The following is a 288,358-nucleotide window of genomic DNA, read 5'->3' on the forward strand; positions in this document are numbered from 1 at the left end:
TGAAACCGGTTCTCTGGCGCTTGAGGCAGCAGCTCTACCACTGCGCCGCTGTGCTGACCAAATGGTGCGCTCCTGCTCCTATTTTCTATGTTAAGTCTAACCCCAGCTCCAGAGTCAGGACAAAGCAAGGTGTAAATTCTGCGAAGTACCAGTTAGTGAGGGCTGTACTCAATATGCTGACACATCAAAAAAAACCAGAGGTCGATATCTTTGAATAAATGCGACAAATGTCTTCTTCTTGCTAGAGCTTCTGGAATCAGCACCTTTAAATTGAAGTGATGTGAGGGATGGGTCAGAGGGCTTGCAATGAATAACAGTTAGAATAGGTTTGACACACAAACAATTTTTGCAAAATCTAACTAGGTAAATAAAACCAACACTTCAGCACAATTTTCCCAGCAAAACATCTTTCTGTTCTCGGATAATGTGGGTTTTCATTTTAATGACAGATTCTTTAACAAGAATAAATTAGTTGTTGTTTTTCACTTCTTTTCAGAAGATAAATCATATCTTTCTAGACACCACCACTTGTGCTAAGATCCCATCACAGCTCAGTGACCATTTTGATGGGTAGGTAGACACAAAATGCTGGAGTAACTTAGTGGGCCAGGCAGCATCTCTGGAGGAAAGGAATTGGTGATGTTTGAGATCTAAACCCTTCTTCAGAATAGGTGCCCTTTCTGATAGCGCGGCGTGGACTTACTTACCATCCGGAGCGGGATCCCTCGCGGGGGATCCATGGAGAAGAGTTCGACCGCCAGCCCGCAGCCTACGACACCTTGAAGCCGCGGTCTCCGGTAGGGAAGCACCGATTCGGGACTTACCTTCCAGACGAGAGGGCCTGTACATCTGGCCGCCGGCAGCGGCGACTGCGAAGGTTATGGCCCCGACCATGGGGGAACAATGGAGGAGGACTGAGTGTACTTTGTGAAGAATGTGTGGTGGATGTTTGTGTTACATTTATATTGTGTATTGTGTGTTATTTTTGATTGTACCGCTGCTGGCAAGTTAATTTCACTGCACTTTATTGTGTATGTGATTAATAAATCTGATTGATTGATCGATTGATTGATAGCAAGAGTATCAACATAGTGCCGTTAACTTAAATGCTCCTAAATTCACTTATCAAACCAAAGGGCCACATAAAGAGATTTCAGATAGCTGATCAAAGGGGGGGGGAGGAGGGGGGGGGTGGGGGAGAGGGGGAGGGGGAGGGGGGGGGGGGGGGGGGGGGATTTAAAGCAAGGAACTGTAGATGCTGGTTTTCAAAAATAAGCACAAAGTGCTGGAGTAGTGGATCTGAAGTAGAGCCCTGATTCAAAAACATCCCTCCAGTTTCACCCTGACCCACTGTGAAGGGGTAGAGAGGGCACTTCACACCTGTGTGCCCAATTAGGTTGAGTTACCTATGGATAAGCTGTGAATGACATGATGGTGCAGCTGGTGGAGCTGCTGCCTGACAGCTACGGTGACGTGGGTTCAACTCTGACCCCTGGTGCTGTCTGTGGGGAGTTTACACGTATTTTACCGTGGCGGCGCGGTTTCTGCCAGGTGCTTCGGTCTCCTCTCACATCCCAAAGGTGGTGGATCGGCGACTGCAAATTGGCCTCGGACGTGTCAGCAAGTGGGAGCTGGAAATCTGGAGAAGTTGGTTGAAAATGTTGGAGAATAAAAGGAAGGATGTGTACAAATGGGGGTACGATGGGCGGTGTGGACTTGGTAGATCAAATGACCGTATACTCGGATTATCAAGGGGCCTGGGGTGGAAGATTGCAACCTTCACGTGGTCCGCCCTGTTTCAACTAATGTAATCAACTCGACGTGCACAAACAGAAGATCAAACAGAACAAGTTGTCCTACAACTTTAGGCTGTGCACGCCTCACGAAAGAAGAAGAAGAAGAAGATCAAGGGGCCGAAACTGTGGGGTATGCAGTGCTGTGGGAGATAAGAACATGGAGAGATTTGAAAATAAGGAAGGACTTTGGAATGGTGGCAATGCTAAACTGAAGCAGGTGTAGAGTGATGAGCACAGTTACGCTGGGTGAATGGGGCTCTGTGTGAGTTAGCGGATAGGCAGTAGGACATTGGACAAATTAAAGTTTCAGCAGTGTTTCTGATTAAGCATGCCAAGAGGTAATGAAGGCACAAATGCAAAGGAAGGCTTGTTTAGAAAGTTAACAGTCCTCTCAGGATTATGAAAGTGATCCATGGCTCAATCATCAAAGACAAGCAAGGGATTATTCTCAGACCAAATAGACCCAATGCCTATCTCCATACTGAATATTTCAAGACAGGCAATGAACTACATGGAACAAGGCCTTTCCCCAACTGCTATTCCAATGATCATTACGTGGAAAAGTACACCCAAAAAGCTTCAGTAACTCAGCGGGTCAGGCAGCATCTCTGAAAAAAAGGAATAGGTAACATTTCAGGGCAAGACCCTTCTTCAGACTGAGAGTCAGGGAAAGGGAAACGAGAGATAGAGACATTGATATAGAGAGATAAAGAACAAATGAATGAAAGATATGCAAAACAGTAACAATGATCAAGCAAAGGTGGAGCTCACAATGGTCCATTGTTGGCTGCGGATCCAGTAAATCATTCCAGAGGCTTGACATGAACTCATACTTCTTTCTCGGAATGGGTGGCAGTGATGGTGAAGTGATTATGTTACTGCTTCAGTTAACCAGAACTATTAATAAAAAATATACAAAGAGAAGTTGCTAATATGGGCCATTGAGCCTCCTCTGTCATCAATAAATAGGACCATGGCTGCTTAGATCTTGGCTTCAGCTCTATTTTCCCATAACCCTGGACTATCCCGACAGATCAAATCCTCTCTGTGTCACCGTTGAATAGAATAATAGCTCAAGGGCCTGTTCCCACTTGGACGACCTAATCCACGAGTTTAGAAAACTTTTAGACGAGTTGAAAAAAACGTCAAGGTCGTGTTGACTCGCCAAAGTAAAAGACCTCCTACGACTATGTCTACCGACCTCCTACGACTAGCATCACGACCTACTACAAGTAAAAAGTGAAAAATTTCTTCCATGCCGACTTTTTTTTACTTGTGGACATTTTTTATCAGGTTGGAAAAAACGCCGCGTCCTACTTGAGGCCAAGAGTACACGGGGACCACTCACGAGCATGAGGAAGAGTTACAAAGACCTCCTACAACCTCGTGGTGACCATGCTGCGAGTATGAGTCAAGGGCAAATTCGAAGCGTTTGCCAATTAGGTCGTACATGTGGGACAGGGGTTTCAGACTCTTCAGCTCCCTGAGGAAGAGAATTCAAAAGACTCACAATGCTGTGGGAGTGAAAAAATAAATTCCCCCTCGCATCTCGTTGTAGAATGGAAGACCCCTCACTGCAAACTCTCCCCGGATAATGAGGGTGAGCATTCCACTCAGCATCTAACAATCCAGACAGATGTGACTTTAAATGCTGCAGTCTGAGACTTTGAAAACTGGGCTCATTAAATGTGACTTAAATTCTGCCAAATTGTCATTAAAAAATATTTGGTTTGGGAAGAGAAAGATGATCTGTCTGGTCTGAGCTTTTAAGAAGGAACTGCAGATGCTGGAAAATCGAAGGTAGACAAAACTACTGGAGAAACTCAGCAGGTGCAGCAGCATCTATGAAGCGAAGGAAATAGGCAACGTTTCAGAGCTGATATGTGATTGCATTGCCGATCAATGTAACTATTGACTACCTGCTGCAGATGTACCGACTAGTATTGGAGTTATTGTCTTAACCTTTGGTGTTCTATCACCTCCAAATAAAGCCAGTGAGTGCAAATCAACACCTGGAAAATGTACCCTGAGCCTTAAGTGTAGGGCAGAGGTGGTGCTGCACTATCTAAGGCACAGGGTTTCAGACAAGATCTTAGCAGCCCAACCAGGTGAACATAAAAGACATAGTGGGTGCTACCTTGAAGAACAGGAGTTATCCCTGGGGACATGGCCGTAGATTCATACAGCATGGAAACAGGCCCTAGGACCCAATTTACCCACGCTGACCAAGATGCCCAATCTATATTAGTTCCACCAGCCTACGGTTCGCCCATATTCTTCTAAACCTTTCCTATCCATGTACTTGTCCAAATATCTTTTAAATGTTGCGATAGCACCTGCCGTAACTATGGCAGGTCATTGCATATACCCACCACCCTTTGTGTGAAAAAGTTGCCCTCAGGTTCCAATTAAATCTTTCCCCTCTCACCTTAAACCTTTGCCCTCTGGTTCTTAATTCCGATAATATCGAACGTAAATTTGGCGAGATTTCAGAATTGATTTCAGAAATACTTAATTGACCGTAACTGCTTTGGAGCCACCTCATAGGGAGGTGAAGGATAGTATCGAAATGTAAGTCAATCTTTCTGCCCAGAGGCATTAGGAATGAACAATAAACACCAGCCATGGCATTGACTCCACTTCCTGAACATGTGAAGCACACACCAATTGCCGCATTTTCAAGGCACCTCAGGAGCAACCAAAAGTAAAGGGCCTGTCCCACTTTCACGACCAAATTCACAACCTTTTTTTAACTCGTCGACATTTTTCATCGTGTTGAAAAAATGCCCCGACCTACTTGATGCCGCGAGTACCTCAGACTAGCATCATGATGACCTACCTATGACCTCGTGACGGCCATGCTGCGAGTATGAGTCAAGGGCAAACTCGGCAGAGGTCGTGAATTAGGTCTTGAAAGTGGGACAGGCCCCCGAGTCTTGCATTTCTGTACCACCTCTATATTTTAGATTGATTCTTTGAGGTCTAAATGTTGGCCACTGCACACTGGGGAGAACTCCACTGGCTCATCTTTAAAAGAGTATTGCAGGATCTTTCACATCCACCTTCCTGCACCTTGGTTAAACATCTTGCCGAAAAGATAGTAGTCCTTAAGGTGCAACGCTCCTTTGATACTGCACTGAACTATAGGCCTGATTTTAGTAGTCGGACACGAGTTTCGAACCCATGACAGCTGGCTCAGGGGACAGAGAGTGGGCATAGCTCATGTAAAGGAAACAAAGCAAGTGACCATGTTTCCTTAAACAACTAAAGCCGAGAAACTATTCAGCTGCATAATCAAAGATACTAATCCCACAGGGAGAAACAACCCTGGACCACAGCTCAAAGATTCCGATCTATCCCAATTAGAAGCTGTCTCTCAAAGAGCCTGCAGCCTGACAAGGCTGCTGACATAGGGAGAAAGGTATCATTCATATTCTCTGCAGCACACTCCGTCTCTCACACTCGCTTATGCTCTTTGTTTCAATTAGTGGTCAGAAGACGTCTAGCGGAACAGAAGGCTGGCCACTGTTGGTTACTCCACTTAACACCCAGATGCACGAACAATGTGCCCCTGTGGACCGATTCTTGGTCTGAGGGTAACCACGGTGAAAGCAAGAGCTTTGCACCGCTGTAAACAATCTTGGGTTGAGGTCATCTTTACGGAAGATGGAACGCAAAAGCTTCTACCTTCTTAAAAGGAAATTACTGCACCTCCAACCCGAAGCTTGTGGGCGTGTAAGACAAAGCATCTTGCAAGAAGCTTGCAGATTCTACAGCCTACAGCCACCCTGGAGAGACAGTAGCCAGTGAAATTTTCCCGGAAGATTGGAAGAATTCTCTGTTCTGCTTGTAACCCTTTCATTGCTTGTTTGTCTTTAAGACTGGATGGTTTATTGGTATCCTGATACCGCAGAGAGCTGGGAACGTACACATGATGACCTTCCCGGCGTCAGTGTCCACTGTGGGTCGGAAGAATGTTGGTTTGAGGTCCACGCCAGAGACTGACACTGTGACCGAGGGTGTTGTGGTACTGGGGATAGGACAGTGCCGAGAGAGTACCGCACTGCCAGAGGGACAGTATTGAGAGAGTGCCGCACTGTCAGAGGGGCAGTACTGAGCAAAGATACTAGTATCTTTGGTACTGAGGTAGTACCACACTGTCAGAGGCGCAGTACTGAGGTAGTACCACACTGTCAGAGGGGGCAGTACTGAGCAAAGATTATAGAGCAGAGCAAGATAGACCACTCCTCCAAAATCCAATGGGCTGACGTGTAGTACGTAACGGAACGTTACGGCCGCCATTTGTTTATGCCAAATGCGACATCTTTGGTAGCGGGGACGGACTCCACAGTTCTACAATCTGCTCTTACATCAGGTCGCAGGAAAAAGCAAAGATACTAGAGGCTCCTCTAGTATCTTTGGGGGAAGAGGACGTTTCCTCCACTCCTCAGTTGATTCAGGACTGATTCTCAGTCCCCCCGGATACCAGATGAAGGCGGCCGGCGGGAGAGCCTCAAGCGTCTGCCCGCGGTTGGCGCTCCCGAGGGAGGCAGCGGGCAATGCTCCTCTAGTATCTACGGTGTAATCCGTTCCAAAGATTGATCCGCTCAATCATCTTTGGTGTAATCAGTGTTGTAGGGAAAGTGTTTTATATAATCGATCACTTCACATATTTAGTTCATATTATAGTAAATTGCAGCTCAATAAAATGGCGTCATGTCATACCCATGTCATACTACACTTTTTTTGCAGAGTGGCGCATCTTGTTCTGCTCTATAATCTTTGGTACTGTGCAAAGATTATAGAGGAGCTCTATAATCTTTGGTACTGAGGTAGTGCCACACTGACAGAGGGGGCAGTACTGGGGTAGTACCACACTGTCAAAGGCCAGTACCAACTGTTCGATGGCCAGTGCTGAGAATAAATTGCACTGTTTTTTCTTTTTTTTTAATCAAAAATTTATTCAATTATTAAAAATAATATTGACACTACAATAAAACAAGCCAGAACCCACCACCATAATACAATACAAACATGTATCCATAATAGACTACTATACAACTATGTTACAATCCTTATAGAGGATACATTCAACACCTTGCGGAGCCCAGCGGTCCCGGAACTCCCTCAGGGTGCCCGTAGACAGGGCGTATTCCCTTTCTAACCCCACCCGGGCACGGACGTAACCCCGGAAAAGGGGCAGGCAGCTGGCTCGGGTAGAGCCCTCCACCGTCTGGCGCCGTGACTCGCGGATGGCCAGCTTGGCCAGGCCCAGGAGCAAACCAACCAGGACATCTTCAGCCCTACCCTCTCCCCTACGCACAGGGTGTCCAAAGATGAGGATGGTGGGTGAAAAATGCAGCCAGAGGCAAGGAGCAGCCCCTTTAGATATTCAAACAGTGGCTGCAGCCTCACGCACTCCATGTACACGTGGTACACAGACTCTTCCAGCCCGCAAAAGTGGCAGGCGGCTGGCGAGTCTGTGAACCGCGAGAGAAACAGGTTGCAGGGAACACCTCGGTGCAATACCCTCCGCCCCAGGTCCCCAATGTAGAGGGGGAGAATCCCTGCGTAGAGGGACCCCCCTCGCGACCGGAAGGCAACACCGACCGCCACTTGGTGTCCGGACGGTGGTCCAGGGCGAGGAAGTGCAGGGTGTGGAGGAGGAGCCTGTACAGGACACGCCTCCCTGCGTCTCGGAGGGAGACGAAGGGTGTCGAGGAAAGGCGGCTCAAATTGTGTGGGACCGGCTCCCGGGATGGATTACGGTGCCTGGGTCTGATGAGTACTTCCGGCTGAGCGGGGGCTTGCTCAACCACAAGTACTCCACTCGTTTGAGCCCCCCAGTCACCTGATGGGGCGGGACAAGGACCGGCTGCTCTCACGCCCGGGCCGTCACCCTCATAAATTGCACTGTTGGAAGGGGACAATACTCAGAGACTGCTGTACCATTAGAGAAACAGTACGGTGAGAATGCCACAGTTAGATGGGAAGAACTTCTAGAGCTGCACTATCAGAGTGCTGAGCCATCGGAGTACCGTTAAAGATAGTGCCTTTCAGATGAATGTTAATCCAGCCTCCCATCTGTTCTCTCAGGTTAATGTAAGAATTCCCATGTCATTACTTTGAAAAAGAGGAGGGAAGCTACGTCCTCGAGCCAACATTTATCCTTCAATCAACATCCTGAAACAGATGGTCTGGTCATTGTTGTTTGTGGGACCTTGCCACAAACAATTTGGCTGCCACATTCCCGAGATTTCAATAAAAAGTCTTTATTGTTGTTAAACCACCACGGGAAGCCCCAGGGTATTAAATAAATCCCCACCTCTTTAACCAAGCTTTTGGTTGTCATTTTCAAAGCATCATGTCAAATTTGCTTGACCTGCTCCTGTGGGACGTTTTGAAGAGATAAAGTTATCCGTCACTGTCTTCAAATTACAGTAGCTGTTATACGATGGTCACAGGAACTCAAAACATGCCGATGCAGTGGTTACTGGGAGGGAGGAGGTGAGTGCGGGAGGGGAAGGAGTGGGGTTGTATGGAGGACTGCAATGTAGGCTGGAGAGAGGTGAATGGAATGCATGTACCTCATCCATAATTGTTCTTGCATTAGAGGGGCTGGGCCTGGCGAAACGGAGGTCAACACTGGGATGAAGGATGGGTGAATCTTGGGTGGAACAATGCTCTGGGGCCACATAAATGTGACAAAGGTGAAAGGTAGAAAGGAGATCAGAAATTTGCTCCCTTTGGCCTGCACTCTGCTGTGGTCAGATTTTCCCGAGTTCCTGCAATACTGGGGATTTGACATCAAATTCTAAACATATGGTGTCAGCCCTGCATAAATATCTGACCAAGTGCTGACATCTCAACAACAAGTTGAAGAAGAAACAGAGTGCTGGAACAGTTCAGTGGGCCAGGCAGCATCTCTGGAGGACATTGATAGGCGATGTTTCAAGTCTAGTTTAGTTTAGGTTGGTTTATTGTCACGTGTCCCGAGGTACAGTGGAAAGCTTCAGTTGCGAGTTTACCAGTCGAGCCGTCCACAGTGTACAGATGGATGATGAAAGGAATAGTGTGAATAACGTTTAGTGGGAGCTAAAGCCCGGGTGGAAGATTGCAACCTTCACGTGGTCCGCCCTGTTTTGACTAATGCAATCAACTCGACGTGCAAAAAGGGAAGATCAAATAGAACAAGTTGTCCAACAACTTTAGGCTGTGCACGCCACACGAAAGAAGAAGAAGCTAAAGCCAGTAAAATCCATTCTGCAGTTGTACAGAGCCCTAGTGAGACCACACCTGGAGTATTGTGTGCAGTTTTGGTCCCCTAATTTGAGGAAGGACATTCTTGCTATTGAGGGAGTGCAGCATAGGTTTACAAGGTTAATTCCCGGGATGGCGGGACTGTCATATGCTGAGAGAATGGAGCGACTGGGCTTGTACACTCTGGAGTTTCAAAGGATGAGAGGTGATCTTATTGAAACATATAAGATTATTAAGGGTTTGGACACGCTAGAGGCAGGAAACATGTTCCCAATGTTGGGGGAATCTGTTTAAGAATGACGGGTAAGCCATTTAGAACGGAGATGAGGAAACACATTTCTCGCATAGAGTTGTGATTCTGTGGAATTCTCTGCCTCAGAGGGTGGTGGGTGGAGGCTAGTTCGCTGGATATATTCAAGAGAGAGCTAGATAGGGCTCTTAAAGATAGCCGAGTCAGGGGATATGGGGAGAAGGCAGGAACGGGGTACTGATTGGGGATGATCATCCATGATCGCATTGAATGGTGGTGCTGGCTCGGAGAGCCGAACGACCTACTCCTGCACCTATTGTCTATAAAGATAGTCCGAGTGGCTCCAATGAGGTTGATTGTAGTTCAGGGCTGCTCTCTAAATGTAGTAGGATAGTTCAGTCGGAGCTCTTCCGTAAACTGATTGTGGTGTGGTGGCCAGAAGAAAGCTGGAAAACAGGAGGGGCAGGTAGTAGGTCTGGCAGATAGTAGGCGACCCAGGTGAGGAGGGTTACTTGATTGACAAAGGCCAGAGACAAAAAGAAAGAAGGTGTGAGACAAAAGCATTCAAAAATTGCAAATTGTGAAGCTGGAGGAATGAAAATAGGTTCAATGGAGCGGAGCGGGGAGAAAAAGGGTGCATTCCAGATGGGGAACAGGGGAGAGGGAGGGGAGGAGAAGAAAGGGGGGTTATAAGGAGGAAACAGGGAGAGGAGGAAGGTCATGTAATTATCTAAAATTGGAGAATTCAATGTTCATTCTGTTGGATTGTAAGCTGCCTAAGCAGAATATTATTGTATGTTTACAGGTCATTTAACATAATACATGTCCCAATGCCCTTCACAGGAGCATTACCAGTCTAACATTTGACAAATAATAGTACAAATGGCCAAAGGATGACTCAAAGAGGTAGGTTTCATCTCAGGGAAGGAAGGAGGGGTGGAGAATTAGGATCCAAGGAGGAAATTCCAGACCTAAGGGTCCCAGAGCTAGCAGTGGTGAAAAGATTAAATTTGAGGTGAGCAAATATTGGTAGAGTCCTCTCAGGACTAGAGGAGGTTGCAGAGATAAAGAGGGGCGATGCCATAAATGTATCGGAATGTGCACATTAAACGGTTAACTGTTCAGGACACATCACTGGGGAGATGGGGACTCTGAAGGTATGAATTAGGCTACATGGTAACAAGATTGTGGACGAGCTTGAGGATAGGCCAAGGACAGTCAAATCTAGAGGAATCAAAGGTAGGCGTGAAGACTTCAGCAGGAGATGAGTTGAGGCTGGCGGGTGATCTGGCCATGTTAGGAAGATAGAAAGGGAAGAAACACTTATGTGCCCTTGAGCTCATTTCAGGGCCAAATTTGTTCAAGGTTGTGAAGTGTCTAGTTTCATTTTAAATAGTTGCTAGGGAGTGGGATGGAATAGATAGCAGTGCTGCGGTAACAATGCCATCTGACGTGATGTTACTAGATTTGGGAGACTCGCCCCAATTTTGAATTCTTATTTCCTCTGTTGCCAATTTACTCCCACCCATCATAACTTGACGTATATTATCAACGTGCCTCAAGATAGAAAGATTCCTTATTACACATGCCTTCTCTTCCTTCTTCACAGCCCCATCCAACCTGTACCTGTCTTTTGATATGCTAAGCCTTTTCTTTATCTGACCCATGTTAATATGATAATGTAATCTGCCCAGTTTTATATTGAGATTTCCGATGTAATCAGATCACGTTATAATTACAACTTATAGTCACTGAAGGTTTACTGTACGGAAAAAGGCCCTTTGGGCCCAGCGAGTACGCACCAACCAGTGATCACCCCACACAGTAACACTATCCTACACACACCAGGGACAATTGACAATTATACCAAGCCAATTAGCCTAGAAACCTGTACGTCTTTGAAGTATGGGAGGAAAAACCGGAGCACCCGGAGAAAACCTACGCAGGTCATAGGGAGACGTAAAAACTCCACACAGACAAGCACCTGTAGACAAGATCGAACCCTTAAACTCAGCTGAGTCCAACACTGTGGGGTCTCTGGCGCTGTGAGGTAGCTACTCTACCGCTGCACCACCGTGCCCTCTTTTGCAACTCTTCCACCCTTAAACTCAGCTGAGTCCAACACTGTGGGATTTTGTCCTCTATGTAACTTTCCTGTTAGTTTCTGTGTGTGATATGCACCTAATACATCTCCAATCAAAGAGCAAGAGACATTTAAGACCGATGTGTTGAGGTGAAGTGAGACAGAGGAAAGATGATAACTGGACCGGAGCCATATTGAAGCCACACCATCTGTTCCAATGTTATACTTCTGTATAAATTCTCATGTCCGTATTTATAATGAAAACTGCCTGAGTTAATCTGTGTCATTGTAATGATATGAGTAGGTGAGTTGCATCGCCTCCACTGGTAATAGGCTGTCATTACAGTTATGGTTGATTGGATGTTTCAGATTACATTTTGGCATGACATCTTTCTTATTTCTCATTTCTTATGAGTGGGGTGGCACAGTGGCACAGCGGTAGAGTTGCTGCCTTATAGCACCATAAACCAGAGTGTGATTCTGACTACGGATGCTGACCGTACGGAGTTTGTACATTCTTCCTGTGACCACGTGGGTTTTCTCCAGGTGCTCCGGTTTCCCCCCATACTCCAAAGACATATAGGTTTGCAGGTTAATTGGTTGTAAACTGTAAATTGTCCCCCATGTGTATGATAGTGCAAGTGTATGGGGGGGATTGCTGGTCAATAGACAATAGACAATAGGTGCAGGAGTAGGCCATTTGGCCCTTCGAGCCAACACCGCCATTCACCATGATCATGGCTGATCATACACAATCAGTACCCCGTTCCTGCCTTCTCCCCATGTCCCTTGACTCTGCTATCTTTAAGAGCTCTATCAAACTCTCTATTGAAAGCATCCAGAGAATTGGCCCCCACTGCCTTCTGAGGCAGAGAATTCCACAGATTCACAACTCTCTGGGTGAAAAAGTTTCTCCTCAACGCCGTTCTAAATGGCCTACCCCTTATTCTTAAACTGTGGCCCCTGGTTCTGGACCCCCCCAACATCGGGAACATGTTTCCTGCCTCTAGCGTGTCCAATCCCTTAATAATCTTATATGTTTCAATGAGATCCCCTCTCAACCTTCTAAATTCCAGTGTATACAAGCCCTGGTTGGCGCGTACTCGATGAGCCTTCGGGCCTATTTCTACAGTGTATCTATAGAGTCTTAAAGACAAAGAAGTAGGCTGTTCAGCCCATTTAAATTATACTGGCTCTCAGAGAAGTTCGATTAATCTCATTCCTTTCCATGCAACCAATTGCCTCACACACCATTTAAATCCCCTGATTTTCCTGCCACTAACTCACTCCAGGGATAATTTGTTTTAACAATCTAACCGAACAAACAGCATGATTAACGAGAAGGTACACAAAAATGCTGGAGAAACTCAGCGGGTGAGGCAGCATCTATGGAGCGACGGAAATAGGCAATGTTTCGGGCCGAAACCCTTCTTCAGACTGATGGGGGGTGGGTGGGGCAGGGAGAAGAAAGGAAAAGGGAGGAGGAGCCCGGAGGCTGGGGGATGGGAGGAGACAGCAGGAGGGCTGAGGAAGGGGAGGAGACAGCAATGACTAACAAAATTGGGAGAATTCAATGTTCATGCCCCCAGGATGCAGACTCCCCAAGCGGAATATGAGTTGCTGTTCCTCCAATCTCCAGGAATTGCTCGCTCTGGCCATGGAGGAGATCCAGGACAGAGAGGTCGGATACGGAGTGGGAGGGGGAGTTGCAGTGCTGAGCCACCGGGAGGTCAGGTTGGTTATTGCGGACCGAGTAGAGGTGTTGGGCGAAATGATCGCCCAGCCTCCGCTTGGTCTCGCCGATATAGATCTGCTGACATCTAGAGCAGCGGATGCAATAGATGAGGTTGGAGGAGATGCAGGTGAACCTCTGTCGCACCTGGAACGATTAACGACAATATTGCCAGGACTTAAAGACCTAACCTACAAGGAGAGATTGGGCAGGCTCGGACTTTATTCCTTGGTATGTAATATGCTGAGAGGTGATCTTACAGATGTGTATAAAATCATGGGGAGGGGGGAGAGATAGGGTGAATGCACACAGTCTTTTAACTATGGGTAGGAGAATCAAGAATCAGTGAACGCATGTTTAAGGTGAGATGGAAGAGATTTAATAGGAACCCGAGGGGCAATACTTTTACAGTGTGTGGCGGGTATATGGAATAAACTGCCAGAGGAGGTAGTTGAGGCAGGTACAATAATTATATTTAAAAGGCATTTGGACAGGTACATGGATAGGAAAGGTTTTGAGGTATATGGGCCAAATACAGGTGGGTGGGAGTAGTGTAGATGGGGTATCTTGACCTGCAAGTTGGACCCAAGAGCCTGTTTGCTGTCTGACTCCATGAGACTGTGAAGGGGATATTATACCATCACAAGGAGAATACGCAAGAGGACATCAGCACCATCTGCGGCACCACCATGCTGCCATATATCTTTATTTTCGTATGGAGATGGGCATTTATAATGGAGAAGAGTGGCAGGGACGAAACAAATATATGCTGGATGTATTATTTCAACAGTTGTAGGATAAGAGGGTGTTGGCATCATAGAAGACTTGGCTGACTATATTGACCATGAACATGGATATGGATTACTATTTTATGCCATCACAAGGGTTTTTCTGTTCTGAATGTTTCTAAGTTATTTGTTGGCTTGTACACATCCAGTTGTTGATGTCTGTGGGTGAACAAAACTAAATTGATTCATTGGCAACGTAAGGCCTGTGTTAAGTTACAGTGAAAGAATCATTTTACAATACTATACAGCCATTGAAAACAACATGAATGAAGAACTAGACCAAATTAAATGACACTTTTGGAGCAATGAAAGGCTATTAGTGTTGGCCCTCAAAATTTTGAGAGGTAGAGGTATAGGGAGCTGCGTTATCCCATGGCTGTGGAGTCTTGAACCAGGGACAGTGGCGGTCTTAGATAAGGGATGGGATATTGCAGGCCAAGATAACATAGAACAGTGCAGGTACACACAAATGCTGGAGAAACTCAGCGGGTGCAGCAGCATCTATGGAGCGAAGGAAATAGGCAACGTTCGGGCCGAAACCCATCTTCAGACTGATGGGGGGGGGGGGGGGGGGGGGGGGGGGGGGGGAAGAAAAAAAAATAGGAGGAGGAGCCGAGGGCTGAGGGAGAGATGGGAAGGGGAGGAGACAGCAAGGGCTAACAAAATTGGGAGAATTCAATGTTCATGCTCCCAGGATGCAGACTCCCCAAGCGGAATACGAGGTGCTGGTCCTCCAATTTCCAGTGGTGCTTAGGAACAAGCCCTTTGGCTCACAATGTCTGTGCCAAACATGATGCCAAGATATATTAAAATTATCTGTCTGCACATGATCCATATCCCACAATTCCCTGCACGTCCATGTGAAGAGAGCATAAAGATAACATTTTTTCATGTAGTGAAACCAAAATCTTTGGAATCCAAACCAGAAGCCCTGGATATTCAACATCGAGTGCAGTCAGAAACAATACATTTTTGGGCTTTAATGAAAAAGCACATGGGGAATGGGTAAGGGAGTGGACTCCAGATGAAGGGTCAGTGATGATCTTATTAAATGAAGCAGACTCAGGGGGTGAAATAGTTACTCCTGCTTTGATTTATTTTGTTCCTGCTCTCACCGGAGGAAAGAATGAGGGAAATATAATCCACATCTAATTAAACAGCTGCTACACTGAACACATTAGATGCTGAAACTGCCCTTTGTGAGTGTGAGCTCTCACGTCCAGACTGGCAGCAACATTGCTAACTTGCGCTTCCACTGGGAAGCATCACCTTGTGAATACTGATCCTGGCCAACGTGCTGCAGTTCCTTATCCATCAACTCCCTGTCAGGGGTGAAAATCAAGGAAATCACCCTTTTTTGTGCCAAGGAATACAGGTGAAACTGCTTAGAATTTCTTTCAAAAATAATTCATGCTTCACACTGGACATAGAGGGAGGCCATTTGGCCCATTAAGACTGTGTCAGCTCTCAGAGCAATCCTATCTTTTCTATTGTGTAGGAAGGAACTGCTTTATAATGAAGATGCTGGATTAACTCAGTGGGCCAAGCAGCATCTCTGGAGGAAAAAAGATGGATGATATTTCGAGTCTGAAGAAGTGTTACCACCCGAAACGTCACCTATCTTTTTTCTCCAGAGATGCTGCCTGACCCGCTGAGCTACTCCAGCACTTGGTGTCTATCTTTCCTATTCTTCACACTTGTCTGAATTCTATTCTCCCTCATGTTCCCATTGACACTCCCCCTGGTTTTAATACCAGCCACTGGGCATATTTTACAGTGGAGAATTAATTTACTAACCAGCATGTTTTTAGGATGTAGGAGGAAACCAGAGCACCAGGGAAAACCACATAGTCACAGGATGAACGTGCAACGTGAACACAAAGAGGACTGGAGATCAGGATCAAACCTGGGTTGCTGGAGTTGTGAAGCAGCTGCAATAGCTCCAAAGCACTCTGCTACCCATTAGTTTAGAAACATAGAAAATAGGTGCAGGAATAGGCCATTCGGCCCTTCGAGCCTGCACCGCCATTCAATATGATCATGGCTGATCATCCAACTCAGTATCCCATCCCTGCCCTCTAACATACCCCCTGATCCCTAACAAACTTGAGCCCTAACTCCCTCTTAAATATAGCAAATGAACTGGCCTCAACTACCTTCTGTGGCAGAGAATTCCACAGATTCACCGCTCTCTGTGTAAAAAATGATTTTCTCATCTCGGTCCTAAAAGACTTCCCTCTTATCCTTAAACTGTGACCCCTAGTTTTGGACTTCCCCAACATCGGGAATAATCTTCCTGCATCTAGCCTGTCCAACCCCTTAAGAATTTTGTAAGTTTCTATGCGATCCCCCCTCAATCTTCTTAAGTTTAAGAAGGAACCGCAAATGCTGGACACTCGAAGGTAGACAAAAATGCTGGGGAAACTCAGCGGGTGAGGCAGCATCTATGGAGCGAAGGAAATAGGCAACGTTTCGGATGGTTGCCGGAGGTTGCAGGTAGTGGAAGCAGGTTGGGAGACTGACAAAAACCTCCGGGAACCGCACGGAAACCTTGGGTGGGGTGCAAAGTCTCCAGAGGTTTCCGTTCAGGTTTCCTAAGTGGGACAGGGGCATTAGACAATAGCAAAACAAATGGATGCAACTTGTGAGAGCAACGTCGAACCAAATCTCAGCCCTAATATTAAACCACAAACCCCATTGGTCCTAAATGCTAAATCACATCCTAAATTTTAAAACTATATCCTATCTAATAATACTGAGTACCAATCATTAAATTAAAGACTAACCAATTACCACAAAATTAATCCTAAACAAATCCTAACTACTCATTATAAAATTAATCTCCCTACTAATTATTTATCTCTCATCCTAAATTGTAAACGTAATCCTAAAGTAACACAAACTTGAGCCCTAACATCATCCAAAAAATATTAACGACTAATCCTAACCACCAAATCAATAACCCTAACACTAAAGATAGACACAAAATGCTGGAGTAACTCAGCATGACAGGTAGCATCTCTGGAGAGGAGGAATGGGTGACTGATTGGGTCTTCTTCAGAATTCAATCTGACAATCAAGTCGAATGACTAATTCTAACCACGTAGCCTACATTGTAAACTACTAATCATTATTTAACCTAATTACTAACCAACCGTAATCATCCCCTAAATCTGAAGTCTAAACCCGAGCACAAAATCTAAACCTTGACCCTAGTCATTATCCTCACCATTAACCCTCATCACTTTGCCTCTTTGTGGCAACTGGCCAGTTGGCTGATTGAGTGAACATTCTGCATAATGTTGCAGTGATCTGTGAAGCCCTGAAATACCCTGGTGATGTCATTGAGTTAAGCCAAATACAACCAGATTCAGGGTTCTTAACTAAGTCTGTTTGTTGTTAGTGATTGTAGACAAAAGTGCTGGAGAAACTCAGCGGGTGAGACAGCATCTATGGAGCGAAGGAAATAGGCAACGTTTCGGGCCGAAACCCTTCCTCTGACACCCTTCTTCATTGTTAATGATTGCTGTCCAGTGACTTCCCTTGCAAAGCGCATATTTAAGTGTTAAATTGCCTGCCCATGAAGCATAGAAACATAGAAAATAGGTCCAATTTGTGCAGAGCAATACCCAGAAAACCTGCGTTAATGATATCGGCCAAAGGATTTGTATTGATCCTGCAGCACATAGAAACATAGACATAGAAACATAGAAAATAGGTGCAGGAGTAGGCCATTCGACCCTTCAAGCCTGCACCGCCATTCAATATGATCATGGCTGATCATCCAACTCAGTATCCCATCCCTGCCTTCTCTCCATGCCTCCTGATCCCTTTAGCCACAAGGGCCACATCTAACTCTCTCTTAAATATAGCCAATGAACTGGCCTCAACTACCTTCTGTGGCAGAGAATTCCACAGATTCACCACTCTCTGTGTGAAAAATGTTTTTCTCATCTCGGTCCTAAAAGACTTCCCCCTTATCCTTAAACTGTGACCCCGTGTTCTGGACTTCCCCAACATCGGGAACAATCTTCCTGCATCTAGCCTGTCCAACCCCTCAAGAATTTTGTAAGTTTCTTTAAGATCCCCCCTCAATCTTCAAAATTCTAGTGAGTACAAGCCGAGAGGTGTCTGAGACGGGCTGGGAAGATCATCAAAGACCCCTCACACCCCAACCATGGACTGTTTGCCCTCCTCCCATCAGGGAGGCGGTACAGGAGCCTCAGGTCACGTACTAGTAGGATGAGGAACAGCTTCTACAACAATACAATCACATTGCTGAACTCGGAGTCCCGCCGATAGATTTCTCCTGTCCCTCCGTCCCCATTGTTTAATTATTCTGTATTTTTTTGATTATTCTGTATCTTCTCTCTTTCTATTTTTTTTATTTCTTTATGCACAACTACTACGGACTGACGCAAAACTGCATTTCGTTGTACTCATACTTGTATTTGTGCGATGACATTAAAGTTGAATTGAATTGAATTGAATATCCAGTCTCTCTTCATATGAAAGTCCTGACATCCCAGGAATCAGTCTGGTGAACCTTCTCTGTACTCCCTCTATGGTAAGAATGTATTTTTGCCATAAAGAACAAAAGCAGACTATCTGCACTCTATGTCATTCACCAGTAGTATCGATGGAGCGGACAGTTCCGATGGAAAGCTGCAGTGTTAGGGGGCAAGGTTGATAGAATGTAACACTGATAGAGGGCAATACTGATGGAACCCAGTACTGTTGGAGAGGCAAGGCTGGTGGAATGTAGCACTGTGGGAGGGGCAGCATTGATGGGATGCAGTACCTTTGGAGGGGCAGTACTGATGTTAAGAGGCAAGATTGATGGAAAGCAGTATGGATGGAGGAGCAATACTGATGGAACAGCTCTGTCGGGGCAGTAATGATGAAATAACTGTCGGGGCAGTACTAAGGATGCACTATGCTGCCAGAGGGGTGGCTTTGGAGGAAGTGCCTGTGAGGAATGGCATGGAGCCCCTTTCAAATAGGAAATGGTGCACTGATGGAAGGAGACAGACTGCGAACTCATTAGTTCTGCAAAAGGGAAATTAATTTGTTTTTTTGGCACGAATTATCATTCTTGGGACTGAACAGTTGCTTTAAATCCTGATGATGGTCATGAAGATGTTTTGCTCTTGACAGGCATTGCATCTCTGACAGAGGATATACCACCATGTCCTTGGAATAGACATTAATTTACAAGGTGCACTTGAGTGCCAGGACACATTGACAGAATCATACGTACTACACTCCAGAGGATTCAAGACAGATCTTTTTTATTTCCTCTTGAAACTCACTGACTGGAAATGCTCTAATTTGAGATCAAAGGTGTGTGGAGTGAAAGTGGTGTGCAGAGTGAGAACAAGTCCAGGGAACGGTGGCAGGGGAGAGGGGGCGAAGGTGAGGGGTTGGAGGGGGGTGGGTGTGGGTCTCTGCCTTTGTAATCTGCTGGTTGGTGCAGAAAGTAGAAAAATAAGACTAATTTGCAAAGTACAAAAAGCAGTCACCAACTTGCACAAATCAAGTCTAACAAAGGGAACTGTATCTTTTCATACCTCCAGTTTCCCTCTCCCCTGACTCTCAGTCTGAAGAAGGGCCTCGACCCGAAACATACCTATTCCGTTTCTCCAGAGATGCTGCCTGACCCGCTGAGTTTCTCCAGCATTTTGTGTCAATCTTTGGTGTATACCAGCATCTACAGTTCCTTCTTACAAATTCTGATCATGAATAGGTAATATGTTTTTGTGATGTTGGCTGAAAAATACTAACAAAAGGATGGAGTCCCCTTGGTTTAGTTGGATTGATGCTTCTCAAGTCGTCAAGTCAAGAGAGTTTATCGTCATGTGTCCCAGATAGGACAATGAAATTCACAATGTGGAACTACTGTACCTTTCACAATACTGCTGCTGCAACAATGCAATAGTAATGAAGATGTGTGCACAAGTTTTGTACACAGAAGGTGGTGGGTGTGTGGTGGGTGTCTGGTGGGTGAAGCAGATTGCAACACTCCACTAGAAATGCTGGTGCAACATTTTTCTCGGTTGATCTCAGTCGTGGAGCTATGAATGCTCATGGCACAGGAGGAGGCCATTTGGCCCATCTGGGTCTATTTGCTGACAGATGAGAAATGTTCAGTATTATTTCTCCACACCCTTTCCAGAAAAGGAACAGCCTACACTGTGTTCAAGACCTCGGCAGCATTCAGACGAGGGCTGATAAATGGCAAGTCAAGGTTCTCAGACATTGACATCTCTGACAAGAGGGAGCTTAACCACCTATCCATGAAACACAATGGGTTACCATCAACCAGACCCCCACCATCAACATTCAGGTGATCACCGTTGACCAGAAGTCAATTAGACCGGTCACATACTGTAGCTGCACTGTGACCATCTGCGAAATGCACTGAACCTACTTGCTGAGCCTACTCTGACTTGAGACCTCCCAAACTTGACACCTTTATGATTAAGGACAGTTTAGTTTAATGCCATGTGCACCGAGGTACAGTGAAAAGCTTTTGTTGCGTGCTAACCAGTCGATGGAAAAACGAAACATGATTATTTTTCTGAAGAAGGGGTCTCGACCCGAAACGTCACCCATTCTGTCTCTTCAGCGGTTCCACGCTCCCCTCCATTGAGTCTGTCCAAAGCAAGCGCTGTCTGCGGAGGGCGCTCAGCATCGCCAAGGACTGCTCTCACCCCAACCATGGACTGTTTACCCTCTTACCATCCGGGAGGCGCTACAGGTCTCTCCGTTGCCGAACCAGCAGTTCGAGGAACAGCTTCTTCCGGCGGCTGTCACTCTACTCAACAACGTACCTCGGTGACTGCCAATCACCACCCCCCCCCTGGACACTTATTATTTTTTATTCAAATCGTTTGCTATGTCGCTCTTCAAGGGAGATGCTAAATGCATTTCGTTGTCTCTGTACTGTACACTGACAATGACAATTAAAATTGAATCTGAATCTGAATCTGAGATGCTACCTGTCGTGCTGAGTTAATCCAGCATTTTGTGTCTATCTTTGATGTAAGCCAGCATCTGCAGTTCCTTCCTTCACATGTCAAGGCAAGTCAAGTCACTTTTATTTCTATAGCACATTTAAAAAACAACTCTCGTTGGCCAAAGTGCTTTACATTTGTGGAGGTACTAACGTTATACAACATGATTATTATTACTGGTCAGGGACTGCAGGTACATTCAAATGCCATCAAATGCAGGCACCTCACCAAGTCACACATCATCCTGACTCGGAAATATATTATTCATCCTTCATTGCTCCCTACCCATAAGTGCCATGGGACAGAATTCCTCAACGGTAATCTCACCATCACCTTCTCAAAAAGATGGCCATTGAATAATAGCCTCGCCAGCAATAATCAGATCCCCAAAATATATATATATATAAAGCAATATATAACGATTTATTGTTCCATAACAAGTGTGTTATATCACACCAAGCCACATAAGAAATTAGCACAAAATGTTTAGTGTAAGATGCAGTTTTTAAGGAATGATTTAAAGGAGGAAAGGGAGAGAGAGCCAGAAATGCAGAGATTTAAGAAGGGGATTCCAGGGTTTGGGGCACTGGCAGCTATTGGGTGAAGCTATTCAATTCAAGGATGATCAACAGGCCAGAACTGGAGTACGTAAAGATCTGAGGATTATAGGACTAAAATAAATTACCAAAATATGGTGGGATCAGGCCATGTTTAGGATGTTGACAACAAGGATGGAAAACTGATGTCAAGTTATTACTGGACTGGGAACGCGTATAGTGGGTGCTGATGAATGGCACTAAAACCCCTGTCTCACGGTGTGAGTCCACCAACGAGTGATCCCGAGTTAAAAACAAATCAAACTCGTGGTAATCACGTAGAATTAACGTAGCGGGAACGTCGAAGCTTGTGGATGTAACTTAGCGACTCGTAACGCTAATGGCAGGTACTCGGGAAATTTGTTAACTCGTGAAAATTTTTCAACACGTTGAAAGATATCCACGAGTCAGAATTTACTCCTGAAGGAAAAATTAGAAACGTTTAAACTCATTGTATTACCGTAGTAGCCCGTGAGTTTACCGCAGTGACTCATGAGTAACTCGTGGGTTTGGCCTGAGTGCCAGAAGTGAAATGTTGAAGATTAGTCATCTCCGGAGAACTTGGATACCGAGAACCAACGTTTCGGGTCGGGACCCTTCTTCAAACTTTAGACCCTTCTTTCACCCGAAACGTCACCTGCCCATGTTCTGCATAGATACTGCCTGACAAGTTGGGTTACTCCAGCACTTGGGGTTTTTTTCGTTAACCGGCTTCTATAGTTCCTTGTGTTCCAAAATGTAATTCTTTATAAATCTTCAGAGATGCTGCCTGTCCCGCGGAGTTATACAACATGCAAACAGCCCCTTCAGCCCAACTTGTCCATGCCAACAAAGATGGCCCATCTATGTCTGTCCGTGCTTGGCCCATTTCCCTATAAACCTTCCCTATCCATGTACCTGTCCAAATGTATTTACATTTTATTATAGTACCTACCTCAACTACCTCCTCTGGTAGATCGGTCCCTATCTCCACCACCCTTACGTTGCCCCTCAGGTTCCTATTAAAATCTTAAATCTTTTCTCTCTCACCTTAAATCTGACCTCTGGTACTTGATTCCCTTTCTCTGGGTAAAATACTCTGTGCATTCACCCACCCTATCGATCCCCATCGTGATTTTATACACCTTGATAAGATCGCCCCTCAGCCTCCTGTGCAACAAGGAATAAAATCCGAGCCTGTTCAACCGTTCCCTATAGCTCAGGCCCTCGAGTCCTGGACACATCCTCGTAAATCTCCTCTGCACTCTTTCCAGCTTAATGACATTGTTCTGATAGCAGGCCGACCAAAACTGATCACAATACTCAAAAGGCAAGTTAGGACATGGGTCGCATCTGAACTGAGCTTGCTTTTAAAATTCTAGCTCTCGTTTCTCAAAATTCAACGTGCTATTATGCAGCAGTGGGCAGACACTGGCGGGTCTGAACAATGATGTGCACTGAAGGATGGGGGTGGGCTTAGAGTGAGAGAGCGAAGGGAGACATGGAAAGAGCTGTCAGGTTTGGCAGATCTGTGCAACAAAGAGGAAATGAAGGCTCAGTTCAGGTTCCAATTGGAATTAGTTTGCTGCAGCATGATTATAATCCAAGGCTTTGATCTGAAATTCGACAAACTGCATGGAGCATGGGAATTAGGGCAGGCTGAGCCAGGACTAACAGATGCAGTGGGAGGCCCCAGGCATCTGGGCTTCAAGGCATTTGGCTGGGGACCTGATTCTGCCTTGGCCAGCAACTACACATGGAACAAGAAATAGTCCAAAAGTATGTATATTAGTGTATGAGCTCTGCTTTGCAGCCTTCAACATGGCTTCTCAGGCTGCTCCATTGGAATCAGAAGTCAATGGACAAGGACTTTAATAATAGGAAACATTCTGAAGCAAGGGACTGCTTTAATGATGCATTTAAGGGGAAGTTAACGAGTAGGCAGAGGAACAACCCGATGGAGGTCTTTGAAATTATTAAGGAGCTGGATAGGGTAGGCATATAGATGCTTTCACGATTACTAGCCCAGAACCAGGTGCTATTAATATGATAAAAGGACACAAAGTACTGGAGTTAAGGGCCTGTCCCACGGCCGTCATACGCGCCTCATTTGCGCATCTTATGTAAAATAGGTCGACGCGTCATGACGTGTGAGGTGCGCATGCATTGTGCATGGTGAGGCGTTGAATCGCATGCGGTGGCGCGTGGTATCATGCGGTGGCACGCGGCACTCCAGGATTTCGTAGAGTAACGAAATCCTCGCGCGCCACCTGCATGACGTATCGCGTACGCACGCTGACACATTGGGTACGCACGCTGACGCATCGGCATCGCACGCTTGCGTCCCGACGTCTCACGTATATCACCTGGTGACATATGGTTACCTCACTGTGCGTAACCATGTGTCGCCGCGCGCCGCAGGGTATTCTAATTACGTCACGCGCACCAGACAGCATGATGACGCGCCATGTGCGCACGACGTCGCGCGTAACGACACATCAGCCTAATTTACATATGACGTGCAAATGAGGCGCAAATGACGGCCAAATGGGACAGGCCCTTAGCGGGTCAGGTAGAATAGAATAGAATAGAATAGAATAGTTTCTTTATTGTCATTGTAACATGAACCATGTACAACGAAATTTAAAATGTCAGCCAGTCAGTGCAGCATTCAAACATTTCTAAAAGCTAACGATACATACACGGTAAAATAATAAAGATAAACAACTAAATAAATATCACGAACACAGCACGCATGCACACCCAACCCTCCACCTTCTGGCGATTTCACAGTTACACAGTCCCTTGTCTGTATCGCCCCTGCGTTCCGCAGCTACGCCTTTATAGCAGTGGGGGTGAGTCTGTTTTGTCCTTGTCCTTGTAATCTGTACCGTCTGCCTGCGCAACACAAACAGGGACCGGGGTGGGAAATGTCCTTTATGATATGAACTGTGTAAGTCCTCCAAGGTGAGGCAGCCGACAATCCTCGGGCATTGTCAATGGCCCTCTGGAGCGCTTTCCTCTGAGCCGCTGTGCAGCTGGTGTACCACACGCATACACAGTATGTTAGTATGCTCTCAATGGAGCACCGATAAAAGGACAGCAGCAGTCTCTGAGTGATGTTGTTCTTCCTGAGCACCCTCAGGAAGTGCAGTCTCTGCTGGACCTTTTTCAGCAGCGCAGTGGTGTTCACGCTCCACGTCAGGTCCTCCTCAATATGGATTCCCAGGAAGCGGAAATCCGCCACCCTCTCCAAGGTAGCATCCTTGGAGAACAAATTTGACCCACTGACTTACTCCGGCGTTTTTGTTCTTTTGTAGAAAACCAGCTTCTACAGTTCCTTATCATATTAACATTTTTGCCATTAATATGATATCGGTAAAAATGCCGTTAGCTGTGGCAATGGAAATTAAAACATAATCTGCAGACGATGAAAATCTGAAATAAAATTGGAAAAATACTGGAAACTCTCACCATCTGTGGAGAGAGAAAGAGTGTTAACATTTCAGGTTAGAGTCTGAAGGTTAGAGATGGTCAGAACCGGGAAGGGGAGATGAGAAGTCCGATGAGAATGTGGAACTCGCTCCCACAGAGAGTGGTTGAAGTCCATATCAGAGAGGTATTGATGGAGAAAATTAGTGCAGACGATGAAAATCTGAAATAAAAGCAGTTTTGGATGGTGGAAATTCTCAATAGATTAGATATTATTTGTGGAGCGAGAAATAGATTGAGTCTTTCATCCCGACCGAGAACAGTTAGAAATTAAACAAACTTTAAGTTGAAGAGAAGGGGGAGTGGACAGAGAGAGCAAGGTTAAATCTGTGAAAGGGTGTAGACAGAAGAGACTGAATAACACAAGTGTTGGTGGCACTGGCTGTGAGAGGTTAGTGAAGGGTTGTCAATTGCAGCTGGTCTGTCTAGAGGAGGTGTAAAAAGCCACAGATGAAAACCGAGAAAGAGAAATAAACAATGCTGGGACAGGTTGATACAGACTGGAGAAACAAACCACATAGGTGTAGGAAAAATGAAATAAAAGCAACATTTTTCAGAATGTGTGAAAGTGTATACATTGCAGGGGTACAGGGAAATGAGAGGAAGATAGGATGAATCGGATTGCTCCCCGGGGAGCTGGTATGGGCCTGATGGGGTGAATGGCCTCCCTTTGTATCATTACAAGTATAAATTAAGAATTGCCAGCAGGATCTATGCAGCGGAAAAACCGAATTAATATTTAGGTTGATGACCTTCATCAGAACTGGCCAGTTCTGACACAAATAAGAAAGACAGACACAAAATGCTGAAGTAACTGAACGTGTCAGACAGCATCTCTGGAGATGGAACTGATGAAGGATCTCGACCCGAAACGTCACCTATTCCTTTTCTCAAGAGACGCTGCCTGACCCGCTGGATTACTTCAGTATTTTGTGTCCATCTTCGGTGTAAACCAGCATCTGCAGTTCCTTCCTACACAAATAAGAAAGGCTGGTTTTTGGAAGCTGTTGAACATATAATATCCTAAAGGCTGTAATGCGTCCAGATGGAAGATGAGATGCTGGTACTTAAACTAACAGTTTGTCATTGTTATGGCATGGGAATTCCAAGTCAACAAAGTCAGGGTGGAAGTGGGATAGAGAATTAAAGTCCAGGAAGGTGGAAGAGTCAGGTCACCTTGGCAGACTAAACATAGCCTTAGGGTGAAGCCCCTACAGCAAATAAACTAATTGTTAATACTATGCCAAAGGAACAGAAAACAACAACTGCGACACAGGTGGTGTAGTACCACCGTTAGTACCGCTGCTGCCTCGCTGCTCTGGTGACCTGAGTTTGATTCTGACCTCAGGTGCTCTCTATGTAGAGTATGTACTGAACGTTCTCCCTGTGGGTTTCATGCGGCTGCTCCAGTTTTCCTTCTACATACCAAAGATGTGCAGGTTGATAGGTTAGTCAGTCAAGGTCAATTCCCTTAATTAAGGGCCTGTCCCACTGTCCCGAGTTATTCGCGAATCCTCCCGAGCTTTCCCCTTGATTCAAACTCGCAGAATGTTCGTAACGAGTCCGTAGATATTTCATAGCGGCTCGTTATGCCAGCTATAGGTACTCGGGGCATCAGGTAAGTTGCAATTTTTCTCCTCACGACTTTTTTTTAGTCGTCGTCGTTTTTTATCAGGCTGGAAAAAACGTCCCGACTTACCTGATGCCCCAAGTACCTACGGCTGGCATTACGAGCCGCTACGATTTATCTACGGACTCGTTACAAACATTCTGCGAGTTTGAATCATAGGGAAAACTCATAGGGAGAATTCATGAATAACTCGGGAAAGTGGGACAGGCCCAACCCTCCTCACCTGTTTCGGTTTATTTCCAGCCAGGCTTTGTCCTACCCTCACCTCACTCCCACCTTTCTTCCACCCCCTCCCCCTACCCCCTCACCTACAATCAGTCTGAAGAAGTGTCCCCACCCAAAACGTAGTCCGTCTACATTCTCCAGCAATGCCGCCTGACTGGCTGAGTTATTCCATCAGCTGAGCGATTCCATCAAGGTAGGCATGCAGGTGCAGCAGGCAGTAAAGAAAGCGAATGGTATGTTAGCTTTCATTGCAAAAGGATTTGAGTATTGGAGCAGGGAGGTTCTACTGCAGTTGTACAGGGTCTTGGTGAGACCACACCTGGAGTATTGCGTACAGTTTTGGTCTCCAAATCTGAGGAAGGACATTATTGCCATAGAGGGAGTGCAAAGACAGTTCACCAGACTGATTCCTGGGATGTCAGGACTGTCTTATGAAGAAAGACTGGATAGACTTGGTTTATACTCTCTAGAATTTAGGAGATTGAGAGGGGATCTTATAGAAACTTACAACATTCTTAAGGGGTTGGACAGGCTAGATGCAGGAAGATTGTTCCCGATGTTAGGGAAGTCCAGGACAAGGGGTCACAGCTTAAGGATAAGGGGAAAATCCTTTAAAACCGAGATGAGAAGAACTTTTTTCACACAGAGTGGAGAATCTCTGGAACTCTCTGCCACAGAGGGTAGTTGAGGCCAGTTCATTGGCTATATTTAAGAGGGAGTTAGATGTGGCTAAGGGGATCAGGGGGTATGGAGAGAAGGCAGGTACGGGATACTGAGTTAGATGATCAGCCATGATCATATTGAATGGCGGTGCAGGCTCGAAGGGCCGAATGGCCTTCTCCTGCACCTAAATTTTTATGTTTCTATCACGTCATGTCTTATTTTGTAAACTAGCATCTGTAGTTCCTTGTTTCTAAATTTGCCTAATGTGGTATGTGGTTGAATATAAGTAAGTAAGTAGGTTTATTGGCCAAGTATTCACATATGAGGGAAGAATATGTGAATTGGGAGATGGTTCCTTACTTTAACCCCCCCCCCCCCCCCCCCCCCCCCCCCCCCCCCCCTCCTCCCCCCCTCCTCTGTTCTCCTGTTCTCCTTTAAAACATAGATGAAGGATTTTGGTCACCTGCTCTACTGTGCTCTTATGTGGCCTGGCACCATTTTTTTATTATTGTTTTATCGGTAGTAACTGACATCTTTTGGTAAGTTAAGGGCACTCTCTCCAAAAATGATGTTGGTGTGAAGTGTCTTAAGTGCAGTGGAACATCCCAAGGCACTTTACAGGAGTATTGTCAAAGAGGAATTGACAGTGAGCCATGTATGGAGACATTAGATATTAGACTAAAAGCTTTAGAAGTTCTAAGGATGGCAGAGAGAATTAGGGGAGGGAAATTGCAGTGCCACGGGCCCAGACAGATGAAGATAAGGCTGCTAATGGTGGCACAATTTAATTCAGAGATCAATGATGGAACAGAATTGATGAGCATATTGATCGCGAAGGGTTCCTGTAGCTGAAGAAGGTTGTGGGAGGATTTATAAATAGGGTATTCACTGATTTATTAGAACATTTCCAGTTATTTGTAAGTATATAAAATGAAGAGAGGCATAGATAGGGTAGACAGTCAGAGCCTTTTTTCGCCAGGTGGAAAAATCAAATACTGGAGGGCATTGCTTTAAGGCAAGGATTCCCAACCTGGGGTAAATTTAGCCGACCCAGGGGGTAAATTTGTTGATTCTGGGTTTGTGCATATTTTTTCCTCATTGACTGACTGTGTTTGGTTTTGGTATACTAGTATCTGTTCATCATTGGGTTGGCGGGGCGACCGATGTCGCAGCGGCCTCTGCAGTCCGTCTGTCTTTTTGAAATTTTATTGTCCTGTAGAGTGTAAAGTTTGTGGTGGTTTTTTGACTGTGTATGTGTGGGGGGCGGGGGGGGAGGTGGGGGAAACTTTTAGATCTCTTCCCTGTACGGGGACCCAACCTTTTCCCTGTCGGGTCTCCGTTGCCGTTGGGGCCTAGCACCGTGGAGCGGCCTCCAACCGGAACGACAGCTCAAGTCACGGAGCCTGCGGAGTTGCGGACCTACCATCGTGGAGCTGGTCAGCTTCGGAGCGTGGAGAGCTGCGTTGGCGCACTGCTGCGACCCGACTATGGTGGATGGTGATACCGGGAGCTCGCGGGTCCCCGGTGGGAGACCGCTTTGCGGGGCACCGGCAACGGCGACTTCTCCCGCTCGAAATGCGGGGTTGAGAGTGACCTGGAGCGGGGCCTTACATCGTCCGGCGCGGCTTTAATGGCCGCGGACTTGCTAGCGCCCGCCGGGGGCTCCAACATCAAGACCCGGAGCAGGGCCTTACACTTGCTAGCGCCTGCCGGGGGCTTTGACTTTGACTTCGACAGAGGAATGGGGAGCAGGGGAGAGACAAGACTTTGCCTCCCATCACAGTGAGGAGGAGATTCACTGTGATGGATGTTTGTGTAAATTGTGTTGGTGTGTGTCTTGGTTCTTTTCTTGTATGACTGCAGAAACCAAATTTTGTTTAAACTTCATGTGAGGTTCAAATGACAAATAAACGGTATTGTATTGTATTGTATTGTATTAGTTGTTCATAAATAAGTGAAATAACATTGTTACGTGCTATTAAAGTTGCCAGGGGTAAACGGGACGAAAAAGGTTGGGAACCCCTGCTTTAAGGAGAGAGGGGCAAAGTTTAAAATAGGTGGGCAGGGCAAGTGTTGTACACAGAGAGTGGTGAGTGCGTGGAATATGCTGCCAAGGTTGGTGGTTGAGGCAGATGTGATAGTGGCATTTAAGGGGTATTGTGGAATTTAAGGGGTATTGTGGCATTAAGGGGTCTGTGTGAAATTTGCAAGTTCTCTCTGTGACCGGATGAGTTTCCTCTGGGTGCTCCGGTTTCCTCCCGCATCTCAAAGATGTGCGGGGTTGTAGTTCATTGTCCTCTGTAGAATTGCCCTTGGTGTGTAGGGAGTGGTTGCTAAAGTGGGATAACATAGAACTAGTGTGAACGGGTGAGCGATGGTCCCGTGGACTTGGTAGGCTGAAGGGCTTGTCCCCACACTTTATCTTTCACTCCATAATTCAATCAATCAATACACCCTGACAATGTTAGAATGTCATGCTTATATTGAGTAGAGTGAAGAGGAAACATCCAGCACGAGGCATTGTGATTGTGAGGAAACGATTGAAGTCAAATGGTTAAATAGTTTCCTTGTTCAATCATCACTGGTTCTTAACTGCTGGCTTCAAAGATTGACTCATTTGAAAGTTTTGCTATGTTTCATGGCTGCTGTCGAGAACTGCCACATTTAATGAATATATTTAACGTTTTGTTAATCGCTATTTGTCAGCAAGATATTTGAATCAATCAGCATTGCCAAAGTAACATATAACGAAAAGTTTGTTAATCCAATTGCACCGTGTTGTGGCTAATATTTAGAGATCTGCTAAATGAATAACACCTCACTGTACTGATATCAGTCTAATGTTCCCTTTGGCCGCCAATCCTCAAGGCCTTTGGAACATATTGGACCAGTTAGTGCTAATTGTTGATGAATCATTGTTTTCATTTTTTAGATCCATGCCCAACGGGAATCGGATCAAGGATCCCTAAACTCCTCTATATCATGTTATTTAACAGCTGCCGAGATGTAGATGGAAGGAAGGCGTACGGAGCGGCAGAGTGTAGAAGATAGCAATAGAGGGAGGAGGAAGGAAGGAAGGAATGAGAGAGGGGGGAATGAGTGAGAGTGAAGCAGCTTCCACACATAACAAATAAATCATCGTTGTGATACAGGCACATGAGGGCTATGTCACACAGAGCACTACGTAGGATAGAAATAGTGCTGAGTTAGCATATGATGAGCGTTTGACAGCACTGGGCCTCTACTCGCTGGAGTTAAGAATGTTGAGGGGGGACCTTACTGAAACTAACAGAATAATTAAAGGCATAGATAGAGTGGATGTGGTAAGGATGTTTCTACTGGTGGACCATAGGTCATAGCCTCAGAAGTAAAGGGAGTTATTTTCGAAAGGAGATGAGGTGAAACTTCTTTAGTCAGAGGGTAGTTAGTCTGTGGATCTCATTGCCACCGAGGGCTGTGGAGGCCAAGTCAGTGGATATTTGTAAGGGAGAGATAGACAAATTCTTGATTAGAATGGGTGTCAAGGGTTATGGGGAGAAGACTGAAAAATGGGATTAGGAGGCATTGATCAGCCATGATTGAATGGCAGAGTAGGTTTGATGGGCTGAATGGTCTAATTCTACTCCTATAACTTGTGAACTTGTGAAGATCCTGCTCTAAGAAGGATGGTTGTCGGAGTGGAGATTAGAATTTTTAATTCAATGAATAATTCCTAATTGTCCAACCACACAGTCCATAATGTCTCATGAAACTTTTTTTATCTTATACCCTCGCACAAAAAATAGTTGGGAAATACTAAATAACAGGGAAGGGACCTTTTGAAGTATTTTGTGCACTCCTCCCCATGTCTCTCCATTCTGATCCTAAGCAGAGACAGAGACTTTAAGTTTTGCCTTCCACCACAGTGAAGAGGTGTTTGATGAACTCACTGTGGTTGATGTTAAATTTGTGTTGATTGTGTGTTTTTGTCATTTAAAAAAAAATTATATGTATGACTGCAGGGAAATAACATTTCGTTCAGACCGGAAGGTCTGAATGACAATAAACGAGTCTAAGTCTAAGTCTAAGCTAGGGGCACTGAAAGCCATTGCAAGTGCTGGCTGGCATAGGCTACGGGGCGATACTTTGGTGCAGTGGTAGAGTTGCTGCCTTACAACGCCAGTGACCCAGGTTCTATCCTGACTACGGGTGTTGTCTGTACGGAGTTTGTACACTCTCCCCGTGATGTACCCCTTCTATGTAGGTATTTGCTGGGTGCTCCAGTTTCCTCCCACGTTCCAAAGACCTGCATGTTTGTAGGTTAACTGGCCTCTGTAAAAATTGCCCCTTGTATGTAGCAGAGAATTTGTGTATGGTCGATCGCTGGTCCGCGTGGACTTGGTGGGCAAAGGACTGGTTTCCACGTGACATCTCTAAACTAAATTCCACAAGAAGCATTGTGACGACAACCAGAAAATCAGATTTAGAAATGTCGGTTGAAGCCCAAGACAATAGGAATAGAGCATAGAGTGGATTTCTCTTCATAATAGTGACAAAAGATCTTTTATATTCATCTGAGAGGTTAGTCATGGGCTCAGTTCAACATCTCATCTGAAAGGCATAACCTCCAGTATTGCAGCAGTCCATGTAAGCATCAGCCAAGATTTTGGATTCATGTATTTCTGGAGTAACTTGAACATTAGATTAGCAGGCTGTGAATTAAATAATTACCAACCACATTTCAGAAGGAATAAAAGGTACAAAGTGCTGGAGTAACTAAGCAGGCCAGGCAACATTTCCACATGGTTGGCATCCCAGGTCAGAACTCTTCTTCAAACTGAAGACTGGGTCTGAAGAAGGATCGCAACCCAAAATGTCACCTATCCAGTCTAAAGAAGGGTCCCAATCCAAAACCTATTTATGGTCTCTGGAGATGATGCCTGATCCACTGAGTTACTCCAGCAATTTGTGTCATTTTTGTTAAACCAGCGTCTGCAGTGTTTATTTCTACACTTCAGAAGGAACCTAGTTGAAACAAGGAACTGGTTTACAAAAAAGACACAAGGCGCTGGAATAACTCAGCAGTTCAGGCAGCATCTCTGGAGAACATGGATAGGTGACGTTTTGGGTCAGGATCCTTCTTCACTCGGAAGGAACTTGTTTGGCAGTAGCCCTGAGGGACATCTTGAGGTTGAGAAAAGTACAACAGAAATGCAAGCCTTTTCTTTGTCTCCTCGATCACTGGGCCATTGAGAAAGCTCAGCTGGTTATTAACTTGAATAAAGTGTCCAATTGATTTCATTTCCATAACGGGCATGGTTCATCAGACAGTAAGTGCTGGTCAATGATGCAGCATCTCATCAAACGTGTTGAAGGGGCTAATTCCTTCCGTCCCAGCCCTGAAATATTACTTCTATTAGCAAGTGACTGCTGCAGATGGAGCAGAAAAACTGACAATAAAACAAAATAAAAAAATCAGAGCAAGGTCATCCCTTGGCATCATTCAGCAGTGTGCAATATGAGAATCTGGCAAAAGGAGGCTACAAAGGTATATAGATAGGTTAAGTGAGTGGGCACATTTTGTGCCAAATTGGGTAAAATGCACATCTTCTCACAGTATACTCACTTAACCTATTTATATACCTCTTGCTGGTTAGGAGAGGGGAGATGAAGGAGTGTCCAGGGTGAGAAATGTACAGAAGTGTGAAAATGCGTACCTCCAGATTCAGGGACAGTTTCTTCCCAGCTCAGGTAACTGAATCATCCTATCACTAACTAGAGAGCGGTTCTGACCTACCATCAACCTCATTGAAGGCTCTCGGACTTTACCTTGCACTAAACGTTATTCCCAGTATCCTATATCTGTGCACTGTGGACGGCTTGATTGTAATCATGTATAGTCTTTCTGCTAATTGGATAGAATGCAACAAAAAAGCTTTTCTCTGCGCCTCAGAATACATGACAATAAACTAAACTAAACTACTGTTCTATGAATGCTTCAGTCCTGCTCCTAATCTGACAAAATTCAGGAGAACATATCAAGAATCCGTTCTTGATTAGTACGGGTATCAGAGGTTACGGGGAGAAGGCAGGAGAATGGGGGCGGAAGGGAGAGATAGATCAGCCACAATTGAATGGCGGAGTAGACTTGAAGGGCCGAATGGCCTGATAGCCTTGTCCGACGGTACGAGTTCATTCCAAGAACTCTCCCGAGTTTGCCCTGATTTACACTCGGAGAATTACGGTAATGGCCACTCATCGGTACTCGGGGCTCTCGTGGACATTTTTTAACATGTTGAAAAATCTTCACGAGTCTTCCTGTGCTTACCTGCCGTTAGCGAGTCTTCCTGAGTACCTGCCGTTAGCATTACGAGCCGCTAAGAGAAGCCCCCGAGCTCCAACGTACCCGCTACGTTCATTCTCCGTGCTTACCACGAGTTTGATTTTTTTTTAAACTCATAAGAGCTTTTGGAAAGAACTCGTACCGTGGGACAGGTCTTTAATTCTGCTCTGATCACTTATGACAAGTGGCTGTAGATTCTGCTGAGAAATGATTGTGCAGAGTTGTGGAGGTGGTCGTGGTCATTTACAGGGAGTGCATTTTTATTTCTTCACATCTCCAACAAGATGCACCAGGCCCTTGCGCATGCACAACTGCCTTGCATGTGTGACATTCCACGGCACAAAGGCCCTTCATCTGCCAGCTTCATGAATGCCCGATTTAATTAGTCAGAAGTGTGGTCACAAATAATGCCTGGCGACCTCTGCCCTGATGCATGTCATTCCCACACAGGCCAAAGTGGCAAATTTAATGACTCGCTCAGACAACCTTTAACCTCGAATTGATCCTGTCGTGTGCAAAATAATTGCAGTCAGTGGCAGAATTTCCACATCAGAGAATTCACATAAAATGCAACTACTTGCATTGCAGAGCCAAAAGAGAAAGATAAAAATATTTCGCTATTTTCAGCATTTTACTGTGTTTACAGGAAAATCTACATTCTTTTTGAAGGTGGGCAGAGCCACTGGCAAAGAGAGGAGATCAGTTATTTTTTTAATGTGCCGCTGATGTTTTGTGCTTTACCAGAGGAGAATATTGATGAGTCAATTTCCCAGTGATCTCAGGTATTATTGGCCGGGCTGAGTCAATGAATCATGTCCAGGCTGCTCAGTTGCTGTTCAATGAAAACTAATGAGCAAAGCTCCAGATTTGCATTTCTATAGTGCCTTATGTACTTCTTGGGGATGTCCCAACAGTTTTTGTAGCCCAATTAAGTGTCTTTTAAAATAAAACAAAAGCTGGAAACACACTACTGGTCAGGCAGTATCTGTCAAAGACAGAATTAATGGGCCAGATGGCAGTTCTGACGACCCAGGAGTTTCATGGAGAAATGTGGAATGCACGCCAGCACGTTTTTGAGATCTGTATTGCCGAATACGCACACCTCTCCTCTCATTCTTTCCCCGGACATGCCAACGAGTCCAGGTATCCTCCATAATGTGCTCCACGTCGCAGGGAGGCTGGATATACTTCATATCTGGCTCCTCAGCTTTAAGCCTGACTGCAGTGGAAAATCTACTGCAGCCCCATTCATTTTAAAAGGGTTACTGGAATTCACTTAAAAGCCAAGTGATGAAGTTTTAATTTCTTTCACTGTACAATATTTGATCTTAATTACAGCTATTTAATTAAATATTTTATTTTGTAATTTGAGATCTTTAAATTAAAAAAATGAATTTTAAATTGTTTTTAAATGTCTCTTATTATCGTTTCAGGCAGACAGAGTGATGATCAGGGCCAGTCACCATTCGCAGCTCAAACCTCCGGCAATAAAGATAATTGGGAGTTTTAGTTTATTTAGAGACACCATGGAAATAAGCTCCTCGGCCCACCAGGTTGGTAGCGAGCAATGATCACCTGCTACACTAGTTCCATCCTATACATTAGGGTCAATTTACAGAAGTCAATTAACCTGCACATCTTTGGGTTGTGGGAAGAAACGGAGCACCTGGAGAAAGCCCACATGTTTCACAGGGAGAACGTGCAAACTCCGTACAGCCAGCACCCCCGAACCCCCAGCAGGCAGAGTCAGGATCAAACCCGGGTCTCTGGCACTGTAATGGGCCTGTCCCACTTACACAACTTTTTCAGCGACTGCCGGCACCCGTCATAGGTCGTTGCAGGCCACCGAAAATGTTCAACATGTTGAAAATCCAAAGACGCTACGACTCTTTGGGCGACTGAGGAGACGACTCACAACCATACAGGCGACACCCCGGTGACCATGTCGCGGGGTGAAGCCTGTATGGCCGTGAGTAGTTGCCCAAAGAGTCGTACCTTGTTCTGGTCGACGCTGGATTTTCAACATGTTGAACATTTTCTGCGACCTGCAACGACCTATGACAGGTGCCGGCAGTCGCCGAAAAACGTGGCGTAAGTGGGACAGGCCAATAAGGCAGCAACTCTACCACTGCATTACTGTGGAAGTGAATGGTTGTGGCAGCCACAGAGTACAGAGAGAGGCAAGCAATGGCAAAGGTTGGATCAGATGGAGAATAATCCAACTCGTGGTTTCAGGACAACGATCTTCTATCTGGGTCTGTGAGAGAGTAAACAGTCAGAACATCTTGCCTTGGCTGGAAATATCAAATACTAGAGGAAATAGAGACATACTGTACAGTAGTGAAGTGTAGATGCTGGATTTTGCGCAAAACAGAAAGCAAATCATGCTACACTTGTCGCTTTACCTCCTCCCTCGACTCCATTCAAGGACCCAAGGGGGTGGGAGATTGCAACCTTCACGTGGTCCGCCCTGTTTCGACTAATGCAATCAGCCCAGCATGCACAATCAAATAAGATCAAATAGAAGAAGTTGTCTGACAACTTTAGGCTGTGCACGCCATACGCAGAAGAAGAAGAAGGACCCAAGCTGTCGTTCCAGGAGCGACAGAGGTTCACCTGCACCTCCTCCAACCTCATCTATTGCATCTGCTGCTCTAGATGTTAGCTGCTCTACATCGGTGAGACCAAGCGTAGGGTTAGCGATCGTTTCGCCGAACACCTCCACTCAATCCGCATTAACCAACCTGATCTCCCTGTGGCTCATCACTTCAACTCCCCCTCCTATTCCGAATCCGACCTTTCTGTCCTGGGCCTCCTCCATGGCCAGAGTGAGCACCACTGGAAATTGGAGGAGCAGCACCTCATATTCCGCTTGGGCAGTCTGCACCCCATCGGCTTGAACATTAACTTCTCCAATTTACGGTAGCCCTTGCTGTCTCCTCCCCTTCTCAGCTCTCACTCAGCCCTCTGGCTCCTCCTCTGCCTTTCTTCTTCCCGCCCCACCACCCTGCATCAGTCTGAGTAACGGTTTTGGCCCGAAATGTTGCCTATTTCCTTCGCTCCATAGATGCTGCCGCACCCGCTGAGTTTTTCCAGCGCATTTGTCTACCTTCGATTTTCCAGCATCTGCAGTTCCTTCTTGAACAAGCGAGTCAGGCAGATTCTGAGAAAATGGATAGGTGATATTTTGAGTCGGGACTCTTCTACGGGCATAACTTTAAGGTCAGAGGGAGCAGTTTTATTTTATATAGTGGTAGGTGCCACGATTGTGCTGACAGGAATGGTGGTGGAAGATATAATAGTGGTGTTTCAGAGGCATTTGGATACACACGTGATATGCAGTGATATGGAATGCATGCAGGCAGAATGGATTAGTTTAATTAGGCATCACGTTTGGCACAGATATCATGGGCCAAAGTGGCTTTTCTGATGCTATACTATGTCCTATGCATGATAAGATACGCTATCCGTGCCAGCGCTGGGGTCTTCTGGTTTTGTTTCAAATTTCCTATGTCCATAAAATGTTGGCCCTGCATCAGAATTTTTCAAAATATTGTTACTGTCGTAATGTCGCCCTAAAATCTATCTGTCTTGGCCTTGAAAAGGTTCAATAATTCAGACTACATATCTTTGCCAGGCAAACAATTCCATAGATTCATGAATGTCTGAGAAAATACATATATCCGCATAATCTTAAAAGGGCAACTCCTTATTCTGAGATATCACCGGGGCTCCGGTTCCAGAGGTGAAGCATTCTCTAGCATGTCACGCCCCATCAGAATCTTTTATGTTTCAACAAGATCACATCTCATTCTAAACATTACCGAGTAGAGGCTCAACTTTTCCACATAAGAAAGCTCCGTCATCCTAGGAGTCAGCCTAATGAATCTTATATGAACTGCCTCCAGAATAAGTATAACCCTCCTTAAATAAGGAGACCAATATCTATCTTGTTTTTTTGTCTCAAACTACTCATTCCCCACACATCAGTTTCACACAGTGCCTTCCAAAGACCACTTGGAAAAAAGATTAAACCTTATGTCGTCCAACTTTATCCATCTTAACCTTTAATTAAACCTAACCCTAATCAGGGATGAAACTAGTGAGCACCAGAGGGACATTTGTCCACATAATGACACCCTAACCCAACCTCTATTATTTCTATTAAAAAAATCCTCAAAGATATTGAAAGTAGAATCCCAAATAGGAACTTCTGGTAGCATTCAGCAGGTCAGACAGCATCCATGGAGAACACAGTCAATACTTCAGTTTGAGATCACTTTGTTAAAGCATGGAATAATCTCCACTATAGTTACCCAACCAGATGCAACTAAATTTAAAGTAGCTCTTTCTTCCCAATAACCCTTTCTGGCTTAAGCCCTCCCTCTACCACCTCCAGTTTAAATTCCATTTGGAATATTTTGGAGGACCAAGAAACCAAGAACCAAGAACTAGAAGATTGAGACTACATGTTTTAAGTGCAGGGGGATGGGGAGAACACTTTGAATCTGGCGATAAGGTGCCAATGTTGTCAAGGTAACAATTATATTAAAAACTGGCAGATTGAGATAGGAGAAAAGAGAAGTTTGTTAAAACATAAAAGAATCTCCACATCTGTGCAGAGAAATAAAACATGAGTTGTTCGGTTTATCATTAAGTTGCGTGGTGGCTACATTTCCTGTTGGAAGATGAGATGCTGCTGCTCGAACTTATCTTGAGAATCTTTGGAGCAATACGAGAGACCAGACAGGTGAGAGCAAGAGTGCAGCCGACAGGTAACTGGAAACTCATGATCACCCCTTCACAACACCCTTGAACTGTGGTGTTCTGCACAGTAGTCACCCAATCTGCAGCTCTGATATTGAGGAGTCCACATCGCAAGCACCAAACACTAATTTAGGAAGAGACATAATGGGGGAGTAACTCAGCGGGTCAGGCAGCATCTCTGGAGTAATGTACATAGGTGATGTTTTGGGTTGGGATCCTACTACAGAGGAAGTGGGAGAGAAAGCTCATAAGGAACAGAGACCCAGCCTACTCAACCTCTCCCGAAAGCTCACACCCTCTAGTCCTGGCAACATCCTCGTAAATCGTCTCTGAACCCTTTCAAGCTTGACGATGTCTTTCCTATAACATGGTGCCCAGAACTGAACACAATATTCTAAATGTGGTCTCACCAATGTCTTATACAACTGCAACATGACCTCCCGACTTCTATACTCGGTACTCTGACTGAGGAAGATCAATATGGCAAACGCCTTTTTGACCACCTTATTTACCTGTGACTCTGCCTTCGAGGAACCATGCACCTGCACTCCTCGATCCCCCTGCTCTACAACACTCCCCAGAGGCCTGCCATTCACTGTGTAGGTCCTGCCCTTGTTAGACATTCCAAAATGCAACAACTCACACTTCTCTGTATTAAATTCCATCAACCATTCCTCAGCCCGCCTGGCCAATCATATTACTGAATTAGGAATGAGAATTGGTGCTTCACCTGGAAGGACCGTTTGTGTCCCTGGCTGTTGGGAAAGAAAGGGGGAGGTATTACATTCCTTGCAAGTGCATGGGATAATGCCATAAGGAGAGTGATAGCACATTCCAGCATGTGGATTGGGGGGGGGGGGGGGGGGGGGGGGGGGGGGGGGGGGGGGGTAAGCAGGAGGATGTCTTGGGCTTGCGGACTATTAGGCTGGAGGATGTAGAGGGAAGATCTCTCAAGGAAATTAGGTCAGTTTCTGTCTGGGGAAGCAATGGCCTGACATTCAGAGAGGTCATGGATCGAGAAGTTGCGAAGAGATGTATGGGACCTGACATTCAGCTTCCGCTAAGTAAAGGTCAAGTCATCAAACATCAGTTTTCATCACCCTGCTGCAGAAAGGATGCTGTTTAGGTGGAAAGAGTGCAGAGAAGATTCACAAGGATGTTGCCAGGACTTGAGGGCCTGAACTATAGGGAAAGGTTGGGACTTTATTCCTTGGAGCGCGGGAGAGGTGATCTCAACGAGGTGCACAAAATCATGAGGGGAATAGATGGAGTGAATGTACAGAGCAGATGTGTGTAAAATTGGGTCGCTGATGGTTGGCGTGTACTCATTCGGCCGAAGGGACTGATTCTATTACATCTTGAAAGACCATCAAAAGGCAAGCCCTTCCTTCGAGTTAAATAATTTCTTACAACGCTCTGATTCAAACAACATTATCACTGAGCCACAGCTAATAATTAAGTCAGCGTTGCAATTCCTTGAATTCTGTTTCTCTCCTTTGCCTCCATGAATGGAAAACCACTGACGTGTGGTGGAGTGATGAATATTTGAAATGGTTGATGCTGGCATCCGCTTCAGTATGGAGTCTGCCAGGAGCAAAATTCCTAGATCAGACAAATAAAATTAAAGCTCCACAATGCTACCACCGCCCACTCCACCACCCTTATCCAAGCCATTCAAACCCCTGTGGAGACCTGACAGAGCAAAGGCTTCGGGAAAACGACTGCTATCTGACTGCACTAACTCAATAGGCCGAAGTCTGCCTTTGAAGGAGCAAACACTGTTCCTTTGTGCTTGCCTTAACTCTTTTGTGCTTTCAATAGTGAGGACAATAGACTTCTTCATCAGTTAAAAGTCCTCACAGGTGCGGTTGAGATTAAAGATGAATCTCTTGCCAGCTTTTTGGTGTTATTAGTTTGGTTAGATCACAGACCCCCATCCGACAGGTTTCAAAGGGTGGATGACTTCATAATCTTCCAATGGCATATAACACTTAGGCCAATAAAAGAAAGAAAAAAAAAACACTTGACTTTCATTTACGCATTTTATGAAGTAAACATAGAAACATAGAAAATAGGTGCAGGAGTAGGCCATTCGACCCTTCGAGCCTGCACCGCCATTCAATATGATCATGGCTGATCATCCAACTCAGTATCCTGTACCTGCCTTCTCTCCACACCCTCTGATCCCTTTAGCCACAAGGGCCACATCTAACTCCCTCTTAAATATAGCCAATGAACTTGTCTCAACTACATTCTGTGGCAGAGAATTCCAGTGATTCACCACTCTCTGTGTAAAAAATGTTTTTCTCATCTCAGTCCTCAAAGATTTCCCCTTTATCCTTACCCCTTGTTCTGGACTTCCCCAACATCGGGAACAATCTTCCTGCATCTAGCCTGTCCAACCCCTTAAGAATTTTGTAAGTTTCTATAAGATCCCCCCTCAATCTTCTAAATTCTAGTGAGTACAAGCCAAGTCTATCCAGTCTTTCTTCATATGAAAGTCCCGACATCCCAGGTATCAGTCTGGTGAACTTTCTCTGTACTCCCTCTATGGCAAGAATGTAGTTCTTGGTCTATTTGTTCTACCAGTGCAAAAAGTGCTGCTGCCAATTTGCACACAGCAAACTCCCACAAAGAGCAAGGTGGCGATAACCAGACAATGAGCCGGAAATCCATCATCAGTAGTTGTGCTAAATGTTGATGAGCAGTACCCAGCCTCTGAAATTCATCTCACTGGGACAGAGTAGAATGTTGTTGGAGTCCTAGCGAGCCGCGCGTGGTGAAAGAGACACAGCTGTATCCCAATGGCTCACCCACCGCGGAACCGGGAACCCACCCAGACAGGGAAGCCGCGGAGAATAGGATGGAGGGAGATGGAGGCAGACGTTGGACAAAGGGCCCGTTAAGAAGAACCGGGGAGGTCTTACCTTCCGCACCCTCGAGGTCGGCTGTGGGATGCACCCCCCGGGGAACAAGGGCTGGAGAGAGCCGTGCAAGGAGATGGACGACAGTTCATGGGACGACCAGAATGGAGGCGACGGCTGCAACAAGTCTTTGTGATCAGCTGTTGCTGGGACTGTAAAATGGCGCCTCTTGCATATAGATTCAGTGGGCTGTCGTGTATATTCTGTATTAACTGGGGGATTGTGCTTATGTACAGTGATAATCTTGCTGATCTGTGTGGGGAAAAAGTATTTCACTGTACCTTGGTACACGTGATAATAAAGAAACCATTGAACCATTATATGTGGGTGTAGTGCGTCTGAATTTGTTGAATTCCAGGCAGTCTACATTATTAACCTGTACCATTAGCTGACAAACTCTGTTATCTTGTATTTACAGTCCTTGGATTATATAGTGCCCCGAGGGCAATTCATATTACCATTTGATTCACATCTTAAGAAATATGCAAATTACTGGTATCCTGAAATTTAATATGCAACACCCAAATATATAATATACACACCTAAGTATGCCACCAATCATTAAAACATCTGACTTCGTTTGTGTTTGAAGGTGTACCAGGGTGTCTGTAGATCAAGGCAAGCACAGAAGGCAGTGAAGAATGCTAATGGCATGTTGGCCTTCATAACAAGAGGAGTTGAGTATAGGAGCAAAGAAGTCCATCTGCAGTTGTACAGGGCCCTAGTGAGACCACACCTGGAGTATTGTTTACAGTTTTGGTCCCCAAATTTGAGGAAGCATATTCTTGCTATTGAGGGAGTGCAGCATAGGTTCACGAGGTTAATTCCCAGGATGACGGGACTGTCATATGTTGAAATAATGGAGCAACTGGGATTTAGAAGGATGAGAGGCAATCTTATTGAAACATATAAGATTATTAAGGGATTGGACACGCTAGAGGCAGGAAACATGTTCCCGATGTTGGGGAAGTCCAGAACCAGGGGTCACAGTTTAAGAATAAGAACGGAGATGAGGAAAAACTTTTTACCCAGAGAGTTGTGAATCTGTGGAATTCTCTGCCTCAGAAGGCAGTGGAGGCCAATTATCTGGATGTTTTCAAGAGAGAATTAGATAGAGCTCTTAAGGATGGCAGAGTCAAGAGATATGGAGAGAAGGCAGGAACAGGCACTGATTGTGGATGATCAGCCATGATCACAGTGAATGGGGGTGCTGGCTCGAAGGGGCGAATGGCCTACTCCTGCATCTATTGTCTATTGTCTAAGGCCTCAATCCGGCGCAAAACTTATGGCAGTGATCCCTGCCTTTCCATACAATTCTGAGGCCTGCATCTCAGAGCTACTGCCTTACAGCGACAGAGAGCCAGGTTCAATCCTGACTGCGATGCTTGTCTGTACAGACTTTGTACATTCTCCCTGCGACCACGTGGGTTTTCTCCGAGATCTTCAGTTTCCTCCCACACTTCAAAGACGTAAAGATTTGTCGGTTTATTGGCTTGGTGTAAATATAAATTGTCCCCAGTGTGTGAAGGGTAGTGTTAGTGTGTGGGGTCACTAGTTGTTATGGTTGGGTATAGTTGGTTTATAAATTAAACTAAACCTGGATCTTCAAGACACTGAGAATGTACCACCAATGCCACTTTCACAAAAATTTCCAAATTCACTAGAAGGGTAATGAAACTACCATCAGTACATCAAATTATAAGAGGCATAATCAGAACCTTTTTCATGTTCTCACGGTATAATCTCTTTAAGAACATTGAATTCTCCAATTCTAGGTGACAAGTCAACCCCCCACCTACCCCACCCTCCCAATCTTCTTCCCTGAGACTCACCCAGGTGCACACTCATTTCTCCCACACTCCCCCCCCTCTCCCACACTCCACCCCCCCCCCCCCCCCCCGGCCCCCACCTCGCCATTTCCCCTCCCACCCACATTCCTTCCTCTGGCTTCACATTTCACTCCCCTTATTTTACAGCCCCTGTGAACGCATGTGCTTTATCCAGGTGCTGCGGTTTCCGCCCACACTCCAAGGACGTGGAGGTTTGTAGGTTGTGTAGGAAGGAACTGCAGATGCTGGTTTAAACCAAAGATAGACACAAAATGCTGGAGTAACTCGGTGGAACAGGCAACGTCCCTGGAGAGAAGGAATGGGTGACGTTTCGGGTCGAGACCCTTCATCAGACTTCATTCTGAAGAAGGGTCTCAACTGATGAAGGGTATCGAAAACGTCACCCATTCCTTCTCTCCAGAGGTTTGTAGGTAATTGGTGTCTATAAAAAATTCTAAATTGCCCCTAGTGTTTGCAGGATAGTGTTAGCGTACGGGGTGATTGCTGTTCTGCGCGGACGCAGTGAGCCAAATGACCTGTTTCCACGCGGTAACTCTAAATCAGAATCACACAGTCATAGAATAGTTCAGCCCTGAAGGAAGTCAATCGACCATTGAGTCTGGACCAGAAAGAGAAGTCCAGTTAATAGTAGTCCTCTATTCTTAGCCCAGATCTCCACAATATTTCTTTACTCTCCAAGGCTCTTATAAAAACAACTACTGAATCTGCAAGCAAATCACAATCAATTACTCCATAAATATTTCCTGTTGGCACCCCAGTTCTTTTTGCCACTCACCTTATTAACTGTGGCATTATTATTAAGCAGTTATCATTCTGCAGCAAATCATGCAGGAGGATGCTTTCTGACATTAAGCGCAATACCGTGGCTCAGCATGCTGTTGTCGATGACCCAGATTCAACACTGATTCCAGTGCTATCTGTGTGGAGTCTTCATGTTCTCCCTGTGACTATACGGGCTTTCCCTGCGTGCTCTGGTTTCCTCCCATAAGCCAAATGTATGGTGATTATTTTATAATTTCCCTTCATGTTGCAGTAAGTGAGTGGCAGAAACATGAGGATGGAGTAATGATTATGTTGGAGAGAAAAGGCTGCGGGTATATGTTATTGGATTGATGGAATTGCTCGGAGAACCAGTGTAGGCTCAAAGAGCTTTCTATATTGCAAGAAAATTTGAAACATTTGATTAACAAGTTTCTATAACCAAGCTTCAACAGAGATCCTTTAGTCGAAGGTACAGAATAACAACTGTAAATCTTTGCACAGTTCCCACCTGAGCCTTATGGCTGAATAGAAGTTACATGGAGATTTGGCATAAAGTAGGTAGCTATCCACGGCATTCCATGGTTGATAGTAAAGAATGAAATTCAATGAAGCTTTCCATATAGACCAATCTAAGCTTGTGAAGTATCACTTGAACCGTACCTGTAAAAATCTCCTGGACTCAACATTATATTCAAAGGTTTTAGGCAGTCACTATTTCTAATATTGTTCTAATTTCATGTTTACAACATATAATGTACATGTAGATGTTTATTCCAACTGTATGAAGTACCTGGAATATAATGAATCGCTAAAAGACATGGAGAACTGCAAAACAAGTGCATCATCTGTGCTTCACTCTCTCCAACGGCGCTGAACTGATACACATGTCATGAAAATATGCACATTTATATACACATTACTTTCCCTTTTTTGGAAAGATTATTTAACATATTCAGACCAATGTAGGCCTATTGGACTCTTGAGCTAGCTCTCCCATTCAATAAAGGGCATGTCCCACTATACGGGTTTACCCAAGAGCTCTCCCGAGTTTAAAAAAAAAATCAAATTCGTGGTAAGTACGTAGAATGTACGTAGCGGGTACGTCGGAGCTCGGGACGTCCCTTAGCGGCTCGTAACGCTAACGGCAGGTACCCGGGAAACGCAGTAAGCTCGTGAAGTTGTTTCAACATGTTGAAAAATGTCCACGATAGCCCCGAGTACCTACGAGCGGCTATTACCATAATTCTCCGAGTTCGATTCAGGGGAAACTGAGGAGAACTCTCGAATTACCTTGTACAGTGGGGCAGGCCCTTAAGTCACGGTTGACCCAATCTTCTCAACACCACTTTCTCACTCACTCTCTCCATATTCCTTAACTCCCTTGTACTTCAAATGCCTGCAATTCTGCACCTTAAATGTATTTAAAATGTGCCGTTAAAAATGTATTTAACATCACCTTCAAAGCTCACTGACTTTTCAAAAGGGCTTGTTAGTGGAAACTATTGATGGAGGCACAAAGAATTGCAGAAGCTGGAATCTCGGGGATATGCGACATTTTGGGACAGGGCCCTTCTTGCTGTCCTCTAGAGATGCTGCCTGACCCATTGAGTTACTCTCGCACTTTGTGCGCTAACGCCATTGACGTTGCATCTACTTCTTCACCCGAGGGAACATGGCACTTCTTGACTCAATTCCCTATAATTTTGTTTTGTCCCTTCCATTCTTTTCATTAGGTCAACTTCTCAAATAGATTTGTAACCATTTAGCTCTTCCATACTTTGTTGTATGACACTTGTCGAACAGAAGTGATTTTCATGTGCCCTTCCAATTCCATCTACCTCTTTCACAAGAAGAAGGGTCTCAACCCGAAACAGTGTTTATTTCCTTTGCTCCATAGATGCTGCCTCACCCGCTGAGTTTCTCCAGCATTTTTGTCTACCTCTTTCACAAGTTAGGTTTTGGAACTGTTTGCTTCCACTGTCACTCCAACATTCCATTTCCAAATGTTAGGTTCATTAAGTGGTGTTAACACACAGACTACATCATGCTGTTTAAAATGTCTCCATGGTTGAGTCATAATTTTGTTTCTGTTTCAATTTCTTCCCTTTCCCTCTCAAGATTTGGCTGAATAAAGCTCATCTGCTCTGAATCTTCCACGCATTAATGACTCAGTAGGTTGTGGAAACTGGCATTGTTCTGTCATTTAACAAAAAAGTTTACTAATTGATGAAATATATTAATATCTCTGACTGGCATTATAGGTCAGTGATCTTTAGATACATTTCTTAAACTTAAAAAGTCCCACAACAAATTTCCAATGTGATCAAAGCCAAGAAAAAATCAGTGGGCAGATGGATGGAAGATACAGTTGAATCATTACATATTGAAAAAATTACTGAAAAAGGACAGAGATGTCTAGTAATATAGTTTCATAGATTATTGAAGGTTATGAGAAAGGGATTTAACTAAAAGATTGAAATCTGGAGTATATGTAGACTGCTGAATAGGTGCATCAACAAGGCTGATTTTCTGCAAGATATTAGTTAGGCCACATTTGGAATATTAAATACAGCCCAGAGCTTTCCTTTTGCGAGTTGGAATATCCAAGTAACAGAAAAGCGGAGATAAAGACTTACTGATACATCAATAGCAATATCTTTAAGAGTATTTAACAAACCTTTGATTTTATGCCTGGAACAATTGCAGCAGATGCAGGGGCACCACCATATGCATGTTTCACTCCATGTCACAGATCATCCTGATTTGAATTAAGTCACTGCTCTATTCTTATCACAGTCTAAACCCTGAAAAATGCCCTTCCCTGCACCACTGTGGGATTACTTTCACCACACAAAGTAAAGCAAATCATGAAGACAGTCCACCATCACCTTCTAAAGAGCAGTCTTGGTCACATCCCATCATTAATAAATAGGCAGTGGATGATGCAAAGCTAGGAGTTTCAGTGAAGTTTCATCTTTGGAACATCAAATGTTAAAAGTGTAAAAAGCTTTGGGAGGTTAATCAAAGGGAAAAGGATTCCATGAGTTGGGAGGATTAATAACAAGGGGGTATGGACTCAATTTTATCACAGGAAGGAATATGGGGTAAGACAGAGCAAAAGCTTTCACCTAGAGCATTACTACAACAGAGAGTGATTTATCACAAGTGGTTACTGAGGCAGAGGCATGACATCGCTTAAAAGGGAATTGAACAAGGATTTGAATAGGAAGGACAAATGGTACTAAAGTAGACAACTTTAAAAGAGTTAGCGCAAGAGGAGTTGGCTGAGTGCCCTTTTCTGTTCTGTAATGATTTTGATTTTCCTAAATTAATCAACTGACCCAGCAGGAGCCTATATAATCTCACTGGTTTGTCTGTCCAATATATTCTCTGTCTATTTTGTGCCTGATAGGACCAGTCTGTACTTCCCTTAACTTCTTGATGGCAGTTCATACACATCTGCCTCCAAATGTCAAGTTACTTAAAGAAACAGTACATCACCACACTTCAAGCGTAGCCAAGCCTGTAATATTCTCATTAACACAAGAATGGGAAGGTCATTACTCATCGGATGCACATAACGGAGATGAGACAAAGTACAAGATAGTTGCCACACTGTAACACACACGAGTCCAGGTAGTCTATTGACCACCAAATTCTGCTCCATTGCAGCTGATAGATGTCGAAACAAGGAACTGCAGATGCCATTTTACCAAAAATAAAAAGACACAAAGGGCAGGAGAAACTCAGCGGGTCAAGCATGGATAAGTGACGTTTCAGGTCAGGGCCCTTCTTCAAACAAAGACAAACGTCAACTACCGATGTTCTCCAGAGATGTGGCCTGGCCCGTCTAATTACTCCAATACTGTGTCTTTTTCAGCAGATCGATGTCCATCTGGGAATGTTCCTGACTGCCCATTCCAGACTGCAGGAATACAAGCCAAAGGACACACTGAAGCTTGGTGCAGCCTATGCCAAGACTCTGTGAAGGAGGGCCGCACTCCACGGTTCTTCAGCTACCAAACATGGAAGGGGCCAGGTCTGGTGCAGATACCCCTCAAACATGGGAAGGGATATCACGTGTTTAAGAAGGAACTGCAGATGCTGGAAAATCGAAGGTAGACAAAAGTGCTGGAGAAACTCAGCGGGTGCGGCAGCATCTAGGGAGCGAAGGAAATAGGCAACGTTTCGGGCCGAAACCCTTCTTAAGACTTGTCTACCAAGGGATATCACCCCAGGTGCCACACGAGTGTGGTAAATGTGTTTTCCGTAAAGAAAGTTGCGAACATTACTGAGTATAACGCTATTGAAGGTATAGACACTGTGAATGGATGAAGAGTTTTTGCAGTTTTTGTTTTGTATATGAATTTTATTCTGAATAAAGTTTGAAATTTTTTTTTAAATCGCAGCTGATAGCACCAAGATCAAGCTGAAGTTATACCAGACCCTTGTCCTCGCCACCCTCCTATATGGCTCGGAAAGCTGGAGAATGACAGTGAGCGACATCAACCAGCTGTCAGTCTTCCATACTATGAACCGGAAAAGAATCCTTAGAATATTTTGGCCAAACACCATATCCAACCAAGATCTCCTTGCTCAATGCCAACAAGAGAGCATGGACACCATCATCATGAGAAGGCGCTGGAACTGGATTGGCCATATGCTGAGAAGAGAACCAGCCAGCATCCCAAGAATATCCCTGCACTGGACAGCGGAAGGGAAAAGGAAAAGAGACCCAAAACCACCTGGCGCTGAACTGTAGAGGAGGAAAGTAAAACAATGGACCTGACCTGGGGTAGTGTCCAGAAGCTAGCCCAGAACACACAGGAGTGGAGGACCTTCCTTGCTGCCCTACATGCCAGGAGGCATAATAGGCGGTAAGTAAGTGATAGCTAAATGCAATGCCTCACAAACTGTTCAACATGCCCAATTTGAATAGTTTGGATTGAGAAAACAAAGGCAAAAGTGGTTACATCTCTGGAGGAATTTTAGAGCATAAATGGGAAGAATTCAGAGCGCACAGCACCATGGAAGCACTACTTTACTTGGCAAGTTGTTGTGTGGATTACACTTCTTTAAATGTGGTGAGTGAAGAGGGTGGAATTAGATTCAACAGGATCTTTAAGAAGGGAATGTCATAAAGAGGAAGAAGTTTATGCACTGTTATAACTCAGCAGGTCAAGCAGCAACTGTGGATGAAATGGGTGTGCAATGATGAGGTATTGGGTCAGAACCTCTCTGATAATATTAAAAATATTATGTGTGTGTTGGGAAAGTATGGGAGGGGCTGACTTAGGTTTTCAAGAAGCTAGGTTATGCATGATGGGCTGAATGTACTCTCTCTGTCCCCTCTACTGGTGGAAGTTCTACAAAACCTGAAACTAAATACTGGGTAAGCAAATGAGAAAGTTAAGGACCGAATGGTTCATGTTGAGAGCCTCAGTTCTATATTACACTGTAGATAGATACAAAATGCTAGAGGAACTCAGCGGGACAACTGAGTCACTCCAGCATTTTGTGTCTATCTTCGGTTTAAACAAACATCTGCAGTTCCTTCCTACACTATATTACACTGTGCATCCGTTTGTATCCCACCATCTCCTCCACTCTGTGGTATGGCCCCCTTTTGTGGTGCAGAAAGTAATAGTGGTTAAAAATTAAAAGTTGACCCAAAAGTCACTCTACCACGGCAAATCCAAACACGCAGAGCACCTACATTCCATCTCAATGGCGATCCTGAGCTGTCTGTTGAAGGCCACTTTAACTGCCCGTCCCATTCACACACTGACATGTCCATCCTCGGTGTAGTTACTGTCACTACACATGTAAATATGTCACTACACTCGACGTTCTCCACTGGCAGGGTGAAGACAAATGTAAAATTGAAGAACAACAACCGATATTCTGCCGAGGTAGTCTACAGCTCAATAGTATGAACATTACATTTTACAACTTATTGCCCCGCACCCCTGTGTCCCCCTCTGCTTTCTCTTTTTCTGATCTACTTAGGTTCTCCCACCGTCTTTTTCCATGGCCCTCTCTAGCCCCCAACCCCCCACCTCGTCATGCAGTTTTGTTCCTCTTCACCTGGCTCCATCCACCTACTACCGACACACAGGTGGACAATGGGGCTGTGGAGGAGGCTGGTGATAGGAAATGGTTGGAGAATGTGAGCTTACCGGAGCGGAAGAGATATCACTTGAAAGTAGAGGTAGACAAAAGTGCTGGAGAAACTCAGCGGGTGAGGCAGCGTCTGTGGAGCGAAGGAAATAGGTGACGTTTCGGGTCGAGACCCTTCTTCAGAAGAAGGGTCTCGACCCGAAACGTGAGTCTGTCTTTTTTCCAGCATCTTCGATTTTCCGGCATCTGCAGTTCCTTCTTAAACACTTGAAATCAGAGAATTCAATGTTCCTATTGTTGGGTTGTAAGCTACCCAAGCGGAATATGGGGTTCTGTCCCTATAATTTGCGCGTGGCCTCACTCTGGCAATAGAGGAGAACAAGAACAGCAATGTCAGTACAGGAATGGGACGGGGAATTAAAATGGTTTGCAACCGGGTGATCCAGCAGGCCTTGGGCACAGGGTGCAGTGACCTAGTGATTAATTTATTAGTTACTGGATGAGTATGCAGCTGCCTGGGTTCCTGATCCAGGGACAAGAATATAGATTCTATTGAGACAGCTGGGGAAATTTGAATTACCTTATTTTAAATATTCCAGATTTATATAATTGATCACGTGCAAGTACCTGCAATTGGTTCAATGATATCTATGAAAACAAATCTGCTTTATCTGCAACTCCAAAGCCACCAATGTGGTGGACTCCTAAATAGCCTGTGAAATGGACTAGCGAGCCACTTCATTTGAGGACAATTGGAAAGACTATTTGGCCCAGGGAAGGATTTCTTTCTATTTCTCTCCTGAACTGGAGTAGTCCAGTCCTTTTACACACTTTCTGGTGATCTTTATAGAGCTGGTGGAGCACTAAACTTTAGCCGCATTCTCTCGACTAATTCATTATCCCCCTCATCAAATTTATGAATCTGTAGAACATTATGGATAAACTAAAAAGTATAAAATGCAAAATGGCTTATTAGCACATCAATATCCTTTTTATGGATGTGGTTAAAATAAGAGCAGGTTAAATTGTCTGCTAAATCCTTGGATAATGACAAGTTGTATTTGTAAAGCACCTATAACACTAAAATCAGCATCGAGTGCATTAAGAATTGTTATGTATTTAAGAAAATATCTTCAATATGAGATGCGTCTCTTATGGACAAATTGGATTAAGTGAGATTGTGGAAGATAAAATCAAAATATTGCAGATGCAAGAAATCCCGAACAAAGAGTGCTGGAAATATTCACTCTGTCAGGAGAGAGGTTTAACATTTCAGGTTAATGACTTTTCATCAGATGTTACCAATCTAGTTTGTTTACAGGCTGTATTGAGGTGACTCCATGAGTTCAGGAAGTCACACTGTGCCAGTTAGCCTGTCACCTGTCTGCTAAAAGACTGAGAAACACCAATGCACAGAAACAGCTAGAGTTTCAATTGCTGACGATTTTCCAGGGTCTTCTAAGTGAAAAGTACCTACGCGATGTAAAGTATTTTTAACCATACCGTCTGTCTCTCTGGTTAATCTATTGCCTTGGGTCATTGCCTGGGGGAAGGTGTGTGGCTGTACAGGTCATACATGGCCTCTGGTGAAGGTAGTCTTGGTGTCTTGGTGGGGCCTAATGCCCAGGCTTTCAGTAATTAAAGCAATAATGCACATATATACACATTCACAGACCACGTCCCCCCCCCTTCCAAGCCAGATACACCATATAGACACAAACACACACATATCTACACAATTACTGCAACAGATCTATATACACAAGTATAAAATGAGATTACTACCCCTTCCCAGTGCTCCACGTGGATCCACATACATTTCTGCCCTCCAACTGTCCCCTTCCACCAATTTCTTCCTCTTCTATCTTTGTCTCTTGCCTTTTGTCGCTTCAGCACTGGCCTTTCATCCGCCTATGATCTAAACCCTTCCCACCCAACACCTCACCTGTATTCATCTATAACTTGCTAGGCTTTGTCCTGCCCCCACAGCTCTTCTGACTTTCTCCCTCACCCAACCACAATCAGTCTGAAGAAGGGTCCCAACCTGAAGCATCACCCATCCACGTTCTCCAGATGCTGGCTGGCCTGCGGAGATACTCCAGAACTTTTGTCTTAGTACGAGGAGCTGTTCTTCCCGTTTGCATAACTCTGGCAAAGTAGGAGGCCGAGGGTCGGCTGGGTGGCATTGGAATGGAAAGGGGAATGAGCTGACTTGCAGCTGGCGGGCTCCAGCTGAATTTACCATGTAACTTTTCTGTCCTGGGTCTCCTCCACTGCCAGAGCGAGGCCACAAGAACATTGGAAGAATAGCGCTCATATTCCACTTGGGTAGCCTACAACTCAACAGGGTGAACATTGAATTCACCAACTTCAGGTAGCCCCCTCTCTCCCTGATCTACCCAGGTGCCAATCAAGCCCTATTGCTGATGTTTTTCCAGGGTCTTCTCCAGGTTTTTCCAGAGTCTTCTCCGTCATGTCCCCACCCCATCTCGATACCTGGACCCACCTATCATTTGGCAGCTATTGCTTCAATCCTTCCCCTCACCTCTTTCTACTAGCTATCTTCCCACTACTCCAGTCTTGACCAAGGATCCCAAGCCAAAAAGCTGCCTGTCCATTTCTCGCCACGGGTGCTGCCTGACCCACTGAATTCCTCCAGCATTGTTTTTGTATTCACACCCACATGTATATTCATATGATAATGCCTGCACATACTCACTGATGCCGATGAGAAACAGTGAACTATTTCAAATAAATCCTTCTAACAGTGCTGGATCGATGATTCTACATGGAATACTCTTTCCTGGCTGGCTGATGGGAGCCAAAGGTGGCGTGGGAGTAGAGTGTGGGAAAAGTGGTAGAAGCGGAGGGGAGGGGAGGAGGTGACATCGTAAGTTACATCACGGGACTTCAGATCCTTACTTCAGATCCTTACTCAGATCATTCATAAAGATAAAATGACTTTATGTTCTTCATTAAACTATAAATTAAATGAGGATATGCTCTTAAAATACTGTATCTACAGAACTACAACGATAAAAGGCTCTGAGAAAATTATTTTCTATGTTGGATTTTCTGTCATTCCAGTATATATATATATATATATATATACATATATATATACACACACACACATACACATACATATATATATATATATACACACACACATATACATCTACACACACACATATATATATATATACACACACACATACATAAATATATATATATATATATATATATACACACACACATATATATATATAGATATATATATACACACATACATACACACACACCCCCACACACATATGCAAACACACACACACAGATACATAGAAACACGCACAAACACACACATATAATAAATATAATAAATACCTGTATACCAGTACATAGAATGCTCCCTGGGTGAGGAAATATAAAAACTGACAACTTTTTTGTTGCTGATCATTAACTGTTAGATCCTTTGGAACGTACAAGTGTATAAAGAGATTCAAAAGATGGGGAGTTTATGTGGGAGAATAGACATTACACATAGGAATAACCATATTGTTGTTGAGTGGTGCAGCAAGCTCAAGGAGCTGTATGCTTCCATCTGCTCTTATATTTCTTATGTTCCTATGAAAAGAAGGCTTGGCAAATCAGCCACGGCCTCTCCACTGGCAAATACAGAAGATATTTGGTAGCTGAACTCACCCATGAGGCAAAGCCCTGTGGGTGAGGTATGAGACGTGCAGGAGATGTTTGTTGCTTAGCTGGAGTTCACATTTGTCATTATCACATGAAGAAGGAAGAATAGAAATTAAATATAAAGCAGATGCCGACAGAGAGTGGTGCTTTATCATATTTACTCATTGTGTGAAGCTTACAGCTGTATGGCAGACTCAAAATGCATATTGTTGCCTCAAGGCCATCAATATCACAATAACATCTCGGGACTGTGGGGGGATGCTGGCAATACACTGACGGCCTTTATTATTTGTTCTCTTCAAACTGCGTCCAAATTCAGTCTGGATTCTCACAATGCAGAACACATAAAGGACAATACAACCAATGCCAAGGACACGAGTGTGAGAAAGGGTTAGAGAAATGCAATCTCCACATGTCAAGTGAGCAAAGCAGTTTTACATCCATCCAAAACCATTCTGCATTCAAAGAGCAGGAAAACATGTCAAGGCAACAAATGAATGGCAAGGATCGGGACCAAATATATTGCACAATTGCTTAATGTTTGGAGTAATCTATCAAATAAACTAATAGGGATGTAAATGTTGGAGTTACTCCATTTATAATTACTATAATTCCATACAAAAATGTAAGGGTTAATATATCAGGGGGAGGAAGGGATGAAGATTTGGATTTGGAACTGGAACCGATACCTTCAGTACAGTGACTCACCAACTAAAACTAATTTCTTCCCGCACACACACACACACACTACCACTGAACTTTAATTACACTGAGTCTCCAGCCAAAGCTCATTCCCTACATTCTTCTAATTTCCTTGTTGAACCATCTCTTCAGTACACCAACCCTATAGTCATAGCCTATATCCCACCCATAGCACACTGACTCTCCCTCTGAACTTCATCTCGCTTGTACACCTTTAGTCGCCTGCACTCATTAATCAAAGCCTATCCCCGTGTATGCTGACTCTCCTGGTGGGGAGTCTTCATCTTCCTAGTACATTGACTCTCCAACAAAAGCTTAGCCCCTCCAGTGCACTGTCTTTCACAATGACCCCTATCCTTCTCCTCTGTAATGTATAAGAGGGAAGATTTTTACTGAAAGAGTCCGTGGGTGATAGGTTTTTGGTCAGAGTGGGTCGACAGAGAGATGGAGTATCACTGTACTGGATGGATGGCTGGAGTTACACAATCAGTGAACTTGGCGAAAGGATCTGAGGGGTGTGTCAGTGTACTTGCCTGCTGGGATGGACTTCAGAGGGAGCAAATGTAGTGGAGTTATATATCTAATGTCATATTGTAAGCAAGTCAGATTTTGAATGCTCGCCCCCAAGCTTTGAACTATCCAAAAATATAATCGAATCATCCCTGTACGCCATGCTAACCATCAAGAATCCACCTATACCAATCCTATTTACCAGCATTTCAACATAGCCTCTTGCCAACTGAAGTGTTTATATAGATAGAAGATAGACACAAAATGATGGAGTAACTGAGAGGGACTGGGAACATCTCTGGATAGAAGGAATGGGTGACTTTTCTGGTCAAGATACCTCTTACATGTTGAGATACCTGTCTCCAATGCCTTCTCAGATGATGCATTTCAGATTCCAGCCACTGCTTATGAGTAAAATGTTTGTGCTCAGATCTCCCCGTATCCTAAATTATGCCCTATTATGAGTTCTCCCGAGTTTCCCCTGATTCAAACTCGGAGAATTACAGTAATAGCCGTTCGTAGGTACTCGGGGCTCTCGTGGACATTTTTCACAGTGCTGAAAAAACTTCACGAGTTTCCGCGTTTCCAGAGTACCTGCCGTTAGCGTTACGAGCTGCTACGGGACATCCACGAGCTCCGACGTAGCCGTTATGTACATTCTACGTACTTACCATGAGTTTGATTTTTCTTAGCCTCTGGAGAGCTCTTGAATTACCTCGTACAGTGGGACAGGCCCTTTAGTTCTAGAACTCTGGCTATGAGAAAAGGCTGCCTATTATCTACCCTATCTCTGGACTTCTTCATTTTGCTTACCTCTGTGAGAGATGGCTTTCCCTTTGTTGGAATAAAATGTCACAATAAGCCCTATCCCTCCCTACTGCATTAGGGAAACTTCATTGACCATCAGGCTTTCCATCAGATATGTTGGCATCTGTTTACATTGCAAGTCAAATCTTTATCACTTCCTTCTTCTTCCCAGCCTGGCTAAATGAGTGTGCTGTGCTTTGTGTTGACAATATGATAATGTGGCTGAATGCAAGCCCCTGAGATATTACCAACTGAGCCTAGTTCTGACAGTGGACAGGGAACAGTCAATAAACTGCAAAACATTCTTGTTTAGCAGTTTGGTAAAGCAATTTTATACTGCGCACCGAGAATCAATAAACAGAAAATAAAGCAGAACCAATTAAAGGGAGACCCTACATAGGGAAGCACACCTTCAGGAGAGCTGGAGTTAATGATATTCCATCAAATCCTAACGCTGCTTTGTGCACACACATTAATTAAATTGTTTTTTCCCCAGATCAAGCACACTACATTTTAATGGTCGATGGGTGTTTCAGTGATTGGAAGGCTGTCAACAGTGGGGGTTCACAAAGATCAATGCTAAATCCCTTGCTTTTCGTGTATAAATATCAATGATTTAGACATAAATGGATGAGCAGATGATTGAAGTTTGCAGATGATCAAAAATTGGCCGGTACTCTTAATAATGAGGAGGAAAGCTGCAGCCTGCTGGAAGATATCAATGGATTAGTTAGGGGAGGTAAATACTGACAGATGGATTTTGGTCAGAGATTTGGGAAAAGCAAACAAAAACAACAGAATGCACAATTAGTGGCAGGACATTGAATGATGTGGAAGGACCATATCATTCTGGGGAGCGTCTCTACACATCCCCAACAACAATGGTACGGTTAGTATGGTAGTGATGTAAGCATGTGGAAATGATTTTTTTTTAAATCAGCAGAGGCATACAGTAAGATACAAGAAATAAAAAAAGAAAATGGTGGAAACATTCTGAGACAGGAGAATATATCGGAAGTGAAACACAGTTAGCATTTTAGGTCTAAGACACAAAGAATATAAGGGCAGGAAGATGAAACTATTTGGGCCATAGATATGGTCCTGTCTGCAGGTCTGGTTAGCACATTGCAGGGAGTCATAGCATTAGTGAAGGTACAGAGATGATTTATGTTGCTAATTCTGGGAGTTGGTCAGTTATCAGACTGACTAAACTGGGTAATTTTCTTTGGCTGCAAGGAGGTGGAGGGTGGGTCTAAATGGGGTAAAGAGGAAGAACAAAATTCTCTTAAAAGGAAGTCAATAACTGGATGAGGTGGAGGAACTTCAGGAAAATATTTTTTCCCCCAAAGAATGTTGGAGATCTGGAATTGCCTGAATGGGTGTTGGAGGTAGAAACCTCATTATGTTTAGAAATAATCTCGTTTAGAGTTTAATGTGCCCGAGATTACGCTGTATCTCTTTTTTTTTGATGAGCACAGACAATGGGTTAAATGATCTCCTTCTGTGGTATGAATTTCTAGGATTCTATGTTTATATGTTCCTCATCTCTGGATGACATTCAACTAGCCACACATAGCTTCTGCATCCCTGGAACAGAGAGGAGAATCAATCAGGATGTGTATTGCATCTACCCAGGAACACCATCACTTGCTGGGTCCACTCCAAGTTGTACAACACCCAAACTTGGAAATATATTGCTGCCTCTTTATTGTCTCTTGGTTTAAATTCTGAAGCTCCTTCCCGAATAGTACTGTGAGAGTACATTCACCAGGAAGGCTGCAGTGTGTTATGAAGGTGGTTCCCTGCTATCTTCTCAATGGTGTATTGGGGAATGAGTAATAGATGCTGGCCTTGCCAACGTGGCCCAGATCCTGGGAATAGAACAGAGAACAATATGGCAGAAGAATGTATGTGCCAAACATGATGCCAAGACCAACTCATATTCACCAGAACATAATACATAGCCCTCCATATCCATATGCCTTTTAAAAAGTCTCCGAATGCCCCTATTGTATCTGCTCAACCACCACACCCAGCAGCATGTTCCAGGCACTCGCTACTCTCTAAAAACATGCCATACACATCGCCTTTAAACTTTGCCCCACTCATCTTAAAACTATGCGCTCTAGTATTTGATTTTTGGGGAAAAAGGTTCTGACTGTCTACCCTATCTATGCCTTCCATAATTTTGAAGTCAGCCTTCAACCCCAATAATCACCCTCAGAAGGAGGAACTAGAAAGCCTAAGTAAACTGTAGGATGCAAGATGAGTTGCTCAGTTCAGAATCAAACAGGGCAACAGGAATTCTTCCTATTTATTGAACTTCTCCAGCAATCTTGCTGCCCTAAAATAGGAACAGAAAATGTTGGAAGCACACAGCAGGTCAGGTAGCATCTGCAGGATGTGGAACAGAGTCAACAGAGTCAGGTTAAGGGCCTATCATCAGAGCTGGAAAAGTGACAACACAAATTTGTTTTAATTTGCCGAGTGGGGGAGGGATGGAGAGTACAAAGGGGATATCTATGATAGGGTACAGATCAGTGTTGTCAAGGTATCAGTCACTTCAAATGGATCACAAGGCATTCTCCACATTTGATAAAATGAACACAGATTGGGGAACTCCATTTCTAAACACCATGTTAAATAGTCAATGGCAACCCTGAGGTTCCAGCCTTAATCCGACTATGACCTTTCTGTTGCTGGTCTCCAACCATGATGCCCAAAGTAGGCTTGAAGGACATTATCTCATCTTCCATCTGGGCATGTATCAGCTTTTGGGACAATTTGAATTTAATATTTTTCAGATAACCAAACCGTCACTTTTTCTCCGTGTCCACGAATGTGACTGTATCTTTAAATTTCCATCTATTTATTTTTTCGTTACCGTCTCTAACTGCCAGGTTTTGAAGTGATCGTTACCTTGACAACACTGCACCCTATCACACATATTACCTCTGTTCTCACCAGCTCTCTATCTCTGCAAATTAAAACAAATTTGTTTTCTCACTTTTCCAGTTCTGATGAAAAGACATTGACCTGAAGCATTGATTTGGCTCCTCTCCCTGCAGATGCTGCCTGACCTGCTGAGTGCTTCCAATATTTTCTGTTCCTTGTTTAGGGCTGCAAGGCTATGGGGGTGATGATTTCTGATGAGAGGTTACTCAATGGTAGAGAATGTAGAGCAAGTGATTTTAGATGCAAATGATGTTCATAACTTTATGGCCATCATCCTTGTAACTAACAGCTCTCTGGGTTGGGAAAAATAGTTTAGTAGAAAGTTCCTGAGAAAGTCTGCAACAGTCTTTCACAAGCCGAGCACACACACTGACTTCTTCATGTGTCATGCATACGTTGCAATGGATATATTCAGCAAACATACAGTACAGATTACATATTGTTAGACAGAAGATGAAAGGTAGTGCATTATACGTTCCCACTCACTCACGCCACTCTCATTCTGGAATGGAAGAGCTCAGGTGAGATTTATTGCAGTTCTCACAAATCAGGGCTTGTTTCCCTGACAACCATGCATTTTGCTTCCATGTATTTGCTTTTGTCTAATCATTCAAACATGTTAGTTGCCTCTTGTATCCAACACCTTCCTTTCTTTGGAAGTTGCTGCCATCAACCGGCTCTATTCTACCAGGCCAGGTTCAGTGGGTAACTCTCTTACCTCTATGCCAGTAGTCTCACCCTCATGTCCTCAGCGTGAAAATTTGAACTTAATCCTGGGTGTGGTACTGAGGTAGTGCTGCTTAGTCAAAGGATCTGTCTTCTGGATGGGGCGTTAGACAGTGGCCGATTTTGTGCTCTCTTGTGTGTACAAAGTACCCCATGGTCCATCATGATGAAGAGGGAGGGGAGTTCCACAACTAACATTTATCACTTGATATGCAATACTAAAGTTGATGCTCTGGGTAATCATTGCATTACTGCTTGTTGACTCTTGCTGAACACAATGAAGCTGCTACTTATGGGGCAGCACAGTGGTAGAGTTCCTGCCTTACAGCGCCAGAGACCCTGGTTCGATCCTGACTACGGGTGCTATTTGTATGGAGATTGTATGCTTTCCCTTTAACCACATGGGTTTTCTCCGGGTGCTCTGGTTTCCTCTCACACTCTAAAGATGCACAGGTTTGTACGTTAATTGGCTTGGGTAAAATAGTAAATTGTCCCTAGTGTGTAGGATAGTGGGCTGAAGGGACTGTTTCCATGCTGTATCTCTAAGTCTAAAGTCTACTTTCGCGTATTGGATGAATAAGCAGAAAGAACTTCAGTGATTGTAAAAATATTTTGGGACATCCTGGAATTCTTGAAAGATACTCTGGAATTCCATGTTTTCCAAATGGGTCATGAACAAATTGCAAAATTGTAAGCTGTGAGACAACAGTTTGATAATTTCTCCAAACTTTTGTGAATTCACGTCTTGTGCTACATTTTAAAAATTGACAGAGCAAACATTCATTCTTACACTGAGGTGAAAAAGGGTGGGAGAGGGCGCCGATAGTCACCAGTTGAACAAAATGGCCCATTTCAATGTTGTAAGTTTGATTTACATCTCCTCCATCTGTTTTGGGACCTGGCAAAAGTTGGCATTGCTGCAGCTGTTGCCATGCTCCTCGTGACCTTTGCCAAGATTTTGGAAGCCGGGTGCCAAGTAAGGGCAGCTGTGTGTCCACAGCGTGGTGCCCCAGAGATTGGTGGTCCAGTGATGGGAATCTGTAAGCTGAATGTGCTCGCATCCGAGTGATACATTCAACATGCTCTTTGGAAACATCTGTTCACTTGCACCCATTTGTTTATATCTCCACCCATTTGAGATAAGACTACAGCAAACCCTACCTCTTGTAAATATCAGTTCTGATTCTCTAAAAATCATAGTCATACAACACCGAAAAAGGCCCTTGGGCCCAATTTGTTCTCGCCGATCAAGATGCCTCATCTATGCTAGTCCCACCTCCAAGCTTTTGGCCCATAAACCTCTAAACATTTCCTATCCATGGACATGTCCAAGGGGAAGGAGAAAAAAATGAAATCACCAACAATAATTGCATTTAAAGGAACTATAACCATCTCCCTTTCGCAATCGAAGGCATTAGCACCGATGAATTCCCATTATAAACATCCTGGGGGTTAACACTGGCTGGAGAATTTACTGGTCTAGCTGCATAAATAATGTGGCTACAAAAGTAGTTCAGAGGCTGGGAATGCTGTGCTGTGTGACTCCCCAGAGCCTTTTTATCACATACATGGCACAAGTCAGGAGTGCAAGATAACTAGGTTGAATGCAGCTCGAACAACAGTAAAAAGCTCCATCCGTAACAAAGCAACCTGCTTGATTGGCAACCCATCCACCAACCGAAACGTGCATCCTTCCACCAGCAGCACACAGAGGTTGCAGTTGCACCATCGGAAGAAAAACACCAGTAACTCACAAAGACATCTCTGACTGTTCCTCCCAAACCCATGATCTTTACCATCAAGAAGGCCAAGGCTAGCAGATGCAAGGGAACACCACCATTAGCAGGTTCCCCTTCAAGTCGCCCATCATTCAGTCCTGGAAATGTATCGCTATTTATCGTAACCAGAAGTATATGGAGATACCTGATGGTTTTGAGAGAGCGTGTTCACTGGAAGAGCTACCCAGATCAAGGTGGCAGTTCATCGCCACCTTCTTGAGGGGAATAAGGATTGGGGAATTAATGCCGGTCTTATTTTGAGAAAATAAGGGGAAGAATTGCTCACATGGTCTTCTTCTTGCGTATGGCGTCCACAGCCTAAAATTGTAAGATAACTTGTTCTGTTTGATCTTCTGTTTATGCATGGCAGGTTGATTGCATTCGTTGAAACAGAGTGAACCATGTGAAGGTTACAATCTCCCACCCCGCTCACATGGTGAAATGTCAACTGAGCACAACAGACAAGCATCATCAAAGGTTAACATCATAACTACATCAGGAGGCAGAATTTCCTGTAAGCGGCATCAAGTGGCCAACAAACATCTTGAACAATCTGAAGAAGGTCCTGACCTAAAACATCACTGATCAATGTTCCCTAAAGATGCTGCCTGATCCGCAGAGTTACTCCAACATTTTGTGACCTTTTTGTAAACCAGCATCAGCAGTTCCTTGTTTCTACATTTAAAACATTGCAATCTTGCACTCAGGTGTATTCTGGCTTTAAGGTTTAGAGATACAGTGCAGAAACAGGCCCTTTGGCCAATGGAATCCGGGCCAACCAGTGATGCCGTACACTAACAGTATTCTACATACTAGGGACAATTTTACAATTTTTACCAAAGCCAATTAACTTACACACCTGCACATCTTTGGATGTAGGAGGAAGCCGGAGCACCTGGAGAAAAACCACGCGATCACAGGGAGAACGTACAACCTCCATACAGGCATAGTCAGGAACTAATCCGGGTCTCTGATGCTGTAAGGCAGCAACTCTACCGCTGCCCCACTGTGCCACCCCAAACTGCTTCAACATGAAAAATGGCCTCCAAAGACGAAAGAGCTGTATACTTCTGCTCTGCCCCAAGGATTAGAAAGCAGAACAGAACTCCAGATGTCGCAAGATACCCATGTCGACTTAAACTTGCATCTCCCTTAATCAGCTCCCCCTCAGTGCATTGTCTCTCTCAGCCTGCCACCTGGTGGCTTTTGGCAGTGCAGCACAGAGAATGCACCCAAATGAATGCCATGGCAACCAAAAGAAAAGAAAGAATATTAAGGAGCACACCTTATCAGGCAAGCTTTAGCCTGCAGACTGCAGATTTATCTTTTGTCTGTATTCTCACAAGGCCTTTACCCTTCACCCTTCCTTTCCTTCACCACACATTGAAGAGATTGGCCATTGGCCTAGCCAACAGGCTTCACCTAATAGAGCAAATCATTCCTTCGGAGGGGGAGGGGAAAAAAATCATCTACTACTAGAATTTCCTGGAACCTCATTGAAGATTAATAGCCAGACCTCGGCTTTGAGTAAAACTCTGTACAAAAATCACTAAAGTTCAAAATAAAATTGCGTGGGACTTCATGTCGTTTTTGTTTACTGATTATAAAACTATTGGAGGTGGAGAAAATAAAGGCAGCTTGACCAGATGGGATAGTTGGAAGGTGGAAATTGTGATAATACCTTCCAAAATATGTGATATTAGAGTTGGCAACGCTGACTAGGGAGGTGTGGGAAACATAGCGTGGAGTAACACCATCAAATGCAAGGAATACTTAGCAGGATGAGCAGCATCTGTGGACTGAGAAAGAGCTAATGTTTCAGGATGACAATTTTTCATAACAACACAAGAGACTAAGAAGTAGGAGTAGGCTACATGGCCCTTCTATCCTGCTCAACTATCCATCAACAATATGACTGATCCTCTATCACAGCAACATGTCCCATCATTGTCCCCATATACTTTGATTCCCCTAATGCCCAAAAGCATATGAATCTTAATTTCAAATGAGGACCATGTCTGAGACTTCATGGCCATCTGTGGAAGTGTTCCAAAGGTTCCTCGCCTCTGAGTGAAGAAAATATCATTGACTCTTCCGTCAGGGGAAATGTCCTCCTTGCATCCAACCTACCAAACTCTAAGCTTCAGTGAAATCTCCTTTCACTCTTTTAAATTCTACAGTCCCAGTTTACTTGGTGTCTCCTCAAATAGCAAACCCACATGTGTGTAGGAATGAAACTGCAGATGCTGATTTACACCGAAGAGAGACACAAAATGGTGGAGTAAATCAGCGGATCAGACAGCATTTCTGGAGAAAAGGAATAGGTGACGTTTCGAGTTGAGACCTTTCTTCAGCCCCACCATTCCAGGGATCAGTCTACAAATTATTTGCAGCATTTCCTCTTTGACAAGTACGTTACTGCATTGACTTAACAACCAAAATCATACACAATACTTCATATGCAGACTTACCAAGCTCCTATATATTGCAATAATGCTTCCTTATTCCCCCATTAAACACCCTGGGCAGCGCAGGAGTGTAGCTGGTAGAGCCATTGCCTCACAGTGCCAGAGACCCAGGTTCAATCCAGATGTTTGTGTGAAGTTTATATGTTCTCCCTGTGACCACATCTGGGTACTCCAGTTTCCTCCCACATCCCAAAGTCATGTGGTTTTGTAGGTTATTTGGCCACTGTAAATTCCCCCTTTTGTATGTAGGGAATGGATGAGAAAGTGGGATATCATCGAATTCGTGTGAACAGGTGATCAATGGTTACCGTAGATTGGGTGGGCCGAAGGTCCCGTTTCCAAACTGCATCTCTAAAATAAACTAAATTAAACCCTCTTGTAAAAAAGTTTGATGTACCTACATTATCTGCACCTACATGTTGGACTTCAGTGATTTGTGTGCCAGCTCATCCAGGTTCACTTGAACATCAACATCAACATTACCCAATCGCTCACCATTTAACACATTCTCTGCTTTTCTTTATGTGCACCAAAATGGATGACTTCACATTTTTTTCCATCAGCCATCAGAGGGTTGTCGCCCACTCTCTCAGCTGTCTGTGCTAGGATAGAGACTGATCAACACAGATGGTGTTTGTGCTGTCTAGAGTGCTGTAAATAACAAGCATTCACCACCCAACTTCTCTGCCTGCATCACTTGTATCATTCTGTCTTTTTTTGTTTCCATCCTATCACAGGAATTCACCTTGTTCTCTCCACCTTTCCACTTCTCTACTTAAAATGTGTTTATTTCCTGAATTCTCCAAGTTCTGCTGAAAGGTATTTAACCTGAGTATCTCTGTTTCTCTCTCCACAAATGCTGCCTGACCTCCTGAGTATATCCACAATTTTCAGTTTATATTTCAGATTTCCAGCACCTGCAGTTTTTGCTTTTTGAATACCATGTGATAAGTCAGTCTTTTCTCTTCTGGCCTCAGCAACATTAGAAATGGAACATTACTCAGGCTCAAGGTACTAACTTACTGAACTGGAGAACATACAAGATTCACACAGGCAACGGCATGACCAAGATATTTTAAATTTCATAATTAAAAGTGAACAGATTTCTTTTTTTGAAGAATAGGGCCCAAAAGGGGTTATGAAAAGATTTTATTTTCAATTATTTCTTTGTTGGATGTGTACATCACTGTCAAGGCTGGTATTTGATATTCAGTTCTAATTGCATTCCCTCACTAGATCGATTCAAAGGGCAAGGAATCGCATTCCTTTGGGTTTGGTGTAGCATGTAGGTCGAATCAAGTAAGAATGCCATATTTCCTTCCTTGAAGGACATTAGCTAACTGGTTGAATTTTTATGACAGTCAAATGATTTTATTGTCACCATTACTGATACTTTCATTCCATATTTACATAGTTGCTTAAATTTAAAATTTGCAGCTGTTGCAATGCAAATATATCTCCAGATAAATATAATAACTTCAGGATACTTGTACAGTAACTCAACTATTGATGGTTGACAACATAGATGGCCTAGAAATTGCTCCACACTATATAGCTGTTGTTTGAACAGCACTGCAGGGTGACCCTAATGCTGTGTCTGGAGGTTGCATAAGGTCCGAGAATATTAATAAAGAGGTTCATAGGACAAGTGTTGCTGGTTTTACATGGATAACACTGCACTAACACAGATGTTTCAACCTGGATTTCCCTATCAATGTGTTGACAGATTCTCCCTGTTCTTGGCATGTAACAAGCAGAGGTGATCTTCGTAGGCAGTTCTTAAACTGACCTAAAATGATGCAAGTAGCATTCTTCCTATTATTATTAGTTAATGTAGGCTACAATGATGGGAGGTAACAGGAGAGTGTGCCTATGGGGTGAAAGGGACTTTTGTCCAGGGGAGGGCTGTTCTCTATGCGTGGGAGTCATGGAGAACCTTTAAGCTTCCGATATGCGACTGCATGGAAGGTCTCTGGAACATGAATACCTGTAGCCTGGAGTAGCCCACAATGCAGGCACACGTCTGTTTCTGCTCGGTCATTCCTGTAAGCCCGAAGCAAGAATATATGGTTTGTTCTCTGAATATCTGCCCTAATGCACCCTTGAGCAGCTAACTGAGGCAGAGATCGAGCAGTACAGTGATGCAGAATGTACCTTATGGTCCAGGGAGCAGGTTTGATCCTGACCCTTAGTCCTGTCAATGAGTTTACACATTCTCCCATGGGGTTCATCCCCCTCCATTTCCCCCCCAACTCATCATCCCCTCCACTCCCTGGTTTCTACCCACCACTTTGATTTCCACCTACAATCCAAAACATGCTTGTAGGTTAAATGGCTACCGTAAATTAACCCTCAGAATTTGCCCTCTTTAGGGCGCTACAAAGGCACTGCGGTAGAGAGCAGAGTTCAATCCTGACTACGGGTGCTGTAAGTATGGAGTTTTTATGTTCTACCTGTGACCATGTGGGTTTTCTCCAGGTGCTCCGGCTTCCTCCCACACTCCAAAGACATTCAGGTTTCCAGGTTAATTGGCTTTGATAAAATTGTTAATTGTTCCTGGTGTGCAGGATAATATTAGTGTACGGGGCGATTGCTGGTCGACGCAGTCTCGGTGGACGGTAGGACCTGTTTCCACGCTGTATCTCCAAAGTCAAAAGTCTAATAGATAGATAACAGGATAATCAGTGGGGAGTTGATGGGTAAGTGAAAAAGTTTAAATTTCACGAGATGGGTCGAATGGGACTGATCTGATACCTGGAAAAGACTTGAAGGATTGAATTTCCTCCTTCTATGTCATAAAGAAATACGACAGTCAGCAACAGCTGTCTGAAATTGTCTCAAAATTAAGAAACTGAGAGAGCCCCTGACCCTACTTCCATAGAAGTCAGTCTAAACTCATATCGGTTTGAAGTCAAAGGTCGCACATCTCAATGAGAATAATGAATGCAGTTTGAGTATTGTCATTTTAAATAACATTGGATCAGGGGAGTCACAACTAGTAAAATCTGGTTATTTTCTATGAGCAGGTAAGAACATTCATTTTTAAGATTGTTTGAGTGTTGAGAATAGCACTACCATTAATGTCATGATTAATTTACCAGTCTTTATTTGGAGAGAATGTGCTAGGAAGAAGGATAATCCTGCTAATAAGTAAATCTTTTTTTTCACTTGACACTAAAGCATTCCGAAATGTAAGCAAAATTGCCGTGGCTTAATGCAGAATGTGTTTGAATATCAGGGGAAACTAGATAACATACAAAGCATATTGGTAAAATATGGTTAAATAAGATGGAGGGTGGTTTGTGTGGGAAATATACCACTTGGGCCTATGGCCTATATCTGCTCTGTACATTTTATGTAAACGAATTGCTTGGAACACTGTGATGTTAGACATGTGTTTTGGCATCTGGGCCTCCTCTGGGATTACAGAGCAAGAACGAGAATCTTTTGTCTCAAATACGATAACAATTAATCACCTAGACACTGCTGCAAGCAACCACTATGAAAAATCATTAAAGTGGTGTTCTTTTTCCATTTTCTTTGAACACTTCTGTTCACTATTTGTAAAGACATTGATATGGGGGTAATAACTGAGCTGAGTAGGTGGAGGTGGGAAGTCAAATTTACAGGAATACCATGACCGAAGTGAGCAACGCAAACAGGGCAGAAAAGGTACCACCAAGGTCAGAGTGGAAATGAAGGAGTATCTCTGCAATAAGACTTGAATCTTTAATCTAGAGTCGGTGAAAACCACCAATAAGCCACCACTGACTACATCGGATAGGGGAAAGAAGTGATCGAGGCTTAGAAAGTTATGAGTTCACAGTAAAATTTGTTTTACCCATTAGCAAGATTGTAAAAAATGTGATATTGAACCAGTAAGGTTTACTTTGTGTGGAGATACGAGGATGTATGCAGATGCCGGTTTACAAAAAAAGACACAAAGTGCTGGATTTAGTCAGCAGGTCAGGCAGCATCTCTCGAGAACATGCACAGGTATTATTTTGGGTTGGGACCCTTCTTCAGGCTCGAAACTGAAGAAGGGTCTCAATCCGAAACATCACTTATCCATGTTCTCCACCGATGCTGACTAACCCACTGATTTACTCCACCGTTGTGTGTCTTTTTTTACTTTGTATACTGAGCTACCTAGCACAAATAAAGCCAACTACATTTTAAAAGAAAATTGTACACCATTGGTCATGATGGGAAGAGAAATGTACTACAGTATATCTCAACTCTTTCAATGGAATAGAGAGAATCCTTTCACTTTTCTAGTGGCGCAAAGATTGTTGGCAGATATACATAATTTAATGGATTAGAGATCAAATTATTGTTGGATCTGGTAGTCCATCCGGAAAGAAGAACTTCTATGTGAGATAGGAATTGGACCTAGAAAAATGGATGCAGATATGAAAAGCTATGGGTGCTAGAAGTGTCTGATGGCCAATAAAAGTACTATTTATAGCAAAGTGCAAGACAAAAAACAAAATAAGTAGAGCCATGTTTCCTTTAAGATTCCACATTTTGTGTTCAGCAACACAACCAAATGCTCTGGTTAGGACTATGTATAATATGGATTTGAAAATCATTGCATAATGAGGACATTGAATGTCCATGGAGTGGATGAGATGCCATGTACGATCCAATTTCGAATACCAATTGAAAGCAATATACCAGATGCCAAAGGAGGTCAATCTGTCAAGGAACGCTCACTAGAAATAAGTCTTTCAAGATGTCAGTGCAAGGGTAACCAGACACATTGATTGAGTCCAGAGTGATATGCGATTTTCTTCCAAGGCAAGTCATCTATTTTTAAACCATGTGCTGTTTGTGAATGAGACCATATTGAAGCCATCTGGGACATATTCAATGATGGAAGGGGACCCAAATAATCCGGAAAGCTGAGAGAAACAATATAGATTTCTTTGTGGTAAAGTGGAATGATGTCACACTCATATTTGGAAGAAGTGCCATGCAGAGATAAGAATGATAAAAGGATGCTTTTAGAGGGTCATGAAGATTGATTCATTACCAGCGATGACTTCACCTTACAACTCACAAGTGAATATGCAGACATTTTTAATGGATCATGTACACTAGAAGGCAAATACCACCTGTCTTAAATGAGTAGAAGTTACCAGCAGTACACCAACTGAGACCTGCACTGGTGGCTATCAAGAAGAAACTAAAGTGGAGGTGCAGACACCGACTAAAACACTGACAGCGGCACCAGTAAATGCATCCGTTATTTTCTGATTTTGTGGGCCTGAGAATATGTTTAGGTTCCAGATACATTAAAGAGCCTAGTCAAGTTAAAGAGTCAATGTTTTGAGTCAAGGTCTTTTCATCAGTGAAGTGTTGGTTGGCTCAAATGAAATTGAAACATTCACAGAAGAGGTTATGGTGCACTACTTTGATGATAAGGAGTTGCCTGCATAAGCAGACTCGTAAAAGATGGAGCAATGAACCTGGAGGAGGGTCAACTGATGAAATACACAAGCAGAGGTCTGGCAGATATGGAGACATATTACACACAAGCTGAAAAAGGGAGCTGCTTGCTGTCATCTTTGGACTGAAGAAATATCATCAGTTGCAATTAAGGAAATGGCATGTGAACACAGTGATTAGATGTCATCTGACTTCATTGTTATTAAAATCTTACAAACAGTGCCAAAGAGGTCACAGTGAATGCTAATGAGAAGTCAGGCATACAACATAAAGGGTGAATAAGGTTCAAGCAAAAATGAACTATCTCAAAGATACAAAAGAGCTTGAGATGGTCAAATTGGCAAGACAAACACAAAAGTGCTGGATTAATTCAGTGGATCAGGCAGCATATGTGGTGGACATGGATAGGCAACATTTTGGATCAGGGCGAGCTGGTCTATGATGCAAAATGTCAGTCTGAGTTATTCCAGCACTTTGTGTTTTTTTGCAAATGCAGTTTCTTGTATCTCCAATTTGGCTGGACGCATTGCAATTTTCTTTGGAAAGAGCCCATTCAGCCCACCTTGACTATCGATTTACCGTTCACACTAGTTCTATGTTATCCCACGTTCTCATCTACGCTGTTTCACTTTCCACAGACCTGATGAGGGATCTTTGAAAGCTTAACTTTAATTCTTTCCCCAGGCATGCTGCCTGACTTGCCGAGTGTTTCTATATTTACTTCAGATTTCCAGCGTTAACAATTATTTTTGATTTTCTAGAGAATCAAGTGCAGCAGCTGAAGCAAGTTGGTTCAAACAGGGTAGGAAAATTATACTCTGTGATGTTGAATCTGTTCTCATTTCATAGTTTAACATGAGAGGTATAAACTCAGCACTCAAAGTGACCTGATCTTTATGGGCCAAGGCAATTTCCTTTCAAGTCATGAAGTGGACAGCATGTGCACCCCTCACAGATGGGAGTGAAGAGTTGTGTCCCCGAGAGCATGAGAGTATTTACTGGCCAGGGATCCTGAGAATAGAACCAAAGAAAGGAAATGCGTCATTCTCATCAAGCTCCAGACCACGAGCAAAAGATGCATTAAAAAAAAGCACAGTGCTGGGGTGACTCAAGCAGCTTCCCAGGAGAACATGGACAGGTGACGTTTCAGGTCGGGATCCTTCCTCCGGCCCCTTTTTGTAAACTAGCACCTGCAGTTCCTTGCTTCAAATAAAGATGGATCAGATTGGTTTCACCTAAATACATTTGTTGGTTGTTACTTTTCTAATTTCTGGGAGATAGACTTCTTAATAAATGATCATTTCAATTTCCTTTCCCACAACAACAACAGCTTCGTCGCTGGATTGGAGGGTGGCAGCTTCGACCACCCCAGGCCGCGGAGTTTGAACCAGCGAGCTCGTGGAGCTCGGATGCGGCCGCTGGACTTACCATCACCCGCCGGGGTCCCTACATCGAAAGCTGGATCGCCTCAACGCAGAGGGAGATGAGGAAGGAAGAGGCGAGGACTTTAAGACTTTTGCCTTCCATCACAATGAGGAGGTGTGTAGTAGACTCACTGTGGTGGATGTGTTAAGTGTGTGTTTTGTTATTTTATTCTATGTTATGACTGCAAGGTATACATTTTTGTTCAGACTGAAATGTCTGAATGACAAAAAGGGATACTTTACTTTACTTTATATACTCCCAACAAATTAGGTGCAATTTACTACAACCATGCACATTTTGGGGGATGTAGAAGGAAACCAGAGCACCCAGAGAAACCCACATGGTCACAGGGAGAATATTTTCATCTCCGTACAGCCAAACTGAGGTCAGGATAGAATCCGGTTCTCTGGTGCTCTGAGGCAGCTGCTATACCAGCTGCACCACTGTGCCGCCCTAAAGGAAGCATTCCCTTCAAACCGTCGTCGAAACAGATGACCGTTTCCACTACAGTACTCTGCTCGACCAGCTGAGCTATCGAAGGAAAGTCATTTATACAGGGGATTGAGGAAGCTATCAGACAAGATGATATAGATGCTGGACATACTTCGCAGGTCAGCCGATCTATGGAAAGAGAAACAGGGTTTATGTTTCAGCTGAAAGTAAAATGTTTACGCTGTTTCACTTTCCACAGACCTGATGAGGGATCTTTGAAAGCTTAACTTTGTTTCTTTGCCCAGGCATGCTGCCTGACTTGCTGAGTGTTTCTATATTTACTTCAGATTTCCAGCGTTAACAATTATTTTTGATTTTCTAGAGAATCAAGTGCAGCAGCTGTAGCAAGTTGGTTCAAACAGGGTAGGAAAATTATACTCTGTGATGTTGAATCTGTTCTCATATCATAGTTTAACATGAGAGGTATAAACTCAACACTCAAAGTGACCTGATCTTTATAGGCCAAGGGCATTTCCTTTCAAGTCATGAAGTGGACAGCATGTGCACCCCTCACAGATGGGAGTGAAGGGATGTGTCCCCGAGAACATGACAGCATTTACTGGCCAGGGATCCTGAGAATAGAACCAAAGAAAGGAAATGCTTCATTCTCATCAAGCTCCAGATCACGAGCAATAGATGGATTAAAAAAAAAGACACAGTGCTGGGGTGACTCAGCGGATCAAGCAGCATCTTAGGAGAACATGGATAGGTGACGTTTCGGGTCGGGATCCTTCCTCCGTTCCCTTTTTGTAAACTAGCACCTGCAGGTCCTTGCTTCAAATAAAGATTGGTTTCACCGAAATAAATTTTTTGGTTGTTACTTTTCTAATTTCTGGGAGATGGACTTCTTAATAAATGATCCTTTATGCATATGTGTGCACTTAAATAATCATTTTCTGCAACCTCCTTTCTGTTTTGTGGTAGAACAGCAATGATCTCAAATGATTAACCGTTATGCACATATATTGTTTTCATTAACAGGTACTGGTGAAGTTTCTTCAAAGACGCTGATGATCATTCACAAGCTCAAGAATGCCAGATGATGGTATTCTTGAGATGGAACTCAAACATTGCAGATGAAATCAAAAACAATTCTGGAAACACTAGGCAGGTCAGGCAGCATCTGCGTGAAGAGCAAAGGGGTTATTGCTCATGCCTCCCATCCTGATATATATACTCCCCCCCCCCCCCAGTTTAATAAATTACATTTGGTCCTTAAATCACTTATGGGAACAGGTGCTCCATTTACTTCATCCAAGCCCATTATTTTCTTCACCTTGATCTAATTTCCTCTGAACCTTCTTTGTGCCAAAGATAAGATTCCCATTTCTCCAATCTAATCTTGCAGCTGGCACTGTGGTGCAGCGGTAGAGTTGCTGCCTGACAGCGCCAGAGACACGGGTATGATCCTGACTCCCACATTCCAAAGACATGCAGGTTTGTGGGTTAATCGACTTCTGTAAATTGTCCCTAGTGTGTAGGATAGAACTAGTGTACAGGTGAATGCTGGTCGGCACGGACTCAGTGGGCCAAAGGGCTTGTCTCCACGCTGTATCTCGAAACTAAATTTGAATCCGTCATCTCTCAAAGCACTAGTAAAACAGCAAGCACCTTCATGATCTTTTAATAATGAACATAATTGTCCACTTGTGATCTAACCTGTGTTCTTAATGTTATCAATCTTCTCTGATTTTGAAAAATGCTCTCCAATTTTGGATTTTTTCCACCCAGTGACAAAAAATATATTTATCCTCCACAGATGATGCCTGATCTACTGAACGTTTCTACCATTTTCTGTTTTTATTTCAGATATTCAGCATCGAACAGGATAGCACAGGGAAAGGCCCTTCGGCCAACAATGTTTGTGCCGAACACAACTCCAAGCTAAACTGAGCTCATCTGGCTGTACATGATCCATATGCCTCGCACTTCAATGTGCCTGTCTAAAAGTGTCTTAAATGCCAATATCATATCTGCCCCCACTACCACCCCAGACAATGTGTTCCAAGCTCCCATTATCCTCTGTACAAAAAACTTGGCTTACACATCTCCATTAAATTTTCTCCTTCTCACCTTATTGCTATGCCCTCTAATATTACACATTTCCACCCTTGGAAAAAGATTCTGACACTCTACCTTATCTTTGCCTCTCATAATTGTATGTACGTCTAACAAGTCTCCTCTCAACCTCTGATGTTCCAGTGAAAACAATCAAAATTTATCCAATTTTTCTTTGTAGCTGAAACCCTCTAAGCCAGGCAGCATTCTGGTAAACGTCCTCTGCACCTCAAAAGTCTCCTCATCTTTCTTGCAGGATTTAAAAAACACATCATGTTCTGGTTTTGAACTCTATATCTCTATTTATGAACCCCCTTATCCTCTGTACTTTACCAATTAGACCTTCAAATACACCAACCCACCCATAATCATTTGACCCTGTGTAAACATCAGCATTGTGCCATAATAGGTCAATGGTCACGTTCTTACCTCTGAATCATAAGGACGTGTATTTGAGTCACACTTTGGAAACTTCTTCAGAAACATCGAGGGTGGTACAGTGGATTATTGAGGAATGGTGCATTGTTATAGGCAGGCCATTAAACTGATACTGTTTCGCAGGTAGATTGCTTGCAGGGAAGATCAAAGGACTTTATCCAGAACTGAAACTCATCCATAAACTACTGTTGGTTAAGAGAAAAGATCACATTGCTGTTTCTGGATTCTTAAAGACTGCTCATAATCAAATGTGGTGCACCTTATATTACAACAGTGATTACACTTCAAATAGCACTTCATTACCTGCAAAGCACTTTCGGATGGCCTGAAAGGTACAGAACAAGTGCAAGAATTTATTTCTTATTATCACAATGGTTTCAATATTCCTGGAGTTGAAGAGGAATTAATAGGCTGTAAACACTTTATTATCTTTAAATCCTCCCTTCTGCATTGCTTTTGTCAGTTCAATGAGCTGAGACACAATATATTTAACTTAAAGCCTTTAAAGAGCCTTAAAGAGGTAGTTCAATTGGCGTGAAGTCCTCACAGATCGGAGTATTGCATGTAAACTTCTATTATCCACTGCCCTCTGCTGGTCTCCTGGGCAGAAATTTGAATTAGAAAGCAGAGAACAAATAATTAAGAACTAGTCTGCTGCCATGATAGATGCAAGATAAATAGCAGACACTAGAGACTGCATATACTGGAATCTTGAGGGGAAAATAACCAACTGTTGAAACATTTGTACATGGATAGGAAAGGTTTAGAGGGGTGTGGGCCAAATGTGTGGGAAAATGAGACTAGTTGGACTGAAGGGCCCGTTCCTGTGTTGTGTGGCTCTGTAGCTGCTGGAAGGACTCAGCGGGTCAGGCAGCATCTGTGAAGAGAAACGGGCAGACGACGTTTGAGGTCGAAAAAGGGCATGGTGGAACTTAAACACAAAACACTGGAGTAACTCAGCGGGTCAGGTAGCATCTTTGCAGAGAAGAAATGGGTGACGTTTGAGGTCGAGAGTCTTCTTCAGACTGAGAAAGTCCTTCTTAAGTCCTCCCTCCACCACCTCCAGTTTAAATTCCATTTGGAATATTTTGGAGGACCAAGAAACCAAGAGAGTCAGGGGAGAAAGAGAAGTGATAGGGAAAGGGCCTTTTCCTATGTTGCTTAACTCTCTATGCTGGAGGGACTTGGCGGCATCAGTGGAGGGAACGACGACGTTAGAGGTCGAGAGCCGTCTTCAGACTGAGAGTCAGGGGAGAAAGAGAAGTGATAGGGAAAGGGTTGTGGTTTGTATGAGTCTATAACTGCTGGAACGGCGGTTTAGGCGGCATGAGTGGAGGGAAAAGGGGGCAGCCGACGTTCGAGGTCCAGAACCTTCCTCAGACAAGGTAAAACAGCAGCAAACAACATGGAGGGCGGGGACTCCTGTAATGGACGCTTCCCTGAGCCTATGTCGCTCCAGCAACGGGCTGTGGGGAGCATGCCAACAGGCACAAAGCCAAAACTGAGGCGGGTTATTTTCGTTTTTTTGAAGGACGGCAATTTATACGCCTTGGCTGACAAGATTCGAGTGAGGTAATGGTAAGCAGTAGGCCAATGAAAAGATGCTGAGAGGCGCACACGCACTCATTATTATGGGGCGTTTGATGGACGTTCGTCTTACCCAACAGGGGGGCGGGACATCGCGGCGTGATTGACGGCGCTTTCGCCCAATCGCGTGTCGAGTTCGGGTAGAAGTGGCGACGTCACGCGGATGGGCGGGCTCGCGGCTTGAGCGACGGCCGGGGTGTCCAATCCTGCGTCGGAGGGGCGGGATTTAGCTTGACCGACGTGCGTTTGAGCCATTCACAGCAGCCCGGTGTGCTGACGGGCATTGGTGGTGGCCAATGGTATTGTGGATCGGTGGCGAAGGCGTCGGTGGGGCAGCCAGTGGGAGGGACGGTAGGAGGGCCAGAGGGGGCGGTGCCCTGTGGCGGAGTTGAGTTGTGTTGTGTTGTGTTGTGTTGTGATGGTCGGCGAGAAAGTTTTCCGGCGAAACCTCCGGCTCGTTTTGCGTCGCGGAGCAAGGAGCGAAAACCCTTCAGAAGAATAGCGGGGATCGGAAGTCAATGGGATAGTCGGCGGCGCGCGAGAGCCGAGGTACTTTCCAGAAGATTCTGCGGGAGCCCCTGGGTTTGCGGTGAGTTCGGGCCAAATGGCTGTGAGGAGTTTTGGAGGGAGGAGGAGAAGAAGAGGGAACGCGTGGGTGGGAGGGTGAAGGCGAGGGGGGTGGAGCGGGGCTTTAGGAGGGACTGTGATTCGGGGGAGGAGTGAAGGGTTGGCAGGGGGAATCGGGGAGCCGAAGGAATGAGGGGGAGGGGAGGGGGAGGGGCAATGGATGCATTGGCGATGGAGGTTAGAGGAATGGGAATCTAGGTAGGTGGTGGGACACTGGCGGAGATGAAAAGGATAATGAGGGAAGGGTTGATTAGATACGGGGGTGCAGATAGTAGAAGGTGTGACAGGGAGGGGTGAATAAGGTGGTGGTAAGGATGAATTCAGTCTGGGGAGCGAATGGGATGGTAGAAGATGGGCAGCAGTGGTTGGGGGTAATGTGGATGGTTGGGGTGGAAGTAAGTAGGGATGGACGTGCAGTTTGGAACTGCAGATAGACACAAAATACTCAGTGGGCCAGGCAGTTTCTCTGAAGAGAAGGAATGGGTGACATTTTGGGTCGAGACCCTTCAGACTGTATTCTGTGGAGTTGAATGGGATGGAAGTGGAGAATGGACAGCAGTGGTTAAGGCCAATGAGGATGGCAGATACGTTCTGTGGATTGAATGAGGTGACCAGTGGTTGAGGGCAGCGAGGATGGCAGTAGGAATGGACGCAGTCTGGGAGACAGTGGGGTGTGTGTTTGGGTTGAAGGGGAAGGTGGACAAGATTATTTGTGAGGGGTGTGGGTGGGCGGAGAAATGAAGCTGACGGAATTCAAAGTAAGGATAGGTGCAGTCTGGGCAGTGAATGGGCATGGTTGTAAGTGGAAGGTAGACATAATTTGGGGGAGGGTGGGATGAAAGGAGAATGATTGGGTAGACAGAAAGAATGGAGAGGAAAGTTTGATTGTGGTTAATACTGCATTATCCCAGATGTGCTCTTTTTCTGCCCTCACCCCACCTTTTTAGTTATTCCTGGTTCACTTGATCTTCACATCCTTGAGGGTCTGGTATCTGCCTGATTATATTTGGTAAACACCTATGTTACTGAACTCATCACTTCCGTTCCTTCTAAATTATCCAAACCCTTCATGATAGCAAGACTATCTCTTACATCTGCACTGCTCACCGCAGACCTGCTAATTGACGATTATAGCCACGTCTACTAATAGCCATATATCTGCCATAAACCCTTTCCTGATGGCATCTCACTATTTCAGCGATCGGCTAATGAAAAGGCAGATAATAATAACTTTTTTACACATCTTTTCTGGTGATTGTGAGATGAGGAGAAAAGTAGTTAGTTTTCTCTTGAGTTAAAGTAATATTCTCTTCTTTGATGTGGGATTATTAATTCTGTAACCTTGGGCCATTAACTTCTCCTCAGCCACTTATTTTAATTATTCTCAGCCTGGTTACACACATTTGTCTCACTTGTAATAAAAGATAGCTTTTTTTCATGGAAATTTGTTCCATGCTAGGATTAGAATTGCTGTGGATTCCATCCAATTGCAGAAGTATCATTCAACCCTATAGTGGCCAGTCAGAATTTGAGGGCTGAGTAATAAAACAAAGCTAGTTTACTTCATTCATCTAATTTGAAGAAATTAAAACCTGAACGTATGTATAGAGCTTTGTAGCCACACATTTTTAAAATTTCATTTAAGATTTTCAGTGTTTTAAGTACTTACTTTTATCTAAACACTAAACATTGATTTGAATAAATGGGAGTGCACTCAGTGAGGAAATTGGAAGAGATTCAAATCAGAAATATTTCCACGTATTCATGGATGCAAAGCCTTTTTGGCTAAAAGTGACATAAAAAGGGAAACTTTATTAAATCATTGTTTCTTTTCTTTTTTTTCCCCCAAAAAGTAAAAGTGAACATCTGCTTTGGATGAATAGAGCCATCCTTAATGCTATTGTTTCTAAAATAAATTGTGCATAAGTTATAGACAAAATTAATAATCTACTTTGATAAATTTGAATTTATACTCATATTGGGTGTGGTGCATGAACAGTATAATTTACAATTAAATATATCCTGTAGTTTGAAAGCATGGATTCTGAGAAGGTCACATTAAAATTAAGCACATAAAAAATGAGTAGAGCACTAAGAGGAAATGAAGAGAACGAATACTGCAGATGGGGAGAGGGTTGCAAAGATCATTGAAGTATAATGAAAGAAAGACGTAATACTAATAGGGGGTTCCTACTCAGGATCTCCTTTCGGATGAGTAAAAGCTTTTTAGTCAGTAAAAATTTCATCATCACCTGTATGTTTCATCATTGCACACATTCTACAACTGACTGTTTGCAGAGGAAAGATGAGCTCTTTATGGCATTGTGCTGAACTAAATCAGTTATGTTTAAATATCTGTTAAGATGTTTTACAAGTTGGAACAGGGCATTAAAAAAAAAAAAAAAGTCTATGAAATATTCTGCTATGTTTAACTACAATTTTCTTCAAGTATTTTTCAAAACAATTTTTGATCAATGGTTGTAACCTACCTCTGAATTAAATTTACCTTTTTCCTCAATCCAGAAATTCAAAAACATAAATCCAGGTTGATGTTTAATTACAATAATGTTTTTCGGTTAGGCCCTGTCACGTGGATGTAAAGGATTGTGTTTACTCCTCTATCAACATAACTAGAGGAGGACAACTGGAAAATATCACTATGCCTTTTGAGGAGACTTACAATGTTCAGTTGGCTACCAGATTTTCAAATGTCAAAAAGTATCTTAATGCTGTATAATGGGTTGAGGCTTGCAAATTCTGATGGATCTGTATTGTTGATGGTTTTTGGCAGTTTAATGGCAGTTCCTTTTGCATCCCAGTAAATGTACTGAGTAATTTCCACTGTGCCTCAAATCGAGAAGCATGTTGTTGCATGGAACCTCAGGTTCACCAATTATTGCCATGTGGAAGCTACATTTTACAAATTATACTGTTCATGAAGAAAAAAATCCTGATCTCATCAACAATATCTTGTACGGAATTAGTTTCAAGAACTGAGCCCTGACTACCCTAGAGAGCCTCCTGGTTATAGACTTAAAAATGAAAAGTTGGAGGGGCAGGAGAGGGGGAGAACCAAGTTTTTACTTTTTGTATCTTTTAAGATGTGGAATACATGCAATTTTCTGGGGAAAGATTTTGTTTTCTGGTTATTCATATCAATTTTAGACAGCATTAATTCAAATAATTCCTCAAAGCGATCTCCACAATTGTTCGCCTTTATCTCTAAATCTCTAAAGATAATGCCAAACAGTATTCTGAGGTAAGAGACAAAAGAAATACATATATTTGAGGGATGATCATATTCTGATTAGGGAAGCTATAACTGGCAATTATTATTAATTTAACAGAAGAAATATCCCATGACGTTACATAAAAGCACAGTGAGACAAGTTTAAACATCGGGCCAATAGGAGGTAGGCTTCAAAATAAGTAGTGATATGGGAAGTTTTAGAAAGCGACTACTATGTCATTATGGTATCAAGAGTTTTAGGTGCAAATTTTACATCCTGAAAAAACACTATTTCCAAGTTCTATATCTCTTAACTTTATGTACGGTAATAAAAGAAATGTTCATTCTACATGCTTGTTCCATTTTCAGTATATTTAGATTGTCCTGTGAATAGGCTATCTACCAACCTTGTTTATTTGTATGAATTCTGTCAGATGCTCTTGAGCTGTACTTAAGTTCATTTATTTCTTTTGGGAACATTGAAGTACACCTGGGTTCAAAAAATCTCTTGTTAAAGCTTATAATTTCAAATGTTGAAGATAAATTGTCTGAAAAATGCACTACATGCAGGATTAACTGAAGAGGATCAGACTAAGCAGAGTTTATATTTGGATTGCAAAGTAATCACTGAAGGCTCAGAGAAACAGAAAGTGAAAGAAGAAGAAATGGGGTGTGGTAAAATTAAAAAAAAATTAAAGCAAAGGCATTCATTATTATGGAAGGGAAATGCAAATCGGTCTTAATCAAGGTTTAGTTTACATGTTCAGTGTTTGGTCATCACTTTCCATTTAAAGAGGTCAAGGCAGTAATAAGAGTACTAGTTGTTTGAACTAGTACTATGTTGTTGAACATCAGCATTGTTGAGGATTGTCCCAATGTGGATTGAATTGATAATCTTTCTCACGTGCTTACATTATCTTCCTACTCCTTGCCTTTTCTATTCATAAACATTTTCTTTGTGCATCTTTTTGTTTATATGCACTGAAATGTTACTATTTGAGAAAAGAAGAATTGTAAAAATTGGCCAGAAATTTGGACCCGTTTGATATCTATATTGATTGATTTTACTTCGGAGTCACGTGAGTGACTACGTGAAGAACCCACCCAGCGCGCAGGCGCGGCATTACGTCAGCAGTGCAACAGCGGCAGCAGCTGGAGCCAGGCTCTCCAGCTGCAGCATAAAGACGAGACCTCAGGTAAGTGCCTTTTTTGTTTCAGAGTCGCGCTAGAGAGAATAATGGCCTCTCGCAAGCGACCAGCCAGGAGGACTGCCTGCCCTACTCCACCCGAGGACGGGTCCATAGCGGGACGGCAGCCTCTCGCAGCGGAGGAGCTTTTTCAACGCTCCCGCTCACCCGACACCGAGCCGCCCCCAGTGCTGCAAATCTCAACGCCCCGCACAGGGAGGAAGGCGACACAGAAAACCGACCGGCCGGTGTCCTCCGATGATTCGGAGGAACGGGAACACTCTCCCCCACCGAAAAGGGGAGACGTTCGGATGAGCTGCATGAGGCAGCTCCTCGAACGTATGATTAATGAGGAGATGCGGCATCTCCCAGGAGGACGGGCTTTGGCCTCCTCCTCTCCACACCCTTCTGTACCCTCTATATTCGAGGGCAGTAAGGGAGGCCAGGACTGGGCTGGCCTATCCCAAGGGCAGGCGGAGGATATCGTCAGCATGCCGGGCGTGCCGGAAGAAGAGCTACTGGGTGTAGTGGGCCGATATGCGGCACCACCAACAACTGGGATGGTGTTGCCACCCAGAATGGCGGCAACTATAAACAGGCTGTCCAACAACCCGCTGCAGGACAAGGCTGTCCAGCAGGCCCTTGACAACTACATCGCGCCCGAAAATTGCGAGGCGCTGAGGGTCAAGACGGTAAATGGGCAGATCTGGAACCAGCTGGGGCAGCACATAAGGGCTCAGGAGGTAAAAATGCAGCGAGTCCTGAAGCTACACTCAGCAGCCGTCACCGCCTTTGCTCGGTCAGTTGGGGAGGAAGACCTGACCATACCCCAGCAAGATGCCCTCGCACTGATGTGCGGCACCACGTACGAGCTAAACAACCTACGGCGGGACAACATCAGGCCTGCCCTCAACCCAACATATGCGGGCCTCTGTAAAGCTCCAGCGCCCGAACGACAGGCGCTGCTATTTGGTGCGGATCTGGCCAAAAGGCTCAAGGAGTTGGAAGAGGCGGCAAAACCAGTAGGCCTCATGAGGGCAGGGCCAGGACCGAGCAGGGCGAAGACACCCAGTTGGCCGCACGCCTCGGCAGCCACCAGCAGATACCGAGCTGGTGAAAGCCTGGTGACCGCCTCCCACTACCCCCAGTGCTCTTTTTTAGAGCGGGGCCCAGGGCGGAGCCGTGGGAAGATGCGCCGCCCCACCGCAGCACCAACACGGACAACCTTGGGCCAGACCCACCGGAAACGACCCCACAAATGAACATGGAGGTAGGTGGGTCTGGTTCCTGTCAACATACACAGACAAAGGGTGTAGTATTAACAGGGGGACGTTTGAGGTTCTTCAAGCATGTTTGGTGCTCCCTTACTAACAATCAGTTTATACTCAACAGTATTAGTGGATACAAGATTGAATTCAAACCAGGCGCAGAACAGACAGTGCAGCACATGCCCCAAAGGGTGTTCCTTCCCTCGGCAGTTGAGAAGGTAGAAGGACAAGCTGAACTTGATCGGCTCGTGGCTAAAGGCATCATAGAAATGACCACACACGAGCCGCAAGAATTTGTATCAAATATTTTTCTCAAAACTAAAAAAAGATGGTGGATGTCGCATTATTATTGACCTGACATCACTTAATCAGTCTGTTGAGTATCAACATTTCAAAATGGAGACATTTGTCACTGCCAGACAACTGATCTCCAAGGGATACTACATGGCAAGCATAGATATCAAAGATGCTTACTATTTGGTACCCATTCATAAAGATTACTTTAAATATCTGAAATTTATCTGGAGGGGCCAGCTATGGCAGTACCGAGCTTTGCCCAATGGTTTAACGACAGCTCCCAGACTATTTACGAAAATTCTTAAAGTGGCCATGAAGAAATTGAGAGAATTAAAACATTTAGTAGTGGCCTATCTGGACGATGTTCTCATATTAGGAAGAACACGGGATCAAGCTGTCGCAGGAGTGTTAGCCACTAAACAACTCCTTGAAACTTTGGGTTTTATCCTCCACCCAGATAAATCAATATTGGAGCCTACTACTAACATGGATTACTTAGGCTTCACTATTGACACGATTCACATGACTGTCACTCTGCCCAGAAACAAAACAGTTTCACTCATTGAAGCTTGTAGCCATTTAATTGCCACACCGCAACCTAGAATACGGCATGTAGCCAGAGTTATTGGCTCTATAGTAGCAGCATTTCCGGCTGCCCAACATGGGCCCTTGCATTATCAAAATCTCCAAAGAGCAAGGACTCATGCATTACGCCTTCATAGGGGGCATTATGATCGCAAAATGGATTTACCCGCTGAAGCCAAATTAGAACTTCAGTGGTGGGTTGACAATATTTGGCACAGTCACAGTCCTATCACCGTAACCAATCCTAACATAACCATTGCAACGGATGCCAGTGCTTTAGGCTGGGGAGCTACTAACTCCAAAGACAGCACAGGTGGCAGATGGACTAATTCAGAGGCATCGCTACTACACTCACTGGGCATTAACTTTTTGGAAATGCTCGCCGCCTTTTATGGGCTAAAAGCATATGCATCTGGTATGCGACACGTGCATGTTAGAATTATGATCGACAACACTACGGCAGTATCTTATATCCAGCACATGGGTGGCATTAAATCAGTATCATGCGACAAATTAACTGCTATAATCTGGCAATGGTGTGTCGAGAGACATATTTGGCTATCAGCTGCCTATTTACCAGGCAAGCTAAATTTAGAGGCGGACACCAGGTCACGAAAATTCAACGACAACATCGAATGGATGTTGGACCCAAAATCATTTGCTAAAATTATCAAGCAATATGGTACGCCAGATATAGATTTGTTTGCGTCTAGGTTAAATCACCAACTACCCATGTATGTGGCTTGGGAACCAGACCCAGAGGCAGCAGCGGTAGATGCCTTCACGCTGGACTGGGGAAATTTCTTTTTCTATGCTTTCCCTCCCTTCTGCCTCATCAGTCGGGTACTCCAGAAAATTCAGGCAGACTCAGCCTCTGGCATTCTGGTCGTGCCCGACTGGCCTACCCAACCATGGTTCCCAATGTTCCACGACATGGTGGTAGAGACACCAATGGTCCTTCAACACCACCCCCAATTATTGACTCACCCGGTAACTGGCATTAGCCATCCATGCCACCAAAAATTGAAACTCCTGGTTTCCAGATTTTGAACAGGCCTTACCGGGGATTGGGGTTATCAGACAGAAAAATCACCACCATGTCGGCATCCCTGCGAGTTTCCACCAAGAAACAGTACCTGACCTTCATCAGGAAATGGGAACAGTACTGTCTGGACGCAGGGACATCCTACACGACGACTTCGATCTCGGATGTGCTGGAGTTCCTGGCCCACCTGCACCATGATCTCAAGATGAGCTACAATGCCATCAACACGGCTCGGAGCGCACTGTCCGCATATCTAATGCCGATAGAACAGCATAGTGTGGGATCCCACCCTCTAGTCATCAGACTCCTTAAGGGGATCTTTAATACCAAACCCCCTACACCTAGATACACTCACATGTGGGATGTGAGTGTAGTTCTCACACACCTTCGAGGTTGGCCTCCGGTGGGATCCCTGAGCCTGGAACAGGCCACTTACAAAACCCTCATGCTCATGGCGCTTGTCTCAGCTCAAAGGGTCCAGTCGCTCCATCAGCTTAATCTAAACTACATGGTGACCACCCCAGATACCATTACTTTCACTATGCCGGGGTTGGTAAAACAAAGTAGACCAGGTACATCAAACTCCCCGATGATCTTCCGGGCTTACCCTCCAGAACCTAGGCTGTGTGTGGTGACCCACCTTCAACATTATCTAGACACTACCCAAACGCTAAGAGGGAGAGAGAAAGCCTTATGGGTTAGCCACAGGAAGCCTTTTGGACGGGTAACCAGCCAAACATTATCCAGATGGTTGAAACAGGTCCTCAGCATGGCAGGGATTAACACTAATGTTTTTAAATCCCATTCAACCAGGGCAGCGTCCACCTCAGCGGCGGATAGGATGCAGGTTCCCCTCGACCACATCCTCAGGGCAGCGGGATGGTCAAGGGAATCGACATTCCAACGATTTTACAACAAACCGCTGATGGAACAGGACGTCTTTGCGGATACTGTTTTACAAACCGCAAAGTTATGATTTAAAGCCCATGGGAGCTATTTTGTTTTTGTTATAGTTTAATAAAATATTTCTTTTATAACTAAACAAACTTGTTGGTCTCTAGCTACCACTTCCTCCCTCGATGACCTTTCGGCAGTGAGTGATATAACTGTTACACGGTTTGAAATCACAGACCTTTGAAGTCTTCACGTAGTCACTCACGTGACTCCGAAGTAAAATAGTAAGATTAAACGAGTACTTACCAGTACGAAGTTTGATCTGTATTTTATGAGGAGTTACGATGAGGGATTACGTGCCCTCCGCTCCCACCCTCATTATATAGATCAAATTCGGACTAATGTCTCGTTGGTCTTCACTATCTTTACTTCAACTAGTGTCTATCTGTGATTCCACACCGCTGCTTGGAAGTATGCCGCGCCTGCGCGCTGGGTGGGTTCTTCACGTAATCCCTCATCGTAACTCCTCATAAAATACAGATCAAACTTCGTACTGGTAAGTACTCGTTTAATCTTACTATTTTATCACTAAATGCCTCTTCAGTTCCCTCTTAAATATAATGATGTTAGCAGCCTCTTCCTCCTCTCTGGGCAAGTACCTCGACCTGCTCACCTTGCTCTGTATCAATAATTGTATCCATTCTGTTTGATTACATGCAGTCTCTTAAGCTTCAGCTGTGGTTTGTTGAGGTCATGTAAGGTTTAACATATTGATACCTTTGACCTTGAACCAGTTCAATAGGATCTCCTGTCAACCTGTAGACTAAACAAAAATGATGACTCAATACCACACAACAAAATTGCAATTAGGTCAACATTCTTTAAGATTGTGCAAGTATAATTCTCGTATATTGATTTTTATAGGATAAATAAAAGTGCCTATTCAGATGACTCAATAGACCTTTGGAAAGGTTAATTTGTACCATTGGGCTGTTGGAACATTGTCTAACGCTCCCATGCTTTTCAAGCCAGTTTGAAATTTGCCCGAGTTCTTTTGAGTTTTATGTGACTTTGAAAAAAACTTTTAAAGAAAACATTTAATTTTAGTACTTTGTGTAAGCGCTCAAAATAATTATCAAAATGTCTATCTGAGAAGGAATAATTCTAGCTAGAAATCATAAATTGATTCGCTAGTTATCTGCATCAGAGTTATCTGCATCAGTTTCAAATGTCCTCTGCAGACATCTATGCAAGAGCATTCTCTGTTTCATCTTCCAATGTTTTGATGATACTACACATGCCATTTTCAAATATTGATTAGCGCATCCAAACTAATCAAGTATGAAAAATTACAAGCTGAGCATGTAACTGGTGTACAATTTGAATCGTGAGTTTACTTCTCCCATGCAAATCTGATATTAAAAGGTAAGCAACTCTTCAAGTTTAACGGTGCTAATATTCTAATAGATTTAATTTAATTTAAGCATCATAATTTAGTAATGGACTGACTAGTTTTGTAATCTGTTGCAAGTTTTTTGAACAGCTGAAGTTCTGTTGATATCAAATACTGAAACTAAAACTTTAAAAAAGTATCCTTTTAAATGACATTTTCAAGCCCTCAGCCCTCATCCATTTCTCTACATACTGTCAGTGATTTTTTTTTTTGTAATCCTGTTGTTACATTGTAAAACGTCTGGTACATTGAGAACTTTTGTTTTCAAAATGTTGGTCATGTGCTTATGCTTGGGTTTTTAGCATTGCCCTTTAGCATTGTCGTTTGAAGCTCTATTGTATTGTTTTTAATCTGTTCTGTAGGTCGTAAAAAACTAGTTGGTGTTGGGATAGTCCTATTTTGTATTGTAGTAATCCCCGGAATAAACCTTGTTTTTATTTAAGGCTTTCTTTTACTTTGGGAAGTGTTTTTTTTACGGCCAATAAAGCACTGTTGGAAGTGGGGTAGCCAGTTCAGTGTTTAACAATGCTTCTACAAAAAAGTGTGAAAATGGCACAAAGTCTAATTTAATTATATTTGTCGAACGATGATGCTTGTATCACACGCTATACTTCAGTATAGTGCTATGAAATCCTCAATGCCCACTGGAGAAAGCAGAAGAAGTCCTTGTGCAATAATTATTTGTACTATTGCAGTGGAATGCCAGACCTATGCTATGGGAGTTAAACCACATACTGTGGACAGAGTTTGAAAATGTATTGTCTTTGGGTGCCAGCACAGAGATGTCCTTATGAATCCAAAGGTGTCCATTTATCTAGCTTTTACTCATTGTAAATATATTAAAGTGCTTCTTGTGTTTAATGTTATGGCAGATTAACTTCAGATATGTTCTTCTGTTTTGAAATGTATATTTAATGCTCTTCATGTTTGTTTACTGTGCTGGCACTTCTAAGACTTCTCGTCTGATTTGTGCTTTGCTCAGAATTTTAGCGACCCATTTTATTGTTTATGTTGAAAACCCAAAATGTTGTCTGACCATTTTTATTCCAGATACTGCCTGGCATGCTGAGTTCCTCCAGCAGTGCTTTTTGCTCAAGATTCCAGCATTTGCAATTTTTTGTTTCTCTATGTTTGACAGACTATTCTGTTTAATTTTGTTTTAATATTGTCTTTTGCACCTCATTGTCGATTTTTAATTGAATGTTTAACCTGAGCGTTTCTCTATTCATCATATGGACTGTACAGAATCCACGGGTAAGATTTTACAATCTTGGCTCAATTCTTCTCCCCTCAACTGGAATACCTAATCATAAATTTGTGTACCTTTTATCCACCGAGGGAATTTATGTCTATCATCTTGTTTGTGGTTAATGTACCATTCCAAGCCAATGCTAAGATTACACTGGATGAATTACACACTGTTGAGATGGAGAATCTTGATGTTCTGTTCATCATCGTTGATGACTTCAATCAAGCAAATCTCAGGCCCGTACTGCGCAAATACCAGCAGCATGTCTCCTGCCTCACACTGAGTTTAACATTCTAGACCACTGCTATACCACCAAAGTACACCAATCCCTTCCCTTCATTTCACCCCGTCAGATCAGCTGCCGGTGCTGCTGCTGCCTGCTTTCAGACTGGCATTGAAACACGAGGCAGCAACAATGAGAGCAACACAGCAATAGACTGAAGAGGATGACTGGCTTGACTCGGAGGATGGGAACATGTTCAAGATCACTACATCCAGACAATGAATATACACCTTAGACTGAACCTTCCTGATCTCACCTTGCCGGACAATTTAATTCTCCTTCCCATTCCTTCACAGACTTTTCTGTCCTAGATCTCTTCCATTGTCAGAGTGAGGCTAAATGCAAATTGGAGGAACAGTACCTCATATTTCGCTTGGGCAGCTTACAGCCCACTGGTATGAATATTGATTTCTCTCACTTCAGGTAGCCCCGGCATTCCCTCTCTCACTATCCCTCCCCCACCCATCACACTAGCTTCTCGTTTTCACCCTACAAACAGCTAACAATGGCCTGTTTCCTTTATCATTGTTACTTTTTTGCATATCTTTTATTCGTCGTTCATTATATCTCCAGATTACCGATTACATCTCTCATTTCCCTTATCCCTAATCAGTCTGAAGAAGGTTCTCGACCCGAAACATCACCCATTCCTGCTCTCCAGAGATGGTGCCAAGTTACTCCAGCTTTTTGTGTCTACCTTAGTCATTACTGGTTTCATCAAGAAATGCATTGACAACTGCATTCCACCAAAGACTATTGGGGTCTATACTAAGCATAAATGTTGAATGAACTGGGAGATTCAATCTCTGCTGAAGTCCAGTTTCAAGACTTTCAAGAAGGTCGAGCCTGTGCTGTACTAGAAGTCGAAGTATGATCTCCATGTCTACCAGGGATGCCAGCAGCGAATACCAGGATACGTTAGAAGCTCAAATCAATCGAGCGGATGCCAGACAACAGGGGTGGGCCTGAACATAGGCTATAAGCTGAAATCAATGGGTCACCAATTATTGCCCTTCCCTGTTTGCTCTGTGAAGTTAGTAATAAGCTGCTTTGTTGAGCCATTGCTGGTCATATGGTGAAGATACTCCCATGTGTTTCTGGAGAGGGTTCCAGGTGTAGTGATGTTGAAAAAAATACTGATATTTCCAAATGAGGATAGTGTAAGGTTTGGAAAGAAACCAACAGGTGGCTGTGTCCAGTGAGCCTGCTGCTGTTTTCTTTGGTGCTACAGGTTACAGGTTTTGGAGATGATATTGGAATAGCCCAAGTGAGCACCTCGGCATTCTGTAGATGGTGCACCAGTGACTGAGGAAGTGCAAAGCGTTATTCTGTTGGCATTGAATTTCTTGAGTGTTGATGGAGCTGCATGCATCCATGTAGGTGTAGAGTATTTCATCACATGTGATTCGTGCAGTATTAATGGTGGTAAGGTTTTAGAATGTTTTAAATAACATATGTCAGTTTGTAGTTGTGGGAGTTGGTTTTAACAAGAATAACATGTATTCTACCTTATTAAATTTAAGTGGCTTCACAGTGCGATTATCAAACAAAACTTGACACTGAGCCACATAGAGGATGAGTTCAAATCGCCAAAAGTTTGATTGTTGTGATAGTTTTCAAGGCAAATCTTAAAGGAAGAAAGGGAGGCTGGGAGGAAATGACAGAGTTTAAGGCCCTGCAACTGAAGTCATGGTTACCAACAGTGTAGTAATTGAGTTTGGGAGTGTCTGAAGTCTGCAGTCGGTAAAGTGCTTGGAGGGTAATGAGTTTGGAAGAGATGATAGTTGGAAGAGATGATAGAGAGAGTTTGAGGAGGGATGTGGTTGTGGAGAATCACTTTGGTGGGCAAGTCTTTGAGGGATTCTCCAAACAAGGATAAGAATTTTAAAATTATTCTCTGAGAGTTTAGCAATGAATGTACAGTGATGGATTAATGAAGTGGTGGAAGTTAGGAAAGGGGAAGTGGAAATTTGTAAAGCCTTAGGGTTATGGAAGTAGTAAGTAGAAAGCCAGCTAGGAAAAAGTCTGAAGAATTAAGTAATGAATGTATTCTATGTCTGACGCAAGTTATTCTAATATGTTAATTACCTGTTGCTGGTTTGACCCAGACTTTATTCTTTAATTTACAATGTCTTATGGTCTCTTGGGGAAAAATGCAATTTTGTTTTCTTATACAAGATATCGTAAGTCTGCAGCACAGAAACAAATGCTTTAACCCAACCGAAAAAGCTGCACAGAAGTGATTATCAGACAGAATATAATGCTGAGCTGCATATGGTTTTGCAAGGTAAAATATTTGATCATATAGGATAGGTTTCAGAAGATGGAAGAGAACTGGATTTTGATACAATTTATGCTTCTCATCTAAACCTATCATTGTATCTGATGCTGCGCATTAAATGATTTGGAAAACTGTGTATTCTGATTTCTGAAATGTTGTTGGGTCAGCTCCCAGGCTAAAATAACATCCTTAAGTAGCTAGCTTTTCTCCATCTTAAGGTGTTTATCCTTGTGTATCAATGGGTGACTTTGTGCGTCCTTCCTGAAGGTATTAATTAATTAAAATAGATATAATCCATTAGGTATAGAAGATTACATTGTTGTAATTCCAGCTGTTACAAAAGTTGTGATGATTGGTTGGCTAATATTTAGTCAGAAAGCTGTAGCTAACAATGTAGAAGTAGTTTTCTTCCTGCTCTAGAAAATGTTCACAAAGAAACTAGACATATTTTTAAAAAAAAATGTTTTTTGTACATACTTCAGCAATTTTGTTCATTTGCCGCTAAGAAGTTCTGTTGCAAACATTAACGGAGATATCATTTATCTAGTGAGCAACACGTGATATTGAAATATTTTGTGTATAGCGGTCTAGAGGGGTATTTTGGTATTGAAAATCAAAGGAAAAGTGGAGATACAGAAAATTGGAAATGGGAAGTACAGGACACAGTCAAGGTTTCAATTGGCATCTGTGAAAAAGGCAACGATTAATGATTGTCACAGTTCATTCGTCAAAGCGTCATCAGTATTGATGAAGGGTCTTTAATGCAAAATGCTAAATTTGCCACTTTCCTCAATTGCAGTGACATTCTGAGTGTTTCCAGCGTTTTCTGTTTTGCTTTCAATATATTGTGTTAACAGTAGATACTTTTTGGCCTTACTTCTCTTATTCTTGGTAGCTTGTGGTCTAGGTTGAGGTTACGGAATGGTGGTTTGTATCCTTGGTAATATCGTTGAAAATTTCAATGCAAGGTCATGGATATTTTTATGCTTTGTTCATTTAAAAACAATCAAGTGGAGAAAGCAAGTCTGAATATTTTACGAGCTGCAAAATACAGTGTGTATGAGTAAAAATATTGTTGAGAGTCTGTTGAGAGTCTATTTGATTATATAAAGCAAATAAAAATACTAGTATTTGCATAGCTTAATTCACAATGCTGTTATTGCAGATAATGTTAATGTTGTCAGGTAGGAAACATACAACCAATTTGTGCAGTATATGTTTTAACAATGAGCAGTATGATCCAAATGTTTGGAGTGATGTTAATTGAATCATAAATATTGGAAGTACTCGGATATCTATGCTACTCTTCAACAGAATGCCGTGGCATTTTTTGCATTTATCTGAGAGGGCCTTGGCTTCAAATCTGAAAGGTTATATCTGTGATAGTGCAATGCTCCCTCGGTGGTGCTCAAGTCTCTTAAAATTCAGATTTCAAATCCTATTTATGACCCTTGGATTGAAAATACATTGAAGGATATGATTTGAAGTTGAATAGATGTGTTTAAGATCAGATAAAATATTGGGCTTCATGGGGATAGCAATCTGATCCCTTTTTTGTAGCATGCTACATCATTTCCCTTTTGTGGTTCAGTAAAATATACTGCTTGGAGTTTGACTTAATATGGTGAGTATAAAGAAAGGTTCAATAAGTGCAGGAGTAGGCCATTCGGCCCTTCGAGCCTGCACCGCCATTCAATATAATCATGGCTGATCATCCAACTCAGTATCCTGTACCTGCCTTCTCTCCATACCCCCTGATCCCCTTAGCCACAAGGGCTACATCTAACTCCCTCTTAAATATAACCAATGAACTGGCCTCGACTACCCTCTGTCGCAGAGAGTTCCAGAGATTCACACCTCTCTGTGTGAAAAATGTTCTTCTCATCTCGGTTTTAAAGGATTTCCCCCTTCTCCTTAAGCTGTGACCCCTTGTCCTGGACTTCCCCAACATCGGGAACAATCTTCCTGCATCTAGCCTGTCCAACCCCTTAAGAATTTTGTAAGTTTCTATAAGATCCCCTCTCAATCTCCTAAATTCTAGAGAGTATAAACCAAGTCTATCCAGTCTTTCTTCATAAGACAGTCCTGACATCCCAGGAATCAGTCTGGTGAACCTTCTCTGCACTCCCTCTATGGCAATAATGACCTTCCTCAGATTTGGAGACCAAAACTGTACGCAATACTCCAGGTGTGGTCTCACCAAGACCCTGTACAACTGCAGTAGAACCTCCCTGCTCCTATACTCAAATCCGTTTGCTATGAAAGCCAACATACCATTCGCTTTCTTTACTGCCTGCTGCACCTGCATGCCGTGCTGAGGTAGTTGTACAAAGATATTGTAGCATAATCTAAGCTAGTAAAATCTTTGTAAAATATGTAAGATATGCAGTAACAAAATGAGATGCTGTAACAGTGGAATATGAAACTACACATGGCAAATTCTTCACCAAGGGAATGAATAGAATTTGGGAGAATGTACATGAACTTTCTACATGTGATAAAATTGTACGCCAACTTGTACGGATTTTGATACAGACATTTACATGGCTATTTAGGTTTGTCTCGGGATTGTTTTTCTGAAGAAATTAATAAAAATAACTAATTCCTGATAAAAAGGACTTTTAAAAATGCACCTATTCCTCATCTGAAAACTAGCTTATTATTGTATGTGTGTTGTTTATTGTATGTTATTATTGTATATGTATATATAAATGTTCATTGAATTGCTGTTGGTTAGCACATTGTCTAAAACTGCATTATAACAAAAACAGGAAGAGTGGAACTCGCACAATTTGACAACAGTTGTGTGAAGCGTTTAATATTATGTCCATTGAGCTGTGAAATGCACCTTGAAGTGAAATTGTAAATGTTGCCCATCTGTATTCTGGGAATGATCTGGGCTGATCTGCAAATCCATCAATTGATGTAAGTATTCATCTGGACTTCTCCACTTGGAAAAATAAATTGGAGCCGACACAAATCTAGGAAGAACTACTATTTGCCTCGCCATAATACAAACTATAGTTGTTGGGTCAATTGAAACTTGCAAGAATGAACAGTAGATTTTTGTAGTGCATGGTATCAAGTGATTTTTGACCACATTCATCTAAATTGAGATAACGCAATGTTAGTTGAACAATGGAACATACCATCTCATTGTGCAATCTCCCAAGTAGTTTGATTTGTGATTTGTTCAATAGGATGGCTGTAGGTCATCCATTTGTGATTAGCATGATTAGTGCAAACCATCACAACCAAGCACAATTTTGTCTTTCTCTTTGCTTTTAAATATTCTTTCCTCAGTCATCACAGATTAAAAAACAATTGATTATTTCCCTGTTGAAATGCTCAGGAAAATTGTGGAATGGATAACACCAGAACTGTTTCTTGATTGAGTTTTTATTTCCAGGAAGATCTTTTTGATTTCAAATGCCCCAATATCTGATGAACTCCTATTCGTTATGTGCAGTATAATTTGAAACGTGTGTTTTAATTCAGACCAATGAATCTGTTTATGGCAGCCAAGGGTTAATAAAGTTCTTTCCCTACTGTTCTTCAAATTCCAGCCTCCATTTTCTCTAGTCACCTCGGCATAATTCTTTCAGTGCGATGTTGTGAAAACTACACGGGGTTCTGCTTTCTCTGCCACCTCCCACCTTTTCAGCGAGAGTCGTCTGTTTGGTTATGAGATGGGCAAACTGCCAAAAATGTGTGACAGCAATTAAGCGTATGCAAAACAGCGTTGCGTTTTGGGGAGGCGGTGCCTGCAAGCAACCATTCATCAGGACCTCAGTACCCAGCAAAAACTACTTTACTACAGAGAGAGCGAGACCAGAATTCTATTGCAATTTTCAAGTTCCCACTGTGTGTGTGTTTGTGTGTGTGTGTCGATGTTCGTATTTTTTTTTAATGTAGTTTTTTATTTCCTGTCCCGGTATTTGGCTGGCTTTCAACCGTCGCAGCGATCTTTTGTCTTATTTTGCCGGTCTCTCATCGGTTGAGACGCACTTGAGATTGGTGAGCGTTAAATGGGAATGAGAAATATGCAATTTTTTTTCCAAAATGCAATGTACCCTACCTCATTGAGAAAAACAATAAACGCCATATTTAGGGAAGATTTCAAATGGCAAATCCTTATATTTGCAATATATTGCTTAAAAAAAAGCTGTTTCATTTTTAATTCCCTAAGAAAATAACGACCTTCTTGAGATGTGGTCTGAATTGATAATTTGGTGCAGATTTATTTTTAATCGTGGATTTATTTTGCTGTGCAATGTTCATATTTGCATTTTATGTATTTTTAGAATGTACAGTTACTTTTTAAATCTTCTATTGATTGCTTCTGTTCAAAATGTTGTCCTTGTGGTAATTTTGCTATTCTGTATTTGCCCCACTGCATACTTCATAATGTTATTCCTTTTTTTAGGATCTGATGCGCTTCTTTTCCTATGTAATACCTTGCACATTTTTTTTTAATTTGTTGTGGATTTTGTATCCTCCCACTGGGCAAAGGACTAGTGATGAACACGGGTGCCAGTTTACTGTTGGTCCTTTGCCCAAATGATCAATCTCTAATACAAATCTTGACTGTGAATATGTCAAATTTTTTGACTGTTGGAAACATTGCAACTATCTCACCCAACAATCAGGCATACATTTTTTTCAGCAAGCTGTAAACCAATCAAGAGGCATGGTTAATTAGCTTTCTCTTCCTTCTCTCAGGTGTGATGTGATGGTTGTAATGCCACTATAAAGAGAAATGCTAGCTAAGGGAGAACTATTGAATAAATAGAACATTTCTTAGCTTAGATAGTCAGGATATTGACGATGATGGTGGGACTAAGAGCCAAAACGTTGAAGTAGGTGATGGTGCCATTTCTTCTTCTTTTTCCCTGCCCTCACTTTTCCCCCACCTATGTTAACAGGGTGTTGGTGAGTTAGGCAGGCTGTAATCCGAAAATTAAACAAGAATGTAACAAGACCAGTATAGTAATTGGAATCTTTAATCTTCACGTAGACTGAACAAACCAGTAGAGGATGTTTATTAATTGTGCCAGTTTCCTCGAAGTATATATAATGGGACAACTAGGAAGGATGAATTTTAAACCTATTTTTGTGCAACACTTGATAATCTGCAATATTGTTGTTGTGAAGGTGTCTCCAGGGAACCATCATCATCATAGAATTTTATATTGAAATTGAAAGTGATCCAAAATAAAAGTGGTGCAAATAAGGAACTTTAAAATATTATTTATAGAGAAAAGGAACATGAGTAACTAATGGAACTAAAAACGATCAAATTTTCAGACCTTATGGCCTAAAGAAAGCTTAGATGTTGGTAAATATCTCTGAAACAAATTCAACCTAGATTTGCTGTATTTTCAAATAGGAAAGGTTAGTTCAGAAGGTTAAGAGTTGAGATGGCATATAAACCATGATTATTGCAGACAATGAAGAAGAAAATAGCCTACTTTCTTATATAAGCTATTTTAACATAGTGGTCTTCCAGTAATGTTTGGGGCAAAGACCCATCATTTATTTATTTGCCTCCGTACTCCACAATTTGAGATTTGTAATAGAAAAAAAATCACATGTGGTTAAAGTGCACATTGTCAGATTTTAATAAAGGCAATTTTTATATATTTTGGTTTCACCATGTAGAAATTGCAGCAATGTGTATACATAGTCCCCTCCATTTCAGGGCACCATAATGTTTGGGACACAGCACTGTTATGTAAATGAAAGTAGGCATGTTTAGTATTTTGTTGCATATCCTTTGCATGCAATGACTGCTTGAAGTCTGCGATTCATGGACATCACCAGTTGTTGGGTGTCTTCTCTGGTGATGTTCTGCCGGGCCTGTATTGCAGCCATCTTTAGCTTATGCATGTTTTATCTTCAGCATATAAAAGGCATGCTCAATTGGGTTCAGATCGGATGATTGACTTTGCCACTCAATAATTGACCAGTTTTTAGCTTTGAAAAACTCCTTTGTTGCTTTAGCAGTATGTTTGGGATCATTGTCTTACTGCAGATTGAACCGCGGCCAATGAGTTTTGAGGCATTTGTTTGAACTTGAGCAGATAGGATGTGTCTATACACTTCAGAATTCATTATGCTACTACCATCAGCAGTTGTATCATCAATGAAGATAAGTGAGCCAATATCTTCAGCAGCCATACATGCCCAGACCATAACACCCCAGTGTTTCACAGATCATGTGGTATGCTTTGGACCTTGGGCAGTTCCTTCTCTCCTCCATACTTTGCTCTTGCCATCACTCTAATATAAGTTAATCTTCATCTCATCTGTCCACAAGACCTTTTTCCAGAACTGTGGTTGCTCTTTTAAGTACTTCTTGGCAAACTGTAACCTGGCCATCCTATTTTTTGCGGTTAACCAGTGGTTTGCATCTTGCAGTGCAGCCTCTGTATTTCTGTTCATGAAGTCTTCGGCAGACAATGGTCATTGACAAATCCACACCTGACTCCTGAAGGGTATTTCTGATCTGTCGGACAGGTATTTGGGGCTTTTTCTTTATTATAGAGAGAATTCTTCTGTCATCAGCTGTGGAGGTCTTCCTTGGCCTGCCAGTCCTTTTGCGATTAGTAAGCTCACCAGTGCTCTCTTTCTTCTTAATGATGTTCCAAACAGTTGATTTGGTAAGCCTAATGTTTGGCTGATGTCTCTAACAGTTTTATTCTTGTTTCTCAGTCCCATAATGGCTACTTTGGCTTTCATTGGCACAACTTTGGTCCTCATGTTGATAAACAGCAATAATAGTTTGCAAAGGTGATGGTGCACTTTAACCACATGTGATTTTTTTTCTATTACAAATCTCAAATTGTGGAGTACAGAGGAAAATAAATAAATGATGGGTGTTTGTCCCAAACATCATGGAGGGCATTATAGCTGCATAATACCTTTGCTCAATAAACCTTGAAAGAAATTGAAGTCCAGATTCAACACTGGTGATAAAATAGATGAATGCATTACGTTAAAGCTTCCAGATTAGACCCAGAAAATAGAATCTTTTTTTCTATACGAGCATAAGTTTATTTTAGGAACTAAGGAGAAGTTCACAACTTGCTAATTTTCAGTTTGGTTAATCGTTTCCTTTAGGTGGTTGAGTGGATTGGTTTGGTCCATGATAAATTAAAATACAGTCTGTGGAACACAGGCTGGTGTTGATACTCGGCAACAGTGACTTCTGTTTTGATAACTGAGGCTTCTTTAGGTTCACAGAGACACGTCCGAGGTGTCCTTGTATATCCGACAATGAACTAAGTTATATCCAACAATGAGCTTTTTTGTGTACCTAGGAGAAGAAGTAGTCTTAAGGTATTTGCATTTGTATATGTTAGAACAACTGGAAAAGAGTTGTGAAGGAAAATTGAGAACAGATGTTAAGGTGGTCTTTTTTATATTTTGAAGGTGATCAGCAGCTGGAGCAGGTTGCCAATGAATGTGTCTAAGATCAGGATGTGGAAGGGGCTGGAAGTTATAATAGGAAGCAAGTATGGATGGCTTTTCGTCAGATGTGATTTTGGGCTGTAGTCATCATCTAAATCAATCTGAGGGTCTTGGTCCTCATTTTTCTTTTAATTCTGTTGACAAATACAAACTTTGTACTCGGAGGTGATGGGGTGAAGATTAGCAGATGGAGTGATTGGGGAAAAAGACATGAAAAATATAAATGGAAATTCAGTTATGGAGTTATTTTTGTGAAATAATTTACAGCTAAATTAAAAAGATACTTATCCTTTGTCTTGCATTATATGAAATCTTGATTTAAATTATATTCAACGTTTATTTCATTGATTCTTGGAATATGGGTGAATATAATGAATAACTTTCTATGGTGAATAACTTTGTTTTGCATCACCCAAAATGCAAAAAGAACAAACTGAACCTTGTATAACCACTGAGGAATGTAGTAATTATGTCAATTATGGAAGCAGTTAAAGTGGGGAATTAAGAGTGGCATGCGTAACACCCAAGACAATTTAAAATTATATTTGTTTTTGCACTGTTTCTTCTCGCTATTCACATTCGTGGGACTAACTATTTTTCACCCAGCATCTGTAGTTATTGTAATTTATTAAAAAAGTACTGCAATTGGTATCATCTCACAGAAATGTACGCATCCCATAATACCCGTTTGTAGATTGGTTCTATGGCTTCAGAAAAGCTTAGTTAAAATATATAACAAACATATATTTTGGAACACTAAATTCAGAATTTAGACGGAAAGAATCTATTGGAAAATACAATTTTCTTGTCATGTATAATTGAACGATATATCTGTTTTAAATAATTCATAAGAATGCTTGTGCATAAAGTTTCTTATTTCTGTTTATGTGAAATTATATAACAAGCTGGTGAAGTAATAAAATGTGTAATTATTTGTGTTGCAGGATCTTTGCACCATATGTAGTTGGAAGTGAAGACCTGTTGGGCTTTAGACGCCCTTGAAAAACTGTTACAGGTAATATGTATTTTTGAAATAAGCTGTTGAGCTTTTTTTTTAATGTAAACCTGTCTCCAAATTAATATTAAAATCTATTTTGTACTTTTGCATAAAGTAGCAGCAAGCTATCTACATTGATGCCTAGAATGATTTGGAATTTGATTTGTAGGAATTGTGAAAATATTTATTTTAATGAATTTAAGGTATTAGTAAATAGGAAATGTATGATCATTGGCATTTGTTCTTGTTGGTTACTTTTAACACTTGGTTCCACCTTCCTATAAAATTTAAAAGGTCAACAGTGCTATAGTTTTAACCTGTTATCTATTCGTTTACAGATTAAACCGAATGGTCAACAGATTATTGTTTCCCGTTCAAATCTGGCGCTTGATATGTGGATGACTGGTATTAGAAATGGAGCAATGTCACACTAGAGTGTAGTTGAGACTTATACATATGAGACTTATACATATTGTTACTAAGGAATAGTCTAATGTATAATATTAATGCAGATTATCATGAGCTATTCTGCATTTCTCCTTACTTCGGTGAACTCTGTCCAGGTGAAATGGAAAATATTCTATTCCCCATCTTTGGAGTCTAGTTTCAGATAATAGTAATTATGATATAGCAGAATGATAAAGTTATATTAGTGGATAGGGTAGTTAGGTCTCAGATGTAATATAAATGCTTACAATGCTTGAGTAGGTATATCATTGGTTGAAATAGATCTTTCATTTGCACTGTCTTTGTAATAATATCTTCTGACTTTATAACATTAAAATGTTTTTCTTTTCAGTGTTTGTACAAAAGTGTTTGCGAATATTTGCACAGAAACCCTTCTCATGCAGGTTAATGACGGGTCAAGGCACCAGGAAACAAATCCCAAGACGTTCAAGGTAAAGATGTCAGTTTTAGACTTTCTGGATTCTATTCAGGTCTATGCTTGTGATTGTTTAGACGTTTATATTAAAGGATTTTCTGGGAAATTCATGGTCTGGATTGATTTAGATGCTTTAATCTTGTCCAGAACAGAGAGTTCTATAATCGACCTCTACAAGGACTATAGAGGAAGAAATCATCCAAAGTCCTTGGTGGTCATTACTGCTGATTGTTTTTGCAGAAGTTGTGATGTGCATGCAACAGAATAGTTTGCCAGCACATTATGTCTGGGCTTGTTTTCTAACGGGAGCCAAGAAAGGCATTTAAATTTGATCAAACATTGAGTGTTCCAATTCTAGTTGCTTTGATCAGTTGTGTCTGAGAAAATGGTATCATGGATTAGTTTTTGATAGCTGCAAAAAATAATAGTACATGTTGGGGTTCATCTGATATACTGAATATTTGATGTTCTACAATAGTGCAAAATGTAGCATGCCTTAATGACTACCATGTATCATCTATATCATGAAGCGCTTTCAGACGCTGGTCATAGTGTACATTAATTCCAGCCTCCCAGACAGCTTTGATCCACTACACTTTGCCTACTGTTACAAGATATCAGCACCACACTTCTCTATAAAACAATTAGATAACTTAGGTCAATACCTTAATCCCAACCAAATTCATCTCCAAACTCCTGGACCTAGGAGTCAACACTACCTTCTGTTACTGAATCCTTGACTTACTGATTCAGACCACATTCAGTGAGGATAGGTAAAACTAAATCCCCCACAATAACTTATCATTGGTGACCCACAAGGATGCATTCTCAACGCCTTGCTATACTCCCTATAAACTCACGACTGTGTGGCCAATTCTACTCTAACTCCATTTACAGGTTTGTAGTGATCCGGATCTTAAACTATGATGAGATGGATACAGGAGGATATAGAGAGTTTAGTAACATGATGTCAAGTCAACAACCTCTCCCTCAATGTCAGAATATGTATTAATGATTTAGATGAAGGAATTAAAAGTAACATTAGCAAATTTGCAGATGACACAAAGCTGGGTGGCAGTGTGAACTGTGAAGAGGAAGCTATGAGGATGCAAGGTGACTTGAATAGGTTGGGTGAGTGTGCAGATGCATGGCAGATGCAGTATAATGTCGATAAATGTGAGGTTATCCATTTTGGTGGCAAGATTAAGAAGGCAGATTATTATCTGAAAAGTGTCAGATTAGGAAAAGGGGAAGTGCAACAAGACCTGGGTGTCCTTGCACATCAGTCACTGAAAGTAAGCATGCAAGTACAACAGGCAGTGAAGAAATCTAATGGCATGTTGGCCTTCATAACAAGAGGATTTGAATATAGGAGCAAAGAGGTCCTTCTGCAGTTGTACAGGGCCCTGGTGAGACCACACCTGGAGTATTGTGCAGTTTTGGTCTCGTAATTTGAGGAAGGACATTCCTGCTATTGAGGGAGTGCAGGGTAGGTTCATGAGGTCAGTTCCAGGGATGACGGGACTGTCATATGATAAAAGAATGGAACGACTGGACTTGTATTTGCTGGAATTTAGAAGGATGAGAGGAAATCTTATAGAAACATAAAATTCTTGTGGGATTGGACAAGTTAGATGCAGGAAACATGTTCCCGATATTGGGGAATCAGGGGCCACAGTTTAAGAATGGGTAGGCCATTTAGAACTGAGATGAGTAAAAACGTTTTCACCCAGAGAGTTGTGAATTTGTGGAAGTCTCTGCCTCAGAAGGCAGTGGAGGCCAATTCACTGGATTCAAAAGAGAGAGCTCTTATAATCAAGGGATATGGGGAGAAGGCAGGAATTTAGAACTGGATGAGCAGCCATGATCAAAAAACGGTTTTCAGGGCACCCAGAGAGTTGTTCAATGCTTTTGCAAAAGGGAAGTCTCTGCCTCAGAAGGCAGTGGAGGCCAATTCACTGGATGCGGTCAAATTTATACTGGACCAACCAACTACGGCCAAAAAAGCAACCTATGGCTCTACTTCCTCAGGAGTCCGAAAATGCCTTCAACACCTCTTACCAACTTCTACAATCCATCATAGTGCGTATACTATCGATTTGTCTGCCTTCTCACCATTGACTCGATCTATATTTCATGCTGCTAAGACAAAGAACAGTGGACCCAGCACAGATCCATCTGTGGCACATCAATTAGGAAAACCAACAGGCCACTACCATCACCTGATAGTTCAATCAAGCCGATGTGAAATACAGTTGGCTAATTCACCCTAAAACCCATGTGATGTAATGGGATCTCATGAATAGCCTACCATGCAAATTCATATCCTTTCATGGCCATCTCAGTAAGTGCATGTGAGTTGTAATCATTTAAGACTTGGCTCATCTCCTATGGCCCGACATGTTAATCCTTAAGAAGGCCTATTCTCTGCCTTGTTACCCATTTCCTCTTAATATACCTGCTGTGTTTACTGTGTCTGCAAAACGGCAGTAAGTAAGAAATTCATTGTTCCGGTCCCGGTGAATTTAACAATTAAACATTCTTGACTCTTAAGATCTTTGACTTCTTTTTATCTTTTCTGCCAGAGCTAGCTCAAGTCCTCTTTTTGTCCTCCCAACTTCCCTCTTGGGTACGCCAACATTTCTTATATTCACAGATATTGTTTGATCTCAGCTGCCTATACCTGACAAGTCTCCTTTATTCTGACTAGAGCCTCATTTTCTCTCAACAACCAGGATTCCCTGAATCTGCCAGCCTTATCTTTACTCACACGTGAGCATTCTGTCTGAACCCTCTCACTCCCATCTTTTAAAACCCTTCCACTTGCCAGACATCCCTTTACTTGTAAGTTATATCTCCCAGTCTCTTGTCTAATTCCTTCAAAATTGGCCTTGGCCCAATTTAGGACTTTAAATTGTGGATGAGTCCTACCTATTTATATAACTATTTAAAAATGAATAGAGCTGTGGTCACTGCTTCCAAAGTGTTCCCCTGCTGACACTTGCACTATCATCATTATAGACAATAGGTGCAGGAGTAGGCCATTCGGCCCTTCGAGCCATTTAATGTGATCATGGCTGATCATCCCCAATCAGTACCCCGTTCCGGCCTTCTCCCCATATCCCCTGACTCCGCTATTTTTAAGAGCCCTATCTAGCTCTCTCTTGAAAGCATCCAGAGAACCGGCCTCCACCGCCCTTTGAGGCAGAGAATTCCACAGACTCGCCACTCTCTGTGAGAAAAAGTATTTCCTCATCTCCGTTCTAAATGGCTTACTCCTTATTTTTAAATATCATTATTGCTTACTTCTTATTCTTAAATATCATTATCATTATTACTGTATACCATTTTTTTGTAGTCAAGAGGTTGGTATAATTCCAGCTACAGTTTTGATTATAATGAGCTGATACAGCATAGCCCAATAATTAGCTCTGGGATGGTCCTTGGCTGGCTGACTCGGTTATATCAAAGGTAGACACAAAATGCTGGAGTAACTCCGCGGGACAGGCAGCATCTCTGGAGAGAAGGAATGGGTGACGTTCGAAGGGTCTCGACCCAAAACGTCACCCATTCCTTCTCTCCTGAGATGCTGCCTGTCCCGCTGAGTTACTCCAGCATTTTAGGTCTACCTTCGATTTAAACCAGCATCTGCAGTTCTTTCCTACACGTGACTCAATTATATGCTGGCCATGGGGAAAACTTAAGAATAACTGTTTCAAAATTGGAGAAATTTATTTTAGAATATTTGTATGTTTTCTATGCGCAAAGCTAATGCTATGGGCTTGTTTTTTTTATACCTTCGAGCATGTGTTTAGAATTAATCATTGCATCACATAATTTTTTAAAATTTATTTTGGGCTGAAGGTCCAGACAATGGACAATATTACATAAAAATACATTGCATATTAAAAACATCATAAAACACATATACAATCTTAGCATACATTGTGGGGAGTTCTATTTGCTTCCTGCTGCAAGTATAAGGAAATATGAGACTGTGACACCAGTGTTTATAACCTGAACTGGAGGCAGCTGGCTGAAAGAAGTCATTGAGCCTACGCTGAATTAATATCGGTGGAAATGAATTATCGATGTAAAGCATGCTTCGGCAACCCTGTCGTTTTAGCTGCCTCTGCTAATTCCTTTGCTCCTGTATCATCTGAATTTTTCTGTGAATAATTGGAAGAGACAAACACAGAAGTGAAGAGTTAGTAAATTTATCCTGTATTTTACAAAAATCAGTGGCTATCCTGTATTTTGGTTAAGTGGTCCTTGTTTATGGGTGAGCTTTGACAGTGACTGTTGCTGGGTGTCTGGCTTCGTTCACTGTGAGCACCGTTGTCTGATCAAGTTTAATTGGAGAAATTAGAACATATAATCAAGGCTGACAGTTTGGTTATTTTCTGAGGGAATCCTGTACTGTGGTGGTCACCCTCTTTTTTTTAAAGGGACATCAAACTCTGATTTTTTCTACCCTCTCAGATGGATATAAAATATCCTTTGATGCTATTCAGAGAAGCCTATAAGAATTACAATGCTAACACTCAAATACTTAAAATAGAATACCTATTAATTTCCCAAAAATCTATGCTGTAGATCTGACATGCCTGAAAGGTTAGCTCTATTTCTTTCTCCACAAATGTTGAGTATCCGCAGTTTTTGTGTTTTGATTAGCATGCCACTTTTTTCATTGTATTCCTGCTGGGTTATCTTCATTTCAACTGTGACCACTTTCACCTGCTTCTATCACCTGCATTATTCCTGAAATTTTGAAAGGCGCCGTTAAAATAGTTTTGTTTTTCATTTCATCCATGTAAGAAATTAAAGCCAAACTGGATTCTAGTTTGATTCAATGTTCACTTTCAGCTATGCATCTCTGACGTGTCAAGAATGTGGAATCCTTGCTATTTTACTTCTTCTCTAGTCCAGGCATGTAGGTGATTTTCATAGCACTCTGCTGTTAATTGAATACACTTAAAACCCTGTTGCTTCTTCCTCTGTTGCTTTGCTCTTTGCTCTCTTTTCAGAAATGAAAATAACAATGTATTGGATACTTTAATCTGACATTATTCACTGGTTTGTGTATTTTCACTAATTTCACTAGTCTGCACTGCATTTCTCGACTGATAGAGCTTTTAAGATAACCGAATGAAGTTTCACACTTGAAGTAAATTACAATGTCATCTTCCTGGAATTGACCACTATCCTTTGACATTCCAGGAGAATGTGAATAAACATTATGTAGGGACATAATCAGATACTTCTGCTATCCATTCTGATTTTGTACCCTTCTTGAATATTGCTGATTTTAATAGGGATGAACCGTTATCCAACTGATTTAACTCCAGACCACTGTTGTCCATGGAATCGGATCAAGTCACGACAGATGGAGAGAAGTACAGGGAAAACATACAGAAAAATTAATTTAAAAATATAATTGCAGAAAAAAACTGTTTGGGGGAAAAAAAGGTTCATTGTTTCATATACAAAGTGATGTCACATGAAGCCCTTTGAATTGTGGGTGGAGAAATTCAGCGGGTGAGACATGCAAGGATTGCATGAGGCTGCCTCACCCGCCGAGTTTCTCCAGCATTTTTGTCTACCTTTTGTAAACACGTGATTTGATGCCTGCCAACCGGGGCGGGATCCATGTGTACACGTGATAGATGTGACCCGCCATCCGCCCACAGACACGTTTTCAGTGTTTACATTTTTATTGGTAACTGAAATGACATAATTTTAACCCATTATTTATATTATTCATGGAATAATTACATATTATAGATTTATTTTCAGTTACAAGGTGTGTTATTAATACAGTTGCATGGAAATGAGTACAACTTGCCACTTTCATTTCACTGCACATCTCGTATGTGTATGTGACAAATAAAACTTGACTTGACTTGACTTGACAAACATCTTGATTGCCAGCAAAATAAATGAATAAAACTATGTAGTACTCAGCTTGTGGGCTACATAGTTCTCTGCACAGTGCTAACATAGTCTGATATTCTGTGACTCGGCCAGAAAGGAAAACATCCCATAAGCCTTTTGACTACCTCATTGGCGTTTCCTCTTTACTTTAGGATCTATGGGCGTATTCTTACAGCTATTAGTATCTGGTCTCTGTGTTTGAAAATGTACTGCTGATTGAGGAGATGGAGAATTGTGTGTAAGGAAAGAAGGAAGAAATGAGAACAAAATATTACCAAAATGTACTTTAAAGCCTCTTTACTCATCACCATTATGTCTATATAGCACATTTTCACTTTCAAAACTGAGGAGGAGAGTGCTAAGGGCTGGCTTGTTTGCTTTGCTTTCATGAACTATTCAAAACTGATTACCGCTGCTACTTAAATTATTTTCTGCATTTCAGATTCAGGAAATGTGCTGGACAGTTATTTATCTTTGTGTGAATCTGACTTCCACATTTGACATGAGTAAATATGGGAATTATTTTACATATAGAAAGCTTTTGTCAACTGCATCGGGCTACATAATCGATTAATCTTTTTCTGTTGGTTGAGGCAAGAATATGGTTTACAAATCATATTATTTTGTACTTCTCTTGCAATTGCATTGTGAGACTTTTAAACCTAAATCCAGAGTTAACGCCTCCTCTATAGTCGCATCTGTAGGCTGTTCTCAATATCAATTTAACACAATGGTGGACTGGAGTAGTATGTGATAAATTCAAGTTGTGGAAAGGGCTTTGAGCAATATTCCTTATGAATGGGTGAGCTATCCAAAGTTATAAACTGTCGCATTTATTTGCCTTTCTCTAGTGTATTATATAGGTTCTTAGAATTAAACAACAAAATCACATTATGGTTCATCTTGGATCTGTAGGATAGCAATTCTGCCATCTTTTAGAATGCTTTCTTGCATTGGATGGTGACCTACTTTTGTGAGGTATTTGTTATTACCTTTTCCCCCTCTATCACCTGCTCTAACTCTCATTTGCATTATCCCTTTCCCCCTCCTTACAGTATACTTTCTCACGTGTGTTTAAGTTGCTTCGACGAATCAATCCCTTTCTGTTTTCCTTTACCTCCCACTTTTATGATGACTTCCCTGAGTTATTGTGCCATGTCTTTTGAATTTTCCACCTTAGTGCTGATCTAACCTACGTACAGAATTTGATCTTGGTGATTTTACAGATTGTCTACAATCTAATGTTGTTATGTTTCTAGGAGATGGAGAAGATGACAGAGGAACTGCACATACAGACCAAGGAACAAAATGCGAACACGGAGATTCAGGTAAAATATTGTTTTTTATGTTAGAGATGCACATGTGACTTTATAGGGGAGTATAGAGGTCCAGTGGTTAGCTGGTTTCTCGACTGGTTCTCATCTTTCATGCTGAGGTCGGGTTAAAGATCATCTTGTATCTATTATACTCCCAGCCGTAACCATGGGAATGCCTGGTGTTAAAGGTTTCAATTAAATTCAATAGGTTTCAATTAAATCACAACATGGCCGTTAATAAATATTGTTTCCCAGTTAATAATAATAATGCAAAATATACTCTCATTCAGTTGTTAGAAATAAGGTAAGGTGCAATATCTTTCCATTGGTGTTGAAGGACAGTCTGGCTTGAAATGAGTAGCTAACAGTTCATAGGTTACCTGTTTTGTGCTATGCATTGTTGTTACTTATGACCCGCTGACAAAATAAAATGTCTCAGATTTGCAAAGATGGGTTGACCCTTAAGCTTAAAGTTCAGATGATTTACTAAGGCTAACAGTCACAAATTCCACCTTTGGGGGGGGGGAAAGGAGAAGCTTCTCATTTTAGGTGCTCAATAAAGCCAATATACATTGGACTTTACGCAACAATGCATGGGTTGGAATGCTCTGAATTTTGTGTGTTTAGCACACATTGTTTAAAGAAAGTATTTCCCAGCTTCTGTTGATCCAATTGTCATTTTGTGAGCACACTGCCTCCAAAAAATGTATCTCCTATTATTTTTATAAACATTGTAAAACTTCATACAAATTATTCCTTCACTGTCTTTATTCCAGTGAGTAATCTAATCCCCAGAGTCTTGGTAAACGAGCAGAGTAAGATGTTAATAAGATCAGATATTGAGGTCACCTTGGTTATCGCAAGCGTTCATTTTCTCACTGGACGTGTAGGAACATGAAGCAGCCAAGAATCACCATCTGCTTTCTGTTTAACTATAATGTTCAGTGGGAAGAGTGTATGACAAGCAAGTACATAATAATATGACTAAAAGCATTAGAAAAGTGATTAGTAAAACTGGAACAAATTAGGCAGATGTGATTAGTTTGCCAACAGAATTCCTTAACAGAATCCAAATTAAAACATAGATATAAAATAGTAGCAAATGCTTAAAAATACAAAGTGATTGCAAGTGCTGGGGTAGCATAATAGCTAAACCAACATTTGCGGAAATTATGTCACTATGTGAAGTGGGACCCTTTCTTCTTAATACTGAAATGAACACTCTACAGCCAAAAGGATAACCATCCCTTTCATCTTGTCAGACATTGACTAGCCGGCACAGTTCAGTAATATTGTTCTTTCATGGAGGAAACAATTGCTTTCTAAATTAGTTATTATTTCATTAAGGTTACAATTGTTGTATTTATGGATGATTCTATGAGCTAATTTGGAACTGATGCTTTGTATATCAGCTGCGACATGTTAGTGCAACCACTTCCCGGTAGATAGTAATTGCAACACAAAAACCAAAACTCTCAGATTTTCCCAAGATTCACTTACTGACAGTGCTGACAATGTCTACTCAAGACCACGCGTTACTAGCTGGTGGCTCTGCCACAGCAATGGTGCATAAAAATATGCATAGAAACCAATTTATTTGTTATTGCATGATGTCCTGATTTGTAAAAATGGATGATATTTTTAGATTGAAAGAAAATCCTGTATTCTTAGTTGGCATTTTTATTGGTAACTGGGTGTCCCGGTAACAGTGTGATTAAAATATTCAAACCAGGCTAAAGTTATCCTTATCAGTCTGAAGAAGGGTTTCGGCCCGAAACGTTGCCTATTTCCTTCGCTCCATAGATGCTGCTGCACCCGCTGAGTTTCTCCAGCTTTTTTGTGTACCTAAAGTTATCATCTGTTCTGCTTTATACCAATTTTTATTCACCACTTTGGTTTAATTTAGTGGAGTTAATAAACATTTCTGAAGTTAATAGAGTGGGATGGAATGATCTGCTCTGCCAAGAAAGAAGGTTGTGATAAAATACATTCAGGGGGGGGAGAGATTGGAGTGAGACAGGGGAGTGGAGAAGTTGAGGCGGTTGATGTCGCGATGGCAATTTTGGATAAAAAGTTCTAAAGCCGGAGGGCCACGAGAGGGGAGTCCACGAGGAGGGGGTTCGTTGGAGATGGGAAAAGGGATCAGCAATGGGGGGGCGAGGACTCATTCCCATGGAAGAACGCTGTGAGGCGGAGGCGACATTAGAAGAGCTCCAAGTTGTGGTGAGCGCGGAACTCATTGAGGTGGGGACGGAGGGGGACAAAGGTAAGCACTCTGCTGAGGACCGACCGTTCGGTGTCGGAGAGGGGGAGGTCGGGGGAGATGTAAAAGGGTTCTGAAGAAGGGTTTCGGATGCTGCTGCACCCGCTGAGTTTCTCCAGCACTGTTGTCTACCTGGCAAGAAAGAAGTTGGGTGACCCATTACCCTTTTGTTTTCAATGTCAACACGATACTTGTTGAAAAGCTACTCGGAGTTTACGTGGATGAGGGAATATTTAAAGAGACATTTATCTCAGAAAGAGGTTGTTGGGTCCATCATGTGCATGTTTGTTGAAAAAGAACACATTCTGACATAGGGCAGTAGGTCACAGCATTAATATAGTTCCATTTACTTTTTAAAAATGTGATGAGGGTTTTGTGGTTCTAATAGTGAATTTCTTTCACACTTTCTGGTAGTGAGCTTCTTACCCCACCACTCACTGGATCAAAAGATCATCTCCTCTCTCGTCCATCCAACAAATACCTTCAATCTGTGTCCTCTGGCTTTAAACCCCTCTGTTCATGGAAGTAGGTCCCTTCGACTTAATCAACCTGGGTCCTTCATCTCAGAAGTATTCCCTCAGCTTAACCTTTCAAGGAAAACAACCCTACTTATCCGATCTTTAATAATAGATAAAGATTTCCAGTCCTGTCAACTGCAGGCCATAAATTTAATGTGAGATGGGAAAGATTTAATAGGAACCTGAGGGGTAACTTTTTCCACCCGGAAGGCGGTACGTATATGTTACGAGCTTCCAGAGGAAGTAGTTGAGACTGGCACTTTTAACAACATTTAAAAGATATTTGTGCAGGTACACGGATAAGAAATGTTTGGAGGGATAGAGGTAAAATACAGGAAAATGGGATTAGCTTGCATCTTGGTTGTCATGGACAAATTGGGACAGATTTTCTGTGCTGTATGACTCTATGACAAACATCCTGCTAAACATTCTATGCACCATGTCCAGTGCAATCACATTTATCCTGTAATGTGATAACCAAAGGCTTATGCAGTACTCAAACTGCATGCAGTACTCAAACTGCATGCAGTTCAAATGTAACCTCTCTGCTCCTGCTCTTTACACATCGGCAAATAAAGGAAAGTCTAATTTTAGTCACATTATATTGATCTGCTCTACTACTTTCAAGGATGTGCAGTGACACACTTTGAGCTCCCTGAGATTGTCCACACCTTTTTTGGTATATAATTCCATGCTCATTGCAAATCCCTTAAAGCATAGCCTTGTGCTCCTCTGGATTAAATTCTATTTGCCACATTTCTGCCTAAGTAATCAAACCATCTGCTTTCTTGCACTTTAATAGATTCTCTACAATGTAAACAATATGGCTAATTTTTATTTAATCTGTAAACTCCTTGATCATGGTCCTTACATGACACTAAACCATGAATGCGTACTACAGAAAACCAAGGGACTGAGTTCTGAACCCTGTGGAAACTCACTGAAAGCAGCCCGTCAAAAACATCTGTGAGCCATTACTCATTGCTTCATGACATTGACCAATTTTGGATCCAATTTGCTGCTCTCCCATGGATTTAATATGTTTTCATTGACCAGTTTACCAAATAAAACCTTTCAAAAGCCTTTCTAATTCATGTTGTGCCATAATTTATTTCCTATCTTTTTTGTAAAAGAAAAGCTCAAATCAAGTTGGTCAGACAAGATTTTCTTAATAGGTCTAAGTGCACTATCCTTGATTAATTTGTGCCTTTTAAATGATGGTATCTCTCAGAATATTTATTTCAATAATTTGCTCGGCAACAAAGTCTCTTAAGTGCTCCGATTATTTCTTCCTCCCTTTATAAACATTGTCAATTCTTCAATTCTCTGCATCACTCTTCAGAGCCACGAGGATTAAAAAATCTATTATTATTATTATTATTGTCACATGTACCAAGATACAATTATTTTTATTTGTTCCATTCAGGCAGATCATATGGTAGTAGAAAATGAAAGCAATGTGTATATAGTGCTACATCTGCAAATAAGGTGCAGATGAAAAAGTGCATGAACTGCAGCGTGGTTGGTTTGGAGATCAAGAATTCATCTTGGCTTGTAAGGGGACCATTTGAGAGTCTGATATGAAATGGGAAAGAAGCTATTCTTGAGATGAATCATTGAAAGAAGCTGTTCTTGACTCTGGTGCAATGTGCTTTCAAACTTCTGTATCTTGCCTTGAGGAGGGGAGAAGAGAGAATTACCGACCTGGATGGGAGTGGACCTTGATTAGATAGGTTGCTTTCCCAAGGCAATGGGAATTGTAGGCAGTCAGTGGAGGGGAGGTTGGCCTACATGATGAACTAGCAGTGTTCATTCTTTTTGATCTCTTCCAGTCTTGGGAAGAGTAGTTGTCTGATCAAGTTATGATACATCCTGAGATAGGATGCTTTCTGTGGTGCATCGGGCATGTAAAAGTTTATGTAATTGGGGACATGTTGAATTTTCTCAGCTTTCTGAGAGTAGAGGCATGGTGTGCATTCCTGACCGTAGTGTCAATGCGGTTGTACCAAGACAAATTATTTGTTATGTTTTCATCCAAGAACATGAAACAGTCCATCCTCTCCTCGGTACCATTGATGCAGACTATGGCTATTCCACCCTGATTCCTGCAGTTCATGACCAGCTGCTTTGTTTTGCTGACATTGAGGGAGAGATTGTTGTCCTGACACTAAGCTTTCTATCTCTGTACTACGTCTTGTTTGCGATTTGGCCCATTACTGTAGTAGCATCTGCAAAATTGTTTTGCTGGAGTTGGTGTAGAATTTGACCACACCGTTTTGAGTGTATAGAGAGTACCGAAAGGAGCTGAGTGCACAGCCTTGTGAGTGTTGAGAATTATCGTGAGATAATAGGAGATATTGTCACCTATTCCTACAGTTCAGGAAGTTAAGGATCCAGTTGCAGAGGTGGGTGCTGAATCCTTGGTCCCAGAGCTTGGAGGTGAGGTTGCTCATCTATGATGAACCCCTTGAATCTTTTCTGGAATACATCCCATTACTATGCGATTAATTTACCCTTGAGCAGCTTTTTCTGGTCCACTTTTGCTGAAACATAAGAAAATCAAAGAAATGCTAGCCACCAATGAACTCATAATTCCTCACTTAAAGCTAGTGGCAATGAAAGAATGTACTAGTTAAAGTTATAGATAAGTTATAATGTTAACTGAAAAACTTAACTAAAAATTTGAAAGAGAGAAATGTTTAACTCCCCACTCATAAAATTTGAGTTTTGGCTTCTACTGTAGCAGTATTACTTGTAATATATGGATTCAAATAAAGGAGCAAAAGCTCTGTTGTACATATTTTGTACTTTCCAACATAGTCACGGAACTGTGCATAGTTAGGTCATTACTATTAAAGGCTGGTCGGCATTGTTATATAGGCGAATCTACCAGCCACTTGTTGCACAAAGGGAACCACATATGATATTGTGGTAACTAGGTAGCTGGTCTATTTTTTGTTGGCAAATGTTAGCTACCAATTTTAAACATAGTTGCTTGATGTGTGAAAGACTATAATGAAGGCAGTGTGCAGTATGGACTCTGCTTGAGTGGGATTGAATACATCAGCTTGAAGTGGTGGGCACGGGAAGGAGGACAGTGTTGCTGGGAACAGAGAACGCACCAGAGTGCAGGGGACTTAATTGAATAGGGTCAGGTATTTTTTATTTCCTCTGCTTTCCAAAAAGTAATAACAGATACTAAATAAGTCACCTATGGGGATAATGGATCTAGCAACAAACCAAACCATAAAATTCATTTCTATTGGAAAAGGTACAGAAAAGAATAGCAAGGCTAATCCCTTGAGTAAAGGGAATGTCCTGTAAAGAAAATTAATAAAGTGTTTAGATCTGGAAGGGAGGTGATTCTTTCACTTTAGTCTTTATTGCTTTTATGCATACATAAATAAAACACAAATATAACAAGGAAATGTACAACAATGCAGTGAAACGTACAACAGTGCAGCGGGGGGTTCAGTTTACAATTAATGATGCAGTATACAGAACTATTTTCTTATTAAAAAAATTTCCAATAACTTACATTATTGTCAATACAATTTTACAGTGTTGATGTCTTTATTTCTATACCTAATCCATTTTGCCCATTTTTTGTTAAACTCATTTTCTTTCACTCTTAGAGAATATGTCATTTTCTCCATCACAAATATTTCCTGTGCTATGTTTGCTGTACTATGTATGAGGGAGATTTCGCAGAGAATACAAAATACAAAATGTTATTGAGTTTGGTGAGGCTTTACTGCTTGTGACCTTTCTCAGTCCTTGCTTTTCCTGTTGCAGACTGAACGTGAAGATTTTGCATCAGAAGAGCAGCGTGACACATCAGAATCTCCCAGAGAAGAGAGCAAGCAGTGAGTATTGAAAAATATTTCAGGTTGTGGATGTAGTTGGTTTATGATGCTTTGCTTTGTCAAAGAGCTGTCATTGAAGTGAGGTGTTTCTTTTTGATGTGGTTTTATTCTCTCCATTTTAGGGCTTGATGCTGCTCACAGAAAATGGTTTTCATCAAATGTTTGGAGTTGTTTGCTTCTGACTATGAACTTGCTGAGATCTCAGCATGGGTGTATTGTTAAGATGCAATTGGAATAATATTGGAGGAGTGATTAAACCTATGTATCAGCTACAATTTAGTCTGCAGCTCTTTCTGACTCACAAAGTTTGTGTATGCAAGTCCCACCTGAGAGATAAAAATATAAGATGATATACTTGCAATATTAATGAGATATTAAATTAAAAGTCCAGCAGCATGATCAAGTGGTCATTAAGTTACTTTGGGATTATTTTGCAGAAGGGGAGTTACCTCAGCTATTCTACCTAAGAGTCACCCTACATTATCTAGCCAATGTTACATGCTATATGTAAGAACTTGCTATGTTCAGATTAGCTGCATGATTCCTCTGTCACAACTGCATGGTTGCGGCAGGGTGGCGCAGCGGTAGAGTTGCTGCCTTATAGTGTTTGCAGCACCTGAGACCTGGGTTCAATCCTGATTACGGCTGCTGTCTGTACGGAGTTTGTACATTCTCCCCGTGACCTGTGTGGGTTTTCTCTTTGATCTTCAGTTTCCTTCCACACGCCAAAGACGTGCAGGTTTGTAGGTTAATTGGCTTGGTACACAGTAAGTGTAAATTGTCCATAGTGTAGGGTAACGTTAATGTGTGGGGATCACTGGTCGGGATGGACTCGGTGGGCCAAAGGGCCTGTTTCCGCGCTGTATCTCTAAACTAAACTAAACATTGATTACAATTCAAAGGTATTTAATTGGCTGGAAAATGCTTTTGAACTTCACTAGGTCATGAACAAAGTGGTATATGAATCTTAAATCCTTCTTTCTCTCTTTCTAATAGCTGAGTATGCCTGTGTATCTTGCAATCAGTGAAGAGAATTTGGAGTTACAATAATATCTTCTGCATTGCGTTTGTCAGTGCAGGGTGTTTTAACAAAGCCTTTGTCCCTCTGATGTCTTTGGTTCCAAGGTGTTTCAGTTCTTCAAATTTTCACCAACTTCATGCTGTTCAGAAATTATTTTTAATGGTTTGTATTATTTTTATAACTTTAATACAACTTTATTATGCTGATTTCATAGAAATGATTTACAATGAAATTCCAAGAATCTGCTGTCTGAATATTTGGAAATCTCCTTTGTTTAGTATCTGGCTCGCCGAGTCCTATTTCTTGCCCTCCCATTCAACTCACTAGGCCCCTGCATCCCCTTCAGGTTTATTAGGTTGGCAGGGAAATGTATTGTAATATTGTGTAACATCTTAATAAAATGAATTAAAAAGTATGCATATAAGAATAATATCCAATAGTCTGCTATTCTGAAAATAGTCTGACAATATGCTAGTCTGACACTACCAAAATGCTGAGTGTACCAGATTTTACCAGAATTTCTGTTCTGGGTGTTTGATGCTTTGCTTTGTCAAAGAGCTGTCTTTCTGCATTTCCCAAAGCTTTCGCTTTTCCTGGACTGGTTGGTTTTTATAATTATAATAATAACAATTTTATAATGCCCAGAGATGGGGAATCGAGGACTAGAGGACATGTGTTTAAGGTGAAGGGGAAAAGATTTAATAGAAATCTGAGGGTTAACTTTTTCACACAAAAGGGTGGTGGGTGTATGGACCAAGCTGCCAGAGGAGGTAGTTGAGGCTGGGACTATCCCAACGTTTAAGAAGCAATTAGACAGGTACATGGATAGGACAAGTTTGGAGAGATATAGACCAAACGCAGGCAGGTGGGATTAGTGTAGCTGCGACATGATGATTGGTGTGGGCAAGTTAGGCCGAAGTGCCTGTTTCCACACTATATCACTCTATGACAAGTATTTCAGTTCCTATTTTTTGTGCTATCCAATTGTAGTGTGATGGCAGAAAGCACTGTAAAATATGGTGCCTACAGTGCATATGGTCCACTGTGCTTCAATATGTTAGTTGAAGTTTGAATTCCGCTGTTCATACCCATTTAATTTTGTACTTGACATTTTCTGTGCATATTATCTCTTCCCAACATCTATGAGAGGGTACATTACATTTTGCACTTTAAAATGGGTGTCAATATCCAGGCTGAGCATTTAATCCTGTGTGAAGAGTAATTGCGGTGGATGATGGGTGATATAAACTGGTTCAAAGTACTACTTGTTTTCCCCAATTCATGAAGTTGGTGTTGGAGTTGGACTACCTCCTACAAATATTCTTTTTGTAAAGCTCAAAACTGATATTTTTATTTTACTCTATAATGTAGGGACTCCCAATTCCAATTGTGTGTCACTAGTTGATTTCATTATCCCTGGACAGTGCCCATTTGCAGAGATGTCAGGAAAACAAAAGTCGGGACAGTTGTCTCAGAATGTATGGGGACAGAGCCAGACTTCTGTCAGACTAGGCCTTCTCAATTTTCTGAAGAAGGGAAACGTCACCTGTTCCTTCTGTCCAGAGATGCTGCCTGTCCCGCTGAGTTGCTCCAGCTTTTTGTGTCTATCTTCAATTTCCTGGGGCATCTCAAGAATGGGTTTATTTTGTTCGGATCTGAGCAGCTGCCATCTCGATGCACTGTATGTATCGGCAGGCTGAAAACGGAAAGGTAAGTGACAATTCCTATTTGCTCCAAGCCTCAACGACCTTCCTAGGATGCAATAATTGGACCCCGATCTCTGAGCCTGTCAGATGAATGTTCACTTGGGATCTGCAGTTGTGTCGAACGTTTTTGCTGATGCTAAGTCCTGTCAGTAAGTGTGGGCACTCACTCGATTTGGACAGGCAGAGCACTGTTTCAGTTGCTGTTAAGGCAACAGGGATCACTCTATCCAATCTTGATTCTGGATTTTAGTTAACCATTTTCTTGGGTTCCTCAAATAAAATACTTTCTGGACCCCATTGCTGTTTAACTCCCAACCCTTATTGATTGTATGTTTTTTTGTAAAATGTGTTATTTTCTCCAGCAGAACTTTTGAGTGTTTAGGTAGAGCAGGGAATGACACAGTGATGTTAACTAAGATAGAGGTAGAGCATTGACATGCAGACATATTTGCAATGTGCCCGTTTTTCGGTCTAAAGAAGGGACCCAACCCAAAAAGTCACCCATCCATGTCTCCAACGCTGACCCGCTGGGTTACTCCAGCACTTTGTGTCTTTTTTGTAAACAAGCATCCTCAGTTCCTTGTTCCACCAATTTTGTTGTACAATTTAACAGTGTTTTTTCCATTATGGTGCAGAGGTAATGAGTGTAGTTGGAATCAAACTGCCTGCCTACTTATTATGTGATTCAGAGCAGCTGTTTGTCTAAACTAATTACACCAATTGTTAGTGTTATGTAGTAATCCACATTGTATAAAATGAATTCGCTTTCCTTAACAGGGCAAGGACCCAGTTTAGAGAAAGCAAATATTTTTTCTCGAGTGCCTTTTGCTTCCTTTCAGGATGTTACATCGTTTTATAATCACTGAAGTGTAATCACTATTGAAACATGGCAGGCATTTTTCACACAGCTGGCTTTCTCAAGCAACAAATTGACAATGACCATGTTATGACCTGGAATAACTTCCTCGCTGTTCTATCAAAGAGTGAAAATGGATCTTTGATATAAACTTGAGAGAATAGAGGGGACTTTAGCACTTCATCTGAAAGGCGACATGTCTGACTGCACAGCAGTCTTTCAGTACTTTTCTCAAGCAGTCCCCGAGATCTGTATTCTTAAGTGTTGGAATTAGATTTAGACACATTACTTGTATGAGGGATATGAGAATGCTGCCATAGCTGACATTGTGGTATTTGTGTTAGTGAAGAAATTTGGAAAACATTAAGTAAATGTTATGTTGTATAAGATGACAAAAGATGGATTTGTTATTTACAACAAAAACTATAAAATATGAAAGCAAAATGCTGGAAATAGCTGGCATGAAACAATAATATTTAGATTGATAACCTTTCATCAGACCCTTTGGCTGTTGATCATAGATACAATTTGTGTCAGCACAGTTGGTCTTGATTTCTAGAATGACTAAAGCATTTTCTGTTTTCATCATCTGCAATATTTTATTTTTGTTTATTGTCTTTTATTTGTTGTTGGTGAACTGTCTATGTACAGTCAATAAATTTAACTTTCTGTTTGGTTACAGTTAGATTTTTTTTTTCTTTTGTTATTTGTGTGTGTTTTTTTTATACAATCATTCTTGTTCACAGACTTTTACACCTCCTGCCATACGCCATCCTATTGAAGCAGCTATCCAATTAGTCTTATTACCTTGTCCATCGCTACTAAGAGTTTTCCCTTGTATTTATTGGATTCAATTCTGACAATTTGTATTTGTAACCCTATTGGGTATATCAAAGCAATGGACCACATTTTAAAGTTTTGTCATCTCTAATCTGCACATATGTTGCCAGTGCATAATTAGCAATATCGTCTAGTTTGGCTGAATATCTTGTTTAAGCTAAAGATACATTGAGTTTAAACACTCTATCCTCTGGTTACTAACCCTCCTGTCACTGCCCGACATGCAAGGGATTATAGTATAAATTTGTACCTGAATATTTGCTGACACAATTTGATGCTCCAATGGAAAAGGCTACTTTAGGGTGAGGGGTTGTTATTTCTGTATGGCTGATATAAATATTCACAACCTCAATGTACTGCAGCCTCCAGCTTGTGTGTATCCACATTTGTCTCTGTTCTGCCAACTTAATGTTTGAATAAGCAGTCCATACAAGGTGTCATGCTTTTCCAGTACATCTGTTTTTGGAAGTTTTTTGTTCTTTATTGGGCAAACTGTTCGACTGGGCGTCCCCTCAAATATGCATCAGCTAACTGTAAATGAAGATGAGAAAATCTGTTACTGCTTAATGAGTGGGTAAAGAGGATAAAACTGTTACTGCCCGGTCCCTCAGGTCAGCTGGTCAGCTGCTCCTGGAGGTACCGAGGTCTAGTCGGAGGCTCAGAGGGGATAGAGCCTTCTCTGTTGCTGCTCCGGCACTCTGGAACACCCTGCCGTTGCACATCAGACAGGCCCCCTCACTGTCCATCTTCAAATCCAGTGTTAAAACGCATTTGTACTCCCTGGCTTTTGACCATGCCTGAGGCTTTGCGTCTGTTTGTGGTGTTTTTGATGTTTCTTTATTTTAAATGTCTTTTCCTACTATTTCTTTTGATTGTTATTTTTGGTGTGTATTAACTTTTTTGTCAATGATTAGTGGTGTACAGCACTTTGTTGCAGCTATGTTTGTTTTTAAAGTGCTCTATAAATAAAATTATTATTATTATTATTATTACTGCTTAGTGGGTAAAGAGGATAAAGCTTCTTGCAAGTCAGTGTCTGAGGTAGATTGTTCATTTGTACCTCACGAGTGCGAGAAATAGCTAAAATACTTGTCTAAGCAATTAAATTAGGCAATGAAGAGACTCGGCTAATTAAACTTGTTTTGTTAAAGGCCTCAATTTGGGCTATATTTGACAAACCTTTCTCTCTGTTCATGTCCAAATGGTGATATTATAAAATAATTACTTGGCAAATGTTTAGCTGCAGAGTTTTGAGTTTCAGCCAGTTTCCTTCCTGTTGGGGATCAATGAGTTTAGTTTTGAGAATGTTCTCCTTCCTCTGTATTTGGAACGACAGACCCCAAATTGATTTTTTTTTCTCATTTTGTATTTGAGTTTTTGGCAGGCAGGCAGCCTGGGAGCTTGTAAATATGTAATAGAGAATGTTGAAAATATACAGCAGGTGAGGCGCTCTATGTGGAAAGAGAAATAGTTGATGTTTCACATCAGTACTGGTGAAGGTTCTTTGAACTGAAAAGTCAACCTCTCCCTGTAGCTCAGGCCCTCGAGTCCTGGCAACATCCTCGTAAATCTTCTATGCACTCTTTCCAGCTGAACAGCATCTTTCCTATAATATGGTGATCAAAACTGAACACATTACTCTAAATGTGGCCTCAGCAATGTCTTGCACACCTGCAACATGACCTCACAACTTGTATATTCAGTGCTCTAACTGATGAAGGCTGATGTGCTCTACCTGTGACACCATTTTGAAGGGAATACGTACCTGCACTCCTAAATCCCAATGTTCCACAACACGGTGACACAGATTTGCTGCCTTACAATGCCAGAGACCAGGGTTCGATCCTGACTATGGGTACTATCTGTATGGAGTTTGTACGTTCTCCCCATAACCGCGTGGGTTTGCTCCGAGATCTTTGGTTTCCTCCCACACTCCAAAGGTGTATAGGTCTGTAGGTCAATTAGCTCGGTATAAATGTAAGGCAAAATTGTCCCTAGTTTGTAGGATAGTGTTAATGTGCGTGGATCACTGGTTGGTGCGGACTCGGTGGGCCGAAGGGCCTTTTTCCGCGCTGTATCTCAAAACTAAATTACCCTGTTCCCTGCAATTCATCGTGTAGGTTTTGCCCTGTTTAGACATCACAAAATGCAACGCCTCTCATGTCTCTGTATTAAACTCCATCAACCATTCCTCAACCCACCTGCCCAACAGATCAAGATACTGCCACACTTATTGACGACCATCTTCATTATCTACAATACTACCCACTTTAGTCTCATCTGCAAATTTACTCATCATTGCCTTGTATGGTCTCATGCAAATCTTTGATATAGATGACATTAGCAATGGGCCCAGCACTAAAGCATGAGGCACACCACTAGTTGCAGGCCACCAGTCTGAAAATCAACCCTCTACTTCCTTCCATGAAGCCAGTTTTCAATCTAGTTGCCTAACCATCCTTGGATCCCATACCATCAAATCTGGAACCTTGTCAAATGCTTTGCTGATATTCATATAAACAACGTCTACAGCTCTGCCCATATCAACATTTTTGGTCACTTCTTCAAAAAACTCTTATCAGATTCGTGAGACACGATCTCCCATGTACAAAACCATATGGACTATCCCTAATCAGCACTTTTTCATCTAAATGCATATATATCTCATCCCTCAGTAACTTCATCCTCAGTAACTTAACCACCATACTAATGTATGCAGATGATGACAGTGGTCAATTTTAATGCCCAAAATTATTAACAACTACATTTGTTTTAAATGATGACTGGTTCTGTTCTCTCACAGAACAAAACAGTATATTTTTTAAAGGTCTAGTGCTGCTTTCTTAAATTATTTTGGCAGAGTGCTTGATCACAATATTTTGCTTTTGCGTAGATTAGAGATAAGGCATGGAAACTTGTCCCACTGACTCCATGCTGACCATCACCCGGTCACACTAATTTTATATTATTCCATTTCCTCATCTACTCCTCACACACTAGGGGCAATTTACAGAGGTCAATTAACCTACAAAATCACACTTTTTTGGGGGGATGTGGGAGGAAACCACAGCACATGGAGGAAACCCACGTGGTCACAGGGGGAACATGCAAAATCCTCACAGACGTCACCCGAGATCAAGATCGATCCCGAGTCTGTGGGTTAGCAGCTCTACCAGCTGTGTCACTGTACCACCCTACTGCAGGGATCATAAATAAATAAATCATAAATCATTTATATAAAAATAAATGATTTGCATGAGAACTGATTACTAAGTTTGCTGATAAGACAGATATTGATGAAAAAGGTTGCAAAATTATTTGGAGGGATATAGATGAGTTGAGCAGAGCAGTGGCAGTTGGAATTTAATCCAGATAAGTGTAAGGTAATGCATTTTATGGTCAAATACCAATAAGACACATGGAGTAAATGGCAGGGATCTCAGAACTGTTGATGGACAGAGAGATTTTGATGTAAGTTCATAGCTCCCCGAAAATGTCAACACGGTTAGATAGGGTAGCGAAGAGGGCACTGTTGCATTCATAGGCTGAGAAATCGAGTTCAAAATTTGGGATGTCATGTTGCAGCTGTACAAAACAATGGCTAGGTGGCATTTGGAGTATTCTGTACGGTTCTGGCTGCTATAGTGCAGGAAAGATATTGTATAGCAGAGAAAATACTTTGCCTTCCATCACAGTGAGGAGGAGATTCACCGTAATGGATGTTTGTGTAAATTGAATTGTTTAAATGCCTTGTAGGAATTGTCTTTGTTTGTATGGCTGTGGAAACGGAGTTTCGTTTGAGCCTCACTGAGGTTCAAATGACGTAATAAAAATATTGTATTGAATAGAGAGTTATTTATCCAAAGGTTAGATAAATTGGGCTTATTCGCGCTGGGAATTAGGGGGCCATGGAGTGATCTTATTGAGGTTTATAAAATAGAGAGGATAGATAGTTGGCTTTACCCCAGAGTGGGGAGACTAAAATTTGATGGCATTACTTTAAGATGGGAGAGGAGAAATAGAAAAGAGATCGAGTGGTGTTGGCAGAGAGTGGTGGTTGTATGGCACAAGCTGCCAGAGGAAGTGGTAGAGGCGGATACAATTTTGATGTTTAATAGGCATTTGTACAGGTGCATGGATAGGAAAGGAGTAAAGGGACACAGGCCTAATGCTGATAAATAGGATTATTGTAGATAGGCATCATAGTTTGCATAGACTAATTGGGCTGAATGGTGTGTTTCGGCGCTGTACAATTCAATTGCCCAATTTTAAATGACCTACAGATGATGGTGGGGAAATCAACCAATTCATGAAATATGAAGAGCATTACTGTTGCATCCTTTCGTCGAAGCACCGTACACCTTTGTCATTTGTGATGTTGTACTTTGAATTCCATAGATCATTCTAGTCGGACGATTAGTTCAGGCTGCTTACATACGACAACCTTAGACCTTGTGTAAGGCAATGCTGAATAATCAAAAAATTCAGATTATAGACTATGCTTGACAGCTCCACCTCATGTGTCAGCCAATGAATTGGAGGTTGGGTGTGTCATATGACATGCAGCAGGAAATCTATTGTACATCAATTTAAAGTTACTCAAGAAATGGAAGCTCATTAATAAATAGAGAAATCAGAAACAGTAACTTTCAACAACAGCAGGGTAATTTCACCAGAAAAATGCAGCGAGTGAAGACTGCTTCCAAGTTAATGTGCATAAAATCAATCCCAGTCATCACAGCAGGGTGGTCACCAAGCTTAATTGGCCCAGTCCTTTCCTTTGAGTTTGGTTACAGTGCTGAAGGATTCAGCACAATCATTGTGCCCATTTTTAATTACTGAGGTTTGTATCCCAAATGTTGCAATTATAAAGAGAAGTTAAAAGAACAAACTGGATAAATTGTCAATGAGCTCGGCATTTAATCTTTGTAAATATTACAATATAATTAACCATAATATTTTAAGGGAGGGTCTGGAGGTGTAGCGCTAACAGCTCAGTTTTAATAGCCACAATGCCAGCTCCACCCATGCAGTCTACAATGTGCAGTTCGCCTGCTTAAAGCTTTCCTGAATTCTTTAGAGCCATTGTTCACAGCCAAAGGGAGGAGTTATGCCACAAAGAATATACTGGTGCAGCAGTAATAGTGTTTTCATGTTCACATTTACTTCCTTTCATAACTGCCCTACAATGATTCCAACTGCATGAGATCATCCACTAACCTGCTGAAAGGCTCAGACTTCAGAAACTGGGAGATCTGGAATTTAAATAAATCGTTAGTTAAAATATGCCCACTGTGCACTTGTGTTTTGTTTCCCACTCTTGATTCTAAAAGCTTGGTGGCTTCTTGTTGCATCAGCCGAAGGCTGACATGTAAACATAAGTTTCTGTGGGCCCCTTAGTAAATGTAATCACCAGCAGAAAGCTCAAGTTTCTGGGCTGAGTGCCATTTCTTTTTTGCTTGACTGTGTTGAGCACTCTTGCTTGGTTATTTCACGGAGGGCCACTACTCTGCAGACTGAAAAAGATTCATCATCTATTTGTTGCATTTGTTTCTTTGGAATAAAAGCAAAAGCATGCAGGAAATACTGTGGAATCAGGAACTGTTATGTTTCAAGTTTATGATATTTAATTAGAAATGAATACAGATGAAAATAAACATAGTTTAAATTGCCATGGACGGCGGGGTCATATTAGTAGTGTATAGCACAATGAATGCCAGGAAATAGGAGCAGGCAGAGGCCACCTGCAATGCCATTTGTTATGATCTGCCCTGGTCTCAGTGGTTCTTTATTATCACATGTATCAAGGTGCTGTAAAATTCTTTTTTTCCATATAATTCAGTAAAATATTACCTACATAAATACAATCCCAGATTAAGTACAAAGTGTATAAAAATATCCCACTGGGACCATATGCAAGAGTTATCCGGTTTTTGTGCCATTTTCAAAGTCCAAACCAAAACTGGCCCATTGCAGCCGTCACCACCATCTGGATTGTCCAGTGAACTGTCGTCCCTCTTCAAGCCCGTCCGCCATTCAGCCTTTGTGCACCAGGTCACCTCTTGCCGTTGACCTTGAGGGTGCAGAAGGTAAGCTACCGGTTCTTTGTTCTTGTGTCTGCTGTCGGCCACTCCCACCATCCCCTCCACTCCGGGATGAGCAGAGGCTGGGCTCGGTGGCTCCCTCTTCGGGCAGGTTGTTGTGGTTCTGCGGTGGGTAAGCCAGGCGTGTTTCCGAAATATGGCTGTGGCTCCTCTTCTCTGCCAGCTCCTCGAGGCTCTCAATTCTCTAACCTTTGCAAAAATGATCTTCCACCTCTTTAGAGATCTAGTGATCTAGCCTCCATGATTGCATTGATACACTACTCTTTGTAAGAAGAAATTCTTGTGCACTTCAGTCTTAAGTAAACGTTCCTTATCTTGTAACTATGTACCATACGCAAATAGAAACATTTCTTCCATCGAATGTGTCTAAAGACAAGCAGCTCAATTTGCTACACATACTTATGAGAGAGAAGCGAGTGTTACCAAACTTCTGAATTCACTGGGGTTGAACCCTCTCCAAGAGGCGTAAAGCTCACCGTTTGACCTGTTTTTACAAAATGTTAAATGGTCAGCTCGACATAGATTACCAAACGTACACCAAACCCAAACCTATTAGGAGCAGACGAGGGCATTCGATCCAATTTGAGATACCAGCTACCAAGAGAGACGTGTACAGCAATTCATTCTTCCACCTCACAATTAAAGCATGGAATAGTCTTCACCCTACCATAGTTACTCAACCAGATGCAACTAAATTTAAGAATCCAAGAATCCTTTTTTGCTTAAGTCCACCCTCCGCCGCCTCCTGTTTAAATTCCATTTGGAATATTTTGGAGGACCAAGAACCCCTATTCATGTGTCTCCACCAGTGGAAACATCTCAGCATCTACACTGTCATGCTCTCTTGGGGTCTTGTATGTTTCAAATAAGATCATCCCTCATTCTTCTGTATTAAAAAATATACAAACTTGACTAATTATGTTTGGTATGATAGGCCAATCCTTTTATCCCAGAAATGAGTGGAGTGAATATTTTCTGGATGGCCTCTAATGCCATCAATTAGGGGCCAAAAACCATACCAAATATATCAGGTGCAGCCTTACCTACACCATGCACAATTGTAAAAATACTCTGCATTTCCAAACTACAGCTCCCCTGCAAAGAATGCCATTTGCCTTCCTAATTGCTTGCTTTACCTGCTTGCTAACCTTTTTGTATTTCATGCACAAAGAGCACCTAAATCCATCCTGTGCTCTGCTCATTTGCAGTCTCTTTCCATTTAGATAATAGTCTGCTTTTAACTTGCTTTTGCTGAAGACCACAACAGTATATTTTCTTTTGTTAAACATCAATTGTCAAGTTATTGCCCACAGGCAGAATCCATCTATATCCTATCTCCGACCCTAACCCACCTATTTTGTTGTCATCAGCACTTATTTTTGTGTCATCAGCAACATACTGTCCTCTTTTCCAAGTTACTAATGAAGGTACTAAATAATTGAGAGCCAATGACTGATTCTTGGAGAACTCCACTAGTTTTTTCCTTCTCTGGAAAACCCATTCATTCTGACTTTGGCGATCTGCACGGAACATAAAAGGTCTCCACCCAAAACGTCACCCATTCCTTCTCTCCAGAGATGCTGCCTGCCCTGCTGAGTTACTCCAGCTTTTTGCATCTATCTTCGGTTTAAACTGGTATCTGCAGTTCCTTCCGACACATAAACTTTAATCCACATTAATTTAGGTTTAGGTTTATTTTTGTCACGTGTGTAGCAAAAAGCTTTATTTTGCATGCTATCCAAGAAGATCATGGACACCATACATGGAAACAATCAGTTTCAAACTCAAGTACAGTAAAGGGGAAGATGCACATCAATACCATGAGCTGTGATATTGTACACCCGCCTGCTATATGACACCTTAGCAAATACCTTCTGGAAGTTTAATTTTCTGATATCAACAAGTCCTCGTGTTTTGATTCTGCTTGTTACATCCTCAAAGAATTTCGGCAAATTTGCAAACATATTTTCTTTTCATGGAATCTCGTTGACTTAGTTTGATTGCACCAAGCTTCGCGAAAATTACTAGCTATATTTTTCCTTAATTATAGACTCTGCCACCTTGCCAACGCTAATTGATTGGCCTTTAGTTGCCATCTTTTGTCTTCCTTCCTTCCTTGAATATTTGAATCACATTTGTGGTTTTCCAATCTGCTGGTATCCTCCTGGAACTCTTGAGTTGTGACAAACTTCACCCAATGTCTCCACTATTTCTATTGCTATTTCCTGTAAAACTCCTAGGCGCAGTACATTGTTTTCATAGAACATATAGCTGTACAGCACACGAACAGGCCCTTCAGCTTGCAATGTTTGTGCCAAACATGGTGCCAAGAATAATATTTAGCTGCCTACAACTAATCTATATCCTTCTATTTCCTGCATATGCAGTGCCTATCCAAAAGCCTTTTTTAATGCCACTATTATGTCTGCTACCACCACCATTTCTGGCAGGCGTTTCAGGCATTCACCATCCTCTGTGTAAAAAATAATGATCCACACATCTCCATTCAACAATGTTTGTCTCACCTTAACTCTTTTTGATTTTTCCCTTCTGGGGAAAAGACATTCTGGTAATATTTCTGCTTTTACACTGGTTGTTTGCCAATATCTTGTCCCTTATGACTGGAATTGGTCTTCCATGCTATGTAAAACTAGTCAATTTTCCAATGTTGAGATATATGTGCAGTGTTCTCCACTACTGCAAAGTATTGATTTAAACTATCTACCATTTTTGTTTCTCATTATTAAATTCGTAGTTACACTCTCCAGGGTTTTTTCATTTCAGTTACCCTCTTCCTGTCTGTGAAGGAATGTCAACTGTGGGAGAGTGAATAATACAAGTGATACCGAAAGGGGGGTGGCAAAACAGCACAGTCAGTAGAACCGCAGCCTCAATACACCTGCGGTGGGTGCTGACTGTGCGTAGTTTGCACATTCCCTCTGTGACTTCATGGGCTTTCATCGAGTGATCTAGTTTCCTCCCACATTCTTAAGATTGGGTGGCACGGTAGCGGTAGAGCGACTGCCTTACAGCACAAGAGACCCAGGTTCGATCCTGACTCTAGGGGCTTGTATGTACGGAGTTTGTAGGTTCTCCCAATGACCTGCGTGGCTTTTCTCCGTGATCTTCGGTTTCCTCCCACACTCCAAAGACGTACAGGTTTGTAGGTTAATTGGCTTGGTATAAATGTAAAAATAATTGTCCCAAGTGTATGTAGGGTATGTGCAGGGATCGCTGGTCGGTTAGGACTTGGTGGTCCGAAGGCTCTGTTTCCGTGCTGCACCTCTAAACTGAAAAAACGAAACTAATTGGCTGGTTGATGGGTTTATTGTTATCATTTGAGTGGTAGAATCCAAAATTGATGGGAATATGGTGAGAATTAAAATTGAATTAATATAAGATTAGTGTAAATAGGTGGTTGATGGTCGGCATGGATTTTGTTGGTCAAAGGGCCTGTTTCCATGCTGTGCCTCTCTGGTAAAAGGCAAGTGAATTAGACAAAGCCATGCCTGGAAGAGAAATAAATAGGAGACTAAATCTGAAATTATCAGCATAGTAAAGAAAAAGTATTGTGGAAAGTACATTTTACATGGCTGAAGGCCATGCAACACCTGATACCTTTCCACCATTTAAGGACCCAAATGGTCTTTCCAGCAGGAGCAGCAATTCCTCCAATTTAGTGTACTACATTTAGTGTTCACAGTGTGGGCGCCTCTACCTTTGGAGATACTAAATGCAGGTTGGATGATTGATTTGTGGAGCATTTGCTTTTGGTCCTCAGTTATAACCCAGAGAATATACATTATATTTCCGTTCTGATGTATCAGTCTATGGCCCCCCTGTACTGTTACACAAGGCCAGAAAGGAATAACATCTCCTCTGCTATCTGGGCATGTAGACTGTATTGTTTTCTCCATATCTACATAACACAGTCCTTTCTCTTGGGATCAGAACTGGTCACCCAATGTGATTTTTGGCTTGACCTATTCCTCTCCAGTATTACAGCCTGACCTGCTGAGTGTGTCCCACAGCCTTGCTAATAACAACACATATCAGACAAAGGGTAGTCTGCCTCAAACTGCCACATTCACCCTTTGGTCTCGCCCTATCATAATATTCCCTCTGTCCAATCCATTAGTATTGAATTAAATACGGTGCCTGGGAAATGTATCACCTTACTTTAGAACTTGAAAGGGAAGGCTTAAATAGTGCTACTTGGACTTTTGAAATTGATACCACAAAAAGGTAGAGATTATAGGGTAAATGTTCTGAATAAACGTCAAAAGAAGAATCATGACGCGTTCTCAATGATCAACTTAGAAAGTCCTTTGTTTGGCATTCAAGGAGTAAAAGGATCCAAATGAATGAAAGCTGCTACAAAAATCGGTTGAAAACAAAAACAAAGGCATATGTCCAAAAACCTGCTCTTATTTAGACAATGTCTGTAATCAAGGGGAACAGCAGTCAAACAATATTCTGGTTCAGCGTTTTGCTCTTCAGGAAACAAATTAAAGGATGTGTGAAACAGGATCAGGAATTCAATAAAACTACAAATGGAATAATCTTGTCCCCAGATCCTCTTTTCTCATGTCCCCGGAACTGTTGAATTCCCTATAGGTTAAAAATCTGTTTTGGCTTTGAAATATATTCCATGGCTTCCAGAGGTAAAGAATTTTACCTTCTGAGAAACAAAAATTCTTCATCATCACTGTGCTAATGGGCAGCCCTCTTCTTCTGAAACCTATTCTGGATTCCTCAGTGAGAGAAAACTTGGTGTCCCAGAAGGTTTTAATTTGTACGTTCTGGTATATGGCATAAACACCTAAATTTTGGAAATAGTTATTCGCACACTAGAGTGTAGCATATATATAACCAAGTAAAATAGCATTGCAGCATTTATGACATTCATGGGAATTTAATTGAATTCTATTTATGCAGCGTTTGTCAGTTTTATCTGGCTGCAACTCTTTAACCACTTTTTGATTATACAGTAGATGTTCATTGTAACCTGGGAATTTGGGGTATGTGTAGTACTTTATGGACCGGTTAGATGAATAATTGGTTATTTTAAAACGTCATTCTTACTGATGTGCATGACATCAACATAAATTCTGTACATGCATTGCCTATAGTATTTTAAAATCGGGAATCAGTTTTACCTGTAGTTTGGAAATGGAATGAAATTGGTATTTCATGGCTATGCGTGGCATTCAGACCTGAAAATGTACTATATGATGTACTATTCCAATAATTGCCAAAGTTGATCATGAACATTGTTTCCTGATCGGTAAGGGGATCAAAACCCAAGCAACGAGAAATTTAAAATCGCTGGGTACCGAATGTGGAGGGGAGAAATGACTGAAACTAAGAGCCCATTGATCCAGGAAATATAGCTGCAAGGGGTAAATGCTTCTTGGCAGAAGGAATCAAGGGATACGGTTAGAAGGTGGATGGTTAAGAGTATTTCTAGCAAAAAAAACTTTTTTGTTTAACCAGAATCAGAATTCTTTCCTAAAAATCAAAATATTCTTAAACTGTAAAGTTGAAACAACCAGAAATGCTCTGTGTACCAGTGTAATATCTTTTAATTCTCTTGTAAACGTGTAACACTGGACATATTGTTTACTTGCCAGTTTCTTCTGTTTAGTGGAAGAGGCAGGAAAAAATGCAAGGCCTTTTCTACTTTAGTTTTGCCAAGGAAAAAACTTAAAAAAAAAAAAAAAATGTGAGTACTCAAAGATAGTGCATTAGAATTGCTCATTTTTCATTCAACTGCATATGATATTGTTTACACATACAGGCTTGTACAAAGTGTCATGCGATATGAAGAGGGCAATTTCTTTCCTTTTAACTTTCTGCAGATAGTTTTTATTTTCTCCCATATATTGTTTTGTATTTTTCCTCAGTTTAGATTAATGTTAACAAAATTCCTAGGAAAATGAATTCTGTCTATATGAGCAGGGCCTGGTGAACATTCAAGCCCTGGATAGGTAGGGTTCAGTGGTACTTTATTTGTCACATGTACAGTGAAATTCATTTTAGTATTCAGCTTGATGCAAGTATCACTTTACATAAGAACTTGGATACATCTTAAATGAGGTTTATTTAAGATCTGTTACATTATTTAAATCTGTTACATAAATATCAGACATTGATCACCTACAGAAAAATAGATTCTATCAACTGCCCATGAAATCATCTCTTTGTTGAATTCCCCACCGCCAACACGCTAGAATCACCGTTGACCAAATCTGAAAATAAAAAAACTGCTGATGCTGGCAATCTGAAACATTAATGGAAAATGCTGGAAACTCTTATAGGTGCTTCTAGGATTTTCTTATTTTATAAAACGATTGGTCAGAACCTTATCCAGACCATACAGCACACAGGCACGTGTGTACCGGCACGTGCTTTTGTAGTACATCAGAACTGATAAGTGACACATCAAATGATTGTAGAAATGTTTCCATTACTTGACAGATTTAAGTCAACAGTGAGTTGGAGTACTTTCCATTTGCCAGGATTGATGTAGCTTCAAAACTGTATGAATAGGCAGAGGATTGGACTGCCCTTTAAATTTGCTCTGTCATATAAAGAGATCAAAGCTGCTCTGGTTGTAACCACAACTTCATGTTCTTGTCTACCTATGATAACCTTTCAGCACCTTGCATATCAAGAATTTAAAAATATTCAGAAACTCTGCTTTCAATGACAAAGTGAATTCTAAACATTCACAGAGAAAAAAACATTTGCCTAATCGCTCTTTTAAATGGATGACCCCATATCTTTAAACAGTAATCCTTCCACAAGAGGAAATATTTTCCGAACAATTCCTTGGGATTATGTATGTTTCAGTCAAGTCCTTCTCTCTCTTCTAAACACACCCATTTGATTAATAGCCCATTCACCATATTACTTAGTCATTCCACCACTAGTGTGATACGGGCATGGAATATACCAAATACAAAATGGAAGTATTTTATCAGTTTGCCAAACTACTGTAAATGGCACAGCCCAGTGGTTTTATACCACCTTGTAGGGGATGCTAAGCAGGAAAATTGGACAACCAAGTCACCTTGAGTCAGACAATATCTTGGAAATGTGTTGGCATTCCTTCGTTGTCAGAGAATGAAAGCCCTCCCCCCCCCCCCCCCCCCCCCCCCCCCAACTGCTGCAGCTCAAGCAGCTCATCATTTATATACCACAGGTAAATGGGGATGGGTATTAAATACTAGCCTTACTAAATGAATACATTTATGCGAATAAATAAATAAAAATAACTCAAAAGATTATGTTTATTTTATAAAATGAATTTTTTATTATTTATTTCTGTCTTATCGTTGCCTCCTACAGTGATCTGGGGATTTCTGGACATTTAAATTAAAGTGCATGGGAATACCATTATATCCAATTTCCCTTAGATCAGGCATTATTGTACTTGGAACTTTATTGCCTTTTCTTCATTGCCATTGATTCAAATTCCTAGTACCCCCAACCTAGACTGCAGTGTTTCAGTCTGTTTGCTCCTGAGTGGATATGCTCTCTTGTACTTCTGCTTATTTGCATTCTACTGAAATTGCAAAGATTACTCGGGTGCAACATAACATCAGCAAGATGATGTCATTGACTGAGTGACAGTACATTCAAATCGAGACCTCTTCCTGCATCCATATACCTACAGTTTCTAACAAGAGATTCTCAAGAACGTGATCAACACTTGCAAAGGGGGTTTAATTTGTTCCTTTGTTTGACATGCTTACCGTGGAAGAAATTACAAAACCTGTACTGAGTCTTATTTTTGCAAATAGCAGAAATGGAAAATCTGAGGCTTGGATAATACTGTCTATTACATTCACCAGCTGGGTTATAACAGGAGCTAAAAATGTGTAATCTGATTCTATACAATTTGTTTTTTACCTCACCATTGAAAACAAGATGTAGTATTTAAACTGCCTTTATGCTGTATTTGACTGAAAACAAGACTACTGTTGCAAATCCATTTATGAGTTTATTGCTCATTTCCAGCCAGGTAATAGTCACAGTGGTTTTAACATGAAAGCAGCTTTATTGCTTGGTGCTTTTAAGTCTAAATGTTAGCAAGTAAGAATTGCATTGTTCTATCTGGGACATATGAATGACTTGACTAGATTGATATTGTTTGCTAACACCAGGCTGGCCAAAATTAGAGGCATTTATTGCTATTGAAATTAACTGGAAATGTTATTCATTGAAGTTGGTCTGTCTAAGGTCGTTTGGGTGGAATGTGACAATGGCAGGTTCTGGTGGAATGTTGGGATTCTGCTCACGAAGGAAACGCTGCGCCTTAATCTTTCGAGAGCGATTCAGAAATGATGTTAATGGCGAATATTTGTTGGGTGCCGGAGCTAAGGGCTGCTACAGTGGAGCTTCCAGGAAACTCCTGAATGGATAGTGGATTATTGAAAGTGTGACTGATAACAATAAAATTGCTGATGCAGGTCATTTGTACCATGCATTGAACACACAATGTGGAAAGTTCAACACTGTGTGTTTATGGAGCACCACGAATTGAAAGAGAGACGAGTGCTGCTTATCTATGTGCCTGGTGAAAGAGATAGCTTGCAGGAAGGCAGTGGAAGAGTTAATGTTGTTGCTAAGTTGCAGATTGCTCTGGTGCTGTACGCAGAGGGATTAACCTTACAGGGTCCTGCTGCATGTTAGAACATGTAAACTACCAATCAGAGTGCCTGTGCTTGTGGGGAAGGTGGGACTCGGCCTCCCTCTCCCTCTCTCTCGGCCTCTCTCTTACCCCACCCCCGTATGATTGATGGGACAGTAGATCACATGACAGCCTCTTTCTGAAGGTCACAAATAAAAGCTTCCCACAGAAGCTGGCTCTTAAGTTCCTGCCAAAATGGCCGCCGCAGTCTCTGCTGGCTTTTGAGCGTTTGTTGTTTTTTTTAAAAAGAGAAGAGAGAATCTGTTTTTTTTTTTGATTTAATATTCTTCTTTTGCTCTTGCCTTGAATGCCTCAACTTGCTGGATCCTTGCACTGCTGCACTTTATGAGGTTTGTGGCTGATGCCCGTGCCTGTGGGCTGGGCTTTTTAAAGAAAAAAAATCAAGAACAGTGTTTAGTCTGTCTGGCAGCAAACAGCTACAGGGTTGGAACCTGGGCCTGGTTTAAGAAGGCCACAGCCATTTTATGAAAACTGGTTGGTGGGAGGGGAAATGGTGGCTTTAAACTTTAAAGATGCTATTGCTTTTCAAAAGTCAGAAAGGTTGAAGATTCTGCAAAATACCGCCATGCTGCAAATGAGCAGTTGCTGATAATTTTTCATTGCGAGTATGTATTGTGTAGCATAGCACTGAATGCTAAGTTTTTTTCCCCCAAAGCATCTTTCTCTCGTGCGGTTGTACAAATCTTTTAAATAAATAGCAAGTTGGCACAAGGAGAATTCTTGCACCAGTCATTTTGATCATGGAAAAAGGCTTTTTTTCCCTTTGGCAAATACGCTTTCTAACCAGTTTGGCTCGATCTGCAAACTGCCAAGTGGCATGGTTGAACTTATTTACAACACTGCGGGGTAGTCTAGCTAATTATAATTTCAAGACTTCTAGAAAATCAGCATTGTAAAGCTATTATTATCTGGCATGTTTATAATTTAAAATTTAACTTACATTACATCTGTTTTATTGTTCAAAAAGATACAGCAGTCTCTCTGCAGTTTTTAAGTTAGTTGCGTTGGTTAGATCCAGAAATTGTTTCATTGTTACTCAGTCAATTAACAGTGAAAGACCCGGTTGTGATCTTAGTCTGTAAATTCCATATATTCAAATTAAACTCCAGTGTGAACTTCCATAAGGTTCTGCATTTATGTACTCCATAGTTTTCTTTAGATCCTGCAATACTATGTTATACCTCGTCCGTTGTATTTTCTGCTCTCCTTCGAGAGCAAGAGGGGGGGGGGGGGGGGGGGGGAGTGAGGGGGGGTGAGGTGAATGAATGGTAGTTTGTCTGTTTGTGGTCTGATAGGTGAAAGCTGTTCCTTTTAACAGGAAGGTCATGGGTTCAAGTTTTTGGATCTAAGAGGTACTTTAATATTCCTGTATTTTTGTTGGTAGTTGGGAGGGATTGCTGTATTGTAGTAGATGACTTGGGAAAGAGAATGATAAAGGATTGGTGGTTGGGAGAAAGGAAGTAGTGTGACAGTAATAATGGGATGGAGTTGTGAGGAATGTCCCTGTTTGTATTAATGGGTGAATGACTGAAATGGAACTGATATAATTAATTAAGTATACACAAAATGCTGGAGTAACTCAGCGGGACAGGCAGCATATCTGGAGAGAAGGAATGGGTGAAGTTTCGGGTCAAGACCCTTCTTCAGACTGATGTCAGGGGCAGTGGGTGGGACAGAGATAGAATATAGTCGGAGAAAGTAAGATCGGTGGGAGAACTGGGAAGGTGGAGGGGATGGAGAGAGAGGAAAGCAATGGCTATTTGAAGTTAGAGATGTCAATGTTCATACCGCTGGGGCGGAAGCTGCCCAAGCAAAATATAAGAGGTGCTGTTCCTCCAATTCATTATTATGTCTTTAAACTTTCTATGAAATATTTGAAACACTTTTGATGCGTATTCTTTGGAACAACTGAAAATAGATTTGCAGTGCGACTGTTATTCAGGAGATTGGAAATTAAGTGGGAATTAATACCAAACTGAAGTTAAATGCATTAACATGGAGTGAATGAGGAACATGAGATTTGTTGAAGGTGAATAAGGTCCAAAAGAGTTTTTGATGAATAATAATGTTAATGAGGTTGATGATATAAATAGATTTTTTTAAAGGGAAGCAATAAGATTCAGATTCAATTTTAATTGTCATTGTCAGTGTACAGTACAGAGACAACGAAATGCATTTAGAGACAACGAAATAAAGACAATAAAGACAAGGGGGTGTGGTATACCTGATACTAAGATATGCAATAAAGGCAGTGAAGAGAAAGGATCTAGCCCCTCAATGGGAGCAAGCAAAGGGCGGAAAACATTGATGTTGTTTATAGAGCCCCAAACAGTTGAGGCAATGCAGAATATAAACCAGGAAATATGGAGCACAGCACAAGGATAATGAAATAATCATGAGTGATTTTAATCTCTAGCTTGACAATTAGAAGTGTTGGTGTGGAGGATGAATTGAATATAGTCTTCTAGATCAGTATATTGAAGAATGTATGAGGGAGCAGGCTCATTTAGATCAAGCATTATGCATTGAGAAAGGAACAATACTAGATCTAAAGTTTTTAAGCAATAATCATAATATGTTAGAATCTTACATAAAAAGAGAAGAGTATTTAGTTTAATCTGAAACTAGAGTCTTAAAGCTGAATAAAGCAAGCAACAATTGGATAAGGAGTGTTGGCTCTGCCATATTTGGAAAGGAAAAGATCAGTCTGAAGAAGGGTTTCGGCCCGAAACGTTGTCTATTTCCTTCGCTCCATAGATGCTGCTGCACCCGCTGAGTTTCTCCAGCATTTTTGTTTACCTTGGGAAAGGTACATTATATTTATCATATAATGGATTAGATTTAAATAATTAATATTGTTCACGAATAATATATATTCCCTTTTAAATTAAAAGAATATCAACCAAAAAGATGTTTTAAGAAGGAACTGCAGATGCTGGATAATCGAAGGTACACAAAAATGCTGGAGAAACTCAGCGGGTGAGGCAGCATCTATGGAGCGAAGGAAATAGGCAACGTTTCGGGCCGAAACCCTTCTTCAGGCAACGTTTCGGCCCGAAACGTTACCAATTTCCTTCGCTCCATAGATGCTGCCTCACCCGCTGAGTTTCTCCGGCATTTTTGTTTACTCTCAACAAAAAAGATGTCCAGTTGTTATAATATAGCTGAGTATAAAAGAGTCAAGAGAGTTTTATTGTCATGTGTCCCAGATAGGACAATGAAATTCTTGCTTGCTGCAGCACAACAGAATATGTAAACGTAATACAGAACAGGAGTTAAATCAAAGGAATAGGCATGTAATGTTGTTTAAAATGAAGTTAAACTGGAGGGGAGGTGACATTTCAGTAAAGGAAGATGAAAGCTTTTATATGAAAATGAAAAGTAGAACATGAGCAAGAACAGGTTATAAAGTAGCAGATTATTACACAGCAACTATAAATGTGTAACAGAAAAGATTCGCTACAGTTAATGTGGGGGAATTTAAAGACTGAGGCAGAAGAAATTGTGTCAGGGATAAAGGAAACAAGAGAAATGAAACATATTTCTGCCTGCCTGGAAGAGGACTGAGGAAAACATGGAAATTGTGGAGAGATAGGCTTAATACAAATGTGGAGATCAAAAATATAAGCATTAAAAAATAGTTTGTGAAGAGCTAATAGCCTGAAAGATCATAAATTCCCAGGATCTGATTGCTTAAATCTGAAGGCTTTGATAAAGGCCACTAGAGATTATGGATGCACTGATTGTCATCCTCAAAGTTCCATAGATTAGAGAATGATTCCCACAGACTGGAAAGTAGCAAGTGTAACTATTGAAGAAGGGTGGGGGGAAGGGAGGGAGGGAGAGAAGAGAGAAAATGGGGGGGGGGAACAATAGACCACTTGGCATGAATCAGTAGCGGGGGAAGTGCCGGTTTCAATTATCAAAGTAGTTGTAACAGGACACGTAACAAATAATTGGATTAGGTAGGCTTAGAATTTATGAAAGGGAAATTTTATTTGACAAATCTTTTTTTTTTTTTTAAGGTTGTAATCAGCAGCGTATAAAATGTAGTCAATTAAAGTAGACAAAAATGCTGGAGAAACTGGGTGAGGCAGCATCTATGGAGCAAAGGAAATAGGCGACGTTTCAGGTCGAGACCCTTCTTCAGACAAGTGATGTTTTTGGAGTTTGGAAAGGTCTTCAATAATTTGCCATGCAAAAAAAATATTAAATAAAATTAGAGCACAGGAGGCACAGCTGTAGAGTTGCTGCCTTACGGCGCCAGAGTCCCGGGTTTGACCCTGACTACGGGTGCTGTCTGTACAGAGTGCATGGGTTTTCCCAGAGTTCTGTTTCCTTCAACACTCCAAAGACGTACAGGTTAGGTTAATTGGCTTGGTATAAATGTAAAATTGTCCCTTGTGTGTGTCAGCGTGCAGAGATCCCTGGTCAGTGCGGACTCGGTGTCTTGTGGCTAGGTTGTAGCTGTGGTGAAGTTCCATTTGTTGTCAATCTATACCTGTGATTTGGTTGAGGGAATCAAATGTAATGTAGTGAAATTTGCTGACAATAAGTTGGATATACAGTGCATTCAGAAAGTATTCAGACCCCTTCATTTTTTCACATTTTGTTACGTTACAGCCTTATTCTAAATGGATTAAATTCATTTTTTAAATCATCAATCTACACACAATACCACATAATATAAAACCAAAAACAGGTGTTTAGAAATTTTTGCAAAGTAATTAAAAAGAAATAACTGAAATGTCACATTTACAAAAGTATTCAGACCCTTTACTCAGTACTTTGTTGAGGCACCTTTGGCAGCGATTACAGCCTCAAGTCTTCTTGTGTATGACACTACAAGCTTGGCACACCTGTATTTGGGTAATTTCTCCCATTCTTCTCTGCAGATCCTCTCATGCTCTGTCAGGTTGGATGGGGAGCGTCGATGCACAGCTATTTTCAGGTCCCTCCAGACAAGTTCGGGCTCTGGCTGGGCCACTTAAGGATATTCACAGAATTGTCACAAAGCCACTCCTGCATTGTCTTGGCTGTGTGCTTAGGATCATTGTCCTGTTGGAAGGTGAACTAATAATAATAGTCTATTGTAATTCATAGCTTATGAGGTTGTAGTGTTTAATAGCCTGATGGCTGTAGGGAAGAAGCTGTTCCTGAACCTGGACGTTACAGTTCTCGGGCTCCTGTACCTTCTTCCCGATAGCAGTGGTGAGATGAGTGTGTGGCCAGAATAGTGTGGGTCTTTGATGATGTTGGCTGCCTTTTTGAGGCAGTGACTATGATTGATCCCTTTGATGGTGGGGCGGTCAGAGCCAGTGATGGCCTGGGCAGTGGTCACAACTTTTTGTAGTCTTTTCTGCTCCTGGATGTTCAAGTTGCCGAACCAGGCCATGATGCAGCCAGTCAGTAAGCTCTCTACTGTGCACCTGTAGAATTTCAAGAGAATCCTCTTTGACATACGGTATCTGCGTAATCTTCTCAGGAAGTAGAGGTGCTGATGTGCTTTCTTTATGATTGCATCAATGAGCTGGGTCCAGGAGAAGATCGTCAGAAATATGCACGCCCAGGAATTTGACGGTTTTGACTCACTCCACCATCGTCCCATTGATGTGAACAGGATTGTGGGTCCTCAACCTTCCTCTTCCAAAGTCCACAATCAGTTCTTCAGTTTTGCTGGTATTGAGAGCCAGGTTGTTGTGCTGGCACCATATGGTCAGTCGGTCGATCTCACTTCTATACTCTGACTCATCACCCTCTGTAATTCGTCCCACAACGGTGGTGTCGTCAGCAAACTTGAAAATGGAGTTCGCATTATGTCCGGTCATGAGTATAGATTGAGTAGAACAGGGAGCTGAGCACGCATCCTTGAGGTGCTCCCGTACTGAATATCACTGAGGCTGAAGTGTTTCTGCCAATTCAGACAGACTGTGGTCTGTGCATGAGGAAGTCGAGGATCCAATTGCAGAGGGATGCGCAGAGACCCAGTTCCGTGAGTTTCGTAACCAGCTTGGAGGGGATGATGATATTGAACGCCGAGCTGTAGTCTATAAGCAACAGCCTGAAGTAAGTGTTTTTATTGTCCAAGTGGTCCAGTGCGGAGTGGAGAGATTGAGATCGCATCCTCCGTCGACCTATTGTGACGGTAGGCAAACTGTGGTTGGTCGAGGTTCTTATTGAGGTAGTAGTTGATATGCCCCTTAACCAACCTCTCAAAGCACTTCATCACCACGGACATTAGTACCACTGGTCGATAGTTATTGATGTACGTCACTTTACTCGTCTTGGGCACGGGGGGGGGGGTGAACTAGTATCAGTAATGGTGATCATAAAACTACCAGATTGTTGAAAGTTCATCAGATTTGCAAATGTGCTTTAGGGGAAGAGATGTGCTGCTCTTGCCTGTCTGACCGCAATGTGGTTGATGTCTTAACTTCCCTCGGAAATAGTCAAACAAGCCATTTAGTTCATAGACCATTAGGGTTGCATAAATAAATAGCAACACTCACTTCCCCGACCGAATCCAATTGAAGAAATATAAACACTTTCATCGGTGCAAGATTAGGGATTATGAATATAAAATATTTGTTTTTCCAATCAATAAATATCAGTGATATGATAAAAGATTATATGCACAATCGTGACAATATGTATTCTTCTAATATTTCACACAAAATGATTAGAAAAGTTTATGATTCTAATATATCCCCAAATGGAAATGCTTACTTTTCCCCCAATTTAGTCATGTGGATTATAGCTTGCACGTATTAAATCAGTGTCAGTCACAATCAGTTGCTTAGGTTGGTTGTCATTTGCCCACCAGCTTTTCAAAAATCTTTCGTCGAGATTTTATTATTTATTTCTGATGTTGTATTCTTAACATCGGATGGAAGGCAGAATGCTAATGAGTTATTATGCCATAGTGGGTAGATGGACCACAACTGGGGCCAGGTGAGCGATCCTGCAGTGTCCAGGGATAAATACATAACCATTAGCGATCAGCAGCTTGAAATATGCTCATCTCTCTTCCCAACACTTGTCATGAGAAACTGAGGCAGACTTTATCATCTATAGTAGGAAACTGAAAGCATACCAGTCTTTTGACACTGAACCATGATTGCAGTCATTATAGCTTCTATTATGATTATTTATGTCTCTTAGAATCATGTGACAAAGAAGCAGGCTCTTCTACCTGTTGTTTTACTGGTAACTTTTTGAAAGTGTTTGAGAATTAAAAGTCTGAGAATTAAAGATGAAATCTTTTTCTGGGATATTGATACCTTGCCATTAACGACTGCCTCAGTTTAAAACCAAAACAGTGCATACTGAACCTTAAGTTAGGTGTGCAAAAATCAATTCAACATTTCGGGATGGCAATCCTTCGCCAGAATTGGGAAGGAAAGAGATACATTTTCTGCAGGAGTACAATTGGACGATTAGAACAAAGGGAATGGCTGCGATAGGATGCATCAAAATTACTTAATGGCTTCATTTCAAATCTGACCCAGAAGTACTTAGTCACCAAAAATCTGTGATTTGGAATCCAAAGATTTAACCTTACCGTCCATATTATTTTTCCTTGAGTGTTCACATGAATAGATACAATTAGTGTGAATGGACTACATTGTAACAACTTTTGATCTGGTTACCAGCCAACCAATCCATTGGAGCTTGTGAATTTATATTTAAAATTCCTTTCTCACATTTGCTTAGGAGGTTTTAACAGTCGTGTAGTTTGATTGGTTCCATGCACACATTAGTCCCGTCATTTATTTGGAACTCCTTTGCTGTAATAATTACAACAGTTCCACCGCATGTGCCCTTCCTTCATGTCAGCATGGACGCGGCATCTTCTTTGCTTTTTTTCCCCTCTTGCTTTGCTTCTGGCAAAGATATGGCAATATGAGTGTATTATACAAAGTATGTAATGATTTGTGGTCCAGAATATGTCTTGATTTTCCCAATATTGCTATAGACTTTGCCAGTTTTGCTTTGACGTGGTTTATATGTCGTTTCCAGCAGATTTTGTGGTCTAAGATCAAACCAAGACATTTATTTTCATATACTCTTTCTATACTTATGTTAACTTTTGATAACAGAGTTCTCAGCCCGGGGCTCATTTTCTCTTTCCTGTTTTGCTTTTGAATTTGTAAGGAAAACGACTGAGCATTTAAATTTGTTCTAACCTGGCTGCCTGTTTGCGGAATTGTTCAGAGTAACCAAAATTGAAGGAATTGGAGGCAGGGAACTAGCTGTATCTACCCAACTGAAACATATAGAATTTCCTTAATGAGACAACACTGTGTCTGGTGATTATCCTTGACTGTGGAAACAGCACTGGTTGTGCTCCAAGAACTCTGAAAAAATAGGAAGGGTATACTGGAAAGGTGTTGCGGATAATTGATTCCATATAAGTTCATGCTTTGGGAAATGTACTCATTTGAACCCCATTTGTATTTCATTCTGTAATCTATATATTTTTTAAAGGCGGGTTGTTGGTGAGGGTGGGACTCAGCTTGGGTAGCTGCTCTAGATTTCAGTGGCTTTTACTGCACTATATAGATATATAGATAGATATATATATATATATATATATATATATATATATATATATATATATATATATATATATACATATATATATATATATATACATATATATATATATACATACATGTTTTGCTCAGAATCTGATGTTGATCTCCATTTAGGCTTGGGGTAAAGGGTGGCAATATAATTAATCAGGATAGAATGGTTCAGGATTACAAGTAGAAAATATTTATGCTCAGACTGATGATCTATCTGGCTTGGATATTCTAAATGATGGGTATTGCTGAAATTCTGGGATTTATCATGACATCCTATAGTTATAGATTTTGCATGCCTGAAATTTGTTTATAATGGGTCACTGAGCATGTCTCTAATATACATATATTTCTACCATCCGCCACATTGCAGTAACTTGCCTTTGTATTGTGAAACCATATTCTCCTCCTCTTTCAGTTGATGCAGCATTTTCTGTATCCCTGATCCGCTATGTGTGGTCCCTGCCAATATATGCTGAACCTTACAGATACTTTGCTCATTTGCACATTTGAGTGGATGTGAGAGAGCTTAGATTTGATTGTGTGCTATAAAGCTTTGCGGATTTGTGATTAAGCAGAGTAAAATGAAGAGCTGGCCTAGTGCAAAGAAAACAGATATTTCATTTTTGAAGAGATAGGTTGAATCTTGGAGTTGGCTCGTGTCTGGGTGCATGGCTTAGTGGATTGTACTGCTGATGGGAGGAAGTGAATCATAAATTTGATGTGGAGGTTGGTTCGGTTGTGGAAACATCAATCTGACACTGACTGCAGATAGATTCATTCCAAAGGAACTGGAGTCTGCTTCATTGCAGCTGCTTTTTTCAACTGTAAAAATTGAGCTTTTTAAAAAAAAAATGGTTTCACTGAAAATAATACTCTTAACATCAGCATGTCAGAGACCAGAGAATAGTTTATTTAGGCATCACTGTAGACTGAGATTCATATATAACTAAATAGGAGTGAATTCTGAGCAGAGATGGAAATTTAAAAGGTGATGAGATCTTAAAAATGAAAAATCATAAAGGCATAAATTACTTCTTTAATTGTGTGAACTAAACATTTTTGAGTTATTTCGATATCCTGACTTGGTGTACTCAACAGTTTTTTTTGCTGGCATTCTGCACTTCCAAGTTTTTGAGGGATAACTTTGTAATTCAAGATTGGATTTATTGCTGATTCAGAAATAAATTGATGAAACCAGAACAACTACCTATTCCGATTGTAAGCATAATGGTGAGGCAACCACTGATTCCCCACTACAAATTTTTGATCTCATTTGCTGACTATTTGTGAACCCTTATCTAAATTCAAGTGAGCATGTTCAGTTTCACTCTGAGCAAACACATAAGACCTGTTGTGAGCTGTAGCAAGGTCACCAGATGAGACGAGGCTTCTTTCTGTTTTCAGTTGTTATGACATTATTTGCACTGAGGGAATTGAGTATAAATTGCATAGCTTGGGGACTAATGTCACCCTTGGCACCATGAAAGACACGGATAGCAGGTCCTCTTTCCTCATTAAGTAGACTGTTGGTTTTTATGACATTACTGTAACTATTTGATTTTCTTACTCTAGTGATGGTCTGCACAAGATCAATTATGAAACTGTTTCAGAACTAGGTTTTGAAAACTTGTGGGGAAAAAAAGACAGAGCTGGAGTAACTCAGCAGGTCAGTCAACATTGCTGGAGGACCCAGATAGGTGGTGTTTCAGTTTGGGACCATTCCTCAGACTGATTGTTAGGGAGGAGGGCGAGAAATAAAGCTGGAAGGAAGATTGACTGACTGGGTTGATCTCATTAGCGATCATTTTCATCTCCTCTTCCTTCAATCCTTTGGTTTAAAGGATGATTTGCTTCAATTCAAGTTCTTTGGATTCTGATTAAATCAACTATGTCCTCGATTAAATCAACTATTATAATTTCTAATTGTAGACTTGGGCTTTTACTCCAATTTATCATGAGATTTGTATTGTTTTTAATGCAAAGTCTTTTATTTTTACTTGGGCTTTCATTACAGAGCTACGCTTTGTCTTTTGATTGTGACCACAAATGAAATTCACTTTACTTTCAGTATCAGATAGAAATTAAGAACATGTACTTGTACATATGGAATTGTACTTGTTATGGAAAATGTTTGTTTATTTATAGTTGGTGAATACTTAAAGATAATTACCACCACATTTTATAATGGAATCGGGAAGTTATCAGTAAATGCAACCTTTTCCCTACTTATAAAATATTTTTTGTCATATCAGGAGATCGGGAATGTAGTTATTAGATTTAAATGCTCCTCTCTGAAAAATAGTGCATGAAAATTAGTGTGGTTCTGTGTGATGCGTTTTCTACATGTAAAAGTAATTACGATGGAGTAATACTAAAATACCCATGTATCGACCAATTCATATTTTCCCCACCTTCTCTCATCATCCCAGTCCCCTGCTACTATCTCCTCCTTTATATGATCATCTCCCAACCCCAACGTCTCATATTTCCATTGTATCCCCCTTTTTTCTCTTCCCCCTGCCCTCTTCCATATCCATATCCTGTCCTCCGGTTGTACATTTCACTCCTCCTCCCCTCCTTATCTTGAAAATCCCCTTGTCTCCTTTGTCATTTACTCTGCCCATCTATCAATCATCCTTTGTCCCCTCAGCTGTATCCACCAAGCACATGCCAGGCTTTGTCTCACCCGCATCTCTCTTTTCTCAGTGTTCTCCAATTCACCAATCATATTATACAGCAAAACTACCTTTACACCTAAGTTGTACCGTTGGTGATCATGCTTCTGTAAGATATTTGCTGAAAGAGGAACAGTTTCACTTGGTTACTTGTTCTTACCAATATGGCATGGCTAGATAATGATCTGCAGAGCACCAGGAAGTCGCAAAAACAGTTCACATGTTTGGATCAAGACAACTCGAAGCATTCAATCCTTCCTTCAATGGTGCATCTTTTAAAAGCCTATAGGAATGGCTGATAAAAGCTGAACTTGCCATCGATTGCCATATCTGGAGAAATAAATGGGAAAATAATTATTGTGGAGTTATATGTTAACGACCAAGCAGTTCTCCCATTCCATCGAAAAAGTCTTCAAATTTCAACACGAGGAATGAGAAAAGTCCATTAACCATAATGAAATTAAGCTTTACAGTCATTTGTACCTGTTGATACCGTAAATTGCTTGGTCTCCTTTTGTATTTTGGAGGGGGGAATTGGTAATGCACGTGGCAGAAGAAGGTGGAAGCAAATAAATATATAATGTTTGAGCAAGAGCCTGTGTTTATGCAACTGTTTTCATGAATGTAGGGTATTCTCACATACTTAACAGCCAGTTATTAAATTATATTCAAAGTTATGCAGGTCAGTTTTACAAGCATTTGAACACAGCATGATCCAAGAAAGCTGTATGATTTGGCAACCACTTAATGTGATTTGATGCTATTCGTTGTGGGGGAAATTCTACTCTCTTTCATAATAAGACCTTCAATTCCTTCAATTGGGACTTTCCAAACTATGTTCAAGTAATTTATAAGCAAATATTTGAATAGAAGTGTGTCAGCTGCAGTAATCACAGGAAAAAAATATTGCACTGTAAAATGTTGCATGTGTAAGAAAAGAAAACATCTGTATTAATGTAATTGGTGTGCCTCATATACGAGGTGCTCCCTAATTGTTGAAATTGGAATTTGAAATTTAAGATTTGTATATATTGCATGGCTGATTTGTTAATTTTGGTTATTAACTTTTGCAGTCACTTCAAAAAGATTCTTATTTCTCTCTGCTCGTTAGCCAAATTCAGGATGAATTACAGCATGATGAGCTGTAACTAGTGGAGTGACATGGAGATGAGTAGTGGGACTCAACCGTTTACAATCTATATTGCTGACATGAATGCACTGTGTAATTAGACCAAATTTTCTGATTTCACAAGGTGGGAAAGCAAGTTGTAGAAAGGACGTGATGTGCCTGCGTTGAAAAATTAATAAGTTACGCTAGAACCAAGGAACATTAGTATCTGTTACCCATTTAATATAGAGGTAGGGTAGTTCTCTCAAATGTCATGAAGCTTTGGAATTCTCCAACCGAGGGAGCTGTGGAGGATTGGGTTATGAATACAGGTAGTTCTGCAAAAATGGGCATTTCCATAATGCAAATTGGATATAACATGCTTGATTAATTAGAAGATACTTTGTACTATGTGGATATTGGTTATAATGCTATTTCAGTCTGCAACCAGAGAACCACAACAGTTATTTTGGAAATTGACAAGTGGAAAATAACTTCCTTGATAAAAAAGTCATTCTTGGAGGTAGGAAAGCTTTCCATGTAACCTCCCTGCAGTAAACTTAAGGGTGGTGGTGGGGGGGAGGGGGAAAGAGAGAAGAGTGGGCACAGTAGCCAAGCTGTAGTGTTGCTGTCTTACAGTGCCAGTGACCCAGGTTTGACCTAGACCACGGGTGCTCTCTGTATGGAGTTTGTACGTTCTCCCTGTGACTGCATGGGTTTTCTCTGGGTGCTCCCGTTTTCCCCCTACATTCCAAAGACGTACATGTTTATAGGCTCATTGGGCTCTGTAAATTGTGCCTCATTTGTTGGATAGAACTAGTGTACGGGTGATCATTGGTCAGCGTGGACTTGGTGGGCCAAAAGGCCTGTATGGAGGTCCATTATTGCAAGGATTTAATGTATTGCGAATCTGAAACTCTCTAGCCCTTAATGCCCTCTTCCCATTGAAATAATTGATTTTATAATGTTTCTATAACTGGAGGTTTCTATTGTGTTACTGCAGAACTACCTGTTTCTGGAAGGACAAGTAATTGAGGTTACTGGGGCAGACCGGAAATAGAAACTGAAGCCAGGTTCAGATTAGTGAAGATCTTATTGAATTGTAGGACTGGCTCAAGTGGATATATTTTTTGTAGATGCTTGGTATGGCAGGGTGTTGGCATTCTCCCACAGATCAGGTTCAAAGCATTTTTCTAGAAACTTCTGGAAGCCACAGTAATTTTTCAGAGGTGATTATCCGTCAAGACTCCATCAGGACTTTCAAATTTTTAAAGTAAATCTGCAGGATTTGAAGATGACTGATGATGCTTTTTACAAACATTGATCTCTGATCTAATTGAATTTTGAATAAGTGTATATAGATATTTAATTCTGCTATATATGATATTATTGTCAATAAGACTCATTTTACCTTTTGACAAGTTACTAAACTTGGAAAAAGTACTTCATTAACTCAAAGCATTCTAATTAATTAAAGGCCACTCTTATTGTGACACTCGGGGTTTAATTGTAATCGTTGGTCCTTTGCACACTATTTGCCAGAGCCTATGAGGTGGATTTTGTGCTGTTCAACTCTCCCAAGCTTTTCAACAATGCAAACGTCCCACCAGGGTGCCACAAGTCTATTTAAGGAAAATGTTTTTTTGTTTTTTTTTGTTTTGTTCTGCTTAATCCTGGAGTATTTGTAGGGATCTGGCAGCATTGCTGACTGACATTAGCTGATTCAGCAGGAATTATATGTTGTTTCTTTGGCAAGTAAGTTGTCCTGTAATTAGTGTAGGAATGAACTGCAGATGGTGGTTTAAATCTAAGGTAGACACAAAATGTTTGGAGTAACTCAGCGGGAAAGGCAGCATCTCTGGAGAGAAGGAATGGGTAATGTTTTGGGTTGAGACCCTTCTTCAGACTGATTATGTCCCATAATTAGAGTTTTCCCAGATTAGCAGAATATGAAGTCTGTTGCTCCTCCAACAGTTGCTTACAATTTACAGTTTTTAGTCAGGACTTTATTCACTCTAAAGTAGCATTACTTAATTAGCCACATCTTTTTTGAGCTACACTGAATTGTTTGCCAATTTTGGAGAAAAGTACTTATACAATAGAAATTGCGCTTCACTTAGGGAACAATGTTGAATGGGAGTGATGTTCTGCTGGCATCATAAACTGCAAGGAAAACTGGAGTAAAACTATGCTTATTTAATTTCTTGCACCCACGAACCTGTTTATTAGCATAAATCATATGATTTGAATTGAAAGAAAATTCAAGCACTGAGTTTTGGAAATATGAAATTGAAAATATTAGATTTACTCAGCAGATCAGGCAGCAGCTATGACATGATGACGATTTCAAGTGGTTCAGCAAGGGCATTGGCTAGTAGTTGGCTGGGAGACAGATGTTTGTGACAGTATATGATATAAGGGGGGAAAAAGATGGTAAGTATTTTATGGAATACAAGTGCTGATTCATATTAATTATTAATTTGATAATGGTGCAGGTGTCATGGGGAAATTGTCTGTCTGAATATTCAATTCAATTAATACTAATTCTAATATTTAATAAGGTGCTTGGCTGATTGAACCAGATCTGCCATTCACTGAAAACATGGACGGTATGTGACACATTCCTACCTTTTGCACATCTATAAATACTTTTGTAGAACAATCTTTCAGTTATAGACTTTGAAATCAAAAGTTAACTCAATGTGAGTTGCTGTTAATAGGAAGGGGAATATTTTTTTTCACACTGAGGTTAGTAAATCTTTGGAATTCTCTATCCAAGAGGGTTGAATATTTTCAAGAAAGATATTTTTAGAGGTGAAAATATTTTGTTTGGTCTATTAGTCTTTACCTTAAATTTCAGACTTCTTCAACACCAATTTTGAGGAAGTGTTCCAAACACACAAAAGCATCTGCCACAATGTTGTTTGTTCCTCATCTGCGTCTCAAACGGGTGGCCACTTGTTTTTAAACTGTGACATCTAGTTCTGAATTCTCCTGTAAGAGGAAACACCTTCCCATCTCCATGCGATCCAGATCAATCGGTATATAAATAAGTTATAGACTCATACAGCATGGAAACAGACCCTTGGGCCCAATGTGCCCATGCCAACCAACATGCCCATCTACACTAGTCCCGCCTTCCTGCATTTGGTCCATATCCCTCCAAACCTATCCGATCCATGTACCTCTGCAAATGTTTTTTTTAAACATTGTGATAGAATCTACTTCAAGTACCTCCTCTGGCAGCTCGTTCTATAAACGTATCTTTTCTTTGAAAATTATATCTCCCCCCCCCTCACCTTAAACCTATGTCCTCTGGTTCTTGATCTCCATACTCATGGTAAAAGACTGTGCATTTATTCTATCCATTTCTTTCATGATCTTATACATATGACCACAGCTCATCCTCTTGTGCTCCAAGGAATAAAGTCATAGCCAGCTCAACCTCTTCCTATAGCTCAGGCCCTCGAGTCCTGGCAACATCCTTGTAAATCTTCTCTGCACCCTTTCCAGCTTTACAACATCTTTCCTATCACAGGGTGACCAAAACTGAACATAATACACTAAATGTGGCCTCACCAAATTATTATTTATAGAGGTTCAATCCCTGCAGCGGAAGAAAGGCTCGTGTCTAATCGGGCAAATTGCACTGAAAACCAGCAGGAAGCTGATCAAAATCTGCACATGTTTTAAGTCTGAAGCAAAAACAGGAATTCATGGAAACACTCTGATCAGGCAGCAGCTATGGAAGAAAAAACGATATTGGTGTCTTGATTCTGAGACCCTTTGTCAGAGCAGGAAGGCAAAGTTCGCTTTGAAGAGAATATTTTTGCATGTTTGTTTTGAGTATGTATTTGTGGGAAGTGGTGGACGGGTTGCAGCTGAGGAAGAGATAGCAGTTTCAAACCATAGAGATCACCACATCTGACATTGGCAACCCTTAGCCGTGTTATTAACTGATGTGTGAAGAACTGCTGCTGTAAGATATTTTGCATAACTATTGCTATCTGAGTTTGGTTTTGCACTGCAACTCCAGTAAAATCAAACAACTTTTCATTTGGAACATGGAGAGAATTGTGCTGAAATGGATATAGTTATATTAACTTGTTTTGCTCTTTGCCGAATCTTTGTTTACTTAAATTTGAATTATTTCCAGTGTAGACATGTTTAATGATGGTGTGATCCCCATATTTGACAGCTGCCTCATTGCACCCCTGAAAGGTAACCAACAAAAACATTCTTTCAAAATTGACCTTGACATGTCACTGCAGGAGCTGGTGCTATGATGATGCTATAAATCGTAGAAACCAATTTCATTATTGCATTGTTGGTTGGAAAGTTACATGGTCTATATAATACAATATGCTTTCATCTTAATTTACCTTTAATACTCTTGCTCCCATCACCATCAGTAATAAACCAACACCCATTATTACTTTAACCTGTTTTAATTGAGCTTATAATGTTGGTTCAAGTATATCTCACGGACACTACATTGGTGGTTGTTATTGCAGCTCAACTCGATGCATTTTGTAAAGTAATTCACAATTACTGTGATATCAAAGTATTAGTAATGGTGAATTTCTTTAGGCAAAAGTTGATTGTATCTATCTTCAATTGTTATGTATTAGTCTAATTCATTCATTTGTTCCAGTGTGTACAAATTCAGGATCCAAATCTTATTCAGAGACTATTCTGATTGTGAGTTTCATTTTCTTGCTTTGGGGTGAAGTTTTCATTAAAAGTTTTGAGCAATATGTTTCTCTGTTTTATTTAGCCTCTTGACATAATTTAAGCCTGAAATTATTGGTTGATTAATTTTGGCTGTTTGCAATCTCTGTACTTTGGCTTTCCGTGGAATCTAATTTAAGAAATTACTTAAGGTGCAGTGTCATCTTGTTTCAAATCTCTGATTTGAATTGCTGCAACGATTTTGCTAACTGGAACAGCTGGGTTCTGCTTGCTATATATAAATTGCTTTCCTTCAAAGTTCACTTTGTTCTGATAGTCCAATGGAGTATGATGATGGAACAAAATGTGTTCCAAAATTTGTCCACTTAATTAAACCATCTAGACCCAGTTTATATTGGGGATTATTGCGGAACTTTCATTCTGAGGAAGCTGGCTTCTATGAATACAAACTGAATTTCAGAATGGGCTGAGGGAAAATCTGTTTTCTCTGAAGTAAACTTTCCACTTTGCAAAATATTTTTAAAAATGGTCTAAACTGTGTAGTTTGAATCCAATGTACCATCTACTTGCACTAAAACAGGGAATTTAAAAAGCTGCAATGGGATATGGCACTTCTGGTGAATTAAATGCAGTGAGCCTGGGAGGTCATGGGTTTGATTCATGGTATGAACCTCGGCAGCTAATCTTGGCTTTGTGATAGTAAGGCACCACTTGGTAACCTCAATGTTGTCATTAGGATAATTCATGAGCTAGTGATGTGGAGAGGAGCATAATAGATTACATTAATATTTTTTCCTCATCAATCCTTGTATGTCTGTGCTGTTCCCATAATCGATGTCCTTAATTTTGGTAAAAAGGTGTGGCTTGAGTCAGTCTTTCTCCCATTTTTGTAATTGATTCCGTGGTAATGAGTATTACAGTTTGTCTTTTTATGCGAACACACAATTGGAGGACTTAAAAGTGAATTTGAGCAATATGAATTGATGAAGTTGTCATTCACTATGAACTCGATGACATCTAGCTGCAAACTAAAGGGCCTGTCCCACTTGGGCGTCATTTGTGCAGGTGGCGCGCAAAGATTTTGTGAATCCCAAAATCCTGGGGCACCGCGCGCGACCACGCATCACTGCCTACGTCACCACGCATCATGCGTGCGTAATGCACGCCATGCAAGCATCATGTGTGCGTTGTGACGCGTAAATTATGTTGCGTAAATGACGCCCAAGTGGGACAGGCCCTTAACCCGCTATACTTTTTGTGTCTGAGAAGACTAGCTCAGTGAATTGCAGTGTTTCACGATTAATTTTATTATATTTTCAGGGCAAATTCACCATTTTAAATTTTCTCACTGAAGTATTTGTAAGGGTATCTTCATTTTCCTGATACTTTAGATATTCGAGTATTTGGAAATAAAGGCACCTCGCGTTTTTCGCCCGAATACGTACCTGAAAAGCAGCATGTAATTCAAAAACGCAAATTAATCGTACATTTAAACAGTAAATTTGAGCGCAATATTTCAAAAATATAGCACGTAAACAAGGTTCTGGTATTAAACTAGTTATTTCAAAATTGGACGAATCAAGCAATGTGTAAAACTTGATAAAACTGATCTCTCCAAGTTGAGCATATTTCTGGAGTAACATTAGATACAGTACTACTCTACGGAGCACTGATTCTGTTTGTACTTTTGGCCCTCTAATTCATAGGGACATATTCCAGTCTACTTTTTGTTTTAAAGATATCCGTTCATGCAGGAAAACCTGGTATGAACACCTGCTGTCCTCAACTGTGTTGGGAACCTGATACAAACATCAGCACTTCCTGGAGATGCAAGCTGCTGCTATCCATGATCCTTGTATAGTGCTTTACATGTGACAGCACTCTGATTGACTCCTGGGATTGGTACGGCGGAGTTGCCTGTTAGGGCTTTGCTCAATAGGCTGAATATTGAGATGTCGGGCTTCGTGCTGCACTCTGATTGGCATCTGACTGTAAGCTATTGCTGGGTTCTGACAGTAATGCCATACGTAAAATATTCTGTATAGAAATTTCTGGAGAGAGTTGTAGATCTAAACAGAAGGGGGTGCAGCAACTTTGCTTACATCCAAGAGCTATGGATGAGGCAAACTGTAGTATTTGGTGGTCTGTCAAGGCGTGGTGCAGGTGGTGCTAGTTCCTGACAATGGTCCACACCCTCCATGCCAGTCAAGGTGCAGCCATGAATTTCATAGCCCATTGCTGAGCACCTGCGCAGTTTGTCCTGACTTGCCCAGTGTCAGTCAACACAGGCAGCCACTCCACACTGAGCTATGCACTGATAAATAGCTATGGGCACTCGGTACAAGGCAGGTATTTGAACCAGCTTCATGGCACAGCATCTAACGCATTTTTTTAAATATTAGTATAATTGCCATTCTTAACACTGATTTCATTAATGCTGTCCTTCATGGGAACGCATCCTGAGTATCTCGCATGGTACTATACAATCGCAAATAAGATCATAAGAGATAGGAGTAGAATTAGGCCATTCGGCCCATCAAGTCTACTCCACCATTCAATCATGACTGATCTATCTCTCCCTCCTAACCCCATTCTACTGACTTCTCCCCATAAACTCTGACACCTGTACTAATCAAGAATCTATCTATCCCTACCGTAAATATATCCACTACCTCCATAGCCTTCTGTGGCAAAGAATTCCACAGATTCTCCACCTTCTGAATAAATACATTTCTCCTCATCTCCTTCCTCAAAGAACGTTGTTTAATTCTGAGGCTATGACTTCTGGTCCTAGACTCTCCCACTAGTTGAAACAACCTCTCATTCCTGGGATCATTCTTGTAAACCTCCTTTGGACCCTCTCCAGAGCCAGCATATCCTTCCTCAAATATGGTGCCCAAAATCGCTCGCAATATTCCAAATGTGGCCTGACCAGCGCCTTATAGAGCTTCAGCATTGCATCCCTGGCACAGCCTGTGACAGAACCATTGCTCATCTGTTACACAAATGTAACAGAACCATTACTCATGCATTAGGTGTTAATATTCCTGGCACTCAAATAGCCAATAATTAATAATTTTAATATTGGAAGGTCAAACCTATTGCATGACAAAGACATTCTTACCCCATATCAGGTATATTAAATAATGCCTTCTTTAAAATAAACAGAAAATTCCTACATGTCCATTAAAATCTTACCCATTGAAACTGCTGTTGTTTTCCACCTATTTTCTACCTATTTAAAAAAAACCTTACAATGTGACCAGCATCTGCAGTTCTTTCTTAAACGTGTTCACAGAAGGTGCGCGGCCATGCCGGTGGCTTTACGCAGAATGCGGTACAGCCAGAGCCCGGCCTCTGCTCGGGGCGTTCTGCGGGCTGGATGATTATGGGGGGAAAAATCCACCTGCGGGCTGGATGATTTTGGGTTACAGGCCGCATTCGGCCCAGGGGCTATAGGTTGCCGACCCCTGCCTTACCATTATCCTCTGGTTGCAGTCATCTCTGCTAAGGAAAATATTTTTGTTATCTACCCCCATTTGTCTGTCATAATTTTGTATACCTCAATCAAATCCTCTCTTGGCCTATCCCAATCCAGCGAAATCTAGCTTAGTTTATCCCAGTCTCAGCTCTGAATGTTGCATCCCAAGCAACATTCTCCTTTGTACTCTCTCCTGTGAAATCAGATTCTTTCTGTAGTGTTGTTCTCTAGTTCTGCCCTATCTGATGTTTTATATTGTTGTACCATAATCTCATGTATTCTATGCAATGGAAAGTATATCAATCGTACCACCCTCATTGACACACTTGACCACCTTCTCAAAGTTCAGTAAAATAATTAAATAGGATATATTATTAGCAAAACTTTGACTATCCTCGATTAATTTCTCTCTTCAAAGTGGAGATTAATCTTATCCCTCAATCTTTTTCAAGAGTTTCCTTGCTATTGACGTTAGACTGACCAATTGCACCCAGGTATCTGGTGTTGTGAAACAGCAGCACGCACTGCTACACCATTGTGGTGCCTCTTTGCTATGGAGATGATTGTGCACTGTCACCTTTTAGATCGAGCTGTGTTAGCAGGTGAGATCAAAATTAAATGTAACTGTACTATTTCTTTCTCATGGGCAGGTATCAGACATTGGTGGGTGTGTTGTAATCATTGAATGAAACCAGGATCCCGTTTGAAAATGCAAAAATATGCTCATTGAAGTATAGAAGAAAATCTTTCTTCCCTTCATACATTCAGTGATGGAATGGAGTATGTCTGGTTCTTTTGTAGCGTATGTTAAACACAGAACAAAGTTAGTTGGTCACAGTTTTCATTCACCATTCAGTGCTTTGCTGGTGTTAGGATAAGAATGCAAATAATAAAAGTTCATAGCTGGGTTGACAAATTTTTGAAAGCTGTGAGAAGCAAGAGTAAGGAATTGTATTTTATTAAGTGATTTTTACAATCAGGATTTAAATTAGTTGCAATTTTCATGCTATAATCACATCAACTGCTAAAATCTCCCAAAGACTAATTATAGAAGGTAGACAATAAATGCTGGAGAAACTCAGCGGGTGAGGCAGCATCTATGGAGTGAAGGAATTGGCGATGTTTAATTAACTTCAGTTAGCCCTTGCTCTCTCTCTTCATCCCCCCTCCCTCCCAGTTCTCCCACTAGTCCCACTGTCTCCGCCTACATTCTTTCTCCTGCCCTCTCCTGAAGAAGGGTTTCGACCTGAAACATCACCAATTCCTTCTCTCCATAGATGCTGCCTCACCCGCTGAGTTTCTCCAGCATTTTTTTGTCTACCTTCGATTTTACCAGCATCTGCAGTTCTTTCTTAGATTAATTATGGATTCTGCCCCATGTCACTTGAGATGTGTGAGAGGGAAAGACAGAGTGTTTCATGTTGTGGGTGATATACTGGTGGTGAAAGTCAGAGTAATAGTGAAAAATGTGTTGAAATTATTGGTGCGAGTAGATTTTATTTGTGACACCACACAGAAATACTTTATTGTTACTTTGATAAAAGAAAATTAGGTAAACAAAGTCAAGCCGCTGTTATTAGCTACAATTTAAAAAAGAGGCTAGAAAGTGTTTTGTATGTGATAATGGTTTATTTTCTAACTCCTTCATGCAAGGATTTTCTTTCTTGATGTGAATAAACTGAGGTATTCTGAGTCAAGTGAGGACAGGTACCTAGTGATGATAGAAGGAAAGATTTGATAAATTGTTCATCTCCAAAAATCCCTAAAGACATCTTAATGGTGGTTTTCAAGGAATATGATATGCTGTCCATGGTATAGGATACGAACAAGGAGGTTATGTTTTGTTGAGATGGAGTATTTCAGAGATTCTAATCTCTGACTGGGTAGGATAAGCTGTTAGATTTTGCTGCATTGGGAAAGGCCAAGAGAGGACCTGATTGACATATACAAAATTATACTTCAATCTCTTTTGTCAAATTTGGACACTGCCTTCAAATGCACTGTGTCATTCCCATTGACTATTTTCTCTTAGCTGCTTGATGGGCAGGTTATTTTTGGGAAGAAAGATTGGACAGACTAGGATTTATCTGCTCAAGTTTAGAAGTGCAGAGTGAGAATGATTGAAATACATATTCTGAGTAGTCTTGCAGCTTCTTAGGAAAATTTAGAAGTTACAGTTCAAGTAAATAAGGATTTGGCAAATTGGAACAAAGTGAATTTATTTCTGCTAGTTGAGTCTTCAGAACTCGTTCTCAAGTTTTTAAATATGTTTAAGGCAGATATGGATAGATTCTTGACAAGCAAGGCGGGAATGTTATTCTGTCTAATGTAGATTTGAGGCTACGATTTAGAAGGATGAGGGGGAACCTCATTAAAACTTAACAAACAGTGAAAGGCTTGGATAGAGTGGATATGGAGAGGGTGTTTCTACTGGTGGGAGAGTATAGGACCAGAGGTTATAGCCTCAGAATTAAAGGACGTTCTTTTAAGAAGGAGATGAGGAGGAATTTCTTTAGTCAGAGGGTGGTAAATCTGTGGAATTCTTTGCTGCAGAAGGTTGTGGAGGCCGTCAATGGATATTTTTAAGGCAGAGATAGATAGATTCTGGATTAATACGGGTGACAAGGGTTATGGGGAGAAGGAAGGAGAATGGGGCTAGGAGGGAGAAATAGAACAGCCATGATTGAATGGCGGAGTAAACTTGATGAGCCAACTGGCCTAATTCTGTTCCTATTACTTAAGACCTTATGACAATTAGATCAACCATGATTAAATATGCTCCTAATTCATATGTTCTTCTGCATGTTTGTATGGACAAGTGGCTTAGCAAAATGTCAAGCTGCAGTGGTTTTCTAATGTGAAGTATATTAAGTTTTGATCCAGCTTAGGATAGCTCTGCTTTAGTCCACAGAATTCTTCTGCCAGATCAGGTTGTCCCCTCTGGCCTGGGTTTGGATTGTTTTCTTTATGAGAGAACATTGATCTAACATGCTGGGCCATCTGCTTTTTGGTGTTCAGCAAATCGCATCCCAGATATTAGTTTGATTTTCCAATGCCTGTGTGTGTTTTAAATTCACTGTTTCATGAATCATTCTGCAAAGTTGAAAATGCTGGAAATGTTCAGTAAGTTGATGGTTCAATAGTGCTTTATTTGCAGCACCTTTTTATTAAAATTTAAAAAAAAAAAAAAAAAAAAGAGGAGGAAAAGGAAATGTTGAATTCATTACAGGGTTGAGAAGGTTGTGACTTGCCTGAAATTCAACAATTTAGGCTAACTTAATTTTTATTTGTATCAGAAACAGATTAACTGATATTATACCAATTTCTCTTTCTTCGCAAATCTGTTTGATCTAAGCATTTCCTACAGATCACATTAGCCTTTCTGAGTTTCTACATGCTTTGTTGTTTTCTCTCTCTCTGCCTTTATTTGTCCATTAAACGGCTCACTGCTTCAACATAACTTCTGAATATGACAACCCTGGCCTTGCCCTCTCAGACATATTACCGTTGTCCATTCCCTCTCTGCAACTTTTTTTTTTCTCTTTGGACGTTCCTAAACATTAACTCTGTTTTCCTTTTTCTCATATATTTCTCATACTCTTTCTCATATATTTCTTCGAATATCCTTGATACATTTGAAATTATCTGCCATGATGAGGGGATTGAAGGCATTGTAGCCAGGTTTGCGGATGATACGGAAATAGGTGGAGGGGCAGGTAATGTAGAGAAAGCAGGGACTCTGCAGAAAGACTGGATAGGCTGGGAGTGTGGACTGAGAAGTGGCAAAGTGTGGAGTCATGCATTTTGGTAGTAAGAATAAAGGTGTAGATTTTTTTTCTAAATGGGGAGAGAATCCAGAAATCGAAGGTGCAAAAGGACTTGGGAGTGCTGGTGCTGGATTCCCAAAAAGTTAATCTGCAAGTCAAATTGGTTTGAGCAAACTCAATGCTAGCATTTATTTCAAGAGGGCTTGTATTAAAAAAAAAAGGGATGTAATGCTGAGGCTCTATAAGGCGCTGGTCAGGTCACATTTGGAATATTGTGAGCAGTTGTGATGGAAAAGGTGGGGGGGGGGGGAGGTGTTGGTAATAGTGTTTGTGTATATTTGTCTGCTGCAAGGTCTTTTTGTGCATGCCCACTTATGTGTGTGGGTTAATATTATAAAGCAGAGCCTCGTTTCCACTGATCCAACAAATCCTTGTCACTCGATTAAAACTTTGCCCAGTCAAATTCAATGGTATGCATTGAGTAACCCGGTCTCTTTGGCTTCTCCGAAGTACAGTAAGATTTATTTTGCTAATCGTGTCTCTGCTAAATGATCATTTTGAATTCAATAATGTCTCTTGTGGTCTTGCTCGTATGCGGTGTAGGATTTGAAGCATATGTAATGCTTAGCCACTGAGTTGTAACTGGATCATGCCTGTATGATTTAACTTGAAGGTTAATTTCCTTGTCCAGGCGGACACCATATGAGGCACAACCTGATTTGTTAAAAAGTGGGGTATTATTGGTTTAGAACTTAGTATTTAGATACAGTGAAAACTTTTGTTTTGCATGCCATCCAATTTATGAGCACATCATGTAGCACAAAAGAAAAAAAAGAGTGCTGAATATAGTATTCTACAGAGAAAGTGCAGGTGGAAAAAATGCGAAGGCCCTAATGAGATAGATTGGGAGTTAGGGAATAAATCAATAGATCGTAAGAGGTCTGTTCAGAAGTCTGCCAACAACAGGAAGGAAGCTTTTTTCTTTAATCTGGTGATACGTGTTTTCAAGATTTTGTATCTGCCTGATGGGAAAGAGGAAATAACTCTAATATGTCGCTGTCCCATGTGCTACAGATAGATTTGGTGGGTGAAGGGCTGTATTGTGTGCTGCATCCACATTGTGGGCTGGTCCACATTTCTTTCCGTCTTGGGCCGAGCAGTTGCCAAACTAAACTGCGATTCATTCAGATAAGATGCTTTTTATCGTGCAGCTGTAAAAATTGGTAAGAATCATTGGGGATTTCCTGAATTTCTATAGCCTTCTGAGGAAGAAGAGGCGTCGGCATGCTTTTTCCACCAAGCATCAAAGTGGTCTGAAACGTTGCCTATTTCCTTCGCTCCATAGATGCTGCTGCACCCACTGAGTTTCTCCAGCATTTTTGTGTACCATCAAAGTGGTTGAATCAGGACAAATGGGTGATATTTACACCTAGGATTTCTCTACCATCTCCACTTCAGCACTATTGATGCAAACAGGGGTGTGTACTCCACCTTGCTTCCTGAAGTTCATGAGCAGCTCTGTTGTTTTGCTGACAGCAAGAGAGGTTGCTGCTTTGCTGCTATGCTGTCAATGTCCTCCTTGTTTGAGATCTGGCCCACTATGATGCCGAATTTGGTCATGGTTGTAAAGGGAAGATAACAGGAGCTGGGAATGCAACTTCGCGGGACACCAGTGTTGAGAATTATCAAAGAGGATGTTTTGTCACCTATCCTTGCTGATTGCAATCTATTTGCAGAGGTAGATGGTGAGTCCGAGGTCCTGACGTATGGGAGGAGTTCATCGGGTCTAGCAATTTCAAGATGAGTTTGATAGTATTTGATAATATATTAAGAAAATTTTGATTTTTACGGCTTAAGCTTCTTACTTTTAGTAACATGGTAGGACAAACATTTAGAGATATGCCTTTGTTGCTACTCAATTGATAATCACCCATGAAACTCAGCCATCTGTTTATTACTACAAGAGCTGATGAGCAAAGTGGAAGTTTGTGGTTGCTGTACATTACCACAAATTCTCTGTTAGTGAACTGTTCAGCTGCTGTCTCTTTCTAATTTCCTATTCCCAGTTTTATGAAGCCAACAAAATGTTACACGTTTGATCTGGCAAAGGTGAGTGCAGTTGGAGAATGTATCCAATGTGGCAATGAATTCAGCCAGAGCAAAGATTGTTGTGGAGGGGAATTAATTGGGCCTCTGTTCAACAGAGAAGCAAAGAGCTCTCTTGCCTTCCTGTTGTGGGATGTAGGTGTAGAGATCACAAGTTTCCCTGACATATCACACTCGGAGGAGCTTTTAAGCAGTGAAAGATTTCAAATGAAAATATGTTTTGTGCAATAATGCAAAAATCTGGGTTTTATTCGTATCTCCCAGATTAGTGCTCATCAATGTGCCAAATATACTCGGTAAGATTTAACCCAGGCCTACTCGGTGAGATTTGTTGCAACATGAACAGTTTGAACAGTGTTATTTTTGCATTTAATATGTGGTGTTGTCTTTCACCTATGCAGCCCCTACCCCCAAACTAATGTAACCACTTCCAATTTCATTTTTTTTGTAGCCAGCCTGCAATCAAAGCTTATCCACTGGTAACATGCACTCTTTATGTAGGTTACCAGATGGGGAAATTTAGGAGTAAAGCCTCGATAAACTGACAATCACTCAAGAGTGGGATTATTGGCTGAAGAGCCTGTTTTCATGCTGTATAATGGGCGTCCCACTTAGGTGACTTTTTAGGTGACTGCAGGAGAGTAGCGAGAATTCTCGTGCCGTAGGAGGGTCTCCAGGAGGTCCTAGTGGGTTGCCAGCAGGTCGAACGTTATCGTAGGTTCTTATAGGTTGTAGCCGGTGATGACCGATGAATTTCATTGGTTCATTGGGGGGGAAAAAATGTAAGCAGTAGTTTTCAGAACCAAGGATAACTGACTGGTAATGTTAAATGCCCGACAGCTGCGTATCTCTGGCTTCTTAAAAGTTGTCGGGCTTCTTAAAAGTCTCCACTCCTTCTTTCCCCCCCCTTATCTCTCTTCTCCCCCGTTCCCCCTCTTTTAAAGTACACTGTGTTTTAGCCATCTTAATTACAGCACCAACCTTCCTGTTCATTGTGGTGTGTGCTTTGCACCGTGTGAATTTCAGACAGCATTCCCCCTTCTTGCCCTGTCCCCTGTGTGTGTGTGTGTGTGTGTGTTCCACTCTGACAGTCGCCGTTCCAGTTGCCGTTTTTTCAGGCGACTGCCAAGTGGGACAGGCCCATTACTCTGACTATAATTAATAGAACCAGTGCCGGTTTGAAGAAAAAGGTTGCGAACAATTTTGCAACCTGGGTCAACACTGCTGTGGAACAGAAATATTTTTCCTCTTAGGTTACTTTGGCAATATTTAATGTATTGTAAATATCTCTCCTTTGCTCCAGCAATTTGCTTTATCCACAACTCCGGAACATACTCAGTTCACTAGTATGACATTTTAATCTTCAGCACCATGTGTTCATTTAACTTTTGAATTTGATTGCAAATTCGTACTGAATTAAGGTCTGTTATCTGCTTTGCAGTTGCATTACTTGCAACAGCTTAAAATTTCTGAAATTAATTTTTCTCATATCCACCAGAGACAGCAGGCACGCTGTCTTTTTGTAAATCTTAGCTGTATTGCAGAGAGGATGTTTGGAGGTGGAAGAACAATAATCTATTGTAAGTTATTCGGAAACTTTCAACCATAGTGAACTAAATGTCCATTTTGTGGGTTTTTCTCCCCCCAGAAATATTCAGATGTTACATTGGAGATGAAGGCTTTTTAAAAGAATACTAATGTATACCCTACGATGTTGCTTATGAGTTGGAAGCTGTATAACAGCTTAGACTAGCAACAATCTTGCCCCAGATTAATGGTAGTTTGTTGAGCGCTGCTGTTAGAAAATTTAGACAAGTTAGAAAATTCACTTGATTGATTGATGTCAGAATGGTAAACTACGCTTTACAGTTCAAAGTCAAAATTAATTTGGGAAATGATGCTAAATAATGACAGTAGTGTTGGACCAAGCATTTTAGATTGTGTGTGTTGTGGTAGCTATATTGGTTGGAGTTGTAGATAAGGTTTTCTATGAGCAAGTTGAACTATAAAGTTAAAAAAAAATCAGCTAGTTCATTGAAGCAGAATAGGGAATTCATCACTGTAGAGGTAAATCTACCAGCTCCGAGATACTCAGTGGTCATAATAACGAGGAATATTGCCTTGAAAAGCATATTATGTCTAGTGATACATGTTATCAGAAAGCATGATATTGTGTATGAAATGGAGGTATTTTGATACTGTGAGTATGAAATGGAGGCATTTGCACCTGCCCCCAATTTCTATGTTCCTTGCTCTCTTGGGTGACCCATGAAATGTGATTATTTTAGGTAGTGTACTAGAACACTTCCAGCAGCTTTGGGAATTGGGGATTTTTCAATGCTGCAGTTCTGGTGAGAAAAATAATAAGATTTGGAATAAGTTGATTATATTGGATGTGTTTTTGCCACAAATGCGCAGGTTTAAGATAATTAAGGGCTTTTGGAAAGGTGTTAACAGACTGTTAAATGTATTTGTGTTTTAATTCCTATCAGATTTAAATTGTTTAATAGACTGATTCACTTTTATTTCTGATTGTAGGAGCAATCAAAGTATTTATGGGGATGCAGAGATCAAAGTAACTTGTTGGCAGGAATTAATATTGTGCGCTATTGGTTGTGTGTCAATGACTTAAAACTTACTGAGCAGTTTGCAAAATAAATGACCCTACTCTTTAAATAAACAGTAGTTCTGATAATCCAAGACGGAAAATGTTTCAGATATGGAGCAAGCTAAAAGTATGTGAATAATCTAGGATACAAATATACATAGTATAATGCGCGCTGGAAGATCCCGATATGGCTCTAAGCTTCAGATGAGAAATTAACCTTAGGCGTATCTGATACCCCTGACAAGGGTCTCAGTGCTAAAGTGGTATTTGAGATGTAATATTAGCCATCATCCAGTTGACTGCTCATGCGACTAGATAGTGTGTTCATGCTGCATTAATGCTATAGTGCTTTTTTATAGAACCCCTTTTTAAAAAATAAAATGCCACATGACGTCAAATTGCATACCTTCATTTTTCGTTGCAATGTCCCATAGGTGTGCGTGACTTGTATAGAAGTCCAAATTCACATGACACAGCAGGTCTATTGTGTTGGAGGCCAGAAGCAAATTACTTCAATTGGCTATTAAATTATATTGTAGGTGGCATTATATTAGAAATTCTAATTATAAGCATGGGATTGGTTTGCAAGTTAGAGGCCTGTTGTATTTGTAAAGCTACCTCGATATTGATATAATCTTTGCCTAATTTTATCTCTGCCCCCCCCATCCTGTATTTGACTGGTGGAATTTTCACTTCATGTTCTTTTTTGAATTAAAAAGAATTGTGAAGAAATCAATCGCCTATTTAATTATGATAACTATAAATCTTGTGTTGCCGCTTCCACACTAGCAATTAATAACAACTTCACATAGATAGGAAATTTCTAATATAACTTAAAGTTAGTTGAAAATAGTTGGCTCCTCAATTTACAGAGGTGCTGACAGTTTTGTTTTGTATTTCCAACTATTACTATTTTTGTTTGTGCCAATTGCGATTTTAATAAGTAAATAATTATCTTTTCCTACATTGCATTGCAGAGAGAAGGAAGAAGAAAAGGAAGAACAGTTAATGGAAGAAAAGAAAAGGAAAAAAGAGGACAAGAAAAAGAAAGACGCCACTCAGAAGGTGAGAAAAAAGGTCTGATCCTTTCATTGAGGCCTTTGTTTAATAAGTGCTGGTTTGCATTACTATTTTTATGACTGACAGTGTAAAACACATTACATTCAAAATCCTGCACGCATTGTCCAAATGGGTGTCATAGAGTCTCAAAACTACAGTGCGGATATTGCCCAACTTGGCTATGCTGACCAAGTTGCCCAACAATGCTAGTCCCACTTGTCTGTGTCTGGACCAAATCCCTCCCAATCTTTCTTATCCATCCTCCTGTCCACGTGTTTTTTTTTAATGTCCTAATTGTACCTGGCTCTACCACTTCCTCGTGAAACTCACACCACCCTCTATGGGGGAGGCGGGGGGGGGGGGGGGGGGGGGGGGGGATTGCTCCTCACCCCTCACCCCTCAATGTCCCTTTTAAATCTTTCCACTCTACCAAAAACCTATGCTCCCTAGAATTAGACAAGGTGAATAAACACGGTCTTTTCCCCAAATCAATTCCCATCACGATTTTATATTCCATTATAAAGTTTACCCCTCAGCCTTCTGTGCTTCGTGGGGGGAAAAAAACAAAAAATCATGCAACTTTCCAGTCCCGGTAACATCCTCAAATGTATCCTTTCCAGTTTAACAACATCCATCCTCGCCCTATTTCAAGAGGGCTAGAATACAAAAACAGGGATGTAATGCTGAGGCTCTAAGGCGCAGGTCAGGCCTCATTTGGAGTATAGCGAGCAATTTTGGGCACCATATCTGATGTGCTGGAGAGGCTCCAGAGGGGCTTTACAAGAATGATCCCAGGAAAGAGTTGATTAACTTATGATGAGCGTTTGATTCCACTGGGCCTGTAATCGCTGAAGTTTAGAAGAATGGGGAGGGGGGGGACCTAATTGAAAGGTGCTGAATAGTGAAAGGCTTGGATAGAGTGGATGTGGAAAGGCTGTTTCCACCAGTGGGTGAGTCTAGGACTAGAGGCCATAGCCTCAGAATTAAGATGAGGAATTTAATTAGTCAGAGGGTGGTGAATCTGTGGAATTATTTGCCACAGAAAGCTGTGGCGGGCGTCAGTTGATATTTTTAAAGCAGACGTAGATAGATTCTTGATTAGTACGGGTGTCAGGGGTTATGGGGAGAAGGCAGGAGAATGGGGTTAGGAGGAACAGATAGTTCAGCCATGATTGAGTGGTGTAGTTGACTGAATGGTCCGAATGGCCTAATTCTGCTCCTCTTACTTATGACCTTCCCATAGCTGGGCAACCAGATCATAGTTTTCCAAATGTTCCAATACCTTGTAACCTGACGTTTCAACTCGATATACTGACTAATGATGGCAAGTGTGCCAAATGCCTCCTTTATCCCCCTGTCCACTTGTGTTGCCACTTCCTTGGAACCATGCCTCTGCAACCGCAGGCATTTTTGTTCTACCACGTTCCCTAAAGCCATCCTAGTTTGTCTTACAAAAATGCAACACTTCCCATTAATTTGAATGAAACTCCATCCGCCATTCCTTGCCTCTTGACATAGTTGATCAAGATCCTGTTTTCATCTGATTGGGTGTACTAGTGAACATTATTTCTGAGGTCATGTTAACAATTTTATTGAAGTAGTAGTTTGTTTTTGCTCTCGGGAATCATCATTTTATACAAAACTATGTTTCAGGGTTTCAAGGTTCAAGGTCAGTTTATTGTCACATGTACCAATTAAGGTACAGTGAAATTCAGATTGCCATACAGTCATACCATTAAGGAGCAACAAGACACCCAAATAAAATTTTAACATGATCATCCACCACAGCCATTCCCCCACATTCCTCACTCTGATGGAAGGCAAAAAAAGTTCAATCTTCTTCCTTTTTTTCTCTCCCATGGTCGGGGCACTTGAACCGTCCGTTGTCAGGGCGATCTTGGCTCCCGCAACCATCAGTCGAGCCCTCTGCATCAGGGCGATCAAGCTCCTGCATCGGGGGGAATCTCATCTCCCCGTGCCGGGCGAGCTCCTCGATGTTGAAATCCACAGGCCACAGTTGGAGCATCGATCCCAGGGAAGGGATCGTAGGCTCCGATGGTAGGTCCATGGCCCAGTGGTGGGGCTCGGAGTCAGTCTCGAGCAAGGTCGCCAGCTCCATGATGTTTGACGGCAGAGTGACCAGAAAAAAAATCCCATTTCCAGCAAGGTAAGAGATTGAAAACTCCCGACCCCCCCATCCCCCACATAAAACAAACCAGAGAAGATTAACATTAACACATACTTTTTAAAACACAGTAAAAATAACATAAAAGATGAAAAGACAGACAGCCCGATTGTAGGAGAGGTTGCTATCACTGACGGCACCACCCTATGTCTAGCTTAAACAATACATTAAGCTCAATAATATTGCACTATAGTAAAGCATTATTTTTATCTGAGTCAGCCTTCAGTGCTCTTATCTCATCATGTATTGAAGGTAGTCAAAAATTCTGGAAAAAAACAGCGGGTGAGGCAGCATCTATGGAGCGAAGAAATAGGCAATGTTTCGGGTCGAGAACCTTCTTCAGACATGTATTTAGGTCTTTTTCATTTAATTTTTTTTCTTGCTATAGTTTTGTTTTCCCAACTCAAATCCTTTCACAATGAAAGCCAACATGTCATTAGCTTTCTTCACTGCCTGCTGTACCTGCATGCTTACTTTCAGTGACTGATGTACAAGGACACCTGGTCTCGTTGCACCTCCCTTTTTTCTAATCTGACACCAGTCGGATAATAATCTGACTTCCTGTTCTTGCCACCAAAGTGGATAACCTCACATTTACCCACATTATACTGCATCTGCAATTTTTGGAGTTCTTCCATGCGGTCTTTAAATCTTTGCCATTGCATCCCCACTGTCAATCCATTAAATATAATTTGACAGTCTATCCTAGCCAATTCCCGTCTCATACCTTCAAAGTCCCCTTTCTTTAAATTCGGGACCCTAATCTCTGAATTAACTGTGTCACTCTCCATCCTAATGCAGAATTCTACCATATTATGGTCACTATTGCCTAAGGGGCTTTGCACAACAAGATCACTAACTCATTACACAATACCCAGTCCAGGATGGCCTGTCCTGTAGTTGGTTCTTCTACATATTGGTTTAAAAAACCACCCCGTATACATTTCAGGAAATCCTCCTCCTCAGCACTGCTACCAATTTGGTTGTCCCAATCTATATTTAGATTAAAGTCACCCATGATAACTGCTGTACTTTTGCTACACGCATCCCTAATTTCCTGCTTGATGCTATCCCCAACCTCCCTACTGCTGTTTGGTGGTCTGTACACAACTCCAACAAGCGTTTTCTGTCCTTGGCTATTTCGCAGTTCTACCCATACTGATTCTACAGCATCCAAGCTAATGTCTCTCCTTGCTATTGCATTCATCTCCTCTTTTTAACCAGCAGTGCCACCCCACCTCCTCTTCCTATTCTGTCTATCCTTCCTGAATATCGAATACCCCGGCATGTTTAGCTCCAGCCTATAAAAAAAATTATATGTGCCATGCGTTAAATATTTAGCGGAAATCTGAGTCCTATTTGCAGAATTTCCCTCAAGATCTTTTGTTTCTGCAGAACAACATTTTCCCCCACAGAACCATTAGGTTTTTTTAAGCTCTATTGGATGGCACGAACTTGATGGGCTGATGGGCCTGATTCTGTGCTCTATGACTGTGACTTAGCACCAATATTCTCATATGCCTGCTAATTATTTTATGTGAGTCACATAGGGCTCACCAACCTATATTTTAATGTCTCTGTCTACCCATTTCTAACATTGATGTTGGTGAATATAGACACAAAGAGCTGGAGTAACTCAGTGGGTCAGATAGCATCTCTGTGGAGAAAAGGAATAGGTGATGTTTCGGGTCGAGACCCTTCTTCAGCTTATAACATGAGATCCATAATTTGCTTATGTCCTTGCTGTGAATATACAATTGAAATGGTAATGGAAATTCAAGTTTCACTGTACCTTACATGGTACTCGTGACAATAAACAGACCTTTGAACCGTTGAAATTACCTTAAATTTGCTTGCCATACAAATCACATTTTCTATTTTTGGTTGTATAATGATGGTCTTGCCACCCCAACCCTTTTCTGAAATTTGTTTTGACTTATTTACAGTGTCGTTAGTGTTAAATTTTTCTTTGTGTATTTGTTCCATGTTGATCTTTCCCCTTCTATTCATCACACAGTTGTCTGTATCTATTCTACTGGCATTTCTAGTCATAAAAGTATATTTTTCTTATGTTCTTTTCCCCTGCAACAGTGCTGTCATCCTTGCACCATCAAATCAGCAATCCAAAAGCTGAATGTTCTCATTGTGCTCGATTGCATTCATGTTATAAGGCTGCCCTTTCATGCAATGCCATTTGAGCAAGATCTTTGCTTGTGACTCCTGTTTTTGTGTACTAACGTCTTCTATTAGCTGAGTAGCGTTCCTGTACATATGGGCCCACTACAAATTTTTTCTAATTTAATATTATAACTCGCATCGTATTTTTACTGTTCGTATCCTCCTCATGGATACACAATAAACTGAAGTTGCACATAAGCATTGAGTCTGTTCCTCTACATGACCACATCTGTAGCCGTATACCTCCAGGTGATCTGGTGCTTCATAAAATACATTTTGTGAGTTTCCTTCCCCAACCCACCATATCTCACCATCCCAATCTGCAGATGGCTGCCTTAACCACATCCAAACCGTAAGGTAATGGAAATTTGCCTTTATAGAAATCATAAATCACTACCTAAATATTTTAGAAATGGAATAGATTTCACTCTTGCAGAATTTATGTGGAAAGATAAGTAAGTAAATTAACATTTGTTGATGCTTTGTTACGGAAAATTGCAATGTGCATCCCTCCAGGAACATGACCCCTCCTCCTCCTCATAATACAGAATTGCCTGCAGTCCATTTTTTAAATAATGAATTTCCTCCTGAATTTTCATTTCTATGTGAATTAAACATTACCTGTACATTTCCCTAGAAAATAGAATATATCAGTGCTTTGCTCATATCAAATTTAACACTCCTTCAGCAGGGTAAAGCAGCTCGTTAAGCATTATATCATTATTAACGTGTATCAGATCGGTACATGTGGGCAACACTGGTGATGTTCTGGCAGTGGCAATGATTCTGTTGTGGAATTGTGCAATTATTGCAGCTTCTGTAATATGGTTCGGTTTGGTCATAATTTTGCATTCCTTTGTCCCTGAATAAACACAGTAAAATCCTAGATTAAATCATGGTCAGTGCTGAGTTTGGCTGAAAAGGGCAGTTTTTTCATTAGCTGTTTATTGATCCATGCTGGAAAGCATGGGCAAATCTTAAGTAGAGTTAGGATCAGCTCTTTGCTGTGTCCTGCAAAGGTTGAAAGTTGCCAGTGCTCACTGCTGTAGCTACAATGTAAGATTTGGCCTTTAAGGTAGTATGTGCCACAGTGGAGTGATTATAATTCCACAAGCAACAAGGCAGAGAATTAGCAAAAGAAAATCCTTCATGTTACAATAGGAATTGTACACATCAACAAAAGTGTATGATTCAGACTACAAACTCGCTTGAGTAATGTTTATGCAGTTAAATAAACTATGTTTGATGTTAGGTCATGAACACCAGTATGAAAAAAACAAAGGTACACAAAAAAGCTGGAGAAACTCAGCAGGTGCAGCAGCATCTATGGAGCGAAGGAAATAGGCAACGTTTCGGGCCGAAACGTTGCCTATTTCCTTCGCTCCATAGATGCTGCTGCACCCGCTGAGTTTCTCCAGCTTTTTTGTGTACCTTCGATTCTCCAGCATCTGCAGTTCCTTCTTAAATACTATGGAAAAAAACAAGATTGGTTGCTCTTTAAATCTCACTTTCCAAACAATACAATTCTTGTATTTACTCTTTTGACGCATTAGCAAGGCTGGGCTGCCAGATGAGCAGTATTGATTGTGCAGGACATCCTGTATCTGACACAAATGTTATCTGTACCATGGACTCTTTATATGGGACACCAATTCTATATATGGAACACCCTCATATATGGGACACCAGTTTCCCCAGTTTTCCTAAAAAAAAACAATTGATGTCATGGACGCTGATCTGGGAATTCCTAGATCAGTCACAAGCTTCCGCTACTATGACACCTTGTTGTGACTGTAAGAAATGCCAGAGAGCTGTGATGAGGATCTGAGGTAAGAATTGAATGTTTAGCTGCAGAGGGCATATCCAATGCCAAGCCCAGGAAACTTGACCAATAAAAGAAAGCAGGGAAAACAGAGCCCTAACCTGGGCTAGTCGCTCTTTGGTATAAATTTAAAATTCAGAGCACTTTCTGAAAGAACTATTATAGGCATGATGGGCTGTAAGATTCTATGAATTACCATACCAGTCCCAGCCTCAACCATCTCCTCAGATTTTGCTCTTGAAGAAGGGTCCTTACCCAAAACGTCACTTCTCCACATTCTTCAGCTGTTTGACCCACTGAGTTACTCCAGCACTTTAGTCTTTTTAGTCTTTTGTTGCTCTTGTTGTGGTTGCAAACATAAGGAATATGGAGCTAAAGTTGAAAGGAAGGATAAATGCAATTTCATGACAAGAGTAATCTTTACTGTCTGAGTTTAAAGTGTGACAGCTCACTTTTTGAAAAACACTTGGCTATTGAATTCAGTTTTTTTCTGAATGGCCTTTAGACTCTGGTTAGAATTAAGAAATGTATAACTGGCAGATTCTTTATCAGATTTTTTTCCTTTATCACGTATTTCATTCCATTAAAATGTCCACTGTTACAGAAGGAAATTTGACACATTATGGTTTTCAATCATCCAGTGCAGTTTCTTGTGAACCTGCCCCATATAGTTGGAATAAACTGTTGATAACACGAACGCGTAGCATCATCTAATTGGTCTTTCACCTTTTATTGTGAGGTTCTAATCCAGACTTTGTTGATTGATTGTGTCTCATTTGATTGTTGGTTATAAAATTGGTTTGTGAGAACAGATTTGGGAGTATTATTTGTTACTTGTCGACATGAACGAGGTGATAAACTAGTAGCATAGTAATAGAGTAGAGAATGATTGTTAGGAATTCATACATCAGAAGGAGAATATTATAGAGTAAGTAAGGTTTTTGACAAGTTGATAACTGTCTTGACCTCTTCTTCCTTGTTAATTGAGGACATTTTATCCAGAAGTGTTAAGAGCCTCTTGGATATTAATTTCAGATCTTATCAGAAAGCTTGATGAGGCATGGTGGGGTGAGAGACAAAGTGTGGTGTATGATTAATTAATACTGCAGAGTAACTGCAATTGTGAATTAAAATCAAAATACATATTTTAGAAATAAAAATAGAAGCTGCAGAAAGAAAATTGTAATATTTTGGGCTAGAGGCCTGTTGTTATAATTGGACAAGAGAGAAAAAAATAGTTTGAGGTTAAAGATGGGAAAGCGGTGGATAGAACAAAAGGGAATATCTGTAACAGGGTGAGGCCAGGGTTGCCATTGGGATAGGTTGCAGAGATAATACATTCATTCAGTGGGTTAATAGGGACTGAGACAGTGGGAATGCAAATTGTGAAAAATGCAAGGCAGGACGATGTGCGCAGGAGATCAGGATGCTAAAGGAGCAAAATGGAGGGAGAAAAACGAGCCCATATCACATGGACTGCAGTAGATATGGACAGTTCAGGTTTGGAGAACTAATTTTCTCTTTCTTCATCAGAGCTGGCTATTTCTGCTGCTTTACGATAATGAAGGCGTACTCCATTATACAAATCTATTTACATTGTTGCATACTAGAATACGTTTTAAATTAGTGGCCTATTGTTTAATTTCACTTGATTGTACATTTTGGAAACAAAATGCTTGTAATATGAAGTTGCAGGTAGATGGACGAGATGATCAAAACACAAAGCAATTAGAAACTGCCAATTTGGCCATTTATAATGACTTCAAACTCGATGTTTAATTTTTTGAGTTTTTTGCATCGTTGGTTATGTGAATGCAGTTTTTCAATTCACGTTGTAGCTCAAGCCCCTAAACTTGTAGTTACTTACCGTGCATCATCAGCAAGCTTCTACAGCAAAAAGCTGTCTGCAGTACGCAGGAAAAAGCAGAAGAATGGGGTTGAGAGGGAAAAGTAGATCTCCTGTGGTTGAATAGCAGACTTGTGGACCGAATGGCCTAATTCTGCTCCTATGTCTTATGAACTTGTTAGTAGGGTGATTCGAAGACCAGAGAATATAGGTTCAACGTGAATGGGGAAAGATTTTATAGGAACCTGAGGGGTGACTTTTTCACACAAAAGGTGGTGGTGCATGGAACGAGCAGCCAGAGGAGGTAGTTGAGGCACAGACTATCCCAATGTTTAAGAAAAAGTTAGACGGGTTCATGGATAGGACAGGTTTGGAGAATATGGGCCAAATGCAGGCAGGTGGGACTAGTGTAGCTGGGACATGTTGGCTGGTTTGGGCAAGTTGGACCGAAGAACATGTTTCCACACAGTATCACTCTAATAAATGCAGACAGTCCTATAACACTGATGATGGCTAAACAAGAACATATTATTCTTAATACATGGAACTTCAGATATTTTTAAACTTCTACCTGGAATTTCATTATTATGCTGAGATGACCTTGATCTTAATGTCACAATGTTCCTGTTCCAGAACAGTATAAGGGCATATGTTCTGGCTTCTACTTCATTCCCAAATCAATGACCATACAGCATATTATTTTGCTGTGAGGATTTGTTGATGCATATCATTCTTGTCCACGTGTAGCCTGAAGGTACTTCAGTGTATTACCTCCTCTCCCACCATTCTCACTGATATATATAAACAAACACCAGTCTTTCTTTTTAATGCTGAATTGAGCACACACTGCCTGTTTGCTCAAGTAGTGTTCTGATGCCGAGGTAGGATTAGTGTTGTGCAAATTGGTTCAAGGACATGATGGTCGTAGGAAAGTAGCTGAACCTGAACCTAGTGGGGTTGTGCTTCAGACTTTTGTACTTCATGCCCCCAAGTGTAGCAGCATAGCAACGAGAAGAGTACACAGCACACATGGTGGGGATTCTTGATGGTAGATGCCACCTTCTAGAGGCAGGGCCTCATGTAGATGCTTTCAATGGTAGGAAGGGCTGTGTTCATGATGCACCGGGCCACTTTCTGTAGCCTCTTGCATATCAGTGCGATATAATTGCTGCACCAAGCAAGCAATCACGATGCTTTCAACAGTGCTTCAGTAAGTGTTTGTTGGAGTATTTGGTGACATGGCTTGAATTTCTTGAAACTTCTATGAATATAAAGACACTAGTCCTCCTTCTTTCTGATTACATCTTTGTGGTGGGCTCCGGACAGATCTTCTGAGATGTTAATGCTTAGGAATTTGAAGCTGCCAAATCTATCCATTGCTGAGCCACCAATGAAAACTGTCACAAGGTCTCCCTATTTCCTCTTTTTGAAGTCAACATTTAGTTCCTAGTATAGGAAAGAACTGCAGATGCTTGTTTATACCAAAGACAGACACAATGTGTTGGTCTGAAGAAGGGTTTTGGCCCGAAACGTTGCCTATTTCCTTCGCTCCATAGATGCTGCTGCACCCGCTGAGTTTCTCCAGCACTTTTGTCTACCTCTGTGTCAGGCAGCATCTGTGGAGAAAAGGATGGGTGATGTTTTGGGTTGGACCCCTCCTTCAAACAGAATTAGTTCCTTGGTTTTGTTTGCGTTGAGAGGGAGGTTGTTATGGCAGCATCAGTCACCAGGTGTTCAGTTTTTTGCCTGTACGCTGCCTCAAACCACCTGTAATCGGCCAACAATAATGGTGTTGTTGGCAAATTTGTAGGAGCTGTGCTTAGCCACACAGTCATGGGTGTCAAGAGAGCACAGCATAAGGCTAGCCATGTAGCCTTAAGGTGCATCTGCAAATGGTCAGTGAGGAGGAGATGTTGTTACAGATCCCAACTGATTGAGACCTGCCGATGAAATGATTACAATAGCACTTTCCTCTCCACTTCTCTTTCTCCTTTCATCAGAGCATTCTGGCCAAATATCAGGGTTGTGCAACTGACCCCATGGTTTAGCAAGGTGCCAATCAAATCCAGTGACATTATTGCAGTTGATCCTGCTAGTGTCTGATATACATTGTGTCAGAGTGTATGAATTAAATTGGATCATCAGACCTCTATCTTGAATAAAGTTCTGTTCCACGACAGCTGACTTAGTTGTTGCTTTGCCCTTATGCACGGGTAACAAAGTATTCTAATACTGTAGTGCAAATTAATAGTAATTACTCGGGTATTAGTAATGTGTTTTATTTCTGGTAACTGCTCTCAGGTGTACACTATTATGATGGGCACCATATGGTATTTTATAACTTTTATATTTGCTGATCAGCACTGTCCTCCAGAGACTGGTGGAAGGATGATGCAAAATGACAGTAACCCTCAGCCTTGGCCTCAATGGTGGAAAAAATATTGGGAGCCTGCTAGTTGCTAGTGATTTTTTTGATAGGTACTGGAATCATGGCTGTGAACTGACCAGCATTTTTCTTTTTGTGTGTTTCAGGTTACAGAACAAAAAACCAAAGGTGAGAGACTTTGTTTTGGAAGCAGACACATTTCTATCTATATCTATGCGCACAGATGAACACAGAGAGAGTTCATTCATGAATATATCCTTCAGCATATAATCCTCTTTTTGAAGTCAACATTTTCGCCACCTCCAACGGAATCCCACTACTGGCCACATCTTGCCATCTCCACCTCTTTCTGCTTTGCGCAGAGACCATTCCCTCTGCAACTCCCTGGTCAACTCATCCCTTCCCACCCAAACCACCCCCTCCCCAGGTACCTTCCCCTGCAACTGCAGGAGATGCAACAGCTGTCCCTTTACCTCCCCCCGCGACTCCATCCAAGGACCACGACAGTCTTTTCAGGTGAGGCAGAGGTTTACTTGCACCTGCTCCAACTCCATCTACTGAATCCGCTGTTCTAGGTGTCAACTTCTGTACATCAGCGCAGGCTCGGCAATCGTTTCGCTGAACACCTCCGCTCAGTCCGCCTAAATCTACCTGATCTCCCAGTTGCTCAGCACTTTAACTCCCCCTCCCATTCCCAAGCTAACCTTTCTGTCCTGGGCTGCCTCCATTGTCAGAGTGAGGCCCAGTGCAAATTGGAGGAACAGCACCTCATATTTCACTTGGGTAGTTTACACCCCACGGTATGAACATTGACTACTCAACTTCAAATAGCCCTTGTTTTCCCTCTCTCTTTATCCCCTCCCCCTTCCCAGTTCTCCCACCAGTCTTCCTGTCTCTGACTACTTTCTACCTCTGTTCCGCCCACTCTCGCCTGACATCAGCCTGAAGAAGGGTCTCGACCCAAAACGTCACCCTTTCCTTCCCTCCAGAGATGCTGCCTGTTACGCTAAGTTACTCCAGCATTTTGTGTCTACCTTTGATTTAAACCAGCATCTGCAGTTCTCTCCTACTCGTACACGAGTGGTGTTAGTCTTCTCAGCTTTGGAAGGCTCTTGCTTTCTGCTCTTTTAAATGTTTAGTTTTCAGGTGAGTATTTGGAATGTGATCAGTGCAGGTAACCAGCATTAGTTAATTCATTCTCTATCCCTTGTCTACCCTTTAGGACTGCTATTACCCAGATACGTATGTAATAGGATCCTAATTATAGCATCTTCAACCACGTGCCACATGAGTTAGCTGTGTCAGAATCGAGAGGGTTGAATGACTTAATGTTTCATCACCCATTGCTTTTACTTGCTGGAATTTTGAGCAGTTTATTTAAGCATCTTCTATTTTGACATTGTGCAAGCCAACAATTACTTCTGAATGAATCACATTTTTTAAGGGAAACTGGACAAATGTTGCTAATAACCTTTTATACAAAGAATATCGCTGGGAATGCATGAGATCTCAACTGTGCATTTCAAATCTATAAATTAATTTGCAATATCTGACTTTTAATATACTAAAACATTAAATGTGAAGAAAGAATTTGACTGTATGGTAAGGAAGCAATCCTTTCCCTCAGGAGGCGGAATCCAGTTCAAGGGAATATAACCGTGGCATTTGAGGTAACCTAGTTAAAAATCAATTCCAGAAGAAGCAATTTTGTTCAAATCGGGTGCTGATGTGGAGTGCACTGATTCAAAAGGTTATTGATACTGAAGCATTTAAAATAAGTTCAAAGCATAAGTATGAAGATGGGGAAAGAAAGTTCAAATGGGTCAAAACGAGCTGCCATCACAACCAATTGTAAATTAGATTTGATGGACTGAACAGAGGAACTGCTATTCCTGTGTAAAGACTGATGGGTCCACATTGTGCTCTGTAGATAATGTAATACATTTGGAGAGATTGGTGTCCCCTTTTCACCCTGGGTCTCATGCAGTGTTGGAAAAGGCTTTGAAAGCAAATATGTTTTCATATCTTGGTATTGCTTTGTCATAGAATGTCCACTCTGCAACAGCATGCACAGTTTCAATTAAGAATTCAATTTATGCAATATGGAGTCATCTTTTTATGCTGTATGGAGTCCCTGCAGCTGTGATTCCGCAGTGCTAACTATTGTGTTACTGTGCCACCGTGAAGATAGGAGCCACCTGGCTGTTGCAGTTATTTTGCCTTCTATGTGTAATTTGTGCATAGGGATGCAATGTTACGTGGAAGGGATTTAATGGGCTTTTCTCATTAGCTTCATATGGCATCCTATCTTAAAATTGAATTCTGGACTGTGTTATCAGCTGGTAGATGTATATTTTGATTTTTGCAAAAATGTATGTAATTGTCAGGTGCCCAATAAATCTAAGATAGACAAGGTACAATCTATAATGGGTGTTTGACACCTTGGGCAGATTTTTATTTGTGATTTCAACCTTGATGCACATTGTATCCATTAAATAGTCATCATCCTTAAAGCTGGATTCCGTAAACCATTTCTCCTTGTGAATGTCTGGGTTACATATTTTGAAATCCAGGGGGTTTGTAGCTGTAAATATAGCTGTGAATTTAGCTATTGGTTTGTTTCCTCATTCTTTACCCTCTTGCACCCTTCTCCGTTTCAAACTGAAATGTCTTAACCCTCAAATTCTCTTCCAGATTTATGGTCCCCCCCCCCCCCCCCCCCCCCCCCCTTCTCTGTCCATTATATGTTCAAAAATTTATCCCATTTCATGGTCCCCGCCTTTGTTAGGTTTGGACCTGTCTTAATGTGGAAGCCACTAAAACATGAGGCTTGAAAACAAACGCTTCTGTAGCAAGTGATGGACAAAGGAGTGGATAAAGAGTGCCATCTTTGTGCTGATGCTGCAGAACTCCTCGAGCTGGTTAAGGGTAGTGATAACTAAACACTGAAGAGCTAATCATCAACCACAATTGGTAAAGAAGGAAAACATAGAAAGTGGCAGGAGTAGGATATTCAGTTTTTTGGGGCTGCTTTGCTATTTAGTAAGATTATGACATACTTTCTGCCCAAACTGCAAATAAAAGCTTAATGATTAGAAGAAATTGCTGGAAGTCTTTGAAAATGTCAGTTTGCAACAGGAGTAAAAGTGGGAGGTAAATTGCTGTTTGAGATAGTTACTGATCTGTGTGTTTCCAGCTTTTTCCAATTTATTCCTTATCGCTGAGAGGTTCAATAGTTTTTCTGCATTAATGCTCGAGTGATATCAGCACTCCAGATTTAAATACACATTCAGAAATCCCATTTGGCGGGGTGGTGGTAAGTGCAAGGAAATCAGTCGTGGATTTTCTGTAAGTGAGTGCTGTTGATAACACGGCTTACACCTTTAGTCTCTGATGAATCCCATTTTCATCTCTCTGACTGCTAATCCATAAATTATTTGTGCAGATGGCTCGTGTTAATATTTACTCGGTTGGCAGCTTTTGGAACTGTTTTGCTTGTGACTCTAACCTTGCACAATATTGTTAGCAGTTCTTATTCCTATTCTAAATGAATTTGATTGGCGTTATTACGTGCACCCCACAGATTAGGTGCATGTGGAATAATTGCCTAAATTAGTAAAAAACAGCAGCAGTCTTGCAGAGGCTGAACAAAATATTAGTATCTTTGGCCTACAGTCGCTTAATATAGTTCAATGAATTTGTCAAAAAAAGCCTTGAGCATCTTGCCTATTTTACAGTTATTATACAAAGTTAGTAGGCATAGCTTGAAAATGTACCATTTCACGCTCATATTTGAAGAGGATGACTGTTGTACAATCATTAGTTTCCTAGCCCAATGTTCCCAGGTAACTACATTTTAATAAATTACCAATTTAACTGATGTGTAGCTGGAAGAAAAATTGCATTCATATAGTATTTTAAAAATTTTCAAGAAACCCCCAAGACCTTTGCAGCTAATGACTTAATATTTATGTGTAAACTAGACCATGTGCAGACCCGTTGGGTCCCGTTCCCCAAATGCAATATTCCACCTAACTGCGCATGAGCGGCTGATGGACCCGCACTGCGCTGGTGCGACTGCCGCGTTCAAAGTTGTGCCGTTGACAGCAGAAATTAAGTTAAAGTGAATGGAGGACCCGTGGAGACATTTGTAAAATAGAATGAAACTTACCCGTGGAGCTGTTGTGTCCCCGTTGTGAGGCCAGGCAAGGAAAAAAAAAAAAAATGGCGATCTGAAAATCGTCAAAAGCGGCAACTGCGCAGGCGCGGATGCCGGGCCCACTACGCACGCGTGGGGCGATGTTGTCAATTGTGACGCGGCTGATGGGCCCCTCCCAACTGTGGGGAGATGCTTCCCAGTCGCGGCCGGCAAGTGGAGTGCTGTTTTAAGTTAATTTAAGTTTTAAAATGTCAATAACTTGAAAAATATAACATCAATCTGAACGAAACTTGGCGAATGCACATCACAGGACAATGATGAGTAAGGTGGGCCTAAAATTGTAGCGCTATCGTGTACCGTTCTGGCGGAGTTTCGGGAACACACATATATACAAACAAACAAGATGAGAGTTTTAGTAATAAAACAAACAAGATGAGAGATTTAGTAATAAAAAAAAACTAAACCAAGTGTGACCCGATGGGTCCCTGTCACATGGGAGGGTTGGGCCCCGAACGCAGTATTCCACTACTCACCCATAGCCCCCAACTGCGCAGGCGTGGCTCATTTCCCCTCATCCCCAGCACTCCCCCTCCTCTTTACCTTCCCTCTTCTTTCCCCTCTCCTCCTCCCCTCCCCCACTCCCTCCCTCACCTCTCCTTCTCTCTCATTTCCCTTACCCTCAGTCCCTCCATTCCTCCATAACCCATTTCCCCTCCGTACCCCTCCTCTCCCTCTATCTACCTGCTCCCCCACTGCTCACCTCTCCCCTATCCCACTCCACCACTAAACATAATGTTTAAATAACATTAAACAACAATCCTCCCCTCCCCCACTTTCTCCCTCTCTTTATAACAATGTGACAAATCTCATTGTACTGAGTGTCCTGTCTCCCCTCCACCACTCCATTTCTCTCCTTACAACAATAACCAAACCCTCATTGGGTGTACTGTCATTTGGTAACATTGTAACAGGCAGAGCAAGTTTTAAAGTGAAAAGTTTGATTTTTAAAGTGAAAAGTTAATTTTTTGAAGTTTAAAATATAACATCAATCTAAATGGAACGCTGCTGTGTTTTTTAAAATGGACTTTTTAAATGTAAATGAGATCCCATTGTGACATCATTGTGGGGTGGGACACTGCTGACGGACAGTTTATGTAAATGAGATCCCATTGTGACATAGCTGCTAACGGTCAGTGCAAGTTCAAGTGATTTTTCTCAAATTGGATTTTGTAAACTTTAAAATGTGAATAACTTGTAAAATATACCATCAATCTGTAATACTGTTTGAGATACTGCTCATGAGGTAAAATTGCATCTAGAATGTAGTGCTTGTGGTAGTTCATCATTCCTTCAAAGCTTGATTGATATGTTAGCCTATATTATGTGCTAAAGTTCTGGAGCAAGCTATGTGCCCACATTTCTCCGAGTCAAAATTACACTTAAGCTGCTTTTCTTCACGGCCAGTGCACTCAGCAGAGTTGGATCTTGTCTGTACTTGTTTTGGCTGATCCTTGTTAATGTCCTTCATTACTTTGAAAACATTTAGTTAGACAAGCCTTTCATCTTTAATTAAATTGGTAAAATATTAAAGGGTTTTATTTTTCCTTTCTAATCCTGAGGAAATTAAAGGTCCTTTCTATATTTGCATATATATCTGAATTTCCAATGGCTAATTGTTGTAAACATTTTTTCCCCAGTGCCCGAAGCGACGAAGCCAAGCTTAAGCCAGCCTCCAACTGCCACCTCAGTTGGCAGTGTTTCAACACCAGCCGGCAACGGTGGTAACAATGCCAAAAGGGCGGTGGCCACCAACGGCCAGCCACAGAACGCCGCCCGCTATCTGCCCCGTGAGGTGCCTCCTCGATTTCGCCAGCAAGAGCACAAAGTGTTACTAAAACGTGGTCAGCCCCCTCCGCCTTCCTGTGGACTTCTTGGAGGTGGGGCGGGGCCTCCTGGGTTGCCGGGATCAAACCCCGGCACTGCACAACCATTGACGCAACCCAACGGTCCACTGCAGCACGGCAGTACACCAGTGGGTAAGTAGGTGGGATTCATTCTCAGCTTCTGATGGCTTTATTGGGAAAAGTCAATATCAAAGATGAAACTCGAAAGAATGGTGAATATTAGATCGCTTTTCAAGGTTCTTAAACTGATTTTGCAGTAGCAGTACTGTAAGATCTTGTTCAATTCCACTGTACAGGCTGTGCTCAAGATCGCAAGAAGTTACAGAGAGTTGTAGATGCAATCCAGCAATCGCACAGACCAGACACTACCCCTGACACCATCTACCCTCCATACTGCCTTTGCTCTCTGTTGTAATCCAGTTTCACTTGATTGTAGTATGTATAGCATTATCTGATCTGGTTGGGATAGCATGCATAATACATTTTTTTCACTGTACCTCGTTACACATGACCATAATAAACCTAAACTTGGCGATACTTTCTTGAGACAAGGTTATGCATCAAATGAGATAAAAAGAGTGAAATCCTTGTGTGCACAATACACAGATACTGTTTCCTCACCCAGTGGAATTACTGATTTTTTTGGTACTAATTTATAGAAATACTGGATAGAAACTATCACCAACAGAGGACAAATTATAAATGTGAGCATTTCTAGACACATAATACCTCTGGAAGACAAGCATTAAAGAGACAGTTATTGTTGCCAATTTCATGACGGTGGTTGCAGCAAGCTGTACTGTTTGTGAATTTTCTCCTTTCCAGGATGGCTCTCTAGGTATTCAATTACACAGAGGCAGATAATCATAGTTATTTCCCCCGATGGCGATTCCTTTTTCAAATAATTATTTATTATGGACAGGTTGGCCACTTGATTTAGTGCAAGATTAACAAAAGCCACCAAATCAACATTTGGAAAGGGAAATTAGACTGCATATTGGCATAATAGTAGAACTGCTGCCTCACAGCGCCAGAGACTGCTTCAATCCTGAGTAGGAGTGCGCTCTGTGCGGAGTTTGTACAGTGCCCTCCATAATGTTTGGGACAAAGACCAATCATGTAATTTCACCATGTAGAAATTACCGCAGTGTTTATACAAAGTCCCCCATTTCAGGGCACCATAATGTTTGGGACACAGCAATGTCATGTAAATGAAAGTTGTCATGTATAGTATTTTGTTGCATATCCTTTGCATGCAATGACTGCTTGAAGTATGCGATTGATGGATATCACCCGTTGCTGGGTGTCTTCTCTGATGATGCTCTGCCAGGCCTGTATTGCAGCCATCTTTAGCTTATGCTTGGGCTAGTCCCCTTCAGTTTTCTCTTCAGCAAATAAAAGGCATGCTCAATTGGGTTCAGATGACGTGATTGACTTGGCCATTAAAGAATTGACCATTTTTTAGCTTTGAAAAACTCCTTTGTTGCTTTAGCAGTATGTTTGGGATCATTGTCTTGCTGTAGAATGAACTGCTGGCCAATGACTTTTGAGGCATTTGTTTGAACTTGAGCAGATAGGCAATAGGTGCAGGAGTATGTCATTTGGCCCTTCGAGCCAGCACCACCATTCACTGTGATCATGGCTGTTCATCCACAATCAGTACCCCCCGTTTCTGCCTTTTCCCCATATCCCCCGACTCCGCCATCTTTAAGAGCTCTATTCAACTCTCTCTTGAAAACGTACATTGAATTGACCTCCACTGCATTCTGAGGCAGAGTATTCAATAGATTCACAGCCCTCTCTGTGAAAAAGTTTTTCCTCATCTCTGTTCTAAATGGCCTGCCCCTTATTCGTCAACTGTCCCCTGGACTCCCCCCAACATCGGGGACATGTTTCCTGCATCTAGATAGGATGTGTCTATACACTTCAGTAATCATTGTGCTACTACCATCAGCAGTTGTATCGTCAATGAAGATAAGTGAGTCAGCAGCCATACATGCCCAGGCCATAACATCCCCACCACCGTGTTTCACAGATGAGGTGGTATGCTTTGAATATTGGGCAGTTCTTCTCTCCTCCATACTTTGCTCTTACCATCACTCTGATATAAGTTATTCTTCGTCTCATCTGTCCACTAAACCTTTTTGCAGAACTGTGGTTGTTCTTTTAAGTGCTTCTTGGCAAACTGTAACATGGCCATCCTATTTTGCATCTTGCAGTGTAGCCTCTGTATTTCTGTTCATGAAGTCTTCAGTGGACATTGACAAATTCACACCTGACTCCTGAAGAGTGTTTCTGATCTGCCGGACAGGTGTTTTGGGATTTTCTTTATTATAGAGAAAATTCTTCTGTCATCAGCTGTGGAGGTCTTCCTTGGCTTGCCAGTCCCTTTGCGATTAGTCAGCTCACCAGTGCTTTCTCTCTTCTTAACAATGTTCCAAACAGTTGATTTTGGTAAGCCTAAGGTTTGGCTGATGCCTCTAACAGTTTTATTCTTGTTTCTCAGTCTCATAATGGTTTATTTGACTTTCATTGGCACAACTTTGGTCCTCATGTTGATAAACGGCAATAAAGGTTTCCAAAGGTGATGGAAAGACTAGGTGCTGAGAGCTCTTTTATACCTGCATTAAGGAGGCAATTAAACACACTTGAGCAATTACAAACGCCTGTGAAGCCGTGTGTCCCAAACATTATGGTGCCCTGAAATGGGGGGACTATGTGAAAACACAGCTGTAATTTCAACATGGTGAAACCAAAATGTATAAAAATGGCCTTTAATTAAATCTGACAATGTGCACTTTAACCACATGTGATTTTTTTTTTTCTATTACAAATCTGAAATTGTGGAGTACAGAGGCAAATAAATAAATTGGGTCTTTGTCCCTAACATTATGAAGGGCACGTTATGTTCTCACTGTGACCGCGTGGGTTTCCTTCGGGTGCTTTGATATCCTCCCACATACTAATGACGTGTAGGTTTGTAGGTTAACTGGCCTCTGTAAATTGTCCCTGGTGTGTAGGACATAGAGCTGGTATACAGATGATTGATGGTCGGTGTGGACCAAAGGGTTTTTTCCCCTCATCTATCACTGTTGTTAAATAAGTGGGGGTTGTAGACCTGAATCCACCTTAATAGAAACGTAGAACACATCATTCTACATAGATTATTTTCACTAAACTGACCTAACCAGATCCAGTGTTTTTGAGAGCCTAATTAGACAAATTAATTATAACTTGGAAGTTATAAATCCTGGCCACCGATGAAATGACAGGAATCTATCAAATTTTGCATTATTGTGGCCACATTTCCTCTTTGTTTATCATGCCAACAATGATTTGTTCATGGGATTATTATTCTGCATGTTAACGGTTGGCTCAAAGTTCAATCAGTCAGCCCCCTGGAGATGCCAGCTGCTGAAATATAATGGGTAACAGTCTCAAGATGGTGGCAATTAATTAATGCTGTTTGCTGAGTAACCAAGATTTAGTTAGGATTACAAGCTTTCTTCATTAACGACCCTTGTTTCTAGCGTACTTCAAGATGGTTTCAGGTTTCTTGAATCTATACATAGAGTCACAGTCATTCAGCTCGGAAACAGACCTTTCAGCTCAATGTCCATGCCACGAAACGCTGCATCGAAGCTGTCCTATTTCATCATGTTTGGCCCATATCCCTCTAAACCTTTCCTAACTCTGTATCTGTCCACGCATCTTTTAAATATTGTTATTGTACCTGGCTCAACTGCTTTCCTTGGCAGCTCTATTCCCCTGCTTATATGTTCCTCTCATGATATTATATACCTCTATAAGATTATCCCTGAGCCTCCTGTGCTCCAAGAAATAAAGTGCTAGCAATAGTATTTAACTTGCATGTCAACATTTCTCATGGTTAACAGTGTTCAAGATTTTCCTCTCTTAATTTTTATTTAAAAAAAAATTAATTTTATCAGGTTGCGTGTTGGTAGATTTTAATTTTCCTTTTCTTCTTAATGTCATACCCAGGCAGAAGTATATTTAATCAAAGTGTCAATTGTGTTAAAAATAGGTTTTAAAAAGCCATTCAAATATAAATACTTTTCTTGGAGATCTATAAGATGTTTGTTTGTTTTTTTCTAGACACAAACCCTGGGGGTGCTGGTTCAAATTATGCAAATTCTGCTTGGGGTTCTGGATCATCCAGCACTGACCTCAACCACGGCTGGGATAAGTTAATCGTAGACGGGTCTGATATGGAGGCTTGGCCTTGCATCACAGGCAGAGACTCTGAGTCGGCTTCGGAACACATAGATAACGAAGGTGCCTCAAACCTTGGCTCTGAGAAGAGCCTGCCACCTGGAAGTGGCGCTGCCAGGAACTGCAAAGGAGCTGCAAACCAGTTCGCTGCTGGGAGCGGAAAGAATGAATGTAAATTGGGGGCCTGGAACATGGGCCTTGTGCCTAAACCCAGTCACGCATCTTCCATCTCTTCGGAGAGCAAAGACGGACTTAACAATTGGAAAAACTTGAGCAGCCCTGATGGAGCTGGCCTTGGGTTGACCTTGAACCCAAATATCAACCCATCGGCCTGGCCAGTATTGGGCCAGGAGGGCACTTCTGGAAAAGGTACTTTGGAGACGGACATTTCGAGCTCCAGTGCACAACTTAGTGCAGTAGGTCAAAGCCCTAGGGATCAGGATGGTACTTCTACAAGCGCCTGGGCAAAACAGTCTAAAACGGAAAATGCGGGTGTTACATGGAATGCTTCTGTTGGAGAACAGCCTCAAGCTCTTAACACTGATGGACCAAATAATGGCGACACTAACTCTTTGAATGCAAGCTCACAGAGCACCGGGAACCCTTTGCAAAATAAGGGAGTGTCTGAAACAACAGGGAATGGGACCTGGAGCATGCCCTTAGGAATGGGTTTGGGAAACCCCTTGGTATTGAATCAATCTGTGAGCACTGAAGCCTCATCCGAAGGCAGTATTAGAGGAACTATGGAGGGACGGGCAACTGGGGGTTCTTGGAATACAGTTTGGGGATCTTCTGGAACCGATTCCATTTCTGGACAAAATGGTACAGGAACTGATGGCAATAATGGACGCAGTGGCGATGATGCAGCAAAAAATGGCTCTGGTATGAAACAGTTACTGGTGAATAGATCAAGAACTGAATCATGGGACAATAATGGTGGATCCTGGGACTCTGAGACACAAGACCCCAACAAAGCAAAAAATTGGGGTAAAGGGAACAGAACAGCATCTGGTAGTGCTCAGGGTTTATGGGGTCAACAGCCAGGGACTGATAATCGGTCAGAAGGAGATTGGGTTGGCTCTACTAATGAACAGAGTTGTGGCACAGGCGGATGGGACAATCACAGGGTAAATCCCCCCCCAGAAAACCAAGGAGAGAATGCCCAAAATTCCAGCTGGGTAAAGGCCTCTAGTTCCACTGGGAGTGACTCTGGTAGTCGAAACAACAACAAAAAAGGAGGCGCTGACAACCACCCAGGAGGACGGCGCTTAAACAAGGCTGATCATCCTGACCAAGAGGAAGTATTGCAAACTGTAATAAACAGGGCTGATCTAGACCCAAGGGTGCTGTCAAACACTGGGTGGGGCCAAACTCAGATAAAGCAGAACACAACTTGGGAAGTCCAGGAGTTACCCAGGAATGAGAGGCGCACTGACAAAGGAACAGAAGGGTGGGAGAGCACTGCCACTCAGAGCACTAACTCAGGGGGCTGGGGCGAAGGGTCCAGTCAAACCAGTCGCTGCACCTCTGGGTGGGGAGATGCTCCCCAGTCTTCAAACATGGAGTGGAAGGATTCAAAGGCTCCAAGTGGATGGGTGGACCCAAAGAACAGTCAAAGTTGGGGAGGTGGAACACCAGAAGAGAAAGCACCATCTTGGAATGATGGGCCTAGAACCAAGGAACCGGGTTGGGGTGCAAAGCAGCAACAAACTCAAGGATGGCCTGCCAATAATGGCTGGGGTGATGGAAGTGGACAGCCAGCTGAGCAACCAAAAGCAGGTGGCTGGGACAGTTCAAACTCGAGATGGGGTGAAAGTGGCCGTGGTGATGTAGGATCTTGGAGTGGTGGCAGTAGTTCTAATACTAATCAAAGAGGTGGGTGGGAGGACCCCACAAGACACCAGGGATGGGGTGAGCCATCCAAAGCAACCACTTCTAATTGGAACAAGCAGCCAGAGGTATCTGGTTCCTGGGGCACCGCTTCTGCTAATAGCCGACAGTCTGGGCCAGGTTGGGGCTCGGCACCTGTGCCGCCGATGCCCTCTTCAGCTGTCCCACCTGCAACTATCCAAACTTTGCCAAAGGAGGAAGAACCTACTGGATGGGAAGAGCCTTCGCCGCAATCCATCTCCCGAAAGATGGAGATTGACGATGGCACCTCAGCCTGGGGTGATCCCACTAGCTACAATTATAAGAATGTGAATCTGTGGGACAAAAACTCTCAAAATGATAGCTCTGGAAGTGGGCCAATACAACGGGAGCAGAATGCATCAAGTGCGGTTACAGGACGAGGATCCACATCGAGTTCTGGTAAGCAGTTGCAAATTCTTCCCCTTTTAATTATTATTTGATGATCGTTGTGTTCCATATTGCACTGATGTTGAAATGAAGCTGAGAGTGAAGTGAGGTTCTCTGTAGATGTTTTTTTACATGGCAGCTTTTTTATGACGTTGAGGCATTGTAGGGTCTGTCTTTCCAGATTTTCTTGTGGTAAAATATCTTGTTTTTGCATGGGATGGAATTAAAGCCTAGCTAACTACAAATGCCCTGACAATATTGGGAATGGTTTATTCTCAATTGTAAAGCTACATTGCATTCCCATCTCATTCAGTTCTTTATGCATGGTAAAGTGCTTTTGGCCATTGTTGAAAGCAATTTTGTTGAGTCATCATGTGTTTAAAAGGAGACTTTTAAACAGTTCCCTATGAGAGGCCATGCTGTGTATGCAGTGTCATTAATTTTGTCTACCTGACATGTCAAATTTGCTAAAGAGTTTAACTTTTTATAATCATGTCTGGTATGGTGATCTGAACCATCCTTTCCTGCAGCATGTTTAGCTATTGTTTTGCCCTAGGCAGGTACGGGATACTGAGTTGGATGATCAGCCATGATCATATTGAATGGCGGTGCAGGCTCGAAGGGCCGAATGGCCTACTCCTGCACCTAATTTCTATGTTTCTAATGTGCAGCTTATATTCAACAGATGGAGACAGTCATAGATTAAGACTGTGTGGCATTTCTCTGCACTCCTGATGCATAATTCTAAAATGTTTTTCCATCTTTACATCCCCATATGTTCTTCTCTGACCAGACATATTTTCCAAGAAATTATAATGTAACAACAAGGAACTGCAGATGCTGGTTTACCTGCTGAGTTACTCCAGCATTTTGTCTTTGAAGGAAATTAATCCAGGACTTGTTTCAGCAACACCCCAGTAGGCAATGCTCATTACTGAAACAGATGAATGTGGTTTCCAATTTTTCTCAGAGACTGGAGAACTAACATCTGGGCCAATGCTTCTTTAGGGGTTCTGTCTTTATTAAAAGGCATATAACTGAGGTCTCATCTGCTTTCTCACGTAAAAGATCTCATGGCAAGTTTTTAATGAAACGATGAGGTAATGTTCCCAGTGATAATCATCCCAGTCAATATCAGCAGCACAATTCATCCAATGATGACTTTGCTGTTTGTGGGAGGTTTCCATTGCATATTTGCTGTAATTTCCTGGATTATAACTGTGGTGACACTTCAAAAGTAGTCATTGCCCCAAAATACTGCACATTCTGAAAGGAATGAGGAAGACTTTGTAGACGTTTTGGTTGTTCTCTCACGTTATTAGCTGACAAATTATTTAATGTGTTATGACTACCTTAATTTGCATTGATCACCTTGTAATGTATATATTTTTCCAGTTTTCAGTACAAAATGAATTTGTTATAAATTTGATAGCTATTCACCCCAAGTGGTCTCCCCTATTTTCTTGACAATGGATTGCATTAATTTTGTTTGTGATCTGTGCTTCAATCTAAGAAACTTTAAACACAATGGTTGCCCTTGTATTGATAACTGCTTTATGCCAGCTCTCCCATCTTCCAAATTACACTTGAGTTACTGCCCTACATGAAAACTTGGCAGCGGGTGCAGTCTGATGCCAGGAAGTCCAGATTGCAGTTTTGCATACACAGGCTTCTTTGTATTGTACAAGTTGTGCCTCTCCTTGCTGGGAAATGAATCTCTGGATTTCATAAGAATGTTACAAGTTTCTATCTGATCATAATAACCACCAGAAGGAGATCCTTGTTTTTGGAATCTTGAGTTGGTGTGCATTTTGATTCAACAAAGTAAACCTAATTGGAAGTGAGTTTAAATCTGTCAGCATTCTACTTTGGGATATTAACAAAACACTGTGGAAAGTATAACTGATTCCTTCTGGTCAATGGAAGATCATTAAAAAATATTTTTCAAAAATGTTATTAACATGGCTTGCTTCCAGTTGTTAGCTGACAGCAGTGCTCACAAATTTGAGCTTAAAATACACACAGCACCCTTGGATTTTGGCTGTGTTAGCTAAATGGAAAGATCCTATCTTTCATGTAACGTGCTTGTCTGCAGTATTTACTTCAACAATGGTGACCATTGCAAGCTGACTTTATTTTTCTGGTGCATTGTCTGCAGTTCCATAGGGATACCCAACATTGGTTTCCTAAATATCAGCACTCTGTAGTGCTGTTGCAAAGCAGCAAGCGAAACTTAATGCCCCGTTATAAAGGTGAATGGGAAATGAATGTTTCATTTGAGCCACTGCCGTACCACTTTTATGGGGTTTAAGATAGTTTCTGATAAGAACAAAAGTAGTGAATTAAATCAACATTTGTACGTCTGCAGGACATTCAGGTACTTTTTTTCCATTTGTATTTGTGCCTATTCAAATAGAGATTTGATCTCATATTTTCATATGCCTCTGACTGACAGATTCAACATGCATCAGGTAAATAAAACGTATTTCAGTTTCACTTATCAGGTCACTTCAGAGTGAATGTAACTGAGCCGAGCAGTACTGTATGAAGGGAGCTGGGATGGGGGGGGGGGGGGGGGGGGGGGTAAATGAAAGCTGGTGGAAGGGAATTGGTTGTTGGAGTTTAGGGCAGATCATGCTACAGGGAATGAGGGAAATGTTGGGTGCTAATTGCTAGCTGAGAGTACTGGGGAAGGGCATTGCTGACTAACGTCGAGGAGAAAGCAGGATCTGAGCATTGAATCTATGCCAGAACGGCAACAAATAGTACGACAGTTTAGCAAATTTTGCAGAAGGTGTTAAGGATTTGCCCTGGTTTAAATGTTAAAATTACAGCTATTTCAATTGGCGGCGTTCAAAAGGATTTTTCCTTTGGCTGAATGATTTGAAAACCTTGTGTTTAATTATCGACAATGAGAAACAAGCCGATTTATTTGTGGCTGCCATTCATTGGGTTACCCACAGCTTTAACCCCAAACTGCTCACCTGAAAGACCATTGGATAAGGGCTTGTTTGTAAGGCCAAACGTATATAAAGTTGTTATTTTCCATCACCAAAACCACGTTTAAAAATAGCCACTTGAGCAATCTGCTTACTGGAAGGCTTCTGGGAACATACTCAATCATACTGTGTTCCTTTGAGGAAAATATATTTCCTGCAATTGCTGCATTTTGCTGGTAAATAAATTCCAGCAACTTAGTGTTTGGCGTACTTAGTGTTTGGCGTGTAATACGTGAATTATATTAATATTATACGACACTGACTATCATACGACACTGACTATCATACGATTGAATGAGTGACAGGTTGGAACTGAGCTCAGTGTACTCCATGTGCAGGAAGCCACGTGAGTAGAGCAATGACTGTTTATGTAAAAGGAGCTGTAAACTTTAAAATCCAATAACACTTGGAATTTTAATCTCAAGTTCCAGTGAAGCTCATTTTGCCTGTTTTCGATTAGACACTTTCAAACGCAGCTCGACAACAGACTACCACTTTTAATTTGGAAATTTCTGGAATCCGTGGATTTGAGCTTCATATCGTGACACTATTTTCCTGTCCATTGCTTAATTTTTTAACAAAGTCCTGGATTCAATATTGTACTAGTTTTTACCTTCAGTGAGCTTGAAGAACGGAGTTGCATCACTGTGGTTGGGGATCCCTGGTAACATGCTGTTTCTCTTTACTTGATCTCCAGAAATACTAAACAGGAAATGTTTTAATTGTACTGCTTAAAAGCCAATTCAGGATTTAGGACAGATGCCAATGTTTTATGCAACGAGAAATATGTTTGTTTATAGCTGTGTGTAACTTTCCCTTTTAACTTTAATTTTGTGATCATGCTTTCAAACAACTGATTTTTTTCAGGGGTTGCAGGGATTTCTTTTTCCTTTTCTCAGTTGTCCGCACTTGATACTCACTGATATATGACCTTTCTGTTCTGTCTCAGTTGTTAAAAGGTTGTCTAACCATGAAGCTGTCTTCAGTGATTTTTTTTTTCTAGAAAGCTTATTTATCAATTGTTTTAAATTCTTACTTTCCGAGTCATTCCCTAGTTAGTTCTAGGAATCTTTGATATACTTGCCAGTTTGAAGCAGTAAACAAGCAGTAATGTCTGTGTTATTTAACATTTATTTTATAGTGCCATCAAATGGCTAAGGAAAAATAAAACGTAACAATTATATAAAATACTGAATATGAATTTTTCAGGTTCAAAATCAATGCAGGATGGATGGGGAGGTGGCGATCGACCTACTGTGGCAAATACTCGTCCCCCAAGCTGGGAAGAAGATGATGATAATTCAATGGGCCTGTGGAACAGTACTGGAACTCAGGAGAGTAGTTCACCCTACAACTCAGCTAACTGGACCTCAGGCGGGAAGAAAATTCACAAGGTAAGAAAGGAAAAGTTCTGTGAAAATAAGCAGTTCGCAAAGTGCCTTCTCATTTTCGGGAACTTGGTGCCAGAACGGTGTTCAGACAGAAGTCGAGGCAGCGTCTTGCTCTGTGTGGCATTCCCTATGATGATAGACAGTTCTTGGAAACTTTAATTTACTTGCAGGTTTGAAGAAGTGAACAAGCTGTAATATCTGTGCGATTTAACCTCGATATTTGATAGTGCCATTGAATGACACATGCAATGACAGTAAAAAAAAAAATGTTTTTTCGGCCCTGATTGGTTCTGGCCTTTTCTCACCTCTAGTTTCTATTTCCTCCTTCCCTACACCTCTACTTCCAGTCTGAAGAAGGGTTCCAACTCGAAACATCACATTCTTTTTCTCCTGAGATGCTGCCTGACCCAATGAGTTGCTCCAGCATTTTGTGTCTATCCTTGAAGAAAACCTGGCAATAGTGAGAGGGGTGGGAAGCTTTGGGAATACATCCAATTTACTGTAATCTGCAACAAAAAAAAACACCTTGCGATCTGAGGTAATGTTAACATTGTAACAATGTCAGTGGTTTGCTAGCCAACTTCCTGGGCACCATCCGGTATTTCAATTTTCCAACATAACGGTTCCATAAATCCATTTATAATTACAATAGCTCAAAAGCCCAATCTAACAAGTTTTGTAGGGTGCAGTGGGCGGGGTTGGGGAGTGGGGGGGGGGGAGTGGTTGGTTGACAAGAGAGAGTTCTGTCTTGAACAAATCCAAATTATTTTTAGATTCACAACATGTGGTTGTGCAATTTCCTCAGTGTAAATTTATAGTTCAAGGTCAAGGGTCAGTTTATTGTCACATGTACCAATTAAGGTACAGTGAAACTTGATTACCATACCGCCATACTAAAAAAAGCAACAAGACACACAACTACATAAATGTTAACATAAACATCCACCACAGCGGATTCCCCACATTCCTCACTGGGAATAAAGTCTAATTTTCTTCCCTCTTTGTTCTCCCGTGGTCGGGGGAGTCGAACCATCCGCAGTCAATGAAATAGTAATGAAGTTCTCAACAGCCAAAAATCTGTAGCCTCCCTTTGATCTGGTATTTTGTTGGTTCACATGCTTGATCAATAGTGTTTTATCATTAATGTTTTATTATTATTAATGTTTAGTGTTTTCTGAGTCATTCGTAACTGTCACTATGTCATGTTGTTACTTGTGGGCGGAGCACCAAGGCAAATTCCTTGTATGTGAATACTTGGTCAATAAACTTACTTAAAGTTTTAATGAAAATAATTTAAAATGCTAAGTTCATGTTATTTTTTAAATTGTGCGACATTGTTATTCTGTCTCCATGTCTGATTTGAATCATTAGTACTGCTAAAAAATATATAATTTTGATCATAGTAGTCACTATGTAGAGTTTGTTCTAGTTTAGCAGTAAGCAGATTGCAGCGACTTGCTGTGAGATAATCTATCATCCGTATCCCAGCACTGTATAAGTGCAACTCAAACTAGAGCTAAGCAGTTGCTACCTAATAACAGTGAGAATATTCCTCCAGTACTTTTTTCCTTTGATTTATTTCTGAGCTGTAACACCCAACAGTCTGCATCTATTTCACACTTGTTGGCATTAAATTGATGACTTATTTCAATTTCAATTAGAAAGGGCTGACTTCAGGCAATCCCCTCTGTTACAGGCAAGTTGCATTTCTAGTAATCGGCCTGCACTGTGATTTTCTGTTATACAAAATTGCATTAGCTGCCCATATGTTAGGAAATGCAAATTTAACAATAATAACATTTTGTGTTTAGTTAAAAGCTACCTTTTTCCTTCAGCACAAACTCTTGAGAGATAAAATTTTATTCTGCTCCTCAAACTTTTGGGTGGTGATTTGTGAAGGGCAAATTTCTGTAACGCAAATGGCTATAATGCAAGATTTGCCTGCATTGTGAAGAAATAGGAATTCTATAGTGATATCTTTATGACAGAGGAAATAAGAGCAGATAGGGTCATATGGGCCATCAAGTTTGCTGCACCATTCAATGCCCAAAGGTCTATCCCACTCAGTGCTCTAAAGCATGTTACATGTTCCAAAAAGATTATCTTGCATGCATGTAAATCCCAGTAAGGAGACCTTTACTGCAATTGAGGGAGCTTATTTCCATAAGGTGTTTGACAAAGTGCCACATCAAAGGCTGTTGCACAAATAAGAGCTTGTGATGCTGAGAAATGTGTGTTAATGGGTTTTAAAAACTTGTCGCTTGATCATTTTGTATCTACATTGATGATTTGGAGGAGGGAGGGGCATACAAGGCATTAGAATTTTCTGATGATGTGAAAAATGGTTGGAGGGCATGCTGTTATGAGGATATTTATTACTCTGCTGTAGGACATATCTTGAGTGAGTGGTAGAAACTTGACAAATGGAGTTTAACAGGGGGAAGTGTGAGGTCTATACTTTGGAAAGAAGAAACAAAGGACATTTTATCTAATTGTAAATGAGTGAAGTAGAAAGAGGTCTGGGTATTATTGCTCATTTTTAATCATGGGGTGAGCGGATTGTCCTATCACAAACGTTCTTTTGAGTTAGAAGAATAAGGGTGATCTTATTGAAACAGAGAACAGGGTCAGATGTTAAGCTGTTTCCATTATTCAGAGATGTTGAAGCATGGGACATTGTTACAGGATAAGGGGATGCCAATTTAAAACTGAGATGCAAGGAATTTTTCTTACCAAGTTGAACTTCATGGAATTATCTACCACTGAGAATTGTGGGCTTGATTCACTGAAGGTTTTTAAAGAGTATTTAAGGGGAACTGAGGACAATGTGGATCAGGCACAGAAGAGGAGAAGCAGCTTGGGACAGATTAGGTGCGATCGTCTTGAATGGTGGAGTTTGAGTTGATCCATTCTGCTCCTGTTTTCTGGGAGGGGCCCCATTCCCAGTTCTCCCACCAGTCTTACTGTCTATCTCTGTCCCGCCCACTCCCCTGACATCAGTCTGAAGAAGGGACTAGACCTGAAACGCCATCCATTCCTTCTATCCAGAGATGCTGCCTGTCCCACTGAGTTACTCCAGCATTTTGTGTCTACCTTTGATTTAAACCAGCATCTGCAGTTCTTTCCTAGACATAGTGGCCTGTGGTACCTGTTTGGTTCATTGGGTAAAATACTCTTGCAGCATGATTATTAATTTTGTATCAAAATTGATGATAAATCATGAGGAAACATTAGTTTAAATGTTTACCTATCACCCATGATAATGTGTGTCCTGTAATTTCAGGAAATGGGTTTTGGATTATTCTGCTCCTCAGACTTTTGGGTGGAGATTTGTGAAGGGCAAATTTCTGTCACGCAAATGGCTATAACACAAGATTTGCCTGCATTGTGAAGAAATAGGAATTCTGTTTTTTAATTGTGGAAGATTTAGATTACTTTTTTTGCAAAAAAGCATTGAGGTTTTAAATGTATAAATAGTAGAGTGATCCTTTATGTGACCCATTTATTTTTGACAAAATGGTAAATACTTGGGGTACTTGCACGATCTTGAGGAAGAAATAGCAGACAGATTTAATTCAGCTGAATGATCTGATTGGATTAATGAGAGACTATTACCATCAAAAATCTGAAGAAGATTAGAAAATCCACAGCAATAGTGTCTGAAATAAGAAGACAGCTCAATATTTCTACTCTGACGATTACTCTTGTTTCACTGCCTCTTTCCTCCAGGGCTCCATGAAAGGTGGGAACAATGACACATGGATAAACCCCCTCTCTTCACAATTTTCCAAAATGGGATTACTGGTAAGATCAGTTTTACTGAACATGCTGAAGCCTTGATGTACCGCTTTGCCAGTTAAATTTATCACATTAAGCCAATTGCTGATTAGCCTTATCACTGTAAACCTCATGAAAAAATAGTATTGTGACAAAAAATAGACTGAAATGATCTGCAATACAAGTTAAACAGAAAGTCACTGCAAACTTATTTCCTATTACAAAAAATGTGTTGTTTATTTGTTGCAATGCAAACTGCACAGTTTTAATGTGCAATTTACTTCCTTTGCATTGTCCTCAATTTGTTACCTCAAACTGCACCAACACTATTGCCACCACTGGTATTATGTCTTTACGCTGTAGAACTTTAACCTGGTGTTATATAGCACAAAATGTAACATACTCGATCTTGCTGCAGCATAAATTTAGATGGAAAGAATCGATAATTATGCCACAGGGTGCTTTTAACCGTCCAAATGGACTACATATAAGAATACAGTGATCCAGGAAGATTTATACAGCTCATTTTGGTATGTTTTCTACTGCAGCCAACACCGCCTCTGTCACAAGAGGCTTAGAGTAATGAGCCTTGGTCAGCAGAGGCTTAATGTTGTAAATTACACACACTAATCCAAGTGACCACATTGGAATGACATGATCTGCAGTTCTGTTATGATTATGGCATCGTTCAGAAACTGTAAAATGTTGCATTGGGTCATATTTGTTTATTGATTCCTCAAGTCCCTTACATGACAGATAATTTGTAATCTTTACCATTAAACTTTACTACCATAATCTGTCTTAATACCTCGCAAGCCAGCTGCCTTCCGGCAATATATAACATAAAATACCAATGTTGGGTTACAGCCAACATTTATATATTTTTAAAACGGTCTTTAAAATGATTGGTGTTATTTTATATGTTTTGTGGTTATCCCTGGGGATTACAGCTACTAGTTTTCAGCCCTGATGTTTGATGGGAGACACCAATATTAGTTGGTGCTAGGAAAAAGAGCTAAATACACAGAGAAACTTGAGTTTCTTGGGAGATGTTAAGCAGGAGGGTAGGATTTGTTATATATTGTATAAAAGGAGAAGAAGCACTTCTGTAAGGTTTTTTGTTATGTTTTTAACCTTCTTACCATTTGATTCAGCTATGTCCAGAATATAATTGTTCAATAAAGATTGCAATTAGATGCTTATAAGTATATTTTACACTACAGTATTTTTTTTTTTTACTAATCTGTGCTTTAAATAAGCTATGGAGTTAAATTAGAAATGTCTGGAGTTTTTTTTTTAACTGGAAATCTATTCTATTTTAGAACACTTAAATGTGAATGGTACATGGGTTTGTTGCTTAATGATCACCATTGGAGGTCAAATTCAAGTCTTAACAATTGGATAAAACCTTTTCCTCTTTTGCTGAATTCTGAGCAGACAGAAATGTACAGCCTAAACTGCAGAACCAGATTGTCAAACATTTATACTTCCTACAGTTTCTGAGGATAACTGTGGGTAAAATAAATCTAGCAATGAGTGGGCTCCAGGAAACGGATTTTTAAGTTGCCTGTTATCTGCATTCATTGTGTCATTGCTCTATTCGCAGAGGGAGTCTTCCGAAGACAGCGTTGGTAACAAAATGGACTTAACTGTTGGTGAGTATTAAACGGGAGATAGATGATTTATTTCAAGCAGATAAATGATTGTAGCTCTGGTACCTGTGATAAATTGCAGTCTTATCGAGCGAAGCGCTGAGTTTGAAAATTGATGCGATTACAATCTTAGTACTGATTGCTGATTCTTATCAGGATGCAGTTCAGACTTCAATCAAAGCAGAAAAAGAAACATCTGAAGCATCCACGTTTTCTGTTTTTAATTCAGATTTCATCATCTGCAGTTTTTGTTTTGATTTTCTGGCTTTAATCACTTACCCTTTTCTTCAATTGAAATCATAAAGTAAGATGGGTCAATCTTTAACAATAAGCAAGCCGCCTGCAGCCTATTAATAATAATGGTATCAGTACATAGGACAATGCACTCCAATTTTTCAGAAATGTGCGTACTTGTGTAAGAAGGATAGATCGGTGTAATGGGTCATGGAAAAATGCAGATTACTGTAAGCATTGGGGTACATCAGGTTTGTTGGTAGTTATTGCAAGAGGTTTTGAGTAAAAGTTTTGTGGAGAGTGTACAGGTTTGTTGGTAGTTATTGTACAGGATTTTGAGGCTGCAGCAGGAGTTCTGTGGGCAATTTTGGTATCTGTACCTAATGAGAGAGTATATTTCATAAGATAGGCACAAAATGCTGGAGAGATTATCTTTGCCTTGAAGTCCGTGCACTGGATTGATTCTTGGGATTAAGAGAACCTGGCTTGTATCTGGGTTTAGGGAGAATGAGAGGTGATCTGATTTAGATGTAACAGATTCCAAGAGTGACTTAACAGTGTCAATGCTTGGAAGCTGTTTCCTCAGTCTGACAAATGTAGAATTTGGGGAACAGTCTCAGAATAAGTGCTAATTTGGGGCAAACAAAGTAAAGCCTTTATATGCTATAAGTCCTAGAAATAAAAGGACACGAAATGTTGGTGCAACTCAACGTGTCAGGCAACATCTATAGAAAACATGGATCCATGTTCCCCAGAGATGCTGCCCGACCTGCTGAATTACTCCATACTTTGGATCCTTTTGTGTAAACCAGCATGTGCAGTTCTGATTTTACTTCTTTGAAATCTTCAACTCCCTAGGGCTATGGATGTTGAAATGTTAAGTACATTTAGGCTGAGATTAATATATTTTTAAGAATAGAGGTACATGGAGATCCCATAGGACAGTGAGCATGGATATTGAATGATGAAGCAGACTTGAGGACATGTGTGGCCTACCACTGTATCATGTGATATAAATACCGTTTGTTTATTAAGGTCAGATTGTGAATTAAAGCTGAGGTTTTCTGGTCATAATTACATTTTCTTCTAACAACTATATCCTGTTGGACAGTTATCTATAGTGATGCATTTAAGTGATGCATTTTAACTAGGTTTGTAGCTATGGTTAAATTATTCTGTTTCTTTCAGGTGGTCTACCAGACAAAAAGCTGGAATCTGATAAACGTGGCATGAACATGGATTACAATGGAATGATGAGAAAGGAACGTTCTGGATTCCGGCCATCAAATTCCAAAGATTCGCCCACCACAGACAGTGGACCCTACTTTGAGAAGGTGAGGTCTCCACTGATAGAGAATACTTACATTTATATTACTTACCATTCTTCCACAAACATCCTAAAATCATTTATCTGGAGCAGAACATGGCGACCCAAATCTGATGGGATATGATTGTGTTTAGGCCAGTTGTATGTTTTAATAAAATACTGGGGATTAGGCACTGGGCCAGCTCATCTTGTACTTGGTTCAGAGATATAGCAAGGAAGCGGGCCCTATGGCCCACCGAGTCCACACCGACCATGTTCTCTCTAGTTATGTAGAAACAAACAATTGCAGGTGCTGGTTAATACCAAAGATAGACACAAAATGCTGGAGTAGGTGGTGGTGGCAGGGACGTGAGGCGCATGATGTACTTCCTTAGATTGTCTTTATTTGGGTGTGACTTTGTATCATTTATGGCAGTCCAATATTCTTATAATATCTCTCGGTGGACACAGAAGAAAATAAATGCTTGGGTGGGATTTGGATTGGGGGATGGTTGGATCAGGTTTAATTTACTATCTGAACAGACTTCTTCTCAAGTGAATTGACTTCATATCAGAGTGATGAGCAATCATGTTAACATTATGTTTAGAGATGGAGGCACAAAATGGCAACAGGCTCTTCGGCCTATCAAATCCACACTGACCATTGATCACTTGCACACTAATTCCATGTCATCCCACTTTCGCATCCTACACACTTGGGGCAATGTATAGAAGCTAATTTATCTACAAACTTGCACGTCTTTGCAGTGTGGGAGGGAACCCACAGGGAGAACGTACAAACTCCGTACAGACATCACCCTTAGTCAGAATCGAACCCGAGTCTCTGGTGCTGGAAGGCAGCAACTCAACTGCCACGCCACTGTAGCTCAACATTCACTCACTGAAAGGTCAGATAGACAGCAAATGATGGAAATCACTAAAGATCACGTGGCATCATTAGAGGGAGAGAGAGAGATTTAATATTTTAGAATGAAAACCTACTGTCAGAACTGCAAAGGGTTACAAATATAAAGGGCTTTAATAATGTGGAAGGACAGGGATTGGGAGGGAAAAGAAAACTCGGTCTTTTGTGGCAGGCAAAATAAATTAAATTATAAAAACAAAAGGGACAAGTATCTGAAGTATAAATGTTTCCAGACATACTTGCTTCATCAGACTTTATAATTGATTGTAGTTATAGGAAGGGGAATAACCAGAAGGAGTGGAAATGTGTCCTTGCTACTATTTGAATCATTCGGTGGGAGCCTCAACATCCGGAACCCCCTCAGAAAAGGCAGAAACCCATGAGCATTCAAGACAGGGCAGCACAGTGATGGAGTTGCTGCCTCACAGCGCCAGACACCCGGGTGTTATCCTGGCTACGGGTGCTTGTCCGTACAGAGTTTGAACGTTCTCGTGACCCGAGTAGGCTTGGTATACAGAGCTTTCTTCGAGAACTTCAGTTTCCTCCAGTTTTCCACACCCCAAGGACGTATAGGTTTGTAGGTTAATAGGCTTGGTATACAGAGCTGCCAAGTAGTACGAATTTTTCGTATTTGAGAGCTGCCATGAATATTTTTGAACCCCTTCCCCATCTTACTCTGGCAAAATATGACTAGTTCAGCCACAGCAGAATTCTGTTGGTGTAGATGGCTAGAACCTCCTGTGCAGAGAATGATTTTCAACTACTTCCAGTTTGCTTACAAACATTGGTACGTCTTTTTGAGCAGAGACTTCAGTTCGCCATAGAATGCACCATTGCAATTCTAAGTTGGCAGATTAGTTTGTTTCATAAATTATTAACAGATGAAAAGTTGCCTTTGTGGGTTTTAGATTGGTACAGCGATAGGAAAGTAAAGATCTTGCAGTGCAAGGCTTGCTTTTTCACTGCACAAAGCTTAGATGTTACCTGTGTCTGATAAGGGGTTTTATTTGCAAGTTTGATTATGGCACTAATTTTATCTAACTGTCTGTGTGAGGCCTAACTGCTCTCATTTTTTGTTTCTTCTTCCCGCTCTCTACCCACAACTTGTTTTTGTGCTCTGTCCTTGTCTGTTTCATACCCCCACCCTCTGCCCCCTTTCTTCCCCCCCCCCCCCCCCCCCCCCCCCCCCCCCCCATCCCCACCCCCAATCGCATGCTGGTTGGCTAACCCTCCTTCAGCTGACTTTGCCTTTCTCCAATCAAGATGGGTGCCTGTCTGACGAGGCACCTAACTCGCCCTTCTCCCCTCCTCCAAGCTGCAAGCTGTCTCCCTCAGGCACTGCTCTACCCACCGCCAGCCTCGGCTGCATCGGCTCTGGTCTTAACATGCAAAACCTAAACGCTAGACACGTAAGGGCTGCTTTCTGAATGTGTCTTGTGACTGGGATGTCATGATACTGTGCAATCTATGTGAGCAAATCTTAGTGTCTGTTTCTGCCTGCACTTTTCTAGAGGTCGCAGTCCATGACCTAGTAAGGTGATCAATAAATGTCGCATCAGTACTAAATTTAAGTCTTGCCCCATTACTATCTTCCTCCTTTTAGACAAGCCTATTCATACACTTCCTATGTTTCTTTTTTTTTCATTTGCCCTTGCCCTCCACTCAACCAGTGATATTTCTGTACCATTGCAGCAATAAAAATGTACTGAGAAGAGTATCCAATGATTTCAAAATCGGCATTATTAGGGGAAAGGAAGTGATGGGGGCAAAGCATATTTATTCATTAAAAGGAACACTTGATGTGTTTGATCATGTTGTGCAATGAAATATTTTCTGGGGGGTTTTAGGCGTACCTTACTTTTGTACATTTGTACTTTTCCAAGCTCTACCAAGAAATTTTCAAATTCATTCATTATTTTCAGGGCTCATGTTTTTCTTAGGTCTTTCTGTATCAAACTGCCAGGATGGTTTGGTGGTAGGTTAGGAAATTTCATAACTCATCACCAAATGTGCCCATCATTCTTTTTCCAGGACTCAGCTGGGTTGCCTGAGCAGGGCAGAGAGGGGTTATAATCTCAAGTGGTTGCAAACTTGCGATCTGTTCACACCGGTCAGAGTGCGGTTCTGAAACCTAAATTTTGTTCCTTAATCCCTCGCTAAAGTCACTTCTCTCATTGATATACCAGGCAGCCTCAGTAACATGCAGAATTTACATAACTACTGTAGCAGACGGGTGTAATCCCAATTCTGATCACGTGAAGATTTTATCCTGCCATCTTAAAACTGTGAAAAACTGTTGTTTGCAGTCCCTGAAAATAACAAGCTGAGGGTATGGGGAATAGAATGAGTTGGAGAGGGGTGGAGGGGTGGACAGGGGGAGAAGGAGTTCATTGTAGGCAATGATGTTAATAGTTCTGGGAATAACTTGGTATGAAGATTGAAGAGTATTGAACATTTCAGTTTAGTTTATTTACGTGTACCATAGTGAAAAGCTTTTGTTGCATGCTAACCAGTCAGCAGAAAGACAAAACGTGATTACAATTGAGCCATTTACAGTGTATAGATACATGATAAGAGAATAATGTTTAGTGCAAGGTAAAGCCAGCAAAGTCCGATCAAGGGTAGTCCGAGGGTTGCCAATGAGGTTGATAGTAGTTCTGCACTGCTCTCTAGTTGTGGTAGGACGGTTCAGTTGTCTGTTAACAGCTGGGAAGAAACTGTCCCTGAATCTGGAGGTGTGTGTTTACACACTTCCATACCTTTTGCCTGATGGGAGAGGGGGAAAGAAGGAGTAGCCAGGGTGCGACGACTCATCTTTGATTATGCTGCTGGCCCTGCCGAGGCAGCGTGAGGTATAAATGGATGGCGTTTTCAACGCATCAGTTTTGAATGAAGCTGAGATCTCAAGGTGGCCTCTTTGACAATAAACATTCCTGAAGGGGAAAGAGTGACATTATGTCAGAGTCCAACTGGGATTTGAACCTGATTCACTGGTGACATGTGGGAGGAAATTCAGTAAACATACAAAGGAGAAATATTAAAGCCCTGAGGGAAGGTAGATAATCCATTTAGGGAGCTGTAACAGTTACAATAGACCCCTTTTGCTGATACTTCTGAGATGTTAGTTCTCCACAGTGGAATGTTGCATTACTTTGGGAATGGTGGTGAGGTGGAATAGCTAATCTTAGACATGTGTTTCTGTTGTTCTGTGGGGGTATATATGATTCTAAGGTGGTCTCCCTATCTGGTTGCATTAGACCAAGTTATGCTGTATAAAAAATATTTAATACAAGGAAATCTAATTGATTTAACGTTTCCTATCGGTCTCTTTTTCTCGTACGCATACAGAATGGCAATCATGGTTTATTTGGCAGCAGCACAGCACAATCCAGAGGTGTGCACACGCCTCAGGTGCAGTCCATGAATTCATCCCAGCCTAACCTTCGGCCTCAAGTGCCTCCGCAGTTCCTGCCCCCCCCTCAGGTACGTAAAGTTGAGTTGTCGCGTCTTTTTATGATTCCTGCACCTTTTTTTGGGACGGGGGAGGAAATGTGATTGGGAAGACAGCACTTTGTGTGTAATCATTCAATTCTTGGTCTTGGATTCATATGCTAAACATTGGATGTTTGGCAGCTGAGATAAAAACAACATGCTGGAAATAATCAGCATGGTAAACTGTATCTGTGGGAAGAGAGATGGTTAAGGTTTCAGATTAATTTAAAAAATATTGATTTGAACTATTGGCTGTTTCTTTCCAGTTTTTTTGAAGATTGGTGTCAATGGATGCCTGTAGTGTTTCATTCCCGAGCACTTGTATCATTATAAATATTCTAGTCAAGGCACAAGAACACCTAAAATCCCACGTTGTCATCCCTGCTGCTGTACATGATGAACCTAATGAACAGACGATATAGATTATCGGGACTTTTGAGTTAAATTGGCAATTTTTTAGGTTGGATAACTTTGTCAAATTTATAGTTTCAATCATTTGCGCTCAATTAATTCCTTTTAAAAACAAAAGACACAAAGTGCTACGGCGACTCAGTGGGTCAGGGAGCAACCCTGGAGAATATTTTGGGTTGGGACCCTTCTTCAGACAGTAACACAGCAAATGAATGATTTTGATTAATTGCAGGTTCCTGCCCCCATGTTGAAGCATACCACTCCGAATGGTGCCCTGAACCCAGCCTTGTTTAGCCTTGGTCCTCAACTAACCCCTCAACAAATAGCTATGCTCAGCCAACTCCCTCAGCTCCCACAGCTACAGTTGGTGAGTATCACATGTATATAATAGCAATTACATATTTTCTAATGGCTGTATCATCTCCGTCAGCCTCGATTAATATCTATCGATCATCGACACAGAAAACGAATATGCAGAAGGACACTGGGGCCATACCTTTGAGAGTGGCTTTACATTTCTGTTTGTGGCTAAGTGTTAATTTGATTTTTTTTTTCCCTTTGTTTATTTCATTTTTGCTTCATTGAAACTTCAAAGCCTTGCACATATTTACAGTGCTTTCCACAATGTTTGGGACAAAGACCCATCGTTTATTTATTTGCCTCTGTACTCCACAATTTGAGATTTATAATAGAAAAAAAATCACGTGGTTAAAGTGCACATTGTCAGATTCAATTAAAGGGTATTTTTAAACATTTATGGTGCCCTGAAATGGGGGGACCATGTATATACACAGCTGTAATTTCTAAATGGTGAAACCAAAATGTATAACAATTGCCTTTAATACAATCTGACAATGTGCACTTTAACCACATATGATTTTTTTTTTCCATTACAAATCTCAAATTATGGAGTACAGAGGCAAATAACTAATGATGCGTAGACAAAAATGCTGGAGAAACTCAGCGGGTGCAGCAGCATCTATGGAGCGAAGGAAATAGGCAAAGTTTCGGGCCGAAACCCTTCTTCAGACCGAAGAAGGGTTTCGGCCCGAAACGTTGCCTATTTCCTTCGCTCCATAGATGCTGCTGCACCCGTTGAGTTTCTCCAGCAAATGTGTGTATCTTCGATTTTCCAGCATCTGCAGTTCCTTCTTAAATAACCAATGATGGGTCTTTATCCCAAATATTATGGAGGGCACTGTATTAGGTGGCATGTTACAAGGCTTGCACAGTGCACTGTGAGTGTACAGTCTTTCGGGGGGGGAACGGCAATTATAATTAACAATTAAATTCCTGTCCCTTTGCTCTGCTGCTCTTTTGTATAAGCAAGTAAGCAGGAGCAAGAATCTGGTCTCCCCTTTCATTGTGATTTCCTGTCTCAAGTTCACTCTGAACTCTCTTCACACAGGCTTACCAGCTGTTGCTTCAACAGCAACAACAGCAGCAAGTGCTGCAAAACCAACGGAAGCTGTCTGCCGCAGTCCGACAACAACAAGAACAGCAAGTATGTGATTATAAAGATAGTGAATCTCTTGCAAACCCCATGAACATTTTTTGTCAGTGTGGTGAACGTTTTTCATTTTGGGTGCTTTGCAGGATAGATGTGGAGATAACATTTCTCCTGAGTGGAGTGTCTAGAACCAGAGGTCATGGTCTCAGTATAAGGGATCAGCCATTCAGGGTAGAAATAGGTAGTTTCTCAACTCAGCGCCACAGTAGTGCAGTGGTAGAGTTGCTGCCATAGAGTTCCAGACACCCTGGATCGATTTGTCTGTAAGGAGTTTGCACGCTCTCCCTGTGACCGTGTGGGTTTTCACTACAAATACAAAAGACGTGCAGGTTTGTTGGTTAATTGGCTTCTGTAAATTGTCCCTTGTGTGTGTGATAGAACTGATGTATCATTGGTCGGCGTGGGGTCAGTGGGCCTGTTTTCCACATTGTATCTCTAAATTTAAAAACAAAACTGAACATCCAGATGGAAGCAGATTGTTGGTATTCTTCATCCACAAAGCTTGTGGAAACTTAATTGCCGAGTATATTCAAGACAGATGCAAAAATGTCAGATATTGGGGAAATAAAAGGCTTTGAGGTTAGTTCAGGAAAGTTGTGCTGGGGTAAAAGATAAACCATGTTATTGAATGGCAGAGCAGGTGTGCGGACAGAATGTCCTACTCCAGCTTTGCTTTCACCTTCTCAAATTTGAGTCCTACTTTGCTGCTACATGCCGGCATTCTTTGCTGAAGCTTGTGCCAGGAGTGCTGAACATTAAAAATAGAAACATCACTCATTGTGGTGAAACTCTGTGGTGCCACATAGAGTTTTAAATATCACAGTTTGCAATGGGGGTGGTTGAAAATGGTTGGACTTTGTATGCCTTCTTGGGACCAGCATGTGCTGTCGGCAAATGCCCCTCGGTTCCATTTAATGACATTTACCAAGCCAAATAATAACTAAATACTAAGGGAAATTGGCTGGATTGGTTGTCAGTTCTTAAGTTAAAATTACACTATTTCAGGTTTCTATTAAATAATGTCCTCCCCACTCTAGAGTAGTATCAAATGGCTGCATTGTCATTTAATCTGGAAAGTGATTTGATACGGCAATGACTAAATAGCAAAATTAATTATTTGATTCAGCACAGTGAAAGACAAATGTTGCGCCTGCTGCATCGTTCGTACGTGAATCATTGTATTGTTGTTGTGACTCGGGTAAAAGTTCATGTCAGTTAGCATGAACGCAAAACTTTATAGACGTTGAAAACATGCAAACCGATTTGCCATTGTTCGGCAGGTTATCACAGCATTTAGCAGTGCGCAGTCATGTGGTGAACCTTTAACACTTCAAATTCTCTTAGTTATGTACTCTGAAGCAAATGAAAAACAAATATGCTGCATTTCAATGGCAAGACTCCCGTGAGACCAGAGTAAGGAAGTTGGAATGTGATGGGTGGCAGGATGTGTTCAGCTTTGGGCAGAGGATTTAATTTCATATGCCCTTTAACTGCAAGGTGGTGGAATTACCCAGCATGTTCTTCAGTTGAACCTGTTCATATTGTAAACAAATTGGCAGGTTCAAAGATTCTGCTCCTTCCTGATTAATCCCAAGAGGTTTTGAAAAGTCCTATGTTTTACCGTACATATTGCTGCTAGGTTTTCCATGCTCGTTTTGAATTGTTAATGGTGAAACCGTGAGTTCTGTTCTGGTAATACGTACTCTATGCAAGGATTATATTTCCCTTCTATAAACCTAGGAGCAGTAAAGGCAGTTATGACATATCCTGCCCATTGACATTTTCATCGGCTCTATCCACTAACATTTTGTTAAAGTATTGTCCGATTTTCCAAAATGTGGTTCTTTAAGGGTAATAGATGTACTTATATATTGGTGGGAGTGAATGTGTGAAGATGTGATCAGTTTTAACTTGTGCTTGTGCTTTTCCATAGCTTGCCCGCATTGTTAATGCCCTGCAGCAGCAACAACAGCAACAACAGCAGCATCGACACAACAACACCCCTGGGATGAAGCATTCTCCGTCACATCCCGGCATGCCCAAGCAACACCTGGATAATGTTGTGCCTAGTTCTCTTCCCACTGGCCTTCCAGACTTCCAGACCAAAGGACAGATTCAGCCAGGCTACCCAATGGGTGAGTTCCCTCGTCAGGTTGTTTTGTAATCCTGCTACCGTATTAAACAGTTTTAAACTTTTATTAAGCTTGAGATTCTCGGCACTTAAAGCATAATTCGCATTTCAGGCATGGGCTCAAACATGAACGTAAACCAGTTAGACGTCAACAGTATTGTTGGAATGAAAGAACCTCAATCGCAGCAATCACGGCTCAAGCAGTGGACAACCATGGATGGTCTCTCTCCTGCCACTCCACCACCAGATCACAACCCCCTGAAAAATGGTAACTATGCAGACATTACATGGGGCTTGGGATGTATTGGACATGTTCCATCATGTACTTTTGTTTTCATTCAACGTTGTTTGCAACTTCTCCAACTGGGTACTTACTGATTTCATTCTCCATGCTTTTTCTCCTGAAACCAAAACTCTTTATAAGCCCCTCTCTGAAATCACTTAATCGTGGCCTCTCTCCTTTTCAAGTTGTGTACTCCTTTACATTAATCCCATCTGTTGATTGCAGACAATTTGAGCGTATTTAAACAAAAAACGCAATGAAAGGCCCACATGTCACATAGCATTGTGTATGAGCCCAAATTGAATTGCCGCTAAGTTTGAAATCACCAGATTTGAACTAGTGTTCTCTACCTGCTGAACGGCATAATGTTGAATCTGTGGAGGTTACAGTGATTGCGAGAGCCTGCGGTATTAAACCGTAACATTAATTCAAAGAACATGAATTCAAATTGGTGTTTAATTGGAGAGTCAAAATGGATTGGCAGGTTTCACCTGAACCATCGCAGGATGCAAAGAAAAAAAGCAACACTGCTTCTAGAAAAATGAGGAAATGTTCTTGATGACACACACAATGTAAAGAAGCAGTAAGAGTCATAGTCATACAGCCCGACTTGCCAAACTAACTAAACTAGTCCCACTTGCTTGTACTTGGCTTGTAACCTTCAATGCCGTTCTTATCCATCTACCTGTCCAAGTATCTTGTAAATATTTTAATCTGTCTCTGGCACCTTGGTCCACATATGCATTACTCCCTGCGTGGAGAAAATGCTCCTCGGTTCCCCTTTTAAAACTTTTCCCTCTCATCTTAAACTTATACTTTCTCTTTGTAACTGAAACCATCAAATCCTTGTAACATCCTCTGAACTCCTCCTTCCTGATTGACCCCAATATAGTTCTGAACACGGTACTCCAAATGTGGGCGTACATACATTTTGCACAGCTGTAACATGACGTTTCAAGTCCTGCACAGTACCCTGGTCGATGAGGGCAAGCATGCCGAACGCCACCATCAGCACCTGTGCTGCCACTTTCAAACCCTGGGTTTCACCGTTCTCCAACACTTGCCATGCTATTCACTGTGCAAGTCCTACCTTAGTTTGTCTTACCAAAATGCTACACCTCGCATTTATCTGAATTATAATCCATTCCTTGGCCCATTGAAACACGATTCAATTGTAATCTTGGGTAACTGTTAACTATACCACCAAGTTTAAAGTCATCAACAAACTTACCATTCCACTCGCATGTTCATCCTAAATGTTAATGTAGCTAACAAACAACAGTGGACATTTAGGCTTCAAGTTATATGAAGTGCTTTCAGCACATTCGGTTGATAAGTTCTTCAGCTGATGTTTCTTGCATATTAAAGAGAGAGTACCTTAGAGCTAAAGCTAGGTACAAGCCGGAATGATACTATTCCCAAACACTGCTTTATCACCAATCACGAGTGTGGCCTCCACTTTGTATATTTAATTATTCCGTGCTTTATTATTGCAGGGATATGTTCAGTTGTTAATTTGTGTAAGCATTCCCCTGACTGGTTTGAGTATAAGGTATTCGATATTAATTTGTTGGGAGTTTTGTAGCTGATCACCCAGAAGAACTGTGTGTTATTAGTCTTGTAATTTTATGTTGTTATACAGGTGCTATTTCGAGCGGCATGGCACCACCGGTGAAGCCTCGAGATAGTTTGCCCTATTATGAAATGATAGCAGGTGATTCCTTGGCCAGCCATTCTGGCCCTACGAGTGATAACTGGTCCACCCCTAAGCTCTCAAATGGTTCCAGCGGCTCCAGTTGGCCTCCAGGTCAGAAATAACATCAAAATGTTTTAAAATAATACGACCGAGTAAAATGTGGTCACTCTGGTAAAATAGCTTCAGTTTGAACCAGTGGGATTAGCTAATCTATAAAGCAGGAATTCAAGCCCTTGATACAGATCTGTGTCTTCGCAAAGGTTGAACCTTAATCTGAAGAGTGAGTAGTGGTGGACCATGACCTGGGTTCAGTCCTTCCCAAGTGAATCCAAATCTGCAAAACATTACATTTATGTCTAAGTTACACTGAACTAATTGTGAACATCTAATGAGTGTTAGTGTTCATGTGGAAATATCGGGAATACCCATGGGAACTTCAGGGTAATGCATCTTCACTGGAAAACTGAATCGTACTTTACCAAGTGCAGCCCATTTTCCGGTAATCAAATTACTCTAACAGTTCTACTGTAATATTAATTGATTCTGGAGCCCAAAGATCTGATTTCTGAAATCAAATACACAAGCATTGCAATTTTCAAGAATGTTCTTTACATGCAGTTAAAGTCCTCTGCTTGGAAGTATAGTAACTGTTTATGCTGATTCCAGGAATGTGGCTATCGTGGGCAGCCTTTATTATCTCTTAAAGTGATTTGCAAGATTAGTTTCAGAGGGCAAACTCATTGTTTTGATCACGTACAAACCAGATTAGGTGTATATGTTTCCTTCCCTGAAGGCTATTAAGGATCCAGGTGGATTTTTGTGACACTGCATTAGTTTCACGGTCTCCATTATTGATACTAGCTTTTTAAAATCCAGATTAATTTAAACAACTGAATTTAAATCTCACAAAACAATCCTGTGGTGAAATTTGAACTGAGCTCCTTGGTCGAGGTTTCGGATTACTAATCCAGCATTATAGCAACAGCCATTTACCTTCTGGAAATTCCACAAATTGTAATGAAATTAATGACTACATCAGTCCATGTGTGGCTGTGTAAAGTGCAAACAAATTATTTGAAGTGCTCTGTGTTCTGCAATGAGATCTTTAACGTGAACCTAGATCACCGGGAAATTAGGCTCAGTGGCGCAGCACTAGAGCTGCCGGTTTACATCGCCAGAGACAAGGGTTCGATCCTGATTATGGCCGCTGTCTGTGGAATTTGTATGTTCTCCCTGTGACAGCCTGGGGTTCCTCCGGGTGCTCCGGTTTCCTCCACACTCCAAAGACATGCAGGTTTGTAGATTGTAGACAAAAATGCTGGAGAATCTCAGCGGGTGAGGCAGCATCTATTGAAGGTAGCAACGTGTCGACCCAAACGTTGCTGCTCCATAGAAACATAGAAACTAGAAATTAGGGTGAGGAGTAGGCATCTATGGCCTGCGCCATTCAATATGATCAATGAGGCAACGTTATCCCGTACCTGAAACCTGTTGCCTACTCCCTTCCTTCAATGCTCCAACTACCCTCTGTGGCTGTTCCAGAGATTCACCACCCTGCCTCACCCTGAGTCTCTCCAGCATTTTTGTCTACCTTCGATTTTCCAGCATCTGCCGTTCCTTCTTAAACAGGTTTGTAGATTAATTGACTTTTGTAACATTGTCCTTGTGTGTTAGTGTGAACAGGTAACCGCTGGTCAGCACGGACAAAGGACCTGTTTCCATGCTGAATCTCTAAACTTAAAAAATATCTAATCTGCTACTTCCTCAGTCCTACTCTGGATCATCACCTTAAGTGACAGTCATTATGTGTTGTTCTTTGTTGTCACTTTGTTCCTCAAGTGCAAGGCAATAAAATTAATTGATAATGCATTTTCTTCCTCCACCTTAATTTACAGAGTTCCGCCCTGGGGAGCCATGGAAGGGTTTCCAAAACATTGACCCTGAATCGGATCCGTATGCGACCCCAGCGAGCATGATAAACAGCTCTGCAGCACCCCCATCCCCAGATTCGGAACACCAACTTCTCAGGGACAGGAGCACAGGTATGAGGGCATTCAATATTTCCAATTTTTTGTTGCAATAGTTCTGAGAGACTAATGTCTGCTTTACTGGGATGCTGCGCACCATCCCCAAGGAATGAAGTGGAAACTTTTCCCATTGCTGATCTGAATGTTTACCCTTTGCAGTGATCATAATAGTGGAATTGTGAAAAGTATTTTAATGCGGAACATTTAAACACAAACTGCATTCTTGACGAGAATATTCCCTGACCTTTGATTGTGCCTTTTTTGTTGGTCCACAGGGTCCAGTTCCTCCCTGAACACCTCGCTGCCTTCACCCGGTGCCTGGTCCTATAGTGCCTCAAACAGCTCCTACAGCACCGTACAGAGCACTTCAGGTTAGGAGTACTGCATTGAACCAACCATTGTCAAAACTTTATTTTCATTGTCGTATAGCGCAGAATTAGCTCCTTTGGCCCAACTTACCTATGCCGTCTAAGATGCCCCATCCATGATAGTCCCACCTGCTTGCGTTTGGTCCATATCTCTCTAAACATTTCCTACGCATGTACCAGTCTAAATGTATTTTACATGGTGTTATAGTACCTACCTCAACTGCATTCTCTGGCACCTCGTTCCATTTCCCCACCATCCTCTGTGGAAAAAGATGCCCCTCGGGTTCCTATTAAATCTTTCCCCTCTCACCTTAAACCCATGTCCTCCTGTTCTTGCTTTTCCCCTACTCTGGGTGAATGACTTAGTGCATTGATCCTATTTATTACCCTCGTGATTTTATAACCTCCTTACGATCACCCGTGTACACTTCAAGGAAAATAGTCCAGTCCTAGCCAGTCCAGCCTCTCTGTATAGCTCGGGCCCTCAAGCGCCGGCAACATCCTCGTAAATCTGCACTCTTTTCAGTTTAACTACATCCTTCCTATAGCATGATGACCAAAACTGAACACAATAGATAATAGACAATAGGTGCAGGAGTAGGCCATTCGGCCCTTCGAGCCAGCAGCGCCATTCAATGTGATCATGGCTGATCATCCCCAGTCAGTACCCTGTTCCTGCCTTCTCCTCATATCCTCTGACTCCGCTACCTTTAAGAGACCTATCTAGCTCTCTCTTGAAAGTATCCAGAGAACCGGCCTTCACCGCCCTCTGAGGCAGAGAATTCCACAGACTCTGTGAGAAAAAGTGTTTCCTCGTCTCCGTTCTAAATGGCTTACTCCTTATCTCCTAACTCCAATTGAATACTGAATACTCCAAATGTGACCCCCCCCCCCCCAATGCCTTGTACAACTGTGCTTTACAGGGCAATACTCTTTATAATTCATGTGATTATAATATGAAATTTGCTGTGCCTTTTAGTTTTCTACTTGTACGTGAATCTTTTAGAATGATTTCAGAATGATTTTAGTATATTATGGTGTTGTTTGACCCCCTTAGTTTGGGGATTTTGATTCAGTCTCGCTGTTTCTTTTGTTATACTGACCGGTGTATAATCATGTTGTTGTTCCAGCCAAGTTCAGTGACTTCAAGTCGACGTGGTCTCCAGATCCAATTGGACATCCCAGGATGTGGAAAAATCAGATGTCATCTAAAAACACTAACCCGCCAACACGGCCACCACCAGGACTGACTAATCAGAAACCTCCGTCATTTCCGTGGGGAAGTGGAACGCCCCGGTTCAGCAGAGGATGGGGCATGCAAGAGTCACGATATGCCCTTAGTGCGTACCTTACTACCTGCTTTTTCCCTCATCCGTGTTTTGTCTCTCTATATCCCTTTACCCAATTCAAAGTTATGCTATCAGATTAATTCTGTGGGTTCACATCCTTGTTTTGGGTATGCATACATAATTAGTGAAAGGACATCCTAAGGCTCGAGTCAGGCTCTGTGGCTGAAACATTGTCCTGGGAGAATGAAGATCTATATACATGTTTAGGCTGATCTCTTTTCCAGTAAGGAAAAACATATTGATCAGATGGTAAATTGGATGGTGCAATGGGTTTAATCCTGACAAGTGCAAGGTAATATATTTTGGGATGGCTTGGTGGTGTTCTTAGGCAGTATTGATCAGAGGGAGCATGTCCCTCAAGGTGGCAGTACAAGTAAGTAAGGTGGTGAAGAATAAACTTGAGGTGAGGTCTGCATTGGAATATAAGAATGGGAAGAGCATGGTGCAACTTTAGCAAACATGGTTTAAGCCACAGCTGGAGTATTGTGTGTATCGATGTACAGGAAGATCACACAAGGGTGCTGGAGATGAACCAGGATGGAATGCCACAGTTATGAGGAGAGGCTGGACAGGTTGGGTTGTATTTCAAGGGGGGGGGGGGTTGCTGAAGAGGAACTTGATAGCTGAGTACAAAATTATGGGAGGCATGGATAGGGTGGATGCTGCAATTAAGAATGTTGTTATTCTGTTTTGGGACCTTTGACAATAAAACCCTCTTGCTTTCACTTTTTAAACCCATGTTTAAAACCAGGGGATGGGTTTAAAGTGAGGGGTAAAAGGATTAAAGGAGTTCCAAGGTTAAAGGAAATGGATGATTGGAAACTGCCTGAGAAGACGGTGAAGGCAGGTTTACTCACAACATTTAAAAAGATAAAGTACTTGCCAAGGCATATAAGGTTATGGAATAAGTGGTGGTAAATGGGATTGGTATAGATGTGTATTTGATACTCAGAATGGACACTTTGCGTCAAAGAACCTGTTACTGTTGTATGACTCAAAATGCTGTATACCAGATGCGGCAACCTCCGGGGTGGCATTAAATCAAGGCATTGAATCCTCGAGCAGAAGTAAAAGAAGCCACTGTTGGCTTTAACAAACAGATTTTGCAGTCAGCCAGATTGTGTTTCTGTTCACGGAATTTTGCTGTGCTTGTATTTCCTTGCAATACTCGCAGCAATTGCATATCAGACTTCAATCTTATTGAATGGTGGAGCAGGCTTGAAGTAGTGTGTGGTCTCTTGTATCTGATATTCTGCAATCTTAGAAATGTAAATTTTCTGAGCCTGCATTAAAAGATAATATTGGCTGTAAAGTATTTTAGACTCTTGTGGATGCACAAGTTTCTTCCTCCAAACTTATCAGTAATTAATAACAGTTCGCCATCAAATTTCAATTTTGCTCTGTTTCCTAGAGTTAATGAAGTTTAGAGTTTCTTATCTGTCACATCACATCTATGACTGGCTGCCTGTCATTTGCAGGAATAAAGCCTCCTAGGTTTTAAAGAGAACTGTACCTCATCTCCTCCTCTTTCTCTAGGTTCCAACTGGAGTGATGGCAATTCGGGTGGATCTGGCCGAGTCAGCTCCTGGCTTGTTCTTCATAATCTCACTCCCCAGGTAATGGCGTTAAGCTTATCATTGGCAAGAGGCATGTGACAGCGATGGTTGTGATTCCTGATGGGTTTATAATGTTTCCTCTGGACGTTCATTCAGCTTCATGGTCACAGAGTGTCAGCTGGCATTGCATACAAGTCTCGATATCCACCAGCCTTCAAGTGTAAGCAAGTGGATTTTCCCAAAGACAAGGCACGGTGGCATAGAGGTAGATTTTCTGCCTTCCAGTGCCAGAGACCCGGGTTTGATCCTCATTACGGGTGATATCTGTACTTTCTCTCTTTGACTGTGCAGGTTTTCTCCGGGTGCTCCGGTTTCCTCCTACATTCGATAGACACAAGTTTATAGGTTAATTTGGCTTTGGTAATAATTGTAAATTGATGCTAGTGTGTTGGTATATGGGGGTCAATGATCGGCGCAGACTCGATGGGCTGAAGGGCCTGTTTTCGTGCTGCCATCTGTAAACCAAACAAAAGGGGGGTGTTTCTCTTGTGACCTCTTTCTGACATTAGTTTATGGAGAGTGCAGGCGTGTTGAACTGTAGCTAATATCCAATGCAGATTATAAGGAAAGATTAAATTACAGAGCAACAAGAAACAAAAAAACTAATTGAGACAGGGTGGGAGATCTACTGGTGCAAAGGAGCCAGAAACAGAGTCTTTCAAGGAAGAGGAACATAGAATTTCCTGAAGCTTTGTATTATGAGGGCAGTAAATTGCAGAGCACCCTGGTGTAAGCCTGACAATTTGAAACTGCTGTTGTTTATTGAACTACCTACTATTTTCCGGCAAGTGTAGTGGCACTTGGTTTAATGTTTAAAAGCAAAGACGTGGGTATCGCTGTCAAAAAAACAAACTCAAATACAATCCGAGGGAAAAAAACACAGAAATTATGACACCTGATCTGATGAATAGTTTATGAGCTGAAAAGTGAAGTTTCTTTTTCCATGGATATTACTTGATCAATAGAGTTGTTTAGTTTAGCATGGAAACAGGCCCTTTGATCCACCCAGTCCATGCTGTCCAACGACCACTCTCACCAATTTCTTCTCTCACAATGTCCTAGGATACACTTTGTTGAGTTGCTGGGATTTGAACAGTTTGACACATCTTAAAACCACCAACTTTGTACTCTTACTACTCTTTGTAATGTCTGTGTTTCAGGGCATCACTATTCTTATCTATGAATTCCCTAGCCTCCATGACCTTCTCAACAGTAAATATAGTTGAGCAGTATTCATTCAAGACCATGTATTCATTCAAGACTTGTGACTCTACACTGATACTTGGTCTGCCAAGGATGTCTTGCATCTCCTTTTTGCTCTCCTGATATCCTTTGTAAGCACAGTCCTACATCCTTTGTTCCTTAGTCCCAGCTGCCTAACCTGACATGCTTCAATATTCCTTGTCAACCAGGTTTCCCAATTCTACCAACCTAGCCCTTCACTCTAGTAGAGACTTGCTGTTCCTGAACTCCACCCATTTTACATTTATCAGCCTCCCACTTGCCAGACGCCCTTTAGCTGCAAATTGCCTCTCCCAATCAACCTTTGCAAGTTCCAGTATAATGGCATCAAAATTAGTTGTGCCCCAATTTAGAAATTGAAGGCAGTGGGGAAGAAAAGTTAGCAGGTGTTGCTCCAGGGCATTTGGAAGCTTTGCCCTTTGGTTGATATAATTGATCTGTGTTTGGGTTCTTTGAATGCATTTCTAGGCCAGGACTTGGCAGAGCAGATAACGAGATTACAGCTTGTGTGAAAATTGATGCATACCAAATGACTACTGGCCTTTGGCTGGGAAACGTAGGTGTGAGATTGAACTCCACCATTATACTCCTTCATTGGAAAAGTCCTAAACACTTGCTGTATATCCAATTATGAAATCATTTGGATGGGTGACAAACAGTTGTAATTGAGGAAGATGCTAGACTCTCATCAAAGCTTTGAGGAACAATTAAAACAAAAAAATAGCCAAATTAGTTTAATATTGTGTCCTCTCAGATTGATGGCTCCACTCTCCGAACAATCTGCATGCAGCATGGGCCGCTGATAACATTCCACCTGAACCTGACGCACGGCACCGCATTGGTCCGGTACAGCACCAAACAAGAGGCTGCCAAGGCCCAGACTGCGCTGCACATGTAAGTATCTGTTGTGCTGTTATCATTCTGTGTTTTGAAATGTTTTCACCTCAAGGTCAGCACGGTGGCGCAGCGGTAGAGTTGCTGTCTTACAGTGCCAGAGACCCGGGTTCGATCCTGACTACGGGTTCTGTCTGTACAGAGTTTGTACATTTTCCCCATAACCTACAAGGGTTTTCTCTGGGTGCTCTGGTTTCATCCCACACTCCAAAGACGTACAGGTTTGTAGGCTAATTGGCTTCTGTTAAATTATCCCTAGTATATGTAGGATAGTGTTAGTGTGCGGAGATCACTGGCTGGCATGGACTCGGTTGACCTAAGGCCCTGTGGTCCGCTGTATCTCTAAACTAGCTTTGAGATAAGATGATTTCCCTGGCTGCTTTCTCCCTACCTAACTGAATTGCACCCTAGTCAGGAAGGTGACAGCAATCTATTCACAAACTGTTGACGCCAGACCTCCTTTCAGTATTGCATTCTGTTTTGAATTTTGATGACTGAGGAGAATGCATACAGAAACACACAATTAAAACAGCAAGTGTACCTTCACTTGCAATGAGAAGAGTTCTTTCTGCTGGAGCTTAAAAGCTGCCAATATTGGGAAGCACAAATGTAAAGGGAAAATGCTGGAAATCCCCAACAGAGAGCTAGTATCTGAAAGGGAAACAGCAGGTTAGAACCATGATTGGGTGCGTTTCATCAAAGTTCATAGCATTAGACGGTGCTGAAAACTCCACTGCACATTTACAGCATTTGTCTCTCTTTGGTTTCAATGGTTTGTAACACCATTGCAACAGAATGGTTGCTTTTCTGTTTTGGATGGCGTTAATCAATTGGAGTGAATTGTCACAGGATGAGATTGCCAAATCTCAGATCACTTGCTCATGAATTTATGTATCCAATGCTTTACCAGGTTGATGCAGATGAATTAATAATACCACTTTTGGGGAAGTAAATTAAAAAAATTAGTAGGGAGAAAGAAAAATAAAACATTATGCTGCTTCTTCACCATTAACATTTTTGAACACTTTTCAGTGTCTCGGTGTCTTCCTTGAAACAATTCCCTGTTATTTTTATTTTGCAGGTGTGTGTTGGGGAACACTACCATCCTTGCTGAGTTTGTCAGTGAAGAGGAAGTCAACCGCTATTTTGCACAAGGTCAGTTATCGACACCTTCCCCAGGCTGGCAGACGCTGGAGACAGGACAGAGTCAGATGGATCCAGTGGGGAGCAGCCTGCATTCGTTCGGAGGCCGGGCCAGCCTGGGACAGTGGAACAGTGCCGGAGGAGTGGGCAGGGGTAGTGGGAACTTGGCGGGAGCTTCGCTCTGGGCCACCCCGAGCTACACGGCAAGCTTGTGGGGTGCCCCGAATTCTGACGATCCGCACCGAATGGGCAGTCCAGCGCCCCTACTACCTGGTGACCTCCTGGGTGGAGGGGCTGATTCAATTTGAACTTTTAAGCTTTCAACCTTTGACCTGTGACCTCGTGAACTTTTTTGAACAGCAGCACTAATGTGTTTTTTTTCAAACTGCAATAAGTTTCAAGACAAGTTTAAAGAAAAAAAAGGAGAAAAAAAAGAAAAAAGTGAAACAAATTAAGGGGGTCATCCACAGTCTCTTTTGTGCACATAGACACCTCCCTCCTAATTTTCAGCTACTTTTTTTTAATCAAAAAAAACTAAAAAACAAAAAACAAAAAAAAACATATCACACTTCAAAATACTTGAATCATGAACGCCAACATTAAAAATGTGAAGTACACTTTACCATCACACAATAAATAAGTTTTTTAAAAAGGTAGTATAGTTTTTTTCCTTACATGATTTTTTTCCCCCCCTCCGTATCGAGAAGTTGTTGCAACAGGATATTTACTGAAAACACAAAGCAGGCTTTTTAAAATCTCTTTTTTTTTTGCACTGGGCACGTTTCTGTCCTCTGACATGCAATAGCGGAGACGCAGCAGAACCTCACGTATTCAAGCTAGTGATTGGCCAGGACGGATATCGAGCCTCGCAGTCACTTATTAGATGTACAATTTACAGGCTATTACTATGCACCCGTACCAGTGCTGTATGTGCCAGCCTTCAGGGCTGGGCTGCAGCAGTTACCAATGTCAGACCTGCATTGTGGGATGGTGTGGGGTTGGAATTTAGAACCGATTCTTAAACTGCTCCCCTGATAACTAAATAAACCACCAGGACCACTACTAAATCACACTGACCAGAGAAGTTCCACTTGATTTCTGGTCAGTGCTGAATTAGCTTATTTTTTTCAGCCACAGAGGCTGTTATCCTAGGGCTTAAATTGATGTTCATTGGCCCCTCCACCACTGTATACAAGCTGGTCAGAGGGTCAGAAAGAAATCATTCGTAGTTTCCATTTGTACATGTGGCTTTCCGGTGTGGTCAGGGTCAAACAAAGCTGCAACGGCCTCTGCGGTTGAATACCCTGCCCACATTCGTTGTCTAGGGTCAGGAATGAATAATAGCTGCTTGGGCAAGGTTGCAAAGGGCTGTTAAATTATTGGCCCAGCATGACTGATAATCTTAAGGAAGGGGGAAAATGGCATCTCAAGAGCATTAACCTCCATCTGCTTCTAGAAGTGTGGAGAGTGGTATTTTGCGTCATAGGTGCCTCTGGTTGATTAAGGCTCTGGGCATAACTTGGGTTATCGCTTCCCAGAGTTAGTCTTTTAATCCAAGGAGATGCTGTTCCACTCCAATTTTGCCCATTGCCTTCTTTGTCCAATCAAAGGTTGTCTTAACTCATTTCAGTTGATAATTAAGATGTTCCTAGCCCTTTGCTACAATGCTGCTTCTTTTGCGCTCTATTCAGTTTGGTTACCGTATTTTTCTGCAGAAGATTTGTAACACATCCAGTGATAGATAGCAAGGCACAATCTTGCGCCGATGAAGATAGTACCACACTGCTTATAGTGTCATTTCATCACCTATAGCTGGTGCTGTTTACCATGCGCCACAGTTTAGCGTTGCAGTAGTATCTTTATTTCCTTCTCTCTCTCTCTCTCTCTCTCTCTCTCTCTCTCTCTCCCCCCCCCCCCCCCTCTCTCTCTGTTCCCCTCTCTCTCCCTCCCCCCCCCCCCCCCCCTCTATGGGCTATGCTGCCCTCTGAATGCTACACTCTAATGACATAAGCACTTAAAAACAATGTAGGTTAGAAAAGTTAGTGTAGAGGTTTTCAAGGTAAATGTACATGTTGCACTCAGTTTCAAAGTGTAGAGGGGGACTTGCATTGTGTACTGTAACAAGCTTTATCATTTTGTAAACTGGGGGGATTCCTGGCGGGTCAGTCATTTCCCTGCCCCCTCCCCCTTGAGGTATTTCAAAACACTTAGCTAATCCAATGAAGGTGTTGCCGTAATTTAATAAAAATAACTCCTTTGAAAATAGTCCTCCCTCCTTTTGTATATGTTTTGTGTTTTTTTAATCTTTGAGCAGAAATGTAGCTTTCCAATTGGCTTGGCTGGCTTGAGCCTTTCTCCCTCCGTTCACCTGGACTGCCTGTAAATTGACACTTTCACAAAATGCTTGTAGCCACCCACAAAGCCTCATTGGCACAAGCCTGCAAAATTGGTTTACAGCCAGCTGTTTACATCCCACAGTCCCCGGCATCTCCACTCTTAACAAAACCTTCTCTGTAACTGCACAGGGATTTTGGAATAGGACCGAGCTCTGGGGACAACCTTGCTTAAGGCTACAATAACGCTTGCTGTGCGCAACTCACTTTCCTTTCCTTAAACCACGCAGGTTATTTCTTTGAAATTACGGTCCATCTGTGACAGCAAGACATTCTGTGGCCATTCTGTGTACTTGCTGACCTGAAGTATGCAAACAAATGTTGCTGCAAACCTAGGTTTAAGGTTACATCAAACTGTGTAGGAATAGCTTTAGCATATTATTTTGTTTACACCAAACATTGAGCATGTCTGCATGCGTATGCAGAGCAATGATGCACGTGCATTAAGGGATCACAGCTGGGACTCTTAAGCAGACCTGGCGTGACCACAGCATCGAACAAAATGTCCAATATAAACTTTAAAGATACTGAAAGTGTATTTCTTTAAAATGTTACATCAGGCGCATTTAATGAGTGGGTGTGTGTCTGTCTCCTGTCAAATTTCAATTAGTGACATTATTGCTGATTTCACCCACTCTTGAAATCAAATAATTCAATCAATTGTATTGAGTATACAACAGTTGCGCTGGAAACTGGCACACATCCTTAATAATATATCTAAACACACACACACACACACACACACACACACACACACACACACACACACACACACACACACACACAATAGGTAGCCGACTATTTCAGTATTTTTCGTGCTGCTGTACAGGCTGGTACTGGGTCTCAATGAATGGTGGATAAAAGCCGAACGCAGAGAGGAGTATCAGTACCTTTGTTCACTGGTCGATCACTATATAAAATTTATAAACGTTTACGTATGAATGTTCTTTAGTAGTTTAAAAGCAGTTTGTGCTTTCCTTTATTTCCTCCCATTCATGTTTTAAGCCCACGGGTGAATCTAGTGAGAAAAGCATTTACTTGTTTAGGAAACTATATATAAAAATGTTGTTAATGTTGTTTAAAGTATTGCACCTTTTTTCTGTTTTTTAATTGTCCTCATTGTGTTTTGCTGTAGTGTTAATTATTTTTCTTTATAAACAAAGTAAAGCATTGTAGAATGGGTATGAGGGAGAAGGGGCAGCATGGTAATGGACAATGAGCAGTGACAAACAGTGGAGGGGAAAGGGAAGGACATTAGTCATTCTTTGAATGTCTTCACCTTGAGCTTGAAGGCACGCCGCTGTCGCATCAGTTCAGTGATTAAAAGTAGCTGTCATTAAAAGTTACTATTTTAATCTACCTTCAGATCCAACCAACCAACCTGGAGAAAACCTTTGCCTTTCCCCCACTCATACATATTGTCACTTTTGCATTTACCATGCTTATCCCATCCCTTCCCTCCTCCCCAGTTCTAGCTCATATATATATATATATATACAAACACACAAGCACGCACACACACACACACACACACGTTCACCCACCCAAATGCGCCTCACTCCTGCGTGTGCTTGCTCATCTTCCAGCACTTTGTGGAGTGATAAAATTCAGAATATTAGGGAGGTGTCCAAGTGTTTGGCCTTGTCCTGTTTACATAATCTCTAGGGCTGTGTCGAATTGAAATATTTTGAAGAATCTTGCATTTTTAAAACAAAAAAATTGTCTAGTTTGATTGAATAGTCTAATGACCTTTAGGTCTGGAAGAACGGGGATATTACTAAATTGCTGGGCACTGTATCTGATCCAGCCACCCTCGCTCCGTTCATTAGTGGAGACTGGTTATTGTACCAGTTACCTAAGGCTGCAAAATACTTATATTCCTCTGACTAAGGTAACGTTTATACCGACTAATCCAAGGTGAGGTGGATTAGGGAGTGATGCGACCCGTCCTCCATCGCACTTAATCCACATTTCTGTTTTGAGAGTGTGGACTCTGAGAATAATTTATATGAACTGTTCTTATACATGATTTTAAATACTTAAGTTCAAATATTGCCGGCACAGTCCTATAAATTCTATTTCCAATGCATTGAGAAATCCGAAATCAGAAAAAAAACGTTGAACCGTTCTTCCATCAAAACAGGATAACAAAAGACCAAAAATATATGTTTCGTATTTTTAGATGAAAAACTCTGGGAGCATTTGACAGTGTTGTTTTTATTTTAGTTTGCATTTTCTTTTTGTTTTGCTTCTATTATTTTACTTCCTCCTAAAATTTAAAGAAAGTTCTCAGGAATTTTTAGGGGAAAAGCCAGTTCCCAAAATGTTGTTTATTTTTAAGAGGGAATAAAAAAAACCTGATGTTTGACTTTGAGATTTAGATTTTTAAGTCTATTTGTTGCACCAGTTCCAAACCCGTCTAATGACAAGAAATTACTTAAATAGTAATACCTCATAGCGTTCCTTTTGGAATATTTGGGTTAGAAGTAATACGTACACACAATTGTCATCATATTCACTTTGATTGGCAAGAACAACTCTTCTCATCCTGGAGAAGATGAAAGTGGAGAAAGGAAAGGGTGGGAGGGTTGTGGTGTACCCAATGTAATATTAAATCTCTGTGATCAATCCTTTTCCAATGTGCAAAGATCCATTGTAAAATGCCCTCGCCCCTCAACCTAGTAATGGAATCCTCCACTCAACTACGCATGGCAACTCAAAATGTCCTGTCCAAATCTATAAGCAAGCCATTTGTGAATCCACAGTGAGTGTGGGAACAGTTAGTCTGGATCAGGGTGTTTAATGTGCTGTATTTTCACTGTACTTCCATAACCTGACTGATCCATGCTATGACAGGGGGAGGAAAAGTGGCCAAAAATATTTCAAACAGGAAAAAGTATTGTTTCATGAAATTAAGGGAAATGATTCCAAAATAAGCACAATTTGTTTGTACTCTTCCCCCGTTCTGTGCACCATCCTGGCTTATTCCAGCTTGGTAAAGGAATTTATTGTGCTGATCAGCAGCCCCGGCAATTGTTTAAACTCTTCAGGATCCCTGCCTATATTACTTCAGAGAGGTGGCAATGAGGGGAGCTCAGCGAACGGGGCCCTTTTATATTGCTGTTACTGCTTTAGTGTGGTGCTGTTTAATGCTGAGGAGCAGCATTTAATACCGTTTGGCAGCTGAGCACTGGCACTTCACACTAATGTAGTTAGCAGCTTGAGATGATCAGCAAGTGCCACAGCAGAAACCAGCCCGGCCTGAGTCTCTAGCATTGCATGTGTCGTGCCTCCCCTCCCCCCCCATCTCATCCTTGCCCATTTTATGCATGGAACATTTCAAACATAAATATATCATGCTGCAATTTTATTGCTTAGTTGCACATGCCAGAATAACAATTATTGTAAAATGTCGCCTTGCTTAGAATAATTTGGTTGGTTTATGTTGTAAAAGTATTCCTTGTTTTCATTTCTTCCCAACTGACACAAATTTCCATTTTAGATGTCAATGTTGATGGCATTGTGGGGCAGTCTCCAAACGAATGTTAAAAGTCCCTGACAATTGCTAAGCTGGTATTTATTCAGTAAGTGTATGACCACCCTTCGCATGTTGGGCAGCAGGACTTGAATATTATTAACCCCCCGACCCACAGAACCACTGCAGATTTTCAATATACCAACTTTGTGGGTGCATTTAGACTGTGACGAAACAATAGACCCGAGAGAAGCAAGATTTGCAGATAAACAGAACATTTAAACACTGCTTTCAAACAAGATAAAACACTGCTTAAAATAATACACATGCTAGAACCCCACTGTACACGGCCTATGGAGCCACGCAAATGTGTGTTTAAAATGATCACAATGAAGGGTAGCCTGTAAGGCTAAGTGGAGGGTAGAAATTGTAGCTTACACACAGCCCCTGCACCTTAAATAGTGTTTCAGATGGTGCCTATCATTTATCATCTGAACCTCTTCTTCAGATAGTAAATCTGCTGTCAATTTGCAGCATTTTCTGGTTTATCATAGGTTCTTATCATTCCTTGTTAGCTATCCTGCTGGTTTCCCCGACAACACAGCCCCTGTTTCCGTGTGTAATTGAGTCCTGCATTGCTTTGTAATTGTGGTGCTTTAGGTGAGGGAAGCAGAGGTTTCACTTCCATGTCTGCATACAATTGTACCCTGACCTGAAAATATCAGTTACTGGCAAATTTCTGTAAAGTAAAGGGGTAGGTGTTTACAATTCTAGATCCCATTCATCAGCCTGTGAACAGTGACCATATCCTTAGATATCTTAACTATATTAGAAAATGTGAATTGACCTGAGTTTCCAGTCAGTTGCTTTTCCCAGATCATAATCAATGTGGAGAAACTCAGCTCACATTGACCTTTGTAGAGGGGTTGGGAAAAAGATGCAAAATCTGCCGTGTGTTAAGAGTGCCGCAGTTAGAATAATTAAGAAGGAATCGATTTTGGCAGCGCCCGATGGCACTTTAAACACTTAGCTATCTCATTTACATCTCCTCAGCAAACGGTATCATTTTTTTTTCACCTGGTTTTAACTTTTACGGTTGGTGTCACATAAACCACACCGCCATCCCCTGACTTTTGGTGGGTTGGAGTGGGTGGGGGGAAGAAGGGTGAAAGACGGTGCCCTTTCTGACCTGTTGGTCTCCTGGCAATGCCGAATGGCATTTTCATCAACAGCAAACCGCAGTGCTAATCGTTCTTCCTGAAGGAGTGCCTGAAACCGCGAGATTACTGAGCAGTCTCTTGTAGATCCACTGCATTCCCCGAGTATTTTTAAAAAGATGCTCAAATCCCAATGCAAACTTACCAATTGATCACTCTTGAAGTGATCCCAGCACACGCCATTGACTAAAAGGAGAATTGATTCCCATGTCACCAGCCATATCTGAACTTCGCACACTTTAAACTGGATCTGTCATGATCGAGTCTTTTCATGGGGCATTCAGTACCTTGATCCCTTGTCTTTGTTCCATCCGCAGCCAAGATTGTAGTCTCCCAGCTACGTTTTTTTTAATGTTAAAATGTAATTGTAATGTTTTTATTACCTGTGCTATTTATTGGCTGTAAACGTTTAGGCCACAGCTTGAGTATCAGGAAGAACCCGTTTATCTCATTTGTTGGTGGAAAAGTGCTTTCAAACTTCCCATCAGATTTGGTGATGATTCATCCATTGTCTTTGGTTACTTTGCTTGGGTTTGGTTGACTGGGATATGGAACAGCTGACAAGCTTGCCCCTTGTCTGTGTATGGATTGTATTGCTAACATCCTGCTTTTCCCTTTTCCTAAACCCTGAGTTGTGAATGCATTGGTGCTGCTATTAGTTTGATTGCACAGTTCATCTGTATGCACAGCTGTATTAGGGCAGTAGTGTTAATCGTATCTATAATCTTTATATTTTTGTGTGAGGGATGAGGGAGAGATTCGAGTCCTTGCCACATTGGGGTGAATGGGGTTTTGCTGAGGATTGGATGCCACATCTTTCTCATGAAACAGTGCAGCTGTGCTGCTTAAGTTGGCCGTTTAAATTTGTAAAGGATATCGCACTTTGAAAGGAAAATTTAGTGTTGAGAATTTCTGCCTTTTTGAAAGTATGTCTTATTTTAAAAAGAAATCCATAGCTGTGACTAAGATGTTGCTATATTGAATTATTGCTGTTTAGTTAATATTGTATGATCCAGGGCATAGCTCTCCCATTATTTCTTCCAACGATATTGCAGGGTGTGTTCATAGTTTGCTTTCTCCTGTTTTTTGGGGACGGGAGAATAAGATTGATTGCATACGTAATTTTTTTTTGCATGGAAAATTGTTAAGTTACAAAAACAATTCTGACAATTGCCTTTCGAGTCCTCCATCTCCCCTCCCTGATAACAGGCAGTTGCAGTAATCAGTGTCTTAGGATCTGCCGAAATAAAACTCCCATTCTTCAAGGAGAAACAATCAGCATTGCTTTGGAATTTTCCTTTAAGAAACTATCAAAAAGCTTTGGATTTGATCAATCCAACAGTGTGTGTATATTGCACAGTGAATTTATTCTATAATAGAGATTTTTTTTTGGTATTAATGACTTTGATGGGGGAGAGAAGTGGCTCCTCATAAAAAATATTTCTAGAATTGCACGTAGCATGCAACTTGCTTCTTGTAATTTCTCATTCTTCTACACCACTGGCTGTTTAAACGCGTAGAGCAGCTGCACGCTGCGCTGGTCAGTTGCTGGTGTTTGCCTTTCTCTCCTGGCCAGTTGACTCACAGTCCAGGGAAGAAGTCCAACTGCCAGTAATTCTGTAAAGAACTTGTCCTGTGCGTTTACGTTCATCACAACACCAAATAAAGAAAATGAGACTCATGGATTGTTTTGAGGGCCATGGGGGGAGGGGGTAGCTTCAATCCTTATTCAGCAGTTTAATTTAGGGAATCATTTTGTTAGAATAGCACATGTAATTTGACCCAAGCTGTGTGCATGGCATGGGTCTTCATCCTCTCCATCTGTTGCACTGTTCCCGGGATGTGGTGATGCATTCCCAACACATCCTCTGGTTTATTTCCCCCCTCCCTTTTTGTTCCCACAGATTGCATTCATGCAACCCTCCACCCATCTCCTTTCCCTCCTGCCTCCATTAAATCTCACCTTGCCCATAAAATGGGGTGGGCCTCGGGTGACCTATTGCATTGTCCCGTGTTGAACAAAGAGGCATTACAAAAATTCATCATGAAGTGGGGTGGGAAAGAGATTGAATTACACTGTTTACACTTGCCTGCTGTGACTCAGAGTGATGTCTATTACTTTGCTGCACCATGACAAAATATACATGAAAATAAACATTTTTGTTCTGTTTTAGTTGGAGTTTACAGGGTATCATTGGAAAATTTGGTGCCATGTAAACTGGGATAATTAATCGCCAACAGTGTGATGCAGAGAGTGTTAGTTAGGCATCCTCCCCTTTCAGTGGAAATAGCAGAGTGGTCTTGCCAAGGATTCCTGCGTAGTTGGTTATTGGTGCAGCAGACAGTTACACAGAGTGCAGTAAGGAGGCAGCATATCAGAACTGCTCAGGAGAAGTTGAAACTATTTTTCAGTTGCAGACAAGTAACCTGTATATAAACCTTTACAATTATCACTCAACTAATGTAGAATTCGGCAACCAAGAAGGAAGAGATTAAAAAAAAAAAACTTATTCTAATAGTACTGTGAATTATATATATATATAAATATATAAAAATCTTAAATTGCGTGGTTCCAAGGATTTCTCAATTTTTTTAATAAAATAATCCTAATGTTATATAATAAACAATTTAGAACATTTGCAGAAGAATTTGCTGATATGTCATACATTAAGCATGTGTGTATTTTGATAGGTTTTGCAGGAAAAAAAATATATGGAGCTAGGTGGTCGGGATAATTGGTCTGTTTGGTATTCGGATGTCTGATTTCCTACCGTGCCTGCCCCCGGTACCAGTTCAGTATTGGTGCTATCGGACTGTCGCTTTTATATTGATAAATATTGGCAAGGCAACCCTGTAGCACATACAGTGGGATGCCTGGCTCCCCAGATAGGGCAGCAGAGGGTTTAACACATGCAGACTTGGCTCACCTGCCAGTGTTTGGCTAAAAGCTTTTTTTTTTGAGGCAGACCACTCAATGGGTTGCCATAGGTAACTGGATAATCCATCTATTTTATTTTTTGAGATTGGGGAGGGGTTGTTGGGAGGGAAAGAGAAGTCTAACGCCATTTTCTCTTCTGTGAACACACCATTCCTGTTTAACAGAGTGGTTGGTTGGCCTTGTCCAAAAATAAAATCATCATCCAAACCATCTTTACTGTGGATTGAAGGTGGGTTCAGTGGCAGAGTGATTTCTGTAGGGATACGGCGTGTCTGTAGAAAATGCAGTGTTGTCACTAGAATTACTTGGCGTAATGGTGCCAATACACTATAGGAAAAAATAATAGTACTTCAAGCCAATACATTCTGTGATGTTGTGTTCATTCACCACTTAAAACTGTTCCCGTCTCTATCAGCACTGATTAGTAACTGGCAGTAATGCACTTCACCCAGTATTATACAGCTTGGGTTGCAACCAGGGAGAGTGTTATGTTTGAGAAGGCAGAACTTAGAATTTCGCAATGGTTTAAGTGGCCAAGAGTACATTACGGTTTACTGCAATGCTGGTGACAACACTGTAATGTATAAATTACCTTTGACAGAAGTGAGAGAGAGAGAGAGGCAGGACTGACACACAAAAAAAATGAATGTATTTCATTATTTAAACAAAATGGCCTGCAAAATTTGTTTAAAGGGATACTGACTTTTTACCATATTGGGAGAGGGATGGGTGATGGGGTTTGGGGGGGTGGGGGGTGGAGAAATCATCCCATTAGTGGGTGCCATTGCCTTTTAATTAGAAAATGAAAATTCTGAACTATGCATTCTGTAACCAGGATAGGTACTTATTAAGAGAGGAAAAATAAAATCACTGGTTCATTAACAAATTGTGTTGCTCTATGTAGTTTGTACAAATAAGCTGGAGAGTTTCCATTTCTTGATCTGGCCATAGTTGGTACTGTAACCCCATCGCTGGAATAATAAGGGTGAATTTTTTTATATATCAGAGCAAAATATTAAAAAAAAGTCATTTCATTGAAACTGAAACAAAATGTTGTTCTAATAGGTATATATATAAATAATTTTGAATTTTGCTTTTATCCGTGGTTTGTTTTGAGGATGTGATTGTGATTGTGCAACACAGTTGCTTCAGTGGACTACATAATTTTTCTTGAGAAAAAAAAGAGAATAAACATGTGTTTGGCTGCTAAGCATTACATTTCGTGTCCGACTTTTTCTTTCTTTCTTTCATCTACATTACACAGTACAGTTAATGTTGCTGACCCATCCTGGGGAATCCTGGAGACTCCAGTTGAAGGTTCATCTCCAGGACCCTGCTGCCAGAAATGAGAAGATTCTTTTCAAGTCTTTTATGTATTGGCTGTAAAAATGTTGGAACTGGGAAAGGATTTGCTGTTTGGTTTGAAGCTAAGGATACTTTATGGAGAGTTGCTATGATTTATAATTCGCCTTAGCAAAGTCAAAGTCCACAAGGCAAATCTTGGGTGACCAGCGGTGGGAGGTGGGAATGGTGCTGTTTGAATAGGAGAGGTCTATTACTAAAGTCATAGTCTTACAGTATGGGAACAGGCCAACAGTCCCAGCTACACTAGTCCCACCTGCCCATATCCCTCTAAACCTATTCTATCCATGTACCTGTCCAAATGTCTCTTAAATGTTATGATCGTTCCTGCCTCAACTACCTCCTCTGGCAGCTTGTTCCGTACACCCACTACCCTATGCGTAAAGGTTACCTCTCACTATTCCTATTAAATATTTTCCCCTTCACCTTAAACCTGTCCTCTTGGAGATTCTCAAGCAGATCTAGCTAGATTTGGATCCCTAATGTTTAGGTGGCCTGGGTGAATCTTTCCTGACTCCCCAAATGTTCCACAGTTGGCAGTATTGGGCAATTTTCCGTGAACGTGCAGCAGGTTCAAAGTTGTATCCAGAGCAATTAACTTCAAGAGATTGGGGTAGAAATGGGGTCGAATGTATCTCTTGGTGACTTATTTTGGATACAAGATGAGTGCGAAGAGAGGGATGTCCTAGGTGAAGATCAGATTGGTTTAAAGTATAATGTTGGCCATGAGCATCCCGAGTGGTAATAGGCCTCTGAACTAGTGCAAAGAGGGACACAAAATGCTGGAGTAACTCAGCAAGACAGACAGCATCTCTGGAGAGAAGGAATGGGCAACATTCAAGACCCTTCGTCAGACAGAGTGCTTTGAGTGTTGACATTATCCTTTAGTATTGACCAGTCTCTGAAATGATCGGTGCCATGTGCCTGAGATTTCCCAGATGAACCTCACAACTAATGACCAACAAACTTTCATAATTGAGATCCAACCCTCATGTTAGTTGAGCTTTCATTGTCAGTTTAGTTTTTATAATTGGGAAGGTTAGGAAAAATAATTGTTTAAATAAGTTTAGTTTTGAGTATGCACCAAATTTAAATACAATTTCTTAGTTTTCCCAGACCACCTCTTACATGGTCCTATTCTCTGAGATGTCAGGAATAATCTGGCAGTAATTGTAAAATATCTCTGTAATGCAGAGAAGTACAGTACGTTTGGCCTTCTACATTTGAATTAGACATACATGACGTAGCAATTGCAAGGATCTTGTGTGAGAGAAAGCTGCAATTCTACGTGTCAGCGTCAAATGGTTTCCAAAAGATGAGTTGGCTACATACCGAATACATCAGGGACCACTGGAAAGTGTGAGTTGACGTTTCAGTTGCATGAGCTTTCATTTGAAGTATGAAAAGATGGAATCAAATATGTTTTAAATAGTGGAGAGAATAATGGGAATGGTTGTGGTGGTGCTAGGTTTGAGGATGGTAATGACTTGTTCATCGCAACTGAGAAGAGGAGAAAAGGATGTGGTGCAATATTAAACACAGGTTCAGCCTGTGTGGAGTTTGAACTGTTTCTGTGTTGTACATCAGTGACTTTAATGTCCACCAATTTTGAACACCAAATGCTGCTGCACTCGCCTGCGCCAACCACTGGAAAGACGTGATATAGAAGATGGCCGGACACGAGGAAGAAGAAGAACACCAAATGCAGTACAATTAATTGGGAAAATGCTGGAGAAATATTGTGGTCACAAGTGGCAAGAAGAGGTCAGTGGCATCTGCTGCCATCGCATGGAAAGATTCAATGAGCTGGGGAGTAGGCGGTTGTTGCAGATGGAAAGGTGAACCAGGAGAAAAGAGGAAAATATGATATCACAATGAAAGTGGCAGAAGTTAGAGGTTGATCTGGTGAATGTGGAGGATGGTGGGGTGAAAGATGAAGGCAAGGGGAACCCTATCCCTTGGGGAGTAACAGTGGATCAGGCAGCATCTCTGGAGAAAAAGGATGGGTAACGTTTTGGGTTAAGATCTTTCAGGGGAGATGGTGAACAGACCTGTGGACATCGGTGGGATGGGAGCCGAACTGCTGTCGGGCATCCCTAGTATAGAATGGGGATGTAGATGATTTGGACACCAGTTTGAACCGAGAACTGTAAGTGTTGGGAGGACATCACAATTGCCGCAGCTGTAGATGGAAGGAAATTGCATTGGGGGTAAATTCAGGTTCCTTATTATCACATGTACCAAGGTGCATTAAAATTCTCATCAGACAAGACCGGGCTAAAAGATGCGGTTAGTGGGGAGCAAAATGTTGTGGAGGGTCAGGCGGTCTCTGTGATGAGAGAGGATGAATCTTTCACGTTGATGGTGTTTTAGCAAAACGAGGGTCAGTTTGTCGACAGGACGGGAGGGTGTTTGGGTGGAGGGAGGAGGGAGGAATCCCACCCAGCGGCGGCGGGCGGGGACCCAGCGGGTCGGTCAGCGGCTGTGGAGGGTCGAGACCCCGAGGTAGGTAACAGACATAGAAAACATAGAAATTAGGTGCAGGAGTAGAGGCCATTCGGCCCTTCGAGCCTGCACCGCCATTTAATATGATCATGGCTGATCATCCAACTCAGTATCCCGTACCTGCCTTCTCTCCATACCCCCTGATCCCCCTTTAGCCACAAGGGCCACATCTAACTCCCTCTTAAATATAGCCAATGAACTGGCCTCAACTACCCTCTGTGGCAGAGAGTTCCAGAGATTCACCACTCTCTGTGTGAAAAAAGTTCTTCTCATCTCGGTTTTAAAGGATTTCCCCCTTATCCTTAAGCTGTGACCCCTTGTCCTGGACTTCCCCAACATCGGGAACAATCTTCCTGCATCTAGCCTGTCCAACCCCTTAAGAATTTTGTAAGTTTCTATAAGATCCCCCTCTCAATCTCCTAAATTCTAGAGGGAAACGACCCATCCATCCGCTCCCCCGCTCCCACAGCCGCTTGGATTCTGCCGCCTCCGGGCCGGAGATAGCGGTCAGCCAGAGCTTTGAGGGGGAGTTTACTCCGACGCCCGGTTATTGAGCGAGAATAACACGCGCGGAATGTGCGTGACTGGACGCCCCTGGTTACCTGGTCCCGGCGCAAGATGGCGGACAGCGCCCCTAGCAACGCGGCGCAGGCAGTGACGTCAGCAGAGGAGCCGGCAACCTCTGACCCGGAAGCTGTGGCGCAGTCCAGTCCCTCGGCGCCCGTTGCTGAGGAAGGAGCGGGTTTAGGACGCTGCCGCTGCCGCTGTTGCCGCCATCATGTCGGACAACGAGGACAAGTGAGTGAGCGGGAGGGGGAGGGGCGTCGTCTCCGCACCCCTTGTCCCCGTCCTCAGCAACTCGCCGGCAGCCTGCGCTGTCGCCATTTGCTCCATCTTTAGCGCTGCGACATCGAGCGGAGTTCAGGGGATCAGACTCGCCGGCCCGGCCCGCAGCGACCCCACTGGCCGGGATGGGTCATTGCCACTGGCCGGGATGTGTCATTATATCGACCCCACAGCGCCCCCACTGGCCGGGATGGGTCATTGCATGGTAACCTACAGCGTCCCCACTGGCTGGGATGGGTCATTGCATAGTAACCTACAGCTCCCCCACTGGCTGGGATGGGTCATTATACCGACCCCGCAGCGCCCCCACTGGCTGGGATGGGTCATTATACCGACCCCGCAGCGCCCCCACTGGCCGGGATGGGTCATTATACCGACCCCGCAGCGCCCCCACTGGCTAGGGTGGGTAATTGCATTACAACCTACAGCGCCTCCCCCAGCCAGGGCTGAGTCATTGCACTCTTGCAGTGACCTTCCCATTGCTTGGGGTGGGTCCTTGCACCTCACAGGGTGCAGCCACTGCCCTTCCCGCTGAGTCCAGAGCAGTCGGCCGGGCTGTCCAGAAGACTGGACACAGGTGGCAGTGAGTATCCAGTTGGTGCAATGGTTTTGCTACTCTGGGTGGTCATGGACATGAAAACAGGCCCTTTGGCCCAACTTACGTACGCCGATCAACGTGTCCCATCTACATTAGTCCCACCTGCCTGTATGTGGCCCATATCCCTTCAAACCCGCCCTATCCATGTACCAGACTAAATGTCTCTTAAATGTTATGATAGAACCTGCCTTATCTACCTCTTCCGACAGTGCGTTCCATATACCTACCACCCTTTGTGTAATAAAGTTACCCCTTGGGTTGCTATTAAATCTTTCCCCCTTCACCTTAAACCTATGTCCTCTGGTTCTCAATTCCCCTAATCTGGGTAAGAGACTCTGTGCATTTACCTGATGTATTCCTCTCGTGATCTTGTTTACCTTTATAAGATCACTCCTCATCCTCCTGTGCTCCAAGGAATAAAGTCCTAGCCTGCTCAACCTTCCCCCTACAGCTCAGGCCCTCGAGTCTGGCAACATCCTTGTAAATCTTCTCTGGTGTGGGATGTGGAGTTAGAGGCGGTTCCCTGGGACACGGTGCAGGAGTTGTGAAGCTTCAGTGATCATGCAACGGGGTCCAAACGCAGCTGCAAGTGTGAACGACATCAGGTGGCTTTGCCCACATGCCAAGCTGCTGTTTACAACTAAAACTAAAAATACTGGAAATGCTCAGCAGATAACGCTGCGTCTGTGGAGAGAGAAACAGTAATGTTTCAACAGACTTGATCTTGATCCGGGTTTATTTAGCTGACTCCCCCTTTCTCCAATTCCAGTTTCGATGGGGATGATTTCGACGATGCAGATGAAGATGAAGCGATGGATGACTTGGATAACGTGGAGGAGGTGAGAGCCGATAATGATGTCCCTCTCGCTGAGTGTAACAACCAGGCCTCTGTTCGCCTTCAATCTGGGCTCAGTGCCACTTCCCAGTCTGGCGTGCAATTGAGCAGCATGTGAGAAAGGATAGGATACAGGAAAGAAGAAGGTGGGTGAGAGTAGCATGGACTGGATGGGCTGAATGGCCTACTGTCATGATATGGAGCTCCTTTTGTTGGATGTCAGCGATCAACTCTTTACACAGAGGGTGATGAGGGCCTGGAACATGCTGCCAGGGGTGGTGATGGATGTAGAAACCATCCTGGCGTTTAAGAGGCTTTTAGATAGATAGATATAGATCCTTTATTGTCATTCAGACCTTTCGGTCTGAACGAAATAATGTTGCCTGCAGTCATACACAGAATCAATAATAACAAAACATACAATAAACACAAATTAAACATCCACCACAGTGAGTTCACCAAGCACATCCTCACTGTGATGGAGGCAAAATCTTAGTCTCCGTCTCTTCCCTCCTTGTTCTCCCTCTGCGCTGAGGCGATCGATCCAGGCCGAAGATGCCGCTCTCCAGTCCAGCGGACCTCCGTGGTGATGTCGCCGCCGCCAAAAGCCGGAACGCCGTCTCCGCTCCGAGACGGCCCGCCACAGCATCAGCTCCGGGCCGCCGCCCCCGCCCCATGTACATAGGCACATGGATGGATATATGCATGTTAATGTCTCAGTTTGATCACCTTTAGTCAGGGTTTAGAAAGCAAATGTGCAACAAAGAGCTAAGATGAGGAGAAAAAAAGGGAATCTCTGTGTGGGGGAGAGCCCAAAACAAACTGAATGACAGATCTATGTTGGCTGGGAGAGGGTTGCGGGTTGTTGATGGCTGTTAACCTGCCCGGAGGAGGAATAAATAGAGGGATTGGGGAGGGAAGAGAAACGTGGGGCTGTCTGATACAACGCGAAGTATTGTGTAGGAAGGAACTGCAGATATTGGTTTATACTGAAGATAGGCACAAAGCGCTGGAGCAACTTCAGACTGAAGAAGGGTTCTGATCCGAAATATCACCTATTCCTTTTCTCCAGAGATGCTGCCTGACCCGCTGGGTTGCTCCAGAATTTTATTTACTTTGTGTATCTTCAGAGCAGAATATTGCTGGCTATCGAAAATGGTTCTGAGAAACCCCAGCCAAATTTTTGATCGTGGCGATTAAATTAATTATTTTCCCCCCCCCCCCCCCCCCCCCCCCCCCTGAAAATTGCTCCTTTGGGAACATTTTACTGCTTTAGCTGTTAAAAAACAAATCCATGTCTTCCAGAGAAACTGCCTGAGCCGCTGAGTTGCTCCAGCACTTTGTGTCAGCTTTTTCCTCCATGTCCTGAGCTGTTTTTCAGGAAGACCGCGAGAACGTGGAGATTATCCCCGCGGCGGACGGGCAGCAGGCCAATCAGAAGAGGATCACCACGTCCTACATGACCAAGTACGAGAGGGCTCGAGTACTGGGAACACGGGCACTCCAGATAGCGTGAGTACAGTCGCCGCCTCACTGTACACTGAACGGTTGGCCAGACTCTCTTGCTAGTACACTACAGAGTCACAGAGGCAGGCAGCATGGAACAGGCCCTTCATGCATCCTCAATAAGGATAGTAATATAGTTGTATAGTAGTTCATTTAGTATATTTGTTTGTCTTGTATTATGGTGGTGGGTTTTATTTTGATTTATTTCATACTGTAAATATTATTGTAAATTGATTAAATAATTTTTTGGTTAAAAAAAACACAGGCCTTTCAGGACTAATCAAGCACCCACTTACACTAAAGCTAAGGTACGCTCGGTCCACTGAGGCCTATGGGATCTCCCACTTGCCATCCATTTCAACTCCCCTTCCCGTTCCCACACTGATCTTTCTGTCCTAGGCCTCCTCCATTGCCAGAGTGGGGCCACATAAATTTGAGAAACAGCCCCTCATATTTTGCCTGGGTAGCTTACAAGCCAGCGGTATGAATGTTGAATTCTCTCATTTTAAGTAACTTCTACCAACACTCCCCTCTCCAACCTTCTTGCTCCCTATCTCCATTCATTCAACTAGTTCCACAGTTCACCACATTGTTTCCCACTCGAGATCACACCTTCCCATGCCAACGATGGGCCGAACAGGGCACCACCCTGCCTGAGGTCATTTGTTCTTGGTCCTGGTCTTTTCTTGCCTTCACTTCCATCTGGAATTTAAGCCGCAGGTGAGAAAGGTTGGGAGCCACGTCTATGGCAGGACTAGAGCTAAGGTTAGAAAAACAGCGCGGAATCAGGCCCTTCGGCCCACCGAGTCTGCGCTAACCAGCAATCCCCGCGCACTGGCATTATCCTACACACACTAGGGACAATTTATAATTTTACCAAGACAACAAGTCTTAGCCTACAAACCTGTACATCTTTGGAGTGTGGGAGGAAACCAGAATTCCAGAGAAAAGTCACGGGGAGAAAGTACAAACTCCGTACAGACAGCACCCGTGGTCAGGATCGAACCTGGGTCTCTGGCGGTGTAAGGCAGCAACTCTACCACTGACTCAGCGATGTGTGGCTGCACCACAGATGCTCAGCTGGAAGGTTAACCAGCGCACAGTGCAACTCATCAGCTCCTTTCTTTTACAGAATGTGCGCCCCGGTCATGGTTGAGCTGGAAGGAGAGACGGACCCTCTGCAGATCGCAATGAAAGAGCTGAAGTAAGTCCCAGCATCAGTGCTTGGCCGCCATTCCTTTCCCTCCCTGCTTTGCAATTATTGAAACAAGATGTTGCATGAAAACTGGAGGATTACTTTAATCTAAGGCTATTGTAAATATCATGTTCGAGACGAGGAGCTGGAAGCAGGCAGAGGGTCCAGATTGCAACAACCTGTCGTGTAAAAGTAATTTCCTGTCAGCTCGCCTGTGAGCATTTCGACAATTATCTTAAACCTCAGAACTGACCTTTCAACAAAAGCAGTTTCCACATATCCTCTTGATTTTCTTACACCACTGCCAAACTTGACCTTCTCTGCTCCATGAAGGAGAATTTATTTGTTACACAGTTCTTTATTTAACTGCACTCACTGCTCACCGGTTTTGATCAACTATTTTCTAAAGACAGCAATTACTCTTGCCTTCCAGAGCACGAAAAATTCCAATTATTATCCGTCGATATCTGCCGGATGGAAGCTACGAGGACTGGGGAGTGGACGAGTTGATAATCGCAGACTGACCATTGCCTTCCCATCAATCACTTTGCACACGTTTTCACTATTTAAATGTAGTTATATTTTTAATTCTACACATTTTATAAAATAAACTGTGATTTCTGTTGACTCGTCTGCAAAGCAAATAAATCAGCAGATGCTAGAATCTCACAAAAACAGAAATGTTGGAAGAACTCAGCTGGGACAGTGATATGTGGAGGCTCCATGATCTCTAGCTGAATAATCTGGGCGCACAGTCTTGGACTTTTATCAACAGTAAAGTAGAGTAAAAAGGAAGTGAAATCATACTGAACCTTTTTAAAGCATTTGGCCAGTCTCAGTTATTCTGGGAGAGTTTGATGGGACAGCTCTTCCCATCAGAGAGAGCTTTAGTCTTGTCACCTGCCTCCAATCTGACAGTCATAGCCGTACATTATGGAAACAGGCCCTTCGGCCCAACTTGCCCATGCCGACCAAGGTGCCCCATCTACACTGGTCCCACCTGCCTGCTTTTGCCCCATATACCTATAAACCTTTCTTATTGAGGTACCTGTCCAATGCCTTGAGACGATGGGTGATTGTAGCATGTGTCTTCTGCCTGGGTGTCTATATTGCAGCAGTCTACAGGGTGCAATGGAGCTCAAAACAAGCTTTGTCCTCTGTTCAATAGCTCACACAATCTGTGCCGATGGGATTTTCTATAAACTTTAAGGCAGCCCCCAGCAAAATCTGTAAGAGCCTTGATCAACAACTATTTTTCACAACCGATGTGTTGAGATAAATGCTGGTGAGACATGTTTTGCCATTGGCTCTGGTTTGGATCAAGTTGTCACAAATTGCTCTTCTTGGCGCCCTCCAGTGGCCACCGGGTGGCACTGTCCTGGACTGGCTCTGGCCAGCAACATAGACAATAGGACTTAGGAGCAAAATTAGGCCATTCGGCCCATCGAGTCTGCTCCGCACCCTGTTCCCAATTACAGCAGCAACCTCCGTGGATGGCCAGACGTGAAATAGGACTAGCTGCCCAAATATCGCAGCGGTATCGGTGCTTATCCTGGGTTCTCGAGCAACATATTCCCTTCTCAGTTTCCTTTCAAATATTACACTAGATACACGAGTATGACATTCTAGGCCAATAGTTCCCTTTGCCAAATTACATTCACTCCTCACCTTGTAACCTGCTTTCCAATGTGGAGCATCTGCAACAAAAACAGAACTCCAGTTAGTTTTACATTTTATAAGGAGTACGAGGGAACATGGTTATTAAGTTTTTAAGAAGCAACTGCAGATGCTGGAACATCGAAGGGAGACAAAATTGCTGGAGAAACTCAGCGGGTGCGGCAGCATCTATGGAGCGAGGGAAACGTTTCGGACCGAAACCCTTCTTCAGACCCTTATTAAGTTGTTGAATGTATCAAAAGGCCTGACTAATGATATTAGATTCAGGGTTTTGAATCCCCACCCCCCCCACTTGAGATGAGAAATATTAATTTAATTAAACGAAATCTGCATTAAATTTCCAGAAATTCATGAAAAAATGCAGCTTGGTGTAAAAGCACAGTAATGTGGTGAGCAGAGTGGCGCGCTGTATACACGTGTGGCCATAGAGAACATCAATGTATAAACAAGGAACTGCAGATGCTCGTTTACCAAAAAAGAAACATAGTGTTAGAGTCACTCAGCGGGCCAGGCAGCATCTCTGGAGAACATGGTAGGTGGCGCTTCAGAACAGGACCCTTCTTCAGACTTGATTATGTTGGGGAAGAGTGGATAGACAGGACAAAGCCTGGCAAGTGTTAGGTGGATACAGATGAAGATGACCAGGGGGTGGGGGGGTTGATAGGTAGATGGCCAGAGATAAAAATATATGATATGCCTCACTTCCCTGGTTGTCAACTTTATGCATTTACAACCAAACCCTACAGCCCAGTTTATTTTCTACTCATGACCTTGCTAACTTGTAAAAGGAGGCCACTCAACTCATAGACTATGCTAGCACTCGCTATGCTGGTAATCCCATTCCTCCACTTATTTCCCTGTAACCCGTTCTATCTCACAGGCCCATCAATTCCACCCTATTATCACTGCACCCACCTACAAGTTACAGCGGGCAATTAAATCATCAACCCACACACATTTAGGATGTGGGAGGATATCAGAGCAACTGGAGGATTCATGCAGATAGAATGTGCAAACTTCACACATGTAACAGCCGGGGTCAGGATTGTATGAAGGTTGCTGAAGCAGTGAGTCAGTTGCTGCACCACTTCAAAATGTCTCAATTGGTGCCCTGGAAGTGGCGCCTGGTTCCTTGGATGGTGGTGAGGGTGGAGGTGTAGAGACAGGTGTAACACCTTCTACCACTGCAAGGGAAAGTGCTTGGGCAGATGGAGGAATGGGTGGGGAGGAGTGAACGAAAGAGGGAATATGGAGAGTGAACGTGCTTATGCGAATCAGAACGGGCGGGGTGGTCGTTGTGAGGGTTGGTACGATCGCATTCTAGGTGGAAATATCAAAGAATGATGTGGTGCATGTGAAGGCTGAGCACCAAGAGGACACTGCCTCTATTCTGTCTAGGAGCGGTGAGGTGAAAGCAAATATGGGATGTGAGCATGGGCTCACATGAAATTAAGCATTCAGCTCACAGTGACGGAGGGGATGGGGGAAGCCCTGTTTCCTAGAGAAGGAGGACATCGCTAATGTCCTAGAAGGTCTCATCTGATGCGGCGGAAGCGGTGAAACCGAGGGAAAGGGGTGGCATTCTTACAAGGGACAAAGTAGGGGTGGGGTAGGGTATAGTTCGGGTGGCTGTGGGAGTCCTTGGGTTTGTAGCAGATATCAGTGGATAGTTTCTCTCCCAAGATGGAGACTGAGATGATGAAAGAGGGGAGGGGGGAAGAGGTGTCAGAAACGGTCCATGAATTTGAAGGCAGAGTGGACGTTGATGAAATTGATGAGTTCAATAAGGTAGGGGGGTCAGTCTGGCAAACCACGATGGAACTGCCCTAGTCTGCAGGTTAGATAACAAGGTTGGCATTGGAGCAGAGTGTGGGAGGGCAGTGCAATCCATGTGGGTGAGGTTGGAGTAGGTGAGGGAAGTACTAACTCATCAGGAAGGCTGGCTCTGTCCTGGGGGGCGGAGTTGGAGTTGGATTCATGGGCGGTGGTCTTGGAGGGGAGGATGCTCCTCAAACTGCGGAGCATCCTGGACAATACAGCTCACCCCCTCCATGACACATGCTGGCCAACCTGAGGAGCACCTTCAGCAACAGACTGGTTCCACCAAGATGCAGCACAGAACGCCACAGGAGATCCTTCTTCCCTGTGGCTAGCAAACTGTACAACTCCTCCCCCTTCTGTCGTGGGGTAGACTGACTCCCCTTCCCTCTCCCCCCAATCCTTGCCACTCCTCACTTTAATTTCATGTTTCATGTATCTTGTGTTTTATGACTGTTGTCAGATCAATTTCCCTCCTGGGATAAATAAAGTTCTATCGTATTGTAAATGGAGAAGTCAATGCATCAGGCTTGTATGTTGTGATCTGTGCTATCAACTCATCAGGCAGTGATGGAGTTACTGCCTTACGCATGCCAGAGACCCGAGTTCGATCCTGACTACGGGTGTTGTCTGTACGGAGTTTGTACGTTCTCCCTTTGGTTTTTTCTGAGTGCTCTGGTTTCCTCCCACATCCTAAAGAAGTGCAGGTTTGTAGATTCTTCAATTGACTTCCGTAAATTGTAAATTGTCCTTAGTGTGTAGGGTAGTGCTAGCGTACGGGGTGATTGCTGGTTGACGCGAACTCGGTGGGCCGAAGGGCCAGTTTCCACTCTGTATCTCTAAAGTCTAAAGTCCATCTTGTTGTAAATGCAATATGTATTCAAATAAAGAACAATAGGTTTTGTATTTTTACAACATGTTTAAGGTTATAGAGTGGGAGGGGTAAAGACAGCAAAGGGCAGAGACCAGGTGAGAACATTGCTTTTGGTACCATGCAAGAATGTGAAATGAAAGCTCGTTGATCGTAGCTGGAGTGTTTGTGGATGTAAATAGGAGCAGATGGATGAGGTTGGGAGAGAAAACGTCATGCTGGAACTGTAAATCTGTAAAGAGGAGATTGCTGGAAACACTCGGCAGGACCGGTAGTGTATGTGGAGAGAGAAAAGCTGGGTTCAAGCTGGGTTAATGGCATCAAAACTGGCCTGTTCTGACGCAAACTGGAAAAGTTGGTTATCAGGAAACTGTTGCTCCCGGCACTGCTTTGAAGAGAGATGGGGAAGGACTCCCCTAATCCATTGTTGCTGCATTCAGACCAGTTACTGTATTTCCTGCAGAGCAGAATATCTTTCAGCTCAGTTCACAAAGCTCTTCCCGACCTGAAACGTCACCTATTCCTTTTCTAACCGTCTGAGTTCTTCCAGCACTTTGCGTCTATCTGTGGTATACGCCAGCATCTGCAGTTCTTTGTCTTTACATCTTAGAGTAAAACAGTTTGGGTTTGATGGTCGCAAAAACTTGAACCCTTCCAGTGTGTGGTGAAGACACACCCGTGATCTTGTAACAATGAGAGCAATGGTGTTCTTACACATTATCTTGTTGTAACCCCCCCCCCCCCCCCCCCCCCCCCCCCCACCATTTCCAAGGGAAGGAAAATACAGATTCTGGAAATACATCATAAAAAAAGAAAACACATGGCTCCAGACACCACCCTCCCAATTCATACCTTCTCCGGCCTTACAACCCCATTGAGAAATCTATGTTCCTTTATGTCTGATCCCCGCACATCTTGATTTGCACTAGGCCACCATCAGTGTACACGCATTCCTTCAGCAAGAACCCAAAGTTTCCAGTTCCCCACACTACCTTCCCCTCCATGGCTTTGTAAGTGATCACTTTATCAAGGTCTGGTCACCACTGCCAACGCCTCTATCTGGGATTGTTAAATCTATCTATAAATATTTAGTTTAGTTTATTGTCACGTGTACCGAGGTACAGTGAAAAGCTTTTGTTGCTCGCTAACCAGTCAGCCGGAAAGACAAAACATGATTACAATCGAGCCATTTACAGTGTATAGATACATTATAAGGGAATAAGGTTTAATGCAAGGTAAAGGGCCTGTCCCACTTTCAAGACCTAATTCACGCCCTTTTTTACTCGTGGACATTTTTCATCATGTTGGAAAAAACGCCCCGACCTACTTGATACCACGAGTACTTACGACTAGCATCACGGCCTGCTACGACCTACCTACGACCAACCTACGACCATGCTGTTATGAGTCAAGGGCAAACTCGGCAGAGGTCGTGAATTAGGTCGTGAAAGTGGGACAGGTCCTTAAAGCCAGTAAAGATAGCCAGAGGGTCACCAATGAGGTAGACAGGAGACAAGAAAAGGATAGTAGTAAATATGAGCAAAAGGAATGGTTTGACTTGCATTGTGACCTTTAAATCACATTGTCAATCACCTCCCAAACCCTCAACACTAGAAAGAAAAGGACAACAGAACTCTGAGAACATTATCACCTCTCAGCCGCCCAGTCGGGTTTATTTGGCGTGTGTCTCTCTTCCTTTATCATTGCTGGATCTAGTCTAGAGTGTTTTATTGCCATATGCTCCAAACAGAACATTCTTACTTGCAGCAGCAAAACACAATATGTAAGCATAGTACTCTGTAAACAATATAATCAATGATAAAACTATTCAACAATATAATAAATGGAAAAAAAAAACGAATAATGTCCCCATGTCTTTGTAGTTCAGAGCTTATTTGGAGGCTACACAAAAATGCTGGAGAAACTCAGCGGGTGCAGCAGCATCTATGGAGCGAAGGAAATAGGCAACGTTTCGGACTGAAACACTTCTTCAGACTGATGGGGGCTGTATTGTTTATAGACAATAGACAATAGGTGCAGGAGTAGGCCATTCGGCCTGTCGAGCCAGCACTGCCATTCAATGTGATCATGGCTGATCACATGGTTTAATAGCCTGTTGGCTCCCAGAACTCCAAAAACAGCAACATCAACTTATAGAAACAAGGAACTGTAGGTGCTGGTTTACCAGAAAAGGTACAAAGTGTTGGGAGTGGTTCAGTGGATCAGGAGCCTTTTGCAGGCTGGTGGAATATCATCTTAATCAGAAAGTGAATCAAGAAGGTAGCTTACCACCACTTCCTCGTGAGAAATTAATGATCCTATGAAGGAATGTTAAAAGAAAAGGAAATTGGGTGATCAAATTCCAGCCAGGAGTGGGTTTCAGTGACTGGGAGAATGAGTGTCAGATTTACTGGGTGCCAGCTCCCTCTGGTGGACCAGGCATCACACTACAACAGTCGATTTGTTTCAAAGGACATGAAGCAATTTCAGAAACATTTTATATGTTGCAGTCATCTCTTCAAACAGGTACAGATTCTGCAAGCATTCGGAACATGAACCAAAAATGGGACGTGAGCCTCAAATTGGACAGAAACTGCAAATAAAAGCTTTGATATAAAAGTATTAGAAAAGGCTGGAAGATCATGAGAGGGTTTGAGAAAATTGTGGCTTAATCCAAGATCGGGATGGATGTTAAGACGGATAAAATAGATTTGACAGAAGAGTTGTATTTTTCCACAGTGTGCTGTGAATGTGCGCCACAACTCCCAGAGGGAGTGTGAGGACAAATAGCATGATGGATTTAAGCAGAAAACCTTTCCCCAGTACAATGGTGACTAGATTTCAGAAGTACCTCATTAGCTGTCGAGGACTTTATACAGCATGATATGAAGCTTTAAAGTGCTGTATAAATTATTGTGTATCTACAAGTCCTGCTGAGGAGGTGCGTGCTGGCTGAATGGCCTGATTGTGTGCTGTAAATCAAATTCATTAGCATCTCATTACGAGACGTCTTGGCAAGTGAGAAAGTGTTTCTTTTTCATCGTTATATTCAAGGGACAGAATTTTTGATGCCAAGTTTCCATTTAGGAATATTGGGTGAAGTCACTCAACAATAGGTGCTGCATTGTCCGAGGTGCCACGAGCTGAGACGTCTGAGCAAGTCGACTTGTTCAGGACTGTACCATGGGGACTGTGGTGAAACGTGTAGAACAGGGAGTTCTCCCAGTGTCCAGGCCAACATTCCTTCTTCAGTTAACACCACCAGAAATAGATGCACTAGTATTTACCTCATCCGTTGAAAGCTGTCCAATTGAGAACTTTTAGACCAGGGCCAAAATATTTGCAATCGATTGCTTCAAGTTGGACTCAAATATGAAAATAGATTCTGAAATAAATTTGATTGATATAAAAGGAAAACATTGGCCACACGTTCCCACCCTTCATCCTGCAATCTACATTATCACCTGGTGATTATTGCATTGCTGTTTGTGGGAGCTTGTTCCATCTTGAGAGGGATGTGAAAGATGCTACAGGAATTCAACCACTTTTGATAGCATTAATCCGACTGAACAATCCCTTTCACTTAATGGATAAATAGAACAAAATGCAGAAGGTTGGTTTTACTTGAGGCAACCTGGAAAAATAATTTGAAGAAAGAATAGACTAGAAGACATAGTGGACTGGGTTCAGGTGGGTTTCCAAAATCTAAGGCACAGTAAAAGACATGAAAGAATAATATACAGTAGGACTAAGATAATCTGGTATTCAGTGGGCGGCGCAGTGCCAGAGACCTGGGTTCGATCCCAACTACGGGTGCTGTCTGTACAGAGTTTGTACGTTCTCCCCATGACCTGTATGGGTTTTCTCAGGGAGCTCCAGTTTCCTCTCACACTTCAAAGACGTACAGGTTTGTAGGGTAATTGGCTTGTTAACCTTGATAGGTTGCAGTTGTGCCTATATTGGAGCAGATATTATTCACAATATATAGGATTCATCTGGGAAGAATCAAATTGAGGGGTAAATTGTTGCTAGTGTGTGTGTGTAGGATAGTGTTAGTGTGCGGGGATCGTTGGTCGGCACAGACTCGGTGGGCCAAAGGGCCTGTTTCCACACTGTATCTCTGAACTAATCTAAATCCTGATGGTCTGGAGTGTGTGCCCGGGGTCCAGAGTGTGAACAGGGTCTGGGGAAAGAGTCATGGCAGCCGGGGGTGGGTCAGGAAGATGGGCTTGTTTGTGGCCAGTGCTGGCACCAGGAGTGTTTGTACATTTGCCATTCCCTTTAAACCCACTGCAAAATGTATTATTCTGCAATTATTGTACTACTGATTACAATTAAAACACAAAGTACTTGTGCTATAACTCCAGGATAAGCGCTCAACTAAGAAAACCAAGCCCAAAACCAAAGAGTTATCTAACTAAATACACCAACATGACTCCATAAAACAAAACACAGCTACCTACATAATTATTAGCTCTTTAAAACAAACTAATCCTGTAGATGCAAGTATATCATTGGTGTTATCAAGTGGGCACCTCCCTTCATTGGTGTTTCGTTGAGTTAGGCCCACAACACATCAGGAAGACTCAACAGTTGGTTCTGGAGTACTCCACAATACCAGCTCTCACCACCTAGTGACCAGTATACTAAGTAAAGGAAGCTGCAGTCATTTGTTACCTCACAATATTGTTAGCTCACTCTAACAAATGCTAACCACCTGCATCGCATCTTCCACTAATCCTAGCCCATCATGTATGAATTGGGGGTGGGTGATTGCAACTTTCACGTGGTCCGCCCTGTTTCGACGAATGCAATCAACCCGGTGTGCACAATCAAATAAGATCAAATAGAACAAGTTATACGACAACTTTAGGCTGTGCACGCCATATATGCAAGAAGAAGAAGATGTAAGAATTGGAGTAATATGCAGTTGTCCAGAAACATCTGCTAGTCCAGCACTACCAACGTACCAAGGGTGTTGGATTATCAGATATTTACTGTATTTACAAATAGAAGGGGGAAATGTTAACCCTTTGAGAGAGGTTGCAGCTATATTGGAGCAGTTATTATTCACAATACATAGAATTAATCTGCAAACAGGATCAAGATCTCCTGTGGAATCAAATTCCAAACTGTAAAAAAGCTACTGAGATGGGAGTTGGGCAAATTAGTGGCAAGTGCAGTTCTGTATGGAGAAGATTTTAATACTATGATTTGACTGAAGAACCATGTGCATTTCCTAAATACTACAGTATTAAGTAGACAGAATGAAAAAGGGACACAATCTAAGGCCATGGAAAAAAGGCATTTCAATTGAGTCTCTGGAGTCTCTGATCCACATAACCCAAATATGATACGAGGAGGTAGACAAAATTGCTGGAGAAACTCAGCAGGTGAGGCAGCATCTATGGAGCGAAGGAAATAGGAAATAATGAGGAGGTAGTGAAGGATTTTGCAGGATGTTGGGGATATAAAGAGACATTATATTTTGGGTCTGCCAGAGGAGGTGGTCGATGCAGGTATAATACAATATTTTAAACAGGAACATGGATAGGAAATGTTGACAGGGTTTTGGACCAAATTCAGGCAAATAGGATTAGTGTAGTAAGGCATCTTGGTCGCCACGGACAAGGCGGGCCGAAGGGTCTGTGTTGTATAACTCTCTGAATCTATTGTAGGATTAAAAACAAGCAGAGTTGAAAAGCTCAATTCATGCAGATGTTACCAGGGACAAGGGGCGAAGTTAAAAAGAAGCTGGAGTGTTATTGTAGAAGGTTGTAAGAAGGTTTGATGGGGGAGGGGGATGGAGAAACTTCCCGATTGAGAGAAGGGTAATAGCGAGCGGATCCCTTGTACAGTGAGATGGTAATGGGAGAATACTGTTGGGCTCTAGACTCATTCAGTGAGATTGGATAAGCATGTTGAGGGCAGCAAGTAAACTGATTGGGGAATAACTTCACCAGAATGTAAATTAACGGAATGAGCAGTGGCAAGATATTCAATAATACATTTTAAAAGGCAATTGCATGAAATCTTCAATAGGAAAACAATTATATTATGACATGGAAAGAATAAAGAGAGTGGGTGATTCTATTCATGGGGTAACGGGACACCCTGGGTCACAAAGATCTCCTCTACCTTCAGATTCCATCGATTGTTGCTTGAAAATAAGTGGTCTGAGGATATTTCACAAACTACGGAGTGAGGACAGAGGAGGGCTAGCCCTGGCAGGGTGGTAAAGGGTGTGGAATTAAACTGGTGGGATATTTAAAGGGTGCAGTGATTGAAGGGAGAGTGGGATTAAATTTATGGGATATTTAAAGCGTGAGGCAAGAGTTGAGTTTAGTTTATTGTCACTTGTACCGAGGTACAGTGAAAAGCTTTTGTTGCGTGCTAACCAGTCAGTGGTCAGACAATGCATGATTACAATCGAGCCGCCCACAGTGTACAGATACATGATAGAGTGAATAACGTGAAATGCAAGATAAAGCCAGCAGGAGTGAGCAAGAGTGTGACATTATTGGATTCTTGTGTGGAATGCTGAATTGGCACAAATTGAGTTTTCGACCAACCTGAAATTTGTAAAAATGAATGCTCCTTTAATTCAGAATAAAGTGAGACTACATTTGCACAAATAACTGGTGGATACACACTAATGGTGTACAGTGCAAGGAATAGCACACATACAATGCACATAGTATACTAGTGATGCAAAGTGCAGACAGTAAAGCATTAAAAATGTACAATGCACCCGTGGTACACTTCAATGGCGTTACAAGGTGTAATAACAAATAGCAAGATGTTGGTTTACCAAAGAAATACAGAAAATGCTGGAGTAACTCAGCGGCTCAGGCAGCATCTCCGAAGAACATGGATAGTTGATGTTTCGGGTCAGGACCCTTCTTCAGCTAGGATCCATGTTCTCCAGAGATGCTGCCTGACTGCTGAGTTACTCCAGCACTTTGTGCCTTCCTTCAGTGTTACAGGACGAGCTGCTTGTGTTGTCTATTTCTTAATTTGTCTGTGTGGTGAAACGTACTCTGGAAGTATTTGTGGTCTTCTCTCTGTGGTTGTCTATAATCATTGCGCATTTGCTTTTTGTTGAAACTTGTATTAAAAATACACCATGTTTATTTTAAATTTTATTTACACCATGTTTATTTACTGGTGGCTGAAGGTGAAGTTTTGTTAACTTGTTTCTACGGAGCCAGTAACCACTCTGATATTTGGAGAATGTGAAAACTACACACATGGACATCACCCGTTATCAGGATCGGACCCGGGTCTCTGGCGCTGTGAGGCAGCAGCTCGACAAACTGCATCACAGCGCCACCCTAAATTTGACACGTTTTAATGCCTACATTTTCAATATATCAAAGATGATCCATCAGGGAATTTATATCGAAGCTAATTTGCCAAAATGCCACAGAAGGATAAAACTGGGACAGAGGAGCAGGCTAAAGGGTAAAGTTTCAAGGACTACCCTCTCTGGAGGAAAGAGCGATAGTTGGAGAGGTTTAGGGAGGAAATTTCAGAGCTTACGCCCCATTAGTCAAAGGTACGTCCTTCAAACGTGGAGCGATTAAATTCGGAGATGTCTTAAATAATGTTGAAGGTGCATTGAGTATTATAGGGCTGGAGGAGCTTGTGGAGGTAGGAAGGAGTAAGGATGGCGAATGATTACAAAGCAAGGGATGTGAATTAAAAAAATGGAGGCATTGCTTAACTGGGAGCTAGCAATGGGCCAGCAAGTTTGGTGGGTTAATAAGACTTGTAATTAGGACACAGTTGGTGGATACTCGAAAAGCAGGCCAAGGCTAGGAGTGGGTTGGAATAGTTGAGCCTGAAGGTTTAGGTACTGAGGTACAGTGAAAAGTTCTAATTTTGCATGCTATCCGAACAGCTCAGATATACCATTCACAGATACAATCAGTTCAAACTCAAGTACAATTGATTGAACAAAGGGGAAAGTACAGAGTGCAGAATATCGTTTATACTTTATGTTTAAGAAAGAACTGCAGATGCCGGAAAAATCGAAGGTAGACATAAATGCTGGAGAAACTCAGCGGGAGAGGCAGCATGTATGGAGCGAAGGAATTGGTGATGTTTTCGGGTCGAGACCCTTCTTCTGATACTTTATTGTCACTTCTGCCTAGGTACAGTGAAAATCTTTGTTCATTGCCAAGTACACAAAAGAGTTGGCACGAGGGTGTCGACAAAATTACAAAAAGTGCTCATCCCTTCTTCGTTATCCCCCCCCCCCCCTCGTCAGATCCCCCTAGGTTCTCGGTGGCCGCCCCCCCTCCCCCCCCCCCCCCCCCCCCCCCCCCCACACTGGACCCCCCTTTGTTCTTGCGGCGGTGGCATGGCCTGTCCACCACGGCTGACTTCGACCTCGAGGCCCCGATCTCGGCTACACTCCAACGTCCTCGGACAATGGTAGGGCATCAGTTCCATAGAAGAAGTCCCTTGTCCTGAATGGGGTTGAGGTAAATCAAGCATACCATAGCTTATGGAAGGACCGTTACAAAGCCTGATAATGGAGGGCACCGACAAGGGTTACATCAGCGAGGATGACCATGCAGGAATGGGTAGCTGAGCTGAATTTATGGGTTGCAGTTGAGTTCCCTCTGGCTGAGGTGTTTGTCTTACTTGTGATCATCGTATCATCTGCCAGAGGGGCCTTGGAGTTTTTTGATATTATTGATATCCATTCTCAGGCTACCCTCTCATCAAAACAAATTGCTGTGGTTAAGAGGTACTCCAACGACATACAGGTTTGTAGGTTAATTGGCTTTGAAAAAATTGTAAAATTGTCCCTAGTGTTGGGTAGTGTTAAGGGCCTGTCCCACTTGGGCGTCATTTGCATGTCACGCAGGTCACTGCCTACGTCACCACGCAACATGCGCGCATCACGTGCACGGCACAATGCGTGCGTCGTGACGCCTAAATGATGCGCAAATTACGCCCAAGTGGGACAGGCCAATTACGTAGGGATCGCTGGTCAGCATGGACACGGTGGGCCGAAGGGCCTGTTTCCGCACTGTATCTCTAAAGTAAAAGTAAAGGGGTTTTGCATAACTGGTTACAGAGATGTGAGAGCTCGGGGAGCTTGTGTTATTCTCAGAGCGGAGAAGGTGACGAGGAGATTCATAGAGGCATTCAAAATCATGAAGCATTTTGGAGGGCCATGTAAGGATTTCCCAGTGGAACAGTTCAGTTCAGTTTCATTTATTGTCACGTGCACCGAGGAACAGTGAAAAACTCTTTGTCGAGTGCTAACCAGTCAGCGGAAAGACAATGCATGCAGCTTCAATAACTCTGAGTCACCGAATGAAATGATCAACAAGAGAAACAGCAAGACAAAAAGATGGACACAAAATGCCTGAGTCAGGCTGCATCTCTGGAGGAAATGGACATTTTGGGTCGGGACCCTTATTCAGAGAAACAGAAAGGTTGGGGTGAATAAACATTTTGCCCAGATTTAGGAAATACAGCCTGAGAGGATGGTGGAAGGAGATTTAATAGGAAATTTCTAAAGAGAACTCAATGTATATTGTAAAGTAGAACGTGTAGGAACAAACCAGAACCAGGGGCCACAGTTGAAGAATAAGGAGTAAGCCATTTAGAACGGAGACGAGGAAACACTTTTTCTCACAGAAAGTTGTGAGTCTGTGGAATTCTCTGCCTCGGAGGGCGGTGGAGGCAGGTTCTCTGGATGCTTTCAAGAGAGAGCTAGATAGGGCTCTTAAAAATAGCGGAGTCAGGCGATATGGGGAGAAGGCAGGAACGGGGTACTGATTGGGGATGATCAGCCATGATCACATTGAATGGCGGTGCTGGGTCGAAGGGCCGAATGGCCTACTCCTGCACCTATTGTCTACTATCAAACTGCAGATGCTGGTTTAAATCAAAGGTAGACACAATGGAACGTGTTGTCAGGAATCGAGTAAATATGAGTGACTCTCAGTGAAGCCACTCCTAGACTGGCAGATGGGCCAAATGGCTTCCCTCTGTGCTCTGTGCCTATTGATGAGACACTTTCAGCTCCAAGCACGACATTGCCTCAGCAATCCGTTCCTGGCTGGCTTCCTCGCTCCTTTTGTTTATCACTTTTTCTCCCCTTGCCTGTCACAGGCAGCGCATTGTGCTCGGGAGGCCTTAAATCGGTTGCCATGGCAACACCCAATTTCCTCTCGGAGAGAGAGAGAGGGAGAGCGAGCGAGAAGTTGGCTCCAGGGCCTTCTCAGGGATATCAGCGCACAGCCACCATAAAACCAGCCATTGTTCCACCTTACACTGATACCAGAGCCAGCCTTTATCAAATGGAAATATCGCTTACAGCCCACATCCACGAGGGAGAGTTCAGTGTGAGGGCTGCTGTCACACGGACCACGGGCTGACTCTTCTTCAGGGCACCTATGGGCCAGTTTGTCTGCATGTTTTTATTTAACTGTTTGAGGAATAACTGGGATCCGCGGGTGAAGAGCAAGAGATTTGACATTCTGACAATCGATTTCTGGGACAAAAATTAACTTGCCCGTAGATTGGGAATGACTGAAGATTGGGCGTCTTTTGGAAAGAGAAGGCTACGAGATGGCCCAATAGAGGTCTTTAAAAGGATAAATCGGTTTGATACAATAAGTGTGGTGAAGATGTTTCCACTTCTACGAGAAAACAAGCTGAGGGTCATCAAGTAATTAAAATAAGGTTGCTGGTTTAAACCAAAGATAGACACAAAAAGCTGTAGTTATTCAGCAGGTCAGGCAGCATCTCTGGAGAAAATGGATAGATGACGTTTTGGACTGGGATCAGGAAGTCTGAAGAAGGATCCCAACCCGAAACGTCATCTATCCATTTTCTTCAGAGATGCTGCCTGACTCACTGAGTTATTCCAGCAGTTTTGTATTTATCTTTGGGAGTCTTGACCACAAGACAGTCACTAATAAATCCATTTGGGAACTTGGGAGAAATGTCTTCATCCTAAAAAACAGGGAAAATGTGGAACTTGACCCCATAGGCACTGGCAAATGTGAACAGGAGAGAGGGATTTAATAACATAAGAAAATAAGAAATAGAAGAGGCCGAGGCCATTCGGCCCCTTGCCTGCTCTACTATTCAATAAGAGTGATCTTTCTACCTCAACGTCACTTTCCCACATTAATCCCATATCCTTGGATCCCAATAAACACCACTAGGATTCTCCAATAATAACAAAACAGCCAATGAATGCCCTTGAAGTGCAATTTATTTAGGAAGGTTTAACGGCAGCAGACAATTTATGCACGACAACCTCCCAAATGTGATACCAGTTGCAGGATAAATACTAAGTTTAAGTTTATTATTGTCATGTGTGCCCAAGTACAGGAGAGCTTTTGTTTGCGTGTTATCCCATCAAACCAGATAATATTATACATAAATACAATCAAGCCAAACATAAGTACAAAAGGTAGAGAAAGATACCAGAGTGCAGAATATAGGGGAGAGGGTTTGGGGCTGAAGGTGTCCTGTTTGGGTTGCTCCTGGGTCTGGCCAAGCTGGCCATCCGCGAGTCACGGCGCCAGGCGGTGGAGGGCTTTACCCGAGCCGGCTGTCTGCCCCTTTTCCGGGGTTACGTCCGCGCCCGGGTGGGGTTAGAAAGGGAATATGCCCTGTCCACGGACACCCTGGAGGAGTTCTGGGACCGCAGGGTGTTGAATGCATCCTCAATAAGGATTATTGGGACGACAGATGGCGCAATGGGCTAAGTGTTCGGCTGGCGACCGGAAGGTAGCCGGTTCGAATCCCGCTTGGAGTGCATACTGTCGTTGTGTCCTTGGGGCAAGACACTTCACCCACCTTTGCCTGTGTGTAAATGTAATGTAATTATGTGAACCATTTTGGGGTCAATGCAAGTTGACTAAAAATTTGCTATATAAATAAGATTATTATTATTATTATTATTATTATTATTATTATTATAACATAGTTGTATAGCAGTTTATTAAGGATATATCATGTGATCAGCCATGATGACATTGAATGGCGGTGCTGGCTCGAAGGGCCAAATGGCCTACTCCTGCACCTATTGTCTATTGGTTTGTATTGTATTATGGTGGTAGGTTCTGGTTTGTTTTATTGTAGTGTAATATTATTTTTTAATAATTGAATAAATTTGTTAATTAAAAAAAGAGTGCAGAATATAGTTCTCAGCATTATATTTTCAGAGAAAAAGACCAATGTCTCCATAGATGCTGCCTCACCCGCTGAGTTTCTCCAGCATTTTTATCTACCTTCCATTTTTCCAGCATCTGCAGTTCCTTCTTAAACAAAATGTCGGGAATGAGGTTGTTTGGAGAATAGGGACTATAACCTAGCTTAAGGAAGGACCGTTCAGAAATCTGTAACAGAGAGGTAGAAGCTGTTCCTGAGCCTGATGATATGCGCTTCTTTATCTTCTGCCTGACAGGCGTGGGGAGAAGAGGAATGACGGGGGGTGGGAAAGGTCCTTGATTATGCTGCCTGCTGCTTTCCCCGAGGCAGCTTTAAGTGTAGATCGAGTCAACGGTGCGAAGACTGATCTGTGTGATGGACTAAATCCACAACTCTCTGCAATTTCTTGCGGTCTTGAATAGAGCTATGGTTCATCTGTGGACGTTTGCAAGATTCGTACAAACAATATTGGCTGCAGGGCAATGGAAGAATTTCCCTGGCCTTTCCTTGAAATATTGGCATTCATTTATTACGTCAGTTTTAACATATCAGTTTGATAACAGGGAGCTGAATAGACATACAAAGATGAAGGGAAGATGAAGAGGGGTGGGAGGAATCTTGTAGAGAGCATCAATACTGGCTCTTTGGGCCAAATGGCCTTTTTCTGATGTTGATGGAATGGATTGAGATGTTTTCAAGACAGGCGATCTCATGAGCAAAAGACCAACCTTTTTTCTCCACAGATGCTGACTGACCCACTAAATTTCTTCAGCAGCTTGTTTTCTGCTCCAGATTCTAGCAGCTAGCAGATATATAAACACAAGTTTGAAACAGGAAATCCTTTTTTTCTGATCTCCAGCTTAGGTTTCTTTAGAGTATTTCTTTCAATAATCTCTCTCCCCCCCCCAACTGAGACAGTAAGAGGAAGGAGAAAAGTCTGCTAATCGGGATGCAAAGAACTGCAGGTGCTTGAATGTGGCGCAAAACAAAAACTGCTGAAGAAACTCAGTGGGTCAATCAGCATCTGTGGAGAAAAAGTGTTGGTCTTTTGCTCGTGTTTATGCAGATCACCTGTCTTGAATACATCTCAATCAATTCCATTTCTAAACATCAGAACAAGGCCATTCGACCCAGAGCCAGTATTGATGCTCCCCACAGGTTTCCTCCCACCCCTCCTCATGTTTATTCATCTTCCTGTTATTAAACTGAGATGTTAAACTGATGTCACATTTGTTGGACAAAATAAATGAATGCCAATATTTTAAGGGTGGCACAGGGGGCAACACAGTGGTACAGCTGCTACCTCACAGTGGCAATGACCTGGGTTCAATCCTCACCTGTTGTCAATGTGGAGTTTGCAGTGCTCTCACTTTGACCGTGTGGATTTTCCTCCGGGTGTTCCGGTTTCCTCTCACATTCCAAAGACATGTTGCTTTGTAGGTGAATTTTCCTCTGTAATTTGTACCTAGTGTGTCGGGAGTGCATGGAAAAGTGGGATAAGATAGAACCGGTGTGAAAAGATGATCGCTGGCCGGTGTGGATTAGGTGGGCCGAAGAGCCTGTTTCCGTGCTGTAACTTTCTATCAAGGCTGGCCATTCTCCATCAATTGCTCTCATCAGGCAAAGGGCATTATAAGCAATGAGCAAACTTCTCAGTTTAAGAAGGAACTGCAGATGCTGGAAAATCGAAGGTAAACAAAAATGCTGGAGAAACTCAGCGGGTGAGGCAGCATCTATGGAGCGAAGGAAATAGGCAACGTTTCGGGTCGAAACCCTTCTTCAGACTGATGCCTATTTCCTTCGCTCCATAGATGTTGCCTCACCGGCTGAGTTTCTCCAGCATGTTTGTCTACAGTAAACTTCTCAGTCCTGGCTCACCGGGTCTCTAAGGGTCGTGGTTTCTAGACACATGAACACAAACATCCAGTCTGATGCTCCCAGTACACTACTAGAGCTGCATCTTTCTGATTATATATTAAACCAAGACCCTATCTGCCCTGTTAGCGGGACATAAAAGATCCAAGGGACATCATTTTAAATAGGAGTGGGTATAATGGTTTCTTTATTATCATGTGTACCATGGTACGGTGATAAAAAAAATTTGAATACTGATCAGCAAGCCTATCACCACATACATAAGCAGCATTCCCCAGTTAGTACAGAATGTACAGGACAGCCCACTGAGTCCACATGCAAGAGGAGCCATTTTGGTGCTATTTTACAGGTCCAGCTGCAGCTTGTAACAACGGCCCCTAGCAGCTGGCGCCTCCATTCTGATCGTCCCGTGAACCATTGTCCCTCTCCTCGCACGCCCCTCTTCAGCCCTTGTTCCCCAGGGCTACCTCCTGTAGCTGACTGTCCGGTTCTTCTTACTGGCCTCAACTCAAATCAACTCAGTGTCTGGGTTAACATCACTAAAACTACAGAATGTCATTGCTAAGTGTGAATCAGCTGCCATGTTTCCTACATTACAATAGGCAATAGACAATAGGTGCTGGAGTAGGCCATTCGGTCCTTCGAGCCAGCACCGCCATTCACTGTGATCATGGCTGATCATCCCCAATCAGTACCCCGTTCCTGCCTTCTCCCCATATCCCCTGACTCCGTTATTTTTAAGAGCCCTATCTAGCTCTCTCTTGTATGCATCCAAATCATCTCCAACTGAAACAAACCCAAGAAGCTTGCGGTTCATATCTTGCCTCCACCGCCCTCTGGGGCAGAGAATTCCACAGACTCACAACTCTCTGTGAGAAAAAGTGTTTCCTCGTCTCCGTTCTAAGTGGCTTACCCTTTATTCTGAAACTGTGGCCCCTGGTTCTGGACTCCCCAAACATCAGGAACATGTTTCCTGCCTCTAGTGTGTCCAAACCCGTAACAATCTTATATGTTTCAATGAGATCCCCTCCCATCCTTCTAAACTCCAGAGTGTACAAGCCCAGCTGCTCCATTCTCTCAGCATATGTCAGTCCCGCCATCCCGGGAATTAACCCTGTAAACCTACGGTGCACTCCCTCAACAGCAAGAATGTTCTTCCACAAACAACAATGAATACACTTCACTAATACATTTGAATACAATAATACATCTGAAGAAGGGTTTCGGCCCAAAATGTTGCCTATTTCCTTCGCTCCATAGATGCTGCTGCACCCGCTGAGTTTCTCTAGCTTTTTTGTGTACCTTCACTAATACATTACTGGCTATAAAGTGCTTTGGTTGGGGCAAAGAAGATATGAAAGGCAAGTTTCTTGGGTATGTTTCAGTTGGAGATGATTTCAGTGTTTTTAATCTTTTCTTTCAAGAGATAGACTCATTAGTTGGTGACAGGCTCTCAGTTGGTGTTAAGATCTCTCGCCTAGTTTTTGTGTATTCTTGAATGTCTTTTGAGTTTGTACTAAAGTTAAACCAAATTCCCCCACCAAAAGATCAGGTAAATGGCCATAACAGTGATTTGTATCCCAACATTATGCTAAAATAGTATCTGTGTGCTTCCTGACAGCAGCAATGCTTGATGTGGCTCAACTCCGAACTACTCACAGAAGGACATCCAGCACTTAAAGGCACATTGTCCACAGCAAGCAAGCATCAACTAAGGGTCTCAACCTGAAATGTTTTCTGTCCATTCCCTCCACAGATGCTGCCTGACCCGCTGAGTTCCTCCAGCACTTTGTGTTGAGTGTGTTTAGCATCAAAAAGCCTTGGAGGAGAGAGGAGCTGCTGCAAGAGAGGAACACAGCTCCCACTACAGGTGTAAGAATGCAAGTACAGGCCCTCGGACATACATGTACCACATGCAATCAGCACAAATGGGTTGATTCTGTAATGTTTGTGATACATTTACAAATGTACAAAAAAAATTGTTACTTTCATGCCCGGCTCCCTTGAGACGATATGCAGGAGCCACTCAGTGAGATACTTGCCAAGAGGGAAATCTGGTGTCAATAGGGCCATCCTTCCAGAGTCTGAAGCAGGTTATGGCCTAATTGAGTGGTGAGGATTATTCGGGGCAGATTGTTGCTCTTGATATACAGAGAGATGCTTTATTGCAATGTCCGGAGACATGAGCAGCTCACAGTTCTTTGGGTGCAAAAGAGTGCCAGACTGGTGGTCCTCCACATTCTGCTGCAGAAGCAGTGATAGTGTATTTGGGTAAATTGGTCTTTCTTCTGTATGTACGAGCAGTGCCATGAACCCAGCCCCACACATTCCAATCACTCTTCATAGTTGGCAGGGCCCCATTCAATGCTGTGCAGAGAACTGACGCTCAAGAAAAGAATTAAAGGAACGATACACAAAATGCTGGAGTAACTCAGCGGGTCAAGCAGCATCTCCAGAGAACAGGTGATGATTCTGGTCGGAGACATTCTCCAGCACTTTGCCTTTCCTTAGTAAACCAGCATCTGCAGTTGTAGGCCTGTAGATGCCGGTTTATACCAAAGACAGAAACAAAGGCTGGAGTAACTCAGCAGGTCAGGCAACAGCTCTGGAGAAAAAAGATAGGTGACGGTTCCTGTCAGGACCCTTCTTCAGGCTGAAAGTAGGGGTTGGGGGTGGAGAAGAGCTGGAGGTGAGCAGGAGGAATCACAGAGGGGGAGCAGTGAGGGGGTCTTGCAGAACTCATGTCGGAGAGCGGAAGAGAACCTCTTCAGTGCCTACTTTGAAGAAGGGTGGGTTGACTGGGGTTCTGACATAAATGCTATGTCGATTTTTCTGTTTTTTTATATGAATGATGTTGAATGAACTAGCAATGTTCAAATGCATCCTTATTAAGGACAAATAGATTAAGTGACACTGCTGTGGCAGCTGCTGGCATTATTGCAGACCATGGAAATGCCCCACTTCACACAATTGTTAATGAAATGCTGATAGCCATGTCACCCATTGCATGAATATGTTAGCAACCAAATGATGGAGAAAGTCCTCCCGGTTCATTTTAGGCTATTCTGTGGGCTTCTGAAGGCGTGAAACAGCCCACAGTGAGTTGGGAAGCTGCCAGTCAGGACTCCCCATATCAGTAGTGCATCCCATCAAATAAAGATAGCAGCCCGAGGAACCCTGAGTTATATTGAGACTGTTTTATGAGTCGTAGATTGCACCTTTCTGTTTCAATAAGGGAGCAAATAGGCTTTGTACAAGCAGTGACATCAAAGCAGATGCATGATTCTGGGTAAACTTATATGTTGACCGTGGACAGTATGATGGACATAATATCACTACTCTGGGATAAATCAATGTTTGTGGTTTCTGCATGTAAAAAATGGGCACCAATTTATCCAATTTCTGCTCTCCTGAGCTTGGAACCTTTTGGTATTGGATATATGGCAAATCATCCCTTTAACCTGTGATCTTATAGTTAATATTACCATGATTCCAATTTTCCATTGTTAGAAAGAACGCACCCTCGTTTCACTCCCAGACGGATGAATCTAATTTTAAGTTTAAGAAGGAACTGCAGATGCTGGAAAATTGAAGGTAGACAAAAGTGCTGGAGAAACTCAGCGGGTGTGGCAGCATCTATGAGGCGAAACTCAACCGGTTTAAAATCTAATTTTAAGGCTTTTTTTCTATTGAAACATTATGCATGTGGAGTTAGTTGCCAAGAGCAGTATTATTGCCCATATCGGATTACCCTTGAGAAACTGCAGGTGAGCCACCTCCTTGATTCTGGTGAAGGTGCTCCCGTGGTTCTATTCTGTTGGGCGTTTCAAGATTTAGACCCATCGATTATGAAGGAACTACAAGATGGTGGTACCAGCTGAAGGTGGAGGCGTTCCCTTGTGGTGTTTTCTTTGTTTTACTTGGTGGTTGGGTGTGCAGGTTTGGGAGGTGTTGTTCAAGGTACCTTGGCGAGCAACTGCACTACATCTTGTAGTTGGTACACTCAGTAGCTGTTGTGCACAGTGGTGGAGGAAATTAATGTTTAGGGTGAAGATAGACACAAAAAGCTGGAGTAACAGGGTGTCAGAGCATCCCTGGAAAAAAGAATAAGTGTCATTTCGGGTCAAGACCCTTCTTCAGATGTTTAGGGTGATGGATGGGGCACCAATCTAACGGGCTGCTCTATCCTGTCTCCATTTGTATGCAGAAATACAAATAATTACAGCAGACCTCCAGACCTTTCAACCTGCGTCTATGCTGATCGTCCCATGCCTTTCTATCTCCCCCATCACCAAATCTTTTTATTCATTTTTCCATGTGTATTTATCTCCTTAAACTCATTTCTGCTATTTGCCTTAGATTACATCCTGGCCCCTCTCCCCACTCTCTGCAGAGGTTTTCCTCCTGAATTCCTGATTAGATTTATTAGTGAATGCATTAGATTTATTTATTCCTTGCCCACTAAGAGTAATAATTCTGTGTTCTATGCTCCAAATCCCAGACTTTCCCACCGACAGCCTCACCTCTTCGTAAGTGGGCACGTTTCTGCCAGTTAGAATTCATCCCCGATCTGGGGGCTAGTCTTGTGTAGTTGATTTCAACATCCCATGGATTGGAAGCCTCCTATCCTCGCACTATCACTGCTATATGGACCTTGTGCGAATCCATAAGGTCTCCCACAATTGCATCACGAATTGGTGCAATCAGATGGCAAGCAGAATCACATCAGTGGCTCCAGGAGGGTGTTAGCACTGCTGGAAAAAGAGAGGAGATGAGAGCAAGGAATACAGGATGATACTAACTGTGAGTCCATCAAGAACCATGCAGAGCCAAAGGGTCGGGGTTTATTCCAGTTGGGGCACTGGTTGGGCTTTTGAACGAAAGAGTTAATTTGTGCCCAGGCGACACTGTATCTAACCTGGTTATTTTGAAATCCTGTAATCGTATTAGTGGTGTGGGATTTGCTGCCTGCTATAAGGGAACCCATTGTGTAGGTGCAGAGCTTAAGCTTGCAGTCAGTCCTGACCACAGTGCAGCACTCTAAATGGCCTCTTTGTTCCCCATGGTCTCAAGAGCAAGTCTGCAAATTGCAGACTCACGTTTAGCTGAGCGTCGAGGAGTCCTACCTATTGCTCCTACCTACAGTATACCCCCCACACCCCTACCACTGTAAGGCTTCATTCCTGAGAGGAAGTATGTGGTGGGGAGAGCAACAGCTCAAACATCCATTTGTCAAGATCTTCACAAGAGATGGTGTCTTAAGATTTTAACTTTGTAGCTTAAAATTGTAGTTAAATTAATTTATCATGTTAGATTTTCTCCCACACCAATCTTTATTCAACAGAAATTCTGTGTCTGGGAGTGTTATAGTGATATTCCTAAATCAATACGCTACCTAATGAGTGACCAAAACCTATCTAGGGTAGCTGGAGGATTTTAATTCAGGGTAACGATTGTGGAAATAAAGAAAAAGGGTACAGACAGATGAGATCAGTTTAACATGGCGTCATGTTCGGCCAAATATTGTTGGATTAATGTAAGAATTCTGCTTACATTACATGGTTTGCTCCTAAGTATGACACTGGATCCAATATCATATCAATATCGTCACCTGAAGCAAAGTATGTGGAGTCCTGGTATTCAGCATTCAATGGTACTTTATTGTCACGTGTACCTGAGTACAGTGATATTCTTTTTTTTGCATACAGTTTAGTGACAATCCTATTATACAAAAGGCACAATCATACCAAATATAAGAGTGTAAGGCAGTCCAGGTCAGTACACGAGAGTTGTCACATTTTAGGCGCCATCTTGTACCCTTCAACTTTGAATTTTTTTTTAAATGTCAGTCTCAACTTGGCCGTGAGGTGAGAAGATTGCAATCTTCACGTAGTTTCGATGAATGCAATCAACCTGGCTTGCACAATCAAATAGAACAGTTTGTTCAACAACTTTAGGCTGTGCATGCCATACGCAAGAAGAAGAAGAACTTGGCCACAAAGGCCTGTTTAGACTAAAAACAGCCAGGTTACATTGAACCTGTATGAAACCATGGTTGGGCCAAAACTAGAGTTTGCATCCAATCCTAATCTCCACACTTTCGGAAGGATGTGAAAGGAATACTAAAAGACCTGCACGCATAATTCGGAGGATGAGGGATTCCAGTTACAAGGTTAGACTGGAGAAACGGCTGTTCTTTGAACAAAGACGTTGGGGAGGGATTCGATGGGAGTATGGAACATCAGGACTGGTCAGAGGCATTGAGTGAAACATGTCCGATTAGATAATGATTCAAGGTCAAAGCAATGCAGACTGAAAATGAAGGGCATAGAAACTCTAGGATAACAAGGGGAACATCTTTTTTATACATGGTACAGAAGCATAATCAGCTAGAGGTTTCATAAGGGAAATGGAAAAGCACTAAGAAGAAGAGTTAGCAGGGCAATGAGGAAAGAGCAGGAGAGTTAGATGATTAGATTTTCCTGCTGGAAGCTTGAATTGCCTGTCTTTGTGCCATAGTGATTGTATGAACCTATCAAGTGAACTGGCACAGTTAGCATCTCAAAGATAACGCAGGACAAGTCATAAATGCTGGCCTCACTGTATTCTCTCAGACTCATGACCTCTGAAGAACAAGGGCAGGACCAGGATGCATCATCACCTGCATGTTCTCCACCAAGTCACACACCATCTCAATGGCAATATGGACCAGGAAAATTAGAATAGAATTGGATCTTCAATTAATATTGACGATGTAGGGAGATGACAATATCTATTTTCTGCCTGATTCCTCAAAATGAGGTTTGAAATACCTCAGGGAGGGAAAGCAGAAGGACTAGGTCAAAGTTCAGACTTCCGCTCATACTCTAACCATACCTATTTTGGCTTTATGCGAGTTGACTGACTGTGAAATTGTTAGTTACAGAACATCTGAAATACAGTCAGGTGTGGCTCAGCAAGTAGTGTTCCTATCCTTGAAGCCAAGGCCTCTGAGTTCCGTTCTACTCTGGAGACTTGACTTAGTTGACTAAGGGTGACCTGCATTATCACACATACCTTATTGAATGAGAAGCAATACCTTACCTAGTCTTTCAAGCAAACATAAAAAACCCATGATACTATATTTTAAGAGTTCTTCCTTGTGACCTGGGACTAATATATGAACCACCATCACTATGTTGGATTTGCACATAATAGAGATTACTTTTCAAAAACTTCTTTACTGGTTAAAGTCAATTTGGGGAAACTGAACTTGAGAAAGGTGCTAAAGAAACACAAGCCTATTTAGCTCTCTCTCCCCACGAAGACTGTGGTTACAATAAGACTGCATCCCAGTAAGGAGAGTAAATGGGAGAGGATATGTCATAAACTGCGTATTGCCGCAAAAGAAGAATGTGGCTTTGACATTTACATAAATGAAGACATGGATGTATGTGTATGGGTGTATTTGTAGTCTTTTGAGAAGATGTGTATGCTTTATTGCCAACTTGAATGTGTGAGGCTGTATGTGGCGAGAGTCTGTGTGTGTGTGAGACTGCATGAGTTATTGTGAATGTGTGAGCACACTTGAGTGCATGCTGTGTGGGTATTATGAATGTATATGTAAGTATAAGAGAAGGTGAGTGTGTGCGTCTGAGCCTGTACAAGAAGTGAGTGTGTAAGATTGTACAAGGTGGTGTGTGTGTGTGTGTGTGTGTGTGTGTGTGTGTGTGTGTGTGTGTGTGTGTGTGTGTGTGTGTGTGTGTGTGTGTGTGTGTGTGTCATTGTGTATTTATGTGAAGATATGTGAGAGAGTAGTGTGTCTGTGTGTGGTGCCCTAACTGAAAACCTGAGACAGAGATTTCCACTGACTACCTTGCATGGCACTAATTCCTTGGCTCCCTGCCATGAAATATATTTTTCCAAGGAAGTTTTTGCCTGCTGCTGGGCTGATTTGAGGGCTCCCCACCTCTTCCAGTCTCGATCCCCTGCTGCACCCACCCCTTTGCGGACTCTCTCTCTCGGCCCCAGCGCTGTCTGCGTGTGTGCCTATAAAAAATAAACCCTACAGGTTTATTAAAATAACAGACAGCATCCAAGGGAGTAACAGGCCTACAGTTCTATCTGGGTGATGTTATAGACCGCAACGGCAGTTTAGGAAAGAGCGTCCAAGTCCTTGGTCTAAACTCCAGCCAGCACCCTCCCTCCCAGGTATTTACTTTACAGAACAGAGCCTCACTGTGTGGTGTCAGCTCAGGGAAAGGTTGAGAAATCACACAACCTCCACCCCATCAAGGCCACTGTCGAGCTATGTTGGACTGTGTCGGTTTCAGTGCCCTGGCTACATGGTGCAGACCTCAATTTTCATTCACCACTGCACCCCCCCACCCCCCCACAAACATTTATCCATCAAAACTCTTTATACCCCCCTCTGTGGCCTAGTCCTTTGAGAACTGTAACGATTTTTTTAATATAGTTGTGGGTGCAGAGGGTAGTTTTTAATCTATCCCGCTGAGAGACGTTAGAGGTGGAGTGAGTGTGTGACAGAAAGAGTGACACATGAACAACTGGATAATGAGGGCAGGAATGTAGGCAGTGCTAGGGGAATGCGCGCTTATAGCATCAATGTTGTAAAATTCAAGCAATTACCCTTCCTAATAAAGAGCAGGTAACTCCGGCAATTTAACCTCACATCCAGCTGAAATTTGGGCACCGGAGAAGGCACTAAGAGCAGAAATTGGCGACGTTTCTCAAGTTGCACCTATTAACTTTGATAAAATTACATCTCGTTTCAAACAGGGAACTAAACGCAAATGTCACCAATGCCTGCTGATTATGGCCTGTCAATTTTGCAGCCTTTACTAGTCTGAATCTGGTATCTCACGTCCAACAATAAACAGTGTTAAACTGGCTCAATTTTCTGGACAGTAGGGACAACCACAACTCTCGACAGCAGTCAACTCAACTTGCATGAATCTGGATAATTGGGATGAAATATATGATATATAAATGTACATGTGATATATTCTGCTTCAAATTATTTCAGCAGAATCAAATTTCAGAAGCTCATGTTACTGTATGGATCTTCAAGCACTTAACAAAGGAGACTGGACCCCAGGAGGTACCGAAAATGGAGCTGGAAGAATGTGGACCACTGGGTTTGGTGTCATCAAGGGACAGAATATGTCAGGTGGTACATGTTAACATTCAGAGATGCGGCATGACCTATGTAAATGGTTAGCAGTTTTGTGTAAATCAAGAAGTTGAAAGTACAAGTCTTGCTTGAGCAGGAAAATCTAGCTTTACACTCCCATTGAGTATAGTACTGAGGGGTACTGCACAGTCCAAGTTGGTATCATCAAATGAGACTTTAAAGTAAGGCCTGCTCTATCAAATGGAAAATCTCATGGACACTAATTCAATAAGATCAGGGCATGCCCTCATTATGTCCTTAGGTCAATATCGATCCCTCAATCATTCCCACTGTAAAATATTATTTGGTCATTGTTATAATGCATGTTGCACCATCAACTGCTGAGCATTTCCAGCATTTTATGTTTTCATTTTTAAAGCACCTGTTCTGTGTCAGACAAAGGAATTTACAACTCAAGAAAGTAAGAAATTTGATTGGTTGAAAGATACATCATGGAAATGGGCCCTTCAGCCCATCTGTTCGCACCAGTTCTATGTTATCCCACTTTCGCATCCACTCCCTACACACTTGGGGCAATTTACAGAAGTCAATTAACCTACAAACCTGCACGTCTTTGGGATGTGAGAGGGGACCGGAGTACCAAAAGGAAACCCATGCAGTCACAGGGAGAATATTATAAAGAACAAGAGCAGGAGTGGGCTACTTGACACTTCGAGCCTGCGCTATCATTCATCATGCTTATGGCTGATCTTCCACTTCCATTTTGTCTGCACTACCCCCGTATCCCTTAATACCCAGAAATCGATCACTCGGTGTTGAATAAACTAAATATCTAAGCCTTGATACCCTTTCGGGCAGAGAATTCCAAGGACTCTCATCCCTTTATCAGGGAGATTTCATCTCAGTTCTAAACATCCAAACCCTCTTTCTGAAACTGTTTCAGCCTGGGGAAGCATCGTCCCTGCATCCAGCCTGTTGAACACTATATAACATTTGTATGTTTCACTGAGATCATCTCTCAGTCAGGCCTAATCTCCTAATCTCTCCACGTATGCTAAACCTGACATCCCAGGAATGAGTTTAATGAATCTTTGCCGCACTCTGTGTGGCAAGTACATCCTTTCTCAGATAAGAAGATCAAAGCTGTCTACAATATTCCAGGTGCTGTTTTATCAAGTCTCTATTTAATTAAAATAAGATAGCCTTACTCCGATTTTCAAGTTTAAGTACAAGAATTGGGACGACATGCTGCAACTGTACAATACGCTAGTGAAGACACTTTTGGAAAATTGTGTGCACATTTGGTCATCTAGCTCCAGGAAGGATGTCTTTAAACTGGAAAGTGTTCAGAAAAATTTCACAAGAATTTTACTTGGGCAGGAGGGCTGGAGTTATAAGGAGTCACTGATTTGACAGGGTTTTTTTCCCTGGAGCATAGTGGGGGGTTGAATTTATATTTATAAAACTATATAAAATCATGAGAGGCAGATCTTTCTCCCAAGATAACAAAATTTAAAACTTGAAAGCTTAAGGTCCAAGAAGAAAGATATGAAGGGGACCTAATGAGTAACATTATAACACAGAAGGTGATGGTTATATGGAAAAAACTGCCATAGGAAGTGGAAGAGGGTGTGTTGCAGTTACAATGTTTAAAATACACTTGGACAGATATATGGACGCTTTTACATCAAGCTTAGGGAGTTGACATTAATTTAACATCTTTTCTGAAAGACTATCTTAAACAATATTGAAACTCCTCAGTACTGGGAATTAGAGTTTTATGCGAGGAACTTGACTCCAAAACCTTCAGGAGTGAGAATGCAACCCACTAAACCACTGATGCTAATTGGTTTAGTCAGAGATTTTGTTCAAGAGATCACTCTTTTGTTCACTCTTGTCAAGAGTTGTTTTATTTTAACTATTGATTATTCTTTCAAGGGAATCACTTGCTTCTCATTACACTCTGTCATATTCAAGCACCAGTCTAAAATTATACTACATTGAAAATAGTAAAGATTGGTGTCAATACGTTAGATTTTGTAACCAATGAGCAATATACTGACTTCTGTGTTTCAGGCATGGGTCAGTGGTTTCCACTTGTGAGACTGCATAGGAATGTTGTGGGCTCAAGATCCAATTAACAGAGAAATACAGGATCATACTCCCAGAGCTGCCTTGAAGGTGCGTTGGAGGTGCTGTACTTTTGAATGAAGCATTGAATTAAAGCACACCTCGGATGTAAACATTTCTCCAGAGAAGAGCAAGCAGTATTTATCCTTCATACTAAAAAAGAACGAGTCATTATTATCATCTTTGTTATTTCTGAGAGCTTGTTATGTTAAAACTCGTAACCATGTTTCCTATGTTATAAGTAACTACCTTTCAAAAACTGTTTCACTTGATGTAAAGTGTTTCAGAACATTCTGAGGTTATGAAAGAGACGAAGAAATGTATTTTTTTAAATATTTTTATGATGTCTTTTGATGATCTCATTTTGCATAGAATACATTGAGATATTATATGGGATTAAACTGATTTGAGAACATCACTTGGCTCAGAAAAGTTGACACATGACAAGTTTATAAGAAATTTATCTCTAATTTTAAACAGTGACAAAAATATAGCCTTAGTCAACATTGATTTCCCCTCCCATTTTAGACCAGCTTCAGACTGCTGCAGTCTAAATAAACCCAAGGCTTTGGAAGGGAGAAGGCGAAGCAAATGGAAGCTTGTACCAGAGCAAGGAATTTATACCCAACTCTTATAAATAAATTGGGGATTAGCTGGAGCATTGCCATCAATTATGGAACCCACATTTTTTCCAGAATGACATTAAAGGCCTTAGAGAGGTTGGGAGGTTTACCGAAATAATTCCAAGGCATTCAATTTGGTAGAGTGACTGTTAAAGCTGGGGTTGGCCTTCTTGTAGCATAGAGGATCTTCAAAAATCTTTTGGAATGGATTTTGATGAGAGTATATGGGGGGGGGGAGATCAGTTTCAGTTGCAGGAGGAGAAAAGAGAAAACAGAGGAGATTAGATTTTTTTTTAGTACAAGTCAACAGCGTTACTGTGAACTAGTGCAATGGAAGCAAATTAAATTGGAAGTTCCGAGCGGAAACTGGATAAATGGTGTAGAGGGGAGAGGAAATTGACAGGACTGGGTTAAAAGCAAGACTCGTATCCTCAAAATGGAAGTGGTGAAAGAGGGAAAATGACAAAAGGTAGAATGGAATGGCCTCCTTTAGGTTTGAAAATTTAAAACAATTAGGAAAGCAATTGATAAAATTGGCCTTCACTGCAAGGACCTTGGAGCACATCTGGGCAGAATCTGGAGAGATTACATCTGGATTATAGTATGGAGTTTTAGTCATTCTTTTTAAGAATGGACACACCTATTGCACAAATGGTACAGTGATGGTATAGGATTAATTTGGGAAGAGGGGAGGGGGAGGAGGAGTTGTCCTGCAAGGAAAGATTGAGCAAGGCACCAAGACTCATGGAAGTCTGGAAATATGTGAGGTGGTACAAGATTCATAAATGGATTGACACAGGTTTCCTCAGGCTGGATGATCTAAAACATGGTCATGGTCTCATCAAATCAAAGCGGAGAGATTTATTTCCTCAAATGATTGAGAGAGTTTGGAATTTTCTATCCCAGAGGCTATGGATGTTCAGTGAACAGCTATTCAAGATTGAGATTAAAAGATATTTGGACACTAAGGTAATCAGAGGATATGGGGATCAGCAGGAAAGTGGACTCAAAGCAAATGCTGGTAAGTGGGATTAACATCGAGGTACACAAGGCAGCATGGACATGGTAGGCTGAAAAGCCTGTTTTATGACTCGCCCAGCAGACCATGTTAGTATTTATGGCCTACTCGAGCTTCCTACCACCTTTCCTTGTCCTTTAAAGCAATCACAACAACCCTCTTTTCCCTTCACAGAATATATTCAAGGCTGAGACCGAGAGTTTTCAGACACTAATGGAACAAGGGGATGTTGAGCAAGAAAGTGAAGATATCGTTGAAGTAATAGTCGTGATCTTTTGAGGTTTTGAGATGCTGAATGCCAATCCTATTTCTTGGGACTTTTTGCAGAAAGTAGTGTTAAAAAATGATTCTACAAACATATTCAAGGAAGGTCAGAGATGAGGAATCAACAGACGCAAAGCACTCAGCACAATCTAACAAAAGTCTTGTCCAAGCAGCACAAACAATGGCTTGTCTATCTTTATACATTTATTTTTTTTGAAAGCACAGTTACAACGTAATAAACCTAGTAATAATAAAAACAAGCTATGGTACTCACACAATGTAAATATTCTATAATACAATTTCAGACCTGCACAACAGGGTATAAATACTCCAGTTTACATCATTACCACAAGATGAGGATGGATTTGGACTGGCCATTGTTTTCCACGGAGTTGTGTCCTGCGACACGGTCTAGGTGAGTACTTGCCCCTCCCTCAGCCAAACAGGCTGGAATTCATTAATAACAGCTCTCAGGCAAACCTCCCATGTCTTCATCGTCTCACCCTGATCATGCACCTTTGAGGAAACCAAAGGGCAGCATCTGTTTCCAGTTATTCCAGGAATATGGAAAGAAAGAACTCCCAGTGGGAAAACTACATTTCCCCCTTCTTTCCATGGAGTGCATTGGGTGGGGGAGGAGTTTGGGTATTTCCAAACCATCAGCCCAATACGCAAATATTAACAAATCATCCCTCCAGCCCACCCGTTGGAAAGAACCTTCTGACAGAGAGCGTTCCCTAACTTCCCTGGGCCCGACACCATGGGTGCAGAAACAGTAATAAATAATGTTAGAAATCCCGTGATATCATAGACCTGCTCCCCATCCCTTCCCTCCCCCCACCCCCCCCCCCCCCTCCCTCCCCCCCACACCTCCCCATTGAGGATCCGCTCGCAGATCCTCCCTCCCTCCCTCCCATTGTCAGGACCCCATGCAGCCCTGAGATCTGCAGGAGGAAGCCCGCTTGGTATCTTTCGGGAAAGCAAAAGCAGAAAAAAAGGGACAATAGGTTCTAGGCAAAAAGAATCCCTTAAAACAAAACAAAAAAAAGATGGGCTTTTCAAAATCAAATCAAGATCTGAAGAATAAAATTCAACATGCACATGCAGACACCAACACAAGATCGGGGTCTAATGGCCTCAATGAAACATCGTTCAGAGATTTCAGCTTGCCTGTATAAATATTCCCCCAAATTGGATAAAGAAATATATAAACTGATCCTGAAATGTTCCCTGCTCTCTCCTTTTCCCCCAAACATACTTGGTAGTTCATCCAAGTCGCCATTCTTTCCATTTGAACTGAGGCTATGAACATCTGCAGTGCAGCACCAACCATAGCACTGCAAAACCAAATTTGGAAGAGAGGCGATCTAGACCCATTTCAAACCCATCTGCATAATGGCAGACTTTGGTTATGAGGAGAGCCTGGAGAATGTAGGGTTGTTCACTTCAGAGCAGAGAAGGTTATGAGGAGATTTGATAGAGGCACTCAGAATGAAGAGCTTTTTCCAATGGCAGGATTATTAGGAATGAAATGGGACAAGTTAAAGTTGACGGAGCAAACCATTAGAGGGCAGATGGAAATATTTGTTTTCTCCCCCACTTCCATGCAGCAAGTTGTTGTAATCTGGTACACACTGTCTGAAAAGACAACTGAACCAGTTTTATTAATGAATTGCATAAATGCCTGCCATAGGAAACACTTGCAAGATCATGAAATATGAACTTACAAACGTGTGGGACTAATTGAAAGGCTCTTTCAGGGAGCTTTACACACTGAATTGGTTTCTCCTGTAATATGAGCATGCCAATTATTCCACATATTAGCCTGAAGCACTTGGAGATATATCCAACTGAGTTTATCCAATTCAATGCCAGACCAAAGGTTGGAATTATAAGGGATCTGTCTGGGTGATGGTTATCAATGATTATTCCCATTCCTTAGAGAGCTACCCCAATGAGGATGAGGTCCCAAAAACAATTGATCAGTAACCTTCACCAAAACACCAATATCGATCTCTGTCACAGGTTCCAAATGGCTGCCAAATGTGTAGGGATTGAGGCGGGAAGAATCCTGCCATTAAAATTAGGATAATTAAATAAAATATATTCAACAAAATAAGCAACAATGTTCTTTAAAAGCTACAAAAAAATATATATCCCTTACCACAACTGCCAAGATTTCCAACCATTGGACCATGGGGGCAACCAGCACAGTCCCCATAGCAATGGTAATCTGGTCTAATTCTTGTACAGTTATGGAAGAAGCTTAATCTGATTTGTCCCACTTGTTGGAAAATAGGGCACCCACTTTGAGGAACTGCTCAAAGTTTATCTTTAAGATCTATGGGCCAGGGATACATGAGCTATTCTAATAAGCCCCAAGGGCAGTTTGGCAGGAGGAGGAGAACCAACAATTTTCTTAACATTATTTCTGCTTTTTCCAATTCCTCAAATGACTTCTGGGAGGCAAGCTAGAAAATTGACAGGTTGAGCAATATAATTAGAGGTGGATCAACAGAGCCTAGCCGAAGCTACCTTGAGCCGAGTCCTACATTAATTCAACTCCGGCAAGGTTGACATTTATTGCCCATCCCAATATAAGTATAACTTTAAGTCAACATTTGGTGCGGAGCTGAAGTCACTTAACCAGCAGACTTCGTGCCCCAAAAGGCAGATTGATGTTAAAAACAAAACTCACACAGATTATTTCGTGATCACTGAAATATACTTTACATTTCTTGGTTCTCAAAATCAGCATGGTAGGATTTGGGCTCTCAATCTTTCAGTCATTAATCCCAAATCACTTTACGTATATATAAAAAAAGTGTTAAATAAATTAAGGAGTACTTTGTTCAACTTGTGAAGATTCTACATGCCTCCCTGTACTTAACTTCTCAAAGAGATGTGTGATCTGTTGTTTGCAACTAGATAATGACTCCAACTACTTGCGTCTCCACTTCACCAGATGTCACAGTACAAACCAGGTCTATTCAGGCCTAATCCAAAATGCCAAGAGTCACAGAGTACCTTGTTGCATTTTCCTCGGGGCCAATTGTTCGTTTTGATTCGACAAGTCAAAGAGGCTTCCTCCTCCATTTCCCACCCCATCGCCAATATTTGTGTGATAACAAAACTTACGAACAAAAAAAATCCATATTGCTGTTTAAACATCCCTATAATGTTTCTCCCAGATTTGCTGAAAGCACTTGGGAGATCTACCTTCAGTCCTTGGGTTTACCAGGAAGGGTTGCCAAACCCAAGATAAGGCCTCCTGCAAGTCTTAAATGGCCAAGACACCATCACAGGAGCGGGTTCTCACGGAGGCGAAACAAAAAAACGGCTAATCAATAATTATCCGTTTACACCTAGCTAAAATGGACAGTCAAACCTCCTCCACAAATGGGCAGTCAAACCTCCTCCACCCTCCACAAATTGACGAGAGCAGACGGCATTGAATCTACAGGAAGAGTCTTGCTCTGTGCATTTTACACTGTGGATTCTGCTACACCTCGGAGAACAAAATAACGAGGCAGAAAGTCTCTTAAAACCTATGTACAGGTTCTCCACCCCACCAGGTCGCCATGGCGAGCATACACAACACACACACACACACACAATGTTAGCAACGGTGAACACTTTTCATGCCCCCTGGTTAAACCAAGCGGCAAGCCTGCGAGAGTTAAGCAGGGTTAAGAAAACGAACTAAAACGACATTTACTCGCATGTTGAAGCAATAAAGCAGGCTTGAAGGGCTTCCCGGGTTGGAGCGTGGAGAGTTGGCGGTCCCTCAATCGGGCGGGGTGGACATGTTGAGCGGGCGACGGGTTCCAGTCACCGCGCCCACGCGATCATCGACGCCTCGAGCACGATAGAAACGGTCTCTTTTTTTGTTTTTTGTTTCATATTTGGAAAGCTTGTCTTTGTTTGTTAATTTTTGCGAGAGACTTTATAACGGGGAGGGGAGGGGGGGTTGGGAAGAAGGGAAACCTATGGCCGAACGTCTTCACATAACCGTCGCTTGACGGACGGACGGACGAACATGGCGCCGGCTCGGCCTCGTCCCTCTTGTCCATGGGCGGGAAAAACCTCTGCTCCATCCAGACACGCGGGGGGAATATTCGCGAGCCGCTCGTCGGAACCGTACGTCCAGATTGTTAGTGTGTATGTGTGTTTTTGTTGTTTTATTTAGTTTAAGTCGCGTATTTCTGATTTATTTTTTCGTTGAATGCTTCAGGTGCAAAATTAAAATGGCGGGCGGGCCCCCGTGGTGGGTGGGTGGGGGTGGATGGTGATGGGGGGTTGGTTTATGGGCGTGTGAGCGTTGTGTAAACGGGCTGCTCCCAATGGGTAGGGCTGCGGGACTGGGGCACCGACTGGGGGTCGCTGATGGACGTGTAGAGGGGGCGCTGAGAGGCGCCCATGTAGGAGAAGGCGGTGTAGAGTCCGGGGGTCTGGGCGGACGGGCTGTAGTAAGGGCCGGTGGCCTGGTGCTCGGGGTACTCGAACTGGGACCTGGTGATGCTGGGGAAGGCCGTGCCGTAGTGTGGGAGGCTGAGGGAAGTGTAAGTGATCTGTGCCGAGGAGTGTTGCTGCTCCGAGTAATGGCTCGGGTGGGACTGCTCTGTCTTGATCTGGGTTTTGGATTCGGCCGAGGCGGCGGACGGGCCCGAGGAAGCCGAGGAGCCAGCGTGTTGCTTGGAGATCCAGGCGGAATGGCCGCCGGCTAGTGCTCCCCCCAGCCCGTAGTTTCCACCATAAGCCCCGGCGCCCAGGGCTTGCCCGTGGCTGGGATGCCCGTTGGGCGGCAGGTACTGGTCGAACTCATGGACATCGAAGGTCTCCATGTTGGACATAACGTCGTGGCTGAGATCCCCGATGTCCATGTTGCCGAAATCGATGTGAGGTTTGCCTCCCTCTACCAACGGGCGTCCCTCCCGTTTCCCCTCAGCTTTTCCGGGCTGCATCTCCGTCTTGGGTGTGGTGGGGGGAGTTGGGGGGCCGTGGTTCTGGCCTGTTGAAGAGAAGCAAATGAACAAAACCTTCAGACCCTGGAACAAAATATAGGGAAATCAAGATGACATGCGAGCGGTTTGGAAATAATTCATGCTACATTTGTGCATAGTCCTGGTTGCACAAGAAGCATGCCAGGAAGAAAGAATTGGAGAAGGGTCAGAGCGTTACTCGGATTCCAGAAATGATAGTTTAAACAACATCTTGTATCTTCAGGAATTTAGGTTAACTGGTAATTTGATTAAGTCCCGAAGATCTGATGGTGCTGGTTGGAGAGTGAAAATTAGAGCCAAGCTTTACAGAGCGAAGATAAAAAATATATACATTTGGATCTCTTTCATGGACTATCAATGTTAGTTTAATTGCAACTTTTAATTCTCAGATTGATAACTTTTAACTAAATGTAAGGGAACGGGAAAGGTGGGTCAAAACAGTTCAGTCACAGTTCGGCCATTATTGAATAGGTTTGGGCAGCTAAGTTGCATCATAAGTGTGACGAATGGGCAGATGTGTGGCAAATGCAGTTTCACACCAACTACACATTTATTTTATGTGGGACAACAACAAAATACCCAAGCATAAATATTGGAGGATTAAAATAATGTCCAGAGCACTGGCAAAATGTCACAGTTGGCAAAAGAAGAAGAAGAATGGGCAACCCATTATGGAAACCATATTAAAGCAATGGAAAAAAAAAAAGTTTAGATTCACTGGATTCATACCAAGCGTCAACATTTTGGTCATAGTCGGGTACCTTGCAATAGTAAAAAGCTTCCCAAAGTCTTTCACAAGGTACTAATAAGGAGCCTTTCACTTGTTTGTTTGAGGGCAGCTCCAACAACACAAAGTTGAACACCATCCAGGAAAGCAGTCTTGATTGGTATCTCACCCACCAACCTAAACATGCAGTCTCACTACTGCCAGCACACAATGGTTGTAGTGTATGTCTACAAAATTGTACTGCAGTTACTCACCTAAGCTACTCCAACATCACCTACTAATTCAGTGACCCATACTGCCAAGAAGGACAGAATAGCAGGCACAGGGAAAGACCTTCAGCTAGCTGCAGGTTTCCCTTTAAGTTAAGTACCATCCCCACTCAGAACTATCCTTGCTACATTGCTGCTGGGCTTAAATCCTGGAATTACCTATCCATCAGCAGATGGGAGAAGCAGTCCACACTTTTTCCATGGGGCAGTTAGAGATGGGCAACAATTACTGGCCTTGCCAGGATGCCAACATTCCAAAAGTAAATTAAAAATAAAAACAGGGAAGGCAATTCAAGGTATAAAAATGTGAAGCAGCAAATTCTTTCAGCATCATAAGGTTTCTGCAGCTGAGTTAGTCATGTTGAAAGAGGGAATTTAACAAATGTCATTGAGTATATAACAGTAGATAAATGGGCATGGGGTGAGAGTTGAGACTACCATGGAGCTAGGACCATGAGCCAAATGCACTCCATAAAAAAAAAGACTAAATTTATATTCATTGACAAGTGTCCTTAACTTTACCACAAATAAGATGTCACTTTTCATGACAAATATTGGAATGTTTGATGGCTAGATATACCTTCACGGTTGGGCAGACAATAGGAATTAAATATTGGGTGTACGGTCTTCAGATGGGCCATAAATGCCAAGAATAGATTGATGCTCCTACCCTCAGGACCTTGACTGCTTGTAATAATTTGTGACCAGTGCAGGTTTTTAAAGAATCAGGTTCAGGAATGTGGCCAGAGCCACAGTAACACCAAAAGAGAAAGCATCACCTGTGTGCTCACCATGGCCCTCTGCAAGTGGGGAGCCCCCAGCTGTGCGCCCACGGTCTTGAGGCACAGCCTTGTAGTGGGGCTGGACAGAGGAGATGTGGCTGTCCTCTGGGTGGGCATCAGCATCACCTTGGCCAGGTTTCATGTTCTTTCGTCGACGTGGCTGGTACTTGTAATCAGGGTGGTCTTTCTTATGCTGGGATCGCAGTCGTTCTGCCTCTTCCACAAAGGGTCTTTTATCGTTCTCATTTAGTAACCTGCAGCAAACAGTGGAAAATAAATAGTTTTGAGGCTCTTCAAGTAAGGCACGGGAGGATACCATTCAATACATTGTACATTCATTTCACTTGCACTTAATGTGCAATGTGACGAATAAAACCGTATTGTATTGTATGCTGGCAATATGTTAGATGTCACTTTTATCATATTTCATCTTGCTCTTTCCTATTACCACTGAAATTGTCTCTCCAAATACTTGTGCATGTTGAAACCATGAGGAACAAGTGGCTTGCACTTTTGTCAGAGTCAAAAGGTTCTGGTTTCAAATCCCACTCCTGAGGTTTGCGCACCATAATCCAGGCTAACACTTCTAGTAGTGGTGAGGGAGCTCTGTAATATTGGAGGCGAGACATTCTAAGGACTTTTCTAACTTCAGATGTTTTGTCAAAAATCCTACGGCTGCTATTCAAAGAGCAGGAGTTCACCTCCAACTTTTTTTGGGACAATGTATCACTAATGCAGTGTCACTGCCTAATATTCTATGTTGGTGATTTAGAATATGTTGAAATTTGATGTAGAAATGCAGGTCCTCTTTCACCGGCCTTTCAGTTAGTAGACATCACTGACACCATCCTCTTCATCCTCTTCACCCTCTTCACCCCCTCCCCCCCCGTTATATTGTTTTAATAAAAGACAGGACTTCTTCAGTAAGAGTAATATCCATGTTGTTCTCCTTACAGATCAGTTTAAAATGGGTCAATTTTGATATTATAAATGAGGAGAAGCTTTTGCCAATGGTAGGAGTTAGGAAATATACGGATTTAGGGAAACTGGCAGAAGAACCAGCCTGGAAGACGAAGAGAAATATTTTCATTCAACAAGTTGTAGTGATCTGAAATACATTGCAAGCAGTTTAATCGGAACTAGCAAAAGGGAACTTGGATGAATAACTGAAAATAAAATAAACATGCCTGCAGGAAATGGAAAATGGGCTAAATTATGGAGTTTTTTTTTTAATGGGGCAATTCCGACATGATGGGCTGAACAACCTTCTGTGATCCCAGTTATACAGTGCACCTCCCTTCTCTTTCAGAAAATGATTACTATTTTACATGCGCGCAACAAAGAAAATGCAGCGGGACAGACAGTTGTCAGAATTCACGAACCAACTCTTCTGATTCCCATTAGTATCAAAGAGTAGGGTTGCAACCCGAACAAGAAGCAGGAGAATCTTTAATCAGCTGTGGCTCACGTCAGAAGGTGGCATGTTTAATTCACCACATGATACTGCACTGCTGGAGTGCCCTGCTCTGGTGGAGACACCAATCCAAGGCTCGGGTTTGGTTGTAAATTAAATATTCTGGAGTGCCATTTTAAATAGCAGGGCAGTTCTCACTGTCCTGGCCAACTTTTATTCTTCAGCCAACTTCACTAGAAGGGGTTACCTAATCATGTTATTTTTTGATCTTGCCGAGCATAAATTGAATGGTTCAATGGTTTCTTTACTATCATGTGTACCAATGTACAGTGAAATACTTTTTTTTGCATACAGCTCAGCAAGACTATCACCATACATAAGCACCATCCCTAGTCTGCAGCATTTCAGGCATTAATACTGACTAGACTTAAAGAAATACCTCAGACAATTAATGCAAGTTGTCCTCCTAACTCAAACATTTAGCCTAGATTCAGGCCAGGCCTAGTACCCAAGACCATGGGTTGGAATTCAGACCAGGAGCACACCCAACAAGTTACTCAGAATGATCTCATACACATTGGAATTAAGCATTATTAAAGCTACATAACCAAACTTCCTGAAACTGGGTGGGTTAGGCCAGCCCAGTTTTGCCTGGTAGACAATATAAACAGTGAGCTACATAGGCAGGTCTGTGTTATCCAAAAGGGCAATGTGGCTAATGCAAGGAACATGTTCATTTAGGAAATTTCACAAAATAGTCTATTTATATCCACAAGAAGGTAGACACCTCCCACACTCACTGGAGTTTTTGAGATCCTCTAGGTGAGAGTGATAGCAAAACAATGACGAGGCCCCCCCAGAGTCCTCGTTCCATCAGATGCATCCTAGTTCCTTCTTACTCAGGAAGATTAACTGTTCACCATTTGGTATTTCCAACCTTTAAGAAGTCTCTCCCTCTCCGAGATGCAGACACCAGTGTCTCCCTTTACACTCTCCTGGAAATAAATAATGTACTGATTGGATTCTTGGTCTTTTTCTTGGGGAAATATCTGTACATTGATAGCTGTCTCTCAGACCCTTTAATTCAGGAATTTACAATGCCATTTATAATTTAGCTAATGTGCATGTAAGCAACATTAAATCCAATTTTGATGCATGTGAGAAAGATCCACAGGTTATTCAATAAGGAGAAACAACCAGGAGGAGCAGACGGGGTAAATAGGCGTGACAACAGTAGAGACAGCAAAGTTGTAAGAATGTTCTTAAAATGCTTAAGGAACTGCAGTGGAGTGCAGTGTGGGATTAAATAATCTGATCATTGAAACAAGAGAGGAGAGAAAGATAAAGGCGACCAAGGGTGGAGTGGCAACTATAACAGAGGACAGACCAACTCTTCACCTATGCACTTAGAATGATTTAAAAAGAAAAGCGATTTGTACAATACCTTACACAATCTGTCTCAAATTGCTTTACCATTAATAAAGCACATCTGAAATGGAATTTAGGTGCATAGCAAGATCCCATAAAATGTAAAGTGGCAAACTGTCAATGACCTTGTCTAAATGATAAGTATCAGCCAAGGGAGAACTCCCAAGAAATATTCTGCTGAGAGAGTGGATGGGGTCTTGGTTTAATATTGCATCCGAGTGCAGATCTCAGTTAGTACAGGCTCCGGGAGAATAGGCTGGATTATAGACAGGAGTATTTGGAGGAACTCAGTGATGTCTCTGGGAGGGGAGGGGTACTGAACAGTTAACCCACCCAGTACTAGAAATCACAATATTTTTGCTTTGGAGATACAGAAAAGGGGCCAGGCAAAAAAGGAACATTATGGGCACATGCCAATGATTTGTCCTTATGTTAAGCCTTCAATTTTCTGCCCTTTTTTGCACAGGACCAGTAAAAGGCCACCAAAAGTTTGGTCATCTGTTATCCTTCTGATTTTAGCATTTAACTGCTTTCTTGAAGGGGTATTATTTACATTGCTGCTCACGGGCAATTGATAAGATTTAAACCCCGAAATAACCTTAACATTTTGTGCTCTGCTTGGTTAGCAATATCCTGAGGAGTCATGCATCAAAAATAATATATTGTTTATTGTGTTCCCAAATTTAAAAATTCCAAACTAAAATTTCAGAGAGTAATTATGAATGTGGGTGAGAACTAGCTTTCAAGGATGTCTTGGAGGAGGAGAGTGTGCTAGATGGGTTTGGGGGCCTGTTGGCAAATTCAAAAAGTTAGGGCTCAGTCGGCTGAAGTTTCGGCTGCCAGTGGTGGAAGGTTTTAAAATCAGGGATTGCTCAGAAGGCCAGAGGAATGCAAGAATTTTGGATTTTAAATCCAAAGGAGCCAGTGTTAAACCAACAGGGTGCTGGTAAGTTGGGCAAGACAAGTTAACAAATGAATCACTGAGCATTTTTTTTTCCCGTCCAGACACCTTTCTCTGAGCCATTCCATTTTAAGTTATAAACGTTTCTAATACTATCCAACATGTTAAAGAGAGGTGGGCACGTGAGAGAAAAATTGCATGTGCGCAGGAGTATGCCCTGGGGTGAGTGAGTGAGACCATGTCCGTGGATGCGCACAGGTGTGATTTTATCACAAGTGGCGCTGGCTGCCCCACTGTTGCTGGACTCTCTGCTTTGATCTAACCATTCCACTGCCGAGGTCTGAGGGAGAATAAAAAAGAAAAGTTTTATTTGAATGATGTTCTTGCAAGGAGATCTGTGACCCTGAACTGGCGCCAGAGCCGAGAATTCTTATCCCATCACTCCTACACTCCTTTTCTCTGTAAATTAATATCAGCAAAAGTAGCCACTTTCTGACATATCCAAAATCTTTGAGACTACAACCAATAAAAATTACACTGACCTTTAACCCTTTCCTGCCTTCTGAAAATCAAAGTTTCAGACGGCCCCAATATCTCACCCTGACTCTGGTTACTAGAAGTTACAATTAAATTTGAAAATACAGGGGGAGGGATCAGTGAAAGGTGACCCTGAAGATTTTGCCTTTGGTTCACATACATTGTAGGGGAATGGAATTTGTTGTCCCTTTCTAGTCTGGGCCGCTATACGACTCGCCTCCATAAACTGCTCTAAAATTATTCATTTAAATTATACCAGTAGAATACATTGCAAATACTCGATTTCAATTTATGACAAAATGGTGCTGGGCAGAGGTGCGAGTGCCCATACCAGAAGGACTGGAGCAGTTTAAGTTAACTCATTACCTTTTCACTGGGTAAGTAGGAATGTTGGCTTTGCCACAATAGTTCACATCCTGACAAATACAAGAAAATAGATCCCCATCTACTCTCTGAGATACATTCAAAGCAAAAGTGTATACGCTGGACAGTGGGAGGATTTGTCCTGTGTCTAAGCAGCATTCCTGTGCCATACACTGAGATGACATTGAAGGCAACGGTTTAAAAAAAATTAAAAATCATGCCAGCACCCACATCCCCATTGTTCTGGTCTCCCTCGCCTATCCCACCTCACACTGCTAAACCCACCCAGTCAACAGCTCCAACTAGTACCAGATGGAGTCGGTAAATGCATCAAATGCTCCCTCAATTTCTGGGTAAAAAGTAGGTGGCAAACAGTTGGCACAGAGTTCGCAAGTACAATCAGTAAAAAGTACACGGGGACTTTACCACAGACGGCAATATGTAAAAGGCCATGAGTATATCTGTGTGTTGGAAATACCCACCAACACCTTAACAAATAACATGTATTGATAGATACAGGAACATTCGCAAAAAAACAGACACTGAATAATCAGAATGTGGACAAAACATCAGAATGTGGACAAAAAGTGTGGTCAGAGTTAGGTTTAAGTACAAAAAGTAGAGCAGGTGGAAAGGTTACAAGACCCAGGGTCTCGGCAGCTGAAGGCACAACTGCTAGCGGAAGAGTAGTGATGTTTGGTGATGATCAAAAATTCAAGTAACTCAAAGATCTCGGATTTGGATGAGTTCAAGTTTATGGAGATTGGAATGTGGGACGGCAGCCAGGAGAATTCTGGAATAGTTACGACTGGAGGTAACAAAGGCCTTCTCTCTAATTGGGGCTGAGGGAATTTTATTTGGGGGGGGGGGGGGAATAAATATTTTTTTCCCACTGTTGGACAGAATCCCGTTGCCTGTAGACGAAATAAAGAACCCTTGTCAAAATTTACATTGGAGATCATATTGGCCTTTTGCAGTCTCACAATTTAGGCAATTGGTAAACCGCTCAGTTCCGCATTCAATAATGTTCTGCTTAGGTGATCCACCTCTCCAATCCAGAATAAAACTCCCAGAATGAAAAAGATGGAGAAGAAATGTGACTGCTGGATTAATGCGACTGGACTCCTTCTTTGCCCCAACACCCTCCCTCTTCCTGTGTACCTTTCCTGGTCACGCCCATCTCGCCACATGTACTTGGCCCATCCCAGCCAGGAGACACAAGGCAGCAATTCAATCCCTGACGACATCACCGACCGCGAGAGGTTTCAGGAATTGTCAGCACGAGCCAGAGATCGGATTTCTGTCTCCAGCTCGCTGCCAGACGCCAGTTGCACTTTCCCCGATTATAAATAGCTTCAAGTTTATTTTTCAACTGGAGGTTTAATTTCACTAGTGAGCAATTCATATCCCACCCCCCCCCCCCCCCCCCCCCCCCATTTTTTTTTTACCCCTACCCTGTGGTTTTCTCTTGCAAATCAGGAAGCTGGGTGGTCATCTTGCTCTACGTTCCACAGTGCAGGCCAATTCCCTGCCTGAGCCCAGGTGGGTAGATGGGGAAGGAAGGATAGGAAAGAGGTTGGCTGGTGGGTTGAAGGCTGTTCGGAGAAGGTCAACTGGCTGGATTCCTTCACCCACCCCACAAGGAGGTATTACGTTCACACTCTGTACCCCCATCCATCTCAACAGCTTTCCTCAGAACCATGCAACCTCATGAGAACCATACTACGTATGGCAACGAGAATTTAGTGACAGCTAGCAGTGCAGAGGTGAGAATGTGTTGCTTCATTGCAACACACCAGTGTGCTATTAGGCAGTTATTGTGAAACAAGTCTGCATTTTATACAGTATCTTTGCTGTTGAATGCTATTCCCAGGTGTTTCAAAAGTAATTAATCTAAAAAAAAAGGTCAGAAATGCATTGGGAGATATTAAGGCAGAAAACCAAAAGCTGAATCAAAGGTAGACACAAAATGCTGGAGTTACTCAGTGGGACAGGCAGAATGTCCGGAGAGAAGGAATGGGTGACGTTTCGGGTCGAGACTCTTCTTCCCGACCCGAAACGTCACCCATTCCTTCTCCCCAAAGATGCTGCCTGTCCCGCTGAGTTACTCCTGCATTTTGTGTCTACCTTCGATTTAAACCAGCAACTGCAGATCTTTCCTACAGCTGAATCAAAGAGTTGATTGTTAAGTGGTATCTTAAAGGGAGGCACATGGTTTTTTGGGAGGGAATTATTGAGCTTTGGGGCCAGGCGGTAGAAGGCGGGGCCATTAATGAAGGAGCAATTAAATTCTAAGACGATCAAGGGTGCAGAATTGAAGCAGAGATCTCAGAGGGCTGAAGATACTGAGATAGGGAGGGGCACGATAGTGGCAGATGCGAAAAGGATGAAAACTTTTAAATTGTTACATTGGTTAGCTTGGCACGATTGCAATAGACGAACTGCACTTGGTGGCAAGTTAGGACACGGGCAGCAATTTTGGACAAGTTGGGGTTTCTGGAGTTTGGAACATGGGAGGCCAGATGAGATGCCAGATGAGACGGACCTGTTGACTTGGAGAGACACTGCAGATCCGTCATGAGCAGAAAGAACAAACTTCTTCAGATCTCAAGTAAGGAGCCAGCATCCGAACTGAACAAATGTGCCTTTTTTATTTTGAATTTTGAAATACCTTTCATACCTTCAAAGAGCTTTACAGCCAATGAAGTTCTGAAGAAATGTAGGAAACACTGCAGCAATTTTTTTTCTCAGAAACCAGCAATGTACTTTACAAGAGGATTGCTTGACGGTTAAGTATTGACAAGGACAGTATCGATTTCCTTGTTTCTCTGAATAACACAGCAAGATATTTTACCACTACAAAGGCGATAGATGGAATCTATCTAAAAGACACATCTCCAGCAACACAGCACTCCCTCAGCACTACGCTGGTAAGGTAACTTAGTCAAGTGGAGACAAATCTGCCAAGGAAGAGAACTAACCCTTGAACCATGGTTTACATCGTGTAGACAGCAGCACGTACAAATGAGAATAGAAAGGCAAGAGGGTAAAAGACCATTAGATGATTGAACCAGTCACAAACATTTGGTTCTTCGCTATCAGAATTGGCAGAACATCATGCAATACTCATCAAGAACTCTCAATGGATTTTTATCAGCTGAAATGTCAGATCAACGGCAAAGACCTCCTCTGCATCAACAAGACCACCAGCTCCTCTGAGCACCTCCAATATGCACCGCTCAGTGTCCCGGGTCGAGGGAGCAAGCAGCCGAGTTTGTGGCTACTTACACAAACCCTATGAAACCAGCCACACCACAACCTCCCAGTGTCCAGCCAACCTTTATCTCCCCTTGAAGCAGGAATCTTCCCCATCCACAACATCTGCTGCTAATGGGACATTACTCAAATGAGTTGGCATTGCCACCATTGAATTCACAACCAATGTATACAGAGTGATGGAACCAAGGGGTGATCTTCACCATGTCTTGCCGTATTCATAGTACTCATATCTTCAACACATTATCCACCTCGCCCTCATATCAAACCCATTTCTTTCTTAGCCGTTCTTTCTCTATATACAATTAAGTTTTTCTTGCGCTGATATTTCCATCTGTTACTCTACCCTGTGCGTTTCGGACTACCCCCCCCCCCCCCCCCCCCCCCCATCTCAGTATTCACTAATTATTTTCCTAGTAATCCGCTCTTTGCTCTTCCTCGCATCATTTGTTTTCTTCCACACAGTCAAGGTCTTGTTATATTCCTTGCTCTCCCATACATTTCAAGTTCTGCCCATCTCTTTAACCTGCTCTTTTGAACTTGTCATTTTTCCAATGTCTCCAGATTCTCTGTTTCCCCATCCATCCTCTCCTATTTCTCCCTCATTCCTATCTACCTGTTTAATCATCTAATGCCCCAGTATCTCACTCGGTCCATCCTTAGTTATCTTTCTCATTTTGTCTCCCGCACATCTAAATCCAAGCGTTGAAAGCAAAGATTGTCACCAGATCTTTTCCCTGAAATTTTGTCACCCTGGAAAAATTGTAAGGGGGGGAATTTTCACAGCTTGAAAGAGACAAGAGCATTCACAACCAATAGCTTTTCCTACCAAGTACAGTACCATCCAGCGATTCAAAGTTAACTTGCAACTCTTTTGTCCAACTTATTTTATTGAACAGTAAGTAATTCTTTCACCAACCAGTTAAAACATTTAAAAACAGCAAGTCAACAGTTCTTGAAAAGTGAATTAGCACACGCAGATAGGCAAGAGAGAGAAAACAAAAACAGGAATTGTAAGAGACATTTCTTTGTATCTTTGTATTTCCATCGTTTGCAACTTTTACATTTACATACGGGAGTCAGTAGATAGACCGACTGAATTTAAAGAATTTCGATAAAACCAGGCCGAATATTTTAACTCCTACTCCCCCTCCAAGTCATGGTTTTCACATATTTTATGTGCCTTAACAACATATAGCTGAAAAATATGATACTAAATCCAGAATTTAAAAAACCGTCATGAAAATAAGGGAAGATATTTATTATTGTAACAGTGCAACAAGTGCGTAATAGCGTCTGATTTTTAGTTGAGAGTTTGTTAATGATGGTGGATCGGTGTGTTAAGTCAATTGCGATTCTCGGGGGGGAACTGAGGGTTTGTTTTTATACACACTCAAGGACTCACCTCCAGAGTTTGCCTAGTGTTTTGCTGAGCTCTGCATTGTGTAGATGTGGGTACTGATCTGCCAACTTTCTCCGTGCCGCCTGAGCCCATACCATGAACGCATTCATGGGTCTCTTCACATGAGGTTTGCTCTTGGAGGATCCGTTGACTCTGACAGGCATGGGAACCAGAGTCCAATCGTAGCCTTCCAAGACTTGGCTCACAGCCTCTCTGATGCACAGGGGGAACTTGTCTTCCTCGCTCTCTCGCTTCCCACTCCCCTCCTCGTTGCCAGCCTGAAATTGAGACTTCTCTTCCCCATCCGCCGCAAAGGATGAGCTGGGGGATAGGACCGAGTCACTCTCAGAGCCTCTCGGGCTAGCCACGTCTGATACACTGCGATCATCCGTCATTCTTTTTTTCCAATTTTCCCCCTCTCTTTAAAAACAAAACCCGGAATTTTATGATTGCTAATGATAAACAAAAAGGAAACAATGATTGTTCGCTCTTCCAGGTTCACACACAAAAAAAGTCTGCAGACACACAGAACGGGGGTGGGGTGATGGAGGGGGGAAGAGAAAAAAAAGCGCTTTTTAAAGTTGTCAAACTTGTTTTTGCGAGTTAAGATTTGTCAAAAGTTAGATCGTAACGTATCCACAAAATTCTCCGACAAAAAACTTCTCAGGAAAACTTTTTTTTTTTTTTTTTTTTTTTTAAGTTTGTTTTCCCTGATTTACATTGAGGCTTTTTTAAAAAAAAAAAAAAAGGTTTTTGTTTAATTTACAAAAAGGAAAGCCGTGCAAATGATTCTGCTGCAGTAACTCTCCGCTCGGTTGGAGATCCGTGGTGTTTGCACAACCATACAACAAGCAAAGAAAAAATAATCAGCGCTGCTGTCTGAAACTCACGTGAAATATGACCAAAGGAAACTTTGGAGCACTCTGCGCCCTTCCTTTAAATATGATGCTCGACCCCAAGGCACAACTTCTCACTTCCATTGGCCAAACTCTCTGATAGACCTCTACATCCATTGGCTTCTCTCCCCCTGACTGGGAGGGACCCATGCCCGACTCCTCCCGTGGGATGAAAGGCGTTGATCTGGAGGAATTAGCAAAAAAAAAAGTTTTAAGGAAGCTTTGGGATTTAGGGAGAAAAAAACCGAGAGGGAGAGAGAGAGAAAAAAATAAATGCCTAAAGCATGCAGTGCAAACATTTGGTATTTTTTAAACGGTTTCTATAAAGATCTGAACTATTAAGTTAGCAGGTGAATCTGCTGCTAATTGGATTTGAAGTGATCTTTTGGACTGGTGCCCCCAGACCCAGTGTATTCTATAGTCCTTGGATCCTATAGTCCTTGCAATCACAGCATGATCTCCATTCCTGCTCTTTTCTGGAACGTCAGATGGTTTAAAGGGGACTAAAGCTTTGGGAGATCTAACTTCAAGCCTGATATTTGCAATATATATTTGATGACAAGGCAAGGTTGGTGGGCACGATATCAGTACAAACTTGTTATAGTGACAGATCGCAAGAGATATACAGTAGGGAAACTTTGACTCACCGAGTCTATGCCTGCCATCAAGCACACATTTGCACAAATCTAACTTAATTCCCCCAACATTCCCATCAACTCCACACCATTCTACCACTCACCTGCACCCTAGAGGCAATTTACAGTGACCAATGAACCATACCATTCAGCACTACAATGGGTTGTGCGAGGAGACCAGAGAAAAATCACATAGTCACAGGCAGAACATGCAAACTCCACACTCCAAACTCCGTCAGCTCTGGGAGGTCAGGATTTAACCTGGTCATGCGAGCTATGAGGCAAGAGATCTGCTAACCTTACCTCTTTGCTTCTCCAAAAAATGTGCCTTTGTGAATGCGAGAAAATGATGTCTACTCATGGGTTCATCTGCTCTGGTTTGGATCTCATTGTGTTTCTTCAGTCAAAAGCCAGTGGGTTGAGGCTCACTCATTGTTGTCAACCATATCAATAATAATAATGCAACATACAGAAAAGAGATTGGAAGCTTTGCGTCATGATGTCAGAACAACTCTTCACATCAGCCAGGAGAAAGGGTTGTTTGTTGACCGAAAGAAGCAGGAAGGTGAACACAACCCAGTCACCATCAGCAGAGCTGCTGTAGAGATGGTTAACAGCTTCAGGTTACTTGGCATCCATATCACCAGCAACCTAACTGGTCCCTTCTCTCTAATGTGCGATCAAGAAAGCACATCAGCATATTTACATTCTTGGGCTCCTGAGAAGATTGGGCATGTTCATGAGTCTTCTCTTGAACATCTGCAAATGGGCTATAGAAAATATCCTGACAAGATCAGCCTAGTATGGCAACAGATCTGCTCTTGACCATCTAAACCTGCAGAGAGTGGGAAACACCTACCACTCCATTGCAGACTAATCACCTCCTTCCATCCAGCCCATCTTAACTGTGCAATGCATCAAGAAGGCTGGAAGTATCATCAAAGGTGTCTGCCACCCTGACCATTTATTTTTCTCTCTTCAAGTTTATGGGTGACGATACAGAAGCTTGAAAGCCCCGTTGTCCAGATTTAAGAACAGGTTCTTCCCCACTGCCATCGGACACCTGAACCAATCATTTATTTCACGCCCCCTTTGGTGTACTCCAACATACTTTGGTGTATTCCAACATACTTTGGTGTACTCCAACATACTTTGGTGTACTCCAACATACACATACTTTGGTATACTCCAACATGCCACACATGCATACTCTTAACTCTACATCATTCAGTTCTTCTATTTAATACTTTTTTGCCTTGCTCAGATTTTGCGCTACAATCTTTGCATCTCTCTGCTGTTTTGTATTTATTGTTATTCCTATCATTATGTATACTCTACATTAGTTTTATGCAATAAAAAAATAATTTATGTTATATATAACCATATAACAATTACAACACAGAAACAGGCCATCTCGGCCCTTCTAGTCCGTGCCGAACACTTATTCTCCCCTAGTCCGATCTACCTGCATGGCTACCTATATGACTAATCTGAATCAAGCTGGTCATTCCAGTACAGGTTTGCTGTCTAAAGTGCTGTTTTTGGAACGGGCTGTGAAACCAAGGACCTGCCTGTGCTCTGGGGTGGATGTTAAACATCTCATAGCACTTGGGGTGCAGCGGTTAGTGCTGTTGTCTCACAGTTCCAGAGACCCAGATTTGATCATTGTATTGGGTGGTGCATCTATGGTGTTTGCATGTTCTCTCCAATGACTACATGGGTTTCTTTGGGTACTTTGGTATACTCCAACATGCCACAGATGTGCTGGTTGCTAGGTTTTTTGGCCATGTAAATTGTCTCTAGCGTTTGTGTTGGTAGATCAGTTAGGGGCCGGGATGTAAGAGGAATAATTGGGATTAGTCCAGAAGGGTTCTTGATGGCATGGATGCTGTGGGCTGAAGCATTTGTTTCTGTGCTGTGATTTTGTGACTATGTTGAAGAAAAGCAGGAAACTACTCTTTGACATCCTAGCTAATTGTTATCCCTTGACCAATGTCTCTTAAAAAAGCTACCATGATGCTATTGGTTGAATCGTGGTATCATGTATCGATCGTACAGCTCAAAGTGACTATTTCAGAAATATCAATGCTCATGAACTGCTTCCAGAGGTAGAAACATAGAAAATAGGTGGAGGAGGAGGCCATTCGGCCCTTCGAGCCAGCACCGCCATTCATTGTGATCATGGCTGATCGTCCCCAATCAATCACCCATGCCTGCCTTCTCCCCATATCCCTTGACTCCACCAGCCCCTAGAGCTCTATCTAACTCTCTCTTAAATCCTTCCAGAGATTTGGCCTCCACTGCCCTCTGTGGCAGGGAATTCCACAAATTCACAACTCTCTAGGTGAAAAAGTTTTTTCGCACTGCAGTCTTAAATGGCCTCCCCTTTATTCTAAGACTGTGGCTTCTGGTTCTGGTAGTGACAGTTGCTGCAGAAATGTGTGTACCTTTGTATTAAACTGTCCTAAATTGCATGCACACCCTTCTCTCCAATCCATTCTCCACTATTGTTGCAATAGAGAAGGAATCCCACTGAATCTATAGCAAAGCCATCCAATCTATCTCATTCCTCTTTTTCCATGAAGTAGAGATGGTTGAAAACTTCAAATTCCTAGGAGTCAATATCACCAACAACTTCTCCTGGACCACCCATATTGAAGCAACGACCAAGAATGCACACCCATGCCTCTACTTCCTTAGGAGGCTTAAGAAGTTTTGCATGTCCCCTACAACTCTCACCAACTTCTACATAGAAAGAATTTTATCAGGATGCATCATATCTTGCTTTGGGAACAGCTCCATCCAAGATCGCACAAAATGTCTGCGAATTGTGGATGCAGCCCAGGCCATTACACAAACCAACCTCCCTTCTATTGACTCCATTTACACCTCACACTGTCTTGGCAAGATCAGCAGCATAATCAAGGACGAGTCACACCCTGGCCACTCCCTCTTCTACCCTCTCCCATCAGGCAAAAGCTATAGCAATGTTGAAAACGCACACCACCAGATTCAGGGACAGTTTCTTCCCAGCTGTTATCAGGCAACTGAATCATCCTACCACAACCAGAGAGCAGTTCTGAACTACTATCTATCTCTTTGGTGACCCTCGGACTATCCTTGATCGGACTTTGCTGCCTTTACCTTGCACTATACATTATTCTCTTATCATGTATGTATACACTGTAAATGGTTCGATTGTAATCATGCTGACTGGCTGGTCTGCCGACTGGTTAGCACACAACATAAGCTTTTCACTGTACTTCGGTAAACGTGACAATAAACTGAATTGTACTGATGGCTTTTTAAGGATTCACTCAATGGTTAATCAAATCGTGTTTTTTCATTCTATTTCCACCACCTTTGCCACTTTCATGACTGCTATCTACAGTATGTTGAAAAAGATTTATCATAATCGCCCTCTTTATTTTAACCAAACTTCTAAATGTGTGTCCTTTAGTCTTTGGACAATATTCTAATGGAACATCATCCCTTCGAAGTACTCTTTCTAACCCAGTCCTGATTTTCTACAGGAACTGAAAAGCATAAAACTGCATTTATACTGGTAGTATGAGTGTAAGTGGCATGGAAGAAGTTGGCAGGCCAATAAAGGTTCCAGTGAAAGGTAAAAAAAAAAACTGCTGGAGGTACTCAACAGGTCAGGCAACATCTGCGGAGGGCCAAATAGACCTGGCCCTTCTTCAAGGCTGAAGTAGAGGGCAAATAGCTGGTGGAGAGGTGTGGAGAAGGGCTGGGGCAAGACATGCATGTGATAACTTGTAGCTAAGATTGGGTTGATTAGCGGATGAGTTCGGTGGTAGAGAAGGGTGAAGATAGTCCTTAAGGCTGGAAGTGATACGTAGAGAAGACAGGGTTGCAGATGGTGGAATCTGATGAGAAATGAAGGTGAGGGGTTAAATATAAAACCACCAAGAGGAATTGTAGGTAGATAGGATGGGGAGGGGGGTGGGGTGGGGGAGTGATGACAGTGGACTTTGAGGGGATAGAGGTGGGTGATAAGCAGAAAGTGGAGGGGAAAATAAACTGAGTGATAGGTGGCGATGAGCGGAACAAAGGTGTGTCTGAGAGAACTGGGTAGATCAGAAGAGTGAAGGGGGAAAGCTTGGATTTATCTGAAATTGGAGAATTTGAAGTTCTCCATGTTGGGTTGCAGGTTGCCTAAGGCGTTAGTCTTCCGGTTTACAAGTGGCCTGACTCCAGCAATGGAGGAGGCCAAGGACAGACAAGTCAGCATAGAAATGGGAAGGGGAATTGAAGAGGCTAATGACCGACAGCTCCAGCTGGCCCTGGAATAGAGAGTGCAAGTGTTCAACAAAGTGGTTGTCTCGACAATGCTTGGTCTCATCAACACAGGGGAGGGAGGGCACATTGAGAGCACTGAATACTATGAATGAGGTTGGCGGAGATGCATGGAAACATCTGTCTCTCCGGGAAGGGCTGTTTAGGTCCC

At 42.1% G+C, this 288,358-nt stretch overlaps 3 protein-coding genes across 10 annotated transcripts; 2 read left to right on the plus strand and 1 right to left on the minus strand.

Moving 5' to 3' along the window:
• Positions 1-75,674: 75,674 nt before the first annotated feature.
• On the plus strand, positions 75,675-216,244 carry tnrc6ba (trinucleotide repeat containing adaptor 6Ba). 4 transcript variants are annotated; one of them, XM_055663122.1, is made up of 26 exons: positions 75,675-75,937; positions 98,164-98,234; positions 99,016-99,115; positions 106,293-106,361; positions 112,926-112,996; positions 162,245-162,332; positions 172,890-172,911; positions 178,600-178,938; positions 182,923-185,349; positions 189,546-189,730; positions 193,457-193,531; positions 195,111-195,159; positions 196,579-196,724; positions 198,860-199,030; positions 200,970-201,104; positions 201,757-201,891; positions 202,933-203,028; positions 204,968-205,169; positions 205,278-205,433; positions 207,091-207,255; positions 209,040-209,186; positions 209,447-209,542; positions 210,670-210,879; positions 212,425-212,504; positions 214,501-214,640; positions 215,722-216,244. In XM_055663122.1, exons 3-26 carry the CDS (start codon positions 99,062-99,064, stop codon positions 216,089-216,091), a joined length of 5,628 nt encoding a protein of 1,875 aa, XP_055519097.1. In that variant the 5' UTR covers positions 75,675-75,937; positions 98,164-98,234; positions 99,016-99,061; the 3' UTR covers positions 216,092-216,244. The 4 variants fall into 4 exon arrangements, with proteins under 4 accessions (XP_055519097.1, XP_055519098.1, XP_055519099.1 ...); XM_055663123.1 differs by lacking the exon at positions 207,091-207,255; XM_055663124.1 differs by lacking the exon at positions 198,860-199,030 and having other exon boundaries at positions 75,676-75,937.
• Positions 216,245-230,325: 14,081 nt separating this feature from the next.
• Positions 230,326-235,278, plus strand: polr2f (RNA polymerase II, I and III subunit F). Its single transcript, XM_055663126.1, has 5 exons — positions 230,326-230,471; positions 231,887-231,956; positions 233,334-233,464; positions 234,591-234,662; positions 235,087-235,278. The coding sequence occupies exons 1-5, from the start codon at positions 230,452-230,454 to the stop codon at positions 235,175-235,177; spliced, it is 384 nt and encodes a 127-aa protein (XP_055519101.1). The 5' UTR covers positions 230,326-230,451; the 3' UTR covers positions 235,178-235,278.
• Positions 235,279-267,126: 31,848 nt separating this feature from the next.
• sox10 (SRY-box transcription factor 10) lies at positions 267,127-283,947 on the minus strand. 5 transcript variants are annotated; one of them, XM_055663131.1, is made up of 4 exons: positions 283,247-283,947; positions 282,360-282,776; positions 273,033-273,289; positions 267,127-271,265 (listed from the first exon to the last, which is right to left on the minus strand). In XM_055663131.1, exons 2-4 carry the CDS (start codon positions 282,749-282,751, stop codon positions 270,559-270,561), a joined length of 1,356 nt encoding a protein of 451 aa, XP_055519106.1. In that variant the 5' UTR covers positions 282,752-282,776; positions 283,247-283,947; the 3' UTR covers positions 267,127-270,558. The 5 variants fall into 5 exon arrangements, with proteins under 5 accessions (XP_055519106.1, XP_055519107.1, XP_055519105.1 ...); XM_055663130.1 differs by having other exon boundaries at positions 267,128-271,265; positions 282,360-282,808; positions 283,247-283,944; XM_055663129.1 differs by having other exon boundaries at positions 267,128-271,265; positions 282,360-282,871; positions 283,247-283,943.
• Positions 283,948-288,358: the final 4,411 nt, after the last annotated feature.

Source organism: Leucoraja erinacea, chromosome 37 (genome assembly GCF_028641065.1).
Source record: "Leucoraja erinacea ecotype New England chromosome 37, Leri_hhj_1, whole genome shotgun sequence".
NCBI lineage: Eukaryota > Metazoa > Chordata > Chondrichthyes > Rajiformes > Rajidae > Leucoraja > Leucoraja erinaceus.

Excerpts from the sequence above, each read along its gene's own strand:
- tnrc6ba (XM_055663122.1), top strand. The coding sequence starts at position 99,062 with ATGCAGGTTAATGACGGGTCAAGGCACCAGGAAACAAATCCCAAGACG. Across the intron at positions 207,256-209,039 it reads CGGCTCCAGTTGGCCTCCAG|AGTTCCGCCCTGGGGAGCCA; the intron begins GTCAGAAATAAC and ends CTTAATTTACAG. Across the intron at positions 214,641-215,721 it reads GCCCAGACTGCGCTGCACAT|GTGTGTGTTGGGGAACACTA; the intron begins GTAAGTATCTGT and ends TTTATTTTGCAG.
- polr2f (XM_055663126.1), top strand. The coding sequence starts at position 230,452 with ATGTCGGACAACGAGGACAA. Across the intron at positions 230,472-231,886 it reads ATGTCGGACAACGAGGACAA|TTTCGATGGGGATGATTTCG; the intron begins GTGAGTGAGCGG and ends CTCCAATTCCAG. Across the intron at positions 234,663-235,086 it reads ATCGCAATGAAAGAGCTGAA|AGCACGAAAAATTCCAATTA; the intron begins GTAAGTCCCAGC and ends CTTGCCTTCCAG.
- sox10 (XM_055663131.1), bottom strand. The coding sequence starts at position 282,751 with ATGACGGATGATCGCAGTGTATCAGACGTGGCTAGCCCGAGAGGCTCT. Across the intron at positions 273,290-282,359 it reads ACACTAGGCAAACTCTGGAG|GTTACTAAATGAGAACGATA; the intron begins GTGAGTCCTTGA and ends TGTTTGCTGCAG. Across the intron at positions 271,266-273,032 it reads GGGCCATGGTGAGCACACAG|GCCAGAACCACGGCCCCCCA; the intron begins GTGATGCTTTCT and ends TCTCTTCAACAG.